The sequence below is a fragment of the Corvus hawaiiensis genome, chromosome 6 (assembly GCF_020740725.1).
Source record: "Corvus hawaiiensis isolate bCorHaw1 chromosome 6, bCorHaw1.pri.cur, whole genome shotgun sequence".
NCBI lineage: Eukaryota > Metazoa > Chordata > Aves > Passeriformes > Corvidae > Corvus > Corvus hawaiiensis.
Window position 1 is genome coordinate 46,931,910 of NC_063218.1, and position 250,338 is coordinate 47,182,247.

At 39.2% G+C, this 250,338-nt stretch overlaps 3 protein-coding genes and 2 long non-coding RNA genes across 35 annotated transcripts; 3 read left to right on the forward strand and 2 right to left on the reverse strand.

Moving 5' to 3' along the window:
- Window positions 1-1,965: 1,965 nt before the first annotated feature.
- CHID1 (chitinase domain containing 1) lies at window positions 1,966-108,787 on the reverse strand. Of its 6 annotated transcripts, none has more exons than XM_048307650.1 (13): window positions 108,743-108,787; window positions 105,556-105,698; window positions 104,231-104,380; window positions 102,727-102,859; window positions 101,739-101,783; window positions 100,276-100,382; window positions 98,939-99,000; window positions 88,734-88,826; window positions 70,086-70,187; window positions 68,695-68,850; window positions 7,570-7,650; window positions 4,281-4,323; window positions 1,966-2,231 (listed from the first exon to the last, which is right to left on the reverse strand). In XM_048307650.1, exons 2-13 carry the CDS (start codon window positions 105,679-105,681, stop codon window positions 2,133-2,135), a joined length of 1,197 nt encoding a protein of 398 aa, XP_048163607.1. In that variant the 5' UTR covers window positions 105,682-105,698; window positions 108,743-108,787; the 3' UTR covers window positions 1,966-2,132. The 6 variants fall into 6 exon arrangements, with proteins under 6 accessions (XP_048163607.1, XP_048163605.1, XP_048163606.1 ...); XM_048307648.1 differs by having other exon boundaries at window positions 105,556-105,722; window positions 108,743-108,765; XM_048307649.1 differs by lacking the exon at window positions 108,743-108,787 and adding an exon at window positions 108,432-108,605.
- A 4,516-nt stretch (window positions 108,788-113,303) lies between these two features.
- Window positions 113,304-158,643, forward strand: AP2A2 (adaptor related protein complex 2 subunit alpha 2). Of its 4 annotated transcripts, none has more exons than XM_048305455.1 (23): window positions 113,304-113,474; window positions 127,086-127,154; window positions 134,738-134,880; window positions 135,507-135,700; window positions 137,642-137,771; window positions 138,778-138,879; window positions 140,262-140,370; window positions 140,870-141,020; window positions 141,430-141,598; window positions 142,756-142,893; window positions 144,133-144,315; window positions 144,648-144,745; window positions 144,920-145,151; window positions 145,954-146,127; window positions 148,021-148,184; window positions 149,911-149,988; window positions 150,881-150,963; window positions 151,675-151,764; window positions 152,592-152,715; window positions 153,477-153,593; window positions 153,781-153,850; window positions 155,040-155,174; window positions 155,960-158,643. In XM_048305455.1, the coding sequence occupies exons 1-23, from the start codon at window positions 113,408-113,410 to the stop codon at window positions 156,035-156,037; spliced, it is 2,898 nt and encodes a 965-aa protein (XP_048161412.1). In that variant the 5' UTR covers window positions 113,304-113,407; the 3' UTR covers window positions 156,038-158,643. The 4 variants fall into 4 exon arrangements, with proteins under 4 accessions (XP_048161412.1, XP_048161413.1, XP_048161414.1 ...); XM_048305456.1 differs by having other exon boundaries at window positions 140,873-141,020; XM_048305457.1 differs by lacking the exon at window positions 149,911-149,988.
- A 1,244-nt stretch (window positions 158,644-159,887) lies between these two features.
- Window positions 159,888-207,604, reverse strand: MUC6 (mucin 6, oligomeric mucus/gel-forming). Of its 23 annotated transcripts, none has more exons than XM_048305431.1 (47): window positions 207,516-207,604; window positions 202,230-202,292; window positions 199,931-199,984; window positions 198,678-198,918; window positions 197,942-198,068; window positions 196,740-196,827; window positions 196,235-196,344; window positions 195,082-195,289; window positions 194,164-194,286; window positions 193,384-193,504; window positions 192,933-193,071; window positions 192,648-192,752; window positions 192,241-192,313; window positions 191,839-191,976; window positions 190,817-190,978; window positions 190,170-190,264; window positions 189,381-189,513; window positions 188,488-188,737; window positions 187,298-187,350; window positions 187,064-187,173; window positions 186,141-186,292; window positions 185,246-185,387; window positions 184,664-184,774; window positions 184,111-184,296; window positions 183,438-183,677; window positions 182,862-183,018; window positions 181,971-182,114; window positions 181,384-181,446; window positions 180,393-180,440; window positions 178,912-179,091; window positions 177,562-177,825; window positions 176,891-176,932; window positions 176,079-176,312; window positions 175,337-175,384; window positions 174,489-174,908; window positions 173,552-173,974; window positions 172,615-173,037; window positions 171,478-171,897; window positions 170,541-170,963; window positions 169,404-169,823; window positions 168,467-168,889; window positions 167,330-167,749; window positions 166,393-166,815; window positions 165,462-165,884; window positions 164,104-164,709; window positions 161,824-161,926; window positions 159,888-160,114 (listed from the first exon to the last, which is right to left on the reverse strand). In XM_048305431.1, the coding sequence occupies exons 1-47, from the start codon at window positions 207,565-207,567 to the stop codon at window positions 159,937-159,939; spliced, it is 9,561 nt and encodes a 3,186-aa protein (XP_048161388.1). In that variant the 5' UTR covers window positions 207,568-207,604; the 3' UTR covers window positions 159,888-159,936. The 23 variants fall into 23 exon arrangements, with proteins under 23 accessions (XP_048161388.1, XP_048161394.1, XP_048161387.1 ...); XM_048305437.1 differs by having other exon boundaries at window positions 173,552-173,971; window positions 174,489-174,911; XM_048305430.1 differs by having other exon boundaries at window positions 172,615-173,034; window positions 174,489-174,911.
- On the forward strand, window positions 171,786-173,779 carry LOC125326873. Its single transcript, XR_007204049.1, has 2 exons — window positions 171,786-171,855; window positions 172,993-173,779. It is a non-coding gene; the product is annotated as an uncharacterized LOC125326873 (long non-coding RNA).
- On the forward strand, window positions 187,840-194,984 carry LOC125326872. Its single transcript, XR_007204048.1, has 3 exons — window positions 187,840-188,594; window positions 188,845-188,961; window positions 192,918-194,984. It is a non-coding gene; the product is annotated as an uncharacterized LOC125326872 (long non-coding RNA).
- Window positions 207,605-250,338: the final 42,734 nt, after the last annotated feature.

Below are 250,338 nucleotides of genomic sequence, written 5' to 3' on the forward strand. Positions count from 1 at the left end.
TGGTTTTTTCTTTTTCCTTTTTTTTGAACAGAGAATTTCATGAGAAAGAATAATGCCAATTTTGTTTCTTTTAGAATATTATTTCTAAAGCAACAAACATGTTTTGCCTTTAGAGACAACGGCAACATTCTTGGCCTCAAGCACCAATATACCATGGATGGCTCAAAATCCTATCTGGTACTTCTTATCTGGTATTTATTTTTCATGATACATCAAGGGTTAGTTTTATCTTCTTGAAACACAAAGGTGTTTGTGCTACCTCTAAGGATGGAAAAGACATTTCTTTCTAACATAGCTGTACTTGGAGACAAACAGGAATCATGAACTTCATAAAAAAATCATCACAGAATATAAAAAAAATTATAATTGTGATAAATTATGTATATCTACCTTTTCTAGAGAGGAAACAAGCTAAAATGAAATATCATTTTCTTCCCCACATCCCATTTGGGAAGCTACTTACTAGCTAATACAGAACTAGATGCCATTTCAGAACATAACCCCTTCCACTGCTGAGTATTTTTTCCTGGTTCAATAGTGCCACTGAATGTAGAAAAAACAGTGTAATAGAATTTAATTCTTGTGCTATTCTAGATACCATTGCCAGAGCGACTTTAAATTGCTTTTGAACGAACTAGAAAGTTCAAGTTAATTGAACACAAGGATTCATGTAGCAAATTATCTTGCTACTAATGGTATGGAAGAAAGAAACCTGATTAGTAAGCCCAGCTGGATACTCGCAATGTGAGAAGTCGAGAGATGCCAGAACTAAATCAGAAAGGTGAAGATCAATAGTTCCTTAATCAATGGTGGATTACAGTGGGATTTATTCTGCTGAAAACAGCAGGGGCAGATAAATTCCCCGCTGAGATTAATTACTGGGAAGGGTGAATGTGAACAGAGGAGTGCAGTTATCTTTGTGACAACTGTAAGTGGCAAGAAGAGCACCAGTGGGAGTACAGAGCTCTTTGCCTGAGTCTCTGCTGGTGACCAATGACACCCTCATCAAATTCCCAGCACCTCTTCGTTCCTTAGAAGAAATTGCCTTGAAGCCTGTGGATTTCAACAAATACAAATACTATAAACCAAGAAGCAGGGCCACAATTTTTTGGCTTTGTTTTTAAACTGATGGGTTTTTACAGCCGTTGGGTTCCTAAAAAATCCATATTACAGAGACAAAAGCACCAATGTGTGCAGCTGAAGAATGACAGCTTAATACACAAAGATGCTGATGACATTCACAGTGCCTGATTAAGTCAAGGGGTTGTCAGAGCTGCTGGGGCTCTGTCTACTGGGGACATGGAATCCATCATGTCCATGGAACCCATGATTACCATTAGAGCCTTTGTTGCTGAATGTTACAGTTCTCACAAACTGGCCACTAATGCATCATGCTCTAGGGCTAAATACTGCACCTCAGACACCAAGCAGGCTAAGCAGAATAGGGAAATCACAGAGCATCTCTTCTAACAGAACTGATTTAGAAACAGGTAGTAAATTGAAATTACTGTGACTTTGAACTGCTTAAGAAATTTACTAACATGACAAAACAAACAGAGCCAACAGCTTAGCTTGTCAGTGCTTGATTTTCTACCAGCTTGAGGGAAAGTCTGCTAATTGGTCTCCCCTCCTGACATTTTATGTTCACTCACCTTACCAGAAGACAGCAAGATGCAGAGAGTCCAGCAGACTTTAAATTTGCTGCATGTAGTATGATGGATTTATTGTTCTCTTACTATGGTTATTACCAGCAGCTCTTTGAGAGGTCTCCATCTTACACTCTGATCAGATGGCATCAAATTTCCCATTTTATTTCTTGTAGAAAACATTTCAGAAAATATTTTCAACTCTGACTCCATCCACCTATGTTGGTTTGTTTTCAATGACTCGGAATTCAGGTGCTTTATGAGAAATTTCTGTGGTTTTTACTCTGAATTTTATCAGATACCAACAATCATGTCTGTGTGGCAAATCAAAAAAAGATTCTTTATTGGGAAAAAAAAGCAAGTTTAATACAGATATGATATAAATTACAAAAAATGTTCTAAAAATCACCTCTCCAGGATACTCAGATTAATTGAAAGTGGAGCCTCAGTGAAGCAAATAAAGTCTTTCTCAGATCATCTCTTGTTTTAAAGCAGGTCATAGAAATAGTCCAGGCCTTGTCCCAGCTCCCAGATGGATATTCCAGTGCCCAGTTCTTTTGCAAGCTCCAAGCGCAACTGGATGGACTAAGAGAAAGACACATAAAGCCATCACATTTCAGTCAGAGATATCAGACACTCCAAACTGCCATCTCTTCATGACATTATCAGACCTTTTAAAAACATCTACCCTTGAACCAGCTACTGAAAAACTCCTTCTGTACTTGAAATACTCTCTGGTTAGCAAGCAGTAATTCAGTCAAAGACCGTTAATCGTACCCGTTAATTCAATGACCTAATAAAAGATTACCAGCTAAATTGACAAAATGCCACAGAAATAAATCAGATTTATGAACTATGCAAAGAACTATTCTAATTTAGGCTATCATTTCACAATGTACAGAAATTCTAACTCTTCCCAGAAATGTCTCACAGGTAAAATAAAACTTTATCACTGAAGACAACCATAATAATTTGTCAAATACCATGAAGATCTCTTGCCTACCCTTGCCTTTTCCCAGGACACAGTCACAATTTATATTACAAAAATTCTATTTTAAAGAGATTCTTGGAGATAATAATTAAAAGTATTTCTATTTGAGCTCCAGCCATTGATTTAGAAGAGTTAGTTTAGCCATTGGTTTACAAGGGAAGCAATGCCACAGTCCGTGTTCTGCACCTTTCTTTTTCAGTTCAAACAACAAAAATAATTATTTTTTAATCTTTTTCTCTCAGGTTTTCTTACTTTGAACTGCAGCACTGCAATGTTTAAACTACTCACACTAGGGATGTGTTTAAAAAATCATTTCCATGGGAAACAGAAAAAAGTATCACAGCATCATTAACAGATCCACTGGGCCTGCCATTCATGACTGCTTTTAACTAATCATGAACAAACTAATTTTGAGCAACCTGTCAGTGATTATAACGTTAAAAAGGGAAAGAAATGCATTTTTCATGAGGTAATAACATTCAGTGTTTCCCAACCATCTTGGCTAGCATACAAATCTCAAAATATTTCATTACAAGCTTTTTGAAAATGGAAAGAATACCCATTTCCATGCATTCACCAATCAGCACAGTTGAGTGGTGGTCTGTTAGAGAAGAAATAATGAAAGAAATGTACAGGAATGAGTGTTCTTAACCTAGTTAGTACTAACAATGGCAGGGTGAAATCCTTCCATGAGGCCAAAGAAAACACAGCATAACAGCACAAGCTATCTTTTCTCTGATAGGTTCCTAAGGAAACTTTCTAACACTCTCAGACACAGCACTAGCAAGGACATAGTTAGATGTGGTAGTTAATATCCCAGATGTGATAGTACTTCCATCAATATTAGGTTAATGAGGAGAAATATCCTTTTACTCATGGTGCTTCAGATAACAATCTTGTCCAGGAAAACAGAGCCCTAGAACATTTCATACTAGTTTAACCATTAAAAAAAGTCTCCATTCTCTGTAAATATGACGTAGTTTCACTACAGAAGCAATTGTTTTCCAGTAATAAAAGCCCGCAGAGGTCTAACATGCTGACTTCAGTTTAATATGAGAAAATCTGAAGATAGCTTCCTAGGAACTCGGGCTGTAATTAACCACTTTGTCCTGTATTTTGCTCTACTGCAGACTATTGTGTAGAAGTTTTCAAAACACTAAAATAGGTTCCACAGAAACAGAACTGAAGAAAACAGGGTGGCACAGGCTGACAGGGAGAATCAGGACCCTGTTACAAAGGAAGGCAAAAGTTCTCCAAGCTTTCAGCCACCATGATGAGAAGGAAAATGTCTTCAGTAACTTGTTTGAGAATCTGCTAACAACATGTCTGATAGTACATAACCTGTACACTTGAACAGATCTTCTCACAGCACTGGTTTGTCCTGGTGTGTCTTACCTCCAGACACGCTTTATCTTCAGAGTTCCCAAAACCCCATTATGCATCAGAGAAAAAAACCAACCTTCTTGCACAGGCAGCTGAAGCTTTGAATCATAACAATTTACATAACATTTACATGAGGGTAAACTTCTTTCACAAAAGCCTAAATTCAGTTCAACGTTTTCTGAAATGCCTCAATAATGAAACAGGTCAAGTAAACATCTCTGTCCTCTTACAGCCCTCTGACCTGACAAAGTGGCACCTACCTTCAGTGTTGGGTAGAAGACTGCATGTTTTCCTCCCTTATTTCTGCAAAACAAAAAAACTAAATAGTCACAATAGCTTTGATAGATAATAGGATTCTAAACTAAGGTTAGAATTCAAACCCAGTTTTATTCTTTTCCACTAAAAGGAAACAACCTCAGTGCTGAAGAAAACTGCCAACTTTATTCTGAACTATTGGCAATAAAATTAAGGTATGCTAGTATGTTCAGAACATGAGCATTAATACATACATATCAAAGACAGAGACTACTTCCCATTTAGTAGCTCATATCTGAGATTTCTTACCCAGCGTTCATTTCACTGAAATCAGACACTTTTGCTATCAACTACCATTCATTCCATATTTGCACTCTGGCTATGCTGTCTCTTGGGGGCAGAGTACAGCCAAAATCTTCTCTACTTCCCTTCCTTTTCTACTGCAGATAAGAACTTCTACTCCCTCCCCTGTCCTAATGTAGATGCAAAAAAACCCCACAGCACATAAATCCAAAAAACTTTTAAGAGAAGGTGCACAACATATCTAAAAGTCAAGTATGCAACTGTGTCACTGTCCTGCAGGTACTGGTTATGGGAACATTTGTCAGAAAGCCCCAAACTTCTTTGTGTGTAATACCTCATCCAAGAACTGGTTACAACAAAATACAATACAAGCAGTCAGACAAGATTCTTATTTAGCCCATACTGGCTAATTATGCCATACTGGTGGCCTTTAAGGAGGACAAGTCTTAAAGCAGGTGAAAGAGGATTTTGACACTTTCTCCCATGATATCTTCACAGACAAGCTCAGGAAGTGTGGGCTGGACAAGCAGATGGTGAGGTGGATTGAGAACTGGGTGAGGGGCAGACACCAGGGGGACATAATCAGTAGCACAGGGTCTAGTTGGAGACCTGTCACTAGCTGGGCACGGACACAGGTTGCCCAGACAGGTTGTGGAGTCTCCTTCACTGGAGATATTCCAGAGCCACCTGGGCACAATCCTGAGTAACATATTCTACAGCTTGAGTAGGGAGGTGGAACAAGATGATCTCCAGTGGTCCCTTCCAACTTTAACCTTTCTGAGATTTCTGTGACACTGTGAAAAGGCTGACAGTGAAAACAGAAGATCCAAGAAGAGATCTCACAACAGAGATGGTTTGATGCCATAGCACAGTAAACACTGAGATATTTTGTTGCAACTGGATGACAAAACTGTCAGATAGTAACAGACAGTTGTGCCTGCTAAATGCACATCTGAAAAAGATGAAACATTTGGTTTTCTGATGCAAACTGTGAAAGATTTTTCTCCAATTCCCTGAATTACTATCTTTCAGGCTAAATTAAATGCTAGCAGTATAAAATATACAGACAGGCCAAGCTGTACTGGGCACAAATACCAAGGTTGCATTTTAAACCCCTAGTAACGAGAAGGACGAGTTATGAGTGGTCTCACAGCACCACTTTAGCACTTAGGCCAGGAGAAAATGTAAAGTGCATGGACAGACCAAGAAGGAATTGCTTCTAAAATCTCACAACTTACATAAATGAATACTTGCCTGTGCACTGGGACAAGCACTCAGATTTCTGCAACTATTTGTAACAGACAGTCTGCCTGCCTGCTACATGAAATCATTAGCAGTTCTTTGCTTAAAGATTCATGATTTCATTTCTCAGCCACTGTAGACATGCAAGATTTCCAGGTGAGAGGCTTTCACCAGGGAAGCATACATATTTCAGGCCTGGCTGCCATCCCTGTCCAACATAATCGAACCTTTGCAAAACAAAGTGGTAACTGAAAAAGAGATCCTTAAATAACCCTCCCCTGGAATCAGCTGAACCCCACAGCTGACTGCCAAGCACAGCACAAGTGAAGTTTAGAGTTATTTTCAGACACACTGTGCTTCGTGCATCAAAAATTCCTCCAGGAAGCCCACACACAAGAACCTCCAAAGGCTGGCTTCAAAGAAAAAAAGAGGGAGTACTACTGGCAAGCTATCCCTTTCCCACAAGTTCATTTTGCCATATAAGAAATGTGATTCAGACATGAATCCCAGAAGCATGCCATTCAAACAGAGCCCTCAGAGTTACTCTTTTGAGAGCAAGTTTTCATCAAGTGCTCATTGTGTCTCCAACTGGATTTTACATTAAAGATCAGTAAAACAGAGCTTCTGGTTTATTCCTCTTTAGTTAACACAAAAAACTGTAATTGTTTGGTACAAAGTAATTTTGCAACAGGATACCAAATAATTAAATAAGAGGAATACAGATCCCAGTCCTTTCATAAAAACACAGAAAAGAAATTAAAACACTGTTGAACAACAGTTTTTTTTTTTCTGGTAGGAAAAAAAGTCAGAAGAAAATTACAGCTGAGAAAAACCTTAAAAATAAACTAAAAATACAAAGGTAGACGATTTGTAGGTTTAGTTTTGGATTTTGCTTTTTGTTTTTTTTTTTTAATATTTAAAAATCTTTTAGACAGGAATGTTATGGAAATAATGAAGTAGTTTTGATTGTTTCTATTAAAAGCTTCTAAATTGTGTTCTACTCTCCCTTTCAGTTGTGTGTCTTCACATTCACAATGCATTAAGTAATATACAAGACATAGCTTTGCAGAAGTAGTAGGATTTGTTTGTATCATTTTAGTGTATTTTGGTATATTTGCATAAAAATAGCAAATTACCAGAGGATTAATGAGATGTTGCTGGGTTTATTTATTTAAATCTATTTTAAATAGATTCATCCTAGATCAGGAATCCTCTCATCATTTCATGATGAAAAAAGGAGGACAAAGAACATTATTACCCTTAATGCTCTCAGTCCATTCAAAAACTTTATCTGGAAGTCACTTGGTTTTATTTCTATTACATTTCTCTACCCATTCCATCTAGTGGAAGTTTATTGCCTAAACAATCTTAGCAGGAGGACTTGTGAAACCAGGCTCTTGTGCCACAGATTTTTCTCAGAACTATTTTTGGCTGAATTATTGGTAATCACCCGACAGCTCACAGTACTCCTTTCAGAGCCTCCGATTAACTGACATTCAATAGATAACTTTGATGGATAATTTCTAAAGATATGGCTCATCAGACTTCTCTTCTAAAAAGATTGTTCTAGTTTATGAATCCTTCTCTGATTTTCTCCTCTCATCCAAAGCACTCTTTTATGCTGCACTTCAGCATTGACACAGATTACAACCAGCAGAATTTCCATTTGCTGAATTCAGTTGCATACCACAGTCACTGGCTCATGCCCAAAAATATTTGCAGAATGGTAAATTAATAAATGTAACTCACTTTTTGTATTCAAAGTAGTGTTCAGCAATTTGTTCATCCCAGAGAATTTTTGGCTTGTGTTCCTTCAAGGTTTCAATGTACCTACAAATTAAAAACATAGATACAGAATTAACTTTTCTAAGAAGCAGTTACAAAATTACATTGCAGAAATGTCTGAAAAAGAAGTTTTACCATGTTTAGATGTTGAATGCTGTATCAAAAATATCTTCTTGTTGATAACTAATTTCCTATACCACTTTACAATTTCATGTTCGCATTTTTAGGCTATTTTTTTTCTAAAGCATTGCATATAAGTATCTAAAGGGAAAGTGTCAGGAGGTGGTGCCAAGCAACCAATGGGCAGAAACTGATGGACAGGAAGTTCCCTCTGATTATGAGGAAAAATGTTACTGTGTTGGTGACCAAGCACTAGAACAGATTGCCCTGAGAGGGTGTGGAGTCTCCTTCCCTGGAGATATTCAAAAGGTGTCGGAGCACAGTCCTCAGTAACGTGGTCCAGAGAACCCCAATTGAGCAGGGAGCTTGAACCAGATGGCCTCCAGTGGCCCCTTATTCATTCTGTGATTGTGATTCTGTGAATTAATTAATGTTCATCAATTGAAAAATCTGCAAGGACACATGAAGGCACTATTTTATTATTTCTACAGTCTGAAACCCATATGCCAAAGCACAGGAACTGACATCACTAGGCTGTACATAGCGGTGTCCTCCACTACATGGCTTATGGCATCAGGAAAGTTCTTCTATAAAAGGGGCTTAGCTAATCTTCTAAAACTGAAATTGTCAAGAAAAAGTCACTGCTAATTCATTCTGCATACGAATTTTCTCCATCACCAGCTTCTTGGCATTATTTTCTCGCACAGACATTTTGAACATGGAATGACCTATTTCACCTGACACAGTGAGGACAGATTACTACTTGTACCCAAAACACTGCAAGCGGAACTGGAGTGGAAGAGCTGGTATGCTGTAAATTTATGTTCTTGGCTATCTCATAGTATCATCTTGGTGCAGAGACAGTGTCTGCATTTCTGATGGCAAAACAGAAACAAAGCTGCAGGCTGCCACATGTCAGAGGACCAGAAGATGGCAAGCTACTGCCAGTGATAGAGGCCACATGGGTGTCACACAGAAAAGAGAAGTCTCACTCCCCTGTCTCTTCTGCATCTTTTAACCTGCATCTTTGGCCATCTCTTTTTAAAGAGTCTATCAAAGCCATCTCTCCCACAATTGGTCTCTTTCTTGCAATAATTTCTCTGCTCATGACAGGATTTGGATGGAGAAATTTCCTTCAAATCATCTTATTTTTTATTAAGAAATTTCAATCAGCCACTATCCTGACTGCATCAGTGCTGAAATTCCACCTCACTATTATACATCAAGAAACAGAGAAAAAGTTTGCATTTCTCAGTTTGGAAAAGATGTGTTCTCTCATTTGGTATTATTCTAAATGCAACTAAAACATCCAGCATTGCCAGGACCATCTTCTCTCTTTTGCTGTGGCTAGCTTATTCATATATTGGTGAATTGTTTCCTACTGCTAGCGAGTTTAGAAAAGATTTTCTTTTGTATTTATGTCAAATGAACCCATGCCAGGCATGGATTTATCTCCATAAGCAAACACACAGGAACATGTGAGCACATGGAAACATGAAGAGCTATTGCACTCTCCCTCACACACACATGCCCTGGAATAATGAACCTTTTCAAAGAGTGGAAGTAGGACCTTGGAACCTGCCCATCCCTTTTTAAGACATACAAAATTTTATGTTGCCCCACTGGAAACATATGCAAAGAGACCTAGTTTTGTATATTTAAAATTTAAGGACAGATTTTAACAAATTGTCGCATTCCAGAATGACAACTTCAGTAATGACAGGAGATTACACTTACATAGAATATGGTACTAAGATGTTCCAGACCAGAAAACAAGAATTATTGGCCAAGACATCCTGGCACACAGCTTTGTTCCTGAATGTATGACTTTAGATGGGAAATCCTAATTGTGCCTGCTAAAATTCCCAACACAATTAAAGATCGTTCAAAATACTTATGAAGAAGCTTTAAAATTAGAAATGCAGGTGGAACCAGTTATTATATCTTGTTCTATAAAAGGTATATTATTATTTTAAAACTGTTCAGGTATACACCACATCAATGAGTACCCATCCTGACCAGGCACAGAGAATTTATTTCCCTTTCTACTGTCTCTAGGCATTTATCCCCACAGTACATAAGAGCAAAAATGAACAAGTTTGTCTTGAAATCACATCTATGGTGATGAGATTAGCTCCAAGCTTGAGTTGGGGAAAAAAGAAGTATTAGCCCCTGGATTGTCACTGCTATCCATTAATATTAGGGGGCCTACTTGAAACACATGAACTTGGTTTTTACATTTCTCTATTAAGGCCAACAGAAAGTCCAAGCACAATGTTCAAAACAATAAGCTCTCATTTACTTCAGTTGCAACTGCACACACAATGCTTCTGAAAGTCAAGCTTCATATTTCTCAACCAGACACAAAGCTGCTGTGAAGAGCTGGGAAGAGGTGCAGCAGCAAACCACAACTGTTTCCCATGGGCTTTCTATTGCTCTAACTTGGGAATAACCCATTCCCTTCTTGTAGTCATTTTCCCTTTCCTTGATTCCTTTCCTTTCAGTAAAGCATTTGGGATCTTTGCAGTCAAGAACTCTGAGATATGCCATATTATCCTGTTATCTCTGTAGTATCCTACCCTGTGCAACATAAGCAGAAAGGTTCCTGTCTAAAACTGCAGCACCTCTATCACAACACACTTGCTTGACTCAAACTAGTGCTTACCAGGCACTCCTAACATATCTCCTAGCTGAGGCAGTACTTGACTCAACAAATATTTGACATGTATTGGTTTAAATAAATAAATAGAATAGAAAAGCAAAATTTGCCACCACACTGAATAAGATGTTCATATGTCTGGGGCAGCAGAGCTCTAGATAAATTTTTGGGTTCTTAAAGAGGAAGAGAAAGGGGCAAGAAGCTCACCACAGCTAGCTTTCCTTTTTTCCACCCCTTGCCTCACTCTACTCCTTTGAAATCATATTTATTGCTACTTTTTCCTCCTCTCTTTCTAATTTATCCCTCTTTCTACTGCCTCTGTCCCAGTTCACTTCTGCTTTTATACTGCTATCCGGACTAATTTATTTGCCTCCTCATCCATCAGCTCCTAACTTACTACCTTTCTTCTTTTACCAAGCTGCCTCAGCAGTTAAGAGAATGAAAAACACTGAAAACTCAGCTTCATTACCTTGGACTACATATTTCCTGGGATGTTTGTGACCATTTGCAGAGCAAGTCATGCTGTTTCCGTGGTCCTAGCCTGAAAAAGGGTCAGCACAGATGAAGTATCTGGATTATTGATGCCAGCCTCTACTGAAGCACCAATGCAACATATATAAATGATAGATCTGCATGGATCATCAGGAATAGTAAAAAAAGGCAGATATCACCTGCATGTCCACCTTGCAAATACATGTTCTGACACAGACAAGTGCCATTCTGGCTTGCTTAAATTGCCACGACTTTGTCACAATGGGCACATCCTGGTATTCAGAAAATAACTGTTATTTGTGTGACAGATACTCCTGGTTACAAACACTCTGGGCTAAAACAACCACTCCCTTCTGCAAAGTAAATGAGAAGTCAAAACATACATATTAGGGAGTTGCTGTAAAGTCAGTCCTGCCAAAGATGTATATCTATGAACAACCCTAATGTGGCTACACCTACACACTATTGCACTTTACTGCACATTCAACGAATAAATAAAGGATCCAGATGAAAGGTTCTCAGGATTTATGCCTGGTGTTCCTTTACTAAGATGCTTTTCTTCCAAAACATGAAAAATGGCATGGCCCTGGAATACGTTAAGTTAAAACCCACAATATTTAGTCCCCCTGAAGAAGGTATTTATCTTCATGGATAATGCTTTTTTCACTGAGAATATAAAGAAACCAGTCTCTAGTATATCTTTTGCAACAAAAATTTACATTCTAGGAAAAGAGATAGCTTCATATATAATTCTTAGGCTAGGATTTATTTATGAAGTTAAACTTTTTAATCTTCAGGTGTTTTGCTTTACTAGTCCTGAATCATTCTTCAACCAAAAAACTTTAGTGGAAAGAAAACCACTACTGAGCATACATTGCATTTTAATGCTCTTTTCTAACACTTTATATTTTCTTCCTAGTTCTCACATGAACAAAACTCTGATTAGAAGCAACAGGTCTCTATTCAGAACGAAGGATCATTTTCTCCTACTACAGAAAATTGAGTTTATCTTCTGCTATAACAACTTTGAGTGATTCACTCAAAGAATAAAAATACTACTCAGCTTGAAAATCTATACCACACGTTTTCTTTTCAGTTTTGTTCCATTACAATAGGCTTAGTCATTAAAATGTGAACCTACCAGGAATTGCATCTTGATACCTAACTATCAACAGTGCCTATGCACAGCAAAAATGTTTTAGTCTCAACTGGAGAGGGGCCATCTTCCCCCTTTATAGGGAGCTGTATCTCTTAATAAAAGTAAGAGAAGTCACATAAAAGGCTGTATTCTAAAGCTCAAGAGTTCAGATTTCTGATGCAAAACAATTTTACAGAAATAGTTCCAAAACAGTTTTCACAGGAGTACTCCTAAGAACATTCCCTATCTCAGTACATATCTTCCCAAAAAGTACCAGTCAGTTTCCCCACTGCTCTGTGTACATCAGGACACTCTGTGAAAGGGCAGATACCCATCTTCAAAACAAGATTTTTCAGAAAGGTTGGATATATAACCTGCAAGTTCAACTCCCTTTTATTTAGTGTTTAATTTTAGCTACCTCGACACTTTCCATTTTAGGTTTTTCATAAATGACTTCCTTTTAGGCGAGACAAAATGTCAAGAAACAATACAATCTGGAGACATTTTTATAAAAAGGTTTTAAAAGTGGGAAGTTTTTGGCCTTCTCTGCTTCTTAGAAGATCATTTCTAAAGAACAAATGCAAAAATTCTGAATATCCTACAAGCTGCTGAACGATTCAATCATGAAACTAACAGTTTTGATAAAACGTACCTTCAAAGGTAATAGATAAAAAACACAAAAGGAAGAAAATTTGAAAAAGAAAAAAGATTTTATATAAATTTTGAGTTTTCATTCACTCAGTCCCTAAAATTGCAGCTTGCAAAAGGCAGAGATGCCCTGCAATTTAACAATCTTTAGATATTATCCTTTAAAATAGTTTTGAAAGCATGCATAAATTTATGAAAAACCTAGCAGAGTCAATAACAGCACAATGTTATATATATGTGTGTGTATGTATATATATACAGCATTACACAGTGCAATAAAAAAGGACAGCAATAGACTAAACAATTAAGCTTTCACCACACTGGTTCCATCAGGATCACTTAAGCACCTTTTTAGTCATCTCTCCATCCAATACTCAATAATACCACATCTACAATTTAGAAGCTTCCAACTCTAAAAGGTGGTAATGTTACATACCACTGTATCCCATGCTTGCACATTAAAGAATTCAGATTTTATTAAAACAAATCCCACAAGTTCTTTCAAAAGCAAATAGGCTATCCAGGAAAAAGACAGCTACTATGTATTTTCTAGCGAATCAAAAGAATGCACTAACATTGAAATAATTTTTACTCTGAAGATTTATGCATCTGAGAGGAGTGGAGAGCACACTATAGCCTGTCTACAGGGTATGTTATTCAAAAATAATTCTGTTAAAATCTTTAGATTATTTAATGCAAAAGAACTTAAAAACACAGAGTTTGAAGAGAGAAATCAGTCTGTTAGCTGTTAAAATATCCAAGTAGCAGCCTAGAAATGAAAAATCTATAAGCAAGCATCATCTTTCTCTAGTAATCTCTCTGTTGCTGCCTGCACCTTGCTCTGTCAGTTTTAAAAGGCAGTAAGAATATTTTTAGTATTTTAATAGTAAGAGGTTTCCAACAGAGTCGTTTGTCTGGTTTATTGCTTTCAGTAAGTTTTATAAAATCATTCTCACCGCTTTCTTCACAACACTTCATCACTGACTTGACAGATTGCACTTTCCAGCACTTCCACGCCAACCTCACGCAAACTCACTGACCTTGTACCTTCTGCCATGATGCACCAGCCCAGTGAAAATAAGCAGAACCTCAGTGACATTTCTACCATTACTCTGGGCTCTTCAAAAGAGCACCTTGTTCAGCATTCCTAAAGTAATTTGGGAACAGTAATACTTTGCTGGACACAACTGCAGAGAGGCAGAAAATTATTCCTAATTTACAGATCTCAGGAGACACAGTAGACAATGTCAAGCTTTTCAGAAGCATTCTTGTCTCAAGAAACAATGAGCATCAAAACCTTCTGGTGCTTTACTGTGGCTACAGAAGAAAATGTAAACATTACCTATTTCTTTGTATAGAGATTTACATGTTAATAGTGCCCCTTATTACAATTTAGCTTCACAGAGGTTTTATAGAGAGACCCACCTGAGAGTTTACACAGTGGTACACTGGCAAATTATCCAAGGGAATGTCAAGTACAGCTGAAAGCAATACAGTGCATGCTGTATTTCGCAATATAACCAAAATGGTGGTTCTTTACTAAAAAAACCCTCCCGAAGGTACAGTTAGATATTGATCTATGAATAGAACTAATCACACACAAGGCAGAAAGGTGTGAACATTTATTTATATATTGAAGATTTTTACTCAAACTGACAGATACGAACATATGAGCATATGAAAATCTCCTCAAAGAAAACAAGACCTTAATTTCGAAGTCAAAAACTATGCAATGAAGACATAACTAGATTGAGGCAGAAGGCTTGCATATCTGTTTGTGTACCTTCAGTAACACATTGCTGTTCAGCAGAATGACTGTTTCTAAGGGAGAACTGAAAATATGTATTGTTGAGAAGCCAGTATGTGATTCTTTCCTCAGTCAGGGTTGAACCACTACACTGACATTACTGCAGCTTAATGCCCATCCTTCATGGAAGAAACACAGGTCCTAATAAATTCCTATAAGGCAATGTATCGTCAAGAAACAGTAAAAGTGTTAGTGCTTCCTAAACCATACATAAAAGCTTAAATTCTGCTCCAGCTCAGCCAATAATCTGGCTTAGTACAGAATCTGAGACAAGACAGAGTGTCTCTGCTTAAAAATACTTCTCAACATGATGAAAACTAATGTTTGTTTATCCCTACAGGCTTGTTTAAAGAACCAGCAGGTTCACGCTAAAAATAAAATCTCTTAAGACAAAACTGCTAGTTTAAGGGTCCATTTCCTGAAATGTTTAAGTAACACTCAATTGAGGTTGAAGGATTTTCAAATTCATTAATCCAAGTACAATACCATGCTCCATTCTTCTAAGAACTGACATAATAAGCACTACATCTGAAAAAATGAGGCTATTTATCTTTGGATGTGAGGCTGAACAAAGTTCAGATCCACTAATATATCTGCTGCTCAGCTTCAGCTGTAAATAACAAAATCTAAAACTATGCTACTTCTGTTATGTGTCAGATTGGGTTTGTTGGGGTTTCTTTTACTCACATCATAAAAACTTTACAGACTTTCCTCTTGCTCAAAGTATACAAATCAGCTCTATTCACACAGTGCTACAAAGATTAGCTATGAAAACTGTTATACTGGATTTGGAGCCTGGTCAGATTCACATAATCTTAATTCAGTGTATAGGAGATGAAGTCTGATGCACTCCAGTATGAAAATGAATTTTGTGTGCAAACTCACCTACTTCGATATTCTCAATTCTTCCATACCTACTTCATTTAGAAAGGTACATATTAAAAAATCACATTTCTTTTCCATCCTTGTCTACAAGGTCAGATGATCTTAATGCCATTGAATATCATTCCTAGCTTTTCCAGTTGCTTCTTGTATCTCCCTTCAACCATTCCTGAATTTAATCATTCCAATACAACACAAGGTCAATAGTAATATCATCCAGCAGATTTAAGAAACACAAAAGCCAGCAGGAGCATCTTTTCCTCACCCTGTGTCGGAAAAGGAGCAGTTCAGTTCTTCCAAGCCTCCACCTCAGGCCTGTCTCACCTGGGGCCTGTGCCAGGCAGGTGCTCATGCCCTGTTTCCAGAGGGTTGCTACGAAGCCCTGGTTGAGCGCCATGCAGGGGAAAGGATACACTTGGTAGCAAAGGAGAAAAAAAGGGAACATACACGGGGTGCAAGCAGCAGAAGGCACCGAGGATGGGACGAGGACGCTGACTGAAGGGGAAGATCTGCTCCCAAGTGACTTGACTCAGGCAGAACACAAAATTTTCAGGCTGCAGGACTCTGGGGATGTAAAACTGACCCAGGTGGGCAACTGCCTCAGGAAAGAAATGCTGTCTCTGTTGTCTCTCCAAAAATAGGAGAAATCATTTAGGCCACCAGAAAGAAGCGGAGCCATCTGCAAGGAACCAGAACTTCAGATGATAAAAAAAACTTACTACAGTAGGAGACTGTAGCCTGAGAAAGCTGACCAATATTTGGATTCCATTTGCTTCACAAGATGCTGAAAATGAGACACAGAAAAGTATCTGTACTTCCAAGTAGCCTCAGAAGAATGTTCAGGTTCCTTAGCTGACAATCACATCAGGCCTACAATTTCCACTACTGTCATGAATGAGTGGTTTGGCTGCTTAGAGAAACACCATCAAAGGTACTGGCAAAAGGAGGACCTGAACACCAAACACTTTCTATAAAATAAAAGAAACACAGCTCAGGGATAGTTTTTTGGCATGCAGTAGTTATAGCAGCACAGTAATAAATTTAAGTTATCAAGAACAATACAGCAGATAGTTTCATATGAAAGAAATCATAAATTACATCCTTGGCAGGGAGGATTGTAACTAGAGAAGTTAACTATGCTAAAGGAAAATCTATGGCAGAGCAGTAAATTCTCCAAACCTCCTGTGTCCTATGAAGATATGAACTATATACTCTTTTCCATCTATTGGGACCAAGTTAAGTGAAGAACAAAGAACACTGCTGCTGACTTTTGAGTTAATTTTTCATACTTGGCAGGTGGATCTTTCTCCTCTCAACTGACTGTGTACACCAACAGAACTAATAGACTTTCAGACTTTGTTTTTGGAAAGACAGAAGGATGACAAATTCATGCAAATGAATATTAATCTCTCATAAAAAAATGCAAATCTCAGAGGGTTAATACATTTTTAACATGCCTTAAAATAATCTAGATATCATATAATTTCTCAGGTTTTGGCATGACTTGAAGACAGGCTATGAAGCCATAAACTATCTTTTAACCAATGGGAGTGGGGGTTTATGCCCTTTTGAGCAACTATCTTCACCAGGGGAGTTAAGTAAATATTTGAGAACATGAATTTTTAATATCTTGATATTTAGTTAAACAAATGCATATTCATGTGACAGTGTTCAGTTTTAAAGAAAAGCCCGGTACTTTTCATCATGAAAAAATAGCAGAACATCTTCCATATCTTTGCTGTAACTCAAAAAAATATTTGTAAATTCTTATCTGTTTAGTTTCTGCTGAACACACTTACCTGCCTTCTGATAAAGTTTGCTAAGGTCAAGACTAAATTTTAAAGCAAAAAGAAATATGCATGTACTTATTTAAAATGATTTCCAAAAGAACTATTACTTATATCAAAACAGTAACACTTGGATTGCAAATCAAGGGACAAAATGATGGCCACCACATTTTTTCCCCCTTTAAATTAACTGGAAATTTCAAAATGCAATACTATTTACCTCTAACAGGTATGTATATCATTTTTTTAAATCTTTAATTAAACAGCATTTACAGCATTAATCCTCTCAAATGATATTTGGTTGGCTGAAGAAGTTGTTGGTTTAAAGGAAGAGTGAAAAGGGCATTATACTCAGCACATATGGGATCTGTGCACATCTGGGGAAGTTAGAAAATAAATTCTTTTGCTGTGTTTGAATGATAGAAGTTTACTTTTTGCAATTATTTGAGAAAATTCAGACAGTAAATGTTGACAATTTATCCTAGTACACTGCTAGGAAAACAGTCAGGCATTTCTGTATCCAAAATTGTTCCATATGCAAACATATTGAACTGCAATAACACTTTCAAAACACTATTACTTTGCACTACCTACACAAGTCATCCAGCACATGGAGCAATCACCAGTACAGCTGTGTAATCAATAAAAGAAGAATGTCCTTTAAACACTTACTAACTGTAAAGCTAAACAAGTTAAATATGAACATTATGATATGCATGTAAGAAAGGCAAACCCAGAAAGTCCAATGCAAGATTAAAGAGTAAAAAATACTGCGAAGCATCAATTACTAAAAGCATAGTGGGTGAGAGATGGATACAATGTGGAATGAAGAAACATCTTTTTTCTTTTTTTTTTTTTAAAGCACAATTTAGAAACAACTGTTGGGGAAAGAAGTTTTCAGTTTCCTTTTTTCTTCTGATTTCATCAGTGAACATAAAATTGTTTCTGTTGGATTATGTCTGGCAAGATACTGAAGGGTTCATACCCACAAACAAGTCAACTTTTCTACCTTAAGGCAGGCCTGAGGGGAGAAGTAAAGCTCTCCTTTTCATTGCAAAGAGCTATTTCAAAACCATATGGCAGAGGTGCCACCTGGGAATAACTCCCTGTGCCCCACATACCTAATTAACACGAGCTCCTGCTACAGTGGTATGCACAAAGAGGTATGAATGACCTTGTTAGGGGAAGACACATAAAAATAGGATGAGAGCAAAGCTCAGAGATGAAGAGAAACAGATGGGACTGTCAGCTGTAGAACTGCAAAGCCCTGCAATGCAAGAGCATGGAGAACATGGGGAATATTACTTGGATTAGATGGAACAGTTCCAACTGCAGTCACTGGAAGACTTACTGACCTACATTTGGGATTGGTAAGGCTTTTGCTGGGTAATATTTTAGTTGTACTTACTTTTACATGAAGTGGAGGGCTGTAATCTGTTCCTCTCTTGCTCTGCATTGAAGATACCCAAGTAAATGTCAGTACTGCTTTACACACTTCAAAGTCTACAACACAACTACTGCACCGCTTCAGAAGCTCTTTAATTTCAATCCCCCACCCCCTCAGGACGGCACAGTTTTCTCTTTAGGTAAAGAACCTTTACTGCCAGATAATGGATTCTGTACTCAGCATCCATTCTGTACTCAGCTTGGTGATCAAATCGAGAAGTCCTGAAGAGAAATAAAAATTACCTCCTCACACCATGAAAAAAGTGCAGGTTCTTGTCTTAACAATAGGCTCTAATTCCATAACTGAGCTTGTTTAAACTAGTTTGGATGACTGATTTGGGCACTTGCTGACTTGAAAACTCAAATATTATGTTGCTAGAAATCTTTTCTCTCCCACAAAGCTCTGTATTTGTGGATTATGATGGCTGCTGTGTTGCAGTGGGGATCCTGCCAACACGCATATATCAAACCAGGAGTCCCGTGGAAAGGAAATATATACGGACAGACAGATTCTTGCTAGCTGTTTCAGAGATGTTTATTTCTCCAGCCGCATGGCCGGAGCTCTGCCGAGGAACTGTTCCAGTCACGGGACCAAGGGTCCTTCTGCCCGCGCAGGGAACACAAACCAACCAATGGGAACGAGGCTGAGCAGGGACAGGGAAACCCCGTGTCTGTGCCCTCAGGGCCCCTCTCCCAGGGCTCCATGGCAGGGGAGGGACCCCAACACCTCACCCGTTTTATTTTAATAAAAGGAGAATGAAAACAACTGGATAAACATAACAAGAACAGTTTCAAAACAAAACAAGCCACCCTCCTGAGTCTTTAAATGTCCAAACAGATTCTCTGGAACATCTTAGGGCTGACAGAAGGGAGACAGAATTCTCTGAGCATGCTTTGTGGGGAAACTGAGGCAGGAGAGGGTTTAACTTCTTCCCTCCCCCTTTTCATCCCCCACTCGGCATTGGAAAGGGATTTTTGGGGAAACAATTGGCAAAAGCATGGTTTTGTGAGGGAAACCATGGATGAAAAAACGGATTGGGAATACACTGGGGGTAATAGGACATAAGGTAAAAGGGGAAGGTGGGATTAGGAAAGGGAAACTGTAGGGGGGGCTTACAATGGAGATACTGTCTAACATGACTACGATTTTTTGCATATATACTGCCTTTTACAGAAACACCATCAGGCCCAGTGACCTGCGATGCTTGTAACCCTTTTCTCCCTAGTACAATATTAAATTCCACCACCTCTCCATCTCCCAAGCTTGGGATGCATTTTTCAGGGTTATTCTTTTTAATAGCAGTTCTATGCACGAATATGTCTTGCTGGTTGTCACACCTTGTTATAAAACCATAATTTTGCTTAACATTATACCATTTTACTATCCCTAAGGTCTTAGTTACTATGATCTTTTCCTTTTTCCGAGTGGCTGCTGTTTTCTGTCTCGCTGCGTCTTTGCTCTCTCCTTCGGTCGCTCCCGTGTTGGAATTGTCGGGGCTGCTGGTGCCTGCGCGCTCTTCCCGGGGTCGCGTTCGGGGCTGCGCAGGCCGGGCCGGGCCGCGCCGCTCAGTTCTCCGTGCGTCGCCTCCTCTGGTCGCAGCTTCGCTGCCGCTGCCAGGCGCTGCACCCACATCTCGGCCGGGCCCCCGAGCGACGACCCCCCCGCGCCCTGCTCCAGCGCGCGTCTCGGCTGGGCGCGGCTCCGTTCCACCGCCATGGCCGCCAGCCGCCGCCCGCGTGCCGCCCCTCTCGGCCGGGCGTTCCCGGGGCTCGCTCCACCACGCACTGCACAGGACCGGGCAGGCACCGCCGGGTCCCGCCGCTCCCCGCTCCGCCACCGACACTGCGGCTCGCGTGGCTCCGCCCGCGCGCGGGAACTGCCTCGCTGCTGCTCGCAGAGCGCTCGGCGCACGTGGCCTGGGCCGCACGGTCCCTGCGCCAGGATTCCCTTCGCCAGGACACAGCTGACATTGTTCAACAGTCTCGGTAACTAAATAATATTCACGAAAATATTCTTCCATCGGCATATATTTTGACTCCAGTATTAACTGTGTCCAAACGGTTTTCCAAAAGCCCTTGGTAAGAATTAAATCCCAAGAAACATAGAAAAAGTTCTTAAACAACCATGCCAGGAAGTGTTTCAGTTCTTTTTGAGCTTGAATCAAGCTAAAATTTACAAATCGTTGTTCAAGAATCATTTTAAGTTTAAGATAAATGTCCATATGCGGCTCTGAGAGCCAAGAGTCTTCCCACGGTTCCTCCATAGTTTAGATATGGAATAGCAAAGCAAAACCAAGAAGAGGAATCCAAAGTTTCCAGGGTTTACTCACACAAATCAGTCGCTTAGGGATCGGGGATCGTTCTGCTCACAAATCTCCACCATTTGTTGCAGTGGGGATCCTGCAACATGCATATACCAAACCAGGCGTCCCGTGGAAAGGAAATATATATGGACAGACAGATTCTTGCTAGCTGTTTCAGAGATGTTTATTTCTCCAGCCGCATGGCCGGGGCTCTGCTGAGGAACTGTTCCAGTCACGGGACCAAGGGTCCTTCTGCCCGCGCAGGGAACACAAACCAACCAATGGGAACGAGGCTGAGCAGGGGCAGGGAAGCCCCGTGTCTGTGCCCTCAGGGCCCCTCTCCCAGGGCTACACGGCAGGGGAGGGACCCCAACACTGCTGTCTTTGATCAAATGCTCAGGGTGTTTTCATGCAGAAGACCAAACTTGGAGGAAAAGAACCTGCTGCAACACAGGATTGACAGCCAGAATACAGAGAAATGCCCTGAAAAGTCCAAAATGGACTTTATTGGGCCATTTGTCTATGTGGACACATGTTACAGATCTCCTAAGCAGACAAGAACCAAGGGAAAAAAAGATTGAGGACAAGAAGTAATTTTTATCCATTAGTATTTCCAAGCAAGGAACAGCAATTCAAATATTCTGGGTACGTTTTTTGGATCCTGGGGAATGAAGAGACAGATTACTAGACCTATTAATTTATATGCACGAAACATATTCCAATTACAAGTAGTTTCTGACCCTTTCTGGCCCCACAGCCATTGCAAGAATCTCTTTAATTACTTGCCTTTTTTGCAATAAAATACAATTAGGCAGTACTAATTATTTGACACAAGATATTTTAAGTATGGAAGAGGCTAACCAGTTGCTATAACAACATAATTTAATGAAGTTGACTGGCAGGTACTACATATTCTTCTCCTATGGCAGAACAGATTTGTTCCGCACCTTCACTTTCAAACGTATCATCTTTGTTGTAATTTGTACCTACAAAAACATAGGAACATATTGAATAGAAGAGTGCTGAAAGAATTCACAAAACCATCACGTTTTCACAGCATTTCACACTTGGGGATACTGGATAAATATTAAGCAATTATGACAGAGGTGGGAAGGCCATGGATTAAAATAAAAAACCTATGTGGAAACAAGGTCTTCTGAGGACAGAAGTCTGGGATAACATTATAAATTAAACTAGACAGAAGCAATACCAATCCCATCAATAATGATGGGGATTTTTTTATGATAAAACAGTGACTTATCCCTACATGGGCAACTAAAGATGCTATGATGTATAATTATTTCTTCAGAAATATTGCAACATCATTATCCAAAAAAAATTTAATTAGAAAAAAATTCAAGTCAGATATCCAAAAGTTATAAAAACTTAAATTTCTTTATGTGATTCCAGATAGTCTTCATTGTGTTCCCCAAAAGGTCACAGATGGAAAGGGAGGCTAAGAAGTTATCAAGTTGGAATAAGTATATTACATGACAACACTGGGTAACTTCAGGAGCACTTTTCTCAATCTTACAGCTAATGTCGATTATACAGTTGACCCTTTGAACTTTGTCAATCACTCAGATTCAAGTCTTATTTTTAACACAATGAAAGGATGAGTAATTCGAAAGGAATTGAGGAAGGTGTTCAATTTTTACGGATACAAAAACATCATTCTGTAAAGAATTTGTTCTGTAATTTTGAGTGCAGGAAGACAACACATGGGCTTCACAGAACCAGAGGCACTGTTTCATTCCAGCCAATGTATGCTGTTTATAATAAAATACAGGTAACATCTGCAAGTTTTCTTACTTTTTCATTTGAATTACTGGATCCTCTAAATTAAATTTAAAGCTGACAAAGGGTATTTATGTTTTTACCCAAAGTCTAAATAATTTCTTGAAAAGGTTCAGCTCTAATAATCAAAACTGATGGAAATAATTAGGATTTTATACCTTTATTATCTGTCACTAATTACAACCTCAAATAGAACAGTAAGAAAAAATTCTTGTTGATGTCTGATATTCACTTTCACCACCAAAATTTCTTTCTTGATAACATCTTTAGCAAGTTAAACCAACTTGTGAATCAAACCAAGCCTCACAAGTTCTTTAGAAAGTCACACACACCCCTACCATTTTGTCAGCATCAAATCAATGGTATCTCTCCTTCACTGAACAAACAGGCAAAACCTGAACTCATCCCCTCCGATAGCCAATGTTTGCACACATTAGTACACAAGTACTTGCATTTGGATCCACAAGTATTTCCAACAGAGTACCTACTTAAATCATAAATTAAGAAACTACTTAAATATTAAGGTATTTTAGTAACATTTAAAGAAGCACAAAACCACAGAAATAAACGCAAAATATTTATTTAATTGTCAAAATTAGTTAACTTTCATTTTGCAAACAGCAATTTTTGCTGTTGAATTTGATTTTCAATGCATCACAGGGAATTTACAAATAAAATTAATAAAATACTTTTAAGCATAAAATTCTTACTCTATAAGAAAAAATTGTTCAATGTTTTACTTCCTTTTCAAAAGATTTTAAATCTCTACATAAATTTCTTATTTAATTTTAAAAATTTGTATGGAGTTTTAAAGATTCATCTGTGAAAGTCTATGAAATATTTCAATATAGCATCCTTGAATATTTTCATACGAAAGCTCTTATTGAGTCATACTGTATGAATTTTTGGGGGTAAAAATTAGGGTAATTTCATCATCTTTACCACCCCAGCATTAATATGGAAGACCAGCTGATAGAATAAATGCATGAGAATTAATTACAGGATTCATACTCGCATATCATATTTAGAGAAAGGAAACTCAAAGAAAGGGATCAAAGAAGGTTTTTAAAAAGACAAATATAGTAGGGCTAAAACCAACTTATAAACACAAAACAGATTTTGCTAGAAGTGTGCATAAGGGACATTACATTTTACCTCCAGTGTTACTGCCATTCTACAGGAGGGTAAGACATCTATGTGTAATACAAACACCTTCAGTTTTTCCACGCAGTACTGAAGTCTACTGGCTCAGGATTTCCACAACTAATTTAACAAGCTATAACACAACTAATTTAACTACTGTTTGACCTGCCTGTTAAAGTATTTTGAAAGGGGGAGAAGACTATGGGATCAGCTGTTTAGTTTGATTTTCATAGCCACTAGGAAAACAATACATTCATTACTAAAGGATGAAAGTCACATCTGGGAGGTGAGTTCTGTTAGACTGTAGGATGCTGTTACTGGGATCTCACACTCCACCCCCACATATAGTGAAGAAATGTAGCCCTTATGTACAGAAATAATCTTTCTGCATGGGTCAGCATTGAAAAATTGAAACTGGAGCTTTGTATCTTTTTCTAAAAATAGCAAAGATGGTGATTTTCATTAATGCAAGCAAACACAGAATAACTTCAGCACCTCTTAAACTTGACTAATGGCCTGCTTAACTTCAACTGCACTGAAAGTGTACTTTAATATAACTGTGCAACCACTGTATGCAAAACATACTAATAATTTCTGTAATTTATGTATTCCAAAGCATTCTGAAGGCTTATGAACCTTGCTGTCTTGATTTGTCATGCAAGATAACCTGGTTAAACAGTCCTCAAGAAGCCATTTTCTCATCTCACAAAATAGAAGTTTTCACTAATGGAGAAAATACTATAAAATACCTCACATGAGGGTGGCTGGGCATACCCCACAGTTTCCTTACGTGCTAGACCCTGGGTTTCCATAGCAGAGTCTTGGACCTCTTGTCCAAAAGAAATTAAGTTTGTGTATTTCAAGACCAGTCTGCAGTGTGAATTAAAGTAAGAGAAATGGGAGATAATGTGGAAGACTGACTAAAAAAGTATGGTCCAGAACCAAATGAAAACACACCACACTATTCTTCAATGTTTCTCAGTATAAGAATAATCAGTGGTGGATTTTTTGGTTGGTAGGATTTTTTCCCATCTATATGCAGTGTACATTTGTCTTTCTTCCCCTTGTTGCATTTTTCAAGTCCAGTTTGAACAGCCACACTCTGTTTCAAGTGTCAAGTCTAACTAAGTTATAATTATGATAAGGAATTATTATCTGAATAATAACTTGTATCCCTGAAGATAAGTATCATAAATATGCATGTGTCAGACCTTGATTCTGTTGCTAAATGGCGCCAGAATTCAGGATATCTCAAAAACAAGGCTGCAAAGTCAGATTAATCTGTATTACAAGTGAGAAAAGTGTTCACCTTTGGAAACATGAAACACACCATGATGGTGATACAGTATTACATCTGAAATACTTGCATTTGGCACTCTAGTAAGTTCTATATTAATTCATAAACAACAGGACCACTGTCAGTAGCTCATAAGCTCATTTCAGTACATCGGGGACCCTTAACATAAGAAGGACATGGATCTGCTGGAATGAGTCCAGAGGAGACCGTGAAGATGGTCAGAGGGCTGGAACACCTCTCCAATGAGGACAGGATGAGAGTTGGAGTTATTCAGCATGGAGAAGAGAAAGTTCCAGGAAAACATTAGAGCAATTTCCAGTACTGAAAGGGGCCCTACAAGAAAGCTGGAGAGGGACTTTTCGCAAGTACATAGTGACACGTAATGGCTTTAAATTGAAAGAATAGGTTTAGATAAGGTACTAGCAGGAAAATCCTTACTGGGAGGGCGGTGAGGCACTGGAACAGGTTGCCCAGAGAACTTGTGGATGCCCCATCCCTGGAAGTGTTCAAGGCCAGGCTGGACGGGGCTCTGAGCAACCTGGTCTAGTAAAAAGTGTCTCTGTCCATGGCACAGAGGGGAACGAGATGATCTTTAAGGTCCCTTCCAATCCAAACCATTCTATGATAATACTTTCAGACTCTATAAAGTTCAGAAATTATGCATAGAAAACACACTGACATAAATACTTATTTCATTTTTTCACAGGAAAAAGAATTAATTAGAACCTGAGCAAATTTGATTGCTTTGTTTATTTCAGAAAGACACTTTCTAATTCAGAAAAAAAGCTTCACAGAAAGGATCAAAGATTAATTTCACACAGTAGTTTTGTGAAATCTGATTTCTAGGAAAATTTTTTCTGAATCTAGAACTGTTTACTTCTGCAAATCAAATGTGTATTTGTATGAGTCACTGTTTGGTGGTGCTTGTTCTGAGTCTTCTGGAAAACAACAAAGTGAAATAAAGCAGAGTAGAGATGTCATTGCAATGGCACATTCCTTTATTAGTCCTGTTCCTTCTGCCTGTTTTTAAACAACACCAAGTTTGAGTCTCACCACTCCAGTTACACTCTAAAGTATTCTGTAAAATTTTAGAATCCCCTCATAAGAATTTTGCTAAATTTCTTAAAGATTTTTCTCAAAGTGTTTATCTAGTTTTAAATAAAATTTTCTAAAAAGTTCTAAGAATGTATGCAACATTAAATATATGTTTAAAATTATAGTATTTTTATACTTAAATTCACAAATCATTAAGTATGTCTTGGAAAATCCCTGGAAGAACTTGAGAATTGAAATTACTAGTAACCAAAGCATGTATTAGGAAACACTTACTGTGACTGAAATTACTTGAATTTTGCACATAGTAAATATTGAAAAAAATGTGTACTCTTAAAAATAAACACAGATAGAAGTACAGTACAAAACCAAAGTCATTTGTAGACATCTAGGAAGGGTTACTAGCTCACAATCAAGGAGAGAAGAAACTCATGGAGGGAACTGAAAATTACAACAATCTTCAGAATTTAGAAAAGATGAACTGTACATAAGACTTAAGGACAAACATAGAAACATTAAGATTGAAAAATAATTAAAATACCAATAAGCCTGGTTACTAAAATATCACTACTAAAAATGTCAATACACATACCCACACTTATTAAAAATGGAATAGAAAACAACATCATCACCCAGCATATCAGATGTGAACAAAAACTACTCAATTTACATCATGGATTATGTTTGTAGAGATAGAATAAAATCTATTTTTCACTACCCTACTCATAAGAAACATTAATATGTAGATTGTGTTCTGAAACTTGCTGAAGTTCATGATGATTTTACAAGGCTGAACTAGATGCTGAGAGCAAGTTTTGCTCCAATCGGTTTAGTAAATCTAAGTGATTCACTAATGAGGAAACAGGACCTAGGGATTAACTCAGAGAACAGTTATGAGTTCAACATTCTATTGCTGGTTTGCTACTCCTACCTCTCTTTCATGGTCATGGGCAAGTCATTTATCAACATGGAATAAAACAAGGCTGTACCTGCTTTTACTAGACACATTGAAAATCCACTGAGTGTCATACACACATTAATTACTTCCAACATTATTTTAAAGCCTTACATAAAGAAACTCAGGTCTAATTTGTATGTACTGTCCATAAAGAAATTCTGGAATTTTATTTAACATAAGAAAGGACCATGAAGGATTTGGCACCAATCCTTGCTTGGTGGAGGCCTGATTTCACTATGTTCCTCTGTATAAGCCAAGTAATTTAAAACTACTTGCATTATGTAAATGACAAGCTAGCAACCACTAGAAGACACTCTCAGGTAAGCAATGAAGCTGGGAAAGGATCTGGAGCACAGGTCTGATGAGGAGTGGCTGAGGGAGCTGGGGGTGTTGAGCCCACAGAAAAAGAAGGCTCAGGGAGAACCTTATAGTGGTTTACGTGTTAAATTTCTGAAACAGAATGCCAGTACAGAAGATTTAGCAGAAAATATATCTGCTTGCACTCTGGTACCTTCTATTTTCTTTTCCAAAGCATTAGGAGTCACCAAATCACAGAATGGCTAAGGTTGGAAGGAACCACTGGAGGTCATCTAGTCCAACCTCCCTGCTCAAGCTCTATAGCACATTACTCAGGATTGTGTCCAGACAGCTTTTGAATAGGTTAAATGCCCCACAAAAAAAAGGGCAATGCTTAATGCCTAAGGTAATGCTTTATGGTAAGATAACTTGATGGTTGTACAGCTTTTCAGTTTTCCTTTGGCCACAATCAGCTAACTAGAGAATCTCTAAAATTAGCATTCATGAAAAAGCTACCAGTTTCTGATCAAGCCTTTCACAGCTGGAGTTGAACAGTAAAGGGGTCTGGTTTAGTGCACTTGCACAGTAGAGGGAACGAAGTCAGATCCTCAGCAAGAGCCCCAGATGACGCAAAACAGAATCAGGCAGCAAGAGCCTTCTTGCTGTACCTCAAAGCGGCCCCCAAGATATTAATTATGCACTGAATGTGAAACTCAGCTTCAATTCACTAACAGAAAATTAAATACATCAAATAAAACGCTGATGAGTGACATTCTGGTATTGGTTGTCCCAGTTAAAGAGAATTAAGTAATCTGTGGAATGCTCCCCTGCTGAACCAGGTCATATGCAGAGGAGGACCTTGTAAAGGGAAGTATGTGGTCTGTTAAGACTGATGTGTAAGAGAGAACAATGGCTGAATTTAAATGTAATTTCAGGAGAAATAAGAAATTTCTTGGGAGGGCATACTGTAGTCTAGTGGCTACACTGTGTTAAATACTCATTCTGTGACAGCATTAGTTGCTGCATTTGAGCTATCTGTAAATCAAAATACTGGGCAGTTTCCTTGCTACAGTGACAGTACAGTGACTGAAAGGAATATTACTAATATTAATTACTAATTATTAATATTACTGTGTTTTAACTAACAAAGCAAAAAAAAAAAGAGCTTTTCTAATTTCTTTATGTCCTAAAATCAGAGGTACAGGAGTAAGTGAACAACCACATCTACAACTGTAAAAGTTCTCAAAGCCCAGAGAGAGCAGTTTAACGCAGGAGAGAGAGAGAATAGGAGTAGAACCTAGGTAACTGAAGGAGTGTATCGTTCACAACTTGGAATCAGAAAAGAATATAACCTTGTTAAAAGCAGTAAGTAACAAAGTTAAAGTAGTCTTACACCTGTAAATCCAGCAAAATGTCTTGCTGAGTTATTTCAGGCAAATCATCATGGTAAGTCTCAAATGGGCAGTGGATGAAGTGTACACATGGTCAAGGTAGTTCATGTTAGGAAAAAGAGAGCAGTTGCAGGCTGCTGCAATGACAGCTCAGAAATCTGGAAGAACTGTATCCTGTGGTTTGCAATTGACTGTTTCAAAACCAGTGTGCACCATCTTCAAACAATAGACAAAATATCAAATTTTTCAAATAGCAACGTTTAGAAAACAGTGTCTGAAAGATGTACTTGAGGATTTCTCACAGGGAAAACCTGAAAACCCATCAAAACCAAATATTCATCTCACTTTTTGATTACTCAAAATGATACTCAGATTTTTCTCCTAGAGTCCAGTTTATCAACAAATGCAACTTGTAAAGCATATAAATTGCACCAAACAAAGTTAGAAAACCTAGAGCTGTGTTCATACAAGAGAGATAACAGAAAGTCAAAAGCAGTACACAGCTGTTCTTGTTTGTCATTTGGATATAACAATCCAGACCTGATAAATTATGATTTATTACTGCTGTATCTGAAGTCTAAATTTCTATTCCTCCATGTCAATTACAAAGACAAATATTTTTTTAAAAAAAATCCTGACTCTAAAGGTAAATACACAAGGTCAAGAAACACAAATTGAATGCTTCCATCTCCAGTTTGCACATGGCACAGTAACACAAAACCTACATGCTAGGTCTGATCCTCTAACACACTGAGCACTGCCTTGCAGGTGGTCAAGCACAGACCCTCAAACATTTTCACACATTTTCCTTCTAATAAGATCCTTTGCTATAGAAGACTTCAGGAAGAACCAAGTGCTCAAATGCTTTGGGCAACCTGTCTTTCCAGACTGTAGAGATCATATCTAATCTGACAGGGAAAAGAGAAGGCTCAGACCTTAAGAGTTCCAAATCTATAATATTTTCTTTCAGGAGTTGGTAAGGGACAGAGTGGTCATCTGTTATGTCACTTAAATATACCTACAAACTTTAAAAAGTATTGAATAATTAAGAAGATCATAAATTTTGCACTACCCACAAAATGAATGTACTTTACATTTTTCAAATATAAAAGAAATGCATATTTCATTATAAAACAACATGGATTGTTGGTGGCAGTAAGAGCTGGGTTTATGCATTATTCACTCATGAAAATATTCATTAATTCAAAGATTGTCTGATGGTGTTCATGCCCTTCTGAACACTAAGCTCAAGGGGGAGTGAAGGTATTTCAAACCCAAAACTTGCGTGTCACATGGTTTTGCTGGCAGTGGAACACTGGGAAATACCTGCACGCTGTCCAGTTACACGCAGACCTGCAGCCTTCAGAGGGATCATCTGAAAGAATATGGCAAAACCATGACTGTAGGCAGCGTTTCTCCAAGCTTACCAGCCCAGCCCGTGCATCAGAAGGCACTGCACAAGCATTTGGCACAACCTGAGCATTCCCAGGCAGGGTCACTTCCAGAGAATTGCAATGCATGGGAGCATCAGCCCACAATTTTCTGCTATCCACTTTCTGCCAGCAGGTAAATGGGAGTCGAGCGTGGCTGTAGATTAAATTGTGAGCAAGTGAAATGACAGAATTGGAAGACAACAACTGCTCTGGTGTAAGGGGACTAATCTGTGTGACCAAGGGATGTAGGCATGTATCTCCTACCAAGGGCAGTGCAGACTGCAAGTAAATTGGGCATACAGATGCATCCCTTAAAGATAGAACAGCTGTTACATGAATTTTTTCCATAATTTTCTATTTCTGATGTCTTAGAAGCCTGGCTTTCTCTGACTTCTTCTCAAAAGGGAAAGAAGATACTAGCAGGAATCCATAGTTCTGCATTGAATAAGGCTTTTTCATCAAATTACTAGACATATGGACTGTTTATCTGGCAATGGTAAGTGGTTGTCTTCACAACAGAAAGAAGGCACAGCATTTCACAAGTATCTGTGTTGTGACCTCTGCAGTTCACTCAATATACACAAATATCTGTAAAAATTAGCAAGGCTGCAAAATTTGCTGATGATACAAAAATTCTCAGAGCCACTTAAAAACCAAACTTGATCGAAATGAGTTGCAGAAGCTCAGAGAAACAAATTATGTCGCAATAAAATGGCAACTGAAGTCAGATGCCAATAAACACAAAATAATTACGATGAGAAAAATAAACGGGTTCTGAATAAGTTGCTAACACCCAGAAAAATGACTTTGGTGTTTATATAGGTTGTTCTCTGTCAGCACCAGTCTAGCACTCAAAAATTGACAAGAAGTCAAACAAAATATTAGAAATTAATAAGAAAGGACCACAGAAACAGGAACTACAAGTGATTAACTGCTTCACTAACTTCATAAAGTATTCTGAATGCAGTTCCCAGTTCTGGTGTTTGGAAGCTCATGATATCTATCAAGAACATTTCAACAAATCATACAGCAACATTCAGCTAAGGGTCACATTTAACCAGCCTTTGCCAATTTCCAGCCAATGCCACTGTCTGCTGCACATCCCTTTGAACCAGGAAATAAATAAGAAACCAGAAATCATTTGTATTACTTTGCCCATAAGTACTGTAATCAGTTAGGTGAATGTAAAACATCTTGGTTTTAGCACCTACTTCAGTTTTGTTTTCCCACAGGGCAAGTAGGTGTGATTGCAGTAGATGAGGGAGAAATCGAGGTAAATGAAAAAGTCTGGGACAGTTCCATCAGTCACGGTTTAATCCCCATATGGGAACAAGCACTAACAGAACGTGTCAATCACCAGCAAACTTTGTGGCTCAAGAGGAATCAGAAAAAAAGCAGATGAGATACTGAATTATATTCCAACAAGTGCTGATTTGGTGTATATAAGCCTTGCCTGGGAACATACCAAAGTCCAAGGTAAATCTAAGTGTGTTAATTTTACGGTACTTAGGAAAGCATTAGCAATAGAACCAGATCGTTAATGTTAATTGCAGCAGATCTGGCATCTTACTGCTCTAATTTGCTGAGTTAATTGTACAACATACTTAAAGGACCACGCGTTCTGAAATTTGGTAAAACATTAGTTTTTTAGAAACATACACCATGCAAATATGCTGAGAAATGCCTTAATAAGAGAGTAAGCCGTGATTTCTCATTTATATATGGGTTTTGAAATACTAACTAGCCATTACACATGATCATGCTTTTTTCTGAATTAAAGCCTGTTAAACCTTGGCATTTAAGAACATTGATAAAATGGCTGTTATCTTTAATCACTGTTACGGTATTTCAGCAAGTTGACAGAGATAAGCTACATTTTCTAGTAATTAGTTATTTTTTTCACTTCTCCCATTGAGAGCATTTTAATTTTCAAAACAGACTGCTTACCAGCTGGCTCTAAAAAGTCACTCCCAATGCAATGTCAGTTACTACATAAATGGATGTTTTATAATGATTTTAACTTCTCTATTAAAAAACAAGGAGTAACATCAAAATTATTTTCCAATCACTGTGATAAAAAAGCAGCAAACACATTATTTACAAAATTCCAAACATTATTTGAAGAACATACTAACATACTGTGGCATACTAAAACTTTATTCAAGCAACCCAATATCATAAATGGAGGTAGTACTAATGGTACCATGGCTGAATATTATGATTGGAAGTTCATTGAGATTTGCTTCAGAGATTTCATAACGGCAAGTCACGAGCGTGAGGGATAACACTTGAGATGATGCTGTGAAAGACGTCCAGATTGACAAAAATTCTTGAAACTTGCAAGTGAAAGTGAAATATGAGAATTTTTTACTTTTGTAATGAAAAGAACAAAAACTCCATAAATAACAAGCACTTTAGAGATCACAAAGCACACATATTTCTTGCCTGTTTGCAGTTTTAGGCTATTTGGTTTGGTTTTTTTTATCTTAACATAAGATAATCTTGGTGTTCCTGTAAGTGCACAATCCCTCAAAGTTTCATCTTACAGTAATAATTAACAAAGCAACCTTTCAGGATAAGACATAAACCCGTCAAAGAATAAAAATGTTTTCCCTGTCAAGAAGACCAGGCTAATCTGTGAAATAGTACATATTTAAATAGTCAGCCAGCATGTCATGATTTAACTCCACTTTGTCATCCTCCAAAATGAAAACACACCTGTAGGACTGACCAAGATTTTATTGGCAGCACCTGAATCAGCTACTCCATCAGAATAAGTAAAAAGGACAAAAAGATAAATGAATCTGCACTAGGATTTTGTCAGCATAAAGCTTTGCTAGTTAAAAAAAAAGAATTTTTATCACCCTTCTAATATTTTAGGCAACCACCTACCTAAAGATTCTACATCTTCAGGTCCCCTGAAGTAGCATCAGTAATAATTTGTGAAAAATGTGCAATTTCAATAGAAGAGGAAAAGGATCAAAATCAAACTGTGTCCTAACTGTAAAACTGAAATGCTTCAATGCCATTCTCTTTCTTCATTTCACTACAGAGGTGTAAAAAAAGCCCAGTGCTTTGAAGACACTTGACATTTTGTGCAAGTGAGAGGAGTAACAAAATAGTTAACTATGTAAACATAGAAAATGAAAATTTTCAAAATAGAGAAATGGAATTTACAAATGTAATCTAAATGATGACCTGAATTTGGGCAATCCAGTACACCTAATTTCTTTTCTGCTTGCAGCAACTTAAAAACTAGATGTATGCAGTCTGTCTCCTCATGATTTTTACAGACTTAAGCAAAAACGGATTCTAGAATCCTAGCGCTGACCAACTACATTTTGTAAAAGTCACAGTCTTTGCTTCTTCCACATCCATGTCTTAGCAAATACTGTATCACTGTCACTTGCACTAACAAGCCTTTGCATTGCCATTCCGTCCATGTTCTATCCAAAAGCAACATCACAATGAGCTTTTCAGAACCTTTTCTGCAGTACAGATCATGCAATGTAGTCCCCAATAAGTCTTTTCAATATCATTTCTTCAAGATGCATTTCCATCAACTACCTCTGACAATTCAGAGAATGTCACTAAGTTATGAATTTTGCTTAAGGTTATAAAAATGTGGCAGCAGTTACGGCCTCAGGGTGCACACAGCCTGCAGTTCTCTGTCAGAGCAGCATCTGCTCTCCAAGGCCAGGTGCAATAAACGACCATTTGCTGACCAGCTACTCGGAGCAACCTTGGATGAGGGCCTGCTGCATAAGACAAAACTCACTTTACTTTTAACTCTAAATATACAAGTGGACTGATCCTCAGACAAGGCTGCCTGGGAAAGAGAAACAAAGAATTATAATAGGAGGAGTTACATAATGGCTCTTTGGCGAGAAAACAGCAAATAGAAAATATTTTTTTTCCTAAGCAGAAGGGTAAAAATTACGTGCAGGAGGGGGATAATGAACTTCTAGAGGCTCTGACATTATCTTCAAACAATAATTTACTGAGGAAAATAAACCCATAAGAAATACAGACATTTATTATTATGCTCTCTGTATGTTTCCTTTTCTAGCTAAAGTGGAAGAGTGTTTGTTTTCTTGAACCCATTAGCAAAACCCAGTGGGTATTTATTTGTTCATTTTTCCTCTAAATAACACAAATATCTGACAAGACAAACTGCAAAATAAAACTGTTCAGCAGGAGCTCAGGAACAGTCTGTACCAACAGTGAATTTGCAGGATTCATGCACATCTAGGAACTTAAGACAGTTGTGAAGTACAATCCGTTACTACGGAGTAAACAAGGATCTGCCTCCAAGAAAACTATCAGGGAAGCAAGGAGAGTGACAGCGCAGTAACCAGCCCAGACCCAGCAAAGGTATGAGTACAAGGATGATGCTGAACTTCAAACCCAGTAACCTGCACATGCAGCAACTGAACCAAGTGGTGCTTGTGCCACCCCTTCATTGCTTGCCCAGCCTTTTTGTTTGCAGCTCCTGCAAAGAGTGTTCTAGGTAAGACCCAACTGCAGCAACCTAATTTTTCTATTAAATCCCTGAAGAAACCTCACTACATTAATTAGAACTGCTGCAAGTTGAAAGTAAACACTTCAACTGACCTTAAAGAATTGGGTGAGCTCTTCTGGAGAACTTACCTGTGCACTGATTCTATACCATAGGAACAGGATATTACAGATGTATTTTGGTGTTACTCCACAGACCCCCACACCCCACCTCCCCCTCTCACTCCTGACAAAAGATTTGGTTACAGCCCACATGAAGAAGTTTAAGTACTTGACTGCACAGCAGATGCAAACCAAATGACCACCAAGTGTCATTTTACACGCTGTACTGTTTCGAATTTATATTGTCTTTGTAGCGGCTTTGGAACAAGAAAGACCAGCTGAAGTCAGCTGAAGCCAACATTTTCTTGCTTTACCTACAGTCTTTGTATTGGCTCTGTTCATCATGCAGATAAATCTTAAGCTGCTGCAGTAACAGATTTCACTTAAAACTTTAGTAGAGTGGCTTTTATTATTTGTTATTTATTTATACTTTCAATTAACTCATGGCCAAGAAACCAAAGGTAATTTTCTAGCAACAACTGAAGTTAACTGAAGTTTTTGTTAGGGCAGCCTTGATGGTTATAGGTCTGATTCTTGTTGCAACATTTCTCATCTACTACGAGATGGGGAGTTTTTGTGCTACAGTTTCTTTCACACACTTTATACTGGGAATGTTTTCTCTGGTAGTGATACCTGCAAATATTTTTATTGCCAACTGCAAACATTTGCTAACTGTAACAAAGTATTCAAGTAAATATTTACAAAAAACTCTGAGCTCATCAGTTACTTTAGGTGCAGGAAATTTCCATTACAGTGCTGTAACTAAGAGGAAGATAAAAACACTCCAGGACATGAAACAATTCTTTTTTGTAAAGAGTTGAAGCCTACATTTTTATGCAAAAAAATTTAATATTTGAAATCTTAATGTATGGACTTCAGGTTACACTGAGGTAAGTGCCTTTCATGCATGGAGCTAGAAAGAGGACCTATATTAAGCAATATTATTTTCTGTCTTTAAGTGCACAATTGAATGCACATGCATGGATCATGGCAATTTCGCTGAACAACAATCTGAATCTTCAGCTGAAGCGACATTTTGGTAATAGTATGATGGAAATAACAGTACTGGACTAACCACAAGAAAATGTGACATCAGAAATTTAAAAATGCAAACTATTAACATTGATGCTGCTTGGAAATTTGGTAAGAACTTCCCATAAATTCACAGTTCCAGCTTATATCAGTCACTTACTCAAAATCCTAGGAATCTCAATGAATTTATCCTAAAACAGTAATACTGATTAAATATTCTTGAGTACTTTATTATGTATGTTATTTTAAAACTTTTAGGAATATCTTACCTGCCAACATTTTACTTTCTACAACTGCTTAATCTTCAAATATCTCCCTTTTAGCCTTCTGTGTTTTTATCTTAAAAAAACCCAAGCTGCCAGCATGTAAGATTAAATAACCATTTTGGTTGAGAAAAATAACATTCAGCCAATCACATAAAAATACAGTACCAGGCAAGCAGTTACTAAAGTTACTTAAGCCCTGTATTTTGGAACAGCGTTTCCCCTAGAGATGGTTTTTTATTATATAGAACTATAGAAAATCACTAATCCCCTCAAACCTTTCTGGTTTTCTTTATCAGCTTTTCTGTGATTGTGCTGCAGTCTGATGGCTGGACATCTCGTCCCTGACTTAATGACATGGAAAGCTAAAAAGATGCCCCCAGACCCTCCTTTTCAAAATGGTTCTTTTATCTGCTGAAGGAAATTATAAATATTCCCTAAACTATCAGAATTTATTTGGAATGATGGCTCCACTTTTACATTTGGCATATAGTCCACTTACTCCTTCCATATCCCAACAATAAGGCTATTAGAATTAACAAGTACTGGTTATGATCCAGCCTGTTAATAGCAAGATTGACCCATGGAGTGTTTTATAGCTCGTTAAAAGTTTATTAGCTATTGCAGATCATCAATAAAACATGTTTAATTGGCTAATTGCAACAGCTGCTGCAGTGAGCAATGCTTGTGATTGTTCCCATGTACAGAGCAGCATGTTCCCCCAAACTCTGCCTGTCTGATATTCCTTTTACAGGAGACTCTTACTGCATTTTTGTACCCAGTGGTAACACACGTGATAACACAGTTTTTACGTCTTAACAGTTCCTGTGAGCAGCACTAGATTAAGTTACAGCTGCAGTCAGAAGAATCTTTCTAAAATGTGTGGAAAATCAACACATTTAAAGCCTTTCAAGTGTCTTGGTTTGATAAGTAGTAACCTCAGAAAATCAGTGCTTTGATGGGCTGACTAGGGATTACTATTTTGTTCAAGCCATTTTACAATCTCACATGGCTCAGCAAGTATTTACACTGAAAAACATTCAGCAACCAAACACTTGGCCAGCTGGAATTAGAAGAATTACTCTATTTCATAATTATTATTAGATACAGTGTAACTTTATATGAATTCTATTTCAAGAGATAAAATTACCATATTTAATGTGCTGAAACTTTTCATTTTCTCCATAAACCACTTACTCTAATTGCTTGTAATATGAAAATTGTGTTTAAATACATCATGAGTGCTCACTAAAACAGCTCTTAGCTGTTGCCTGTGAACAGCTGACTGCCATGCTGTATTACAGCTCTCTATATGACATTACCAGCTCTTCCAATGTTCTCAGAGCAACCCAGAAAGTCAGTGCAACACAAGGAATATCAGCTGAATTTTGCTTGTTAGAACCTGTTGAATGCTGCATGTATTTCAGGGTTTAAGACCTATACTAAGAACAGCTACTTTATCAATATGTGTTCAGGGCAACTGTGCCCAGGCTTTCACCAGTGAAGAGCACAGGCCAAGTGTTCTTCTGAAATGGCGTTATACTTGCAGAAATTGCTAAGAAGAAAATGCATACAGTGTTTATTTATTTATTCATTCATTCATAAATTCCTTCTGTAGATACTCAAAACACTCTATGCCTGAATATATGGATAGAAGCCCTCAAACACTGCTCTAAAGTATTTCTACAGGACACCTCTGTAAAAGTTCAGAGTGAAGAGCAGAAGTATAACAGCTGAGAACAGCTTGTTACGCCTGTGAATTTCTTTACTTTCAACTGTGCAAGCTCAGTGAAGGGAGGGAGGGTGTTTATAGCAACAAGTCCCTCTAGACCTTCCAATTACCCTGCTGCCTAAGGGTAATGTAAGATAGCAAAACATACACAGAAAAGAGGGATCTAATTTCAGCTATTGCTATAGATCATCCTAGGTTTATTTGAAAACTGTATGTGCCTTATCATAGAATTTTTAAGATTCAAAAAGACCTTTAAGATATTCAAGTCCAACAGTTAACCTAAAGCTGCCATCCTCACCCCCATCCTCAACCCTGCCCCCCAAGCACCATGTGTAGATGTTTTCTGGAATCATCATAAGGATGGTGATTGCACCCCTTCTCTGGGCAGCTTGTTCCAATACATGACCACCCTTTCAGTGAAGAAATTTTTCCTGATATCCAACGTAAACCTCCCTGGTGCAACTTGAGACCATTTCTTCTTGTTCTGTTGCTTGTTACCTGGGAGAAGAGACCAACTCCACCTCACTACAACCTCAGGCAGCACAGCTATGCATTCCTGCCATTCAAAGTCTAAAGCCAGTGTTAGACACAGCATATTCCAACTTATTTTGCCTTCCAGTACCAACTCAGTGTTAATACAACACACAAATATTACACTCTGAAATCTAACAACACACAACCTATTATCTTTGCTTGTTGAACAACAACAGTGGTGTTGTGAAAAAAACCTTCCTCTAGCGGCCTCTCTCTGCCCTGGATTTTGGGAGATATGAGTACAGTGGTTATGCAGCAGAGAGTATCATCCTAGCAGATTGTTAAGTTTGCTCGCTAATTATACATTAAGCATTGATCAATGCTGAAAGTGAATTAATTCATTACAAATACATGGCATGTATCTTAAGCTACTATTAAGGCTACAGTCTTCTGAATAATGAATGAAGTTACAATGAGTTCTAACCACAGTTCAACAGGATAATCACATTTCAGAATAATAGTTGATGCTACGAAAGCCTGAGTACCTTCAAAGCCAGTATGAGCTCATCAAGTCACAAAAAACTAGGTCAACTGCAATTCATATGGCTGCTTTAGAGTTTTACACATATTATTTTAGATCATCACTACCAATAAACTTAGGTATTCAATTTTTAATCATGTTTAAGTATTTCTTACCCTTCAAAAAGGCATCTGTTAAACTGACTTACATAGAAAAGCAAGAGAAGATGAAGAAAAGATGTAATCATTAGATTACACTAGATATCTGATTAGCACTGCCACCTGTAAGTTGTAGATAAAAACCCATTAATTTCTCAGTGCTGAGCTGCTGCTTCTACTCCAGATTCTCTTACACTCTCAATTGCTTTCTGATAATTTCCTAGAATTCCACCAGTTCAGTGTATAAATTCACACAGATCCTTACAATACTAAATCTACACAGAGACAGTATGAGAACCTGGGAAGAGAATACTGTCTACAGTTCTGCCTCTACAGTTTGAGAAAATTCACTTTCCTGCATCTCCATTCCATGTTTGAGATAAATAGAAACTGGAAGCTCCAAGAAGCTGTGATGGTGGCTAGATGGAATTCATCCTGTGCATGACCAACGTCACGGGGCAGCTTTTGGGATTTTTGGGATGCCAAACAGCATCCTCTGTTCTATCCAACCAAAATAACTGGAAAAGGTATGTTGTATAAAAAATTTTAAACTAGTCTAGAAAATAAATACTAAGAGAAAACATATAGTTTCCTTTCCCCTTATTCCTTGTTCCCAAACATCATAGTCTTCTTGATATTCACAGATAAGCAAAAGCTCTAAAAAAAAAAAAAAGTGAGTGTTAGCACCTGATTATAGCACATCAGTACTGGGATGCAAATAATAAATTCTGAAGCAATATGATGGACAACATAATTTTCTTAATGTCAAATAAAAGGTCCCAGAACATGTACAGCTACATGACAAGGCTGAATTAAAAAAAATATCTAATTGCTTTGTGGGGAACTCTGAAGAACAAAAATTGAGAAAAAAAGATGTAATTTCCATTGAAAGTTTTTCTTCTAAGACAGAATCGAGAGAACATGCCTGCTATGCATCAAAGACTGTGGATAAGCTCAGAGCAGAGCACACAACCACTCACTGTGTGGGTTACACTGCAGTCTGTCACCTGTCTTCTTAGGGCAAAAACTCCTAGAGCTTTGTGATTTCCAAAATCTTTTACCAGGGAACAGGAATCTAAAAACATGGATCCTGACAGATGGCATCTTGAGATGGAACCACCAGCCTTATGGGAGGTGTCAGAACCACAGTTCTGTCAAACTTCAACTTTTAAATCAAATTACTTAAGAGCAAGTGGTGCCAAATAGGAAAGGACACAGATAAATTTTTCTCCTGAAGTAGCAATCAGCAAGTCCTATGAAAAACCACAGTGAACCTCTTTTAATACCATCTGTTAATAAAAGATGAAGATGTGAGTACTGGGTTTATGCTGGCAGTCATTAGTATGGCTTCATCTGTACCTTGGTAAACCCTATATGCTGGTTAACGACACAGACTATCTGCAGAGCACTGAGTAAGTCCAACTGGGCTGATTAAGAAAATCTAAATGGAGAAAAACTTTTTGTGCCACTGTAGGTTTTACAAGGCTACTACTGTTTTCCTTTAATGAAAAGACCTAACAAGATTGAAAATGTGAGCAAAACCACACGCCAGTTTGGAGCAAAGATGCAATGAAAATGCATCAAGGTTTTGTTTTGATTGACTGAAAGATAGTTCTCATCACAAGCAACACGTTTCACACACAAGATGGCTGTTCATACAATCTTCTACCAGGAACTTGATCCATTATATGGTAATATGCACCAGCTCTTCCTGGTGACTACCAGAAACCAGAAATAGTATCTCTCTCTCAGATTTAATGAATATAGCACTGTTGGCAGCTATAAAAGCAAATGCTGCATTCAGCATGACTAGAGAAGGGTTTTGGAATGAACTTTTTTTAGCTATTAACTCCTAATACAAGGAGTTACCCTGCTAGTAACAGCCTTTATCTAGGGAAAGAGAATAAATCAAGCTTTCCCACTCTGGGAGTGCCAATGTTCTTCTTCTAAAATGTTTATCATATTACTGAAGATAATCACTAAACTCACTGGCACCTTTACAACTTTCCAACATCCTAACAAAGAGAACACAGGAAATAGAATTCATTCAACCCCTTCTGAACAACCCTTTTGGCAATGATAGCAGGTATGATATTAACTGTTTGATTAGAAACATTACTACAACATAAAAACTGAATATAGATAGAATGAATAGTGATTTTATGAACATGTTACAGAAAATTTTCTATGTCGCAGTCTAGCAGCATTTAGAACAAAAGCTTAAGGTATGAAATTTGGGTGCTAAGTATTACTAAACTATACTTCAGTGTGAGAAAGATCACTGTCATCCTTGGCTATCAACATAAAACGTGTATGTGCTCCAAAAAAGTCAATTTGGATGTACAAACGTCCAAATTACTTGGCAGTTTATCGTACAGCCTCGGGACAGAATCAGCACAAATCATTTAATCATCTTGGTTGAAAACACAGATTAACTTGCATGATCTGTTCATAAAATCAACCAACCTCACAGGAATCAACAAGTTTCAATCAGTATTTATTAGCCTGTAGCACTACAACAGGATTTTGTTAGAATGCAAAACTATACTTTCACTTGACTGAAACAGTCAAGCTGGTATTTTTCAGTTTATCAAAGAAGTATTACACTGCTTAAGAGATGAAATTAAATTATACCAGCCATAATCTGTGCCCCAAATATCTTTATTTGCCATATTCTTGATTTTGGTATTACTGAAACTCCTTTCTACCTTAGAAAGCCTGATGTCCAAGATAGTAGGATGGTCCCACCAGCACTGAATGGTCACTATGCAACTGTGCTGCCATCAGTGCTGCAATATCCTTCCATGTTAGAATGTCACAGTCTTCACATCTAAACAAACATTTCAGGGCACTGAAACGTTTCACAATTTTTGCACTGAGGGAGGGATGGGGAATCCAACTTCATGCTCAGATGACAGGTTCACAGCTAGAGCATGAATTTCACAAATTAAAGTAATTTGAGTTGGTTACAATTCCCTGTGCAAACATATAATTAATAAAATGGGAATAAACCTTACTGTACAAATTGTGCCAGCACTTGCTCTAATTTCCTAGACAGCCCCAGCCTCATTACTTCCAGATTTGTGCATCTCATTATGATTCTGACACTCGCACTTGTGCGATTAGTGATAAAATTACAGATTCATCCTGATTTACTGTGGCCTTTATTGCTGTTAATTAGGCAATGAAATGTGAAAACTGTTACGGCATTTTAATTATCTGAATGCAATCCGATTTGTATATTAAAAAAAACAACCACAAAATAACAAACCAAAACCTGGAGAATGCTATCTTTTTTTAGAAACATTTGCTGGTTTTGATGGAAACAGCTGATTGAGAGAAATTTGAAAATTCATTTTGCTGCTAGCTGCGGTGACAGCTCCTATCTATATCTGCCATGTACTGTTTTATTTTTAGCAGAAAGCTAAAAAATGCCTTCTTATCAAAGGGCATCAAAATATGCAGTAACAAAAACCTGAATGAAATATGGACAGATAAATTGCTTAATCTCAGTAAAATTTTTGTATTTCTTTGGCCAAGATCCTTCAAAAAAACCCTAGAGGAACAGCCACCAGGCACAACTTATGTGCAGAAACAAAACCTCAAAGGAGGCAGCACCAAAATCCAAATGAAAAAAGCACTGAAATCTCACCCTTGTTGCTGGACCTAGGTTGAAGTAATTTTACAATTACTGATTGTTTTATAACAATTTATGCAGAATGGTCAGAACAACCCCATTCTCATCAGCTCTCTCAGCTAAGATGGGTGCCCTCCTGCAGTCAGCTGTAATGGAAGGTAATGGGAATACAACTTCTCTGGTGTAGCCACAGCATGGGTTAACCCAGCACATATCTGTAATTAGTCATGTATGAGTGACGTATGTTTGAGTCTCTCCTACTATTTGATCTATGTTTCATTGAGCGTTACTGCTTTGCTTCACTAATAAACTAGTTATAACTGGTTCGTTAGTTTTTGCTAACATATGGTAATTAATCGATTGTCATAGAACATTTGGAAGGAATTTGGTTCATGGGCAGAAGGTGGCTTTGGAGAGATGGAGAGCCAAACATCCTTGCATGCTGGCACCATGTCTATCCCAGGACAGCCTGCAGGAGAAGGAAGGCAGCCAGAGGTGTACCGATGTCAGTAGAAGTCCTGCAGTGGCTGTGCACACCTAGGCTTCCCTTACTAAAATGGCACATCCAGCAGGCAGGTCCTGTGTGGGCATTTACAAGCGCACACAAACACTCAAGTCTGAATCCTGAGCTGCACCACGCTTTGTGTTTGTATTTCTGTAAATACTTAGCTATATCAGCCTGTCTTCACAAGCCCCCATGAGAACACAGAGCCTGGCAAGCCTTCAGACAGCTTCTCATAACACGTGTGGAATTTGTAGAAAAGAACTGTTGTCCCTCACTTTTTGCTGTAGACTCAAATTTGTAGGACATTATTCTCATTGTACCCAGTTAAGTCTTCCTTCAACCTAGTGTAACCTATGTAAGTGTTACCTTACTTGATTATAAATAACTTTCTATACAAAATACTTCTATTTTGATAATTCTGATTAAGCTACAATAAACCTGTTCCCTCCTTTCATCATATACTGGATAGAATTTCATCGTTTTTCTTCTACAAGATCACACACACACAAGAATTAGTATTATGTTTCTTTCCAAAAATTAAATTGAACGGGTGTCACAGTTTCTCAATAGGCATGATATTTTAAATAGATTTTAAATAGACAAGCATCAGGAAATTTGAAAGGAAAGGCTCTCAAAGAGACATCACATTTAGTAGATTTTATGCATGTGTATCTCACACATATGCATCTATCTATAGTCCATAACATTAAAATATAATTGGCATGGTGCTGCACTGGGAACTTCTCTGATCTCTCATTTACACCCTCATCTTAATTTATGTACGTTATGCTTCCTTTTTTAAAATGAAATAGCTAAGGAAAATATTCTCAAGTAAGACTGTTTTTTACTGTCCTGTATACCTTCAGTGAAACCAAATTCAAAACACTATGGCGAAAACACTGAAGTAGTAGCATTATTGCTACTACTAATTTTCATGATATAGAAATACATAATTTATCCATGTATTTAGTGTTCAGAAAGCATGAAAAAACCTGAGTGCTTCAGACATATTTCATCCATTTTTTCTCTCATCCCTTCTTCATCCTCTGTACTTTCAACACCACAATTGGTTCCCTGAAAATAATTTTGGGAACTGTACCAGAAAAAAAATATTATTGAGTTGAATATCTGCCTGAGGAACTAAATATGGAAGAAATCCTAGAGTGATGGGCTTAATATATAGAAACAAACATTAATTTATTCAGCAATTTTTCACTCTAAAGCTAGCTTCCCCCAGAAGCAGTGTACAAAAATAAGTACCAGTATTTTTCAAATACTAGAAATGCAAATAATAGGCAATTTGCCAAAGGTGACACAAGTCAATAAGAGAATTATGAGCAGACTGCAGTTCCTGGCTGAATTCTGAAATTAAACTGCTCATCAGTAAAGTCCTTAAAGTCAGGGCAAGCAACACATATCCCTCATAGAAGCACAGAAATTATGATGACAGAATATATATAAATATGTGCACACACTCAGTGTGATAGTACTGCAGTCCCTTAAGCTTCTTGAAAAAGCAGACATCAAAATCTGTAAAAGTAGAAGCATCATTATACTATTTTCTACTCAAAGACACTGCACAGTCACCTGTTCTGCTTAAGAGTGTGCTCGAGATCATTGCTTTATGGATTATAGGATCCTATCATCTAAACCCCAGACAGCAGATGAACTTAGGTATTAGTGTGCATTCTTAATAAATACCCTACTACCTTGGAATTATTCTACTTGCCAGACAACCTTTCCTTTTTTTGACCATTCATTTGCATACACAGGAATAACAAAAAATCTCCATCTAGATGCACACACTTCAGGGAAAATTTTACAGCTGTCACAAAACAGTAGAAAGGATGGTACTGGCTCCACCAGGCCAGCTGAGTGTCCCAGCTCAGTCCATAGGTTCCCAGTGAAATGGATACATCTTTCTATGAATATGATCCTTTTGGCACACAAGGGTAAGTGCAGCCAATTACGTAAAGCAGTAAGACAGACTCCTGAGCGTGAAGTCTAATGTATTGGAAGGTCTAACCTGCCCAGCTTCATTAAACCATCTCAGAATAATGAACATCTTAAAAGTGAAAAATTTATTAATCTTAAAAAATTAATAAAGTGTGTTTTATCCATAACTTTGTACAGCCTTTTTCAAAAGCAACTAAGGAGAAAAGCAATTAAGTTACTCCTGCCCATCCTCTTATTTTTTGGCTCTGTGTGGAGAATGAGACAGTAAACTGTTATTTCTCTAGCTCAAAAGCAAAAGGTTGATGTATAACACTGAAATCTAGAAGATTCTTTTGCCAATAAATTTGCAAGTTAATGATTATGTATTTATAATCTAGCAGACTGCTATCCAAGTAGATTTTCCATACAATAGTATCTAATCAGTACAAGATGGTGCATTTCATTAAGTGTTTTTAAGTGACATGAGAATGAGGGCACTCACATGAATACTAAAATAAGCACACTGAAATATCAAAGAATTGTTTAAAAACTTGTACTGTACTACCTCCCTAAACATCACTCTTCCTTTAATCCTGACCCATAAGCTCTCTGCTTCTCATTCATCCCCAGGCAGAGCTCCAGCTCCATGCACTCCAGCTACTCAGAACACAGAGGGTGACATCCACTCCTCATCTGCCTATGCTTCCTAAAGAGCCCCTATCCTTCCATTCCCACACTCCAGTCATCATGATGGCAAGAAGATCATAGCCCTGCATGCATGCACACCTCTCTAACTCCTCTTACGATGTGTGTGTATTTGCACAGAGGCATTTAAGCTGGGCCCCCAAGGCAGCTGACTTACTGGCTGGAGTGTCTGGAATTACTTTGTGCTGCCCTTCAGGTGCTCTTCTGGCGACCTGCAATCCGTCTCCAGGCTCAGGGCTTCTATTAGTGGCACTGGCTTCAAACTGGTGGGAGTGGAATGAACCCAGGTTCCCCTTCCCCAGCAACCTTATTTTAAAATCCTCTTCCCCATGTTGGCAAGCATATGATGTATAACACAACTGGGGTTTGTCATTAAACACTCCCTCCCTGAGCTTGCATTTCATGTCTTACTGGATGTGAGGTCTCCTTCTCCATATTCTTTGTTTGTTGAGACTCACTGGTTATGCCAGTGTTTGAAATAAAGGATGATGAACAAGAGAGGTATTGTACAGGAAACCTGTATAATGGAAAAACACAAATTTGCTGAAGAGATGTCAAGAATTTAACTACAGTTTTCTGCTTGGTAAACAGGACTGTGTCAGTCTCTTGCAACAGCTCACAGAACCAGACAGTGCAACACTAACTTGACCTAAGATTACAAAAAGCTCTGCACAAAGCTGAAGTACAGCAACACCACAGCACTGCAACAGAAGTATTAAAAAAAGAAAGAAGCTGTGTGCTCTTACCCTGACCTGATACTGCAATGGAACACTGAAACAGCTCAAATTAAGTGTAAAACAGTCCAATTTTAAGAATGGCTGTAAATGATGATGTTTTTTCAGCCCTTCAACATTATGTGTCAACATCATCAGTACAGCAGGCTCATGCATGGCCGATAGAATCCATACCCTTCCGTCATCCAGCACCCCCATACCCAGCCTATGTTTCCTCAGAGAGGAAGGGTGCTTAAGAGTATTTTAAATTCTAGGCATACTTGTTCTACTACTTTTCCTCAGCCCCAAGATGACTGTTACATGTTGCACTGAATCTATGAAATTTGAACACAAAATGAGGGAGGAAAAAAAGTCCATGATTTAACCAGAAGAGATGAGGAGGCTGTGAAAAGTGAAGGAGTGAAAAGTAGTCAAGCATCAGCACATTGCACAAGCATTGTCAAGGCAGCCAAGAGGGCACTGAGAGAATACAGATAGACAGCAACAACTATAGAGCTGGAGCATATGGGAATTCTTTGTTGGTTGTAAGCATCACCTTTGGATCATAAAGCAAGGGGAAATTTTCTTCTGAATCTTTTTATGAACACATTAAGCTACAAAGGTTAACTCTACAAAAAACACTGCATGACTGTGTAAAGCACTTAGAATACATGGAACGAGCATCCCAGACACATGAACAAAGTCAAAATGTCCTAGCACATACAATGTTTACATACAATTTGTGGCCAGTGTTATTTAAGAGAGTGATTCAGACACTGTAACTTGCTCTCTCTGGTAAACCACTTATTACCTGAAAGCAACCTAACTCTCATTTTACAGAAGTCAAAATATTGTGCCTTAATAATATCTTTTGGATCTTGAAATACTGCCTTGATGTAAGACAGTTATGCTTCTGTTGGTCCACCACAAGACTTATGCCTTTCTGTCAAGTACTGGATCTTTGACATCACTCCAGGTACATCTACTTAACATCATTTAAGAAATGCTGAACCACCTTCCCCTGGATATCACTTTCAAAGTTACATCAGCTTGAAAGAATACATAAAATATGAAGCATACCCTCTACTAATAACCACTGTTAAAGGAAATACACTTATTATTCAGTGTAATTAGCTACAAGCTTCTGAATGTCAATTCACCACACAGAGCTGAATGACAGGAGGCGAACAGTCAGCTTGACCACTGAGGTCTTTATGACTTGCATACATTAGCAAATCTCAGTAAGAAATGCCCTGAAGTATGTACTTGCAATTTCACTGCTATTAAAGAGTATTAAAAGTTATTCATATACCACAGCTAGAATGAGACAAAAATAGAAAGCTTACATAAGCTTCTATTATGAATAATGACTACTGAATGGAAAAGGAGATTGCAGGCAGACACTGGAAGGCTAGACTTGCCTAGCTCTAAAAACACACAATAATGTAAAGGACATACAGCTGATCCGTATCCATTTATAAACACTGCATGTGATGTGCTTACTGAGTAATTACTGTATGCAAATATGAATTTGGTTTAGTAAAAGAGCTGTTCAGAAATTGTACACAATCACTGGATTAGCAAAAATTTGGTTATGAATGATTCAACTAGAAAACATCACTGATGGAAATACTGGAGGTCTTAAAGCTCAAAGAAGCAACAATTATTTTGCCAAAGTTGCAGATCTAAAAGACAGTAAACAGCTAGGAAGTAATTTCCAACTTTCACCTAGGCAAAACACATTGCAGGGGCCTGCTATGCAATCACAGTTTATACACAAGCAGATCACCCAGCACATCTTTTAAAAGCAAGTTCTCCTACAGGAAGATTATGTTTGGAAGGATCACTCAGTAAGACCAGAAATGGCAACAAAAAACCAGCTAAAACACAAGTCCTGAGAAAGATATCTTTAAGGAAATGCTTATTTCAGGTAGAACGTCAAGTGTGCTAAAACTTGTCTTAGGAAACCTCTACCATTCTCTAGCACTAAGCATTTTCAATGTTCAGTATTTCATATGGATTCATTAGTATGGATTGGTCATACAGGGACTTAAAGTTTTCTTTGTAACTAGCTTAAACACCATGCCTGCTAACATCAATAGGTTCTACGCTTGCCCAATACCTACAAGAATATGTGTGTAAAGAAAACATTGGTCTAACAATTACTTAAACTAAAAAGGCATTTCAAAGGAAAACTCTTTCTCCAATCTTCCCAAATACTTGTGATATAGTCATGGTGCCCACTCACATGTACATAAAGCAGACATAGCTCTCATAAGAATGAGAACAGCAGTCACAATGTATGATCAACAACCCATATTTTCACCAAATTACAGTGCTTGTTCTTTCACTAACTAATCAGTTAAAGAACTCCCTAACTGCAAAAAAGTGCCACTAAAATAATGAGGAGCTAGAAGGAGAAAGAAAATTGTGTGGCCCTGTGATATTCAGAGGTCATGGCAAATTTAATCAGCAAGTGTTGCCAACAGTGCTATATCCCAGGATTCAATCTATCTGGAGAGAAAAGAATATAAAATGAAAGCTAAACTGTGACTGAACAGAGAGATTGGAAACAACCTCCCTTCATTTTCAGCTGGCCTCTTAACCAAATATACTGTGTGCAACGGTGACCTTAGCCCCTGAAGATGACGCACTAGAAAACTCAATTTTTTTTTTTACAACATACATTAAGGAACCCTTTTTACAATATCTTTGTAAGTGTATCAGTAGTAGACACTGACCTTTGTGAGAATACTCACTGCAATTTCAGAAAAATTATTTAATAATCACTGATGCACTGGTTTGTTTCATTTGAAACAGGAAAAAACTCTAAACCTCTAAAACACAACACAGAACCCAATCAACTTCCAAAGCATTCCTCAGTTCCAAAAATACAGAAGAAGAGCACCAGCAGGTGTTTACAGTTAAAGACCTTTGAGACTTAAGGTCCTTAAAACCACATTAGCAAAAATATCATTCAATATTGAATCTCAAGGAGCTTTACAAAAATATCACTCTGAAATGCAGCACATGTGTGCAAAAGAACACATTCAAAATAATACATAATCATGCCAACCCTGGGAAAAAATCCCTGCTCACATAATGCCCCAAGATAATATGTGTGAGTGGAAAGTGGCTTTGCTTTTCAGGTTTGATGGAAGCGCCTGATAAACCACATTCTCTAGAAACTTCCAAAGTGAACCCAAGTTTCTGTTTGTACATAACAGTAGACAAGAATTATTGTGTGATTATCATTAATATAAGTGTGAACAAGTATGATTTTATATGCCATTATTTTTAAGCAATATGCTATATTACCTCCAGTACTTAGCACCGGAGAAAGCAAAAACCTCTTGAAATAAAATTTATCACAAATCTTATGGCAGTTCCAATTGGTTGTACAAAGGCACATCTCATAGGTGACTTTCAAATTGTGCAGATCAGGAATTCCACATACTGAAAAGCATAAATGCAACTAAGAACCAGCTGACAGAAGTGATCTGTTCCCTTATAGTTACTCTACTGAACAGCTGCTCTTCAGTTTAATATTCTAGGGAAAAGTTTCTTGTCTTTTTGTAAAGAATAATAGCAAAGCTACCCATAAGAAAAAAACCAAACCATAACAAACCTGAAAAAGACCCTCACTACAAATACCAAACCACTGAACAAAAAGTTCTCTGGTTTGTGCACTATAGAACCCAAATGTGTCTCAACAACCAAGGCAACTGAGAGGTATTTTCATACTTGCTTTGTCAAGACAGGTACAACTTTCTGTTGCAGAAATCAACCTTGTGTTACTTCACTAAATCTGTAAAACAAACTGAATTCCTGGCTGGAATTTTCTTTGAAGAATGCTACTCTAGTACCTTAACTCTAAACATAGCCCAAACCTCTAATATTCTAACATCCACTTCTTCAAAATAAAACATTAATTTAAATTGATACCAAAGCCCTGAAATTATTCTGACAATAGTGTGTAACTGGAAAATATCTAGAGAGAGTATTTCTTCTCTACTGAGTGTGATTCTGGAATCACTCAAGCATGTTTTTGAAAAAGCACTTTAAAGAAATCACGCTGTTGTTAACTACTTATTCTGTGCAGTGATAGTTTTGTTCTTATTTCCTCAGTGACTACCATTATACGTAACAAGGACTGTTTAACTTCTCTACAGCTGTGTTTCTTTATTGATCTTTTGAGGCAATTTTTCAGATGCTTTCTAAAAGAAGAAAAAAATCCAAATCTAAATGAAATTATTACCTGTAACATAGCTCATCCAAACAAATCCCAGAAGCAAAAGGTCACAGTTTACTCTTACAGAAACTATGGTGGCTATCTTTCTGTATTTTAAAAAACTATTTTTTCTAGTGATGTGATACATTTAATTCCTGTGGAAAACACCTCTGTAAATCCATTACTTCTATGTTTTTCATTCAGATAGTTGATTCAGGCTTGCCCTTCCAAAGACACCCTACTCAGTAATCTCACTAAAATATATATATTCTAGACTGTTCCAGTGGATGAAGATAAAACTTCCTCAGGGACGTCTGCAGTGGTCTTGTTCTGACATGACTAAAACACACAAAATTGCAGGACTGACATTCAGAAGGAGACCAATACAACCTCTGGAACCAGGTGCCAGTGGCCAGAAGACTTACTGCCATACAGTAAGTAACATAGATGCAGCACACTACAAAGTGCCAAGTGTGTCATGGGTTGTAGCGATGCTTGGTAAACAGCATTCCATGAGCTCTTCCTAATGGATACCAAAGTACTGACATAATCTCACATCATTCCCTTTTGTTGGCTTCCAATATCACTGCCCACAAGTGGGCTCTGAATTCCCTTACAAACCATGACATCTCTTTTGATTGCCCTTTGACAACGTTGCAGCTTCATCATCACCCACATGGAACAGTAATGGGTAATAGTCTGAGGGCTGCACTAGCCTGAGAACTTTCCTAGTGACATCCTTAACCCAGGTTGCAGGGAGGCAGCAGCCTTCCCTAAGAGGAGGGTCTGTCCAGCACAGCGGACCCACTGTTCCCCTCACCAGGGAGTCACCTACCACCACAGCCCATCTTTCTTCCTTGTGGAGGTGGTCATCATACAGGGGCCAGTCCTTTCTATTCAGCAGTATCTCTGGTGTACATGGGCCATCACCCACATCATCCTTTGACCTACCTTTCACATCCAGAGCCTCATCATTATTGTGCACAAGCATGTGGGAAGGCGAGGTAGGCAAAGGGGGGGGTTGCCTGCTGCTCCAAGCAGGGACTTGTCCTTGTTCACTCTTTTTGTTTAAGTTACTGCCTTCTGTATGGCAGGGGAAGAAAATAGGATCCCCCCAGTCTTATGTTTTTTCTGGTGGTTGTTCTTGTTACTGTCTCAGGCAGAGCAGAGCACAGGTTTGCCAGTCTAATTCTTTCTCATTTCCCTACTAATGACCCAGTGTTCCACACTTATACTTTGAAATAGCAGCCAAATGTCCTAATAATGGTGGCTGATACGCGTAGCTCTGAATAACAAAGTGAAATGTCTTTGAAAATACTGTTTTCCATTTCAAGCAACGACATTAAGCAATTCAAAAGCATTATTTCATGCTTCTTATAATAGCCACACAAAATGGAAATTTCTTTTTTTGCTCACAGTAGCAGATGAATACACACAAAAATGTATTACCAATAAAGGGTCATTTACTTCTTGTTTTATGGATTTTAACCAGTATTCCCATGAAGCTTGAGCAGAAGCCATGTAATATGACTGATGTAGAATGAATTCCATCTTATTCAAGTTATTTTGCAGTCCTTATTCTCATTAGAGAAGAAAGCTCCTGAGGTCAAAAGACAATGGAAATAATATTTCATTTTACCTTAGACTACAAACTCTGGAACTAAACACAGTGCTTTAATACCTGGATGCATTTAGACCTGCTCAAATAGGATTTAATATTCTTCTATAAATAGCAAACTCTGTATAAGTTATCATTAATACAGAGATAACTCTTGAAAGTATTATATTTATAGCCAAAAAGTAGACCATATTCTATACATGCAGTGCTCTCCACACACATATGTAGAAAATGCTACAATAAAGTAAGCATTTTTATACTGCAAGTGCTTCTATTTCTATGATGATAAAAGCTTTTTTATTAAACAATTCTTTTTGGATAAATAACATTTTTGCTAATTCTAAAGGGAAAAGCACCTAAGAAGTTACCACATCAATGAAATGGAATGGAGCCAAATGAGGAATCTACTATTAACTTCTAGAATACGAAATGTTAATTCTTCAACGTTAACTGGCCTTTTGGGATTTCTAATAAGCTGAGTCTAGCATACTGTGGGATTTTAGCATTGACATGTTTCTAATTAGAGGTTAATGAATCTAATCTCTCAAACCATGGTAAAACACAAGACTAGTGATCAGGGAGCCAGTTCTGACAGTGTTTGGCTGTGTTCCAGTTGGGTTCACTTATTCATGAAGAAGCTTCCATCAGATACTCTACTTCTTACTGAAACATGAAGTGAGGTGGAAAAGAAAGGTCTCTGTGGTGTAGAGGGAACTGTCAACAACCCAAGGAAAAGGCCAAATTAAAATTAAAATTCATTAACCTTAGCACCTGTCAAAGAGTTTTGAAAGGAAGAATGAAAGAAGAAAAAAGAAGGGTGAATACAGTAGTCTGAGAGAAAAAAAATTACTACTTTCTACCTGTTTACCAGAAAACTGCCTATTACATAAATAACCTTAGTTCTCTGAGAACAGTATCTCTGATAAATAGAAATGATGTAACATAGCTAAGTACCATTCTTCACTGTCAACTCCTTTAAATACCTGATATTTGAATGCGACAAGAATACCTTTTTCAGTCCCAAATTTACGTATGGTCAAGGAGAAAGCATCCCACTAGCTAAGCCTGCCCATCAAAAAGCTATTGAAACATTCCCTGCAATCCACATCCAAAGAATCACAGTGAGAAATGCACAGGCATAAGTTACTCTAGACCAAATAAGTACACAGCTCACAGCAGACAGGAGGAGACCCTCAGTTCTGAAAACAATGAAGTTTCCTACACGTTGAGCTTTTCACAGATTCTCTGGCAACCAGCAACCAGTTTATGGTAGGGAGGCTTACTCTCTTCACAGCCCTGACTTAGCTCTGCTGTATTCAACACAGTTGTTTTTATATCTTTGAGAGCTTCATCAAATGTGGTTTAAAGTAGTTTATATACGCAAAAGGTACCAAAAGGTTGTAGAGAAGAATTGCCTGAACAAGCTGACCAACAGAGCTTTTTCCCAGTAGAAAATTTATTTTCTTAAGCAATTTAGAAAAATAATAATAATCTGGATGGCCAAGTGTAGAATATTCAGGATATGAAATTTATCAAAGTAAAACCAAGCCATGTATTTGAACACTAACATATATGAAACATGCATAAGCTTCTCAAAAGCAAATAGAACTCGGTGAAACTTCAAGCACTTCATAAAGAGCTACTATTTTTCCTGGTAGTTCAAAAATCACTCCTTAGCATCTCAATACATAATGTACTTAAACTCTGTCCTCAGAACAGCCTTTTTTTTTTTTTTAGACTACTCTAATGAATACTTGGATTTTGTCTTCATACATTTTACATTTCCTAGCAAGTTAAAGCGCAATTCAAAGCGCAATTCTGCACTTTACCGGTGCCATAACATAGGTAAATAATAAATACATTTTATGCAATTTCTTCAGCCATACTAACTGCTTTTCAGATATTGCAATATTTCTACGCAACTGTGAACGACCAGCATCCCTACGTCATCCCTGTTTAGCTCCCTTTTATGTTTGTTCCTGCCTACAATACAGATCTTTCAATACAAGCAGATCAGGATGATCAAAGGTCCTGTAATAGTCCCAATATTTTATTTATATTTCCAATTTATTTTAAGATTAACATGCTCATCTTCTCCTCGACCAGATCTTGGATTCAATATTGGACATTAATCTAACTCACTTTCTTTGGGAACTCTATTTCCTTACTTGGATTAGGTAAATTCCAACTGTAGCATCAGGAACATTCCTTTTTGATGCTGCAACAGTGGGAGAAGGTCTAAGTGGCTCTGAAGGCAACATACTCACTACCTGCTTGAAGTGTTCTTACTTGAGAACTATCTATTTCAATATTTCAGAGTTAAGATACATAGAAATTGGAATTATAAACAGAATCACTTTTTTAAACTATGCTTTAGCACAAAGTAGGATAAGAGACGTTGCATGAGTATGGCAAACTTTCCATGAGGTGAATATACAAATTAAAATATGTAGTAGAAGTATTAGAGATTTTGAATAAATAGCTGAAAAAATGACACATCAAATAGCAAGTCTAGATAGAACAACTTGTAATGAGATTTACAGCACTGGTAATGGTACGCTGGTAATGATACTGGACTGTTATTTGTTTCCAGAATAGAAGAAACCCACTAAAATGGATCTCCAGTACTGGTACAAGACAGTATCATGTATCCTTCTCTGACAAAGATTATTCTTTCTTGGATGGACAACATTCAAAACTTTTACTCTGTAAAGTAAAATAGAAAAGAGGAAAAAAAAGACAAATAACTTGGAATCTTCTCAAATTAACTCCAAAGTAGGTGAAAATATTATAACATCTCAGGTTATCCTTGAACACATAGTTTTGAGACAACCTGCTCTTTCTACTACAAAGAGAACACTGTAAAATTACTTCAGTTACAATGGAGGAAAATGCTGCCAACTAATACTGTGAAGGAAGATAAAATATCAAATGCCAACATTTTCAGAAACACATTTTCCAAATCCAAACCAAGATCCCTTGTTGCACAAAATTCCAGGATTGTTCTTAATAAAAGCCACAAAAACCCCCTACAATAAAGCGACTTACTTGACAAATGCTAAATTTATTTCATTCTTTTAAAGGCTCTAAAAATGGTCATAAAATCTCCCTTTCAGTAAGCTATCAAGTAAGGCAGAATATTCTGATTTCCCTTCATTTATTCTCTGCCAGTAACTCTGGCAACATAAAGAGAAGGGGACAGAATTGCTATCCACTGGAAGGCTGGAGAAAGGCTGAGTTCTCTGGCTCATTTCATGAGATGATTCTTGCATTGTCACTTGCATGATAAAAATTATTTACCTGAACCACTGTTAGTATGGAACATGTTTAGGAAGCAAAAGTTCAGTTTACTTCCCATGAGAGTGAATTATTTTTTTCTGCAGCAATCCTGGTGGAGGTTTTGCTTGTTTAACAGGCTTCACATTTCCCATTTTTTCTCCCTGTCAAAAATCTATCCTCCATACAAATTGTCTGGAGAGAAAAGACAAAGTGACTCCATTCATGAAGACCGTCTTATTTAATGGCTAAATATCAACAATTAGTAAGAATTTGAAGCTGCATGATACAAGGCAGGGAGCGAGGTTAATAGAGAAAACCTTTAAAAGAAATCGGAGGAATCAGGAATCAAGAAGAATGAGAGAAAATGGCTAGAACTCATTAAATAACTGAACTAAATGTATATGATTGAAGGAATTCAAGAAACTGGGAATTATTAAAGGCTATTATTGGGTAAGGTGAAACTCATTTTTTCCTTCAGTGGAAAGATCAGATATTCCTTCCTCAAAACCAGCAAAATAAACAAAAGCATAGCCCAGCTCAGGTCTCCAGCTGACAGCCAAATATTTATTATCCTATTACTGCAGAGTGTTCTTGAATTTTGCATTACCTATATTCGCCATAGCTCATAAAAATGCAACACAGTTTTTTTGATTTTAAGTGGTATCTTTTTAATATTAGATACAGAATCACTACAAAAACACAAGCTGCATATTGAAACTAATGCCAAGCTGTTCCATCTGTATTAAAAATCTCAATAGTTGCCAAAGTTCAAGTGTAGATCTTTCACCAGTAATACTCCTGGAAGTAAAATACATACAAATAAAGTTCAAATAAAGATAAAGAGGGAGAGGTTAAATTAACTGCTAAGGTTTCACAGTGAAGTCAACAGCACTAAGGAAATGAAAAAGAACAGGTGTAGATCTGTTAAAAATTCTGCCTTTTCACCATTATATTCCTTTCCCTTTAAAAACATAAGCTTGGTTCTTTTATCTTGCTAGCTAAAAGAACAGGGGTCTCTCTCCAGGGATGCCTCTTTTGAGTAAGTTTTCCTATCATTTGCTTTCCAAACTTGAGAAGAGTTCTGGTCTCATACAACATTTTGCTTTGGAGGTGATGGGAGGCTTTGCTGCCCCCGGCACAGCACCATTAGTTATCAGGCATATTGAGTGGAAATAGAGATTTAATAAAAATACTAAAAAAGGAAAGGGAAACATTTGCACAGCACCACTGTATTCAGATACCATGTTGGCAGTAGCCAGTAATGAAAGACTGCGGGCCTCAATCTGACTGTCCCAGCAAAAAACAGTTTGAAGGTGCAAAGTCCCATGTCCCAAGGTCAGGTTGTTTAAAGGACAGCCTCAACTTGGAATAATTAAAGCTGTATTTAATCATAAATAGACACTGCTCGAAGGAGGTGGAAAAGGCAAGGCAGATCATTTCATTAAAAGCATAGCTCCAGGCAATGAGATTCAGAAGTTCTGGTCAAAGGTCTCCAATCCACCCCTTTAATTTGACGGCTACTTCAGGACAAACTGAGTATCTGGTGCCAATCCTTTTTGTTAAAATAGTGGAACAGTAATTCCAGATAAGGATTCCATTGATAAATGATTGTTTTATTATTCTATTAGACTTGGAGACACGACTACAGAAAAGTAGTCACTACATTACAACTATTAAAGTGGCAAAAAACGGAAAGAAACAGAAGAAGGGAAAATGAGGACATTTAGCGCGATTGCACTAGAGCATTCTAACCTAGTCATCCACAAGGTACCTTACACCCAGTACCCTAATACTACAACCACCTGGGTTTCAGGCATCCTTAAAAAGATAATTGTATTAAATGGCAAGATGCTCCAAACTCTAACAGCTATGAAAGATTACGTGCAGAGAATCACTGCGCCACATTCTGGAATAAGCAGCTTTAAAAAGAAGCTAAATTCAGAATTTAAGCATTTTGCAGTAAATAAGTATATAATTCTATCGCTTATACCACAGTTTTATGGGTTTTATTTCTTTCTTCATGGCCCAGCACCTGTGTACAAACAGTCAACCTCTTTTTTTATCAAATATGACTCAGACTTATTTCTATAAGGATTTTTTCCCCATATTTCTACAAATACTGCTAGTTCAACTTAGCCATAACTGGCTACCAGAAAACACAATTAGGCTGTGGAAATAAAATCAGCTTTAAAACTCACATAATAGTACTGAATAAATAAATATACCAGCATTTTTCAAATTATGCATTTATGTAAAAGAGGGAAGGTTAACTTCAAAAGCCTTCTCTAGCCTGATCACTCACTCTTCTTGCCATTATGTGTGATTTTGTGCCAGCTGAGGACTCATTTTCGTGAACAAGTAGCTTTTCATCGGATGCAGGTTTTATGTGTAAAATATGCTAAAATAGGTAAATGTCAAAATGTGTTTCTCATTCCCAATAACAAGCAAAAAAAAAGATTCCAAGTTGAAAATTTAATGTGAAAATAAGCTCTGGAATAAATTCATTATCCTGTGAACAAAGAGTTTCATTGTATAAATCAGCATCTTTTAAAAAAAATTCAGCTCAAGAAACATTCTAATACTAAAATTCAAGTACTGAAGAAATTAAAGCTGCCAAAATACTTTAATTGCAGAGATTTCCAAACTCATGGAGGGAGGAAAAGAAACATTTAAACAGCAGATAATTTAACATCAGAATCCAAAAAATACTCATAACAATGGCCAAAATATAAACAACCAAGCAACAAATATGCCCTAGATTAGCTAATACCACTCTAGTGGTCTGTGAGCACATTCTGGAGTTTAGACACTAAGGAGACAGAAAAAACCAATTTTGGAAATAACTCATTCCTAAAATTTTAAACCCTCTATAAGTATCAGAGTGAATTACACTGGGCTGCTCCTGTAGTTTTTCTACACAGAATGTGCATAAATAACAGCGCCACATTTCTAAGGATAATTTCCCATCCATGTGAACAGAAACACTCTAATTTCAAATGATAAGCTGTCAACATGTGGCAGACCAGAAGAGGTGATTGTAAATTTTGTCCAGTGCAAAGAAGGGAATTCTAGTAACTAAGTGCAGTGAACTTAGAGAAGGAGAATGGAAATTATTTAGCATGTAAATCTGAGCAGCACATGTGAAGATATGCACATTAATGTCATTTGAAACAAATGGCTCCAGGTAATTTTCTCCATGTCAATTTCTTCCATACCCTAAAACTACAACTATTTCTGATGACATTTATTCTTCCTTACTGCAACTAAAAAACCACATCTTTTCCTGCTCAAGTACAAGATTACTGAGTTCTTCAGAACAAATTGTTTCACCTGTTGCCACAGACTCCCTACTGCTTAAATCTACCTACTAATGCACTCGAAGATTTTATGTTCCTAATCCACTCCTATTTAAAAATCTCTTTCTCACAGTACTATAAAACAGATTCTAGTAAAATACTATTTATCCTGGAAGACACTCCTGTACATAGTAATGGATGCCATCAGTCCTTTATTATGCAGGTTGATAACAACCATTTCACAAAAGACTAATGGCAAATGGTTTCTTCGCAAATTAAGAGTGGTTTACTTTAGGCAAGCTCATGATTCAGTATCAGATTTTGCTTTAAAAACCCACAGATTTTCAACTATTCTTAATACATCTGCTAAATAAATGCTGCCAGTCAGCTACAGAGTTCCGGGCACATCTTATTCTTAATATTCCCTTTATGGATTTTCTCAAGGAATACTCTAGGGGCAAGAAGCGAGATGAAAAGTCTTCATTTTCGGAAAGAGGTTTTCAGATCTGATTGAAATGTATTGGTGGAGTTCCCTGTAAGCTTGGCATATTACCATCAGTGGTACAGGGCTTTATTTTTTTTTAATCTGGGGAGAGACTAAATGCACGCTGTAGTTAGCAAGCACCTTAGTTTCTCCTGACTTAAATTTAAGTCAGTTTTCTTAAGACTATGCTGCTATTGATGGAGAGTTTCCATCACCACATTCATCAGTTTTCTTTCATGATGACATTTGTAAGGAAAAATAAAAAAAACCAGCTAAAATACTCCTGAATATAAATCAGAAAAAGTGTCCCACAGATATTGCCATACTGGCTATGCCTTTAAATGGAAGCACTGTGTCTGCTGCCCTTATCAACTCATAGTTCTAAAAATCCTATAAATGGCATCTTCAAGCAAGGCTTACAGAGAGACTGACCCTTAAGATTCAAGCCTTTGCAACATGATACCCACCTTACACATACAGATGCTTATAGTATTGGTTTTCAGGGTAAACTGTAAGAGAAATTACACATGACAAACAATTTACCATTCATCTCTAGCTATTCTACCCATTCTCCTGTCTCCTAATTCATGTTCCCAAGGATGAATACATCAACAAAAAGAGAATTGTTCAGGAGTCCTTCAATATGCAAACTCAAATACAGAAACAAAGCCAGGATAAACTAAACAAGAACACCTGGACTCAGATAAGACTTAGTGTCCACAAAAAAAAAGGTTAAAATTCTGAGGAAACTAGGATATTTAATTCGTAAGTAAGCAGCAGTCAAGGTGATATGAGACCCTCACATCATATTTATAACTCAAAATTACAGTGGTGACAGCAGAGACACCATGCTCCCCATAATGCTTTCCTTGTGTATTCACTCAGTAATGAGGGCTCAGCAATGGCAGTTTGCAATGATCATATTGGTTTCCAGGTTTGGTACATAAAGCTCTTCCTGAAGATGCATGACTCATTGATTTCTCTCCATGTGCTTACAATCCACAAATGCTAAAACCTAAGAACGATTCAATAAATTATTTTTATCAATAGGCATCTTCACTTCTGCTGTCAATACTAAAATATATTCCACTTCTATATTGAGTTTGCTCAAACTGTCCAGTGTCTCTTTACTATAAAATGTAGAATCCAGTGAAGTGTAACTACACATTTATCCATTAAAGCGCATTCAAAGTGGTGCATGAATATGGAAAGCAACAGCTTCATTGACTTTTACCTTTCTGGATTTATGGCTCCAAGTGAACAGTGTACAACTACTTCTCAGGTGGAAATACCTTATTTTCTTAAGTTACTGGGGCTCAAATCCCAGGACTCAGGGACATTTGCTTTCACTCACAGGGGGAAAAAAATCTTGCACATTACTAATGTCTAAATTTGGTAAATACAAGGAAACCCTAAAGATAAGACAACTTCCTTTAGGTTTTAACCACTGTAGTAAATGATTTTATACTCAAAATTGCAAGCAGCATATGCCATCTACACCCACATCCTGTAGTAGAGGCTGGCAGTATGACTATCCCCAGTCTCACACAAACTGGGTCACAGAACTTCACAGACTGTGAACAAGAAATAGTTAACTATATAAGTATATATGGTAACTAAGGTATACATTTAGGATATATAGGTATATTTTGGACATAATCTTGTATATTTTATTGAATTTCCAAATAACTGATTTGTAATAATTTTCATAATACTGTGGTTTTTTCCTAAAAGTAGAGGAAGTATCGAAGTCTGCCTTGATTTCCATTTTAGCCATGAATAGTACTGCATTTCAGCATCATTCTGAAATGCAACTCTCCTATTTTTAGAGCCCAAAATCCAAAAACTTACTTTAGGTAAAATTTACTACTCAACATTTTCAGATCCATTTTCCTAATGTGGGCATGAATTAATTTAGGGTAGAAAAACCCCACTCTGTTTGCTGGCATTACTAATATACTGAAATAGCTCATAAAATCATAAAGAAAAAATGTATTGGACATTGTACCACTACTGAATGTTATCACCAGAAACCTTATTCAATCACCTGCTGTATAATTCCAAGTATAAACAAGCTGTTTGCACAAATCAAAAGCTGTTAATGTTGTGGAACACACTTGCACTCCTATTACTTCAAAGACTGTATAGCTATATGCTCCATTACTATTTCCTGTAAGTATTACTTCAAGGCTTCAAACCTATTCCTAAATCTTATATATTTCCACACTGGCTCTTCACTCGGTTATTGAGTCCTTCCATTGGTAATTTGATCACTCTGAACACTTTACTGCTGTGACTGCTGCTTTTCTCTGGAATTGCAATAAACATGCACATTTGTTCTTGCCCTCTGAAAGAATTTTGCACAAAAAAAAAAGTCTTGAGAAATGTAATAATGCTTTTAGAGAAATTTTTTCACTGCCATATGCAAAGAATAATGTTTTGTAACTTTTCCTTCTTTTCTTTTTTCATTGTAGTGTTTAAAAACATTGTGTCAAAATGAAAGGAAGAATTTAGGTTATAAGATTCTGCCTATATCAAACTTACAGTTCACATCAGGATGGAACTTTTACAATAAAAACTAGCACCATACTTTAGTCTGCACTGTGGAGCAATCTCAGAGTGCATAAAACGGATGCTTTTTTTGGATTAAACAACTGGAGCGGCACTCGAACTGCTAATGAGTTCCAGCTCATAGGACCAGACCAGAGTCACCTCAAAGGAAAAAGCCCCAAAGACTCATCATGTAAGCACTGGGTCCCCAGCACCACTTTTGTGGCAGTCAGCTTGACAGCATACTCATAGCCAAGAAATAAAGACATAACCTCAGAAAAAAAGAAAAAAAGGAAAGAGCTGTGTTTTATCAGGAATTACTTTATGTTTCAGAGCCTGCTAAATAAAGCTTTGAAAGTGGTGCTCTTTAGCAAATGAAGGCGTATATAGCTATCTTCCTATAAATTCAACCAACTGAAATTACATTTGAGTTACCAAGAAGGTTCATTTCAACTTTCAAATCTATGCTGATGATATTCAGATCAGTTTCAGCAGGCCTACAGAAACTCATATATTGATTTTAATTCTGACTGCTTCCCCAACAATCATAGCAATTCAATTCACTGAACAGATTAATGTTAAAATTAGATAATGAGGATTGAAAAATCAGTTTAAGATTAGAGAAACTCCAAGCTACTTGCTTTTAAAAGAAAAACTTGTCTGCTAAAAAACCCCAAGCAAACACTACATATCAAACAATGCCCCTCTGTGAAAAAAATACAGATGATCTCACTACTGTCAGTTTTCTAGTAAAGAGAATAGACAATCAATCTAAAACTCCAGGATCTATATTTATTTTTTTTCCTTCAGGAAAAGGTCAAAAACTTTCCCTGTTTAGAAATAAGAAGGAAGTATATCCAGCTGTCTGGAGCCAACACCTTAGCCCATGCATCCCTGTCAGCGGTGGGTAGGTCCCAGTGTAGCTGATGAGCTTCACCCAGGCTGCTGTCCTCGGCTCCAAGAGAGGATGCCACACCTTCAGAATCAAAAGCTTCCCAGAGGAATCTACACTGCACACAATCCAACAAGTGAGCACAGTGCACTTAGCCAGCTCTAGGCTAACTTTGTATAAAGTCACTAAGCATTTTCAGGAGGCCCTTTTCATACTCATCCCCAACTGACCTGCAATGGAACTGGACACAAGGAGTATATTGTGAGGCACAGCAAACACCAGGCAAAATTAATCATTATCCTTTCTGCACTGAGCATGAGAGAGAATGGGGCAATGGGAGCAAAGGGATTCATGGTGGAGTGATCTGGATACAAACATGGTGTTATCTGTTCTATGTTCTTTGTTAATCATCATGTATCTGAAGAGATTCAATCAGAGCTTTAAGTCACCATTAGTGATCTCAGAAGCCCAAAGAAGGCTACCAAAGCAATGAGTTTCTTTCACTTTACACTGGGCACAAACACCCAGATGCAAATCTAGGGACATAAGTAAATTTAGCTTACAGGAAAGGTTTCTGGGTCTTGGTTTTAAACCACAGAAGTATTTTTCCTATTTCATCATGCTATCTTCTAATGGTTGGAGTGCAACAAGACAGTAAAGAACTATAGCCTTATTATTTTGTCAATATTTAACTGCCTAAATATTGCTTGTAGCAAATTTACTATTAAAAAGCACCAGGGGAGACAGAGAAGAACACATTTCACAGTAATATGCCCACCATTTAAAATGTACATCACAACTGACCAGTTTTTAAAGCAGATTCACTGAGATACACACATTCACCCACAGCCAATGCCATTGTACAACTGAACTTCAGAACCAATCATTTGCCTACTAAACAAAAGCCACCTTTCTCTCATTTCAAAAGAAATTAAGAATGTGTTTTACATAAAAACCAATTATAACAGCTTTTTTATTTATCATCATAAGGTAAATGTGGATAAGCTGAAATATGACCCATAATTTTACTTTGTAAAATGTTCTGTCTACCTTACACAAATTAACTAATCTTACACTTTCAGCTAACAGCTCAAACTCTCTTTCCATCCCTAAAGGGAGGGAGGGACAGATATACCATGGAAGAGACACATACCAGAATATTCCAGAGGGAATTTAATAGAATAAAACTCTTGAAACACTCCTGAAATATTTAGACATCTGTAATATAGAAATAATTTCTGATTCCAGGCCCAATTGTAACTGCCTCTTATCACTGCCATGATTTTACCATCTGACCCTGCAGTGCAATTTAAGAAGAAATGGCTTAGCAGTTTCTTCAGTAAAGAGGAGAGGTGGACAACAGGTCAAGTTGTTCGGTTCCACAAAGCTAATGGGTACACACAAAGCTAATGGGTGCATTGGTTTATTTGAAATATTAGTATCTCCCCAAAATCCCACAAACTATGAACAAAATCTATTAAATCAGGATACAGAATCCTGGCATACAGGGAAGTAACAGAAATCCTGAGAGAATTACAGCATGAAGAGAAATGTTGTAAAAGCTTTGCAGCTTGAAGAGTATAAGAGTTCCTGGCACAAGCTTTTTCCTAACTTCTATAAGACAAAATCATGAGTCACATTTGGCCCAAATGTCAAACTGCTGCTTATAAAGACAATGCCATGATAATTCAGAGAAAAAGTTCACCTCTAACCATTTCTAAGTACCACATTTTATGACCTGCTATTTACAGAATGGCAGGCAGCCAGTGAAATTCTCAGTAGACCTCTACATTCTCACATAGCTTGCAAGTCATCTTATTTTCTATCTTTGAACAGCAAAATGCATTGTAAAATTAGTTTCTCCCTTGCTTCAACTGGCAATTTATTATGTCAATCTTCTTAAATGTTTAAAATCAACATAAAAGTCCTTATTCAGATTACTTTAAATGAAAGGTAAGCACACGCAGCATTGTTTCAAAATAATGGAGTTATTCATATATCTATTTTTATCACTACATTTGGAACAAAAGCATCTTGAATGCAGAATATATTCAAAAGTTACACAGAGCCAGGTGGAACATTAGAGATGTATCTTTCCCCTTTCAACACTATACAAAAAAAAAGGACAAAATGACATTATCACGTGGAACTTAGCAGGGAGATACTCAGTAAAGAATTTTGACTTATTAAACATAAGCGACACTGTTGCCACATGACAGTGTTTGATTTATATTGCTTTTAATTCACAGCTAGCAATGAAGTTTATCAGTTCCTTTTTGGCCCAGGTCATTACGGACACAGATTTTAGATGGCATGGAATGAAAAACACCACTACACTACTGTGTAACCTCACATGAGAAGACAAAACAAAACTGCAACTGAAATGTAATGTTCCAGTGATTAAGGGAGATCCTGTAGAACAGATAGCTAAAGGCAGAAAAAGTATATTGGAGGTAAGAAGCTCGTGAGATTGAGGGGCTTGCTGACCTACTGCAGGTCTCAAAAAGGACTCAAAGGTAAAGATCTCTAAGACCATCCAATTTCTTAAGCTTCAGGGTATACTGAAGAATCATCTACCCAAGACATACACTTGTGAGGTAAAAAGGAAACACTGTCAAGTCACAGTATCAATAGAGGACATGCTGGAACAAGGTGATCACTAGAGCAGCAAGTCAGCAGCACCAGATGGTTATGATCTGACAGGATTTTAATTCAATGGGAAGTGAGAATCACTGCATCTTAACAACTCAGACACCTGATTCTTGACAGCCAAAGGGCAGAAAACATTGCCATAAGCACTACAGGTGATTTGGGGAATCACAAACAGAACACCTTTATTTCCAGCTTACGATTTCATAAAAATTATGTCACAGTGAAATATACTCAGGAATGCAGCTTCCCTGCAGCTAATTCAACAGTACTTGGTTGATTAAAGCACAAGAAACTGCTATAATCTCTATGATTGACTCATTGTATTAATAACTAATAGCGGTGACTGAGCTTTAAGAAACAAATTGTTGCTGCAAATATAAATTGTAGTTCCTATTGTAACAACACCCAAGGACAAACTACACCGTGCTGCTGTAAGAGAAAAATTGTTTTCATTTCATTTAATCCTGAGATATATATGTATCTACATGCAAGCATATACGTATATACCTATTACTTCTTATGGTGTGTATGAAGAAAACAGGATATTACATGGAAAGCTTATATATCTTTGCAAGTACTTCTACCTTTAGATTACATTCTGCAATAAAAAAAACAATGCCAAATAATATTTTATGCAAATAGGAGTTCTACTGTAAGTTATTTTATGAATTTCTGGACTGAAAAAAATATGCAGTGAATGAAATCCACCTATGTTCAGCATCTCTTTCCATCACATAATTCCTATCCTAAACAAAAACATAAACATGAGACCAGCATAGATTTCTGCATTCTGCATGCATTCTATGCATACACTTTACTAATAATCAATTGAAGTTCATAATACACTGACATCAAACAATTTGAGAAAACACAGTTTGCCACTGAAACTTGCAATTCTCCATCCCTCTTCTTAAAGAGGATCAGATTCCAATGAATATGCTTCAACAAGAAATTGTGTGCCTTACTGTGTGCCAAGGAGCACTGACATGCTGGAGACTTGTACTTGCAATAAATTTCATATGCAAAAACTTGAGCAGAAATCTACAACAAAGAAGTTGACACACACCAGACTGCACTTAACTGAATAGACTTTGCATTAATTTTTATACCAGTACCTTGGCTCAACTTCACTATCACTACAACGTATGGACACTGCCTTAAAAGAGCCATGAATCAATCCTCCAGCCCTTTTTGAAGGTCAAAGGACTTCCTTGCAAATGGCCTGATACCACTCAAGTGGCAGAAAGCTTATTTTACACTAAACGCTTTTTGGGGTTTTTTTTCCTGTTCTCTTTATGGCAGAAGTTTGGCCTATTTTACAGCTACTTTACCTTGAATCTATTCTCCTTTTACATTACTACATGACATACACAACTGTGGATGCTCAGAGCTGTATTTCTGGAAAAATAAACATAACCATTGACCAACAGGTAACACAGCAAAGGGAAAATTGATGTGTTTTATGCATAAATTCAAAGTCTCTTAAAGACTTAGTCCAGTAAATATCTGGTAAATATCTGGAAAACTACTATTGCATGATCTGCCAGTGAAGTTTATGTTAACAGAACTATTCTCTGTATAAAACATACTGTCCCATACTGTGCACCACTGTCCTACATACAGATAAATATAACCACTTTCAGTAAAAGTTACAGTAATCATACATGACTCTTGGCTAGGATATTTTTGCCATTAATTAAAAAGCAACATGAATTAATACTACAATATAGTCCAGAATAATCTATGAAAAGTAAAGTTCATGCCATCCTAGTGCACAATGCTTTTTCAAGTGGAAACTCAATTTCAGAAATTTCAGTTCAGAAAAAAGCAAGAACTTTCTATTCTGCTAGGTAGTGCTACACTCCACTTGCAAAAGGAGCTGTAAATATTACAGTGAAGCTAATAATTTTTCTGAGCTTGTATAATTAGGTCTGTAAATCTGACTATAGAGTATACTCTATAGAGAATACTCTAGAGTATTCTTCCTGCTTAAGGACCACAACTAACTTTACAGAAGTCATTCTGAAATACTTGCTAAATACCTGTCACTGTAAACAATGGCTTTATTTTCCCCTTTTCTGTTATTCAGTCAGATTCAAACACAAATCAGCACTGGAAAAAAACTGTGTCTACAGTATTATACCCCTGCAAAGAGCAAAGGAGAAGCGGGAAGAGAGCAGAAGCAGGCGCAATGATAACAGTGTTTGTGTAACTGTAGGCATAGACACAAAAAAATTCAGGCTTACCTTACACAGTTCACCTCAGATAGTATTTCACTGTCTAAAAAGCAATTTATTATTACATTCAAATATCATGGGGCAATGAACTTAGTAACCTGTGAAAGTGAGAACAGTCACTTGTGTGCTTTTGGTTTGTTTCTACTTGGCTTCATTCTATTTTATAATTCAATAACAAATTTCTGAACAAGCCTGATTTTCCTGTCAAATTCACAGTGGTTTTCTTGGTTTTTTTCTGGTTTGATGTACCATACCCTGACTGTATTTCTGCTAAGCTCACTGTTAGGATTGGTGGTTATTACCCCAAACTAAAACAACCATTTTCCTCTGAGAATCAATATAAAATTTCAAGCTGGCTTTGGAATATTTCCTTTATCTTGTTATAGATTTTTGTCTCCAGGTGAGCTTATTGCAGCTTTGTCTACCAAAAAGAAATTTGGTGGCATATTGCTGCTGGAAACCAGTATCAAATTTCAAAGTAACAGGTAACAACTTCAGGAGGTGAGGGAAAGAATCATTAGGGCAACTACAGGAACCCCCAAAATGATACAGAGTGTAAGAGAATACTGCAGAACATTTTTAACACAAAGATGGCAACCTGCATGTACAAACATGGATAGAGGAAAGAGGGAAAACTACACAAACCATTTTTGCATAAGAGTTCTAACAGGATAACTGTGCCATCTATCTGCATTTCTGTACAGGGCAGAGAAGTTACAGGTCTTACTCTAACTACAGTAGACCTTACAATAGTAGGTGTGCTACTATTTCATGTGCAGATTTATCACTTTTGCCATTTCTGTGTTGCTAATACATCCATATTTCTAAACAAGAATACTTGTGAATTTCTAATTTTTTGTGAGAATATATAATATAGAAGTATTTATTATCCAGAAAAGTCATACCTGCTACCAAGGATTGGCTCCCCAGAGGCTCCCAAAGCAGAATAGTCCATGCCATAGAAATTCAGTCCTAAAAGTATTTTATTCCTCCATTTTGAATCAGGATCCAGTACTTCAACACAAGCTCGTACCCAGGGAAGGGGGGAGTTTGGACCAGGTCTGTCAAGTCAGCAAAAATTAAACAGGTTGTCAGAAAAAGTACATGTTCATACTCATCCTTCTCTTTTTGACCAGTGTAATTGTAAAGAGCAAATTATGGGACACAAAAATCAGTGAGGATGAACCTACAATTCCATCAAGGTTAAATGCACATTCTTCAGTAGCTTGAAGCGCTGATACGCAAAACATGCTTGCCCCACTCTTGACTTTTTGATTCAATTCTAAGGTGAAGGGACATAAAACTCCTTCCTAGGGGTAAGAAAAAGTTTCCCCCTAGTACATTTTCACTGGGCCTTGCACAATGCCTACCCTATAATTCAAAACCCTGTATGACTTCAGTTACTTTCCAATACCATCCTCAATGTTTTTACTGCAAGATGGCAAAATACACTGGGACAAAATCCACCATTTACTTACAGAAGGAACCATAAAATTAGTAACTGGTAAGCAAGTTTCAGATTGTGTGACACTTATTTATGGGAAAAAACCTAAAAACTACCTAACAAAAATGTACGTAAAGAAAGAGAGTGTAGCATTAATACACAGAGTAATTAAATTGTCATGTATGTAACATCAGGATATTGCACTCATTCCATTCCTACCTCACTGGAGAGGAGAGCAGGCTTTCCCTCAAACACTAACATGACAGAAGGCATTCACTAGCATGGTAACAGGAGAAGTATATCCTAGTCTTACAAATATCAACATCTGCTACTCCCTAGTAATTACCTGCCTCAAAGCCTACATGATACCTGTGTCATTAAAACTCAACATGCTAATATAGCAGAGCAGTGTTGCTGGGAACTGTGCTCATATTTAAAGGCAAATCAAGTATCAACTGTTTAAAGCTAATTCGTTCCACAATGTTATTATCAGTAGATTATTAGCGTACCCATCCTGCAGAACTGTGCTAAATAACTCAAAGCAAAAGAACCTGGCCTGGAAAAGAGTAAGTACCAGGTTAACCTTTCAAAAGGATGCCTTTTCAGCTTGAGTACAAAGTCTTCCATAATATCCAAACCCCAGACATACATTGCTGTTAAAAATGTACTGAGTTAGCAGCTTGTTAAAAAATCATCTATTTTAATTACTAATCCAGGACTTTAGTATCTGATAAACTTACAATACACTATCCACTAAACTAGAAAAAAAAAAGATCTTGTACTGTAGATTTAACAGACTTAAGTAGGAATCAGCTCCTTCAATGATATTTCTGATGTCAGATGGAGTCTTACCGATGTGGTGCTGAATAGTCGTACGTCATGAGACTGAAGCTGTCTATTACTGAGGCCAACTGATCAAATTCTTTCTTTGTGAACATTCCTGGCTGGTTTGTCCTTTCAAAACAAAGCAAAACAGAAACAGGAAGAGATAAATTACTACAATAACCAGGCTTATTCTCTCCTTTGGGTTTCATACCATTTCATCACATAGGAAAAATCTTTCATTCTGAGGTGGCAAAAAAAAAAAAAAAAAAAAAAAAAAAAAAAAAAAATATATATATATATATATATTTTTTTTTTTTTTTTTTCACTGCCATTTTTGTAATAAACATCTAAGAAAAAAAAATAAATTCAATGCTATGTAGGTTGCCAGTGGGAAGAATCATACTTCCACAGCATACTTACCAAATAAGCTTTTCCAGCACGGCTACAATAGTTATTATAAGGGCTGTGGACTAATCAAATTGCCCTAGGTAGCAATCAGTTGAACTCTAAAAGCTTTTACGAAATCTTTAATTGCTTGGGCTGTTAAACTGGTTTTGCCACTTACAAAACTAAGTTCTCTGAGGTATACTTAAATAAATGGATGGGTGCAGCTTTAATAGAAAAATATACACCAAAGGTAATTTTTTTATTAACCTCCAAAAGAACAATTTCAGTTTATACTGTACTTAAGAAAGACTAAAGAAAGAAAATCTGTTTTCTTTAGACAAAAACAGATCCATTTCTTTCTTTGGGCAGGGGAGAGGAAAGAAGAAATCCATTCTATGACCTTCTCTAGACATAAGTCTAATTATGCCTTCAGCATATCTTGGTATGAAATATGGAACACCATTCTTACTTCCCTCTTTTTTTTGTTTACTCTTGATTTACAAAATATAGAACTGTATTAATATCTACCTTATCTTCATGGGTGAGGGGGTGTATATTTTGTTTGTTTTGGACTCAGAGAGGCTATTGACTTCCCTCAGTCATTCAAGATGGAAACAACTAATTCACACAAGTTGCCTGAAAACACTGAATCTGTTTCAAAGAGAATTTGTAATTTCAAAATAGCAGCACAAATAGCACAGCAGGCAACATAAGACAAACTTAATCACATTGCAAAGATGAGACTGAACTAAAACAGAGGCCAGAAGAACCCTGTCCTCAGCCAGAGGGTTCTGAAGCATGTTAACATGAGGCAAACAGGTACAAAAGCAGGATATTGTCCCAAATAATCTGGGACAGCAGTTTTTATAGGGGGACATTGCAAAAGAAGAGAAAAGGGAAAAAAAAGTAATTTAACAGCTACAAACTCGGAGGTGCATCTCTCCCATTTAAGAGGCAGACTTACAGGATTGTACAAGATTCCTCTAGAGAGCAGAGGAGAGAGACTGGAGAATCCAGACCTTCACAGTAATACCAGAAACTGCTACTTGATCTACAAATTGGAAGCCAACCATTGTCTAGGCAAGGTATGCTTTTAAAACCACTCACATTCCATCTTAAATGTAAAAACCAAAAAGGTGCTCAGTGACAGATGCAAGTAATAAACAGAAAAATTACATATTTTGACCTTTATCCCTTTTGGATCAGTGTGCAAATTCTACATCCAACAATATGTGCTGTGTGGATCACCAGAGCATAACAGTGTTCATTTATCCATTCAGAAGGACACTTAGTGTTCCACTGCATAAGGAAAGAGGTGAACAAAATGCAAGTTACAAAGTGGGGCAGATTAAATCACGTAACATGCCTGTCATGTTATAAGACAGCAAAGCATGAGTGAGATGTGCAAGAATGTAATCTGTATGAAGCATAGTGGTGTTGCAGTAGTCTCAGATTTTCAGAACCAGTGATACACTGGTCATAGGAAGGAGAAATTCCATTCCTTTCCTTCAAGGGTTGTAACAAATTAAAACAAATCCTCACTTCTGGAACCTACTGGTAGACCTCAGGTTTTTTATAGTTATCTGCTTGTCATGTACTGCAATTGCAAACTACAGTTGTTCTACAAGAATTAAAATAATAAATACATTTTTGAGACAATGTCATGGCAACTTGGATGTCTGTAGGCAAAGCAATTTCCCGATGCAAACTCCAGCAAAACACATTTTCAGTAAATTGATTGTGATTACTCCTGAAGGGAAAACCATAAAAAGTAATTATAATGTGTATTAGATATTAGGGCAAGTTGGATTGCTTTATAGATTAAGCCAGGTAGTAACTTTAATGAAATTTGCATGTGTAACTTAAGAAGAAACCCACAGGTTAAAACGGATATTGTCATAATTTTCTCCAAAGCAATTTTGTAACTCAACTATTTCTGTTACAAAGGAATGCCATCCGAGTGGCAATGGCATAAATTTCCAACTTGGAACAAAACCAGCAGCAATGAATATACTTTGTCCATTAATGTACAGTGTTAAAATGGCAGCACTCTTCAAAAAAACAAGCACCATTCACCATTTCAATAAGTACCACCAGTCAACTCTGCTCCAGTCAAGCACTTTGGGAAAATGTCCACTGGAACAAAACCAGGACTATTTGATTCATGTCTTTAGAATTGTTCCGAGTCAAGAAAACTGGCACTCAAGGATAAAACCTAAACATTTCAACAGCTACTATACTTAAAATTTGAGGTTTTCCAATCATTCCGATATTTATGTAAACTTAACTCAAAGGCAGGTATGTTCTACTGACTACTTTGTTGAGAAACTCAGCACAGAAAGTCAGGAGACTTGGCACAAGATATGCAAAGTCCATGAAAGGAATATTTTCGAAGTCTAAGTCAAAAACTTGTCATTCTTCTAAACTTTGAATACCGTTTCCAAAACAGTCAGTGAAGTGGCAGAAGCTTCATCACCATTTATTAGCTCTGTAAAATATATATAGAATCAAAGAATCATCAAATATGCTAAGTTGGAAGTGTTGCAGTGGGGATCCTGCAACACGCATATATCAAACCAGGAGTCCCGTGGAAAGGAAATATATACGGACAGACAGATATAGAATCAAAGAATCATCAAATATGCTAAGTTGGAAGGGACCCACAAGGATCATCAAGTTCAACTCCTGGCCCTGCACAAGACAGCCATGACAATCTTCCCATATACCTGAGAGCGTTGTCCAAACGGGTCTTGAACTCTGTCAGGCTGGTGCTGTGACCACTTCCCTGGCGGGCCTGTTCCAGTGCTCAGCCACCTTCTGGGTGAAAAACTTTTTCCTAAGGTCCAACCTAAACCTCCATAAAGACCATAAAAAGAGCCTGTATTTAGAGTTACCCTAGTTTGCTAAAACACTCAAGCCTAAGTCCTACTGGCTTTGTAGAGAATTTGGCATAACTTAACCAGTTTGCTGAATATTTTCAGTCTTCTAAACTGGGACAGACTCCGCTCTCACTTGGTCTTATTTTTTTAACATGGCTTGTTTCATTATAAAACTTTATGAAGAACATTAAGAGACACTGCAGAAGGAGAGGCAAGAGTAACAATTGAGTTTTCTCTGAAAATCTGCTCTTAAAACTTCCACTGGTCTTGAGCAAGCCTGGGCTCTTCTCAGCCCCTTCGCAAAACCAGACCCAAACTCTTCTCCTAAGATCCTGAAACTCTCCCAGAGCTGAGAGAAGGATGATGATGCAGGAGGGGTGGAGAAGGAATGAAGATGGAATGGAAAAAGGATGTCCTGGGTGGCACAGCTGGTGCCCCTGGCCCCAGCCCCGGAGCTCCAGCCCCCTGGGACTGTCCCATGCCAGGACTTGCTCCCTGGGGCAGCACTGTTCCACGGTGCAGGGGGAATGGGGAGGCCACATCAGCAATGCGCCTGGTGATACCGCCCTGACCCGATTGGAATGCAGGGCACCAGGATGGAACCAGTTACAGCTCATGGATATTCTCAAAGAGTTAAAATTCCCAGGCATTCCTGCTAGTATCAACTATTCCTATTCAGCATCCATGGGTGTTTTCAGTAACTTGGATTGAACAAAACACATTAATGTGAATTATAATCAACTGAAAAACTGAACTGTATAAATTGAATCTACAACCAAGCCTGCTCCTCGGCGCATCCCCGAATGAAACAAACATTTGGAAGATAGGGAAGGGAAAAGGAAGACTGATTTTTCTGGGATTGCTGAAAACCATTGACATACACTATTAACAAGAACCATTTTTTTTTTTTAATCTGAGATACTTGAGGGTTTTTTACTATTAAATAGGCCTTAAACTTGTTCAGGCAACTTCTCATAGTTACAGGTTTGGTTTGCACTATTATTGAGAAAGCACTGGGGTTTTTAGCTCCTTTCAAGGCAGCTTCAATGTGGCAGTGCAATATTATGTCTCAACCTATGCAACCAGGCACTATATTGTATTTTTATGTCTTCTTTACCCAACTTGCTTTCCCTGTTTCCATGAAAGAGCTTCTCTGGCATTGAAAAATACTCTGGTGAAAAGAAGATGCAAAGCCAGTAAGTGTTCAGACTTGAGTCATCACTCAACCTACTACTCTGATTGACAATTTAGGATCCAAAAATTTGTCTTACACTTCACGGTCTACTTTCAGTACAGGGTATGTGGTTTATCTGCCTGGCAAGCACATTTCAGGGAGGGAAATTACCTAAGCAAGACTATACCAATGCACAGTATGAAATGCATAAACAAATCTCCATAAAATGAGACATCAAATGTGTGACAGGTATAAGTTCTGTCACTTCAAGAGTGACTTGAAAATGCTCTGGCACTGGCAATGAGGATGATAAAAAATTCCACAGTAAACAGAAAATCAAATTGTATCCTCTATCTTATATCATTAATATTTTAAATTAACACTCTGTGGTGAATGTGTGTTACATATTATTGAAAAGGAAAAGAATCGCTCAAAGAAATGAAGCTTTATTTTTTCTTCTTTCTGGTTTGAAATGACTGTTAACCTGGAATGATATTTATCCCATATTTTTCAATTTTCTGTTTTCTAGAAAAATCTGTAGGATTATATTTCTAAAATACCAGCCAAATGTAAACACTTAAATTCCTTGGACCAACAAGCCTTTCTAATGGATACAGTATCTATTCTTTATAGTATTTTTAAGTATTTATTAAAATGTGTAAGAAATATGGACTTAGCCCTGTAAAAATACATTATCTGGAATTAATACAAAAACTGTCTTTCACTCCTGTTTAACATTTAAGGAATAAGGCACCATACAACAGCAATTCAGAGAGGTGGCTTTCTACAAAAGCAAGTAGAATTTATCAGTGCAGGGGAATGATTAACACTAAGGATAGAAAACAGGGCATGGGAGTGCTGGGTGTGCAGAAAGGGGGTGGAAGAATAAAAACACACTGCAGAGAGAAAATGAGAGTTTTACTTTCCAGTTCATTGCTTTTTTACCTAAAGTGGACATTTTTTATTCTGTGACATATTTTCCTCCTAAAAACCAGTGAAGAAGCTGCCTTACACAACATCCACGGAAATCCTTCTTGTAAAAAGCCTCAGGAATACAACATAATCTTTACAAGTTCTCCTCTTCAAGTAAGAGAGCAATGGCAACCTGACAGAACTCACAGAACAATGATTCCCCTGAGAGCATAGTCTTATTTGCACATATTCCTGAGAATTTGTCAACATTTCCCAATGGCACACTGCCACATGTATATAAAAAAAAACCCCTATTACTGGGACAACATCACAGACTCAGAAGAAACCACCTGTTTTCCTTGGTATTTCCATATACACAGCTTAGAATTCCACAGTCTCTTTATACTATTTTATCTTTACATGTCTAAAATAACTGCGGGGGTGTTTGTTTCACAGCCTAGAAGGTTTATTACCCAAATCTTTCAAATTACATACAGTCATATGTATCAAAATTCCCATTAATGCTTTACTGGTAAGTATTTCTGTAAGGTTTTGAGTTTGTAGTCTTTCATACTGAAAGATTGAAAAAAAAACTTCAACAATGCAAGCTGCTTTCATTTACTTTCAAATGAATCTACACTCTCGATTACTTCTTGTCTCACTACAATTACTCTCAAAATGAAATAAGGAGAAAAAAGGTCTTTTAACTGACTGCTCTTCCCTGTGAGTTCAAACTGCATTCTCGGCAGGTTACCTCACCTTCACCCTCCTTTATAAAACAGAATTTTCCTGTATCCTCACATCTTTGAATAGCCTTCATAATGGAAAACTGATTGATTTTCTGTTTCCACTATAATTCTATTTCAGAAGTCAGACTCTCAGTAATGACTTAACTTTCTTGTCATGTATAATTTTCTGTAAAGCAACTGTTTGCAGATCTTTCTTCACCACAAGATATTATTGGTTTTCATAGCTCGTTGCAGATAGGAGCATTACAGTATAATGCTACTGCATTTTATGAACACAGACCACTGAATTCAGCTAACACAAATGCTGAATAAAAATTCACTGTTTCTTCCTGCATGAAGTCTGTTCTATAGAAAATGGAAGAAAGAGCTACATGTCTACCCTGCTCATCACACAATTATAGGCATTGATAATGAAATAGTCAAATGTGTAAACAAGATCAATCTGAAACCATTTCCTTTTTCAGAAAAAATCCTCTTGACAGTTTTGTAACTACCCTTTCTCATTTTAGGTTTCCCAAAACTCTCAGAATGACAGCCACTGAAGTAATTTTCCACTATCAGTACTTAAGAGAACAATTCTACATGGATCCTGGTTTCCATGGATGTTTTGCGACTAGATTTTTCATTTACAATGCCCTCTTACAGCTGGGTCTTAGGGGGAAAAAAAAGATATGTTATCTGTCCAGCTGTGTATTTTCATGAAGTAACAGGGACCTGACTATTCAAATTCTATGCCTATGTCAATTTGGCTTGAAACTGGTCAAACGCCAAAGAAGCTTCAGCAGAGAGATGAAAAATGTAAGAGAGAAAGCTTACAGACACCTTGTTACCTCAGAAATCAGGCTAAAAAACAGAATTAAGGTCTGTCTACAACAGCATTTTATGAAGCAGTCAAGTCAACAACAGGACCTTGAAACAATACTGCTGTTCAAAATCATGAACAATAATTACAGATCTAATCCCTGCTGTCAAAAGAACATGACCATACTGAATGTTTAACCAACGAAAGAGAGATCCTCAGGTAGACAAAAACAGATTTACTACATAGTGGGGGGGTGAATTCCATGCAGTTGGATGGAGATTGTAAAAAGCACATGTAGTGGGTTGAACCTGAGTTGATGGACAGACTTTTAGACCAAACGCTTCTTGTAATTTACATATTTACATATTCACAGACAACAGATCAAGGTTTTGCAGAAACGCATGTTACTCAGGCATTTCAGAAAATGCACATGCTTACTGTAAATTCAAGTATCTTGACCAGCCTTCAAAATACTGATTTCTTTTTCTCTAATTCCTTCCTAAGAAAAAAATGTTGCAAGAGGTGAAGCATGATCCAAACACAGTATCTGATCTTGTGGCCTACAAACCCAGATCAATATGACAAATCAGGGATCGTACATTTCAAAACCAAAAATGTCCATTGAACTGCAGTGTTAAGGTCAGTCCATTTCAGGAGAAACAAACAAAACAAAATCCAATTTAGTATAAATTTCTCCTCCCAACTAACAGTCTCTGTACAAAAGTCTTATTCCTCTTAAAACAGAATGAAAAATCAAACTAAAAGGTACTTCCATAAAACGAGTGCAATCACCTCTTGTCACATACACTCTTCCAGTCATGGTTTTTTGTCTGGTTCTACTCAGAGAACACTCTCCCAATTTCACACACTAAAGTGCTGGAACTGATGAACACAGAGACAAAAGCAAGAGGTTCCTTCCTTTCTCAACTAAAGCCCATCTTCTTAACATCTCCAAATCCCATTGTGCTTACATAACACAAAAGAATACCTTATTGTTAATATGTCAGAGAATCATCATCCCAAGAGATACAAATTATAAAAGAATGAGCAAATGAAAAAGGAGATTGGAACAGTCTGAATATTCCAAGATAACTGCTTTAGCAAACCTGGGCTGGACGTTAGGGAGAACTTTCTAAAGCTGTAGGTAGTCTGGGAGCACACTTCTGACATCCATTAATTTGTAGATTTTAAGGGCTTGTTAGATAAACTTCTGCTAAAAGTAATGTAGTTATAGGATTTTTTGACTTTTTTTTTTATTTTCACCTTCCAGTACTATGCTATTCTGAATAGTAGCTTAAATTCAGAAGTAAAAACCTGCAACCCCACTTGTGCACTGTCTTTGGTGCACTTATTTCATGATAGGAATGGTGACACTCAGATGCCTTCAGAGCATAAGGGCTATCTGTCCCTTGTCCACAGAAAAGATCACAATTTAAAATAAACAAACACCTCTGCTGAAAAACACAAGCCACATTACTGACTGTTTTCAAATTTTCTCAATAGCAAAAATCTCTTTACCAAATTCTCATGTAGGAAAGATTAAGATAGGTATTTTAAAACCAACAAAACCTAGACAGCTTGACAAGCAAGAAAATTGTAACTGAGAGCTACAGATTCACAACACTAAAGCCCTGGGAGTGGTTCCTTCATACACTCCAAGTGCTTCATATCACTAGGGGACTGTGAATTATAACAGACTGACAAGTGAAAACTTGCTATATTTTTATCAGGAAGCAGAATGGTATATCTGTACCTAATGAATTTTTAGCAGAACATTAGGGGCTGGCACTCTTCTTTAATACACATATCCCATCCCAGCTGTTGCCTTTGCAGTCCTTGCTCTCTAAAGAGGGAGAAGCACGAGATCTGTTCTTGCCATGGAGTAGCCTACACAGTTTTCATGAAGCCAAACTAATTACCTGTGGCCCATCTGGTTTAAACCAGTAACAGAAGTCAAGAAGGGGAAACATGCCAACCAATATATGTCCTGAAAAGAAAGCATGAAATCTCAGCAGACGGCTAGGGACAACTCAGCCTGAAAACTGCTCTGTCCTCAGAGCTGAGGCATGATGGCAGACCAGCCACTCACAAATTCTTAAGTTACTTGAAAAATACCTTGTATCTGAAACTCTTAAGTCAACATAAGAAATACACGTTTCTTATGTGCATGACAAAACCAGACAATATGACTACCAAAGAAGAAAAAATTCATTTTGATACTTATTGTATTTACAAGTTCCATTTTTGGGAAGGTCAACTGTTCTCCTTTAATGCTGTTTCTGTTATGTTGCTTCAGCCTCTTCATAGGAGCCATTTAAGAAGGACTATGCACAAATGAACATCCACTGTGTCACCATTTGCTTCTCCTAATTTCCAAACTATTTCAGTGCCTTTCATGCCAGGGCTTAGTGCCCAGGCAAGCCATGCTCCAATAGCAGAACATCATGCAAAACAAACTTGTACTCCGGAGCATACGAGCCTAATTTAAAAACTCTAACACACCAAATGTAGCCTTAATTCCTCCTTGCATAAAATGCTCACCATTTTTCTTCTCTTTGTTTTTGGAAAGTTTTCCAACTTAATACTGAAACTTATGCTCTACACCAGTTGGCTCAGAATTGGCAGAGCTACAAATGATAGATATGTGGAGGATTACATTGATACAAGTCAAATCCTTCTCTTTGACTGCTGTTAGCTAACCTGCACATAATTTTAATGATCCTCCCTAGTGGGAATTCAAAATGCGTACACTTGCTTCAGAATGTGTCAGTACAGTCAGACCTTTGTTGCATTGATTTTATACAGTAAGGTATAGTCTTTAAAAGAGCCAATTCTAAAAATAAATTTGTTCCTCTTGAGTCCTTTCTGAATCTATGCAAAATGCATGGAACCTCTCATGGCTGCAGGCAGAGCTATGCGGTACTTACCTGGCAGCCCACCAAACAGCAGCAAAACCAGGGAAGTCACCAGCAAGGGAAACAGATGTAGTTTAGAGTCATTAACAAGCATCCAGATTTACTTTAGCTAACACAATTCACTTCAAAAAGAGATGTGACTGACAGACCTATACTTTGGGCCTTTATACAGGGAAAAAACATGAGCCCAGTAGCCTGACTCTGAGTATGATTTAATAGTATTACTGTAATTTGAAGACATTATTAAACTTTCTCCAGTAACTGCTACTCAGAAGTAGTCAGTAATAATTTCCTACTGAGTTTTCTGTTCCCTTCAGTATAAACTGATATATCAAGCTATATCTTGTGATCCAAATCAAACATATTATACAAGTTCTCTAACATGCAATAAAAATGATTATGCCAGTCAGTTAGCCTAGACAGCCTTCTTAAGAGTCATTTCTATGTTTTCTTGAGTGCTGAATTTTATGCACAGGGCCCAATTACAAATTACTTTCCATGTTCCTGACAGTCCCTTTTCTTTTAGGATACTCACAGGGAGATTGACAATTATGGAAACAATGGGGGACAAAGTGTTATTACCAACTAGGCACAACAAATATGAAACTGTACATAGGTAGCTTTCAGATTTTCACTCCCAAGTCCCATTTTCTGTATATTGATTGTCCAAAGAGATTGTCTTCCAGCATCAAATATCCTTATCAGCAACAGTGAGCATGCAGAGCATATTTGGTATATACTTACTAACTCTACAGTAAATAAACACTTATCATTTTCAAAATGCTTTTCTGTGACCTCATTTGTCAAATTGGAAGGAAAAGCAAGAAAGATTATACATGTGGAAAGCCCAGAAAAATTCAGCAACAGTATTAGTGATTCCAACAAAATAAGATTATTATGAGCAAGTTTCTCATGAATATTTTAATGCTTCATAATTTTAGGTGTATATATCTGTAAAGCAGAATCCTACTTAATAAACAGTTGTCTACAAAGTCGGTTTCCTAATATACCATTATTTGACATAATCTGATAATTGGAAACTTCATCTGAAACAAGCAATAGGTTTCCTGCTGGTTTGATCCCTGTTATTATTTACTTACCAAAATTTTGAGGCTCTACGTTCTGCCCTACATAGTCCTGCCTGAGAATGATGCTAAAAGTAAGTGACGGTTTCCATTTCACTCCAAAACAGACACATGTTAGAAGCCACGTATAATTTCATTGAATTTATTTACCATACATTATCATAAAAATTACCCTGCTGTTTACTTGCATATTCTACATCAGAATTTCTACTTGCTACAAATATTTCTAAGAAAAACTGTGTGTATATATACACTGGAATAGTAAACTAACAAACATATCATTCTGTATACACAAAGTTATGGCAAGGCAATTGAATCTGCAGCAACTTCTAAAGATGATAGATTACTGATATTAAAAAAAAAATATAATTACAAGTATCTGTTCATAATCAATTTCTAAAAGACCAAAACACCTATTTCCATTATCACATTTACAAAACACTGGTCAATTGTGGCATCCATTAGGCTGAGCAAGTGTGAGGTCAATGAGCAGTTATTCATTGTGTACTCTTCCTACTTTTCAGTCAAATATGGATGTATATTTACACAAAAGGCAGAAAAGAGCACGACAGCACAAAGTAAGAGGAGGGACGAGATGTCAACCCTCCTGCCAGTCTTTCTCAAGAGGCAGAGTAGCAAAACTAAGCTGATATTGACTGCTACTGGATAGCAGTAATGAAGATTGCATAGATTCTGGTAATTTTCATTGCACAGCAGCTCTAGAAAGAAAAAGCTGAAGATAATTAGGACAGTACTTCACATCCACAATGTTTTTGCAGCAAGAATAAAGAATGAACTGAGTAGCTAAAATGTTAATTTTGAAGAAGTGGCAGTTTAGTGGTGGAAAATACTGACAATACATACCTAGAGAAGTTTTAAGTAACAGGAAGAGAAGCTGTATATTTTTTTTCCCTCACATATGCAAATATGAAATCCAAAGCTAGGGATTGCTTGCTGTATTTTGATGGGACAAGAACATACATTATGTTCAAATACTTGAAGAAAGTGGTTTGGGTTCCTGCAGCTTAAAATGAAAGCAGCTGCACTACAGCTGTGCATCTCAAGAAGTCAATAAAGACAGACAAATTTTTCTAGAAGCTGTGAGGTTAAGTGTGCCTTTTATCAGGGAGAAACATGTTTGGTTTTAATTTAAATACTGCTTTGATATATGCTATCTGAAACTAGCCAGGAGATAACAAATTACTCTAGCTAAACTGTATGCAATTTACCAATAGTAGCACTTCTTGAGAATGTCAGGAGGACAGCGATAGCTCCAATGGTTTGTTTACAATGTGTTTCACTCTTAGCATTAATCCCAACCACCATGTCCCACAAGGTTAAATGAAACCATCCTTCTCACTGACCTCTGCTTTGTGCTGGCAGGCATGCTATTAAAACACAGCAAAGAACGGCAGCTATTTTGCATACATTTACTCAAATCAAGGATCAAGGCTTAACACATCTAGTTATTATTATGCTAGACTTGATAAAATTGCTGAAGTATAAAGCTACTTTGTGCTACCTGAGGCTTCTTACACGACTGAAACAATCTTTCTCTAACACTGTCTTCCGTGCATTTTAATTATGAGGGATACATACAAAGCTCCAAAGTTTTAGAGATTTTTCAGCAGATTTTTGATATTTTTTCTCAGAAATGCAGCAGTAGCTACATCTGTAATTCTAAAACTCTTAATAGTGACAAAATAAAGGGGACATGACAGAGGAGATGCAACTGCTGCAACAGGCAGGAACTTGTCACCATCGCCCCCTATCCCTTAAGTCACACGTTCAGTCAGGTGGAAAGATGACAGGGAGTCTTCTGTGTCATGTGCCCTGTTTGCCTAACAGGCCTCTCCCAGGGAAAGTAGGGTGCGATTCCTGTAATCTGTTTCTCTCTTGGACTCCTGGATACTCCTCAACCTAGTCACCTCCTCGTGGAGTTCCATGAGGTCTTTCCAGTCCAGGAAACTCCCTGGGCAGCATGCTAGAGTGCTCCACCACAGATCATGCTGACAGTGCAGCCTCTCACCTCAGCATCTGAGTTTACTTATTTACTTCACAGTTTACTTTCTCTCATTTATGGATTCTGCACAACATCAAGAGATAAAGAATCATCTGTTATTCAAGGAGCGGCTACTGCCTTGTAGCCTGAAGACTGGTGTGTTAAAAGGATATCCATCACACAGGACAAATTGCCTGGTGTATATCCTAACCATCAAAACGTTAATAAAGAGTAGAGTATCATATTATGAAATGACACAGCCAATGCCATTTTTATTTCTACTTTGTCCAAAGAATTATACTTCAGGGGACAATAAAAGTCCAAGGAAAGTGACCACTAGCAGCCTAAATACAGAGTTATTTAATGCTCTGTTTAACAAAACTAACAGCTTTTAACGAGTGTATACTGAGACTTAACATATTTATATCATATGTCTAAAGCCTGTAATAAACTACAAATGCCAGGAAGGCAATGGTTGTGCAACCACAGATAGATTGAGAACCCCTGTGAAGACAACATCATACCTACAGCTTCCAAGAACTTTTTGTCTTTGCTCTTTCTCAGGGCAGCAAGAAACAGGAACATTACTGGTGCTCCTTTCCATGATAGCTTATGCAAATAAACTTAATTTTCTCTACTTGTTGCTTTATTTAGAGTAACTGGGACATACAATGGATAAAATGGTTGCTGAACCTGGACAAAACATGCGATAATCTAGTCAGATGAAATTCAATTTACTTGCAGATAGAAAAGAGTTACTATACAAAGTCTCATTTTTTGCTTTGAAAATGTATCCCCCATATTATAAAGCATTTAAGTACAGAGAAACAAAATAACCAACCCAATGCCTATGATTTAAGAGAACAGGTGCAACCAAATTTCAAAATCCATCTGCCATATTTATTCTTTTCCCCCTAACATAGCTATGCACGTGCATATTTAGGCATAGAGATAGTTCACTCCAGCACAGCTATCCTTTTTGGAAAGAGGCTTGTGAAATCAGTATAAAAACATCCACATAGCTTTCCCTAGTGTAATTTCTGCAGCACAATAAAACACTGAAGTGCATATATTTAAGGCAGGAATTTAATCAAGCCTGGGATTAGTAGGACCAATGGAGTTACTCACCATCAGCAATGGACAGAATATGCCTGGCTACCCACTGACCTTTTAGAAATGGTACTCACAGTTTACATATGCATCAATGTCTATGCATGTCAAAAGCAGTAAAATTCTAACTTTTTGAGACAATCTGTTGGAAGACAGGGTGGAAGTCTCCAACAAACCACCTGCTCTAGCAACCACTGCAATCCTTGCACGTCTCTTCAGACATCTGCAACTGCAAGACTCCAATCACAAGGGAGAATTACACACACACTTTGTAAAGAATAGCTTTGACTCCTGCTGTTCCTCTCTCTTGTAAATCACTTATATTTGCAGGAAAATCATGCAATTTCTGGACATCAGGTGGATGAAAACACTATTTCAATCTCTGTTTTCCACCATGGGAGCTCTACATGCATTCTCTGTGACAGTAAAGCTTTCTAGAGAGATTCCTGCCTCCTAATCAGCATCCAAACACATTCCCAACCCTTGATTACTCTTGATTATGCCAGCACAACTGCCTCTGGTTAATGTAGTGAAAAGCTATAAAATGTCTGAATTAAAAAACAATACAAAACAAAGAGAGTGAAGTTTTCTTTTAGTCCAAAACATTTTACAAGCAAGCCAAAATCCAAAGGCGCCACTGGAACCTTTAGTTACCAAATCAAGGTTTAGTAGAGGATCAGTCTCACTTAGTTTTTGTTGCAAAAGTTGAACTTGCGAAGTTAAACAGATGACCCAACATGCTTTCTTCCTGCATCCCACACTCGATGTCATGTGCAGTGCTGCATTTTCCAGACAGATTTTCCCTCAGCAAACTAGTATTTTTAGCTCTTAAGCGTCTCCTTTCAGATAGCATTTGCTGACAGACCACTTTGATCTTAATGCATATCAAAAGAGTCTAAATTACAAATTCCTAAATAAACTGCTTACATTTGACTATTCTCTCTTTAAATTTTAATCAGGGTAAAACACAGAAGGGACAGTGTTTCAACTCCTAGCCTTTTTTCCATGCCTTTTGCTGTATTTTTGATTAACAATCTACAGTGATTCCAAAAACTTAAGAATGTAAGATGCGTTAAAGCACACTTTCAACCACGCATAAGTGTTAAAACCCAAAGTGAATTTCAAGACACAAGATATTTAATACACAGTAGGAGGCACTTTTCAGTTCAAGCCTGGCATCCTATAGATCAAATATTTTCAAGTACAACTGCTATCCAAAAAGTCAAGTAAGGTAGAAAGTTTCAGGATTCTGATTATTGATATCATTGAATCCAATGTATTTCTAAGTTTTAAAGTATGCATTGACATTGTGGATATTTTAAAATGTTTCTGTAAGTTATGAATGTATTTGCAACAACCCGTTTACTCAAAAACTTAAAGTGTTTTCTCTAGTTAATGCAATAAGAATACATACATGGAAGACACAGACAGGTGGCTTATGTAAGATTACTGATTGAAAAGAACATGACTCATGAATTCTCTGGGGCAATGAAGTTTTACGGATATATCCCAAAAACTTTAGGAAAGCATAAAGATATATATAATTGGTTTAGAGGAGTGAGACTTTGAGATTTTTATATAAACTACAGTTGTTATTTCTCACAGCTCCTCTACAAACAGGCCACTTAGGGACAGGCATGTAAAACTTATTTCAGGTTAAAAACTGCACTTTAGATAGGCATCTCTTCCCAGCTCCAATAGGGCATCCCTAAATCCCAGATCAGAAAAGTTTCAGAACTGTGACCTCACTATTGTGTCAATATGCAGGACAGCAGGAGGCAGCAGTGACAACACAAGATCCAAACCTCAGTGTGGTGTTCAAGAAACAGCCCTGATCGATAGTTACCTTAAAAATGCAAATTCTCATCCAGGCAAAACATGTTTAAGAATCCAGAGGTTTTAAAGCGGCTCCAACTCATGTTTAGGGATTTAGAAAAAATAGACTGTAGAGTCCCATGTGACTTACAGAAACAAAACAGATTTAGGTCCCTCTGGCTGGCCTTGGTAACATCAGTAGGTATCACAAGGAACAGGAATGCTGAGGTTTGCACTATTCTCCACTTTCTCCCTACCACCAAAAGTGCAAATGGACTTCAAATGCGAACCCTGTTTATAGCAACCACTCAAATTCTACCAGAGCATGCATTAGCATTTTAAAAAGCACCTGTGCGATGCAGTGACTGATAAGGCATTTTAGAAATATGTTTTAAAATGTTCTCCTTTGCTTTACCTGTAATAGACTAAAATTAATAGCAACAGAAAATTACTTTTAAAAGTAACTATCAGTTGGGATGAAATGTAGGACATAAGAGGGCAGCATGAAAGATTGGAATAAATGACAGAGAGGAGATAAGACATAATAACTTCTCATTATTTTTGATTTAACCAAATCAGAAGAAACTCAAAGTACTTGTTAACACTGCTGAAAATTCATGTGATGCAAAGGCCCACAATTTCCCAGAGAAATCTGCAAGAAATTAGAGGAATAATGATCCAGAACCAAGGTAAAAGCAAAGGTGCTTGAGGAATAGGAAGGAATCTCCTCAAAATGCAGCTAGGCCTTCAGTCCTTTAAGTAAAGGGCTCTGCACAGCTATTATTTTACAAAACTCTCTACTTTACCAATTTACATGGAATTCATTGGGATTTTTTGCCACAGTCTTCAACACATTGTTTCTCTCTCTCCGCCTATCAAAATTTGATGGCCAGCCCCACACAGAAGCAAAGTGAGTTTTGCATTAAACTAGCTACTTCTTATAAGGATATAAATCAGTTACAGCATGCAACAGAGGAAAATATAAAGAGACAATAAATATCCTCAAGTACATAGTTTTACAAAAAATAAACTGAAATCAGATTTCAGGCAGCTATTGAAGAACAAAATTAGGTAGATATTGTTCCAGGCTTACAGTCTTAAGGTGGTAAGAAGTATGTATATTCTGGAATTGGTTTGGATGGGGTTACATTACCAACCTACAGAAGAGGTGACACCACCGTTATGAGGCAGATGCTAACTGATCTCAGCACACAGACACCCTTTTAGTCACCTACTACAGGATCCCTGAATCTTTTCAGCCAGATGCATTTAAGTCTGCACAGATAGCTGTAGGCAGAAATGCTTTATTTCCACTCACATGCTATAGGACCTCCTCATAAAACTCAACAAAAACTTGAGGTCATTGCAGAGGAAAGTCCAGACACAGAACCAACATTTACCAGACTGCTCAGGCATTCAATTTTCTTAGCCTTTTTGGCACTTTGAAAATGAATGTACACTGAAAGATGTGACAGCCTACAAGAAATTTAGGAGGCTGTACAACGCTATCCTGAAACTGTGCTGTTAAACTGTCATAATCTGTATTGGCTGTGAGCCTATCCATACTGCGATACAGCCCAAGGTGAGAAAAATAAGAAACTGTCATACTTTTCTTTAGCTGTCTACTGACTCTCATTTGAAAAAGTACCTAACTGTTGAGCTTTTGATGGGATACTCTTCCTTCTCGGACCAGGGTAAAAGAGCAGAGGAGGCTGCTGTTCTGCTAAGTTCTTTATTTCATAGTCTCATAGCTTTCTTGAAGGCAGAGCTCAAGGGGGTTACATGATAAAGCCAAGCAGCAACAGCAAACAGCAGGCAGAAAACAGCTTCTTCTTCTAATTCTAGTTTCTTCTAATTATTTTTTCTTACAGAAGTGTGGATTATATTTGTTAATTGACCAATAAGACTAACACAATATTCTAGTTTTCCTTTTCTTAACCTATCCTGGTCTAATTCTAACAGTCGTAAGTCTTACACAAGTATTACATAAGTATTACACAGATTTGTGTATACAGTTTCTATCAGCTCTTATTGTTTATGTGAACACTCTAAAAAATGTGAACAGTATAGTTCTAGCTATATTTTGTCTATAGTAAAAAATTCTGTGAAAAGGTAACACTGCTGCAGTAAGAACTGTGTTTTAAGGTCTCTGATGCAGCTTTTTAATGTTTAAGGCACTTAGCATATATACCTACTAAAAGTTAAAAATCTATATTTCTATTTCACTTTGGTGTGACTTCATGTATCTCAGCTTATCCAAAGGTTTTAATTCAACCCCTGTGCTTTGGCTTTCCTCTGGGCCTGAGTCCAGAGAAGCTTTCACTCCAACACCTAACAGTGCTTCTCTGTTTGACTTACATTACTGAATTTTCATATGCAGGCATAAGGTTGCTGAACAGCTTAAAGGAAAAAAGGAAACTTGGGGGGGGGGGAAAAATAATCTTGCATTGTCAACTATGCAATTGGCAGCCAACTGTGCACTTGCAGCCAGGAAAGCCACCCACATCGTGGGCTGCAGCAAGGGAAGTGTGGCCAGCAGGTCAAGGGAGGGGATTCTGCCCCTCCACTCTGCTCTCATGACACCCCACCTGGAGTGTGGGGGAGAACAAGGTCCAGCATTCCTTGTTGCTCCTCTATCACATCAAAAATTAAGAGGTATATCTGAATGCACATAGTTACCAAGACAATTCAGCACAACATGCATGGAGAAAGGACTACCAATCAAACTCAAATAATTTCTTATTCTTTTCAACTGCACAGCTTTAAACAAAGCTTTGAACTTACTGTTTATCAGACAAGAAAGCCTTTCTCATCTGGAACCTGCCCTCTAAATAGGAATACTCACCCTGCTGCAACTGCAGGAGGGATGACCAGTATGAGTTTAAGTTGTGCTTCATGCAGAGCTTCAGAAAGGTGAGTGAGCAAGTGAATCAACTCCCTGAAATATAAATATACTGTTAGAGGGAAAGGCAGGAAAACTGCTGCTATATATTGACAAGAACTAGTAACAGTAGTAATAATTTAAAAGATGCAGCTGGCAAGAGAGACAAACACAATTTGCTGCAAATGATCCTAGCAGAAAACAACAATTAGGAATTCTTCTTTAAGGATTATGAACACTGCACTGCTCGGGACAGTCTTAGTTTTATTGGAACTTGTGATCACCTTGGGGTTTAAGTTTTTCTTAGTTTTATTTTAATCTAACTATGCATTGTTAGCACATAAAACAAGCCAGTATATCTTATCAGAGCAGGTCACCTCTTGAGGTCATTTTTGGTGAAAAGAATTAGATCAATAGAAGAACCAAAAGCTGTTCTGAAGAGGCAGCTGCTCAAGAGATTAAAGTTGTCACAGTGTTGCTACACACAAGAATTTGTGAAGATGATTTCACAGCAAAACATGCAATCTTCAAGGGATAGTTCTGAGGCCTGTGTTTAGAAACATTTTTTCTGCTGTTTTTTTCCCTGTATAAATAATCCTTTTGTTTCTCAATACCTACAAAATACATGTTTGACAATGTCATATCTGGAAATAGCATCTCTGTATGCATCATTTAAATAAAGACTTCCACAAAAGCTGATTTTCATATCCATATTCTAGGTATTTCAATAGGAAAATAAACTTAAAAATTCTTATGCAAACTCTTTTTAGCACTCCTGACTGGAAGGGCGATGTTAACAGAAAACCCTTCAGTCTGCAGAACCAAAGTTTAATGTCATCTTAAGAGGAATTCAATATTACCTTAAATTTGCACTACAAACATGGCCCTTCTGAGTGCCTTTCTTAAGTCATTTGATTTTTCAGAACAAAGTTAACTTTCCTATTTTTCAGCTGGCCAGGAGGATCCACAAACACAGTCAGATGATATTAGTACAGAACTCTAGATCTGTTTAGGACTACGCTTCAACCAGAACCAAATGAAAAGCAACTTTACCACCCATTCCAGGAGGCTAAAAGTGCTTAAGCAGGAAAGGCAGAATAGACAAAAGCCATCATCCAAGCTGTTTGCTCCACTTAAACAGGATTAGACCTGAACTCTCAGAAACAACACCTTGCTACTGTCATGCCTTTCAAGGCAGCATAATCCTAGAGATGTTCTTCTGAAAATATTGCTCTTCCAATATGATTATCCATCACAGTGCTTATGCTTGATTTGCACAATGTAGACACTATCCGAAGGTAACCAAGTGTTTTCATTTCCCCTGAAATGGTTCGCTGCCTGATGAAAACTTCCTAGGGCCTACAAAAGCCATTACTCTCAAAATCCTGGCAAACAAACAAAGCACGTTTTATCACTTTCCCAATACCAGCAATATTTTGGGCTTACAATTTGAGAGCTGGCTGTGCTGAACAGCCCTTAACAATGAACTATCACACTGTCACCTATATTTCTCTTCTGGAGGAAGACATGGGATTACAGGAATCAGCTTTTGGTCTGTCTGTGGCATGTACTTCTACCATTCCCACTCTGGGAAACCAACAGCTTTCCCTCCTGTTACTTTACCACATGCATTCCACATTAGGAGTGTCACTATTCAGAAAAAACAATTATAGCATAGAAGAATCCTTTTCCATAGGAACACATTAAAAAATTACAACACTAATCTAAACAGGCATTTATTGACATAAATATACACATCTATCACAACTCCCACATGACATAATCTTATCAAAAACTATCATCAGTATTAAAACTAGGTAAGCAAGCTTTCCCACTGATTTGTATCTCATGGCTTAGTGACCTTTTTAACTAAATATGCCCAAACTACAGCATAACTCAACCTTTATTAGATGTCAGAGATGCTACATATAAGAGAAATTTGACCGAAGAATCAATTAGTCAATTGAGATTATTCTACAGTGCTCAACAGCAGGGATCTCTCTTCTCTGCCTAGCTGCCTTTGCTACTGTAGCTTTGAGAACTCTGCACCATGCAAAACATTTGCTGACTTTAACTATTCAGAAGATGAGGGGATAAAAAGAAGGGCAGCATCGTACAAAAGAACCTATCAAAGGCACAGAACAAAGTAACATCTTTTTCATTTAGAAACAAGATTAACACCCTCACTCCCATTCTGCCGAGGCAAAAACTGATCCACAAAGGCAGTGACATAACCACAAGAACAGTGACTGCATAAAAAATGTCATATGTTGAAATATATAGTGTAGAACCAAAACCTACAACTGTAAACACAGGACAGAGATTTGTGGCCTGAAAAAGGAGCAGGAATGCAGTTTGGATTGTTGGTGCACTCAGGACTCTAAAACAGGCTACATCTAAACAGCCACTTCCTACCCTCTCCCCACAAAATTAAATCAGTGTTGATATGGCTGAAAAATAATTATCTTCAACTTGAAGGAGGTCAAGAAGAAAAGGGACAGCTGGAAAACTGCACATTCTTGCTCAAGAAACCCAGATTAATATCTACTCACTAACCTGTCAAGCCAGGTTTCTGGACCCTGAACGCTTTCTGGCAGATCAGGCAGGATTAACAGCTAAAGACTTAATTTAGGCTCACTTCCATGTGCTGGCCAAGACAGATTAAGTAAATCAAATGTGCACTCTTCCCTCTCCCCTAAAGAGCAATATCAGAATGTTCATTTATTGTGCTATAATTTAAAACTTTACTGTGTCCCAACAGTGCTTTCCAGTGTTTTAAATGCAATATTCTCCAATGTTACCATTGGCAATTTTGAAAGAAAAGCTACTGACATTTTAAACATCATAATGAGGTACAGGAAAGTAGGAATAGAATCAATCTTTCTAAAGAAGCTTCATTAAATATTTACCAGACACTTCACTATAGTCAAGCTTAACTTCAGAGTAGCTACTAAAATATTGGCAGCTTTAAGATTCTATCTTGAGCTAAGTAAGGTCTACTTCATTCACACTATTTCAGGCCTTCTCCTATCAGTACTATTTGATAGGTCAATTTTCCAAGTGTTTATGACTTCAAAGTACCTTGTCCGCTATAAAGTATGTGGGCCTCCAAATTTTCATCACCCAAAGTTTGTGGCAAGCTTATTTTTGCAGAAATCACTTCTTCCAGTGATGCCGCCTTCTTGGTCTTAAAATCAAGAGTCAAGCACAGTTAGAAGGGGAAAAGGGATTTTACCTTGATATTTATTTTAAGGCTCTTTAGGTGCACACGTCCAGGTCGAATGCACTGAAATGCACACCACAATATACACCTGTGGATACAAATATGCAGCTAGCAAGAATTTCTCTTGCTTCTTTCCAGTCCAGTGAGATATTTTTCTCCCTCACAGAAGATATTAGTAGAGTTCTATGAGCTATGAACACCTGTGACCTTGCAAAGCTTTGTTTATAGTACAGTAGAAAAATATTTTGACAATGGATGTTTTAAGATTTTAGCCAATCACCCCAAGGTGTGGCTGATCCTTCTTCCTATTAGACTATGAAGAAAAAAGTCTATAAAAGAGTTTGTAAAATAATTAAATAAATCAATCTTGCTGCACAATTCCTGCCTGCTGGATCTCTCTTCTCCTCCCTACCACTGCAGGACACCATGATATACATCCCCAAAAGATCTTGTATAACATTATAGGTTTTACTAATTAGCATATCTATCAAAGATTCCCCAATGAGAGGCTCGAGTGAGCCCCCCTCCCCAAGGAGCCTTCCCCTGGATGGTTCTATCTTAGTTTACAGAATGTGTCCTGGAGAGGACCTTGGGGTCTGGGGCATACTGATCCCTAGCTACGAAGCTTCTAAAATGTTTAGTCTCTCAGCTTGACAAACAAGCCCAAAAATGTGGGCAAAAAGCACTAAGAATACAGAAGTTGTAAAAAAGGTATAACAGGGGTATAAAAGAAAAGGCAAAAAATCTTCATGGCATCACCAGCATTTCTGGCCTACTGTGTTTTGGACACCTTGTAGAACAGTTTACTTCAGTGCATAAGAGTGGGATGTCGATGCATTTGAAAAGCCTTGCAGAAGACATAAAAGGTTCTCATACCCTTCCTTTCAGTTACATCACCCTTCAGAGCTCTGCAACTTTCCAACTTCAGTCACCTTTTTGCACAAATTGGGAGTCACTACTCCCTAAAATTTATGCCTTGTCAAGAAAATTGGACAAAATAAAGCTGTCTACTTGAAGAAGAAATTGCCCTTTTCTGCCATTTCATTGCCTAGTTAATACCAAGAAACTGGAGTGAATTATGGCAAATCTTTGATTAATAGATTAATTTTTCAGGGACTAACATGAAGGATACAACTGCTGGAAGAGCTTTTTCCTCCTATACTTCTACCAACATTAATAAGATGCCTGAAGGTCATCTTCTGCATAGAGTGACAAAAAAAATACCACATTTTTCAGATTGATTCTGTGTGATGGCAGTGCCATCTGTCAAGTAATGCTGGACTGATCAGAATATTGTGTGCATTTTTATGTAGCCTGTGAGAGTCTTATGAGTATATTATGCCTTTTTCACAACATACCCAGGTCTCTGGAGAAAAATAAACCCACCCAGTAAACCCACAGCTGAGATTAGTAAGTGAGACATGGTCTTGTCTAGCCATTAACTAAATAAGCAGGAGAACCTCTGCTTGCTCAGGTCTCTCAATATTTCTGCCATGTACATTTCTAAACATAAATGCCATGGGATGAATAACTTGGAATATTTTATTGCAAAATCAGGCAAGAAAGTTTTAGGAAAAAAAAGACAGTTATTTAAGAAGTAGGTTTAAACTATGAGAAGCAGCAAAACAGATTAGAATTGAGGTATCATCTGCACAGGATATCTCAGCGCATTTAGATTTCTATTAGGAAACTACTTTCCTACATGTTAGGGTAAAAGGTGGGTAGCTGAACACTTTTTCACTGTGCAATGATTGCTAGCATGAAAGGAAGCAGCATCAGTTAGATGCAGTCCTTCATTTCACATTAAATTTGATACCACTGTGATTTGTATATTAATAATTCTATTCCCAGAAAACACAGGGAAGAAGTAGGTACCAGTGCTATAGAGGGTACTTCAAAGTACCTGTATCAGACATCTGCAAGAGCCTGAAGTGCTCAGTATAAAGCCCCCAAAACAGGTCCACGCACATGTAATAAGACAATTCAGGTTCTTCAGATGGAACAGGTGCTATTTCTAAAATTAAGAACCCAAACAGAAGAACCTAATGCCATTTTATACATGTGAAAGTATACAAAGCATACATACAGCACTACTGTGTAAGACTTGAGGCACCAAGGCTCCTACATGAACAGCCAGAGAAGAGACTGCTCAGGATATCTAACATGAAAGCAGGAAAATATATTTTGGCACATAATTCTCTTAGAAAAATTGATAATGTTGATAAAATCCACAATGAACGAATATGCAAAATAAAGCAGCACAAAGGATTTATATGATTTAGGACCTTAGTCTGCTAAGCATTACAGAACAATTCTATAACCCTGAACCAGAATGATTGGAAAATTTTTTGTTCTTGAAAAAGCCCAAACTAGTTTGAGTTAGTTTTGCCTAAGAAGACATAAACCAGAAGATACATAATGAGCCTGAAACCACAGAATTTCACATTTAAGTAGATGCCAGAAACATAACTTCTTAGCAACATTTCACCTCATCTGTGATGCCAGCTAGAATAAACAGGAAACTGAAGACTCTCCTTAGGTAACTCCTTGGGCCTTGATGGGAAAATTTTCACTCATTTTTTAAGTTGAATTGAGTACCCCCAAGAAATAAAGGTTTTCTAGAAACATGCAAAGGGCTGACAGAGGGGTGTCTAAGTTTACCTAATTTTAAAAGTGCTCAGTGATTGCAGGTTCTTAAAGATGCTGGTCACAGGATTTATGTGTTACAGAAGAGCTAGCATTGTTACCCTGTTACATGAAGATTCTTACAGAATTTAATAATCACAAAGTTTTTAGGCATTTTTCAAGCCCCAACATCAAGACATGAGGGAGAGCATATGTTATGAAAATGTCCCTCCAATATGCAAGTTTAGCTACTGAAAAAGGGTATCTCAAGGGGACACTTGCTCAGCTGAGGTCATCTGAGAAGAGACCTTCAGCTGCAATTAATCCAGGTTTGTGGTATATGAAGTAGTTTTCAAATCATAGCCCAGTTTATTGGTGAATTAGGACACCAATTTGCAGGTTTTCAAACTCTTTCTCAGACTCACTTGCTTCTAGGTGCACTCTGCTAGAAAGTATCACTGCACATTTTTTTAGAGAGTGGATACTGATTTCGTAGCTGAAACATTGTATTGGGCACAAATATTCCATGAGCAAATCCCCCTGTAGTCATTTTAAGCTCATAAAGAAACCTGCGCTGTACCAAGTGTTCCTGCACCACTAAGGCAGTGCATTGGATGAGATCACAGATCCTTTCCATAACACAGTTAAAAACATGACAAGAATAATTTCCATAGCTTTCCCCTCAACACAGATATATGAAATATATTGAATAATTCAGAGCCATTTGTTAATTTAATAGCTAGGTACCCACTTAATTTAGGTTTTGAAAAATGAAAACCATAATGATTCACCATAAAATATTTTTCCCTAGATCGACACCATTGCTCTAACATTTCATAAGGCAAGCTGGCAGCTGCAGCATATTCCCATATTTTTTATGCACCTGTGTTGAGTTTCAACAATGTATTAGTAACTGTTTATGTGAGACTATTTCTTGTATGTCAGGAAAAAAAAAGGGATTTTTAAAATTCATTTTTAAAGTAAAATGTGTTCACTTTAAATAACATGAATACACTGTATTAGCTAGCCAGATCTCCTTGTATTGTCAGACCTCTCTGAAAGTACTTTGAAGGCAAAACGTCTGTTCCCAGGAGTATCATTTTGATCTTTTGTCCCATTAAGCTACTTCCAGGTGTTGGACCTTGAAGGATCTGAACCAGGAAAGGCTACACTGCACCTAACAGCTAAGACAGATGCTTTATTTGGAGCACACACAAATACTGTCCTACAAACACTTCACCTCTCCAGAGGATTAGGGTTCATCTCTGTGCTGACATCTCCTGTGAACCCCGACCCTTGCAAGGTTAAGAACTTTCCCACCGGTGTTTGTCACTTAGGAAAGACACAACCTGAAGGAAGATCAGGTGTGACTCACGTTACAATACTGCCACGCAGTGGGCTAAAGGAGGCATTGCACTGCTCCAACTCTTCGACGGGAACAAGCGAAGCAGAAGACCACCCGTGCTTATCCATTCATCAGAAAAAACTCTGCGCTGCTACTCGAAGTGAAATGAACTGATCCCAAAGTAATAGCACCCAAAGTGCAATAAAAATACAGACTTTCCAAGGTAATAAATTCACTTAATTTTGCTCCTTAAGATCTGTTCAAAGAAGCTGTTCGCACCAAAAAACATTATCAGGGAAAACTCCTGGGGCACTGGATAGCCAAGCCATCGAGTTTCAGCGCAAGTGACAGGCAAACACACTTAATCTCAAAATGAAGACACCGGTCCTACAACTTAGAAGCATCATGAGACAAAATTTCCATGTAATGATGTGCGTCTCATACATTTACAAGACAGCTGTTACTGCACACTGAGCCCAGCTTCAGCTTTCTGTCTAAATTGGCATCATTCAGAATGCTGCAAGCCCAACCCAAGGCATCGTGCGACTTAAACACCCTAGCCATTTCTAGGGAAGTGGCAGTAAAAGGAGGAAAAAACCACTGATGAGTTTCTAATGAAGCACTTAAATCAGATCAAGTCTTGAAATGGAGGAAAATCTGCAGTTCCTAACTTCTGTTTCTATTTATGCTTTTGTGACAAACAATCTCACATTTTAAGTTAGGATAATCCTAAAGTGTTGTTCGCAGGTGGCCACATATGATCAAACATTACCAACTCAGAGAAAAGGATCCAGTTACCATTATACTGTGTGAGAATAACTGTTTCCTTTTCACAAGTTATGGAAAATACTTCCCATTCCTTTCTATCAATAACAGACAGACAGTGAATATGGAAGTGGTGCTTCACCTAAATAACAGGTAACTGAAGGCTAAGGCAACTAAACAGCAGTACCTCCTCTAGTAAAAACAGTTTTTATCACACCAGTCTCTCATAGTGTCCTTCTGGACAAAATGTCCAGTACATGGCTAGATAAACTATGCCATGGAAAGGAACCTGGGGGTCCTGCTCACTGGCAAGTTGAATCTGAGCCATCAGTGCCCTGGCAGCCAGGAGGGCCACCCGTGCCCCGGGGTACATCAGACACAGCATGGCCAGCTGGGCAAGGGAGGGGACTGTCCTGCTCTGCTCTGCACTGGGGCGGCCTCACCTCGAGTGCTGGGGCAGTTTTGGGTGCCACAATATGAAAATGATACAAAGCTGTTAGAGAGTGTCCAAAGGAGGATCATGAGGATGGTGAAGGGCCTTGAGGGGAAGCCATACAAGGAGCAGCTGAGACCACTTGGTCTGCTCAGCCTGGAGGAGACTGAGGGGAGGCCTTTGCAGTCTCCAACTTCCTCCTGAGGGGAAGAAGAGGGACAGGCACTGATCTCTTCTCTCCGGTGACCAATGACAGGACCTGAGGGAATGGCCTGAAGTTGTGTCAGGGGAGGTTTAGGTTGGAGCCTTAGGAAAAGGTTCTTCACCCATAGGGTAGTCAGGCGCTGGAACAGGCTCCCCAGGGAAGTGGTCACAGTACCAGCCTGACAGAGTTCAAGAAATGTTTGGACAACACACCTGGACACATGGTGTGACTCTCGGGGATGGTGCTGTGCAGGGGCGGGAGATGGACTCAATGATCCTTGGGGGTCCCTTCCAACTCAGTTTATTCTGCGATTCTGTGAAACAGCACTATTTTAAACCAACATTACTCCTGGCAGAGAGCAATATTTGCTACCATGCCACAAATAAACTCACCCTGGAGCTAATAGAAAAGTATGCTTTGCTCATGAGTTTCATTTGCAACACAGCACTTTCATGCCAGTGTGTTTAAAATGATCTTCAGTGAGTCTTACAATGACAGTTACACAGTCTGTCTTACATCCATGTTAAGTTAACTAATAGGAAAAACATCAACTTTACTTAAATACAGTAAGCACAGTAAATAAAATGACCACTACCACCCACTTCTGACTGGCAGTTACTAATTGTTTCAGTCACCTTCGTGGCTGACTTAATAAGACACTGCACTAGGTTCAGCGATCAGGATACAGATCAGCTCTTAGGAACAGCCTGGCAAATTACATAATTATGAGCAAGAGCATATAGTTTAAGAATTATTCATTGCAGGGCAATTTACAGAGCCCTTGACAAAGCTATAAAGATTCTGCAGTTTCAATTTTTTGTTCCCAAGTGTTAATTTTATAGGGAAAAGGTAGGACTTCTAATAGTACACTCAGTTCAAGATGTAACTAGTATATGCCATCAGTCAGCAGCATTTGCCCTAAACGGAATAACCTGAAGTAACCATTTCTTGAAAGGTGAAAGCCCTCCATAATGAACTCTACATTCTGTGCAGCTTTCTTGAAGCTATTTTCCCCCAGACACTTTAGGCAACAGACATCTGGAAGAAATACTGTGCTTTAGGGAAATGGATGCCTGAATTTCCTTAGAAACGAACACAAAATCTTCAGATTCCTGCACTGAATCATTAATTTCACCACCATATTCTGCCCTTACCTTGTGAAGCAGAAGTTTGGTGTTTGCCTCAGGTCTTGAAGGCATCCCACTGTTCCAAGCCTCACCCAGTAACCCAAACCAAACAACATTATGATAAAGACCAGTGCCAATATGTGAGTGAGTGTGCAACTGAGGTACACTCTTCATCTTTGTACAACAGTTACATCATGCAAAACTCAAGTATGAAAGACTAATGTGACCTGCTAAACCCACTGTGAAGATTCTTATGTAATAATTGATCGCATGTAGAGTGAGATAAAGCCTTCTACTTCATTGTAAGACAAGCAGAACAGCCTTTAGTTGTTCTAGAATGAAGTGTATTTATTTATAAAGACATATCCAAATCAATATGGACAAATTAAAAGGATGCTTTAAAGGAACTAATTTTTAGGAATCGCATCCTAGAGATTTCTACTTACGTTTGCTTTTGGTTTCCCAGCTGACTCCAAACTTCAACTACAAAACCATCAAAATTTTCATTCTAAATAAAGAGAATTGTCAACAATATGGAGTTAATGACCATGCAGTTATTTTTCTTGTACTATTACAGATTGAACACGCTTTGTATTCTTATATCAGCTTCATCTTTAACACAACATTTCATGGAGAAGTCCAAGAGAAGCTTAAATAATTTAACAAACATGCAAAAGTTGAAAATCTGTATTATTTATCCACGATGTCTACTCTTACAGAATAAACAATATTGTCTAAGGAAAATTCAGACACTAATGAAAGATGGTTGTTAAGCAAATAATTGGACACACTTTTACTTGTATATTGGGAAAAGACTATCTCTTGAGTCTAAAGATGTAAATGCTAATTCGGCATAGACATGATCCCAAATATCTCCCACAATTAGTCTCTCTTTTGATAATTTATTCTTAGCATGATCAAAGATCCTGTTGTATTTGAGTTGACCTCCTTAAGAGGTCAACTGTTACTGAGGACCTAAAATTGATATATCAGTTACAAATTTTAAGCAATTACTCAGTTTAACTCTACATCCAACTTCCTCTAGAGCACTGTAAGATTTCTTTACATCATGTAGTAAGTGAGAACTCTTATTCTGACAATAAGCAGGCTTCCATGAATCAACCACTAATGCTGAATGTCTTTTGGGTGCAACTTGTCTAGTCCCACACATGCATAGCTCTAAAGCCATTAGGCAAGAGGTTGGCCAGAAACCTTAGAAAAATTCCTCTTCTCCTCTCCCCAGTCTCTTAACATTTTGAGGAAACTGGTTGATCAGACCTGCGCAAAACTGTTCAGTAACACATATCCAGTGAGTTATTCTTGGTATTAAAAGAGACTCCTTGCTCTACCACGCTGAGCTTGAATGTATTCCTGTACAGAAAACAGCACTCATTGCACCCATGACCCTTTTTCTGCCTATCAGAAAATACCATTAAGCAGTTTAGCCACAGCTCAATAATTACATTTTTTACAGAAATGTAAAAGAAATTTCAAGCAGGCAAAAGTCACGGGTGCAGCTGCCAATGACAACAAGGTTATGTTGATCAGACTGATGTAGTTTCACATTAGACTCAGTCATCTGCACTAAAGCATTACTACACTTCATATTCACAGAAATCGGACACATACCAAGACACACTATTAAGAATCCTGCCTCATTATTGTTTTGAGCAAATTTTATTTTGTAGAATACAAAATCACTAGAAATGAGAAAACATCTATTACAAAAGGAATCAAGTATCATCTCACACTATTGTATAAGCATCATAAATAGGTTTTTTACCTTGGCTAGAAGAACCATGTTCCTGGAAAGCTCCTCTATCTCATCTTCACTGCCAAAAACACTCTCAAAGTCTTGGTAAGTCCAGCCATCAAACAAAATTCGAGGCACTATCAGGCAAAGTTGTCAATCAGTAGTGAAAATTAAGAATTTATTATCTACACTGGAATGTTTCTGCAGAAACAGAATACAGCAGATACAAGCAAATAGGCCACTAAAAATCATATCCTATCACTGAGATCATTACTTTTTCACTCTCACCAATTTCAGCAGCATAGATAAATTGGCACTGTAGAACATTCTTCTTCATTTTAACTTTAGTTAATGGTCAGCACTGACGCAAGTTTTAAGAGAAGATACCTTCATTCGACTGAGCAATCTTAATTGAACTACCACTTAGGGCCTCAAGTAGTCTTAAAACAGCAACAACACAAGACAGCAATCTTTAGGTTGTGTATCTCTTCTACCCCAATAATGAGGTAGAAAAGTTCACCTCAAACTAATTTACTCCATGCACAGCCCTATATTACTTCACTCTTCTACTCAACTCGAGGCCCCAAGACAAATGTTTACTTTTGGAAAGCATGGGCACTTGAGCTTGTGTAATTTCTTTTTCTAAAAACACAAAACATTAAAAACATAGACAGGAAAACTGCTGTTGGAGCAGCTGACCATCATGCCCACAGGAAAAGTGGAGCTATGTCTAAGCCTTTTCTAACTACCAAGGTTGTAAAAGAGTGTTTTAGAAGAGTATAGAGAGATTTCAAAGGCTTTATCCTCTGGTAGCTGAAGTACGTTAAAATATCTGACTGAGCGTTCAATTTTTCTAATGCATTTCAAATTTCATACTCCCTTCTGAATCAAGAAGCATTTCACAGTTCCACTGAATTCTTGCTATAGACAAATGTAAGAAGTCTGGCACAATAGAATCTCTACAGCAATGTTTGCCATTTTCCCTAAAGACACACACTGTAGCACATCCCATGAGTTCCCAACTTCAAGGGGAGAAGAGACAAAGCAGGACTTTTCTACTATCATGTAGGATAGTAGAAAGTAAAAAAAATCCTATCATGTAGGAAAGTCTGACTGACTGACTCAGATTTGTATTTTTTTTTTTCTTTTTAACTACACAGAAACCCAAGCAACAAGTTTGAAGAGTTCCTTCCCCAGGGAGGCACACAGTGTTATATACTAGTATCCCTCCAGGGAGGGCACTGTAACCCAGGATTTATTCAGAGACAAGAAGCTGAGGCAAAACATTAAGGCATCAAGAAGGAAAACACTTCAGTTACTTAACTATCTATAGTTAACTGCTTTAATTTTTCTTCTCAGGCATCTTCCTTCATACAACTGTTCTAAGGTTATCTCCCTTCCTCCCATACAGACGTGGAAGAAAGCCGTCCTTTCCTTTCCTAGCAGCTAAAGAAGATAAAAAACAAGCAAACAAACATAAACCAGAGGCTCACCTATTTTGATGGTTTTGGAGGTTTTTCTGACATCTTTCATCCAGCCTGTCAAACAGTATCAAGTAAGACAGCTGATAAAATACAAATGATGCTGACAGTGACAACATATTTTCAAGCATTCCTCAAATGATGTAGCATAGTTTCATTATACATATCTTCCTGCCACAGACTACCAGTTCATAATCCACCCAGACAGAACATCCCGCGATGCACAGAATCTGAAGCCATGAACCTGCACCGCAGCATAGACAGCATTCGCTACAGTCTTACAATAGTCCCCACCCAGCCCCTCCCTGCTCAGTCCTGCCTCCCTGTGGAAACTACCCTAGTGCCTACTCAGAACAACACTTCTGCAGCCACCAGGCATCACCTGGGAAGAATGTTTGATTTTTTCAGATGGTCCTTTAAAGTGTCCCATCCACTCCTCTTGGCAGTCATTGCTCTAGGATGAATTTGTTAGTAGGCACTAACATGGTAAGAATTATAGCTATTTCAAATGAAATTCCACATTCAATCAACTTCAAAACCATGAACTAGTATATACTAGCTGAAATTTAAACTTGCTACCACTTTCCTCACAATGAAGGGAAAAAATTCTCTTCAAATTAAATTTATCTTCCCTTTCCAAAACAAATTCACCTAAAGGTTTTTGCAAAGAAAAAAAAAAAAAAACCAAAACCCACAACAGGTGAACAACTGCACAGTGCAACACCAAAGACTATTTTTCCCTGTACATTGCCCTTCCATTTTTTTAAGAGGGGCCTTGTGGACAGCATGGTGGAAAAGCCAATCTTCCTACCTACATTTTTTGACAAATAAACTATGTACACATGTGAAAGAAGTTCACTTTGAAGAAAACCCAAAAAAAAAATGAATGGATGAAAGTACTTCACCATGAGGCAGAGCCAGCAAAACCCACCTAGTATGCCAAAGCTATCTAGTCTGCAACAATACTGCAATTCACATTCAAAGAAAAAGAAAATAACACCTTGATCAGCATCGTGGAGCCCAGTGAACTGGAACCTTTCCTTCCCTCTCCTTTTCACTTGTAACCAAACTGGTGAGATTAGCATAAATTTGTTTCCAAATATTTTAGCAATGTCATAGCCATGGCTGTTCCACTTGAAAAACAAAGGAGAGAAAAAAAGTGAGATACTCAGAAGCAAGATATACAGTTCATTTAACTTTTGACCAATATAAACTCTTTAACAGAAATGTAACCATCTGCTAGATCCCTATTCGTTTATTCGAGGAAACCTTCTGGGATACTGATTTCATTTACATAAGAAAGTACTCTGGAAACTCTGACAGATATATGAAAGGCAATCTTCAAATAGTGCTAATTCACCTGAACTACAGGAACTTGCTCGTAGATTTCAACACAGTTTTGAATTTACAGACTCTGAATTTATGTTCAAGAGAACTTGAGAAAGGTGGAAATTTATAGGGCATCTATTTGTCTTTTAAGCAGTATAAGACTAAAACAAGTGAAAAGTATCCTCTAAAAAAAAAGGATGAAACCTTTATCATTCAAGAAAGAATGCTTTGAAGGAGACAGGATAGCAAAAGACATCAGTCTGACAGCAGCATACAATTGTTACTGTTGATTTATCAGGTTTAAATTGCAACCCTCCTGTTCTGACTTCACTGCAACTTCACCTGGCTCACCACTGACAGGAGAATACTATCATATCTCTTATAACCAGTGTTAAGGAAGCTTCCCTGTCTGACCATCCAGGAGCCACTCCAGCAGTCACACTCCCACCACCCTAAACTTTCACTGCTGGGACCAAGGCCCCTTCAGAGTGGGTGGCTCCAGTGATCCCATGGGTGCCCCTCTTGGCTCCCTGCACATCCCACACTCACACAGTCAGACAGGGTTTCCTTACCAGCTCAGGCCTGGGTTTCCCACAGCAGATGTCTGGATCCTTAAAATAATTTAATCATGGCACAGTAATGCAGAAACAGCTGGAGCTGGTGCCTTTAGGGACAGACCCTCAACAAAGGAATCCCTGGGTTTTGTACCCTCCATGCCTGTGACAGTCTGGGGTCTCCCTGCTGAGTCCTTGGCTCCTGCTGTGTCCAAGTCCCCGGTCACCTGGCCGGTGCCACAGGTCCCTCTGCCCTCTGTGGTGCAAAGGGTCAGCACCAGGTCAGGGCCCCTTGCCTGGGGCTCCCACCATGTTCCCCAGCCAGGGCACAACCTGCAGTTCCCACTGCAGCTGCACACCCACTACCTGCTCTCAGTGTATTGCTTAACACCAGGGAGAAGAAAAACAATATGACCTAGACATCCCCCAAGAAACAGATGGGAGAACAAGGGCTTGAACCCCAAGCCAGGTCTCAAATACTTCTCTGGCTATTTGACTGTATTTGACCAGCAGTTCCCATTACTATTAAAATATTTTAAAGCAGGGATGCAAGCTTGCAGGTTAGCGCAGTCTGCTGCATATTCATTCAATGCACAAATCTTATTTATTGTATTAACTTACAGGAGTAATATATCCCAGAACATCTCCTGAGAAATGTCTTTCCTTCATCTTCTTGGAGCAATAACTTTTATGTTCCAATATAATATCCTTTGCTTTTGGATCCACAACTACCAATCCCCGGTCTTGTACATTTTTATCAGAATGCAGCTTCTGTGGAGAGAAGACAGTTATTAGAACCAGTTATATGAAACAGCCACTTTCAATGGCAACAGACTTTAAAAACAACAACAAAAAATCACTTCATTAAACTCTGAGCACTCCTTTTAAATGATGCAGAGCACTTTGATTTAAAACTGAAACACAGAAGTACTCAGAAATGATTTGTCATCATCAGTACACGTACTTTGTTTGGAAGGTAAAAAGCATATAAACAAAAAACAAAACCCAAGACATTACAAGAGTAAAGAAATTTATGGCAGCTGATGGTGCTCTGTTTTCTAATCAATGCCTTCTGTCATGTTACCCCCAAAACAATAAAAAGGGGTTAGGAGTTCTTAACCAAGAATTTGAAGACAACTTTTAAACTGGATATATTTTAGTCTGAGAATGCTGCATTGTGGTTACTGAAGGTCAAGATTTTAAACACTCTTCTTTAGGGAAGATGCTTTAACTGAACCAGCAGATAAAAACAGAATGAGAAGACCTAATAAGATGTGCATGGTGAATATGCAGAAGCCATCTATTGATTCAGTGTAAGGAATTTAGGGATATGGTCTGCCTTAACAGCTTGTATTATTCTCACTACCTGCAGATGAGATTTGTTTCCTGGTAGATGTTGAGTAAGTAATACAAACAATGGCAGATGTATATTCATAATGACAGGAAACAATAACATGCTCAGCAAGTGAAGAGAGACTTCAGCGTGCTGGCTCTGCTTGCTCTGATTATTGTGGGACTCTGAATCATTTCTGCCTGCAAAAGAACTACTGCTCAGAAGGCTCTTCAAACTCTTTCATCAGGATGCAGCCTTCCCATTGGCAAGGCTCCATTCCACCAGTAAATGACCTAGAGCTCTTGGCCCAAACTACTGTTCCCCACCCTGCTTTCCAAAAGGATGGAAGTGTGCTCCCTGAAGGGACAAAAATTCGTGCTTCTGCAGCTTGCACGGAGGATAAAGTTCCAGAAGTCTACATCAAATGTTTCAAGAAGTGAACTATTTGTGACACATAGAAAAGCTGAAGGACAGTTTCAAGTTTTATCTGTGAGCATAAGCTTCAGCAGAAATGCATTAACAGTGTTTTAACAGAGGTAGAGGTCATTTACCAAAGCTCAATTAATTCACTGCACATGTTAGATAAGAAAAGAATTTCAGTTATTTCCCTTACCTTTTCCTCCAGTTTTTTTGTAGCACCTTTCTTTGCATCTGTTTTCGACAGGGTACCTTCAGCTAGCCAGCAAATCATGGTAAGAGAAAGTGAAGCACAGAGAAACCTCATGGTGTTTTTCCCCATGTCAAGTTTCTCTTCTCCTGAAAACATAAGGGTTCAAATCTCTGTGAACAGAGGAATATAACAGTTTCATTCAGTTTTCTTGTCTAAAAAAAGTCAAGCAATTTTCTTATCTCCCACCTAGAATCAAACTTATTAAGGCAGTACTGTTTTAATAGTGCTTTCGTTCTGGCAACAAAAGCAGAGGATTTAAAGAGATTATTCCTAGTCTCAAACATCTTTTTTTGTCCCTTGTTTTAATAGCTGTATCACAGATGAAGTGGGTTGGACCCCTGCAGCTTCCTTTTCAAAGAATCCCCTAAAGAAGTACAACTGTTTACAGCTGCAGCTGAGATAAATGTCTGCTACATGGAACAATTATTGTACCACCTTACCTTTTCTATAGCCAAGAGATAACATTGTTTCTGCTCCTACCTAGCCTGGCCAGTGTGCCATAAATTAATAAACAGATATAAAGAATTACAGCTATATGCTTACAGCTATGTGCCTTTACTGCAACAGGTGAGACCTTTGCTTTCAATTCCTTGCCAAGTCACTGATACAGAAATTGAAGAAAAAAAGGGGGAGGCATGTCCCTTTTGTCTAGAAGAACGACTTTGACAGCTTGTCCTAGCTCCAGATAAAGGAGCTGAGAATTAGTAGACAACAGTTCTGTTGTGTGTTCATCTATCATACCTTGTATATGCAGGAAGACTTTAAAAAAAATCAAATACAGACAGAGTTTGTTTTCCAACCCCTCCCCATTTAAAAGCTGCACTGGTTTCCCAGCCTAGCTCCCAGCAATGAATAAGAACACAGAGAAAAAAATATTTGGCATTAGGGGAACCAGGGCTCTAAATACGTATCAAGCTGCCTCTCATAAATATGAGATCCTGATGGAGAAGAAAATAGGTTATTTCCCGCAATATTCTTAATTTTTGTTAAACTTAAAAAATTATCTTGCTTTCTGTATTACTCTACCACTCACTTTAAATACTTACAAGCTCATTTCTGCAAGTCATATTTACAAGACTTGTTCTACTGGCACTGATAACAAGTCACTGCTCAAAGTTTGAGTACTTTGTTTCTGTACAAAACATCAGGTGAGGGATCCCACAACAGCAGACTGAGCCTCAGTATTGTGGCAGAAGGAATCTTAAAGCTTCAATGGAAGTGTACTCAATGAAACAGACATGAAATCAACAACCCAATAAACTTGCTCATATTTGGATGTGTCTGGCTTAGCAGTGAGATTTTAAAAACCAGAGATATTTATTGTAGGATTTAGGGATTCTGCAGGAAAAGAGAGGAATATGTGATTAGGCAATAAAGTAGAAGGACGATGGCAGAAGTGCTTGAAAAAAAACAATGCCAGTATCACCAAAGAACATAGAGCATTAAAAACCTCATGTACAAAATTATTTGAAGATTTTAGTCAAGTCTTTTATAAACTGCAAATTAAAAGCAATAAGCCTTCTAATATTTCTTAGATCCAGAAAGTGTAGTAGAAGCTAAATTCCTATACTGCTTGAAAATCACTTTTATGAATAATTAAGGTCTTATGCTTCTATTTTGACTTCAAGGTCACTGGTAACCCCTTTGTCTTCCACATTCTAAAAAATGAGACAAAGCAGGTTGCTTTTGATAGTATCTCCTATGTTCCATCTAGCTTGGCAAGATCTATAAACTATTGCAGAGAGGAACAACTGAGAGCCTGAATAGACAATACAAGTCTTAACTATTTGGACAGGATATCAATTCACCCAGAAGCTCGTATATATTGATTTGGAGGTGTTTGATTTCACTTTCAGAAACAATTAGCAACAGTATCTACTTCTCTGAAAAGAAGATAACATCCAACAGCTGAAGAACAGAAGTTTAAAAAACAATCACTGAACTCTAACTAGACATCAAAATGTGCTCATTTCCTTGACAGGATCATACCCATCTGTCAATTATTGTTAAGTCAACATCCACTCCTAGATTTATGGGAAGAACTGAGCCTGTGGCAAAATGTTTTCTGCTACTGACAGTCCAGTAACAACTCTTGGTTGGAAACTTATTTTAATAGCTTTTTCTTTAACAACATCAGTGAAAATTAAGTAGATGGCACCATTGTAACATAGAAGATTAATTGTCAAACTTTAAATGCTCTTTATGGAAACTATAAGCATGCATTTTGCAAGCTTTACAAAGCTAAATCCTCATCAAGCTTTTCTTCTATGAACTCTCCGCCATTTTTAAACTCTTCTCAAATTAGCTGAACTCAGTAGAACCGTCTGAGTTTGGCACTCTTTAATTCCTTTATCACTAAAAAATGCAACCAGAATTGAAGACTGCCTCTGTCTGTGTCCTTGTCCAACTGATAGTATGGACAATTTAAAGCTTAAAACATCATTTGACAAACTGATCTGAAGCCCAGGTTCCTCTCTTAGCCAGGTCACAAACGTTGCTTAACCCCAGCCTCCACATGAGGTAACATACTTTTGGTCAGCTGTTTTAAATTTATACTAATTTTTAAAAACGAGTAAAGCTAGCACAGATTTAGGCTGTCCAAAATAAGCAAGCAAAGAAACGAAATGGATGCTGCACAATACTAAATTAATGTTGATAGTTTATTTATAAAGAAAAAACTAGATTCTAACTACATTTACAGAAAGAGCCTGCATCACTTAGTAAAGGAAGATCAGGAAGCATACTGGTGATACATTTTTAAATTAAATCAATAAAAGCTATACTGAGGAGTGAAGAGTGGGAATAAATCCGTTTCTAACCTGTGTAAACATTAAACCCTTCCCTCTTGCAAGGTGCTCCACTTTGACGTTCAGAATTCCCTCCCACACTCGCCCGACTCTCGAGATACCAAAGCTTGCCAGGGAGCCCGCACGCCTGCTATGCCAGCAGTGCTTCAGCGCCAGCCGCGCCGCGGCCTCCCCCGAGCTCGGACCCCGCGGGGCAGCCCCGGCCTCCCCCGGCTGCCGCGTCACCCCCGCCGGGGCGCTGCCTCACCTCCAGCCTCTACCCCTCCCTCCCTCCTTGCCTTCCCTCCCTCGGGCAGCCCTGGCGCCCCGCGGACACCACGTACCGCCCGCCGCCGCCGCGGAAGTGCGGGCGAGCGGGCGGCAGCGCCCCGCCCCGCCGGCTCCGGGCAGCGCCGTGGCGGCGGGAGGGCGCCGGGCTGCGCCAACATGGCGGGGTGGCTGAGGCAGCGGCCGCGGCTCCTCGGCGCTCCGGGCCGGCTCAGCGGCGGCACATCCCGGCTAAGTCCCATGGGCAGAGCCGCCGCTGGGCTGCCCCGGCCCGGCCCGACCCAGGGCGCGATGCTTTGGGGCTCATCAGTAGCTGAAAAAAAGGAAATACTAATAATGGTGTGATTCTAAATTCCTGTAAACAGCCTCTTGGTTTAGCCCAAACTGTGGCGAATTTTTAGAGCTCCAGGCCTAGCCTGGAGAAGAGGAGTCTCAGGGATGACCTTATCACTCAGTGCAATTGTCCAAAAAGACTGTAGCCAGGTTGGGATCAGCCTCTTCTCACAGGCAGCCAGCAACAAGAGACAAGAGGAAATGGCCTTAAGCTACACCACGGTAGGTTCAGGTTGGACATTAGGAGGAATTCCTTCACAGAAGGTGATTAGACATTGGAATGGGCTGCCCAGGGAGGTGGTGGAGTCACCCTCCCTGGAGGTGTCTAAAGAAAGACGGGAGTTAGAGCCATGGTCTAGTTGACATGGTGATGTTCGATCACAGATTGGACTCGATGATCTCCAAGGTCTTTTCAAAACTAATTGTTTCTGTGATTCTGAGAAATAGTGTAGGTAAATCAGAAGCTTGGGCTAAAATGCACACACTGACCTGGAGGCAAAATGATCACATAGGCAAGGCTGCAGAGAGTCTGCAAGCAATACTGCTCACTCAGGGTGTGCAGAAAGGAGGGGTCAAATCTCAGACGGCTTTTAACAGGCTTTGTTTTAAGTTGAGTTTTTTATTTTCTTCTGGTTTGACCTTCTACAGTTTGTGTTTTTGCATGCAGCATGGCTGCGCTACAGCTATTTTTACTGCAGCAGAAGTTTTGGTGTTACCCTGTTATTTCACAGGCTGCTTGCAGGGACTAAATATCATATCAAAAGACTTGATAAAAAAAGGATGTGTTATATCATGATGTAGTGGCAAGGCCAGCATATCCTAGCAGTGTGCTTCCCAACAGAAGCCTTCCTGTGACCTGCTTTCTGTCTTGGTTACAGTTTGGTGCAGTCTTCTAGAAGCTGAATTGGAAGGTTGCATTATTCTGCTGAACTGCCCGCTTCTTTCATTCCCTCTTGTGTAGTGAAGATCTTCATGAGCATTATTCAGCACTGAAAAGAAAAACAGGAATATTTTTCCTCTGAACAAAAGTCTCGTCAGTGAAGCAGATGCATGGTCTTCTACGACTAGATCCATCCCAAATTTCTGTAAATTCAGAGTTTCGTGATAATGATATTACCCTAACTTTGTGTTTTCTACTGCTGAAAGCAGCACGTTTGATACTCTGGCATGGCAGAAGACACTGTGCTCTCTGTAAATGGAAAATGAATGTTAGATGTCAAGTACAGAAACATGGTTGAGTTTACACATGGTGGAGCCACCAATTCTGTTTGCTCCTGAGCTCTTTTTGCTTCCAGTAAAGGCTGGAATGATCATAAGGAGCAGAAGAAAACACTAACTGGTGAGACAAATCTGACAGAAGTAACAAAGGGAAAGGAACAATTCCCTTTTTGTAGTTCTCACAACTGGATCCTCACCAGCTGAAAACATTCAGATGAATGGTAATAGTTTTACAAAGGTCAGTGCAATTATTAAAGCCTTTGTACCAAAGTGCAATGAAATCCTGAAAAAATTTTAAAGTAATTCCCATATAAAATGGGAAGGAAGGGACAAACACTGTGGATTTGTTGGCAAACAAATGTGATGCAAAACATTTTGTGTAATAGGAAATGATTTCTTGGTACTATTTCCCCTTTAATGCTGATTTTACAGTAATTATAAATATCTTAAATAATCATAACATCTTGGGATGGATAGAACCAATTAAGTTTGTTTTTAGGCAGCCTGGTGTTTTATAGATGTTAGGCTCAAACCAAAATGTTTTCCACAATTACCAACTCAGTGTGTTTGCAAAGGGTTCTGCCTGGCATGAGCTCTGTGCTGAGTAACAGCTGAGTTCACATTACAGTGTTTCTTTCAGCCAGGATGCATCTAAAGCCCATTACAAACTCTCTTTCTGCTAGCTACCTGTTTATTCACATAAAATTTCTACCTTGTCCCTACCAAGACTATCTGAAATACATGAGTCCTAAATTATGAGGCAGTAAGGATAGACATGCCCAATTTGTCCTGATTGCACAAGCCTTTGTTGAGGCAAAAAGACAGGGAGCAAGGTGAATATAAGTGAGGCCTCAAAAGTCTGTCAAAGGAGGCTGACATAAAATAATCAGGGTATGTGTACTGCATACTGAGCCCTTTCAAATGAAACATTTAGCTGTACAGTTACAAAACTAGAGACATCCACATGTGTTAACCACTTGGATATTTTCCCAGTTCTCAAGAAGAATTTGCAGCTCATGCATAGCTTGGTACTGCCACAGCTATTGTGCTGGCAGTATTTAAGCTGCCACTGAAAAGGCGGTTGGATACCTGCATGACTTGCAGTACTGATGGGAATACAGCCAGACAGGATGGATAGACTGAGCCTTTAGGTGTCACTGTGCTCTTAAGAGTAGAAACCAGTTCAACATTTTGGCTAGCTCAAAAAAGATTTTTTTTTTCTGATTACAGAAAAAGCTTCATTTGGTGACATAGGAAGTTTTCATCTTCAAAGGTACATGGAAGTTATTATTAAGCATCAAATCTATTTGTAAAGCTGTGAAAAAGGAGAGTGTTCTTCATGAAAGCCTACAAATAATCTGAATTAAATAATAGACTAGTTGTGCATGACTGCCTGTAGTTGCACTTGGTCTAAATTATGGATCCAGGGATAAAGGGATAATTACGTGACTACCACATGCTGTCATCCTGCCTTTCTCATAGATACTTGCACAACTTAAAAGCACTCATGTATAACAATGTATCCTGAAAGCACCCAAAATAGACCCTTGAGAGGTGACCTAACTGAGGTGTACAGCCACTATCAGACAGAGGGTATCAAGTATTATGTAGATCTTTATGAGAGAGAAATGTATCACTAAATTAAAGGCACTGGAGCTTGATGAATCTGAACAAGATCCTTTAAACAAGGAGGATTAACCATGGGAGCAAACTATCCAGGGAAACAGTGAATTTGATTGTGTCAGAGCAAGACTGAGTGCCTTTCTGGAAGATAGACTGTAGCTAAAAGCTAGATACTGGGATCAATTCACTGGGAGAAAAAAACCCCAGATGAAATGAAATGGCTTGAAGTATACTGAAAAAGAGGTGAAATAACTGATTGATGTCCAGTAGCCCTAAGCCCCATGATTCTACAAGTCATTGTTCTCCACTAAGCATACTAATCGCTTGCATCATGACTGAAGCCCCCAGCATACTTTTGGTTAGGCAGACTAGGCCAGTCTTGAGACCATTTGAACCTATTTTCAGCTGAAGATCTTAAATGCTCTGCGCACTCCCACTTTTTTGGCATATTTAAGACAGTTTAACCTTGAAATGTTTTCAGTCTCGGGAGATGTGGTGTGAGACTGTGCCACTCCGCGTGTTCACAGCCTTCAGGAGGAACATGTGGCCCTGGGGTTGCACACCTGCATGCCCAGGGAGTCGGGGAGTGGGATCTCTGCATGAACACAGAGCAACTGCGCCACTCACACAACCGATGGCAGGCTCACAAGGGGGATGTGCCTAAGGATGGAGCTGCACACAGTAGCCTCTGGGCTTGTCAGTGCTCACAGTGACTGTGCAGGGTACGTGCAGTAGATCCCGTGCACTGTTTTGGGGTCCCTTTTGAGGAGGAGGACCAAGGCACAGCCTCCTGCAGTCCACCCTGTGGAAAGCATGTTCTTATGAACTGTACCACTGAGAGTCTGTACCTTGCTCTTCACGTTTTAGAAATAAGATTCCAGAACAATAATCTGCTTAAGTGAAATTTTCCAGTATCTTGATCGGCCGTCCCTCTCCTTCTCCCTCAGCAGCTACATCCTCTGAGACGCCTGCGAAGCCCGGTATTTCACCTTCAAAAATCATCAAACTCCTCGGCCATTAGGGTCACGAGGAGAGGAAGGGATTAGGCTGTTCCCGAGCAGGGAGCGTGCAGTGAATTCACCCATGGACTCAGCGACTGTCGCCGCCCTGCCGCTCCTCACCTCGGCCCGGGCCCGTTTGCCCTCACGGGCGGTGACTGGTAATCGCGTCCAAGCAGCGGCACGGCAGATCTCCGGGGCCTGGCCTCCAGCCAGCTAGCCCTCTCAGGCCGCAGGGTCGCACGGGGAATGCCCAGGAGCCGGGGCACATCCTGGGGGACAGGCGGGGACCGCGCCCGCGGCGGCTGCGGCGCAGGGAGGCGCGAGGGGCGCGAGGGGCCCGGTGCACCCGCGGCGCTCCCGCCTCCGCACGGCAGGTGGCGCCCGAGCAGCGCCCGCCCGGCGGCTGCGGGGGCGCGGGAGCCCCGGCGGCGCCTGCGCGCTGCGGAGGCGGCGGCGGAGCGGCCTGAGGAGCCCGCGGGGAGAGCGGGCGGCGGCTGCGGGGGTTCGTCGTGTCGCGTCCCAGGGCGACCGTGATCGTGCGCCACGATGCCTGCCGTGTCGAAAGGCGATGGCATGCGAGGCCTGGCGGTCTTCATCTCCGATATCCGCAACTGTGAGTGGCACCGGGGTCGGGGCCTGGGCTGGGCCGCGCCGGCCGTCGCCATGGGCTGTTGCCCCGTGGGGCCGGGGCTTCACCCCTCAATCCCCTCCCCAGTGTTCCCCTCTTCCCCCTGATCATCGCGGCGGGCAGCTCGGAGCGCTCCTGCCTCACGAAATGGCGACGCGCTCGGGGGGGCGGCGCGGCGGGGAGGGGGGGGCAGCATAAGGCATTTGCCCGTGGGTTTGTGCGTTTTGGGTGGGTGGGTTGGGGTGTTTCCCTCCCCCCTCACCACCCCTGTCACCCCCCTCCCCCGTCCTTGAGTGTCGCGGTGGCCGCCCCGGCGGAGGGGGTGCCGGGAGTCGGTGTCGCCGTTGTTCGCGATGCACCGGAGCGGTGCCGGGGCGCGGGTGGGTGTGTGGCGGGGCAGGGAGAGGCGTCCCTGGGCTCCTTCCAGATCCCTGAGCGGCTCTCGGTTCATCACGTCACTGATGGAAAACAGGCCTCTGTAGGCGCCTGAGAGCAAGGCCCTCAGTGCGTATGCCTAGGCTAGGCTTAAATTGGCTTTAAGGTTCTGCTTTGACGGATATCAGGGCTTAGGATCAATGTAATTAAAAATGGGATGGAGGGGGGTGCGAATAAGTGCCCCCCCCCCCCCCCCCCCCGCTCACCCGAGGGAAGTGGGGAGAGTGTTTCTGTGAGTGTGCAGCAGGAGAGGAGTACAAATCTGATGCTGCTTGGTGTGGAGGAAAGGGTTATGTGTAGGGGCACACCTCAGTGCCTAATCTTCCTTTTTGTCCGAGAATTGCATACGATAGTTTAATATTAATCAGAGTTAGAGATCTAAGTGTATGATGTGGCAGGAATTGCCTGGGGAAGGGCTAAGGTCGCTGTGGTTGGTGTGATGAAACAGCTCTATTTTGTCCACCTGTGTGTCTCTGTAGATCACTTGAGGCTATTTTAAAAGCAGTGGAGCAGTGGCAGTAAGGTCTTCTCTCTAAAGATATAGATAGATTTGGAGAATTTTTTAATGCAAATTATGTTGTTCTAACTGGGCTTGTATTGGGATTATTTAACCCCACTAGCTTGGGAAACTTCGTATTGATGACTTCTAATACAAAAAACCTGGGGAAGAATTATACTGGTAGAATGAGACCATTTAAATGCAGTGTCTTTAAAATTAGGTGATTTGGACTCCCAGATACGTGAACAGGGGCTTTATATGTAAAATTCAAGGTTGATAATCTTCCTTAGAGCAGAAACTATTTGAATGGGTTGGTTTTTATTTTTCAGAACAGAGTTGCAGGTCCTTAGGTTACTTTAGACTTCACTCTTGTGTGTGTAGAAGATGGCTTACAAAATGTGTAGTGTAGCAGTTCAAGGTTACACGAATGCTCTTGTGCTTTGTCTGGTTGGCCTTGCTATTTAGTGAGCATTTTCCAGTGTCCTGGTGTTCTGTGCAAGCTACATGTGTAACATAGTTCCACTTGGTGTCATAGCGCTTAAGACTTGCTGTTGTATCTACCCAGTACAATTCACGATGATTTTTTAAATCATTGTTTATATTGATTTAGCTGGAAGAAGTATGACTTGATTCATCAGTGTCTCGTGTCTTGCAGTTGGTTAGCACATTTGTCCACTCTTGTTTTCAGTGGAATTTGCTAGAAGTAAACACAAGGGAAACATTTAAGCTCTTGGCTTTGTAACTCGTGTTCAGGGATGTGGAATAACAAAATTTAAGGTTGTAGGCTATAACAAATCAGGTACTTATTTCCCCACAAGGCACTTATATTCCCACAAGGGGATAGAGCTGAAGCTGCCTCAGTCCAGATGGGACAACAAGTGTTTCATGCTCTCCAGGAGACACAAAGATGTAACTTACTGGTGATACGAATAAAATGTTAACAGTTTGACTGTTTAAACAAATAGTGGTATATCTCAAATATTTTGTCTCTGTCCAGACAGCTGTTTGGGAGCTGTAATTACTTGTGTATCTTTCTTATCTTCATAATGAAAAAAGTAACAGCATCTTCTAAACAGCTGCGAAAGAGCTGATATTCTCACTAGTAGATGATCTATGAAGCTTCCAAATAGCTGTGAATGGCGTTTGAGCCTTTCCTTTAGCAGAGCTCTGAGTGCTGCCAGCTAACCACGGGCTAGTATATACTGACCAGGATTCACAAAAATGCTTCCTGGCGTATTCACAAAAGTACTCTCTGGAGACTCTGTGCTTTGCAGGCACTGCTATTGGCTAAAGCTCCCTCTTTGCCTCTTCAGTGAGGAGCTAGATGTTGTCAAGAACAAAAAGTAGCAGCTGTTCAGGTGAACAGCATCTTTTGACTAAGCAAAGAAAGCAAGCATTCCTTTTCTGAGATGGGAGGGAAGCTAGACTCCAGGGCAGCTCTTGACCTCTATTCCTCTATTTCTAGCCTTAAAAGTGGACTAAATATCTGACAGTTGCAGTGATCTGCAAAGTTCTTGCAGGCATTCTTAATTTCTGTCCAAATTGTGGCTTTGTTGGACTCTTGTATCTATTTTTAATACTGCCACAAAGGCCTCGCACTTCTAGTTTGCCAATAATTTTTCCAGATTACGAGTAATGGTGAAACATGGTGTGTATGGGGGGGTATTCTGAAAGATTTTGCACAGATAAGAATTCTACATCATAGATCTTGCTGAAAAATGAAAATGCAGTTGTGTGCTGACTGTGCTCAGGTGGATGCACAGCATGTGACTTCAAATTAATCAAGTAACCTAAACTTCTGGGGTTTATGTAAATTTTGATTGTCTACCTTTGGAAATGCTTGATCTCCTTACCTCAAGATTTATTTCTTGGACATTTGTATCTATAATGTCTGCAGCACTAAATGATGCAGGATTCTCTTACAGGTTTGATACATTACTGATTTGGGAGTGATGCCTATCTTTGTACCAGTCTGTTACAGGCTTCACATAAGTCTTACTTGATAACAATTTTCTGTGTTTACAACTGTAGTTGATTGTGAACAAGCAGCTCGCACTACCAGCCTGTCTTTAACACTTAAAAGCTTGGTTGTCACTTCTGTGTTGTTCAGACATATTTTTGGCACTTGGTTTATCTATTAAACTTCTTGATTTTTGTCTTTAATGCTTCTATGCTACATGTAATTTTTAAAGCAGACTATTTTAAACTACACTGATTTCTCAGAAGTCTGTGATGTTTTTCATTAAAGAAAGTTGGCATACTACTCATAGCAGAAACTGTAAAATGTTTCAAGACTAAGAGAGGCTTCTTAGCACTTTGACTTTGCTCTAGTCTCTGTGAAGCTGTCATATTGCATGTCTTTTTTCAAAATGAAATGTTCTTTATTCATACAAAGATCAAGTGAATTTTCAAAATATGGTAATACAAGAAAATGAATTATCCTTCACTTCCTCATAGCTTTCCAGAATTTTGTTTCAGGGCAACTTCTTATTGTAGGCTCTGTGTTTTGCATATGGAGGTCCTAGTGCAGATGGCAGATGAAAATGTTTTTTAGAAAATAGCCCTTTTAGATGTCTGTCAATTTGCCAGTAGATATATGGGCTTTTCTAGGGACTTGCTCATTTGGATTGTTTTGTGACATATATGAATTACTACAGTAAGTGGGTTTTTAGCTTATCTTTCATAGACACCAGAGAAGAGACAAGAAAACTATCGGTTGAAAGCCAAACTGCAGTACTTGATTAGGATAGCCCAGTTAATTAGTGTTTGGTTGGTGTGACTGAGAAAATAGTTAGGTGTGGCTATGCTGTCCAAAAGATTGTGGTGGAGTGGAGCTGACATCTCTGAACCCTGTGGTTTGGTGAAGTGCTATCCCAACTTAGGAGTTCAGGTCAGGAGGGGTCCCTGTCACTGCATCAATTATGTGCCCCATGAACTAAAACCTAACAAGATCTGCATATGTTACAAGCATATGGACTCCTGCAAGAAATATTTATTCTTAAATAGTATTTTAAGTCTTCTCTTGTGTATGTACTGCAGAGCTGCTGAAGCAATTTGACTTACACAAGATGGTGCTTTATAAACTCTCCAGCTGTCTTAGCTAACAGATACATACATCATCAGGAGTCTGTTTTCATTTTTTTTTGAGTTTTGGTAAGCTTTATGCTTATCTCACAATTAAATACTTTTAAGTCATTTGTCACTCAGTATTCTGCTGCAACAACAGTGCTATCTACTATTCACCCTGAAAACCAGGAGAGTTTGCTTTTCTCCTTTCATTTGCAGGCAGTAATGTAGAAATAGTTTCTATTATAGTATTTAGTGTACTACTGGTAACCTCCTGCTCCACAGTAAAATTGGGAAGCCATCTCCTCTTAGGTTGATGAAATGTGTCTAGACAGAGGCAAAAGCTGCGGTTGTCACAGGCTCGGAGGACAAGACAGTTCTTGGTTTCCCTCACTGCTCTAGATAACTGTCTCAGCTTTTCAGTGTTGCCCCAGAAGTTGGACAGATGAAGGAAGGATTCCTTTAGTTTGTTCTCCAAATGTTTCTTTTTACGTTTTCTTCAATTTACTGTTTCTTTTTCCTCTGGCTATATTTTTTCCTTAAATAAAATTCAACAAATATAATAAACAAAGCTCTATCTCTTCTCATAAAACTTAATGCATTCAATTTTCATTGTACTGGACAAGGGATAGTGTCCTGAAGCTGAGCCTCCCAGAATGTATCTTCGCTTCACTGCACTGGGACTGATGCATCAGGTTACAGGTCTGCAAGTGGGGATTGAAAAAAGATAGTTCATTAAATTCATCATATGATGATCATCTGTTTGAATGGGTAGTAGGTTATGGAGTGCATTACAGGTAGGTGGGAGGGGCATATACATGGATTAAATGACTGCTTAGGTATGGATAGAGTTATTTGTTCACTGTAAGAACAGCCACCCAGTGAAACAAACTTTACATAGAGTGAGTTGAGCACACACAGCTTGGTTTAGTTACCTGTCAGTAATTATTATATGTCAGTAATAAGCTAAGTGTGTAGGCTAAAGCTACTGCATTGCTCCTCTGAGGTGTGGGTTTTTGTTTGCAGTGCGTGCAGTGTTAAAGTAGGACTTGAAATACTTCTTTAGACAGTCAGTGACTTTTCTTTACATGTATTCTTAGATTACTTACCTTTTTGAAGAAATTGGAAAGCAAGTCATCTTGGTTTGCTCTCCTGTTGCTTTTGCAAGGCTATGGCAGCCCATCTAATATGGTCAGTTTCTGGCCTGAAAAAACAGTCCTAAGAATGTGCTGCTTAGAGCTATAATAAGCACTAAGTTTTGCATCACTTGCTACTATTTGCAGGAGAGTGATTTAAGGAAAACACAATTAGCATGAGATTAGTCTGAGGAGGATCTCTAAAACAAAACTGCTGTTATTCTCATGGCTTCTCTGTCTTGGCTTGCTTCTGGTCATTTCATAGAGCTCTGAGGGGATGGGATTTTTTTTTTCCCCCTTTGTTTAGTTTTTTTTATGCTTGTTTAATTTGTGCATGGCTGGCTTAGGGGAGAGTAATGGATGAGAGGTAGTAAAGAGCTGGAATCTTTCATGTGACATCCGAGCTCTCCATTAGATACACTGGAAAATATGATACCTGCTTAATTTGAAATCCTTTGGATAAAGATTGCCCATCAGGACTGATAAGAGGATATTAAGGGACTGTTGCAGAGACGGTTACATATCTGAATTAGTTGATGAGCTCAAAAGGATTTTTAAGGCCCCTGAAACAGTAGTTTAGAAGTGATAGCTAAACTAGAATAGGCCTCAAACTGTTCTGCTCTTTGAACATGAACTAAGGTAGAAGAGAGTCCACAGTGACTTGTGGTAAATCAGTGCAAATACAGGCTTACCTTGTTGAAGGGGGTATAACTGTACAGTGTGAAAAGACTGGTCAAGGAAATGACTACTTGGATGCTGCTCAGTCAAGGAAGGAGGAAGAGCTGCCTTACGTAGAAACCTAACCCTGCACTTACTGTTCGCTTATCTTCTTGACTTAAAGCTTCTCTTTTGATAGGAGTCAGTGTTGTTTTGCCAACTAAACTCCCAGATAGATGTTCTGTATGTCACAAAGTCACTTGGATATGAACTTCCAGTAAGCTTTCAGTTGTTTTGGGGAAAAATCTGGTCTTAAGGTAGACCCTGTTGCCTGGTTACTTCTCAAATTTTTCTTAACTTGTGGTGCTTAGTTGGAAAAAACAAGCCATGGTAAGCATCTAAAATCATTAAATTTGTATTAAATTGTTGCAGTTTAATACATCTGGATTGGAAAGCTGCTTTTGTGCTCTTATTTCTCTCCTCTTATGAGGACAAGGAGTTAATGGATTAGTGGATTACAGTAAAGCCTGTGACTCCCTGCTGTTTCCTGAGAAGTGTTGTTACAGGGGCAAATTTCTAGTGGCATAGTGGAGGAAGAAGTCAGTTCTGTGGATAGTAGTTCACTTACTGTGCAGAATATTAAAAAATGTACTCTACAAAGTTCTTAAGTATGATCAGCAGGTCACTGCTCTCTGTCTTCAGATATCTAATCACTGCAGGATGTCCCAAGACACAACAATCTCCAGCTGCCTTTGTGCCATTCATGATCTTCAACATGACAGACAGGCACTTCTTTCTTCTGATCAAATAGATCTTGTGGAAGGACCGCATGTGCTCCTGTTTTCATTCATAACAGGATGTTAGCACGTCAGTAAACAAAAAGCTTCTTGCTCTGCAGCCTTGAACAGGTCGATTTGTGAACAAAAGTGAAGCCATACTAACATTTTGTAAAAGTGTGCAGTATTTTATTGCAGTCTCTTTGGATTAGTTGTGCAGTGAGTTTGTAAACAGTAGCACCAACATGCTTCCTCAGACATACTCAGGTGGAGCTGGAGCTTGAACCTCTATTGCAGCGCTTTAGATAGTTTAACCAAATGAAGGGATCTACGTAGACAGACTGATAATGTGAGGATGGGCAAACAGACCACTCTAATGTATTGCTGTGCAACCTGTTTGCATTTCTTTTGCCCTCTTCTGTGCTGTGCTAAAGAGCCAGTTGAGAGATTAGGGAGAGTTGGAGGATGGATTTGGTGTTTTACTTCATGAAGACCATGATCTGCATAGCAAATGGCTAGTCTGTCCTCTAGAGCTGTAACATTAGTACCTGTCCTGCTGGCAGGTAAAAGTAGTGGTTCAACTTACTGATATGAGTAAGTGTTAAAAGTACTATAAAAGCTCTTTCACAAAGGCAAGAATGGAGGTACTGATTACCTCTACATGCATATTTTCCTCTATTTCTACCATTTTTGCAGTAGAGACACTAGTATTTGTTTTGATTTTCCCTGTTTTTCAACCAGTTTCTTTCTCTGCTCCCTGACAGCAGAGTTCAAGAATATAGTGTAGTCTTTACATCATGCTTGCAGGCTGTTTTAGCAATAGGAAAGGCAGGTGGGTCATTTGATTGCTTTATGCCAACTAAAGTGTGTTTAGACAGTGAATGGGTGAACTTGCTCTCTACCTGGTCATGTCTTCTGGCACTATCACTTGTAGTGAAGCTGGTGTGACTTAGCCTTTGGATAAACCCATCTTGCTTTTGACTGTTTGGCTCCCTAACTGACCTGCAGCAATGCAAGGTAATAGCAGGAATGTGTATGCCAGGATGAGAGCAGTGTTTAGGAACTGTCTGTAGCTGTCTCTTAAGAAGCATAGCCTTGAATCAAACTGACTTTGAAACTATCAATATTTTGCTGAAGGGAAGCTGGGTAGCAGTTTGGCTGTGCTGTATCTCCCACCAAAGTGGCCAGTCAGCTTGGATGCTCCTAATGTAGAGGCTAAAGAAAACATAACCAAACAGAAAAATTCCTGTGTTTGGAAAACAATGACTCACAGCTCTCAGGGAAGATGTCTAACATCACCTCTAAAACTGAGAATTTATCTTTTGTGTAAGAACTGTGTTCTTTGTGATTAAGCGTTCCTAGCCATTGAGGAATTCAGAGAAGTTCCTGCTCTTAACCTTCGTAGTATTTGTATTCTCTCTCCTAAACAGAAAAGTAGACTTGTCCTGTCTCTTCAAGGCCTGTTTGATAATTGAATGTGAACAGAGTTCATGCTATGTTAGACTTACTGTTGTGCCACAAATAGTCACTTACACTACTACTGGCCTTCAAGAAGCATGACAGAATTGTGGCAGGCTTTTTCTTGTGCTAACAGAGCGTGCTACCCTCTGCTTTATAATTCATGCCAGCAGTGGTACATCTGTAATCATAAATTGTCAGATGGCCATAGGGCAGGTAAGGCTAAGAGGTAACATAGTGTAGCAGTTCTCACTTGTACATACATTCAAAACAAATGCGTTATTTGCTGGGCTCAATTGCACTGACTGCTGATAAGCATATTGGAGCCAGATGAGTACTGGGAACATCTAAACTTCTGTGAAGTGATTTATCTATTTATTTATTGCTTTGAATTGTTGACAATATGGCTGTGTCTCAAGGCCTTGCCTGCAGAAATCTGCTCGGCTCAGTATTTGTGTAGCTGCTGATAGAAAAAACACTTCTCTGTTCCTTTGGGAAATAAATGTGTAGGCTTGGTCAGAAGTTTATCAAGTGATTTGTATGAAATTGAAGAACTAGTAGCAGTTTTAGTTAGCACAAGTGGGTTGTGTGCCTCAAACTTGTCATAAGCAGTCTGCAGTTAGTATAGCAACAAGTTAATCCTGATGGAGCAGGTCACTGTCTGAGTGAGCCGCAAGCAACTCACTAATTCTAACCTTGAATCATTTGCTTAATCTTGCAACCCTGCTGCCAAGTTACTATTAGGATATGTCAGGTGTTCTTTTCAAATTAATGGACTCAACAAACCCCTTTCCTGTACGTTTTCTCATTCTTTAGATTGTAATGCAGAGCTCCAGAGGTATGGAGGATTTATGTAGTACTGAAGTGCTGACTCTAGCCTGGATAACCAGGAAATACAAGAATAGTAGTTGGTTCTTTGATGAGCTGTGTGACTTACGATGTTCCCTACTCTATCTTTGTTAAACAAGATGGTAATTAAAGATAATACTGCTCTGCAGACTAAATTTACCTTGCCTAATGAAGGCAGTAGGCAGCATGATGGAGTCTGAAGCCTGACAAACTGCCAAATGTGAAGTAATCACCCATAAGCGCCTTGGACTGTGTTGTGGCTGGGTACCTCTGTGCTTGGTACTCGTCTTGGAGAAGATGAGCAGTACTTGTACACTAGGGCTGTAAGGCTATAAACACTACATGTCTTTTCAGCAAAACAGCAACCCAAAGCTTACTGACTTGCAGTCACCTCTCTTAATAACTTATTATGGATATTTAATCAGTCTGTTAAAATGGTAGAAGTCTGAATAAGTCAAAGTGAGAAGGATGTGGCCTGAACTCAAATGGAACATAATCTTCTTGTGTTCTGGCTTAACTACTGTCCTACCCATCAGTCTGTATACATGACATGACCTTTTTAAAGCCTCTCCAAGTTAAATGGCGTGAATTAGGTTACAGAACATTTTGTTGGTATACAGCTCTGATAATTTCATGAGAGTGGGCGCTGGGTAACAGCCTGAAAGTGTGGCAGAGCAGTTGCCTTTGTTAGCTCTGAAACGTAAGCCTCTATTCCTGTAGCGTAGCACTCCTTCAGCTATCATCATCTTCCTTTTTACTGTCTTAAAGGCTACTTGAATGTTTCTAGTGATGGTAAAAATAAAATATGCATGTAGAAATTATTCAGTGAGTGTTGGCAAGCCAGAGTAACGTGATGAAAACTTCTCTGTTAATCAAACACATTTTAACAGTGCCCTCCCTTTCACAGTTAGTGAGATAGAAGATCTGGCTAGTAGTTGGTCCTTGGTTTATGATACTTCTATTTTATTTTGTCCTTTACAGTGGAAGCTGCCTTCCACAGTGAGATATTGTTTTGCTTTGTCATCCTCTAATATAAGCAGTTAATCATGTTTGAAGAAGGTTACCATACAATGCAACTGCTGGAGTTGAGGAAATTTGGGGTTAGATACTTCAGCCTGGTTTTAACTCGTGAGTTGTCCTCAGCATTGTTATGCGATTGTCCTCAGTGACATTTAACACTTGCTGTGCTGGTGCTGTTCTTTAAAACTGCAGTTGCAGGCTTGCATAGACTGTAACTAGTAATAAGGTGAAAACTTAATGTTTCAATGTGATTTCCAATATATGAAGTTAAACTTTTATCACCAGCTAATTGCTATGCTGTTTATGTTTGGGCTCAGTCTGGGTGAGATCATATGCTGCCTTCAAAATAGAACGGCCTGAAGGCATTATTCAAAATAGGCTTTTGTTCATATGCTAAGCAAGATTTAAAATTTGAGAGAATAAACCTTCAGATGTGACTATGGGTGTTCCTGTCATCTCGCTGCTACAGCTGTGTGCATGGGGGTAGGATTTCCATGTTTGTGTTGCTGAGCCTGCAGACTATTTCTACTAAAGGTGCTGACTTCACAAATTCCTGAAGTATTTCAGTCAGGCTTTGCTTAATGCTCTGTTGCTTGCTTAGGACACAAAGAACCCGATTTCTAGCAGTAACTGGTAATCTGTGAGTATAGCAGGTAAATAATGCTGCTTGGAAGATGTGCCAAGAGGTTTTGTTGATTTTAAAAAAGTAAAAGATGGCCTTGATTTCATCTTGGGATAAGAAAAGCTGACTGATATGTATTACTGTTTCCCTTTCCTCGCCCCATTTTTAACATTTTAAAATTGTGATTATTACCACACTTGCTGAGGTTAGAGAAACAATTGCTAATAATTCAAAGCAAATATTGCAATTCACTTTCCTTACAAACATAAGTTATATGATACAGAGCAAAGACCTAGTTTCTAAATTTAAATAACTAAATATCCTACTCAGGCTAGCAGTGTCCCAGACTGAGGTCTATATTCTCTGCCCTGTTAATGTAAATGAAGTACAAAATCTCCAGACTCAGTGGTTATGTCTTAATGAGATGTGCCCTTCCCATGGTGAAAGGGAAAATAAATTAAAAGCTTTAGGAAATTAAAATTTTCATTGGGAGCAGATGAGTGGCTGAAAATAAAGGAAGTGCTTTGAGGTCTTTAAAAAGAAATAGCTTACAAAATTGAAATGTTTATTTACATAAGCAGTTGCACCCTTTTGGTGTATGTTACTGTGGCCCCCTGTTCTCAGAGGATGGACCCCAGAGCAAATGACTTGCTTCAGTCTAGTAATGATCTCCTAATGCTGGCAAGTGCCCTAGAAGCAAACACTTGAGTATCTCTGCTGTGTGCACAGGACAAATAATCCAATTAAGACGAATCTAAAATCTATAAAGGAAGGCACTTCAGGTCTTAGATGGTCTGACTTGCTGCTCATTTACACAATAAATAGTGTTACTACTTAAAAACCAGCTTTCTTTAGGTTGACAAGTTAAATTAGAACAAAACTCATTATGTGTTGCATTATTAGTGATATATTAGTGAAAACTGGTTAAACTTTGTGATTCCAACAGATGCATCTTTATAAACTGAGGGAATTATACCGTGTTGTCTAGCTTTGTCATTCTAGAAGTTAACTGGAATTTCTAGGTCAAATTATAACTGTGGACATTATCTTCGGCTTTATCTGGAAATCAAGGTACATACAGATAGCAACTACACTTTATGTTTCAGAACAGGTATCGTAAATTATTGAAATTGTGGGTTGTTTTTTTGCCCTGTGGAGTGCCTGCCAAGGCACCCTGCACTTCAGTCTTTTGAGCAGTGGCCCTTACAAAACACTGTTGTAGAATGGAAGCAATCCATTTTAAGCAAATACGTGGGGTCTGCAGGTATTTTGTTAAAATGACAAGGCAAACTGAAGTAGTTGCTTCTATTTTGGTCCTAACACTTCTGTTTGTACAGTGTGCTGTGGCTGCTCCATGTCTGTTCTCTTGTGGCCATTGTTAGAGGCAGATTAATACAAACCCATTCTCTGCATCTTATGCAAGAGTTGGTTTCAGAAGTGCGTAATTTCAGTTTGGTTTTTTGAGTCTAAGTCAAGAAATTACAAAATCTGGATTCATTTGTATTTGGCAAGGGATTCCTTTATACTTTGCTCTTAAGCTATCCTGAGGCACTTGTTTCCTTGAGTTACTTAATCACCTTTCATAGGGTCTGCTGTAAGATCTCCTTTGGAATCGTAAAGGGAGGATTAACAGTCATAGGGTTACACAGTCTTTTGGACATGCAAATATAGTGGGATATTTAAATGCCTGAGATGTTTCTGTTGGAGAAAGGAGTGAGATTGGAGGTGCTTTGGAATACCAGTCATGATCTGCTCTTCAAGCCTTGTCATATCCCCTGCTTGCACATTCATGGCTGTAGCTGTGATCCCAGTGGTGTGGGGAAATGTGTGGTGTGAATGCAGGGCATGTGATCCCCGCTACTCAGAAGGTTGGACCATTTTGACCCAGGGCTAGGAGACTTTTACTCGTAACCTTGTAACCAAGTAAATGTCATGAAGAGGGAAAGAAGCCGTCGTATTCTGCTGTTAGTTGATGTTTTGGAACACTTGGAACTGCTTGAAACTTTTGGAAAGTGAACAAAAGTTTTAGACTTCCTGAAAGTTTGAGTAGGTGCATATCTGAACTAACAACAGAACTAAATAACCAGTTCTGCATTGCTGAAGTGCACTTCACTTGCTTCCCTCAAATGACAGGCAGCTGATCACAATGCCTGAGCTGGCTGTTTTACCCTTCCATACTCCTACTCATGTAGGAGACAATGGACTCAGACCTCTGTAGAATCTCAGTCACCAAAAACTAAAATGCTAAAGGGTAATAAGCTGCTTTGGACAATGCAAATATTACTCGAATAAGTTTGCATTATCAGAATTTAAACTGCAGCTATTTCCCTATGTAACTTGAATTGGTGCTAGGAATCCCAATATCTATTCTTGGAATCAAAAGTTGATATGAAATACTGATGGTGCTGAGAAGTATAAGGTTGCAAAGTCTAATCTAATAAGGTGTGAATTTTAAATATTTCTGGTTTTCAAATTATTTTCATGAAGTACATTGAAAATCTGAACTTGTATCTTATGAGTTCACTGTTGTTTACCTTGCGAGTTTACTGGTTTTCCTCTTCAATCTATTAAGAAAGTTTTTAAAGCTGTTGAACTGAATGACTGTTCAACAGAGAAACAATAAATTGGCTTGCCCTTAAGGTGAGGAATAATATGAGCTGCTTCTTTATAAGATTGTGCTTAGGAGACTCACTCCTTTAAAGCACTGTCAACTTAGTAATCATAATCAGATAGGAAGTAAAATCCACTTTTCTCTGGGCGGTTTCATGAACAGAGAAACTTAAGTGTTTGTGAAAGTCAGTAGCAGTGGCATCTCAGGTTATATGCAAGTGACACTGTCTAAAGTCTGCAAAGCTTCTTGAAACAGGGAGGTCCTTAGAGCTTCTCAAATTCCCCTATAAAGCGATGCTTAAGTTACCTCTGTTTGCCTTTCGTTCCAATGCTGGAAATGGAGAGTAATAACTCCTCCTGATGTGTGTTTGTTCACAAATGTATGTTTCTGTTGGAGTGAAAAGATGCTTAAGGTGGCAGAAGGATATCCAAAGAACTGTCCCCTGATACATTTGCTTTTTATTTCAGGCAAGAGTAAAGAAGCGGAGATAAAGAGGATAAATAAAGAACTAGCAAACATTCGGTCAAAATTTAAAGGTAAGTAACTTGATCATACTACACTATATATATTTCCATATGACATTCTGTTATGGGGTTTTGTTTTTATGTGTTTGGGCTTCTTTTGTCAACTGCTGACTCAAGCAAAATGCTAGAGCAGTCTGTTAGAATAACTGTTGAAAATGTTCTCTTAGCTACAGAACCTTCTGACAGTCCTGTGATTCTTGGCCATAACAGAAGCAAACTCTCTCCTCTATCAAAGAATTGGGCTACAAACGGTTTCTAATACTTTGCCTCCTAACCACGTGACTGCTCAGCTTGTTTGCTTCCAGAAGGCTGTGAGGCTGTGAATGGTTTGAAGAAACATGGGTGGACATGGTTATTTCCAGTAAAACAGAGTCTGTTTAAAATTTTCTTCCTTCCCGCCTCTTCCACCCTGAGCCCTTTATGGAAGTAATGAATTAGGCTGTTTTCTTGCAGAATAAAGATTAAAAGGTGTACATCTTTATATGTATACATCAAGAGCTATACATCTTGACCACAAGCAACAGCAGTACAAGTTTTTCATACATACAAAGGATATGCAGTAAGTAATTCCAAGAGGTAGTGATTAACTTCTAAACAACACAAGGTAAAATTCATGCTGTTAGCTGTATTCAAGTTGTGCATGTGGTGTCAAATTTTAAAGATTCTGAGAGGTAGATGGGATGTTTTTAAATGGAGTTGTAACAGTAGTGGCTGTGGCAAGTTCTATTTAAGTAGTTATGGGCTGTGTGTGTAGTTAGATAAGGCATTGCAATGTGGAGGTTGTTTATCTGCCTTCAGAATCTGGTGGATTTGTAGTAAATTAATTTACCTTAGCTGGCTATCCTGTCTTAGACTAGCATATCTGTTTGGAATACTCAATGCATTAACAAATAATTTTCCTGAACTTTGCGATCTGTTGCTACATTTTTAGTGGTATGTCTTTTAAAGGTGTATGAAGGCCTTTAAAAACCTGAGTGCATCAACAGCTTAGAAGGGAAAAGTTAACCACAGTGCAAGACACTCAAGAAATTCTTCTGAATTAGAAGCCATCACATGCGTCTGTGTTTACATTTTTCTCTTAGAAAAATAGGTAAAAGTACATGAACAGTTAATTCTTCTCTGCTTACTGGTGAAGCAGGGGAGAAATTATAAGAATCTCTGGCTGTGTAGAACCATAAATCAGGCAATGATCAGAGAATAGAGGTCATTTGAGCAAAGTAGTGTCATAAGTGTAGCTTCCATACGCTGTGTAGCATCCTTTAAGCACTATTTAAATAGTCTTGAATAAGGGTCAGTATATGCTCATTCAGTATCTTGAGTGGAAGACAACTAAACCTTCTTGTAGCTGATCTTCATTATGGTTACTTTATTACTAAATCTGTTTGGATTTTGGGTGGAAAATTTTAATTACCTGAAGACAATAACTTGATGAAGCTTGAGCAAAAACATGAATGTCACAATTTGGAAAGAGCTGAGTTTAGACAACTTGTTGTGTGACTGCTTGAGGCCTTGAGAGTGTGAGGAGCTGATATCTGTGTTATCTTTCTGCTGCAGGAGTCTCACGTAGACTTCATGCTGTGTGGTTCTTCCTTGCAGAAGGGCTGTATAAAAATTAAGAGACCTTCATATGCATTTTATTCTTGGTTTAAGTGGAGATTACTCAGTTTAGCCCAGTTTCTTTTCCTGTAGCTCTGACCTTAAAATGTTTTTAAATAGTTTGGATTAAGACAAATATGTGATTGTGAACTTAAGATGAAGTCCCTTTCTAAATAACTATGGTGAATTCTGGTACCCTGAGTTACTGGCCCTACCTGGCCAAAGATGCAGCTTTTGGACTGGCTGCATGTCTGTAACCAGGGAAAGGTCTGACTAAGAAACAAGACCTCTTAACAGAGAAGTTCTTGCTTGACACCAGTGTAGGAGTCTGGTCTACTTCCGGGCCTTTGTATGCACACAGACCCCCATCCCGTGTAACTTGCAAGGTGTATTCTTATACCGTTACAGAATCTCGGTATTTCTGCTTTTGTTCTATCGTGCAAGTAGCTGTCAAGCCTGTTACCTGCCTTATTTTTGGGTAACCTCCTGTTAAAAATAATACCCTTGTATTTAACAGCCTGGGATAAGGTTTCACATCTCTGGATAAGCAATACTTTCCTTGAACTGATGGAACTTGTGCTATGGCTTTGGGTTCTGATCCAGCTTTTGTGCACCAAGCTCAGCAGGAATTTAGGATCTCTGTACTTACGGTGACCCTGTCTCTTGTTCCTTCCTCATGGAGCATGAGGAAGCTCCATTGCTGAGGTCACTGTGTCCTTGACGGTTGCTTTAAGTGCTTCTGCATTAACTGAGATAAGAAGAATGTAGTAGAGAGAAACTACACCAGTGTGATAAAGGAGAAGTTGTAGGAGTTAAGTGTGGAGACATGCTGTTACTTTTGTTTTACATGTTCAGACTGTAAACTGATTTTGCTCCCATGCTTGAACCAAACTGAAAGGCTCACTGTCAGAGCAGTAACTGCTTTGGGAGTGAAAAAATATCTGGTTTATTAAGTTGTTGTATCACTTTGGTCTCTCAGACCAGAATTTGTGTATTAATGAAGCTGCCCACAAATCTATAAGTTGTTTCCAGCTTATAGATTGGTTCTCTGCTTGATTCAGACTTGTTCTTTTTTTTTTCCTGCTCTGGCATTAGAATTTAGTTTTGTTCTGATTACGTAGTAGGATTTATGTTACAAGAGTGACTGCTAGATTTCAGACATATTTGTATATCTTCTTTTTGGCTCATGCAGAAGTACCCCAATGTCAGTTGTTAATTGCTGCTTTTTTTTTCCACTTGTTTTTTCTTAAGCTGTCTTGGTTTTCCATCTTCAAGCAGATCTTCTCTATTGTCCCAAAATACACAGGAACCCTTTGGAGGGAGTTAAGATAAGGCTCTAAATACCTGTTTTAAAATGAAACTGTGTAACAGTAAGTTCAGTAAATCAGTAAATTGCTTTCCTGGCAGGCTGTGAAAGCACAGGCTTTATATTTAAGATGGGCCTGCTTAGTCACACTGTCTTCTGATCATGTGTGAAGGCAATCAGACAGTAAAATCATAAAGTGTCTTCACTGACAGACTGAACTGTTGGAAGTAAAATCAGGCTTCAAAGACCTGAGTAGTAGGGCTGATCTTGTAATGCTTTGTTCTGATCCTAGTAGTATGGTAACTAAATACTGGTTTATGGATTCGTATGGGTTGTTTGGCACAAATATTCAGTGTTTGATGTAGAAGGCTTGGACTATTTCCTACGGAAATACAGATCTTGTCTGTAGTGTAGCTATGTTCATAAAAATCAAATTCACTTTTCTTAGCTTCCAGGCTAGTAGTGGCCTTCTGATACAGTATATCCCTGGACTGCTGCCAGGTACATGAACAGAGGTCAGTGTCAGCCTAGGAAGGAAGCAAAGAAACAGTGTTGTCCATTGCAAAAGCTATTACTGTGGTTTTAAGAGCTAAGATTTTAAGGTAGCAATCAGCCATGTGAAAGCTAGTGAGATTAGACTTGTCAGGCTTCCTTATCTACCCCTAGTGAATATCCCAAGACTCAACTGCTTTCCTGACCCCTCTGGCTGGTAGCAGGCTCAGTAACAGTGCAGCACACTGGCTTTTAAGTACACTGAGTTAGATTGAAAAGCAGATGCTGTTTTTTAACTAGTGTTCTAAACTAGAGCTGGAAGCTGCTGCCTGAGAAGCAAAGGGTCTTACAATACTTTCTTGCCTTATTTCTTCCTTTTCAGAGGGCTGTGTGAAAGGTACGTATGAGCAATGGAAACCAAAACTTGTGTTGAAATGCTAGGGAGGTGATACAAAGAAATGTGGTAGTAATTATTTCTTAATAGTACTCATTGTTGATCAGCTGTTAATAATTTCTTTCTTAGCAAAATAACTAATAAGTTTTTCAGGGAAAGCAAGTAGCCTTTGAAATGCTCACTGTGCTCAAAACCTGCTGACATCTATTGTGAATCCTTCCTGTTTCTGCTGACTTGATTTGCAGCACTTGCAAATGTTCCCGAAAGCATTTGAAAATGAGCTGAGTTAAAAGAAATAATTGTGTATTGCAATAAAGATAACAGAACATGTGACATTTCCTTCTGCTCTTGTTCGGATGTTTGCTTGGGACTGGGGGAAGCTGTACTATTTTAGCACATACTTAAGCAATGAGACTTGTTATTAATGTTTAAAATAGAACCTTCAGAACTCTTCGTAAATGCAACATGGAAGGGAGAGGAATAGGTAAAATTTCAGTAAGAATCTGAGTCACAGACTTCTTCAAAACACAGCTGGAGTTAGACAACTACTGTGAGACCTTTGACTGAAGTGCTCTTTTTTCAAATTGCTCAGGTAATTAAATAATAAAATTAAAAAAACCCGCCAGTATTCTGTTATTGGTGGGCACTAATAAGACTTTGAAGAAGAGCTATAGTAACTCTAACCTAGTTATAGGCCGAGTTTATAAGCTTGCCTGAGAACTGTCACACTGCCTTCAATTCTGTATACAAGGAACAGGAGGTTTTGAAAACAGTCAGTGTAGCATTTTTTTGTCTTCAGAAAAGGTGTTTCGGGTACTGATTTTACAATATTTTTCTTTGATACTGCATGGTGGAGAAGGAAGCTGCTTGTTAGTAAGATGGTGATATGTTTAGTGCTTGATTGAATGGCATAACTTCTATCAAACATTCTTCAAATACCCTGAGATCCAGGGACCTTGCTAATCTGAGCTCTTAAAATACTGGTACCTTGGAAGGATAAAATGTTTTAAATAGCTGAGTCCTAACCCTAAAAAAGGAATTGCCAAACCATGACAAATAGTTTGTTGTGAAAGTTGATGTGGTTCAAAGTATAAATATTTTCATTTGCTTATGTTCTTCATTAAGCAGTTGGGTTGCAGCATTCTGTACTCTCTCTTCCCTTCTGGTATCACAGAGTCAACAGCAGTCATTTGACAATATAAGAGATTAGATTTAATACTTCTAATTTTTGTATTTTGCTGGTGGATTGTATACTAGCAGACAGCTGCAGTTCAGCTTCTCGGCCTGCTGGGAATTCGGTCTTGGAGACTGGTTGGGGTGTCTTCACTTCTGGTAAAGTTCATGTGAAAGCTACTTTCTGATGTTTTTTGATGTATCTGAATCTCAGAGAAGCAACTAATGATATTAATGCTGTCCAATACTTTAGTAAGTCCTCAATTATGTAGAGCTTGGCCACTAGAGTATGACTGACTAAAATGTATTCAGCCTATTTAGTGCCCCTTTCTTGAATCATAATAGTATCTGTTAATGGTATTGAGCGTCACCTATTCATCGGTCACCTAGGAATAGGTGGTTTGTCAGGAGTTGGAATGGTTTTTATTGCTAGGTAATGTAAAGGCCCACTGGTTTATTCACTGATTATTTGTTTTCCTTCTGAATTTCATGTAGATGACCAATTAAAATCAAATCTGAAGAGTTCATAGAAACTCTTCCTAAGCAGCTGAAAAAATATTAGAAAACTAAAGCTGTCACTCTGCCTTTTCCTGTGTTTTGTTTTTTGGGTTTTTTCCTTGCTTCTTCTAAGGAAAGGTATCTTTGATCTGCGTCTCCCTGCCATGGTGGGGATAGGAAGAAGCTTCTGCTCTTGAGTGCCATTTTATCGGGAAAATAGTATAACAGGAAGTATTTATGCGGAATACTCTGTTGGCTGCTTAAGCCGTAGTTTGAAGGTCACAGCAGATGGGCAGATGTTGAATATCTTCTCGTTCCTCTGGCCATATTGCTTCCAAAGAAGGAAAAAAAAAAAAAATTTCCCACTGGATGTTTCACTCTGGTTCTTCTAACAGTAATTCCCATGTCTAGGAAAGCAAAATTCTCTACATTTGTTTGCTGACTTAGCAGGATAATAAACTTATGGCAGCAAACTATAAAAATGGCTTGAAGAAAACATGTCTTTGGGCAGCTTTCTGCAGAGCTGGCTGTTGTCGGAGGATGTTGACAGGATCCAGTATAGCAGGACTTCACTGTCATGGGTATCTTCAGTAGTGCTGCTTCCTGTATTGAAGTAAAGTGTGACACAGATTGGCTTCTGTAGTACGGACCTGAAGACAACTCCTCTTTGCACAACGTAAACAAAGCTTTAAGGTGAAGCTTTTTGTTGGCAGCTGATGCACTGTCTGTGCTAGTTACAAAAAATCAACGGGTGCCTAAAAACCCAAATTAGAAGGGTATCATTGTCTGCATTAAAATAGCAGTGGTTTGCTTAAATTTATCCCAGTTGAAATAAGATCAAATAAAAGAAGTTTTTAGGGTCAAAATAGAGAGCAGAATGCATAGTTGCAGCCTGTAGACATAAACTTTTAGCATTTTAGTACTTCCATGGGCCAGTATGCTTTCTGTTGGTTCACTGTTACATGGCTTCACACGTAGATGGTAGTCTTCATTCCTTCTGTAACTGTAAGTTTAGGAGTGGTAAGGTTTCCTTGGTTTCCAGTCTGTGAATGTAGTGTGAAATCTAGGGGAGCTGTAGATTCATATGGTGTGGGAAATTTAACATGCCTCTGTATCAGTTCATGAGAAGGAAAAAGGAGCAACTTCTGTACTATTAAGATTCTTTTGTAACTTCAGATTTATGTAATAGGCAGCTATATATAAAATAAAAGGCAACTTACAGCTTTTATTGGCAAGGGCAGTGAGTAAGGGATATCTTATTGAAGCTTTAGTATATGCAGTGCTGTCTTGCCTGTCACTAAGGAATACACACTTGATGTGACAGATCAGTTATTCCAGGCCCAGAATGCTGAGGCAAAGGAGCTTATGTAGCCTTTTAGGCAGCAGGATATATCAGTATTTTGCTACCCTGACTGAACTACCCAGCATTCAGTTTTGCCTGATTTACTGGATACCCCTTTATTTCCTGATTTTAGGTAGGGAGGGAGTGAAACACAGAAAGTTTTACGTTCATATGTAGCTCTTCCCTTCAGGAAAAGCAATGGTCCCTGATGAACTGGAAGCTGCGCTGCTCCATGTCACTTTTGCAAGCTTCTAAAATCAGCAATACTGCAACATACGGCCAACCTATTTAGGGTGCATTTTTCTTCTAGAACTGGAACACTTGTGAATACTTTCATTTTAGAAAAACTTTAAAGTTCTCATGGTAATCTCATTTCATGTGTTTTTTCAAGTCTTTGGGATATACCATTGTCACCTGATCTTTCTAAAACAACTTGCTGGGTATTTTTTATTGCTACTGAGTTCTCTACAGTGGTGCACTTGGAAAAGCATGTTAACACTTTTATTGAGATAAAGGTTTGATAATTGGTTTAAGAGAAGAACGTGCATGGAAGACAAAGGCTCTCAACAGAAGTGGGAAAATCAAAATGGAGCAAACATGGGCGCACTGCCTCTTCGTAAGAATATACCCTAAAGACACTGCAGAGTACTTCAAGGACTAGATGATAGCATTATTTCATGACCATCCTTTCATGATCATCCTTTAGGATATAGATAATGGTAGATGGAATTATCACTATGTAACCAGATATTAAGCTCAACATAGACTTAATTGTTTGTTTCCTTGCTTTTCAGGTGACAAGGCTCTGGATGGTTACAGTAAGAAAAAATACGTCTGCAAACTGCTCTTCATCTTTCTGCTGGGGCATGACATTGACTTTGGTCACATGGAGGCTGTAAACCTGCTCAGTTCCAATAGATATACAGAGAAACAAATTGTGAGTAACTTGGGCTTTATAAAAGATAATCTGGTCTGTCTAATATCCTGAGTCAGGTGTGGAGACTGTAAAGAATTTTGCTTCATTCCCCCTGCCCTGGCTTAAAGCCTTACTTTGGCTCCAGGAGTAATTCTGAAATCTTAACACCTCTGTGCACAGAGAGTCTTGAACTAATGGCAAAAGCTAAAACATGAACTCTGCATAAAATTATTACTATTGTTAAGAAACTGCCTCTAGTCTTGCACTAAAAGGTAAGTAACCTTTTAATTTTCAGAATATCTCTTTCCATCTTCCTAGGTAAGGTTGTGTTTATCAGGTGCATGTAACTTATTAGTATTGGACTAATAAGCCAAAATCTTGATTTGCCCCCATTCATCTAAAATAATCTTTTGAGTATATGCCAAAATAGACAGAAAAAACACTTAAAACCAGATAATTAGGGTAACACTGAGCTTAATCATTTTTGTTTAATTCACTTAATCATTCTAGCCTTTGCTCTATCTAAGTACCCATTTCTGCCCATATGGTATTGGAGAGAGGTGTATGTGTCAAAGAAATCATGTTTCCTGTTAATGCCACAGTAAATGAAGTCAGCTAAAATAGATTTTCCATGCTGTGATTCACAGGGCTATCTGTTCATCTCCGTGCTGGTGAACTCTAACAGCGAGCTCATTCGCCTGATAAACAATGCCATCAAGAACGACCTGGCCAGCCGGAACCCCACCTTCATGGGCCTTGCTCTGCACTGCATTGCCAATGTGGGCAGCCGGGAGATGGCGGAAGCGTTTGCTGGAGAAATTCCCAAAATTCTTGTGGCTGGGTAGGTATGACATGCCTCTTTCAAATACAACATCAATAAACTTTTCAGTAACTTGGTTCCATTGCAGCAGATTAATCCATGCTTGGGCTCTACAGCCCTGGCCTTGCAGTATAAATAGTGACAGTTCCAGTAGCTGCAGGTGCTTTGCCGTGCCTTAGTGTGGAGTTGCTTGTAGGAGTGTAAAACTACATGGAAATTAAGACTTTTGGTGTCTTGAATAGGCTTTTACAGCCTTGTTGTGATCTGATTTTTGTTCTGGATAAATGTGTGGTAGTGAACACCCCTGAAATGTGTATGTTTTACTTTTCTGGCCTCTCCTGATGAAAAAAAAGAAACACATGAACCTAAATAGATATTTTTATACTACAAATTTCGTTATAAACTGAAGTTCTTATGTAAATGTGCTGACTTCATAAGGAACATGATAATATTGATTTGTGAGCTTTGTTGCTTCCTCTCTCAGCCATGTAAACAGCAATTAATGTAAATGGCAAATAGTCACCACCAGCTTTCTTACTTTTGTCTAGCTGAAAGTTTCTGAACAGACCTGGCAAATGTCTGAAACTATAGTTAAGTCAATGTAAAGTTGGAGCTGTGATTGTAGGACTAATTTGTTTTGGAACTTAAAACGTCCAAGTGCAAACAGTGCATTTAAACTCTTACGGATATGAAATGTTTTACAATATACATGGATCTTTTCATAACAAATAAATGTCTTACATTATTACAAAAAGTGACATGTGGTATAAGAACTGTATTAATACCTTAAATGTCAGGCCACTGCCCTTGCCAGGTGCTGTTCTCCATGGAGCATAGTGGAGACAACACAGCAGTGATGAGTCATGGGTTTTAATAAGATAACCTTAAAAAGTTCCAAAAATTTCACTTGGGGTCACTAATCGCAGACAGAGCACAGCACCTTCAGTTCAGACTTGTTTAAACTTGGAGCTGTGTTTATGTTCTGAGATCACTCTTCAGCGTCTCATTCTTTCTGCATTTCTAAGATAATACATATAAAATATGTTTGTGTACCCATCCTGTCCAAGTGACCTGGGCAGAATGAGCATTGTCAGTTACATTTGCAACTTTAGTGTAGCTCTCTTGGCTTGAATATAATTAGAGACAGGGGAGGAATAGGTTCATGGTTTTGTTTTGTGTTTTTTAACTGAGGTACAACTTGATCTCATGGAAAACTGATAAATTCATGAAGAATAGCTGGACCGAACTTCTGCTCGGGATACAGAAGTTTCTGAACGTTTAACCAAGATTGCACATTATAAGCTGCCTCTTAAAACTTCTACTGGTAGTGCTCTGTATGTTTCATAGCGATTGTCTGTGCATCCCACAAAATGCTTAATCAACTACTTTGTGAAAAGGAGTTCACTGAACTAGAATAGTTGCATGCCACTCTTAAAATAGACCATTTCTGTGCCAGCAGCAGGGATGGCAAGGTGAATAGATTTGTGGGTTATGTACTTGGTGGCAACCAACTGGCATGCTAGCTGTAGGTGCTGAAGCTGTTGAGTAGTTCGTGATTGCTATCTGACACGCAGGGCCTGTCAGGAGATCCAGCTTTGGTGACATTCATAAGGTAGTGTGTCTGAACTGTTTGATTTCAGTCGGCCTGGAAGAAGCTTGTTCTTGTGATTAGATGAGATGAACTTTCAATTCTCATAAAAAGATGAGAAATGTCACTCTAAGTTGTAAAGAATCATTATAGAGGCTACTAGGCATATGTAATAGTTGAAAACTTGACTAATTAAACTTAATGGAAAAATGAAGAAGAAATACTTTAACATAGGAAGACTTCAGTGAAGTTCTGTGGAAAAGATGCAGCCTGGCCAGGGATGCTGAGTCAGTGTGAAATCTGGCATAAAGCCATCCTGCAGGTATTGCTGTGCCTTAACCACTGTATTTTAAATCTGGATGTATGTCTTGCAGGGACACTATGGATAGTGTGAAGCAAAGTGCTGCTTTATGCTTGCTGCGTTTATACAGAACTTCTCCTGACCTTGTTCCCATGGGAGACTGGACATCTAGAGTGGTGCATCTCCTCAATGACCAGCACTTGGTAAATGAGCTTCATTATGCTTCTTGGGCCTAGGGTGTATAGGGAATGATGTGACTTCTGCTGTTAAGTACACAATTTAGTTCTTCTTGAATCTTTCAAGCAATTGGGTTGCTGTTGTCTTCAGGCTTTGGAAAGAAAATGGAAGGAGTTGTCCTTTTTTAGTTGCTGTGTATATTCATTTTTTATAACGCTTTGTTTACCTTTTCACTGTAGATAGAAGAATGGTATGTACAAGTTCCTCTTTTCCTCTGGCTGTAAATGAATTAATCTTGTGCCTTGTTACACTGTCATATTGCACAGGTGCAATACTAATTTTCCTAGGCCTTTTAAGATTAGATCTGCACTAAAATTCAAGACTTGATTTGTCATTGCTTAGGCTTCCTTGTCCTGTAGTGTCCATGTCATTCTTACTTTGATGGTTAAAAAACCCTACTGCTTTAGAAAGGAGACCCTGTTTTTTTCCCCCAGTCCAGTTACTTTATGAAAATAATGCTGTTAAGACTTGTGCTTCAACAGTAATAAGAGTGCTTTAGTCTGCAGTAGTAATATCCAGTGCTTGTGTTATACAAAGCCCCCTCCTCGTGTTGGGTTGTAAGAATTCTTTCCTGGGTGATCTGCTGCATTGAATTTCTTCTGCTCATGCTTCTCTTGTGTAATAAGACAATTTGTCTTATTAATAATTATTAATAAGGCTTAATTTTAATACAGCTCTCTTATTTTAGATGTACTATCCAAACATGAGACAAAGATAATACAAAAAATAGCATTAAATGCTCTGCAAACATGGCAATATCATGTTGTTGAAAATTCTGTTGGATTCTGCAGATGTGTAATTAGTCTAGTTGCTAGCCAAATAAAAGGCTTTTTAATGTAGGGCTTTGTAATGGGGATAAACATATCTTTTTTGTATATTAAAAAACAGTTGAATTGAAAGGTGTTACTGGGCAGCATAGTAAACTGATACAAAACTGAATGTGAGGTTTTTTGTGTTTTGTTTTTTTTCTAGGGTGTGGTTACTGCAGCTACAAGTCTGATCACCACTTTGGCACAGAAGAACCCGGAAGAGTTTAAGACTTCCGTCTCCTTGGCAGTGTCTAGATTAAGCAGAGTGAGTCCAATGATGACCCTGATAATACTTCACTGTTGATTAATTTACTGAGCTTTCTAGACCAGGTTAGCTTCCTGTTCAGCTTTCTAGGGTCAGATTAGTTTACTGTACCATTAAATGTGAAGATGATTCAGTGTCACTTCATGTAGGTGCTTCAGGTAACCTCTTTTAATGCTTGTTGCTTACCAGGACAGAAAGCTGTATTGGCTTGCCCAAACTTTCTTGGTTTAATCCCTGCTGTGCTCCAAGTAGTAATCCTCACTTTGTAACTGTAATGCCAAAGAATAGTTGGATCAAAGACTGATTCTACAGACTTCACACAAACACCTCAAAAATACAGACTGTAGCTTTATCTAAGCTTCTTACAAGATGAATTGCCTTTCTCTTCCTTCTTTTGAGCTGCTGCTAAGTTAATAAACCGCAAGCATTTGATATTCTGTAAATGGATGTAGGGGGTTAAGCAGGGGCAGGGGGTGCAGGGACGAGTGGAGGGACATGTCTGTAAGTTAACATTTCTGTGCTGGAAAACTGATGTCACTGTTTCATTTGATCCCCCCCCCCATCCTTTTGGAAGGTGTGCAAGACAAGGGAGGCTGCTACTTCACAAATGTATTTTAGAGCCAGTTTTATGCAGTCTTAGACCCAAATTACTTGTAGTTCACAGAAATTTAGTTTCTTTTCAAATATGAAGATTTTTTCTAATACTTAAAAGCAAGGGAGTGCTAAGGGAAATGAAAGGCTGTTCTGTAATGGAGTAGCAAGAATTAGGTAGAATATTTTAAGCAAAGCTAGTGCCAAACTCATGGTTAACCCTAGAATAAAAGAGGTAAAAGAAATCAATGATGAGGAATAACCTAATCTAATCCTTACAGATTTCATTATGCTTATAAACATCTTCTGTGAATGCTATGCTATCTCTTTTTTGCTTTGCTGTATGGATATTACTGAAGGTGTTAATTGGTCCTTCTGCTTTAGGTCTGTCTATCATAGCATATTGTACTTGAATTCCAGGCTCACCTATCAGCAGCCGCCAGACTGTTGGCTGAATCTGTGAATTGCTGGAACAAAGAAAGTCAAGTTTCTGGTTAAACATTTTGATGTTACAAGATGGTTGTCTTCATTCTTTAAAAAACCAACTAGGCTTTTAGGAAGAGACTGCCTAGACTACTGTATCTGCAAAACTGAAATTCTAATACTAGCATTTACTGTGGTGTACTCAGAGTATGGTAGCTTGCACCTAATTAATCTACTGAACTAGACATTGGTAGTGACACAGTTTTTTAAGCTTCTGTCAGAAGTGACCTACAGTGTTCTTTGGATCCTTTTCATGATTGTGAATCAATTAACTTCAGTAGCTGACATGCTGGCTGTTTTTTTTACAGATTGTAACTTCTGCATCAACAGACCTTCAGGACTATACATACTACTTTGTTCCTGCTCCCTGGCTATCTGTGAAACTTCTGAGGCTGTTACAGTGCTATCCACCTCCAGGTAATGCACAAATCACAGCAGTGGTTCTCTCTCTTTTGCAGTACACTGACTCCAAAGAGCTACTGCAATGCACTGTTACCATAGCTTGGAGTGCAAGAACATTGTCTTAAGGCAAAGATACTGAAGTTTGTACTCTTGAGTGTTTCTTGTAGCTCGAAGATATTTGGCCTTTTGAATGATGTTGTGTTTAATTTTAACAAAATGTCTTACCAGTGTGTATCTTACAGTTTATTGGCAGCTGCCATTTTAAATATCCATTAATATTATCAACTATATTAAACTCTCAAAGTACGTTGTAGTGCAGATTGTGTTTGGCTTTTGTTCTCACCCAAATAGGACTGTGGCTTGGAATTCTTTTCCCACATATATGTTGGGGAGTGTAAATGTTTTTAGTGTATCAGAGTACCTCAGTTTATTTAGATTTAGCCAGGGGAAAACCTAAGGTAGGGTTTAGGCTTTGGAGCAAAGCGAAGTTGTCCAACGGCTTGTTCTTCTCTAGAAGACCCTGCGGTACGTGGCCGTCTGACAGAATGCCTGGAAACCATCCTCAACAAAGCACAGGAGCCACCAAAGTCAAAGAAAGTGCAACACTCGAATGCGAAGAATGCTGTCCTGTTTGAGGCAATAAGCTTAATTATACACCATGACAGGTGAGCTGGGACAACACTTCTGTTATCAGAGGGGTTTTTAAAGTGAAAAGCTGGAGTTTTGTCTTGAACAGTTAATCAGATTTTAATGGGGAGGGAGTAGAGGGGAAAAAATATGAAGTTGCTTGCTAGATTGGAACACAACCACAGCAATGTAATTGAGCAGTGTTAATGAACTGTGTTGCTTTGGTTTTTGCTGCTTCTTTATTTGGTGTTTTATATTGACCCCACTGCTCTAATCCAACAGAGATTATTTGCTCACAGTATCTAGATTTGCATTTCACTAGCAAAGCATTCTAGCAGACACTTTGAGGCATTTTAAGAAATTTCCACTGCAGAAATAGTATTCTGTATTGAGTGTTCTCAAACCTGTTGCTTTTAACCCTTTCACTTTCTCTCCTGTTCTGTGCAGTGAGCCAAACCTACTAGTCCGTGCCTGTAACCAGCTAGGTCAGTTCTTGCAGCACCGAGAAACTAATTTGCGTTACCTAGCACTGGAAAGCATGTGCACGCTTGCCAGCTCTGAATTCTCACATGAGGCTGTGAAAACACACATAGAAACAGTTATCAATGCATTGAAGGTAAATATTGAAGTGCGTGGTCTGGTTTTGAGTGTTGTCTTCTCCCCTGCCTCAATGCCCTCTCCCCCACTGCCCCAGGCTCCCCAACCCCAATTAAGCTAATAATACTTAGGGACCAAATGAGTTACTCTTTGAAGTCTGCTTTAGTTTTTTACCTCAATCCATCAAAATCTTGCTATGCTGGCAATTACAGAGGCCAGATTTTGTTGATTTCTGCACCTTGCTGGTAAAACTGGTACCTGTAGCTGTGTCCCTTGTAACACTGGTATCTGCTCAAGTGTAGACTGAAGGTGAATAATTGTTTAAAAATACGGAATTTCAAAATTGAGAATGCTGGGAAGACAGTTTTATTACTGTCTTGCTGGTATTGGGCACTGTTCCTTCACTGTAGTAGCTTACGGGGAGTGGTAGAGCAGATCAGCTTCCACTGCAGAATTATAAAGAGCAGAAACCAGAAAGACACATTTCCAGGCCATGTTTGTGACAAAACAGAAGTCAAAAGAGTAAGACTGATTTGCATGTAAATTTACTTGCAAACTTGGATGTTGAAATGCTTTTGTTTTCTTCCAAGTTCCTGCTGTAGCATATTTATACATTTGTCTAAGTTCAAAGTATGTATCTGTTCTAGCTGGACTTCAGTTGTTACAAGGCATGCCCAACACTAAACCTGCAGGCAGCTAAATGCTCATTGGCCTGGTAACAATTTAACAATTTCAGCCAGTTACTGGTGCATTTCTGGCCACTGGTACCAGTTACTTAGTGCACAGTGGATCACAGATTCACTCACGGTACTTTGGGTTAGTACCGAAGTGTTCTGTACAAACTCCAACATTCTTTCAGCACCTGCACAGATTTGAATAAGTATGCTACCGAAACAAAACCTGATGATTTGAATTTTTGTGATATTATTTAAGAGCAGGAAGCTGTCTTGAGTCTCCACTGACCTCTTCCTAGGTGACTGAAAGTGAGAAATAGCATAAGAAACTCATAGCTTATATAAAGGGTATATCTGAGTTCATTCTGCATCTGAAAAATTATGCAAATGCATTTGTTTTTGATTTGACTGTGGATTATACTCAGTTTCTTCTCTTAAGTTGCATGTACTTTCCAAACAAACATGAAATCATCTTGACCTTTGACTCTGTGTCTTTTTGCAGACTGAAAGAGATGTAAGTGTACGACAAAGAGCTGTAGATCTCCTGTATGCAATGTGTGACCGAAGCAATGCCCAGCAGATTGTGGCTGAAATGCTCAATTACCTGGAGACTGCTGATTATTCCATTAGAGAAGAAATTGTAAGCTATTTGTGTTTTTCTTATTTGTTTCATAGCTGGATTTGGTACCATACATATCATTTATTGATTGGGATGCTGCATAGGCTGTGATAGAGATTGCTTTTCATGGTGTTTTAACAAAAAACCCAGACAAAACTACTAAAACAAACAAATCCATAAATTTGTAGTCTAATAGGAAAGAATTGAGGTTAAAGTAATCCAGGGGGCAGGGGGGAACCTTGGAAACTTAAGAATTTTTAAAGCTGTTCTTTGTCTCGGGACAGTGCATATAGAAAGCGAAGTGAATTCTATCAGTGCTTGAGCCAACACATTCTCCACATTCTGAGGGTTAGGTCCTACTCTAGTCAATTGTCCAATAGCTTCAAAAATTAGTGTGGTAAATGCTTATTTGTCAGTAGAATTTTATATTCCGTATGCTCTGAGAATGTTCAGTCTAAGGGTTCCCAAAAACAATACTTTATAATCAGTTAGGAGGCCTGATACCTATCTCCTTCCTACCACTAGGATAAAAGTTGATATACTCGACTTAAACCTTTTTAGGATAGTAAACAAAACTTGTACTTACAGTAGTTATTTAGCTTAGTTAGGTGCTAAAGTTTCTTGGTTGGAGAAGTGAATGTGGAATACAGTGTTAGTTGATTAACCTCTTGTACTGTCTGGTTGCTTTTGATAGTGTCCCCTGACTTGGCAGATAATGAGAATTTCATTCTGTTCCCTTATACCGACCTGTTCTTTTAACAGTAGTAAATGCAACTGCTAATAAATTGTGTGGGGTCTCCCCTGAAGCTGATGCAGGACACAGGAATCTGAGTGTGACCTGAAAAAGTCAGCTATGCTTTGGTGACTCTTCTTTGCCTCTGCTATCTTGTTTCCACCTTTTGCCTTTTTTGAGAGGTTTCCAATTTCCTATTTGATCCTGTCTCAGTGGTAGTTTAGATGGTGTTTTTATAGCAAACAAAAAATGTTCTATAAATTGCTCTCGATCACTTAGGTACACAACTGAAAAGCCACACAGATAAAACATATTTGAATGTGTTATGGGGAAAGCAATTTGTGCCTGGCAACAGCTGTATTCTGGCACAGCATTTCAATGTTCACCTTTCACCTTAGCTGTGGGAACAAGTGAACAAGCTCATGCATCTGAAACTGAGGCTTCTGGGCCAGTGTGGGGCATCACCAGGTGTTTACAGCTCGTAGTCAGAGCCAGCCAACCTTCTGTGTTCTCTTTTGTGTGCTCAGGTTCTGAAGGTTGCAATTCTAGCTGAGAAGTATGCAGTGGATTACACCTGGTATGTGGATACAATCCTGAATCTGATTCGCATTGCTGGTGACTATGTCAGTGAAGAAGTGTGGTATCGAGTTATTCAGATCGTCATCAACAGGGATGATGTGCAAGGATATGCAGCAAAGACTGTTTTTGAGGTGAGAATAACTGTTTTCAGTTCCCTTTCAAAATGAGCTAAGAATTAAGGAAGCACCACATGATGTAACAGGGGAAACTTAAGGAGCTCTGTCTGTCCTCAAAAGTCCACAGTGCTGCTAGATGGGCCTAAGAGTGCTCTTAATCAAGTAATACTCATATTAGAGTCTTCTGTGAAATCATACTACCCATCATGTTTTTCTTATAAGTGCTTTGTAGTCCCTAGACCCATGGTCTGCACTTGCAGGAAAGTAGATGAGAAAACTGGGAATGGAAGTGACAGAAAACATCCTTTTTCATACGTTGCATATCAATGATTGTTAATGTGTTACAGGCCCTTCAAGCTCCAGCATGCCATGAGAATCTTGTAAAAGTAGGTGGCTACATCTTGGGAGAATTTGGAAATCTGATAGCAGGTGATCCAAGATCAAGGTAAAACATCTTCTAAAATACTGAGTTGAAGTAGTAGTGCTTTCTGTAAAGAATTTAATTCCTAACATTCCTAAAGGCTAGTTAACAAATGATTCAGCTCTTGTTAATAATGCATTAATAAGGATTATCATGTCTACAAAAACTGAACAAATTATTTTTCTTCCATCTTTTAAGTCCCCTCATCCAGTTCAACTTGCTACATTCCAAGTTTCATCTGTGTAGTGTTCCTACCCGAGCTCTGCTTCTGTCTACTTACATCAAGTTTGTGAACCTGTTTCCAGAAATCAAAACTACAATTCAAGATGTGCTGCGCAGTGACAGTCAGCTAAAGAATGCTGATGTTGAGCTGCAGCAGAGAGCTGTTGAGTATTTGAGGCTCAGTACTATTGCTAGTACTGATATATTGGTAAGTATAAAGGTTTATTTTCTTTATTATGCAGTACTCTGCTGTCAACAAGTTAAACTCCACTAAACTTAACCTGATTGCTCAGAAATCTCAGTGTAGGAGTAAGGATTACAATGTGGGTGCGGGTTCTTTTAGTCTCCCTAGTTGTGCTGTAGTCATCTTCAGTTTAGAGCTAAATTCCGAGTTGTTGTTGCTGTAGTGGGACAAATGACCATTAAGACATGTTAATCTGGACCTGAGAAGCCAGGGAAAGCTGGCATAATAACAGGGTCCTAGGGGATTTGGATATCAAAAGGCTGATGCTTTCTTTTGAGGACTTACTTGATGGTGGGCAGGAAAAGTGTAATTTTTTCTCTTGAAGCTCAGTGATTTAACCTGGTGCTCTCAGGTCTGAGCAGAGCATTGCACATTTAGTTTTGACATCTAAGAAATGCTCAGGTCTGAGTACTTGAGTATTCTCTGTGGTTTAAGTCTTGGTCTGCCTGAGGTAAGGACCCTTAGGTCTGCTATGATCTAATTATTTAAATTTTCTTTTTTTTATTTAATATCACTGTTTCACAGAATTGATGAGCACCTGTTCTCTTAACCAAGTGCTTTGGACGGACTTCAGAAAGTTTTAGAGAATTTTTTATTTTAAAAAAGCGATCAATCCCTCACTACAATAAACTGCATAATCATTTTCTGTGTGGGTAACTACTTCTGCTTTTGCTTTATGCAATCTATAAGGGTGTGTCTCTTCAAAGACTCAGAAACTGGTTTGATTTTTTTCTCTGAAGTTAACACTTTTTTTTCCCGTGGTAAGGCTACAGTGTTGGAAGAAATGCCTCCCTTTCCAGAGAGGGAATCTTCTATTTTGGCTAAACTGAAGAAGAAGAAAGGCCCAGGCACAGTTACTGACCTGGAAGAGATCAAAAAGGAGAGGAGCTCTGATATGAATGGAAGTGCTGAACCTGCCTCTGTCAATGCCAGTGCTGTTGTGAGTTTAAAAGCTGTTATTTCATTAATTTTAGATGGTTTGCAAGTGAGAAAAGAACGGCTTCCTAAAGTGGCTTTTTGGGGATTTAAAACCTCTCATCTGAAACTTAAGGCTATGAGTCTTTGCTATAAAGCAGGAGGATGTACAGCTGCTTTCCCCTCGCTGCGTGCTTGGATGCAATTGGAAGTCTTATGTAAATGGGGACAAACTGTCTGCAGCCTAAAAAAATCCCTTTTACATTGTTGTTTGAAGAATACTGCTGTACACGTTAGAAATGTGAATTTCCTTGTTGGTGAAATTGCACTGAGGGTGAGATTATAAAATTAACATATTTAAAAGGAGTTAATTTGAATTTCAGAGTATCAGCTGTTTTTCTGCTTTGTCTTACATATTATTTTGCATCTTGATTTGGATTATTGTTTTTAATAGAAGTGGACAACACTTGACTTCACAGGGATATCCTTAAATAAATATAATGTTACTTTTTATTTGACAGTACTATTTGAGTTTAGTTATGCTAGACAAGGCCACAGGTTTTTTTTCTTCTGAGCTGAAATTCTCATTTTATTGTCAATTAATGCTGGTAGGATCAGTTTTTCCCATAATGTAATACTGCCTTCTGGTTTTAATGCCTAGAATAACTTCTACTACATCTTATATGTAATTACAAGATTACCTAGAGCAGGAAATACTGTAACATGCTCCCTGCCCAGTTTGTTAAAGCATAATACTTTACTACTTAGTCACTGCAGTGTGTAAGATCCATGTGCAACAGTTTTGACTGGACAGAAATCTCTTTCTAGCAGAAATTTGCCAAGTTTTCTTTGCATGCCATATTGAGGTGATTGGTTGTTAATACTGCATTATGCTTTACAAGCTTCACTTTTTGGCCTGCAGCCATGTAACAAACTGCAGTGTTACCTTCACCAGTGGCTTTATGTGGTTTAGATACCAAAAATGTTAGAATTTTGAGGTCCAACCTTTGTTTGTTTTTAGTAGTTCCTAATGATTGGCTTCTTAAATCTTTTGCCAGGGATTTTTTCATTATATTGTATGGAATATATTGTAACTTTAAGTTGGCTGACAAAAACAAGATTTCAGATTCCTCCAAATGCATTTCATGACTCATCCTCAGATTATCTGGCATATTGGAAGCTGCTGATGTCTAATACATGACCATTTTGATTAACAGTCTATGCTTTGTTCTTGCATGTGACTTGGGCACATATATGCAGCCTCTGTTGCATGATTCCATGTCCTGGCTACTTGATTTGTTCTATTTGAGGAAAATAAGTTTAAACATCTTTGTCTCTTCCTCTAGTGTTTGCAGCTTGAACTGGCTACAGGCTCTGCTTTTTTTGCTGGTTGGGTTTATATTCTTTCTATGATTTGCTAGGCTTCAAAAACCCAGGATTAAACTGATAGTCAATTTTAAAGATGCTGTGATGACCTTTGATTTAGGTTTGTGTAAAAGCCACTTCCTTTCGTGATGGATTCCTCATGAAAGAAAAGCAACACGTGAATTTTATTCCCTACAGTACTTATTTTCCCTTGAAACTGACAGGAAAAGTGTGTGTGGGGGGGAAACTGTTATCTTTGTCATCTTTCTTCTGCAGAACCAGATTCTAGACAGATGAATTTCAGTTTTGTTTTATTTAACTGTTAGATGGACATAACTCTCTTCAAAGGGAAAAAAGAAAACCACATCTATAAATGACCATAAGTTGAAATTCAGCATGCTAGCTGCTGCATTTGTGAACCCTTTTACATCCATTCAAACCTTGATTTGGGGTGGGGAGAGGCACTTTGCCATAGCTTAGTTGTCTGTGCAAACGAGACAGCTTTGTTGTAGTTTTGTTGCAGTGTAACACCAAAGTGTCTTGTCTTCCTTAGTCTACTCCTTCTCCATCGGCGGATCTGCTGGGTCTGGGTGCAGCCCCTGTCACCAATTCAGCTCCCCCACCTTCCTCTAGTGGTAGCCTGCTCGTGGATGTATTTTCAGATTCAGCTTCTGCAGTTGCACCTCTTGCTCCTGGTTCTGATGACAACTTTGCGAGGTAATTAAGTCACCCTGAAAGGAATTTGAAGGAGAATTTGTCTGTTAAAACAAGATTGAAGGAAAAACATGCATAACTTCGGTTTTGTTCCAGCATATCGAATGCATTCCCGAGTGGCAATTTTGCAGCAAGAGAGGTGTTCTTGGACACTCTGCTGGATGTGCTGTTGTTGTTGAATATCTCTTCTCATGGAAAAAACCGAGTCTGTAGTACTCAGCTTGAGGATATTTGCCACACAGTAGTGTCTGGTTTTCATGCTGGTTTTGCTTCTTTGTTAAATTAAGCTGCTTGTGCATCTCCATACATCTTGAAGTGGGGGTTATCTGTCCTGATATGAATACATTTATTCTTATTTTATTTTCATAAAGTATTCTTGTGTCTCTCCACTTATGGCAAGCTGCTACTGAAACAGTGAGATGGATTGTATGCAGATACTGCTTCCCAGAATTGAAAGATACACTTCAGTTGTTCTGCTACTGTCTGACAAAGGGATGTGAAAAGGGGGATAAAGAACAAGTGGTTTTCTTTTTCTTTTAAAGGGGATTTGATACTACAATTACATTAGCAAGTGTAGTGTAAGTAAAATGTGTTATTAACCCCATTAGCATTAAAAGCTACTGTGGCTGCTCTCAAATGTTATTTGGGTAAAATTTTGGGAATAAACAGCATAAAATCACGGAATGTCTTTAAAATCAGTTGTCTTACTGGACAAGAACGTATTACTGTTGTCAAGGACCAAATTTTGAATGTTGGCACAACAGATTTTCAATGCATCTTAATATAAAAGACGTAATTAGGGAAACTGATCTGCCTGGATCATTGACACTTTCATCAAAATTTTGTACAGGTAATGCAGTGCAGGTAATTGTTGCAGGTGTGCAGTGATTAATACTTGATCCTGTGTTTCTCTTGGAAGGTCAGAAGTGATACTTGATGATAAAACACAAAACCAGGACTTTAGGAAGCTACACAAGCTTGTTCATGCTTTTTTTTTTTTTTTTTTAAGAAGGTAAAAAAAGGAACCAATATGAGTAGCTTCATAAGCAAATGTTACCTAAAAAGAGTTTTCTCTTTCTGCAGAAGAAAGTATAGCAATGCCCAACTCCTTGGTCTGTCTGTAGATGATGAAATGCTTCTCTAATGATACTGAGAAGTTGCTTTTTACAGTTTCCTGCCTCTTTTTAGTGCTGTTGTCACTTTTGTTTCTAAATCTGTTGCTTGGGTAAGTCATTCTCTGTGTGCCCGTGTACTCTTGCCTATGCTTAATACTTGTGTGTTTTTAGGAACTGATTGTGCACCTGGGGTCCCTAAGGTTGATGAGGCCTCTGCTTTTAAGCACACCTTTGTAGTAGTTAATATGCAGCTACCTTTTTGATTTTGAACTTAAACACTCTTGCTGTCACAGTTAAACACCTAAAAGGACTTGGTTCTGTAAGAGGTTTGCATTTACTGAACACCTTCAGCTGTCTCCTGTCTTCGTGAAGGATTGCTGTTTTCTAACAGTCGGGGTGGGATGGGGGAGAGAAGTGGGGGAAAACATTGCCTAATGCCTAAAACCTTTTTAGGGTACTGAGCTAGGGCAGCTAATCAATTTCTCGTGCATTAAGCTCAGCAGTGCCATTTTTGAGGAAGGAGGTAAAAGAAGTAACTAAGCTCTAAGCTGTCTTTACTAACTCCTGCTGTCTCTGTCGCTACTGCCTTTCTTCCTTTGTGCTGCCTGAACTAGCCCTGACCTGGCTTCATCTGAGGTAGTTTCTGAGGAACCAGCTGATACTGTGCATGATGCTGATGAGCTTTTTCACAAGTAAGCAATACTAAAACCTTGCAAGGCTGGGCAATTTCCAGAATATAGTTATAAAGCAAAACTATATTGTTCATTAACTTAATACCAGCAAAACTAGAGAAACATGTACTGTCAGACTTGTGACTAGAATACCTCTATGGATGCTGTGGCTTTTGTGACAGGCTCATGAATAGACAGGTTAGAGTTGCCTTTACAAGTCAGTGCTATCACACACTGCTCTAAAATGAGGCAATGCCAGTTGTATATTAAGGTTTTGCAACTATTTGGAAATAAAGAAAAAACAGAGTACTTGTCAAAAGTACTGGTACTTGGGAGTGTGTTTTAAGTGCCTTGTATGCAAAAGGCAGATGTTTGCTGACCACCTCTTCTACTTTTAAGTGAGAGGTGATAGAAAGGACTGAGATCACTGGAGAATGGGCTTCCTCTCTCAAAATGGAAAAAGTGTATCTCTCGGTTGGCTTAGGTGATACAGAAATGATAAAACAAGGAAGGTTTTTTTCTTTCAGGTTTAAACAGTCAAAGCTTCAAACTTTTCAATTCTGCACCAACCTAATGAGTTTCAGAAGTTCTCAAGACTAATAAGAAAAATCCTAGTCTGTTGCCTGGTCCTTTATTAGACAGTGTGTGTGTATATAGCATATGTGGTTTCCTTCATAGTTTCTCAGACATTCTATCAAATAAAAATGTCAGTTCTTTTAGTGTCCTACAAGTGGTGGTTCTGGTTGTAAAATTGTCTTTTCTAACTGCAGTTTTCTGCAAAGGCCTCTCTCACAGATTGATGCATTCTAGGTTAACCACAGTCTTCATCCTCTGTGTAAACCCTGAATTTTGTGGTTCTAAATATTGTTTAATGTGGCTCAATTTAAAACATGTTTTCCCTCTCTTCCCCTAGGTTTGTGTGTAAAAATAATGGAGTCTTATTTGAAAATCAGTTGCTACAAATTGGCTTGAAGTCTGAATTTCGACAGAACCTGGGTAAGATCTTTTGTGCTGTGGTTGGCTGTCTGCATTATCAACCACAATGCCAGCATGATATTTCAGCTACTGAAGAGGGAAATAGCGTTATAGGCCTAAGCTCTTTTACAGCTCCCACTGTTGTGCATCCCTGGCTTTTGTGTGAGCTCTTGTTTCCTTAAATTTTTTTGATTGTTTTGGTAGCTGAGATGAAATAGTGTTACACTCCAGCACTCCGGCACGTGCAGCCAGGTTTATAAAGGACCGTTGTTTTCGGAATTTATATCTTGCATTATAGCTTATTGTAATGATATGAGACACAATACATTCAGATCAGATTTAATGCACGAGATACTGGAAATATCTAGGCAAGAGATGGGACTTAAACACAGACCAGCAATAGAATTGCTTGCTTCTCCCTTCTGTAAAACTCTTGGTGGCATAGTAGCATCTTAACATAAAAAGTAAAATTCTCCAGCAACTGAAAGGCAGTTAAATCACCAGTGGCAGTCTGTGTGACAGCTACTGTAGGAGAGATCTAATGGCTTGGTTAAATCACTGCATTTTGAACTGCAGATATCTTGGTGAGATAAACCATGTAAACTATGTTTTGTTCTTAAAAGTGGTTTTAAGGAAAGGTAGAAAGACAGTGTGTTAGGGAATTGAAGCATGAGTAGTTCAATATGATTACATGCACCTAAAAATTCTGATGTCTCATTCTTCTCTTTCTAGGACGTATGTTCATATTCTATGGTAATAAGACATCAACACAGTTCTTGAATTTTACTCCAACAGTAATCTGCTCAGATGACCTTCAGTCAAATATCCTTAAATGCAGTAGAATGTGTCTGTTCTTATTAGGTTTTTGTGGTTTATGCTGCACAAAATAATAATAAATCTGTTGGATCAAGGCATGGTCTCCTTGAACATGAAGAAATGAGAAACTTGCTGATAGCTCTTTAAAGTTCTTGTAGAAAGAACAAAGTCTTGAGCAGAGATGGGAGATTCTCTCCTTAAAGCTCTGGTTATAAACACAAATGTTACTCCTGAAATAAGGAGAAATTAAGCTGAATAAATATGCAATGGAGCTGTAACTTTCTCCACTGACACGAAGTAAGTAGCAGAGGTAGAGATGTGTCCTTCAAGTACTGCATTAGCAGATAACCTAAAACTTGACATAGAGATGGAATACATGTATGCCAAGATGATGGTACTTTAAAATAAGGTCTTAATTCATGGCTGGTCCTTAATGCTTGGTATTGCAAATTTAGGATTTCTGGGAGATTAAGTAATCAGAGTTGTTTGACTCAAGGCATCTCTGTAATGTTCAAAATAGTCCTGTGGTTTTTATTGTGAAGTCTCTCTGCCTTCACACTTTTTTAAGGGCATCTTTCTTTAAGAATATCTAAGTAACTGAGAATTTTTTGGAGTTACTGCTTGTAGATGTGTCAGTATGAAAAAACCCAACAACCAATTAAAAAAATGAATCCCCACAAACTCTTTCCTTGTACAAAAATTGAGCTTTAAATGTTCACTAGCACATAGAGAATGAGTGAAAATGTGATGCTAATTCCTCATAGCTTATTGGAAGATTTGCATTTTGTTTAAGTTATCAGTTCATTGATCTGTTTCCTTAACTACTTTTTTATGCCTGAATCTTCAGACAAAACCTGTTGACCCCACAGTGGATGGAGGTGCACAGGTTCAGCAGGTTGTGAACATCGAATGTGTTTCAGACTTCATGGAAGCTCCAATCCTGAACATTCAGTTCAGGTAAAACAAAGGATTCAAATGTTAGTGAATTAATTAGATGAAAGATGTTAAATTTGGCATGGTCTTGTGACTGAAATGTAGAATATGGACACACAAAGCTCTCTTGGGTAGACAACTTGAAAAATTGATCTAACTAAGCTTTAAGCTGCTAGGGAGAATCCACTTGGAACAATGTGGTTTAAAAAACCCAACCAAACCAAACAATCAAGAAGCAGCTACTGATAAAATGTCTCCATGACTTCTGTCTCTGCTATCTATATAAAACAGCAGTCTTCCTGTTTGCTTAAGAAATCTTGACAGGAATATACGCAGTAACTTCTCCCTTCTGGAAACCAAGAACATTTCTGCAAATAACTTGGCCTGGAAGTGTATGCAACCAGAAGTAGAATCTTTTTCTGTCCACTCAACATCAGCTCAGCTTTACAAAATCCCGAGTCCTGGGCTGCATGCTGTTATTTTAGTCTAAACTGGTTTTTATTGGTATGTTTTCACAGGGATATATTTTTGCGCCTTTGGGTGCTATCTAGAAGGATAAACCTATGCTAAAACTGAGAGAACCTTATTAGCAGTTCTGCCAGTTCATTTGCTGTCTAAACAGAGAAAATAAATTTATTTAACAGTGGATTGAAACTGTGTGTTAGAAATGTCATGTGCAGTTGATGGATTTTGATCATAAACAGTTTCTCAATAGCTTGGTTGATTTCTGCTGAGACACTGCTGAGGCTGCCACGTGCACTGTGGTTTTTCTATTCCATCTGCAGGTATGGCGGAACATTTCAAAATCTTTCAGTAAAATTACCCATCACACTGAATAAATTTTTCCAGCCAACAGAGATGTCTTCTCAAGACTTTTTTCAGCGTTGGAAGCAGCTGAGCAAGTAAGACTTTGTACTTGGGCTTGGGGCTCTTGTAGTGGGCAAGAGAAGAGAAAGGTATATTGTGAATGTAGCTGGTGCAGTGCTTCATCCCTTACTCAATCCTGTAAGCCATGAGCTCTTCCAGTAGAATTAATTGGTATTGAAAATGCTGTTTATAATACAGGTATTTATCTGCTTTGTCTTGCAGTCCAAAACAAGAAGTACAGAATATCTTTAAAGCAAAGCACCCGATGGATGCAGAGATCACAAAAGCAAAGGTGGGTGGTGGTGTGGTATTTTTAATTCATAGTGTACGGGGCAGTGGCAGGTCATGTTTTAACCCCAGCTGGCAATTAAGCACCACACAGCCACTGCTCACTCTCCCCCAGTGGGGTGGGACAGAGAACCCAAGAAGGGTAAAAGTGAGAAGATGTGTGAGTTGAAATAAAGAGAGTTCAGTAGGTAAAGGAAAAGCCATGCACGCAAGTAAAGTGAAGAATTAATTCAGTTCTTCCCACTGACTTGGAGGTATTTGGCCATCCCCAGGGCAGCAGGGCTCCATCAAGTTTAACAGTTACTTGGGAAGACAAAACATCATCACTGTGAACATCCTCCCATTCCCTCTTTTCCCAGCTTTATATGCTGAGCCAGGACATCATATAGTATAGAATATTCCATTGTTCAGGGGTCCTGGCTGTGTCCTGTCCCAGCTCCTTGTGCACCCCTGGCCTCCTCACTGATGGGGTGAGGAGCAGAGAAGACCTTGGCTCTGTGTAACCCCTGCACAGTGGTAACTGAAACATCGCTGTGTTATCAGCTGTTTTCAGCAGAAATCCAAAACACAGCCCCATACCAGCTACTAATAAGAAAATTACCTCTATCCCAGCCAAAACTAGCACGTGGTATAAACAAACTTCATGCATTTTTGTTTATATGCAGTTGGATCATCCAGTGAAAGCGTGAGTCCATGCTGTGTGATAGATCCGTGGCAGTGCCGAGTTGAATGGACAGTTTCTAGCTGTGGTTTGAATTAGGTACAGTCTGCAGCTGGAGACTTGAAGCTGTTTTAGAAAGCACCAGTTCACTGCTTAAAACTGAATTGGAAGATAGTTCAAGCCTTAATTTATACTCGAGGTACTAGTTGGAAAAGGAAAGTGACTTTTTGTAGAATTGGCTGCCTTAGGCAAAACAGAAGTGACTGTGTAAGACAGGAATGGCTGCATCAAAATGAGGGGAGACTGATGTTGAATCTTAAATTGCTTCTCAGTTGCTTTTGAGAAGAGCCTTATTTACAGGAACAGCTCATTTATCAGGGTCAGCCTTCAAAAATTTGTGGTAATGAATTTGTCTTGAACACTTAAAAATTAGTTTCCTCCTTGTTTTGCTATTTGGTGGTGACTGTGTGGGTATACTTGGTATTTGTGTCCTTCTCTCCCCACATCTAAATCTCCTGGGTGTCTTTAATAGATAATTGGCTTCGGATCAGCCCTACTTGAGGAGGTGGATCCCAATCCTGCTAACTTTGTTGGTGCTGGTATCATACACACAAAAACTACTCAGATTGGATGCTTGCTGCGCCTTGAACCCAACCTCCAGGCACAGGTATCTGTGTAACTATCTCCAGCTTAGATACAAGTTCTCGTTTGAACTAAATATCTCTGTGTATCTGAAACCCCTTAAGATACTTAAAAGTCACTATTGCAATAGCTGCTGATGACTGCAGACTCCAACAAGAAATTAAATTATAGTAGCTGGTCCTGGCCAAGCGGGGTAAGCTGCTTCTTCAGAGCAATTCTCTTTCCTCTCAGAAGAGATCATTGTAATATTCCAGACTGTCTAGGGTGCTTTGGACCAGATTAAGCATGCTTCCTTTTGTTATTTTAAATTAGTAAACGAGTAGTTGGCTAAAAGAGAAAGCATAAGCAAGTGAGTACAATGTTAAGAATATTTTTACTAAAGCTTTTTTGATAGAGGTGTTATCCAAGTTAGCTAAGGATTGAAAATGAGGTTTCGGTGGTTGCATCTTCAGTTTCCTTAAGAAGTGTTTGTACAGGGTCTTTAGACTTTTCCACAGGACTTGCTTCTCTTTAAAAATAATTCTGTACAACACCTTTCTGTTAAAGCCAAAAAATACTTGAGTAACAGTAATTCTCAACAAAGGTTTGAAGATAGGGTTGGTTCAGCCAGTGTGAAAAAAGTTTTCAAACACAGTTTGAAAAAGCTGTGTTACTCAGTGGCTGGCTGCCTCTGAATGCTTTAATTTGAGGTCTTTTTCCTACCAAAGCTTACAAAGCAAGTAAGAGGTAACTGTTAGTTTTCACTATTGACTGTGCATTCATTTAATGCCAAACTGTGTTTAAAAAGTACTATTTTATGTTCTTTTTCAGATGTATAGGCTCACACTACGAACAAGTAAAGAAGCTGTATCTCAGAGATTATGTGAATTGCTGTCAGAACAGTTTTAATATTAACCATGTCAGTTTTGGTTTTTCCACTTATATCACTGTCATCAAACTGCAAATAAATGTCTTGTACATCACTGTCTGAGTACTGCAATGTTAACCAATACCAGCTCCCTGCCTTAATAGGACTTGACCCTTGTTTGAAATTAGGACTATAAAATGTACAGTACAGGGAAGTGACTTTTTCCATTAAAATGGCTTTTAGTGTGTTACACAAAAGGGTGGGAGGGCTGTCTTTTGCTCCTTTTTTTGCAGAGGTCAGGCTTTTAAACTTGTTGAAGGGAAATTGTTTTAGTTGTGGCAATCAAGGATTTCACCTGGAAATAGCTCAGAAACCTTCTGCTTCAGTACTTTTAAGAGATGCTTCCTCTGCTCTGAGCTGAAAGAAACCAATGTACTGCTGCTCAGGAAGGTTAATTCCCATGTTAATGTAGAGTCAAACCTTTGTAAAGTTGAACATTGCCACAAGTTGTCTACTGGATGGAGGGGCAGATTTGAAGATGTGTTTGAATCTGATTAAAATGAACATTTATGTTGTGTCGCCAATCTTTATATTTGGAAAATGCCACAGGACCAGAGTCTTTAAAGTATTAATCTTGTATCATTTGACATCTTAATGTTTTCTGATCTTTGGATTGAACACAAAAGCTATTCTTAATCCTTCTGCTTACCTCCATTAATGAGGTGAGCTTCTCTGGTAGGGGGTGAATGAGTATATACTTGTTCGTTGTTACTCAGTGAAGTTAAATATTCTGGTTTATGTTTTTTCTGTTTGCCATCAGACTTCACAAGTAATAGTCCTAATGATGTAATACAATTAACTGCAGAGTCTAGTATTGTGTAAAAAGAAGTGGGAAGAAATGGGCCCTTGAAGGGCTGTAAGGCATGCACTCTTAGGTGAAAATGTAATTTTAATCAGTATCTTTTCCCCGGTGTACATTAATGTTCAGACTCAAGAGGCTGAATAACTGGATACCTAAGCAGTTTCCTTCCTGTCAATGGTAAAAACGTCCAAAATGGTGTAGAAAACTTCTGTTGAAACAGAAAGTAGAAGACCCAAAAATGTTCAGCTTTTCTAGTGGTTTTTACAGCCAAAGTCTTTGTATCTTGTTTCACATCAAACTCTTTGCAGCCTCTGTGCAGAAGTCAGTGGACAGAAATTTTGGCTCACGCTCCTCAAGCCTTGAGGTGCAACAGAGACTGCTAAACCAAAGCAGGTGAGGTGGCCCAGGTAGGAACCCTGGGCTGGTGTCAGCAAAAGCTACAGATCATGGTGAACAAAATCAGCTCCTGCTGACAGGAGAAGGGAACCTCAGGTCAAGATTTCCTCAAGGTCATTGACAGAAAGCCTGGGACTGGTGTGTCACAACACATACAGACAAGTGTGCCCAGGAAATGAAGGTGCTGAGTCGTGGTGGTGACACTGAAAATACATTTAAATGAGGCTGCTGTCATGCTGCCCAGTGCTCAGCAGGGGACAGGATTGTTCATGATTGAGTGTGCCTTGCTTTTTGTCTTCAGTGCTTTGAGCTTAAATGGTGGAACTGGGAGATTATCACTTGGTTTGGGTGAAGGCTCCTGATCATACTTGAGTAAAAGTGAAAAATGAGGAACAAAGGTTTGGCTGTGATGTGTGGATTTTGGGGGATATGTTTTGTTTTTCCAGAAATGGTTGGTAACTATGGATATTAAGGCTGAAAATTGGGCTAAAGGCCTGGTCTTTCTGCAAAAGTTCTCTCGACCAACTGGCCCTTTTAGGGGCTTTCAGATTCTTCTTACTTAAGACTCTTTAATCATAAATATTGTCACTGAAAATCTTGGTGAGCAGTTCCTGCAGCCAGGTTGGGCAGTTGGCAGATACTGATGGAATACCTTTTGTTTTGGCCTCTGATGCTCTGTGTCTCATTATTAGTCCTGTTATGTTAACCATGCTCTTGGCTGCTCTGTTAAAATCTGATGTGCTGAACTAAAGGGAGTCTTAGCAAAGACAGAGGAGGAGCTTCTCTTTCATATTTTCCAAATCCTGTTGTATATCTGTCCCCCTGAAAAATGTTCTGTGCCCTCATTAAAGGACACCTTGAGACACTGCACTACTTTATTTCACTTTGCTTTGGTTCAAGCTGTGCTAAAATGTGCATTAAAATGTGGGAAGGAGGGGGGGGTAAGGGAAAGTGTCTTTTCAGTGGTGACTGTGTTAAGCTTATGACTGTTCACTCTTTGTATTAAATGTCAGCTCAATGAAGCCATGAGCAGAAAAGTGAACAAATTAAAGACAAATACTTGATTTTATTTTTTTTTGTGAATGATGGTTAACTTACCAGTGATGTATCCTGTCAAGCAGACAAAGTAATTTCTGCAGTAAACAGTGTTATTGTTTTTAAGTGCAGTATTTTCAGGCATTGACATGTGAAAATAACTGAATAGCAAAACAGGTAGCATATGTTCATTCTTGACCTACACTCCAGTATGTAACATTTATGGTGATTGTCTTATTTGTATAAAACAAAGTTCTGTCAAATTAAGTGGAGAATTTTCATATAGAAGACTATATATTAGACTATATTCATCAGAAGAACGTATTAAGATTAAATAAATGATTAGAACAGTGATCAAACTGTCCTTTTTTTGTCTGGGGGCATGAAGGTGTAAAAAATATTCTCATGGAATGGTTGTTGTGGAAAACAATTGCTGTGATTCTTTAATGAGAAGTACTGGTGGGTTCTGTTCACTGGAGTCTTTGCTGGTCTACAGATCTCTGCTCCCCCAGTGAGTGAGTTTGATTTTGTTCTTGTTTGGTCACAAGTTATAAATATTCTATTTTTAAAAAGCCCCAGATGTAAAATCTTTCTCCCTAGAGTGTTTAACAGCAGTAAGTACATGAGCAGTACCTGCTGCAGTAAACTGCTCTAGCAAACAGTGGGGTAGGGTTGAGGCTAAGCAGCACACCTGTATTGCATGCAAGGGTGGTGTCACTGTAGAAGAAGAGTATCTGAACTGCTAAGTAACCTCATTTAAGCTTTAAATGTGTGCTTCAGATTCTTCTCTTACACTTGCTAAAAGGGAAAAAAGGGCACTGAGCTTTTGTGCAATCATACAGCTTTTCTTAAATGACTTGCAAACTAAGATTTTCTAGAGTGGCAGCAAGTAGAAATTGCTTGTGAGTGAACCACTTGTGTCCTGTTAGATGCATGTGGGCTTTGATTTCTTGCAGAGAAATGCCCTCAACTTCCTGCTTTATCCCAAAGGTGCTACATGTGTGTGTTAAGTTATGCTTCTAGAAATATCCCACCACACTAAGGGTGCTTGTGGAAACCTCACAATTCACTTCATCATGGGTCATGGAGCACCTTACTTTCCAACCCTGTCATCTATAGATGAGCACAAGTCTGTGTCCACCTTCAGAGGAAAGGGAACAGGTCAGTTCCCTTCTCCCACTGAAGTAGTGGGGTCTTCCACAGGTCCAAGTTTGACTGTAGTGAACCTAACAGACTATTTTTCAGTTAAAACAGCTGGTCAAATAATGAGAAAGAAGTTAGCAAATTCAGTTCCTTCTACTTTATTTGAACATTGAATTTCTCTTACTGCCCAGTGCGTGGGCCAGGTTTTAGCCTCTGGTTAAGTAAATCACCTTGAGGCCAAACAATCTCTTGTCTTTCCTCCTGATCCCCACCCTGTGCCTGTTCTGTATTTCTGTGCCTGTTCTTCATTTCCTCCTCTGCACCCCACCCTGCTCCTGATCAGGAATCATTTGTGGTGGCTCCATGGGCAGTCTGGGCAGCTGCTCAGGCTTGCTGACGGCAAGGCTGTCCTGTGTAATCAGTACAAGAGAACCCAGCAATGAGCTGTGGAAGGATTAACTTGTGATCACTGTTTAATTACAAAAAATGGTATATCAGGTCTGACTAGTGTGTGCAGCTGTCAAAGTTACAAACACAGCCACTAAATGCAATAATTTCTGTGGTGAGCCTTTTTCCAGGGTTATCTGGGTCTTGGCATGGTAGTTGGAATTCCTTCTTAAGAAGTTCACGTGGCCTACAGCAGCCGCATGCTGTGGTAACCATCATCTTCTCAACATCCAGCCTGTGTGGAGAGAGGGAGAAGCAGTTGGCATTTGTTTAAAGCATTGTAGGCTCACAGCTTTTCAAGTATAGGAACTTTTTTTTTCTGTGTTAGGAGGTTTAGAGGATAGAGCACAGCCCTCCATTGAATGGTTCTGTCATCTGCAGGACTACAAACAGTGCAGGAATTTACTCCATTTTAAGTTCTCATGATGCAGAAACTCAGGTGTACTGAGCTGCTGCCTTCGTTTTTAGAACAGGATGGACTTGATGATCCTTGTGGCTCCTTTCCAACTCAGGACAGTCTGTGATTCTATGATCTCATCATCTATTAGGCCTCAGACCTCACTGGAAAATTGATAGAATTTTATTCCCCTGGTTTCTTTTTGCCCTTCTGAATATTTGTGAAGTAACTAGGGATTAAATTTGTTAAAGTTGTGCACTGGACTACTTACAGTTTACAAAAGGTCTCTTTTGCAGATGCTAAATTGTGTGTGTTCCTTTTGCAGTTCACAGAGGAAGGAAAACCTTTACTCCCTCTGAACAGTTAGTGCTGGAATCTAAGGTGGTGGCTGCATGATGCCAGTTCTGGGTGTGAGGTCAGCTAACAAGGTAGAAGACTTGCACATAATTGTTGAATTCACAGTAACAGAGCACAGGTAGGTGAAGTGAGAGCTTGAAAAGGCAGGTAAGGATTTGAGACTGTCCTTATAGTACTGCAGTTCTTAGGCTTTTGATTCCTGACATATTCAGCCTCCTGCTGGACTTGGTTCTGCCTTTGTCAGTGGGAAGCTGTATCGATAACAGGCCAGAACTCAGGTATGGGAAAATGAGAGTTCAGGAATAAATATTTCTTGGCAAAATCTCAGTGGTTTTAACCACAACTTTCCTAGCAATTGAGACAAACCTTAACTCTAAAAGTCTTCCTCCTGGTTTCACAGCCCTTTTGTCAGCTCTCAGGATACAAGGTCAGTCACTCAGTTTTCACAATGCTGGGAGACACTTGAATGTGCTTTGAAGGGGACAGCTTTTAGCATCAGGATTAATTTAAATTAGTTCCTGCAAAAGCAAAACCCTCCATTGCTTTCCATTCTTGAATATTGTATTGGCTTGGGTTGTTGGGAATGTAGCTATTTTTCTTCTCCAGTAACTGAACTCTAATACTGCTGCACTGTTTACTTGTATTGAAGCCTTGATTTCCTGTCCAATTCTCCTAATGGGCAGCAGAACTGCACAGGCTCAGCCAGCACCCTTGTAATTATAAAATATACCTGAATTACACTATTCGGAGAATGAGACAACTGAAGTGACATTACTTACCTTAGTAATTGAAATTTCTTATTTTACCATCTTAGCTATTTGAAAATAGGTATTTGTAGTCTAAACCACCTTTTCAATCTTTAAAAAGCAAACAAAACCAAAATCCCAACCATCAAGACAACAAAAAAACCCCTCCAAACTGGCAGCATTGATGTCTGGCTTTTCTAAAACACAACAAAAACTTAAGGAAGTGAGATGACCTTCCTTGATTAGCTGTAAATCCCTGGGTAATAAATGACCTTATTGTTTCTATTAACTGGTGTATACAGCAACACTGTATATTGCTGGGTGGATTCTAACCACATTTTCCTCCCTGAATTATAAAGGAGCAGTAGTTCATAAATTTCCCTACTTACAGATGCCCAAATAAGGAAAACAACTTTAGTACTGTATAGTCTCAGTTATCCTTACTTTGTTGAAGATGGACATGATCCTTCACATTGGCTCAAAGTGACATTTGTGGAACAGCCTTTGTAAGTTATTTCTTCTTCATATTCAACTTCTCTACAACGCTCTGTCAAATGTAAAAAGAAAAAAATTCTGCTATAATTCATCTGGATCTTCTTGAGTGACCTTCGTTAGATGCCAAAAGCCTCCGTATTTGGTTTCATGGAAAACCATTCTTATTGCATGAGATAATTAACAAGTCACAAGTGAGTAACACAGCAAGAGAAGGTTTTAAACTGGGCACTGAAGTTACAGGAGAGGCTTACCTTGGAGGACAACAAAAGAAAAGAACAAAGTTCTTTTTTAAGAAAATAGAAGTTGCTAGAATTACAAATGAGCAAAAAAATCCTGTTAAGAATATAGTACACATTCAGTCCAGCATGGAAAAACTAATCCTCTGCTGAGAACACAGAGATGCAAAGAGGACAACCAGCTGGCTCATTCTGGTAGAATTATTTCTGGTTCACTTTACTTATTTGAAAATTGCTTAATTCACTCATTTTAAGGATATATTTATTTATGGGCAGCCAGGAGTTTACCACTTGCCTTACTAGGGAGAATGTGTAATGCTACGTGTTAGGTAGCAATTATATGTGTCAGTGCTATGTTTTCTCCTGTCTTGGTGCACCACACTAAGCACTTTATGAAGCAGAAAGCTGACTTAAAACACAGGTTTTCCAAGGAGTTGAAAGATAGTGTTTGAAGTTTATATTAAGGAGAACAATGTTGAAAACTATGAAGGCAATTCATGCACTGCTCACACCTGATCCTTCACAATGATCTTTTAAGCACAGTCAGGTTCCCTGCTGAGAGAAAGGTTATAGATTATTGAACATTATTGCAGGGGAAGCTCAGTTAATGCTGTAGTAGGACTTTGGGATTTTCTTACTGGAAAATAAGACAACTGCTAACTGGGGAGTGAATTAAGATGCTGTATCTGTATCTTGTGAATGCAGCACTAGGAGCTATGCTTAAGTAAAAGTATTTAACTTCTTTTCTTTTCCTGGGTTGAAATATATTGTTAATATTGTGCCAGGCTGAAAAAGTATCAGAATTGCTTAGTTCAGGGCTGAAAAATGCAGAGAAAGGAGAAGAATTTGTCCACAGCTTTCTGAACTGCTGAAATAAATAGTTGCCTTTTAACTGCAAGGAACGAACCTGGTAATGCTGTGGTTGGGAAGGTAATGTCCTGAAGCACTTCTCTTAGGAAAAAAATGGGAACAAAATCCAAAGCAGATCCCCAAAACATAACTATACTGGGGAAAATCCTTCTGCTTTTGAGAGTTCCTACTTGGATCCCCGTTCTGTGATGTGGAAATTATGAGGATGAAGGGAAAGCAGGGTCAAAGGAAGTGTGTCAGAAAGAATCCTGCCTCCTTGGGTTAAACTGTTATTTCCCAATGCTCATATAGCCAGTTTGAGGCTCCTTCCTGCTAAAACTGAAACCAGCCTCTTTGGCAGTGCAGCACCTGTGTGACAGCAGGACAAAGGACAGAGACTCTGCATTCAGTTGTTTGCTCTGCAGGGAGGTAATTCTGCCAGGCCTGGTGGCCAAGCTGCCTGACCTGGTCAAGCTGGACTCTGCCCACAAAGTTAACAGTGAAAATGACATGAAAGGCTCAGCTACAGGTGCCTGCATCCTCTAGTGTAGATCCTCAAGTACAACAGTTCCATTTAAAACCAATAGAAAGACGCTGCTTTGTGTGCCTTCCTTTACATGAGGTGGTGTGGAAATTACAGAATGTGGTATTCCTTCAGCCAAATCATATTAGGTGATTAATTGTGCACAGGAGCCAGAACACATCTCTGTACCCTGACAACTCTGAACACAGTATCTTGCAGAAGAGATACCAAAAATGCTCAATTGTGCAGAGCTAACAGGAAGGCTGCAGGGTAATGAGGGGATAGCCTGTCCCAATAAGAGGTTTCTTACACTGCTTTTTAAGATGACAGAATAAAGGTTCTGTGGCTCTCCTGAAGCACATCCTGTCAGATGCTTTAACTCACGCTCCTTAATATTTAAAATATTGAATAGCAGGGAACCTGGAGGTATGAAATCTAAGAAATCAGACAACAACTTTACAAAAAATAACTGCAGATAGGGCAAAAAGAAAAGGTGGGGCCAATGAGAACAAACAGGGTCTTATCCAAAGGATATGTAAAGAAAACACTCATACACTCATCAAAAAAAAAAGGCATTAAAAGCAAAGCCATGATAAAGGAAATAATATAGAGATACATTACCGTGTGGCACCGTTGATGGCACAACAGAGGACAGAGATGTTGCAAGTCCAGAGGTGAGAGGAGGAGATGATGTCGTACGGGCAGTGGTCAGTGTTGTTGTTTGCAGGGAACTCCTTTCAACCGACTCTGTAGAAGCCGTAGTAATAACGTGGGGAGCAAAGGTAATGGTTGTAGATAAAACAGCTGGGATCAACGCTGCACTGGACTGGGCAGAGATACTGGTAGGGACAGCTAATGAAGATGTTTTGCCATATGGAGTCGATGTGGTGTTTTGGAAGTAAGAATGTGTAGTGCTCTCAGCAGACCTAAATGCGGAAGTAGGGAGGGGTGTAGGCACAGACATAGTGCTGACAGTTGGGGCCAAAGCAGAAGAGAATGGAGACGGGGCAGCTGATGGCAGCCGGGTGCTGAGGGGGCCGCTGGGAGCAGGTGGAGAGCTGGGATGTGGAGATGCTGTTTCCAGAGGCACTTCTGTGCTGCTTGGTGGGCTGCTCCCTGTGGAGACAGAGGTCTTGGAGGTGCTGCTGATGAAGGTGGTGACCCTGGTCTTGTGTGTGGTCAGAGGTGGTGCAACGTGTGGCACAGTTGACTTTCCATGGGTGAAGGCTGCCAGGAGGAAGGCAGAGATAAAATTGAGGATGCCCACCTGGCCACTTCCTCACTCCCCTTATTCAGACATGGGGAGAAAATCAGAAAAGCTAAAGCAAGAACACGCACACATATCCAGAGAGAGATAGCTTTCAGAAGTGAAGAAACAAACAATTGAAGACAGACCTAGGAGATGCAAAGGCAGTCACTCATCACATACCACCACTCACCAATATCCAGCCAGTCTCCAAACAATGGCTACTTGGGAGTAACTGCCCTACTCTCCCACTGTAAGGCCTGTCATGATGTTCTGTGGTATGCAGTGTCTCCTTGGCCACTGGCTCTGGGCCAGCTATGCCAGCTGTGTCCCTGATGGGCCTCGTGACCACGCTGTGCCTGCTCCCTGGCTGGCAGAAGCACAAACAGAGGAGGGCCAGATGCTGTGCTGGCACTCCTGAGCAATCACCAAAGCACCTGTGTGCCATCAACACTGGCTGGGACCCACATCTAAACCAGTATCAGGAAACCTGCTGGGAGCAATAATTACCTCCATCCCAAGCAGAGCCAGTGCACAGGCCCAGGACTGCACAAGGGAACCAGGCTGGCCAAAGACAGCGGGAACGGAGGGGTAAGCAGCCAAGCAAATGCAGAATTGGAATGTGGTTTTTGAACAGAATGATGGAGAGGGGGATGGATGGGTAGAGAGACAGAAAAAAGAAGAGCTGGAAAGAGCAAGCAGGAGAAGAAGGATGGCTGAGAAGGACTCTTACCAAGCTGTGAGGAGCTGAGCCATGTTGAGGACACAGTTGAGAAGAGAGAAGAAGCAGGAGATGGCAGCGTGCTGGTTTTGGCTGTGGTGAGTGCAGAGGACTCTGTTACAGGAGATTCCTTTGGAGGACTGGTGGTAGGGGAAGAGGGCTTGGGCCTCAGGGTTGTAGGTGTAGGCCTGGGGCTGGTGCCTGGAGCTGCTGTGGAGGAGACTGTGGAAGTGGTGGCAGTGGATGGCAGCCGGGTGCTGAGGGGGCTGCTGGGGGCAGGTGGAGAGCTGGGATGTGGAGATGCTGTCTCCAGAGGCACTTCTGTGGAGACAGAGGTCCTGGAGGTGCTGCTGATGGAGGTGGTGGCCGTGGTCTTGTGTGTGCTCAGAGGTGGCACAATGTGTGGCACAGTGGACTGTTCATGGGTGAAGGCTGCTGGGAGGAAAGCACAGGTTAGTTGAGGATGAGGGCAGCAAAAGTAGGAAATGCAGGTGGTCAGAGGCCTCAGATCTAGGATATAAGCAAAACCAGCAGTGCTGTGCTGCACTGAGTATTCCTGGGAAAAAGAGACTCTGGTTGCTGTCTAAAGCTGTCTGGTTACTCTCATACAAAGGGAGGAAATGGATACAGTAGCTTCCTACAGGACAGATCCCTCTAGCTGTTCTTGGAAGAGCACCCTGTCTGGATATGCATGTGTCCCTTCAGGCAGTAGGCAGAGCTTAAGAACAGTCCTCTCTGAGGCTAGCAGGCCAGGCTCCAAGGCACAGACCAGTGCCCCAGAGCCATAACAAAGTAGGGCTATACTGGTGTTATAATGCAGAAAGAATGAGGAATGGTGAGTAAAAACTAAAACATCTCTGCAAAGCAGCCTGTGTGGCTGGAAAGGAATAAGGGAAAAGAGAGAGCAGGGGGAAGCAGCAGGATGGATAAGACAGATCCTTACCAGGCTGTGAGGAGCTGAGCCATGTTGAGGACACAGTTGAGAAGGGAGAAGAAGCAGGAGATGGCAGCGTGCTGGTTTTGGCTGTGGTGGGTGCAGAGGACTCTGTTACAGGAGACTCCTTTGGAGCACTGGTGGTAGGGGAAGAGGGCTTGGGCCTCAGGGTTGTAGATGTAGGCCTGGGGCTGGTGCCTGGAGCTGCTGTGGAGGAGACTGTGGAAGTGGTGGCAGTGGATGGCAGCCGGGTGCTGAGGGGGCTGCTGGGGGCAGGTGGAGAGCTGGGATGTGGAGATGCTGTCTCCAGAGGCACTTCTGTGGAGACAGAGGTCCTGGAGGTGCTGCTGATGGAGGTGGTGGCCGTGGTCTTGTGTGTGCTCAGAGGTGGCACAATGTGTGGCACAGTGGACTGTTCATGGGTGAAGGCTGCTGGGAGGAAAGCACAGGTCAGCTGAGGATGGGGGCCGGAGGGGAAAGCAAAGAAGGTTGGGACAAGCACCATACTGGGGGAATAAGGCCAACTAGAATTTCTGTACTGCACTGTGTATTTGCAGGAAATGGGGCTGAGTAGGACTGTGGGTCTTGTCCATAAGCTTCTGCCTAGTTGCTCCCCTAAAAAGGCAGGAAGCAGAGAGGGTGCCTTCCTAAGGGGCAAAATCTCTCTGCTTCTTCCTGGAACAAGGCCCTTTCTGAATGTGCATGTCCCTTCAAGGAATAGGCAATGTGTAAGGACTGCCCCACAAGACTGGAAGGCCATTCTACATGGGAGAGACCTTTTGGGCATGGCCATACCAAGAAACAGCCATACTACTGTGCTGATGTGAAAAGAAATGGGAATGGAGAGCAAAACCTAAAACTGTACAAGCAACCTGCTCTGCTAGGAAAGAAGATGGGAAAAGGGAGAGCAGGGGGAAGCAGCAGGATGGATAAGACAGATCCTTACCAGGCTGTGAGGAGCTGAGCCATGCTGAGGACACAGTTGAGAAGGGAGAAGAAGCAGGAGATGGCAGCGTGCTGGTTTTGGCTGTGGTGGGTGCAGAGGACTCTGTTACAGGAGACTCCTTTGGAGCACTGGTGGTAGGGGAAGAGGGCTTGGGCCTCAGAGTTGTAGGTGTAGGCCTGGGGCTGGTGCCTGGAGCTGCTGTGGAGGAGACTGTGGAAGTGGTGGCAGTGGATGGCAGCCGGGTGCTGAGGGGGCTGCTGGGGGCAGGTGGAGAGCTGGGATGTGGAGATGCTGTCTCCAGAGGCACTTCTGTGGAGACAGAGGTCCTGGAGGTGCTGCTGATGGAGGTGGTGGCCGTGGTCTTGTGTGTGCTCAGAGGTGGCACAACGTGTGGCACGGTCAATATTTTATGGGTGAAGGCTGCCAGGAGAGAAGCACAGGTCAGTTGAGGATGAGGGCAGGAGGGGAAGGCCAAGGATGTGGGCACAAGCCTTGGGTTATATTGTTGGGTGAGAAAAGCCTTATTGCAGTGTGTTTCTGTGGGAAAGATGGAGCATTGGGCTTTTGGTCCTTCCCTCAGCCTCGGCATCTTGCTTAGACCCAGTCAGGGCCAATATCTGCCTGGCACTGGTATGGTGACCTTGTCTGGATGCAAAATTCCCACCTGGCCACTGGCTCACTCCCCCTCCTTAGGAAAGAGGAGAGAAATGGGAAAAGGAAAAACCTCCACGTGTCTGGGTGGAGACACTTTAGAGAACTAAAGAATCTAAAGGAAAAACAAACCTACCCATGAGATGCAAAGCAGTCACTGACCACTGGCCAATGCCCAGCCAGACTTGAAGCAATGGCTGCTTGGGAAAAACTGCCCACCTCTCCCACAGTACAGCTCATCACTGTTCAACATGTGGAAGGACTTCTTTACATTGAGTGGCAGAGCACTGGAACAGGCTGCCATGGAAATCATGGAATCGCCCTCTCTGGAGATGTTCAGAACACATCTGGACATGTTCCTGTGTCACCTCCTCTAGGTGATCCTGCTGTGGGATGGATGTTGGACTGGAAGATACCTAGACATCCATTCCAACCTTAACAATTCTATGATTCTTTGAGGAGAAGGTGCATAGGAGTGGGTCTTACCAGGCTGTGAGGAGCTGAGCCATGTTGAGGACACAGTTGAGAAGGGAGAAGAAGCAGGAGATGGCAGCGTGCTGGTTTTGGCTGTGGTGAGTGCAGAGGACTCTGTTACAGGAGATTCCTTTGGAGCACTGGTGGTAGGGGAAGAGGGCTTGGGCCTCAGGGTTGTAGGTGTAGGCCTGGGGCTGGTGCCTGGAGCTGCTGTGGAGGAGACTGTGGAAGTGGTGGCAGTGGATGGCAGCCGGGTGCTGAGGGGGCTGCTGGGGGCAGGTGGAGAGCTGGGATGTGGAGATGCTGTCTCCAGAGGCACTTCTGTGGAGACAGAGGTCCTGGAGGTGCTGCTGATGGAGGTGGTGGCCGTGGTCTTGTGTGTGCTCAGAGGTGGCACAATGTGTGGCACAGTGGACTGTTCATGGGTGAAGGCTGCTGGGAGGAAAGCACAGGTCAGCTGAGGATGGGGGCCGGAGGGGAAAGCAAAGAAGGTTGGGACAAGCACCATACTGGGGGAATAAGGCCAACTAGAATTTCTGTACTGCACTGTGTATTTGCAGGAAATGGGGCTGAGTAGGACTGTGGGTCTTGTCCATAAGCTTCTGCCTAGTTGCTCCCCTAAAAAGGCAGGAAGCAGAGAGGGTGCCTTCCTAAGGGGCAAAATCTCTCTGCTTCTTCCTGGAACAAGGCCCTTTCTGAATGTGCATGTCCCTTCAAGGAATAGGCAATGTGTAAGGACTGCCCCACAAGACTGGAAGGCCATTCTACATGGGAGAGACCTTTTGGGCATGGCCATACCAAGAAACAGCCATACTACTGTGCTGATGTGAAAAGAAATGGGAATGGAGAGCAAAACCTAAAACTGTACAAGCAACCTGCTCTGCTAGGAAAGAAGATGGGAAAAGGGAGAGCAGGGGGAAGCAGCAGGATGGATAAGACAGATCCTTACCAGGCTGTGAGGAGCTGAGCCATGCTGAGGACACAGTTGAGAAGGGAGAAGAAGCAGGAGATGGCAGCGTGCTGGTTTTGGCTGTGGTGGGTGCAGAGGACTCTGTTACAGGAGACTCCTTTGGAGCACTGGTGGTAGGGGAAGAGGACTTGGGCCTCAGGGTTGTAGGTGTAGGCCTGAGGCTGGTGCCTGGAGCTGCTGTGGAGGAGACTGTGGAAGTGGTGGCAGTGGATGGCAGCCGGGTGCTGAGGGGGCTGCTGGGGGCAGGTGGAGAGCTGGGATGTGGAGATGCTGTCTCCAGAGGCACTTCTGTGGAGACAGAGGTCCTGGAGGTGCTGCTGATGGAGGTGGTGGCCGTGGTCTTGTGTGTGCTCAGAGGTGGCACAACGTGTGGCACGGTCAATATTTTATGGGTGAAGGCTGCCAGGAGAGAAGCACAGGTCAGTTGAGGATGAGGGCAGGAGGGGAAGGCCAAGGATGTGGGCACAAGCCTTGGGTTATATTGTTGGGTGAGAAAAGCCTTATTGCAGTGTGTTTCTGTGGGAAAGATGGAGCATTGGGCTTTTGGTCCTTCCCTCAGCCTCGGCATCTTGCTTAGACCCAGTCAGGGCCAATGTCTGCCTGGCACTGGTATGGTGACCTTGTCTGGATGCAAAATTCCCACCTGGCCACTGGCTCACTCCCCCTCCTTAGGAAAGAGGAGAGAAATGGGAAAAGGAAAAACCTCCACGTGTCTGGGTGGAGACACTTTAGAGAACTAAAGAATCTAAAGGAAAAACAAACCTACCCATGAGATGCAAAGCAGTCACTGACCACTGGCCAATGCCCAGCCAGACTTGAAGCAATGGCTGCTTGGGAAAAACTGCCCACCTCTCCCACAGTACAGCTCATCACTGTTCAACATGTGGAAGGACTTCTTTACATTGAGTGGCAGAGCACTGGAACAGGCTGCCATGGAAATCATGGAATCGCCCTCTCTGGAGATGTTCAGAACACATCTGGACATGTTCCTGTGTCACCTCCTCTAGGTGATCCTGCTGTGGGATGGATGTTGGACTGGAAGATACCTAGACATCCATTCCAACCTTAACAATTCTATGATTCTTTGAGGAGAAGGTGCATAGGAGTGGGTCTTACCAGGCTGTGAGGAGCTGAGCCATGTTGAGGACACAGTTGAGAAGGGAGAAGAAGCAGGAGATGGCAGCGTGCTGGTTTTGGCTGTGGTGAGTGCAGAGGACTCTGTTACAGGAGATTCCTTTGGAGCACTGGTGGTAGGGGAAGAGGGCTTGGGCCTCAGGGTTGTAGGTGTAGGCCTGGGGCTGGTGCCTGGAGCTGCTGTGGAGGAGACTGTGGAAGTGGTGGCAGTGGATGGCAGCCGGGTGCTGAGGGGGCTGCTGGGGGCAGGTGGAGAGCTGGGATGTGGAGATGCTGTCTCCAGAGGCACTTCTGTGGAGACAGAGGTCCTGGAGGTGCTGCTGATGGAGGTGGTGGCCGTGGTCTTGTGTGTGCTCAGAGGTGGCACAATGTGTGGCACAGTGGACTGTTCATGGGTGAAGGCTGCTGGGAGGAAAGCACAGGTCAGCTGAGGATGGGGGCCGGAGGGGAAAGCAAAGAAGGTTGGGACAAGCACCATACTGGGGGAATAAGGCCAACTAGAATTTCTGTACTGCACTGTGTATTTGCAGGAAATGGGGCTGAGTAGGACTGTGGGTCTTGTCCATAAGCTTCTGCCTAGTTGCTCCCCTAAAAAGGCAGGAAGCAGAGAGGGTGCCTTCCTAAGGGGCAAAATCTCTCTGCTTCTTCCTGGAACAAGGCCCTTTCTGAATGTGCATGTCCCTTCAAGGAATAGGCAATGTGTAAGGACTGCCCCACAAGACTGGAAGGCCATTCTACATGGGAGAGACCTTTTGGGCATGGCCATACCAAGAAACAGCCATACTACTGTGCTGATGTGAAAAGAAATGGGAATGGAGAGCAAAACCTAAAACTGTACAAGCAACCTGCTCTGCTAGGAAAGAAGATGGGAAAAGGGAGAGCAGGGGGAAGCAGCAGGATGGATAAGACAGATCCTTACCAGGCTGTGAGGAGCTGAGCCATGCTGAGGACACAGTTGAGAAGGGAGAAGAAGCAGGAGATGGCAGCGTGCTGGTTTTGGCTGTGGTGGGTGCAGAGGACTCTGTTACAGGAGACTCCTTTGGAGCACTGGTGGTAGGGGAAGAGGGCTTGGGCCTCAGAGTTGTAGGTGTAGGCCTGGGGCTGGTGCCTGGAGCTGCTGTGGAGGAGACTGTGGAAGTGGTGGCAGTGGATGGCAGCCGGGTGCTGAGGGGGCTGCTGGGGGCAGGTGGAGAGCTGGGATGTGGAGATGCTGTCTCCAGAGGCACTTCTGTGGAGACAGAGGTCCTGGAGGTGCTGCTGATGGAGGTGGTGGCCGTGGTCTTGTGTGTGCTCAGAGGTGGCACAACGTGTGGCACGGTCAATATTTTATGGGTGAAGGCTGCCAGGAGAGAAGCACAGGTCAGTTGAGGATGAGGGCAGGAGGGGAAGGCCAAGGATGTGGGCACAAGCCTTGGGTTATATTGTTGGGTGAGAAAAGCCTTATTGCAGTGTGTTTCTGTGGGAAAGATGGAGCATTGGGCTTTTGGTCCTTCCCTCAGCCTCGGCATCTTGCTTAGACCCAGTCAGGGCCAATATCTGCCTGGCACTGGTATGGTGACCTTGTCTGGATGCAAAATTCCCACCTGGCCACTGGCTCACTCCCCCTCCTTAGGAAAGAGGAGAGAAATGGGAAAAGGAAAAACCTCCACGTGTCTGGGTGGAGACACTTTAGAGAACTAAAGAATCTAAAGGAAAAACAAACCTACCCATGAGATGCAAAGCAGTCACTGACCACTGGCCAATGCCCAGCCAGACTTGAAGCAATGGCTGCTTGGGAAAAACTGCCCACCTCTCCCACAGTACAGCTCATCACTGTTCAACATGTGGAAGGACTTCTTTACATTGAGTGGCAGAGCACTGGAACAGGCTGCCATGGAAATCATGGAATCGCCCTCTCTGGAGATGTTCAGAACACATCTGGACATGTTCCTGTGTCACCTCCTCTAGGTGATCCTGCTGTGGGATGGATGTTGGACTGGAAGATACCTAGACATCCATTCCAACCTTAACAATTCTATGATTCTTTGAGGAGAAGGTGCATAGGAGTGGGTCTTACCAGGCTGTGAGGAGCTGAGCCATGTTGAGGACACAGTTGAGAAGGGAGAAGAAGCAGGAGATGGCAGCGTGCTGGTTTTGGCTGTGGTGGGTGCAGAGGACTCTGTTACAGGAGACTCCTTTGGAGCACTGGTGGTAGGGGAAGAGGGCTTGGGCCTCAGGGTTGTAGGTGTAGGCCTGAGGCTGGTGCCTGGAGCTGCTGTGGAGGAGACTGTGGAAGTGGTGGCAGTGGATGGCAGCCGGGTGCTGAGGGGGCTGCTGGGGGCAGGTGGAGAGCTGGGATGTGGAGATGCTGTCTCCAGAGGCACTTCTGTGGAGACAGAGGTCCTGGAGGTGCTGCTGATGGAGGTGGTGGCCGTGGTCTTGTGTGTGCTCAGAGGTGGCACAATGTGTGGCACAGTGGACTGTTCATGGGTGAAGGCTGCTGGGAGGAAAGCACAGGTCAGCTGAGGATGGGGGCCGGAGGGGAAAGCAAAGAAGGTTGGGACAAGCACCATACTGGGGGAATAAGGCCAACTAGAATTTCTGTACTGCACTGTGTATTTGCAGGAAATGGGGCTGAGTAGGACTGTGGGTCTTGTCCATAAGCTTCTGCCTAGTTGCTCCCCTAAAAAGGCAGGAAGCAGAGAGGGTGCCTTCCTAAGGGGCAAAATCTCTCTGCTTCTTCCTGGAACAAGGCCCTTTCTGAATGTGCATGTCCCTTCAAGGAATAGGCAATGTGTAAGGACTGCCCCACAAGACTGGAAGGCCATTCTACATGGGAGAGACCTTTTGGGCATGGCCATACCAAGAAACAGCCATACTACTGTGCTGATGTGAAAAGAAATGGGAATGGAGAGCAAAACCTAAAACTGTACAAGCAACCTGCTCTGCTAGGAAAGAAGATGGGAAAAGGGAGAGCAGGGGGAAGCAGCAGGATGGATAAGACAGATCCTTACCAGGCTGTGAGGAGCTGAGCCATGCTGAGGACACAGTTGAGAAGGGAGAAGAAGCAGGAGATGGCAGCGTGCTGGTTTTGGCTGTGGTGGGTGCAGAGGACTCTGTTACAGGAGACTCCTTTGGAGCACTGGTGGTAGGGGAAGAGGGCTTGGGCCTCAGGGTTGTAGGTGTAGGCCTGAGGCTGGTGCCTGGAGCTGCTGTGGAGGAGACTGTGGAAGTGGTGGCAGTGGATGGCAGCCGGGTGCTGAGGGGGCTGCTGGGGGCAGGTGGAGAGCTGGCATGTGGAGATGCTGTCTCCAGAGGCACTTCTGTGGAGACAGAGGTCCTGGAGGTGCTGCTGATGGAGGTGGTGGCCGTGGTCTTGTGTGTGCTCAGAGGTGGCACAATGTATGGCACAGTGGACTGTTCATGGGTGAAGGCTGCTGGGAGGAAAGCACAGGTCAGCTGAGGATGGGGGCCGGAGGGGAAAGCAAAGAAGGTTGGGACAAGCACCATACTGGGGGAATAAGGCCAACTAGAATTTCTGTACTGCACTGTGTATTTGCAGGAAATGGGGCTGAGTAGGACTGTGGGTCTTGTCCATAAGCTTCTGCCTAGTTGCTCCCCTAAAAAGGCAGGAAGCAGAGAGGGTGCCTTCCTAAGGGGCAAAATCTCTCTGCTTCTTCCTGGAACAAGGCCCTTTCTGAATGTGCATGTCCCTTCAAGGAATAGGCAATGTGTAAGGACTGCCCCACAAGACTGGAAGGCCATTCTACATGGGAGAGACCTTTTGGGCATGGCCATACCAAGAAACAGCCATACTACTGTGCTGATGTGAAAAGAAATGGGAATGGAGAGCAAAACCTAAAACTGTACAAGCAACCTGCTCTGCTAGGAAAGAAGATGGGAAAAGGGAGAGCAGGGGGAAGCAGCAGGATGGATAAGACAGATCCTTACCAGGCTGTGAGGAGCTGAGCCATGCTGAGGACACAGTTGAGAAGGGAGAAGAAGCAGGAGATGGCAGCGTGCTGGTTTTGGCTGTGGTGGGTGCAGAGGACTCTGTTACAGGAGACTCCTTTGGAGCACTGGTGGTAGGGGAAGAGGACTTGGGCCTCAGGGTTGTAGGTGTAGGCCTGAGGCTGGTGCCTGGAGCTGCTGTGGAGGAGACTGTGGAAGTGGTGGCAGTGGATGGCAGCCGGGTGCTGAGGGGGCTGCTGGGGGCAGGTGGAGAGCTGGGATGTGGAGATGCTGTCTCCAGAGGCACTTCTGTGGAGACAGAGGTCCTGGAGGTGCTGCTGATGGAGGTGGTGGCCGTGGTCTTGTGTGTGCTCAGAGGTGGCACAATGTGTGGCACAGTGGACTGTTCATGGGTGAAGGCTGCTGGGAGGAAAGCACACATCAGTTGTATGTTGCTGGCTTATGTGAAGTTGGGTGATACTGACTTCTGTTTTGGAGGCTTTGTGCTCGCCAGTCATGGGCCAGGATGGGAGGCGTAGGTCCCACTAAATTGGGTTGATAGTGGGGTTTTTTTCAGTTAATAAAAGCGTCCATTTTGCTAAATACGTTCCATTCTGTCCTGCTTCTCTTTTGTACGTGCTTGCTGTTGACCATTTTGAAGATTGACCTCTAGCACTTTATCTCATCTCCCTCTTCCTGGAACAGGTATCAGTTGTTTACCAGTAGTTTAAAACTGGCTGGCTACAGAGTCTGCTGCAAGGGATCTATGCGAGAGCTGTGGCTACTGAAGAGATAGGGATATATTGGCCAGGTGTGACTCTTATCTCTTTCATGACCAGAGCACTCACCTGTTACTACTTTAGTAGTTGGTGTCTTAGCTCTGGTTGGCTCCCTTGCTACAAAGAAAGGGATGAGAGAAAAGAATGGTTGAGTCTTGGGAAGGATTCTTGGCAAAGCATGTTGTGGCATCTCCCCAAAGAAGGATCAACACTACGACAACTCTGGCATGTGGGTCTAATTGAGAGAACTTTAGCAGGGAGTTGGGTGGACACTTTCTTGCCCACCCTCCACTGGTCATTCTTGCACTTGCGGTCAGCACTGGTCAGTGAGGTCATATTTGTTGAACTGCACTTTTCATGGGTGTGCCAGCACCCGCGCTGCCTTTGGCTGGAGATGATGCCTTGGGTTATGCCTCTCACTCAAAACTGTCCTGAGCTGTGGAGATGTGTTTCCAGTTTCCCTGCCTTTTCTTCCCCCCTGCCCCACTGTGCATTCTCAGGGCAGCACTGTAAGAAGAGAGAGGTGTGTTAGGTTGTGTCTGATTGGTAGCTGTAGGGCAGGAACTCATGGGTGCCTGTACCCTGACAGAGGCCTGTGCCCCAGAGCCAAGCCCTGAAGCTGCAGGGAGGAGGCTGCGACATGGTCGCGTGTGGGTCAGTCCCAGGACCTGCCTGCGTCCCATGGCAGTGGCAGGGGGAATTAAGAATGAGTACCAAAACTGAGGCCTTTGTGGGATGTGCTGATTAGGAGAGAAGGGTGGGAGCTAGAAGAAGCAGGCAGAGCAGCAGGAAGGGCAGGAGGGAGCCTTACCAGGATATGATGTTCGCAGTTGGGTTGAGGAGAGAGAAGCAGCAGATGAGGCTAAGGTGACAGGCAAAGAGCTGGAGCTTGGAAATGTCCTTGTCAGTGGAACTCCTGGGCTGGTGGCAGGGCTGGTCCCTCTTGGGACAGAGGTGCTGCTGGTGGATGTGGCAGGAGTTGCCTGTGTCTGTGTGACAAGGTGCTGCACAGGCTGTGTCAACGTTGTTCTTATGTGGGTGACAACTACAGAGAGAAAAGCACAAGTTGATTGAGGGTGGCAGGGCAAGAGGGGCAGGCAAAGGAGGTAGGCAATTCCCACGCAGAAGCCCCAGGGAATCACCCTAGGGCTTAGAAAGGCGTAAGTAGACCCAACTGACTCTTACTGGTTTGAAGCTGGCTAGGCACCAAGCCCCAGGAGATCTGTTATTTTTCATAAGGGGAAATAAAGATTATTGAGGAAAATGGGAAAAGAATAATGATAAATAATAAAACCTCTCACTGTGGAGAGAAACCAAGCACCATTGTCTTAGCAGCTTGTCCATCAACTATGTTTCAACCTACTACACTTGACAGGAGGGAGAAGTGGGCCAGTGGCTCCCCCTCAAAAAATATGGAGCAAAAACTGCATCTGAAGGCTACCCTCTGACAATTTAACACTCCCTGCCTTTTTCTGAAGCTCCCAAGGAAAGAAGAGCCTTGTTGGACGCACGTGTTTCCCCTCTCAGGTATTCCAGACTGGGCAAGAGCGTCATCTGGAAAAGCTGGGGTAAAGTGAAGCAGAGTCTTAGGCCAAGGGCTTCTCTCTACTCTCTTTTACTCACCTTCTGGATAGTGCAGAGTTGTTGCTTGAGTTCCCTCACTCTCTGTGAAGTAAGAATGAATATTAGTAATGGTTGGAAGCTGGTAAGGTTCCTAGAGGAAGCTGTAATTGCTTGCACAAGACGACCCAGATGTATGCACCCCAACAGTTCTTTGTGAGAGAGACCTGGATTTGGGAAAGAGTATACAGCTGCCCTCCCACTACAGTAGACTTCCCACCACACACTGTCCCAGCCTATGCTGTCAGTTGCTAACCTAGTAATTCGTGTTGCCCCACAGCCTCAGAGGAGACCATCCTTGTATACTGAGTGTCAGACATTCAAAAAGGTTAAATTTTTTGGGGGGAGTATTTGTTACAATGGCTAGGGGAAATATATCTTCTGTGGTCTGTGAGTTTTCAAGAACCTGCTTTGCAGCATAGAGAGATTTTGTCTAAATTTGGAGGAAATGTTTGAAAAGAAATGTTAGCTTTAACATCATATTTGGATGTCAGATGCTTGCTCTGTTGGCAATACAAATTTCCCTTTTAATCACATTTCTTATCCATGTCCTTTCCTGTCTATTTGCAATGTTAAGACCACTAGTAAGAATGTTTGAGTTTTTTATAAGGATTATATTGATATATGTCTTGAGCGATGGCTTCACCTAACAGATACAAAAAAGTGCTCTTTACCTGCTGTTGTTAGTTTGGGCTGGCTGAAAGTTGTGGTTTGAGTAGGTATTGAGGAGGTTGCCATTTCCTTTTTGGTGGTCTTGAAGGGTGATGAGGTGACCCTTACTTGTTCTGTCTCTGTTGAAGCAGCAGTTGATGAGGCAGCAGGTGATGAGGGAACAGACTTTGGAGTAGTGCCCATGGTTCTTTTCATTGAGGTAGTTATGGAAGGGGCAGTGATGGTTGTAGTCATGTTTGGTGTGGTAAAAATTGATGTTGTATGTTCTTTTGGAGTAAAGGTAAAAAATATAATGTAACCAATTCACAGAAAAATTAAACCCAGATAAATTATAAAAATATACTCATATTTTAGAGATAATTTTTCACCTTATTTTTTGAATATTTTCAGTATGACTGTTGTGTTCATGTTCTCATAAGCTTACCAAATATTTCTGTACTTATATTTGTTTTCTATTGCCTCACGTCTGTCTTTGTTCTCATTTCCTGTATTTTCCTGTATTAGACTTGTTTAATATAATTTTTCCTAAGAAGTTAGCTTTGTTATGACTTTGGATAAAGTCTATATGGGCTTTGTCCACGGTCTTTTATTGTGTTCCAAATCAGCCACGGTTGCAGCTTTCTGTAATATGCATTGAAAAGCTAAATAACATCATACTATAGACTTTCCTTGTCCCAGTGCACAAACCATGTCACAATGTCAGCTTTCGCGTGTTTTGACTCCTTTGGGACCTATTTTTAACTCTGCTTTCCCTGACAGCCAAGGTCCAAGACAGTTTATTAGTTGAAGTGCATGTTGGTGTGAGGCTAAATGAGGCTCCACAAGCCATAGAATCAGAAAGTAATATTTGTTGGCAGAGTCACCCTCCAGAGAGCAGGACTTTAGAAGCCTAGACAAAGCTGCTACACTGATACCTGTGTGACTCTGCTTTGGGGCTTGCTTACATGATTTGGAGCCAATAGATTGGGTGCTCCTTGAACTCCATAAATGAACCAGTGGAAAAGAGACTGAACCTGAGCTAACAAACCCAGCTGGAGCTGGGCTGGCTCACTGCTTATAGAACTTCTAATTGCATTTCTCAAATAAATCACACAAGTGACTTTTGGTTGTGTTTTTAACCTAATACCTACCTACCTTTATCTTTTCATGCACTTTCAATCTACACTTCTGAACATGTCTAGTTTACAAACTCCTTTCTGGAAGCCTGCTTTGCCTGCTTCATGATTTGGAGTCTAATGCTTGGATGTTGTATGAATTTAAAATGCATTCCCAGGAGTGGTATCTCAAATATGTACAGAGGTATAGAGCAAGTTTACCATAATTTATTTTAGACAATAACACTAAAAACCTACCAGTTGTTGACTTTATTGTGACAAGAGGTTGTGAGGGTGAAGTTCTTGGAACTGTAATTTTTGCAGTTATTGTTGGATTTGTAGTCTCAGTTGCTACAGTTGTTGTGGAAGAAGTACTAGGTCCTGTTGGTAGGGTGCTTGTGGTAGAGCTCCTTGTTACTTTAGGCTGCACTGTTGTTACTAAGAGAAAAAATCAAAACCAAAGGATAAGAAATAGTTCTCAATAATTTGATAATAGCATACCTATATAAATTGAAATTATTTTAAAGTAAAGACACTGTTTTTATAGCTATTATCAGTAGCTACTATTAAAACCCATTACCTTTTAGATTAAACCTTTAAAAGCAGTTATCCATTGCTTCCTCTGCTATTATGTGCAGTGAATACATTAAACAGGTATTCTTGGAGATGCTTTATACCTATTTCTTCACTTTAAAGTGAATTTGGCACAAATACTTGTGCATATCAGCAGAGATGGAACACTATTCCATTCTGGAATACTATTTCCAATAGTATCCATAATTTTATTATTCACACAACTCACAGTGTAAAATTTTCCAATACCATCTGTCTTCAGGGAAATTAATGACATTTCTAACAAATTTAAGATCAGCATATATAGATTCCTTTCCTGTATCAGGTTATAGGGATTTGGTATAGTCAGCCACACATTTCCATCAAGACTTTCTTCAGTTGTTGAAATGTTTTATGGCCAGTCACTACTAAGACTGGGATAAAATATTTGTGGGATCTTTTTCATCATAGAATGGCTTGGGTTGGCAGAGACCATTAAAGATAATCAAGACTGCTCCCTCTGCAATGAGCAGGGATATCTTCAGCTAGATCAGGTTGCTCAAAGGCCTATCCAGCCTGACTTGAATGCTTCCAAGTAAGGGGATTCAACAGCCTCTCTGGGCAACATTTTCCAGTGTTTTACCACCCTCATCATAAACAATTTCTTCCTTATATCTAGTCTGAATCTACTCTCTTCTGCTTTAAAACCATTTTCCTTGTCTCATCAAAATAGGCCCTACTAAAAAGTCTGTCCCCATCTTTCTTATAAACCTCATTCAAGTATTGAAAGGCCACAATGAGGTCTCCATGGAGCCCTTTCCTCCCCAGGCTGAGCAACCCCAGATCTCGGCCTTTCATCACAGGAGAATTGTTCCAGCCCTCTGGTCATTTTTGTGACCCTCCTCTGTCTTTCTTGAACTGAGGACTACAGAGCTGGACACAGCATTCCCGGTGGGCTTTCATCAGAGTAGAGGGTACAGTTCCCTCCCACGACCTGCTGGCCACACAGCTTTTGATGCAGCCCAGGCTATTATGGTACCAGGGTATTTTTCATCATTTCATCTTATGCGTGGGAAACTGCTAATGCTACTCTATTACACAGAAAAGGATATTACTGATCTTATAAATGCTTATCAGGACATAGTATCAGTGTGTAAGTACCAGTTTGGTCAACTGTGTACACTAACCTGGTGAAGGTGAAGATGGTTCAGGTGTGGTGGTAATGTTTGCTTGTCCTATTACATAAAGGCAAAACAGGTTAAATTTGTGAATAAAAGCATACTAAAATATCCCCAAAAAGGCAAATCTCAGATTGGAATTATGTTAATTACTGAGGTATTCCTGAAAATGTTTAATGTTACATATTTCAGTGGTAAAATTCACATCGAAGGACTTAATTACAAAGAAATCCATACATGTCATTATAATAATGAACACTAGTAAGTTTTTGCTATCATTCTTATGACTTTTATGCTTAAAGACACCTCAGTTTTCAGGGATAGTAGAATATGGTTTCATACGTAAAGGAGATCACTAGCTGAGATCCTGGTTACACAAGTCAGAATTTTGTAATATGAGAAAAATTGTTCTTAAGGTTTTTTTTTACATCTGCATGAAAATCCAAACTGTCCAGCTAGAGTCTATCCAAAACATTATTTAATAAGATAGGTTTTCATGGAAATAAACCATATGGTAATAAATCTCCAGTTAATTAAAAAAAAAAATCTCTAAAAAGATATTTACTGAGTCCAGTAGCTACATCTGCTCTTCTTCTACACATTCTCTTTTTCTGTGAAATGTGTTGAATACCTCAGAGACTCACAGCTCTACTGGGCCTGTGTCTCCCACAGATTAGAACACCAATACACTTTCAGGAAGACCCACCTTTTGAGAAGTACTCACATTTATAATGAACATAACTTCTCATGTTGCTAACAAAAACCAGTCAGGTTCATCCAGGTTCTGTATTATAGCATTGACTACCCTAATCCGACTTTTAATTATTTTTTTTTCATTCCTTTATTTTACAAGCAGTATAGCAATGGGATTATTTTGAAAGGAATTTATGTTTAGATGAGCATTCATTTATGGAGAGGTACTAGAAAAATATCTTCGTGAGTCTCTGCAAATATTGTAGTATGGACTTCAAGTTACTGTGGAGAAAGAAATGCTGCTTACCACATGGCATGCACCTTTCCTCCTCATGGTCAAAGTATTCATCATGAGAGCAGTTGTAGCAACCTGAAGAAAGGAGAAGTTTGTTTTACATTTCTCAGAGAAAGGCAATTAATTTTTACTATTTATAATTGAATATATTATATTTCTGTTACTAAAAAATCGTATCGATTGCAACACCATCTATTCAGGTAAGTACTTCTGACATCATTCTCAGAAGAAGGTTTTATCTATGTAGGAATTTATTTGGTTTCTCCAACTATATCAATTTGTTTAATAAAAATATTAATTGCTCTCTCCACAGGTTTTCTTTCCTAAGTACAGTGTTATCAGTTAATACCAATTTTGATTTGGTGCAAGTATTTCTCTTCCAGATAGGCTGAGACTGACATAAAGCTAAATGTAGTACAGCTACTGAGTTGGTTATGTATTTAAAACGCTACTGGTAAAGGAAAGATCAGCAAAATTTCTTCAAATATGACATCAATTAGATTACCATTATTCAACTGTGGTATGACATTTAAAAAAACCAGCATTGAAAATAATTATTATGTTCCTGTTTCCTGGTTTACGGTAGTAGAAGCTATTACCTTCAATATTGACATATTTGTAGTTTTGATTTGGACAGTTACAAGGCCTGTAGTGCCAGGCGCATTTGTCGTCATTGTAGCCATGGGAAAAAGCATCATCAATTCCTGTTCTTGTATGAGAATTGTAATACTCACAATAGACAGCTAAAAAAGGGAAAAGCAAGAGACAAGTCAGATTAATTTCTTTTCAAATTAATGGCATGCTATTTTCAAAGTACTAGAAGGAGGTCAAAATAATTAACAGTTGGAATTAAAAAAAACTTCACTGAAGTGATTAGCGTCTAATGTAAATTTATATTTTAACTCTAGGAAGTCAGTTTCTTTTTGGCAAATACAGTATGCAGGCATTTCCACAGCTTTTAATGCACAATATATTGAAATGTGGAAACAAAACCATCAAAGATGACAACTCTAATATTGATTTAAAGCATGTTGATCCTCTTTGTTTCCTCTATATGTGCTGTTCTGGAACACCTTGATGTCTTTTTCCTGTTTTACAGTGTTCCAGCCAACACAGCTGTCTTCATTCCCTTGACATCCACACAGAAGGTGATTTCATCATAGCTCAAATGAAACATTTTTTTACAATTTCATACTTTCTCTGCTGCCAAACTCACAGTGCATTATACAATGATAGCAGAAGAAACAGTCTGCTTTCTGTGACCACATTATTTTCTCTCTCATTACTCCATGGTAAAAAGAGTTAAACTATTTTGGTTAATTAGCAGAAAAGTACAGATTTCAAAACCCAGCTGACTGAGGTCAACTCTTTGCCCACAGAGAAAATGCAAACTTTGAGGTGGTTATTAATAAGTTATCTATGTTTCCATATGAATATGCTGACAATAAAAATCTCTTAAACCTGTTTAAGGAGAGCTTAAAGGAACTTACGACAGAACTCGGGGGTCCTCCAGTCAATGCAGACGCCTTTTTCCAAGCACACCATGGCATAGACTGCGATGGCGTCACACATGCACTGACAGTCCCCTCCAATGTCACACCCACAGGAATCTCGGACACAGGCCTCATAGTAGGGCATCCGATTCACCTGCAGGGCAAAAGGAAGGGATTCATTTCCAAGATGATTTTGTGCCTTGTTATACTCTAGGTGTATGCATAACCACTGCAACATTATCCACATTTCTCACTGGTTTTCACCACCTGAAAATGCATGGATCAATATCAGGCATCACCAACAGACTGACTAATTCCTGATTCTTAAGTCTTCATTCGTTTTTCACTCTTGTAGTTTTAACTAATCAGTTAATACCATACCTAGTTTTTGTATTTATTTGCTGGTGAAGAGCAAGTTAAAAAAAAAAAAAATTAATATAAATGTGAGCCACAGAAAATTTTAAATGTATTTTATTGAAACATTTTGACGAACAGTAAACCACCTGGAGTGTGAACATTTGGAAGAATAGAGATTATGCCTATAAATAAAAAGAAGAGCAAATAAATTCTTACCTTATTGTGACAGGCAGAAAAAACGTGGCTGTTGATGATGGAACATGTCTTTTCTGCCCATGCTTTACGGTAAGGGTTCTTGCTACAGGGGTCCACTACAAAGTACACATCCCCACAGAGAGGATTCTCTTTCCAAGAGTTGACAAATTCCAACTCGTTTGATGCCACATACTTGCTTCGAGTTTCAAAGTCATCCTTCATGTTGCCATTATAGTTCCCACACAAACCACAGATCGTTTCCTAGATTCAATGAAAGCACCAGTATCAGTTCAGCAAGTTGCAATTCTCACCTTTCCTTTTGATTACTGATGATTTCCTGTGCTTTAGGAGTGAATGTCATCTACAAATACTCTCTTGTACGTTCTTAGTGTCTTGTGCATGGGTTTCTCCTCTAAACTGTATAAACTGTTGTCATTTAAAGATCAAATTCAAACATGCAGTTGCATAAATTACAAACACTTAGCTCAAAAGTTTCCTGAATTTAGTACAGAAATCCCTTAAAAGTCAGCCTCTTGTGAAGGTCTCTGCTGTTTTGGAAATAATGATAAAAATGAATTGCTAGTAGCATTTCTGGGAAACCTTTGCCATCATAGAGATTTAAGGCAACTGTGATCAAATGTGCAGTTCAATCTGAATTGAAGGACACTTTACTGAGGAAGTTATTCTGCAATACCTGTGTTTCTCTGGAGATCTTGATGAAGAAGTTCATATGCTTATTCCAAATAAGGGTCATGTTGTATTTTCCTGGGATAATGACATCAAACATCAGGTGAAGGGCGTTCTTTTTCACTTTGTACTGTACACCAGGATTTTCCCCAGAAATAGCGAAGGTTTCATCTCTCAGTATGATTGTCAGATTCTGGAAGAAAATTTATGTGAAAGTTATAACTTACCAAGTTTCAGTATTTTCCTTGCTGAAGTTCAGATGCTGTGATACTACAGCAGGAAATCAGTATCTTTTGACAGAGCAATTCACTGCAGAGTAAGCTTCAAAATTTCCTGGCTTTGACACAGGCAAGAGTCTTGGAGAACAAAACACAACATGAGAATTAAAAAAACTCAAGCAAACAACTATGGCATTTCCTACTAAAACCAAGGCTCTAGTTTTAGCACATAATTTCACTTAGAAGACCATCTCTTCTAAGATACAGCCAAAGCTTCCAAAAATTAAGAAAACCTGGTCTTAAAATCTATTTAGCTGGATAATGGCAGAAAGAAGAGCTTACCCCAAGGTAAATGCTGATGGATCTGGAGCACGTAACTCCTGATTTCCCACAGATGACATTCTCAGTAACAATTTTGAAAGAGGAAACAGGTCTGTTAACACTGCAGCCATCCTAAAAAAAAACCCAAAACAAACAACAAGAAGCACAAAAGCCCAGTAGACTCTCTGTCTGAAGTCTTCCAAGTTAAAACATAAAACTATAAGAAAATACAGGATGCTTAAAATGTCACGACTAATTCTGTTTGTTTTGGGAGGTGATGACCTCTGCTTTGCTGGTCAAACTGACATAACTTCCCTAAAAGTCATATTTGTTTAGTACAGAATACAATGACTATTTAAATATATTATTAAAAAATCTAAAATTGGTTATAATTGCATGAAAAATATGGTTTTTTAGAAGTAAAATATTTTTATTCTAAGTGTTGAAATAAACGTAATATATAGAAACTCAGTAAGGGGTTATAAAAATTCAAAATGCTGTATTGTTTATTGATGGATCCTAGCATATTTTCATTAGTCATTTAAATCCAGCTATTTCTTGATGCTGAGATGCTGCTGAAATAACCAGGAGGAAGCGGGTTACCATAGCTAATATGTATTCACAGTTGCCATCAAACACAAAACGCTGTCCATCAAAGGTGGTGATGTGGCCCTCTCCATACAGATTACAGGTGGAGGAACACCTTGTTTTCTGAACACATTTCCATTTGCCTTTCATGCAAGTGCTGGGAGTGAGAAGAGAAATCACACTCAGATTTCAAAGAAATGCCATCTTAACCTAGTTCTTTTTATATACATCCACTTTTATTGATAACATGTTCTATTAATTAACTAATGTACACTGAGACCAAGTAACAGTTAATATAAGAACCTCATTAAAATTTGTGGACTGCTTAGAAAATGAATTCATAATAAAGAAGAAACCTTAAATAATTTTTGTGCTTCTTTTCATGAAAGAAATAGTATATAAAACCCATTTACTTTTTGCTCTTAATGAGATCAGAAGTCATTGTTCTGTGTAGTTTGGGGAGTGGTGGTATTTTTTTAATAATAGATTAGTAACTGGAAAGGGAATAAAGTACTTTGAGAATGCTGCTAAACAGATGGGAATCTTTTTGGGGGTGGCTGTTTTTGTCTACAGAAAAGAAGAAAGATTGTGCCCGCATCTTTATTTAAGTAGAGTTGTTAATAATACTTGACTTTATATAATTTACAGTCACAGGCCCTACTGGCTGCGTTTATTCCTGAATGTACGTAAGACAGAAATTATCCCTGAAGCTGGTACAATGACTCTTATCTATACATATATTGTCAAATGCTAAGCTTCTCTCTCTGTTAATCCTTGCACTCTGTCATGGTATTTCTTCTTTACAGCTGTTGCCATTTCCTACTCTCCTGTCAGTTAAACACTTCTTTTTATGTGGTTGTACACTTTAGTGAAACAGAGGATCTGCAATGAACAACTCCGTGATTCTTACCAGATCTCACATTCAGTCTGGATTTGTTCACCTCTTCCATAAGCAAGGCCGCCATATTCACATGGACACTCCTCAGCTGGCACACACCCACCATCAAGATTTTCATAGAGGCCATCAGCACAGACACAGCCTGACTCACACTTTGTGGGTATCTGGGAAAGGTCAACAGATTGCAAAACAAAAAGAAAAGAATGTGAGATACATTTTATCCTAGATGTGAATGGTGTCAGGAGCGAACCTGTGCTAAGTTCTGTTCTGGCTTGATTTTAGTTTTGTGATGTTCCTTGTACTAACATGCTGTCAATTGAACTAGTTTCACTGAAGCTGTAACATATACTTGTGGTTTGAGATACTAAACATACCTGAAGACTCTGAAAAATTTATCTTCCAATCACTACCAGTCTTCCAGAAAGAGCACAACAGAATATTCTTCATATCAAGGAAGAATATCTTATGTTTCATATCTTATTGCAATTCTTCCAATTAGTCTGTTTCCTTAATATAGGCGAGCCCTATCAGGACAGCCCAGATGTTCACCTAGCCCAGGTCTCCTGCATTCTGTGATCAACAGCAGCAGAGAGCTGAGAAAAAATAGAACAGGAAGCATAAACCCTGTATTTCCATTGACATGGAGTCACAGCTTATGGAGTACCTGAGCCAGACATGATAGCCACGTAGTTAAGAATCCTTAATGGATTTTTATTCTATTCGTTTAATTGAATTTAATTCATGCAATTAATTTCTTTAATCACTTCTTAAATATATGTACAAATTGTGTGTGCACAGCCTGATATTTAACTGTATCATGTTAGATAAAATAATTCCTTTAATTACACTAGAAGGAATGTCATCTAGTTCTAAGTAACAACTAGAACATTCAACCTCTCTCAAAAGGATAAATATCACAGAGCTGTGAAACTCACACATTCAATTCCAGTAGCCAGCATCTGACAGGTAGGGGCACATGCAGCTCCATACTTGTTTTCTAAACTGTCAGAACATGATATGTATTTCTTAGGAGCTTTGCAGCTTTCTAGAAAAAAGGAAGAAAAATGAACATTGAAGAGAAAATAACATAGAAGAGAACAGTGAAGTAGTAATTTTACAACACAGAGGACAAAAAAAAAGTTTCTAAGTAAACAATATCAGACCCATACCTGCAGGATTTTGAGGTTTGCCTGTGCAACTTAGCCTCCCATTAACACAATAGCTAGGGAGGAAAAAAAAAAAAATCAATGAAAATCTCTTCTGAGAAAGAAATTTTGATGTTTTGCAAAATTGTTTGATTAGAAATGTTTCGCTCATGTTACTACCTCCTTCCCATCCTCTGAAGTGGAATATGAGTTAATTTATCTCTTCACTTTTTGTATTATACAGTAACATCAGATTGGAAAGTGAATAATAGGCTATTATCACTATTACCACTAGTAGGCAATTGTCACTGTGAGGATGGCCTACCAAGTCATTCCAGAAGTTTGTATATAGCTAAGTGCTGTTGACAAAGTCTCCCAGTAGGAATAATCAGATCTTAACTATTATTTTCTATTTTTCTCTGTAACATTTTCAAGCTTAAGGTAAGTCAAATGCTTTCCGTTCAGTTAAGAGTATTTGTAGTCTAGAAAAGGGTAAAAAAAAAAAGTCTTGAAAAATAAACTTATGTTATTAAAAATAAAGGAGACTATACTGGTTTGGGCTGGAATGGAGTTAATTTTCTTTGTAGCAGCTCAGTGGTGTTATGTTTTGGATTTGTGACCAGGACAGTGTTGATAACACAATGTTGTTTTAGCTGGTGTTGAACAGTGTCCCAGCATTCTTGCTCCTCATGTTGTCCTGGCAGGGAGGAGGCTGAGAGTGTGAAAGCTGGGATGGGACACAGCCAGGACAGCTGACCCCACTGACCAAAGAGAGATTCCATACTATACCACATCAAGCTCAGCAGTAAAAGCTCAGGTAAAGAAGAAGAAAGGAGGGGTGTTCAGAGTTACAGCACTTGTCTTCCCAACAAACCATTATGCATGGCAAATTCATGCTTTCCTGGAAATGTCTGAATGGCTGCCTACTGATGGGAAGTTCTGAATCAGTTCCTTACTTAGCTTTGATTGTGCATGCTGCTTTGCTTATTAAATAAGCTTTTTGTTTATTATGAGTAAAGAAATTTAGTAAACTGTCTGTATCTCTACCCATAAAGCTTCTTGCTGTTGTCCTTCTGATTCTCTTCCAGATCCAGCTGGAGTGAGTAAGTGGCTGTGTGGTGCTTGCCTGCTTACTGCAGTTAACCCTCGACAGACACAGGAAGACCCCTCACCTCTGTTTTCAATTTGTTCACCTTTAAACTTGACACACTTACCAGGTGATCCCACCAGTTATTGTTGACTGGTCAGGCAGAATGTACTTCCTGTCTTCTAAGTAGCAAGGACAATGAGATTTACGAACACACTCACTCTTGTGGTTCAGGTACGTTCCTTTAGGACACTGGCAGCCTTCAACAGGAATATCAGTTGGATGGCATTCCAGGGCTCGATTGGAGAGTGACAAGCATGTCCTGTCACATGCCTGAGTGTTGTAGCTAAATGTTTGATTGCCAGTACAAGTAATAGCTATAAAACAAGACAAGAGTGTATTTTAAACTTCATTTACTGATCCTCTTCCTTGTGAAAGATAATGTTCTTGTGCTCATAATGTACTGCTTCTTTTGTGTCAACAGCTTCAATGCTTAAAGCTTCCCATTGCTTCTCTTCCTGTGGATGTGGAGCTCTAGCAAAACATATTGCAGACCAAGGCTTAACACCAAACTATGCAGGTGTTTGGAGGTTTCATGCAGGTAAAATATCTTACTGCTTCTTTGTGTATCTTGGAATTTAATAATGCAAAGGGAAGCTTAGCAGAAATATCAGTGTATTTTTAAGTAACTGTGAAACCTGTGCTTATGTCTGAGTTGCAAAATAGTAAGATAAAATCTGCAGTCAGTTTTCCCTAGTTCTTTCTCTTTTTACAGGATAGCTATTTTTCTGTCTATTCTGTACATTAATTATCAAGTCCTGGAAGCATCCACATGCTCACCTTAAAGCATATGAATAATGTTTTTCATATAGTCTTGAAATAACAATCCTGTTCTGACAGACACCAGAAGGGTAGACAAAAGTTGGATATTTGTTACCCACTTTCTGCTCTTCTTTCTGATCACTATTTCCTCATTCCTCATCTGATGGCAGACCAGTTAGAGTTGGTTCAGGTACTTACTGCAATTGTCCATACTGCTTCTCCAGTTCTCAAGGACTAAGCCCATGGAACTGCACACTCGTGCATACGATCCCAGAGCAGAACAAATATAGGGAAAGGTCTCTTCATAATTACAGGCCTGGTAGACACATCTCTGAAACCCAACACATGGCGAGTACTTTGTTACTGGGGAACAGACATTTAAAAGTGCTAAACCCTAGGGGTATTTAAAAAAAACGTGTGGACGTGACTTTTAGGGATGTGATTTAGCAGTGGATGTGGCATTGTTATATTTATGGTTGGACTCAATGATCTCAAAGATGTTTTCCAACCAATATTATTCTATGCTGAATTGCAGAACTAAGTCATACAAGATACATATTATTGCATAACTAAAACTGATGGAAAATATCTGAGTAACTGCACTGCTGATGTAAATAAAATATACTTAGTACCTAAAAAATGCCTTTGTTTATTCGCTGCTTCTCATTTTTATTTTTCAAAATGTTCTGTGTAGATTGGCAAATATATTGAGCTCAATTATGCACATGGTAAAATCAATACTTTGCACAGTTAAAGTTGTTGTCATGGACAACTGCAGCATGAGCAAAAATATTTTCTGATTCACAGGGATGGGACTGGTGCCTGTGACCAAAGACACTTTCAGTGTGGTGGAGACATGATTTTTCAAAACCACACCTGTTCCTAAGCTTCTCAGCATTGCTGATTCAATGCGTGGGACACCGTATATGAGTCCCATCTGGTTTATATTTGGACTCCCTCTGTACAACATCCATCATAACTTCCTACCTTGTAGAAAGGAATAGGGTTCACCACAGCATGGCATTTCTCGAACACTGTACCCTTCTTGGTAAGAATGGAGCAGTGAGTCTCAGCAGATATTTCTAATGAAAGTAAATAATAAACATTAAAAAGGGCAAGTTTGGGGGAAACTTTCAAAGAGAAATTTTTAAAATATTTGATATTTTAGGTGAACTTTTGGCAATGATGCATTGAAGAATAGGACAACTTCCTAGCTTGTTAGTTTTTAGACTCTGTTCTTGTACCAGCAGTTCAGTAGAGCTTTTTTTTTTCTTTTTCACTATTTTTTTTTTTAAGGCCAATAGCAATAGAGACTTGGGAAGGCAAAGCCTGGATTTCAGTCACGGTACTGCTGAGCAAGCCTAAGACAACCGCGGACATTGCAGTTTCACTAGACAAATCACCAAACCCCTCTCATTCATCATCTCAATCCCAGATCTCTAGAATGAGACCTGATGAGCTTTCACTTGATATGTATTCTAGAAAACAGAAAAGTCTTTTTGGTGACAATTTGCGATGCTCAATCCTCTCAGTCTCTGCTTCTGTCCAGCTCTCTTATATCCCTGGTAGGGGCTTATGAAAGCGTCAGACAAAGCCAGCTGGAGAATTCATTTACCACAGCATCATCTACTTACTGTTTAGTTGGCTCAAAGCACAAGGGTCTGTCTCTCTCTCTAAGGCAGGATGGCAATTTCCTGCCCTCCAGGAATCTACAAACAGGGAGGCTGTCCCTTCAGTGATATCCATGCTGGTCATGAAGTCATCTGTAGTGTCTCCATTGTAATTGCCACACAAACCTGATAACATAGGAAATGCAAGGGATGGCTGAAAATTTAAAAATGTGTGCACAATGCCTATGTTTCACTCTATAACAGTGAGAAAATTGATTAAAAGCTCTACACGGAGTGTCAATGAATACTCAGGTCAAGCAGCCAGAGAATCTTGATTATGTACACATTCAGTCACTGAGTCTCTGCCTCCTCAAGTAAAGAGTGTCAGCTTCTATTCAATGACAAATTCATAAAGAGGTTGTTGTCTTGTTTTTAGAAAAAAGTAGTTTTAAACAATTTAAAAGAGAAAGACCATGAAACACTTTTGCAGTTGCACGTTTTCTTATCTATATTAAATGCATAATATCAAAGAATATGCATTTAAGCTTTCGTAAAAGCTAAAGCCTCTCTGTAATTCCCCATAACCAGAATGGAAAATATGCCTGTGTGGCTAATGTTGCTGTTCAATAAACATAAACATCTCCATCTGGTGATTACCAGCTGAGAAGCTCTTAGATTCTTAGGCTCATTGTGTTTACAGTGGTCGTGCACTACATTCAAAGAACCGTGTGCTCCAAGATGCAGAGACCACACAGACTTATTTGTTGCTCCTTCATTGTGTAGTAAAGAACATACTGAAAAAGGCACACATGAACAGAACAGAATTGTATTATGCATGAAAAATGTGACCCATCTTATTTCTTCAATTTGTTTTAAAGTTATTAGCAGAAAACCAATTCTTAGCACATCAGTTTTCCATGCATGATCTGTTGGGTTTTTTTGAGAAAAAAATTTATTTCCTAAAAGATGAATACTAATTTCAAATACAAACTTTCAAAATTATACTCCCTACATTTTCTCCTTTGCATGGGGACTAGATTACTTACCTAGTGTTCTGCCTTTGAATTGTGATCCAACTTTCACATAGGCCTGGAACACAGGTGATGTTTGAACTGCAAGTTCCAGCCCAAAGTTTGTATGCATTTGAACATACATGGAGGACTGTCTGAAAACAGTGATGTCTCCTGAAGGAACAAGCATGTTTAAAAATAGAGATGTTGGTGATACTGCAAGGTAACAATTTTAACACATATATAAGTGTTCTAGCACTCTGTCTACAACTCTTCTCCCACACACAACTCTCCACAGAGGAACAGATGCAGCAGGAAAGACTGTAACCTTCCTCTAAAACTCCTGGTATTAGCAATTGAGAAATTGCAAAAGATGCTGGGTTGTGTAAAACAGACATTTAATTTAATTTGGATATAACCTATATTCCCTTTTTTTACCTGATCTGTAAGGCAGCCGCTTAAGTTCATCATCATCAGTAAGGAGATCATTCTGAGAAATCACAATTTTGTCCTGTAAGAAGAGGACATGGAACCAGGAGTAATTATATTTACAGATGGTATTTATATGTTGAGCAACTATATTGTTAATGATCTATGTAAAAGAAAAAAATTAATTCAAGCATTTTCTCACGTTATAACACGCTGCTTTTAGTTTTCACTTTGAAAATACCTTCCTGATTTGATGTAACAACTGAGGTCTTTACTGTGTATGCATGAGCAGAAACATATCTTCAGTATTTATCACCCATAATTTTCAAGTGCAGGCTACTAGAAATTACTTTGAACACTTATTTTGTGAATATAGTGATGAAATGCTGGATGGAACCTGTGGAGGGAATACCTACTTTTGTAGATTGATAAATTATAGCACTAAGTGATGTCTCAGAATGAGAATAACCAGTCTTTTCATAAACAGCCATTAGGGTTCCATTGTGTGGCAGGCTGGAACTCTGGAGGGAAACAGGAAAGAGAAGTAAAAAGAGAGGCCTATGTCAGTATAACAATGATTTGTAGAATAAATGTGTATCTTATGAATATTTGAATACTCAGCTTGTATTCCAATAGGAAACCAAAGACAGACTAAAATATATGTATTTGTTATTTTCTGTTTCTAGACTGCAGGAAATTACCTTCATAAGAACATAAGTGCAAACCCCATGGAATCTATATGGCCTTGAATCAAACGTGGTAACAAAGGAGCCTCCTTCCAGTGAACACCTTCCAGGGCAGGGCAAGTCTTTGCAGTTCCACTGACCCATCACACATTTACTGCAGAAACCAAAAAATTCTGTGTAAGGTTATTCTTTTCTTCACGCTCTAAAAACTCAGCTACTTCCTAGTAATGGAATATGTCATTTTTTTCACTTCTCTCTTATGCTTTCTATGCTTTGATTTTCTTTGTCTATGTATATCAGTTGAAGTCGCTCATCTTAATTCCAAGTTGCAGAACTCTTGTATGGATTGTCAGTAAACTTTCCTGAATCGTGAAAGGTGCTGCCCTTCAAAAGGTTAGGCAGAATTTTCCAATTTTTTGGTGAAGGTACTCTTCATTCTCTCATGGAAGTACCTGTTGGTACTCACCAAGTCCTACAAGCTGCTTTCATTGTCTCACCAGGAGCATATGTTTTCCCATTCAGTGTACATGGACACTGGCTAATGTGAACACATGTCCGATTCTTTGAGATGTCATCAAGAACAGTTCCTGCCAAAGAAGATAAACAAAATATTTTTCCTCATCCTCACTTAGCACTACAGTTATTATGGCTTGAATGCTTTCTGAAATTAGCTTGAGAATGCTATTCTTGCATAGCCAGTGCCCATACTTGGAGATGTAACATGCAGGAAATTTTCTCCTAATTAAATAAAACTGAGTCTTCACAAGTGACAAAGGCTTTTGGCTACTTTGTCATATGAAAGTGCAGCCAATTGTCCTATTTTGACATGCAAATGATTGTAATAATCACAATTTCTGTAGCAAGTTCATCTTGAACTATTTTAAAGGCAATTTACAAAATGCCCATAATATTGCAGAAATCCTCTGAGGGAGGCATGCTACCTCTTCCTGGTGCCTGATCAATGTATATTTTAATGAAGAACTTTAAGCAGATGGCATATCATTATCCCATCACAAATCATGGTCTTGTGAGGAAAATGTTTTCATAGCTCTGTTCTTGCAAAGAGTGACCAACCATCTTTGGAGGACCGTGATTACTCAAGACTCCAGTTACATTATGTTACCTGAGAAAGCAGTACAATGCCTTGAAATGCACAGCTAGTTCATTATTAAGCAGTCTATTCCACTTGACTGGATATGTGCAAAAAACATTCGTGTGATCCATTAAGAATATGATGAAATGATACCTTCTGGACAAAAGCAGCCATAGGTACAGTGACTGGAACAGCTGTACTCTGGGTTGGAACAGGTTTTAATACATGGAGAACCACATTCCTCATAGATTAGGTTCGCAGAACATTTTCCCACAGCTGCAACAAACAGTGGGAGTGTTAAGATTTTTAAAGTGTAAACAGAGAAGAATGTTTCATCTGCTACCTAGCAAGGAAAAGACCTTCTGATTTCTGACACTAACATTCTTTTACCCTGCCTCAATACTCATTTCATCATCTGAGTATTCACAGTTACCATCATATTCACTCTGGCTTTTTTTCATTTTTCATGCTGTACTTAGTGGAAACATTTTTCAGAAGCTTGAAGAATGGCAAACAGGCCATACTGCAGCCTAATGAAGTACCACAAATCATATTTTCTGTAGTACTTCAAGGTTTTACTTCTAATCAGTCATTGTAAATAAAAAGGCCGAGCATCTGAAAAAGGACTACTGAAAATCATCTGTGAATAAAAGGAGCGATGGCAATTATTAGCAAAAAGGTTCAAAGACCTCAGGGGCTCTTTAAAAGTGCTCTCTCTTCACTTGATAATTTGCTAGATACAATAATAAGAAAACTGTGCTATGAGCAAACAGCCTCCTGCTAGAAGTGTGAAAAATTAAAAGTTTTCACTTGGTGGATGTTTCTGTTTTATTGTCATTGATCTAGACATAGGACCTATGTTTTGAGCTTTCTTCTCCTTTGAGGTTTCCCTGCTCTCCTTCTTACAACTTTACCAAAGACCACTGTTCTCTGTAGAAAATTGTTTGATTAAAGACAGTAGGAACTTCTTTTTATCAGTTGTTTTATATCCCAGTTATTTATCATTATCCCTCTATTTAAGACATAGAAAAGTTAAGCACAGTCTCTCATGAATAAACCATTTGAACTTACAGCAGAAGTTTTCAGTTCTCCAGTTGAACACCATTTGGTGGGACATAGCACATTGCCTAGAATACTCGGACAGTGTAGAGCAAGTGCAGTTGTTTTGTCCTGGCTCACTGCAGTCCTGCATATCGAGCTGGCAACGAATCACGAACCCATCTTTTGGTACACTGCAGGTTGGTGACACCAAATTAAGTAGCTGAGAGCAGATTATGGCCTAAATAAAAAGAGAAAGAAAATTGTTCCTAGTGGTGTTTCCTTCATATGAAAACCACAATGGAATAACATTGCTAGTTATGATTTTTTTGTTGGTTTGTTTGTTTTTCCCCCTACAGTTTAATAATTGTATTTGACTTAAAATGTGTGAGAAATTCACTGGTAGAAAGGAATATAAATCCACTGTACAATAGGAGGAACTTGATATATTGAAATAATTCTGCTTCTCATTATGTTGAAAATTAAGTCACTTTCTATGCCATCGACCCCCCTAAAAATGGCTGAGAACATTATACACAGGAAATGTGTTGTCTCATGGAAATTCAGTTCCAGGACAAACATCCCAGATGTGAAGATCACAAAATTCATTCCTCTTTGAGCACACACTTGGTGCATTTCTCTTGCCTGCATGTTTGTGTTGCCTATCATGCTGCCTACTGCAGTATAAGGTCTCAGAGGTTCTCAGGCACACTGATTTTCTCTTCATTTAGAACTGTAAGTGATAACAATTGACAGTGGTTGTCCCTGTTATCAGTGCTGTTATCTGGCAATATGTTTTAGGCATTGTGAATATCTTCAAGTCTGTACAGTTTATAGTATCAGCTGTTAGAAAAAAAGTTCTTAATGCTTCACTGTTTCCATCAATTTCCTGTGATGACCTGGATGGAATTCCAGAAAGCTGTGAGCTAAATGCTGGTTGATTTTTATGAGTGATTTAAATCTAGCCTTAAAACGCCTGGGGACTTTCATTAAAATGTATTTTAATGCAAAGAACTCCTTTTCTTTCTCATATCATGCTATACAAATGTTGACTTTACCTGTTTTCATGGAAGTCAGTTTTATGAAACCACTGCCTCTCTGTTGTTGATTTCTATCTATCTATCTTGCCCCCCCTGCCCCCCTGCTAAGAATCCTGCTGCAGAGAAGCCAAGAAGATCTTTCTTACATATTTTTTGTGAGGAACAGTGGAAATTGGTATCTCCTCAGACAGGCAAATCTCTGATGGATCATCCATTTTTTGTAAAGCAGCAAATTTAAATGTATCGAGCAATTTACCTGAAAATTGAAGGGTTAAAATTTGTCAGGAAAAAACCTGCATTGGTTTGTTTACTTGTTGCTGTGATGTAGCAAAACTCAGATTTTACTCTTTGACTGTTAAATGGCCTACTAGTTAATCTTCCCAATGACAACTGTCTCTTGTGAAAATTAGGAGGGTGTGATCCTTACCACCTGTTTATAAAAGATAAGAGTCCTTATCACTTGTGTGAGGAACCCACTATATTATGCTCATAGCAGATAACAGAGTGTAGCATAACCATAGAAGTATGTTGGTGCCCCATGGGACTGCTTTATTCAATTCTGAAACCCAGCAATGCTATCACAGTATTCAGTTTTCACCTTGACTCACTTTACTTCATTCCCCTTCTGTCTGAAATGTCCTTGTTTCTTACCTTCACGCACAAATTCATTCAATTCATAACCATCGTAGTTCCCACACATTCCACAGGTTTTCCCCATGTATTTTTTTTCAGCCAAAACCTAAAATAAGATAGAAGAAAACATTTAAAAGGATCACCCTAAGTAAAATTACCTGCACAGCTTTACCTTTCTCAACCAAATTCAGTTCAAGCACCCAAAAGTGATTCTTCTTATTAATTTCAGTGACTTTTTTGAAGGAAGAGTTTTGTAAGCAGTGACATCTTTTCCCAACAGGCAAATAGTGACTTTTTTTAATTAGCATTTAAAGAAGAATAAGATTTGAAGACACTTACAGAGAATTGAAAGTAGATAATATTCTAAGGAGCCCAAAAAAAAAAAAAAAAGGAAATTAATGCTGAATGCTTGCTAATATCTTTGTTGACAGACCATGAATTTCAGGTTTCTTCTCTTAAGAAACTTAGGGTTACAGGAAGAAAATCTGTTTCAGAAGAAGGTTATTCAGTTCTCTGTTGCTCTGGAGATTAAAATGGTAGTATTACTGGCTACAAACAATGAATTATTATGAAAATATTAGATCAGGGGAAATAAAACTATATTCTTTGTATAGTCAGATTAACCCATCACAGTAGCATTTTCTCTTATATGTCTTATTAATGCTGATAAATCTCCCAGAAAATTTATTATATATGACTCTCCTCGTTTTAGCAAACTTATCAATTTAGAATTCAGTGTCTTTTGTGGCAATAATATCACAGGTCACACTGAGAAAATGTATTGGGGATTTTGGAGGGAAAACCTGAAAAGATTGAGAAAAAGGAAGGAAACAAAGAAACTGGTAGAAGCACTTAATGTTTGAAACCAAAAGAGATCCCAGGGAAGCACAGTAGAAAAGACTAAACTATGGCATACAGTATTAAATTCTACACAACTTTAAACAGCATCTCTTCAGCAAAACATTGCAGCTGCTGGAATACCCTGAGGAAAGATTAATATGTGTGAAAGTGTCCACAAATCTCAGCACTGGTGGCTTTAGTGCTGCAAGTGAAAGTAACATGCAAAGTTGTTTATTTCAAGAGGAATGGATAAAACAGGAAAAGATAAATATCAAAATAGTAAATACATGCAAAAGCACCCATTAAGTTCAAAGAGTTCTTGTCATTCCAGTGAATCAGTGAGAATTTTCTTCTCTGCTCTATGAGAGCATTTTACTAACCATGAGGTAGTCATCATTGTTCCACATGACAACCAGCTCCATCTCCATCAGCTTAGCCACCAGGCGGATGTTGCGTCCATAAGGCGCTATTTGGATTCCATTGCTGGTGTAAGGCAGCTGAATGACACTGCAATAAGGTGAGAAGAGAAACCAACCTCATAGCAAGATTATGCAGGTATTAGTTATTTATTTTGGGTGTGATAGATGCACAGTCTGAGTACTTGCAGCAACATGAAACAGCATTTTTTTCCTTTTTAGCTGTGACATTTCAAAACACATGAAAGTTTCTATTGATTGAAAATCCATGTCAGCAGTTTCATAGAAGAATCACCAGAAAATGGGGTGCATAGTGATTCTACTACTGACAATGTTTGCACAGGACTTGGCATCTTCACTTGGTTTGGTTTTATTAGAGCTTAGTTATATGTTCCAAGAACTTGTAACAATAAAGATTTTGTGGTAGAACTAATGTTGATTATGCTGAAGAGATTCTATGGCCTGTTAATGTAAGAATTATTGTTACGACAGAAAACTGACAAGATTAGAGAAATCCATAAAGGGAATGTTGTAGAGTGTGAGTGCGTGATGGGAAGCAATGGGAGTAGAGTCCAGTTAGGCATGTTAACTGCAGTAATTTGTTAATTCATTTTTGACACAAAGCAGTCTTTAGTGCACCTGCTATATAACTCCCTGCCTTCTCTGAACACATCATTCCCCATTCATGGCAGAATCTTACCCAACACTCCTGACAGAAATGCTGCCTTTCTCAACAATGACAACAGAAGGTCCAAGCTCAATAATGATCCTTGCAATTTTTTTGTCCAGCCCACGACGGAACTGAATGTTGAAGTCTGGGCTGGTCTCATCACATACAGTTGCAAAGATGTAGTTGCAAGTCCCAGTGAAGTCATACTGGTATTTATCAAAGGTTGAAAAATGCCCTCCACCCCATGTAGAACAGGAATCCTTGCTCAAAACTATAAAACAGAAAGAAAAATGGATTTAGGTCTCTTAAAAACATATTTGCTCATTCTGATTAGCATTTCAAATAAAAATACTATGACAAGCTATTAAGTTTCTACTCAGATTAATTCTGTAAACAACATTCTAGCCCTCTATTTTTTTTTCTTTGTAATCTCAAAATTTTATCTCAAGTCATGAAGTGAAACAATATTAGGAGTGAGAGCAATATTCTCATTCACTGTAAGCAGACAAGGATTCGCTAGATTCCTAGCTTGGGAAAAACCCTTCCAACTCCTTCATGGGTAACATAAAGATTTACCTTCTTATTTCAGTCTGCTAGATCTGTTTGCAAGGGTGACAGCTTGCTTCTGGACAGAGCTTTAACATCTCAAGCACAGCATTTACCAAGCTCCCTATGGCATTACTGTATCATGATTAACTGCACAGTCAAATCACAAGATATCCAAAGACAGTCTTCAAAGCCCAACATGTAATTCCCCACTCTTTTGGCTCTGTGTTTGTGTGACAAAGTTCCAACCAGTTTTATAAATATACGGAATGTTTTAATCAGTTTTCATTTTTAAGAAGTAATCTGAAATATTCATCTGAAGAGACAGATTTTCAGATGTGGAAATGAATCATAAAAAAAGAGAGATACAAGTCCAGCACTTGCTGTTAGATAGTTCTGCACCTACTTACAGCATTTGAACAGGCCCTCTGAAGCAGATAATTTTCCTGAAGTAACAAAAATCATGTCCTCAGTTCTGTATTTGTAGACGTAGATTGTTTCTTTTAATTTGTTAATTATTTTTGCTTATGGTGTCATATGAAACTCAGGTATCTTAGAATATACCTTAGAGTCACAAAGTATCAGATAAGTTTATCAAAGTCTACATGCAATTTATATTTATTGTTTTAAAGCCAAAACATTTTTTTTTAACTCTGAAGGAGTGATAAAATGACTACAGAATGCTACTGGTTTTATCCAGGTCATGTAGAAAATACTGTTTCTCAATGAACTGTTACCTGTTGGCAAAAAGTACTCCTCTTCCACACTTCTGTTCTGTCCTGAAGGTCTGACTGGAAAACAGGAATTGGCTAATTGTTATCATTGATCCTTCATGCCCAAGTCCAACTAGTTTAATACATTGTGCTTGAGTGATACTGACCACCAAACCTCAGAGTGTGCCAAGGAAAGATTACCTGGGGCTGCACAATGGTCAGAGTGCAAGAGGTGCCCCTTTCAATAAGTATAGGAGCATAGTCACTGTATTTGTTTTTATTTAAATCTTATCAAAGAAAAATAACAAATGGAAATGTCAATAACTCAAGGAAGTTTAAATCTAGATTATGTGTTTGTCTTTTCAATTCAGCTTTTATTAAATAATATCTAGTGATTTTCTTTTAATTTGTCCTTATCCATGCTCTACTGTTTCTCTTGGTGTAAGAATAGACAGAAGACAGAGATGAGTTCCTAAATATTTGGGAATTTTTTGTCTGATCACAAGTCTTCAGCTATTTTTACTTTTAGGATGAACTTCATATAGCTTTTCCATGCTTATACTGAATGAGAAATCACCTAATTCAAGCCACTCTCAGTTTCTTCTGCCTAAAGAAATACTCTTTATTATAATAAACTTGCATTTTATATAATTCTTTTTGTTCTACACCTCCACATCTTCCCCGAACTGGATAAAGAATTTCATTCAACCACTGATATGCAACAAGCTTTGGAGTACATAGAATTGCTTTTTAACAGTATGCAGAAGTAAAGCATGATACTTTAGTGTAAAACATTAAAATTGTGAATTACTAGGAAGATTGTCTGTGAATAGAGGATAGAAAAAAAAAATCAGAATATTAGGACTGATATCCATACTTATCTAGAGAGGATCTTGTGAAAATTTTGTGTTTTCAGAAGGCCTACAGCCTTCTGTATCCCGTAGCAGAGGAACATCATGTCCCGTAAAATGTATCATGTTAGCATGATGACATTTATGCATTCTTGCCATGGACACAAAAACCAAAATGTTTATTGAATGAACTTCAAATTTAGAAGTCAGTGCCTCGCATTTCTTCAGAAAAGGACATGTGAAAAATTGTGTTGTTTCTGCCCAAGGGTTGATGTAGCTCTGTATTTTATTTCCAGCAGAGACCATTAACAGACTGCCCAAGGGAAGACCACCATCAGGTCAGGCATATATACTTCCATAGATATTCTCTCAGTCTCCAACTATTTTCAGTTCAGGGAATTTTGTGAGGCTATTGGGATTTTTCTGCTTACCCCTCCCTTGTACTCTGGCTTCCAAGTCCTTGTCCACCATCCTTTTGAACAGAACCAAAATTTCTTTGTAGCAGAAAATGTCACAGTAACTACAGTCAAAATTTGCCATTAAATTTTAATCATGAGTTAACATTTTAATGATACCTGCCTTTCTAACAGTACTTCTGATAGCTAATATTTTTAGTACTTTAAAGCTATGCTTTTTTTTTTTTTTTTTTTTTTTTTTGCTTTGGCATTGCACATTGTTTTACACAAGTAAGATAGTAGTACCTTACTATTTGTATTTCTCAGACTCAGAAGGACTAGCACAAATTCACAGTAAGTAGGTGGCTGCAGTTAATTTTGCATACATATCTGGATGGATGCACACAAGCCATTCTTTGGATTTAAGGGAAAACTGCTGGTAAACTACCGAAGTGTGGCAGCAGCTGGCACAGCTGAATGTTGACGCACAGATCTGTCCTCACACTGACTCCCCCCGGCTGCTGGCTATAAAGGTGAGGAAGAAGTATTCCATACTCTGTTCCTTTGCATATATGTTTGTTTTAACCTGAAATCTTTAAAATCATTTTCACAGACCTAATTTATACAGAGAATGAGCTTTATTTACTTTCCTGGATTTTGCAATATCAAAAGAATCCATATCCTAGATTTTTAGGTAATATTAGGCAGTAATATGTAGGAACGAAAATCAAACATACCACACAAATTACCCCAGTAGCGTATTTCTAAATGTGGAAGGCTACTAAACTGCTCACAGTTTCTATTCTTAGGCATAAAAACCTCAGCATGGCACAATAAAGCACTTTCCATTTAGTTTAAAACTTACCACAGTGAGACAACACATTATACAATCTTTTTACATGTGAAGTCTTCATTCAGAATTTCTAAAATTAATGCTTCAAAACATATGCTCCTTGAGGCAAAGATTTATTTTTATTATGTGCTTTGTACAGTGCCTTCTGCAATATGGACTTGATGCTGAATAGAGTTGTCACTCACACTTGAATGCAAACATTAAATACCAGGTCAGACACTTACTTCTTTGCAGAGATTCTTTCTGGTTTTGGAGAAAAACATGGGACCAATAATTTCCTTCAAAAGCTGTGAAAGGAAAAAGAAAACAAAATGAAGTTATCCTCTGAGCTAAAGGAAGTCGAATATTTGTATATTTATTTATTTATTTTTAACCATTTCACAAAGCAGGGTCAGCACGTATGAGTTGTGTCCTGCCACACAAATCTGAATGGAAATTATCATGGAAAATCATGTAATTCATATTACATAATTAAGGTAGAGAAAATTCTTCTGTACTGGTCAAATGTTATCAAAATCTGCCAAAAATCCTATGCAATATGAAAACTCCTGTACTTCATACTAAAAACCTATGTTCCTTTAAAAAAAGTGAGATAAATCTTTCCTCATGTTTCTGAATTCTTGTTTCCCTGTCTGGGTAGAAGTAGTGAAGGGAATAGCCAAAAGTGTGAAAATATGGGAACAGTATTGTCCTGTGTGTTTTTCACAAGAACCATGGGATCTGGAGCTGAAGAGCAGGAAATCCTCAGGTGTAGTTGTTGCTTTTGCTGCTCACACTAAGGCAGAATGATGAAAGCTGTAACCTGCTCCCTTCTGCACACCTCTTCACAAAGCCTGGTTTGGTTAGGAGAAGCCAAGGAATGCTTAACAAATGCTGAGTGCAGTGTGGTCCCCCTTCCACCTCAAACCCAGACCTACTGCATGAGCACAACTGCTCCACGTCCTCACACATACCCAAAGGCTCTTTCACCCAGCCGTTCGCTCCAGCACTGCTGGAGTGAGTTCTCAGAGTCAATAGCTGGGTGGTGACAACCAAAGCAAGATGCAGGAATAAAGACCTGGGGTGCTTCAGAAATGTGCTGCTCATTTTTAAATTTTCTCATGCCTGGTATTTCTTAGATAGCAGGAGCAAGTATCTTGTAGAACCCATGTAATTCTCTGTTACATGTTTAGGATCTTTTGCAACATAGAAAATGTTGTGGCAGAAGGTTTCTTTCATCAGATAAACCTGGCCCAATCTACATACATATCTATATATACACTACAGCTCTGCAGGGTGCTGTTGCTCCCTTGGATACTGCAGTGAGGGGAAGCCTCCAGGGAGCTCACCAGCTGTAGCAGACTCTCAGCCAATTCCATGCTGAGCTGCTGAAGGTAAGGTAATATTTGCCAGGTGGTACCTCAGGTGAGGCTCTGCCTTTTATGGAAGGCTAGGTTAAAGCACAAGAGGGAATTTTGGAACTGAGTGTTTCAGCACATGCTTTTGCTTTGGATCTCAGGTCCAGACATCTCCAACATTCCTATCAATGCCTCAATTTTTCTCTGAAACAACACTTACTGAAAAAATATGTTATCTGGATAAACTAATCTACATTTTTAAGAGCTAAAACACTATACTGGTAGAATAGCAGACAATAAATATTTAGGCATAAGGGAAATAAATCAAGGATATAAATTCAGTGACAGAGGTGCTCCCACCCTAAATGTTCTAATAGCTTAAGATGGCATTTATCTCAGCCACTCCCAAACTGTCTGACACACTCATCACAAAATCATTGTAGATCCTACTCATGCTGCCTTGTTGTCTAGAATTGGTCAGCACTGGCCAATAATTGTTTGAAATTTTGCCAGTGTTTTAAAAAACCTCCACGGCTGGCCTGCAACTCAACAGGCATTTCCAAAATCCAGCATGCTCCTTCCAAGTTCCTAGTGAACCATGCATCACAGTAAGTACACCACAAAAAGGAACGGTCAGTTTGTGGCTTTCAAGCTAACATTCTTCATGCCAAGAGTTCCTGCTGCCTTTTTTGAACCCCTGCATTTTGACACCTCCATTTGTTCAATAATCTATTATTGTTGGTTTTACAGTTTTCTGTTTGTTACAGTTTAATCCTAAACTTCAAACACTACATTAATGGGATTTAGGAGTGTGTAACAGCTGCCTTCCAAGGATATTTGATTTGCAGGAATTGAATATATGCCTAAAGCATTATTTAAGTCAGATCTATCTAGAGAGCTTGATGTAAAGCAAAATGTCTAATAATTATTGGACAAATATTTTAGATTAGAACAGACAGGTCAGTTTACAAAGCTTGTTTATCAGCTTTTCAAACTCAAACATCTAAGCACGGCAAACAAAACTCAACACATACTTCAGGTTTGGTATTTAGATTAAATCTGAACATAATAATCATCCTGGATTACATGGAGGTATACAAGAGTTATATTGAAAATAACTAAGGATATGAAATCCACTTTAACTTTTTGCCCAAGGAATAGCTAGTAAAACAAATACAGAGCCATTTTGCTGACTATCTACCAATCAGTCTGTATCCTGTTAGATCAAACTATTATACTTATTACAGTACAGTAATTATTCGCAGCATTTACATTCTTTTTCTCACACTAAACTCTGAAGAAATTAGTTAAATCTTCCCGGCAATGTTATCAACCATTCACAAGCACACAAAATGGCAGATTGTACAGATGCATCAAGCACTATGGCCCCATGCAGAAGTTGTATTTTGCAATCATTTCTGAATTTTTCATTTAAAAGGCTGTCCTAGTGTTAAATGAGATTTCTAAAGTACTGAAATCTTCCTTACTGACATTTTACTATTACTGCAAGTATTCTGTTTTCCTTTGAGAAATGTAATGAAAGACTTATTTTGAATTATCTCAATAGAACTTTAACCAGAGTTTCACTTCTCTTGGATAAATGAAGGTTTTACTTTCAATTCCTACTCTACTCCAGCTGGCCAACTTCCTTGAGAATTATACCTGTTGAAGTGCAGTTTCTGTGTGGTCAGCCTTTCTAGCTCATGGCAGCAATACAACCCAGTCAAGGAATGTGACTTACTATGAAGAAAGAATGAATTTTGTTCCTATACTATGAAACATCACTATGGGAAAATACAATTTTATGTTGTAATGACTTCAATCAAAGTATTTCACATCAGATAAAAAAATGAAAACAAAACTTTGAAATGAAATTGTTGTACTTCCAACTTGCAGAAATAAGATCTCTGTTTTGTAAAGAGTTCAGTTTTTCTCTTCTAATTTGAGACAAACAGAAATGTTGAAATGTCAGATGTTCTGGAAAGGACAAGAACTTTAAAATAAATGACAGAAGCCTAAAATTAAATTTAACACTGAGGGTACTGGTAGAGCTGTAGCTGTAAGATGAGTTATCAGTTGCACATGTTCATGATGATTTCTCTTCAGTATGAAATTATTAACTCCCTTTGTTTCTTGCAAACACAGGTATGTGAACAGCATAAATCAAGGTGACTTCCTAGTTACATACTTCATAAGAAAAAGTATGACTGTACATAAACCTCTCAAAAGGATCCATGCAGTTTTGATTACTGAAATAGCTATAGGGTTGAAGCCTCAGTTTAATCAATGAATCAGCATCTCTTATTAAGTAAAAGCTAGAACTAACAGTTTTAATCAGGTTTTAAGCTTTTGCAGATTTTTTTTTTACTCAAGCTAATGCATGTTTTCTGATTTTCTTGAGTTATCACTTTCCATCAGACTTCACATCAAATAATCAAATATATGTCCTTACAATCAATATTTACATTTCCAGCTAGAGACGGACTCAAGGTACAGAATTTGGATGCAGATCCATGAAGGAGAGAATTGAAGTCCTGGCTTTTATCTGACTCATTCTAAGGAGACAACACTTTGATCTAGAGTCCAAAACAATGAGCACCCTGCATGTCGTCCAATTTAAGAACATACAGATCAACATCCAAAAATTGCCTGATTTCAAATCTTTCCTTGTGAAAACAAACAGATTTCATTCTGTCAATCTCCAACCTTGTGTGGCATTCCAAGGCCCTGATATTGTTGACACATCCCAAAGGAGAAAACTGCTGTGTAAGGATTTTCTACATCCCACTTCCAGGGTTTTTATCTTCAAATTCAACTTGGTCCTTTGTAGAAAAAGGTCCTATTTGTGATTGCCAAGTTTATATATAAAGCTTGTGGTTGTGTAAGTGTCTACAACAATTTTCTATTTGATTGCAAGTATTAGTATTTATAATAATACATCTATTATCTAAAATAGGAAGTCATGTAAATTAAGATGTTGCAGGCAGCAAAACTTGGGGTTAGGACCCATGTCCAGGTACTTGACTTGATAGTGGTTACAATGGTGCTAATACAGTGAATGGAGTTACACCTGATTTATAACCATACAGCTGAGGTTAGAAATTGGCTCTGAGAGTCTACTAAAGGGTTGAGTTGCTTATATTTTAATTATTTTTGTGCTATAGTTTAAGTCAGTGATTTAAGAGTAATAAATGTCCCCATGCAATTTGAACTATATGGTTCATTAAATGTAGCAAACACAATACAGAAGAAACAAATTTAACTTTGTTTAAACTAAAGCAAGTGAACTATGCTTTTTAGCAGCTTGAAACCTGTTCTTGACATTCTAACTGTAATAATTGGTAATAAAAGAGAATATACAGAAGAGATAAAAAAGAAACCATCTCAAGCGATGTCAAACCATGGCAAAAAAAAGGCTCATTCTCAAAAAATCTACTGAAAACACCACAGGAGGAGTAATGGGTAAGAAGGCAGAGTAGCTACAGAGTCAATGAACTTACCTATCAAGTCTTTTTTAGAAATTACACATTCATCAGGTATTCAGGTGGGTTGAATCAAAAAAGTAAGAGTCCTTTAAAAGACTGAAGAATTGAATAATATATGGAGGAATATGTTAAGAGTTATGTGAAATTTTTGGATAGGAACCATTAGCCTGTTTTCCAGCACAGGATTCTTTCGATCACATCATTCTTCAAAAAAGAAATGCCATCACATAGCTCATAATTAATGCTTTTTGCAGTTCACATACCAAAGAAAAGCGATTTTGATTATCACTCTACACAGAAGATATACAATATATATCCACAATGACATTGCTAGGACACTGTATCTTGAACATCTGAAAGATGAAGGCACTTGGCAACTTGGAAACACGACCAAAGTCCATTAAAAATTTTCCCTGTATCTAAGGAATGAGTTTTAGGGAAGGACCCAACAAATCAGTAATCAACTTTCTGACGAACTTAAGAGCAAATTGTTTTATTTCAGCCACGTATTTATTTAATAATATGTAGAAAACATGTAAACTGAATTCTGCAGGCTGTGGGAAAGGAGAGCAAAACCCGAACCTCATGTGATGTAATGCTACAATGGAGTCACCCCCTTTTTTCTATATTGTTTCAGTGGTTTCCTTCAAGCTATGTACCAAGAGGAACCCAGGCACCTTGGACTTACCAGCAGATTGAAGGAAACTGCAGAAGATGAGCAGTACCAGTGTTGGGAGCATGATGCATGCCCTGCCTGGGGAGTGTTCTCAGTGCTCTCCCCCGTTCCAAGCGGGCAGTGCCAATGCTGCCACTTTCTAGGCTGCCCTCTTCAAGCTTGGATGCTTTATATATAGAATTGCAATGCCCTCCCTCATTCCCACAGCTCACAGAAATTGCAACAGCAGAGTACCCGCCAAACAGGATCTCCTCTTTATCAAGTTCAACACACCTAAAAGCCACTTAGAAAAAGAAGAAAAAAGAAAATGCAAACCTCCTCCAGTTCATTATCATTCTTACAAGGTTTTTATAATGGCTTCTATTTGTAACACCTCAAACGCTTTTACCTGCATTTACTGAACAAATTTGGTATCATACCCAAAAGCAAAAAGACAAATAGTACACAAATTATGATCACTAGCTGATAAGGAATAATACTGGACCAGTACACAAAGTGGAAGAATGAAGTGCAGGAGTTTTGGAACTGCTGAAAAGACTGTGTGGATAAAAGATGGTAAGACATGAGCGAACAGAGATACAGATATCAGATTTTTTTATTAACTCTTCTTTCATTAATGTCTATTCACTCTCCTGGGTGATTGTGTTCATCTCTCCCTTGTGTGACTTTTTAAGCAAACTGATAAACTTTGCCTTGGTAAAGAGGTCTGTTCGTGGTACAACTGATTGCCTGACTGTGCAAGGGAGCTAAGTAAACCCTTGCCCACCACTCTGCCAAGGGCAGAGGGCAAACTCTGTTCCAAAATGGGGCACACTGTTGCACTGTGGTACTTTGGCAACTTTCACAAGTTAATCTCCACCTTCCCACCAACACCACAGAAGATCAATTCCACTTCTGTTACGCTTGGATCTCTCCACATTAGAGGTGAAATGTTGAATGCACTGGATATGTTCAAAGTGTCACTGCCACCACTGATTTGACAATAAAAGGAGGACTTGCTGGATCCTGTCATTTTTTATTAGCACGATAATTACTAACGGAAAAAATAGTCTCGATACATGGAAACTTTCCCTATAAAATATAAAATCCGTGGGTTGTGTCTCCACATGAATCTCTTCAGCCTTTTCTGTTTCACCTATGCAATACCTAAGTGAGCTTCTGAAGGAAGTGGGAATAGATGGGGCTTTTTCCTTGGCAATCTCCCTGCACAACAGGTGCCTCCTCTGTCATCCCCACCTATATCACAACAACGGGCTCACAAGCCACGCCCGTAGCTGCCAACATTGGGTGTGCCGTGGTGCTTCCCTGTGCTTCTGGCATCCAGGAGCAGTGCATTAAGGGTTAGAAAAGGCAAGGTGAGGGCAGGTCAGGCCAGGGGAGTGAAGGGGAAGAGAAATTCTCAGAGCTACCCCTTCTAAGTGGTGGGAAGAAGCACAGGAGAGACAGTGACTTAACATAATCTCAGCCCTGGCTCAACCTGGTTGTAATTAAAATGAAGACATTAAATTTTAATTGACATGAAGGTCTGCCTTTTTCTTTTTTGGGATTTTTTTTTTTTGCCTTTACTACTTTCCATTCCTCTTCCCAGGAGCAGAAGGTGGATAAAGTATATGGCCATTTATAATATAATTGTGACCCTAAATTAAAAAATTTCTGTTGAAAATTTTCTGCATCTGCCTTACAAAAACCCCAAAGTAAATGAACAAAATCACTTGCCACTTCTGAAAATCATACTCAAAGTGAAAAAATATTGTCCTCAAAACAGCCTGTAACCAGACTGATACTACAATAAATATATAATTAAGATTTCACAACTGTACATATCACATTATTTCCGGCAAATCAGCTCTAAGTTCTTATTAATTAAATCCAAAACAGAATTTCATTTTTTCCACTTCTAGGAAGTATCTTCTTTATGAAGATAAGGGACTAGAGTGCTCCCTAGCAACTCAAACTTGATAACTGATAGTGTCAGACAGAAATTTGCCTTTCTCTGACAGGAGACAAAAGAATTCCATCACTTTTGTCAAATAGGATTTTTTTTATAATATATTTTCATAATATTTCTGTCAAGCAGTAATAAAGTAGCTGACATTAATGAGCATTTCATGACTTGCTCATTTGAAGAGCTGGGCACTTGAGAGCATCACTTTTACTATCAAAGGTACCAGACTGAGACATCATGAAATTAAGATCACTGGTAACAATTAATTTTCCATTACTGTGCCTTCAAGCTTTTCTCTGTAGCCTTTATGTTTACTGAAATCTTCTGTCTTTATTATATGAAGCTTACAAAATTCTCAAGAAATGCAAATACTGACAAAAGTTATTAAAAGTATCTATCCAAAATATTGCTGTTTTCAGTTCCCTGTATTTGTAGCAACATTCTTAGCTGAACTCATTCTATCTGAGAAGTCAGGATAAAGATGTTACCTTCAGCTCTCCTGGAAGGAATTTCAATCAGTCTAAAAACTTACGGTTCAGCAAGTTATTATTTTATGGAGACGTCCAATGATGATGTGAACACAGTTAATCAAAAGCATCCATCTACGACTGCATTTAAGTCAGGACTCCAGATCAAGAAAAAAACATTTGCTTGAGGACTATGAGAAGTGTCTTGAGTTTGCAGTACACAGATAATTATTTTATGTGGAAGAGATTTGTGAAAAACTGTGTGCCCAGCTGTAGTGAGAGAACGATGCCTCTGATTAAAGTGGGGTTTTTCCCCATTTAATAATTATAATTGGTTTAGTACCAACATCAGTAGTCAGAAGCTGCTGTTCTATAGGAGAGCAGAGATTGTTGTGGACATATATAGTACCAGTAACAGTTTCTCAGTATTGAAGGACAGTTTAGTTTCCAGCACCATGTACACTTCTGGAAGATTTTTGAAATGTCAAAGGAATTTATGTAAGCCAGATATTATGCAAATTGAGAACGTTATAACACTTTAACTAAGTAATAGACTATCTTGTCTACAGTTTAATTACTCTAGGAATTTTTAGGTATATCAGTTACAGAATATCTTAGTGCTTTTATGCAGGTTGCTAAGAAAACATTCCACTTCCAGTAATATACTCATTGTATGTTATTTTTCATATTTTTTGGATAAATAGCTAAGTATCTTTATAAAGAGTCAGACCAAAATACTGCATTTGATTAGCCCTAGTTCCTGTGGGTGTAGAAGTAATTTCCAGCTTTGGAAGCTTGTGCCTGTAAGTTTCCATTGCTGTTAGTGGAATGCAAAGATCCAGGCTACAGCTTGCTAGCAATCTGACACAACAGCTGATTTGGTGGGTTTTGTCTTTGAGATCTGAAATTCGATTTTCTGTCTCATTCGAATTTTGAATAATTGTAAGATAAATTGTTTCAATATGACACTATTGAAATAATCCATACTTTAACTTACAAATTATTTTAGATGCCTGCCCTCAAGTAATTGTTTTAGAATATTCATTATTGAATCATTTATGTATAATGAAAATAATAATTATTATCTTATAAATGTTGTATCAGAGTGACATAAAATAAGGCTCTTGAAAACAAGTGGGTTATCTTCTATTCTTTATGACTGAGACATTCACTATGACTGGCAGGGCAACCTCAGTTTCTACAATCCAATCAGCTGTAAAATTTCAGTAAGAAAGTTTGACAGTCCAGGTTTTTTTGGTATAGATTGTCTCAAGGTAACACTATTTATTTTCTATTAGTGGTGCTTCACCTTACACAAGGTAATTCCATTACCATTCCACTATTTAAAAATAAACCAAAAGCACAACGTAACTGGCATTAACGTGCTAAACAGAAGAAAACAAGCTCCCATTTTTCCTTCCTGTTTCTCATCCTTGTCTTTTAGGTAATGTAGCCAGGGAGAAGAGGATCACATACAGAGCAGATTCCCTGGGCTAAGCTTATGGCACACACCAGGGCCTCCTGTCTAGTTGTGTGAGTTGCTGGCAGGCACCACATGGCCAGCTGGTTGTCCCTGCTGCCAAGATGCTTTCCAAAGAAACTGGCAGGAAAACAGATACATATTCTGAGAATGTTCCAATTGTGGTAAATAAGAAATTTTTGGCTGAGAAGTATTCACAAAGAAATCACGACCAGCTTATCCCTCATCGTATGTCCCACCTTTAGAATTTCCTGGTATTTAATTCTGTGTGCCTTTCCAGCTGCCTTTCATCATGCTTTTTGTACACTTAAACTCCTTCCCCAAACAGTACCTAAAAGAAGCCCAGGGTGATTTTGCTACCAGACACTAAATAATCCACCTTATGGTTTTAGTAGAAATCCACACTTTCTGCTTTCCTTTTGGTCACCAGAATAAAAAAAAACTTCTTTTCTTCATACCTTTGAAGTAGATGAGATACCTCACACAGAACCAGAAAAAAATTGCTATTGGGTACTGTTAGGGCTGCCATTCAGTTGGAGCCATCTCTGCTGTCCTTGGGTTGCTGCCCAGAGATATTTAAATGTAAAATTTCATTTAACACTGTAAATTATGCTTGGTTGCAATATGCAGAGACACAGTGACCATGGGTGTCAGGTAGTATTTAATTTCTTGTTTTAACAAGATGTGTATAGATGAAAGTGAACACAAACTAAGAAACACCTAACAGCACTCTTTCACTTCTCCAAAAGTAGCACTCCTACACTGTTCCAAAAGTACTTTTGTATTTAAATGACTGTAGAGTCAAGCCTTTCCCATATACCTGTTAGAAAAAAATGTAGAAAATAATTTAAAACTCATGCCTCTAAAAGTGGTAAAGACTTCACTGATTGGTACTTAACTTTTAATTATAATTTGTTGGGGACAATGGCCTGAGACCTCCTCGCTTTGGCTTCATGCCTCTGGCACTCACTGTGGTGAATATCTCAGGTACTGTAGCTGTGGGACCTGGGATGGTGTAGTTCACTCTTTAAGTCCTGCCAGCACGAGAGGCTGACAAAGCCACCACTCCCATAGTTCCCTGAAGCGTATCCACTGCCCTGAGAACAAACTGGGACAAAATATTTGCAGTGTTTCTGGAGTAAAACCTTTCTGGAGAAAAAAATAACCACACAAAACAAAGCAAGGCCTGCTACTATGATATCGTGTTACCCTTCCTGCACAGGAACCCTGAGAAGGCAAACTCTGCTTGCTCTCAGCTCCCACACTCTTCTGCTTCTGAATGCTGTGTTGTTGATGCCGGACTCAAACTGGTTTGCATTCTGGTCTCTGGAGTGGTCTGGGCTGCACAGTTTGTTCTATAAGAATCCTGAGTTCTGGTCATTTTAGCTACAGTGCTGACAGGAAAGAATGGAATAACAGGATTGTGGAAAGAGAAACCATAGGGGGACTGCCACCTCTATTTGTATCTGTCTCCCTTTGACTTTTTAAACTAAAATTTCTCTCAAACACTATGATCATGAACAAAATTCTGTGCAGGTTCTCTTAAGGCCAAACTTACCTTCTAAAGATTAAGAATCTGCAGAGGAAGACTGATTCTCTCATTTTCATTTGTGTCTAGTAGAGAGAGAAAAGGTATTCATGATGACCTCATATAAAGTCTAGAGACAAATTAGACTTTATGCTGAACTAAATCCAAACTTGGAGTGCTCCTTTTTTTCCCCCCCAAAAAAAATGTTGAAACCAATTTGATTTTACTTTTTAAATTCCTAACGGATATTTTTCTTCTGAGTTACATTAACATGGATGACATCTATCTGATGGGTAAAAATTTGTGAAAGCGCAGGTCAGGGTTTTTTTTCACCCTTTAGGCTTTAACAGCTAATCAGTATTCCTATTCTAAGGGAAATCCAGGGAATATCCTGAATTATACATCAGCAGGTCTCCTGGGCAGCATGCCCTTTCACTCCATACGGTACAGAAAAGGAATGGAAAGTGTTACACATGAAAGCAGCTGTGGCTCAAATGTTTCTAGCTTAGTTAGAACTCAGCTCAGTAAGTCATTTGAAACATCCCAAGTTCTCCTAACTGCTGTACTCACAATTGCTACACAACTGAGCTAAATCTGTAGTTTGTAATTAATGTTCAAACCGGACCTGGAAAAAATAAAATTATTTGCTTCTTGTTACATCACAGCTCTGTTAATTTAATAATCAGATAGATTTTGTTACCAGATACAGAATGAAAAGCAAATACATTGTGTGAACCAGGAATTCATTAATACAAGCTTTGACCTCTACTGGTAAGGAAATAAAATAGAACCTGTATTTACACAAATATTAAGAGCTGGGAACGGGAAGTCAGGGGCAATCCATGTTTAACTTGTTCTTTAATGGGTGTGCATTTTAGAACAGATAGTCTCCAACTGATGCTAATATAAAATATCTGCTAAGATAATAAAGTTAAGCATGAACTTTTGTTTACCTTTTACTTGATACATTCTGATCCTTTTTCTTTTTTTTAATGCATTTTGGTTGACTTTGATTTTAAAAGAAAACCCAAACAAACATAAACAGTCACTGTAGTCACTTTGCCAGAGTTCTGAAGCTCACAGATGTCTGAATTGTGATAGAACAGATTTGAAAATCATGACTTATATCTTATTCTGAAATTTGGAAACCTCTTTCCATTTCTAAAGAAATTAAGTTATTGGAACAATGAACCAAAGTTAAGGGTGTAAAAAGTGTGGAGGGATTGAGGGAGGCAGTTTCCATGCACACATTCAAAACCAAAAGACAGTATAGCTATTTTCCCCATGGGCAGAGAGCACTCTGCAGGGAGAATCATAACAAGAATGCTTTGAGAGAAATCATACAAGAGCAAGAATGAACAACTTGCATCCCTTTTGCGTGTAATCCCTTTTGATTATTGAAACATGACAGAATTGCAGCTGCAACTTGCAACTCTTCTTTGCAGCTTCTTGGTCTCTGAGGGCAGACAGCTGTGTTTTTGTCATGTCTCTCTCTGTCAGCTGACTGTTTAATATATTACAACCTCACTGCATGGTGAGACTGGCAGCCAGTTTATGTTTATCTTCATGCAGAATAAAGATGTCAGCACTTATACCTTCTCACAAAGATTTTATATTTTTGGCTCTCACCTAAATAAATGCTACACATTCTGTCCTGAAAGCTCTTTTATTCTGTGCATGACTAAATGTAATCAAATCTACTTGTTCTTATCAGTCACACTGGTACAGTAAGAACAGTTTTTCCTCATGAGAGAATACCCCACTATTTGAAAGATGTCTGTAATTAACATGCACTTTTAATACTGTGATGTTCCTAAGGAAGATTAAACATGAGAATAAAGCATGAAGAATCAGTTGGAAAATGAGAACTAAATATTAAATTACCTTTATTTGGCAGTTTCAGTTGGGCAATTGCACTTCTTGGTTTTTAAACTGAGCACAATATAGCAATGAATTGCCGCACTGTGCCACGTAAGTTATATATTTATTATCTCAAGCTTGGATTTTCTTCCCTTGGGTCAGGTGGTAGGTGTCTCATATGCAAAGGTACAGGACAAATACAAAGGACTATTTCACAGAGCTTAGGTAGGATCCAGACTTAACTTTAGTCCTTACACTTGTGAGTAGGGCTACTCCCTTGTGCCCTTCTTCAAAGTAATACCTAAATTAGTAGTAGATAGTCTCTATGAGTTGTTCTCCACCATTTTTTCATTTTAGACTCTCCTTCCTTTCAGGTAAATGTTCCACTACATTAATAACTGACTTGAAATCTCTACTTTCTCATTGTTCAGTTTAAGAACAAGCAGAGGGACTAATCACAAAACATGCACATATGTTACCGATCTACAATCCAATATAAGCAAGATATTTGCCAAAATATGTTTTCTAAGGTGCAATGTGCTGAGACTTTCTAAGAAATCAGACTATACATTGCTAGATGCATCTAAGATCTTATCCAAATAAGTTGGATGACTTAAATGCTATAAGAATTCCAGTGTTTCCACCTGCTAATATTTACTATGTGTATAAATGTACATATGTATGGTATGCATATATATACATATGTATTTATATACCTATACATACTGTTCTTTTTACTTGTTCTTTAGTGGGTCCAGATAACTGTGCTGCTGTCAGGCTGACAACTCTAAACAGAACTGAAAACTTTGACCAATCAAAATGCCTAATGTGGCCCAAAGCATGGGAAAAAAATGGCAGGGGCTGGTTTTGTTTCACTGATGTAATTCTGGTATGATGTCAGTAATTTCATTTGAGTTATCATTACAGTAGTTCCAAGGCCTGAGGCTGCTGAGCTGTATATTGTGTACTTACCTTAATTTCTTAACCACGTATCAGCAGAGTACTTGGTTGCTTGTTGAGAATACAAGAACTTGAAATTTCCTGTGGGGAATCTGGCAAGTTGAACTACTTACATGTTTTCAATTCAATAAAAAACTAATACACCCATGAATGCTGGCTGTTGCTGAAGTCTATGATAAAACTCTCATGTACTTTTAAGGTAGTATTTTCCAAGCCTCAAAAGCAGTGGAATATTCGTATCTGAGAAGTACCAGAATGTAAAGACAAGAAAGAAAATAAATAAATAAATAAAGTGGAACTTTAGCTATTCTTTTATCATATTTATCTATCTTCCACACATTTCCAGATAGAATTTAATTTACTTGTGTTTCATTGATCTTGCCTGAAAAGTTGGAGCTTACATATGCTCTCACCAATTGCTATAACCCCTCATGATGCGGTGGAGTGCTGCCTATATAAATGTCCTGGAAATGTCACGTATTCCTTGACCTCACTGATAAGCATATGTCTCTGGTTACTCTGGGGTTTGGCAGCCTCTGGATTTTTCAATAAGAAACAGACATCACAATGTGAGATGTTTCATCCAGAGTAAGAAAAGAATGGGAGAACCCTCTCTGTGTTATCCCTTCTTCTCCTGCAAGAACTGCAAATACAGGTGTTGTATTTTTTAGTTTAATTCCTAGAGCATCCTTATTGACTTCTGGTAAGCTTCAAATAAAAAAGTGGGCTTCCCACACACCTTTATTTTGAGAACTGGGTTTCAAACAGCATATTGAATTCCTACTGATTGCTACTGCTACAGCATTTCCTGCTGTATCACACTTATGACCTTACTTTCTTCAGTAATACACTGCAAAACAAGACTACACACCTGCCAGATTGGTTCAATCTCTTATTCTTCACCAAGGTGAGAAAGATGTAGCAGTGGGGCTTTTGCTCAAACAGCTGGTGTTTAATGAACACCACTAAATGTACTAGGAAAGCTGAGGTCAATGCTGGTACACAGTGTGTGACAAGCAGTGAGCATTATGGCAGTCCTCTCTTGCTCTCAGGTAAGCTCATTGAGGTGTAAAGTCAGCTTATTGAAAAGACTGCCAGTTTGGCAGAAGAGCATTGCTGAGGACTACAGCCTTTTACCAGAGCTTTCAACAGACTTTTAAGAATAGTGAATTCAGACAAGGGAATCTGCTGAAAGGCTGGTTCTGGATTTGAAACTGTATGGGAAGGCAGCACAGGTAACAAGGGGTATATGATATACTCACGCTGGACTGCAGAGAAAGTGCTCTACAGCATTTTTCATTGGCTATCATTTCCCATAAAATGAAAACTTCATGTCCAGTTTATTACCCTCTATTTCACTCAAGCAATGAAAAAACCATGTCATTTTTTTTGGAAGGATATTTATTAGCCTTATATCCAATGGGAGACAATAGAAAGAATTGTTTGTAGCCACTTCTTGCTATCTGAGAATACCCATTTATTACAGCCTATACTGACAAACAGAGGCAGGTTTCCTGCAGAGGGTTGCAAGCTACAAAGTGTTATACTCAGCTAAAGTACATTAATAACTGTGAAAACACTTCTGCTGATTTTGTCAGAGCTAATTGTATCTTATTCTATTTTGTTCTGTTTGCAATGATGATGAATGCAGGTAAGAGAGAAAATGGTGTTTTCCAGCAGTTTTTATAATGGCTAAACCTGAAAGACCTTTCTCCTCACATCTAAGAGCAATGGAGCAGCTGCTGTTAGGAGATGGAGGCTTTCTACTGTTTTCTACAACTGCATGTGGCAATTCCACGATACACCAAGAAACTCAGCTAAGGCAACCTGCATCATGGGTTTGGCTGGGATACAGCTAGTTTTCTCCTTAGTAGCTGGTACAGTGCTGGGTTTTGGAGTTAGTATGAGAACAATGTTGATTACAGACCGATGTTTTGGATGTTGCTAAGTAGTGCTTACCCTCAGTCAAGGACTTTTCAATTTCTCACACTGTGCCAGTGAGGAGGTGCACAAGAAGCTGGAGGACAGCTGACCTGAACTGGCCAAAGGGATGTTCCACACCACAGAACATCATACTCAGAATATAAACTGAAGTGAGTTATATGGAAGAGTACAACTATTGTTTGAGGATAGGGTGGGCATTGGATAGTGAGCAATTGTATTGTGCATCACTTATTTGGTTGGGTTTTTCCCCAGAGTTTTATTATTAATCATTAATGTAATGTAACATCAGTATTCACTTTTTATAATTAGTACTATTATATATATTTTTTTCATTTATTATTGTTATCTCAACCCATGTGTTTGTGGGTCTTTTTTTTCCCTCCCTGACTCTCCTACCCATCCCATGGCACAGAAGAGGCAGGGGGAAGTGGGTGAGCAGCTTTGTGGTACTTGGTTAGAAGCTGGGGATAAACCCTGACAATGGATTCTTACTTGCAAGGAACTTTGTCTTGGAGCATACAAGATAACAATCTCCATTTCTCTTGACAATCTGGGTTGAGGACACTAATAATTTATATGATCATTCTCCCACAATTTGTTTCCTAACAGTAAGTCCTATAGGGGATCTACTGGACTGCTGAAGGCACACTTATTGTTATAAACCTATCCCTGCATGAAAGTTTTTTCCAGTTTTACAGACAAAAGCAGCAAAACGCTTCAGACACCACTGTCTCTACTGCAACATTGAGTTGTATCACTAAGGCTATAATTCTCAACATTTTTTTTAACTAGATGTGAACATAATATTGCGTGTGTTGTTCAAGATTTAGCGCTTTAATAGTGTCTACTTGCTAAATTAAATCCTAAAGGATCAGCAGAAGGTAGTTAAATGAACATGCTTAAAATTCTCATCAGCAAGCACCAAACTCAACAGATATCTCAACAATGACATAAGCATGATTCACCACATCAGAATATTCTTGAGCATTTGAGGTTTTGAAATATTTACAACTATGTTCTTTAGTGGATTCAAATATAAGAATACACAAGTGGAAGTTGACTCTGGCTTTTGGATTGCTTATTTTTAGTGAAGATGCAACATCTGTTCTTTTCATGCTGCCTTTTCAAGTATCTGGCCCATTTTGAATCATCTGGATTTAGAGAAGTCAGGCTATTGGTTCTGCCAAAGGAAATGTTCATTCATGGCTACTGGCGAGGAGGGAAGGATAAGAAACTCTCATCATTACTAAAGCATGTCCTGTTAAGTACTCCCATCATTACTTAAGTATGTACTGCTAAGTACCAGCATCTAAAATGTCCATATTATTAAAGAAAATAGACTAAAAAAAGAAACACAATGGTTTCCCCAGCTGTCTTCTGCAGACTTGGGAGACATAAAAGATCATCAGGGTAACTTGTTCTGGATCTGACAGCAGTGATGATCCACATAAAGACCAGTAATATACCATGAGACTCGCAGCTAAAGATTGCTAGTGAGTGGAAGATCTCACTGAACCAGGGAACTTTTGTCTAATTCCCCCACACAAATGCTACTGTTCTCACTGTATCTAGTGTAGCAACACAAAAACAGAGTAACAGCATAAGAATTAGTGGAAATTAAAAGGCAGTTATGAAGCATCTGTGACTTGTGATCTTACATATGGCACCATACTTTGTTGATAACTTTACGTTAGGATCATCTAAGAAAAAAACTTCTGAGCAACTTTAAGAAGTTTTGAGCTATATGTCATTCACCTGAGAGCAGATCAGGTAAACTCAACTCCCAGTGCCCTAGAGTCGAAATCCAAGCATTAGGCTTGTACACATTTTTGATTCCTCAATTATTAACAGGCTTCTACTTTCATTTTTCAAAAAACGCTGAAATTCTTCCCTACCTCTCTGACACTGAAGTTCTGTGAATACCCATCCATAATTAGGAAGAAGCATACAAAATTAGTAAGCTACTGAGATGTGATTCTATCCTTTCTAATGTGACAAACCAGGACTTTTGGTTGGTCATATCTGTGATATTTTCACGTATGACATTACCCTAGCTAGATGGGCCTGAAGCATTAAAGCCTGATACTCAGTAGCATTATCCCTAACTCAAAAAAATATGCATATGCAGACACAGAACAATTCCTCAGTGGAATGAAAAAAACCAAACCAAAACACAACCCCACCTCAACCCCCCAAACCAAACCCAGCCCTGTAATTACAGCTGTAGTAGCTTGTTTGTGGTTGGTATGAAGTGAAATACCGTGCTAAAGAACATCTCTCTCTCTCTCTCTCACCAATGACTAGTTAACTCTTCCTTTTGGAACCCCCAACCCCATGCTATTGAACATTATACTAAACACTGATCATTCATTAACCATGAAAATCTATAATGACTATGCTCTTCTGGCATATTCAGACAAACTCAAGTCTTGAAGATGACTCTCAAAGTCCCAACAGCAATACAGGTTTATGTAGGCATTAAGGGGATGCCTGATTAAGAAACCAGCTGGTGAGCTCAAACTATTTTAACGCATTAATTGAAAACGAAATGCCTTCAGGGCAGGCTCTCCTGAAAGAGAATAGCTGATCACTTCAGCTGTGCAGAATGCAGCAGACCCAGCTACCACACAAAGCAGAACTGTTAGCCAGAAGCTGCATCCAGCAACTCAGAACTACTGCAAACACACAGAAAAGGATAAACCATAGAATTGGATCCCAAGGTGCAGTGACTCACGTAATTTTTCAGCATTTCTCTGAAAAATTATGCAAACACTCTAGCTATTCTAGACAATTCATAGGCTCCTTTGAGAAGAAAAAAGTCCTAGCTTCCTGATAGTGTAGTCTTACTTGAAAGAACTTACGAATTTAGTGTCATTGCAAACATCAGCTGTAACATTTCCCATCCTACAGCAATTGCTTGTGACTCACAGGACTGTTACGGAAGCTTTCCTGTCCAACCATCCAGGAGCTGCTCCAGCAGTATCACACTCTCACCACATGAGCTGGGACAGTGGCAGGAGCTCCAGTGACCCCACGGGTGCCCCTCTTGGTTCCCTGCACACCCCACACTCACACAGTCAGACAGGGTTTCCTTACCGGCTCAGGCCTGGGCTTCCCACAGCAGAGTCCCCAATGTCTGGATCCTTAGAAGGACTTAATCGTCCCACAGCAACACAATTACCAGCTCAAGCTGGTGCCCGCTGGTGCCCAATAAAAGGTTTCCGGGGCTTTTACCCTCACAGTCCGTGCACCCAGACAGTCTGGGGTCTTCCAGCAGAGTCATCAGCTCCTGCTGTGTCTCCGAGTGTCCTCGCCTGGGCCGCAAGTCCCCGGGCCCTTTGTTGTGCAAAGGCTCGGCACTTCACAGCCCCTTGTCCGGCGCTCTCGCCACAGAGCTCAGCCCTCACTGCAGCTGCTCACCGAGCTACCTGCACTGAATGTACTCCTCAATAGAGGGGTATATTTGGCAATTGGAGTGTTTTTACCTCCTGGCCTCAGGATTTAACCAAAATCAGCTGCACCTAAGCCTTCAACACTGCGCTGAGGAAAGTGGACCCAGACTTTGTGAAGGACTTAAAGCGACCTTCTCAATAAAGGTGAGTTTTCCTGAAAAGCAGACTAGAAAAATTAGCATTTTAAACGATAAAATTCAGAATGGTTTTCATTTAGAAACAACAGGGAAAAAATGGGAGAAGACTGTAAACACAAACCCACAACATCCTCACAGCACAGCCTTTGAGCTTGGGGCACATTTTCCCCTCAGCAAACCTCCATGGCCTGTGCACAGCTCCCTGTGAGTTCTCAGGACTCTAACCTCATTCGTCTCCCTCACTTTCCATTGAGCACAGCTAAAACCCTCTTCCCATCTACTTCCAAACCTTTCCCTTCCATGTGCATGCCCAGCTGCTTGCAGGGAAGTGCCTTCATGCAAGAGGCAGCTGGTGAAGGGGAGAAGGCGGCAGCTTTCTCCTCTGCTACTCAGCTGCTCTTTTTTGAGCATTTATGAAATAAATGTTAAATTGCAGGCAAATCGACAGACTGTGTAGTGTCTCTTGTACTTTGAAAAAATTGAGTACGGAGGTAGGCTGATGTGGTTTGTCAGGTACTATGTTTTGTGACCTGTCACTTGTGCAAATACCAGAGTGAGCCTGAACGAGCTGGGATATTAGTGCTAAAATCCTGTTCTAGTACATCAGGAGAATTTATGTTTTGTCAGAAGATAGCTGCCTAAACATGAGTTTCCTTCTCCAGTCACTGGAGGAAGTTGCTGACTACTGAAGGTGAGCGTGGCTCTCTGCTGTCAGCAGGCCAAGGAAGCCGTGCTCTGAAACCCCCCTGCAGCCACAGCCTGCTGGAGTATCCCCCAGACACCTCTTTTGCAGTCAGTGATCTCCTGTGATCCACAATGCCTGTGCTCAGTCCGTCAGAGCTCCCTGAACCCTCACTCTCAGGGGGCACTTACTGGAAGTGGTTCAAGGAATGTGTGGTGGGACTGGGTACGCTCTGGTTGTGTCTGCAGCAAAGTGGGAATGGCACCTATTGGGCAATGCCAAAATATTTTTTAATATCAAAGTATAGATGTCTATCAGTGATGCTGGCCTGTGTAGACTTAATGGAGTTTGTTTCAGACCTGGGTCTGTTTTCTGTCTCAGTACTAATAAAACACAAAGGTCTTTCATATACATGCAGTGTATTAAACTGAACTCAGCTTTGGCATTGATTTGGTCTGTTTTGATTGTCGAAACTTTAGTCTTCATGTTCTTCGATTTTTTGGATGTAGTTTATTCAAATAAAAATCCAGTTACCACTGAGGTATCAAAACCACAATCTTTTTGATGCAATTTAAATTTAACATGCTAAGAGGATTAGTTCATGAGTTCTAGGCCATAAGCAGGAAATAAAATAAAGGGATTTTTTTAAAAACTTTAAAATTATTATTATTTTGTTGTGGGGGAAGAGTACTTGTTTGTTTATTTTTAATTTTTGCTAGCTATAAGAATTATTATTTTAAATCTAAGAGAGTCAACGGGGACTTTGGTACCTCTGAAAACCAGGTTTCTGAGTAGGTCAATAAACTCCAGAATAATTTTTATATCAAGAAGTCCAGTAAAATTTAAAATGTTTACTCTTAACTGAGTTTCCAGGACTTTAACTACGCAATCAACAGATACAGTATGTTTACATATTGGTAGCAGTCAGTGAGTCACTATTCAGTATTTACATTCAGTGATGATGTTGATACCAGATTGTGATATCTCTGCAAGTTCCATATGGGGGTTTTTTTGCACTGTTGGTCTAACAGCCAAGTTTATCTCATCTTGTACCTACAGTATCTAAAGGATATTTCTATAGATTTTGTTTGAAGGACAAAATTGAATCCTCTGAAGCAAAGCATATGTGGGGAAAATGGTCGCATGACATCTTTTGGCAGTATTTCTTTGTGGCAAATGCTGAAATTATTGGAGAGTTTTCAGAGAGAAGTGTTGCCTATCTGAAATAAGAACTTGTGGTGGGTTGACCTTGGCTGGAGGTCAGGTGCTCTATCACTCCTCTCCTCAACTGGACAGGGTAGAGAAAACAAAACAAAAGGCTCATGGGTTGAGATAAGGACAGTGAGAGATCACTCACCAGTTGCTGTCACAGGCAAAAGAGACTTGAGTTGGATCTGTTACCCAAGATTTACCCACTGGTAAATCAGTGCTGGCTGCTCCTGATGAACTTCCTTGTCCTTCATGTCCCTTAAAATGTGTTCCAGGATTGGGTGCTCCATCACCTTCCCTGGTATTGAGGTGAGACTGACCAGCCTCTAGTTCCCTGTGACCTTCCCTTAGAGGAAGTACGAGGATCTCACTTTGTCTATAAATTGTTCCAAATAGTTTGAAACAATTACTTGCAAAGAAATCTTGCTAAAAGTCAGTTTGATACTGAAGAAACGTAACCCCTAAAAATCTCTTCCTGTGGCTTAGCAGACTATTTTGATTTATTAAGTATTGCTTAAAATACCAGCATCTCCAAAATTCAAAAAATGTCAGGAATTATATGAAGTTGCTCTGAATTGTTTGCATGCCTCCTGTCAATTATCTCTGTATTCTCCAGTAAGTATAACAAAAGCAGTTCCTTAAATAGAATCATTACTCTTAGTAGCCATTAGTTATTCAAAGAGCCAAAGCTAATTGCTTTGTATTCTACTGATCTTTCCTTCCTGCTGTCTGAGGACATGACTTCTGGCCAAGATCCCAGCAATCCTCCCCCAGATGTCTCCTCTCCTCATTGCTTTCCTGTGCCAAGGCCTCCCTTAGTTCTGGACCATGCTCTCTGCTACCGCCTGCTGTGCAATCTCCAGGCAGAAGGACTGGAATCACTGGGAGGTGATGAGGAGAAACATTGGTGTCTCTAGCCCAAGGCAGAGAATCTTTCAAGGCACTCTGAAATGGTAAACAGCATTCTGTAGAAGGTTCAGACCTACAGGTCTCCTACAGACCCTAGCTGGATTCCATGACTGAAATCATGGGATGGAGAGGCTGTTTCTGTTTTAAGGTGAGCTTTTCCTGCAAGGCCTAAAATGCAATCACTAATTTGCAAGATCTGGTTTCCCGGCCTTTCCCTGAGCTGCAGAGCAAGGCTTCTGCTTTAGGGTAGGGAGCTATTGTTCAATCTCTACTGCTCCCCACTTCCATTATTAACACCTACTATCACTGGTACTGATCCCTCATACTTCCTAAACAGAGTGTGGTAAACACTGTTCTGCCAGGCAGGAAAAAAATTATTTGTGCCAATCTAAAGATGAGGATACTGTGAGAGACAGAGATAGCACTGGATCTGGATCTGCCTTTACTGATCATTTGGCTGACAAGGGTTTATAGCAGGACCTGTGTCTCTCAGGGTACCCTTAACAACCATTCACCAGCACAGACTGACACATCCTTTGTACCAGTCTGTGCTACAGAAAATTAGATATGGGTTTATGGCTGTTTTATTCACCTTTAAAAGCTGTCACTCTGAGTGACTAGCTGCTTTATCCATGTCAAAGACAAACCTTGATCAAGAAGCCATCTTCTCTGAGTGCTCTGTTTCTGTCACCTACTCCATTTGGCTTTGCAGTGTTGGCTGTGAGGGCCTTTGTGCAGACTGAGTAGGTACCACAGGACTGCAGCCATTTCTCCTGAGAACAACTTTGTGGTGCTGGAAGGTAATTCCTACATCTTCCTCTGGGGTAAAAACTTTGAGGAAGTGCTGGCCATGTTGAGCTTTGGCCCCTTTGAAGGTAAGGAGGATGACAGTCATTCTGAACAACATTTACGAATGGTTATCATGTTTCTTTGGGGCTGGTTTATAACAAAAAGTTGGCATCATTAGAGCAGTACACAACTTATAAACCTGTACAGTATATGAAGGGTGGAAAGAAACTGATTTGGTGTGCACTGCCCCCTCTGAAGAGCATCCCCTCTGAGGAGTATGTAATATTGTATAGTTGCTTCCCCTCTGTGAAAGGAAACTCCTAAAACTGCAGGTATAGGAAGTCTGGTATGACAAACAAGATATTTAGAAAGAAAATCCTTGCATTAAGCATAGCAAGTACATAAAATGTGAGCAAGATGTATTTTTACTCTACTGGTCTATTTGGTACTAGATAAATAGGTAATTAAAATGGTATCAGTGACTCTTCAGATTCACTTTAGCTTGTGTGTGTGTGGGTCTTCATTTCTGCTTGAGAGACTTGGACAGGACTCTCCCTTCCCAAGCAGCCTGGGAGAGGGATATCACTCCATGTCATGATATTTCATATGAAAATGCTACCTTCAGAAATTCAAAGTGGAAATGTGTAGATGATCTCCCTCATATCTAATCACAGAAATCTATTTAAGCAGAAGTAAAAAGATTTGGTAAATGGTATAGTAGCATATAATAGATGAATGGTGTAACAGCAAAATTTACTCTTGTCTGTCCATGGGCAAAAGTCTTTGGGTTTCCCTCAGCGTGTGACCGGAAATCCGCTTTATCATACAGAGAATCCGTGTGCCTTGGCAGTTCTGCAGTTTAAACTTGATTGCCCACCCAGAACTCCCTATTGTAATCCTCAGGTTGACTTGGCTGCTTCTGCATGCACTCTACTGTCCCTTAATTGATTAATATTGCTTCATTTATAAAGTTCCACTGACAAGAGGTGACATTTGTATGGTTGCATTTGGATGGTGTTTGATATATTGCTGAGTACAGAATGGCTGTCAGATTTGACAGCACAGTAACAGCACTGCCCATATTTTATATGCAATTGTGCAAAGTGATTTGGGCATTTCTGAGTTTGAAAGCCGAAAAATTCTTCTTTGATCCACACACAAATTAATTATTTAGAAAAAAGGTTCACAGGTTTTCCCTTTTGGCTTTACACGTAACAGGAAAAAAATTGGACCTGACATACATAGGCAAAATCTGCTGCTTCATAGGAATCATTCCCTGGATTTACACAGGTGACACACAGTAACATTTATCTATTTGTAAAAATACATCTATTAATATAGATATTTATATTTGTTGATGTGAAAACTGCACAAACATGACTGGTACAGTCCTGATAAGTAGTAAGCAAGAGGTTTTGTGTATGCTGTTGGCAGGAGCAGGTGTGCCTAGTGATAGGTGCTTGGATTTTTCTGAATGCCTGCTTATACATGAGCAGGTAAGTTAGTTGTAGAAATCTCAACACCAAAAAATTGAATTTGCCTCAATTAATTTAAAATTATCTATTGTTAATCATGTGGAAAAGGAAACAAAGAGCTGTGAGGGACAGGAACTTTTTTTTTCTTTTTGCTGTAATTATTTTTAAGAAAAGCAAATACACAATTTCAGTGAAAGGCTCTATTTTCCTTCTCTTTTTGTAAGATTTTTGATATTTAGTGTGATCTTTAATGATGATTTTACCAAATGCCTTCTTAATATCCTTGTGTTTCTTTATCTGGCATTTTTAAAAGAAAACTTAAGAGCAATGACTCAAGGCCTGGTTTACATCCAAATTCGAGTTTTGGAGTAACTGTCTCTTTGCTATTGGACTTTTGGACCCAGACAGAACTTCCAAAGGAGGATGCAGTTTCTCAAGTCTGAGGCAGCCTGGAGTGCCTGGGCCTGGGGCGCTTAGTCTTCTGGCCTGCCCAGAGCTGTGAAATCATTGAGGAGCTGTGCCTCCAGGTGAAAGAGCTGTGGGAGGAGGTCCACGAGCTGTGAAGAATCTGAAAGGACGAGGAAGGGATCAAATGGCAATTCTCTGAGACCCCAGCCAAAAATACTGCCAGAGCAAGGGCAACCTGAGAAGTCTCAGGCATGGCTGGAGGGCAATGGGGCAGTGATGAAGTCTTTGGGGATGGAGGTGGTGTTCTCCTTGGTTCTGTCACTGAGGGGAAGGGTCTGAGGATGACTCAGATCCCTCAGGTTAACAACTAGTTGTACAGCTGGTGTTGGGAGCAGGGCTTCAGTGTGTATGACCATGGGACCCTCTTTGAGGGTCCAGAGCTACTTGTAAGAGACAGGATCCAGCTGACTGAATGAAATTTAAACTAGAAACAATGGAGAGGGATTTATTCCTCAGAAATCAACTAAGTCAGGGAGAGGGTTGGCAAGCCAAAATCCCAAGTGGTGGAAATTGAACAATCAACAAAGCAGAGCTGCTGTGGAACCTCGAGCTTGGACACGTGAAGAAGAAAGTGCCTGCAGAGCAGTTGTAGCATAGCAGCTGTCTTGCCTATTCTGAGGAATCAGCATTCCTGGGTGCTGCTCTGGAAGGCCTGGACACTGAATGCAGCGAGGGGAACAAGCAGAAGTTAAAAGTCTTAGAGTAGTTACAGAGCTGTCACCTCATTGGCATCATGAAGACACAGTAGGATAGGTCACATGGTTGGAGTGCACCAGAGGAGGGACTCACCAAGACAAAATCCAGCTGCACACAATTTTCTCTCCCAAATCCAATACCTTCTCAAAGTGAGCATAATCCAGTGTGATTTCCCACTGCTGTAAAAGGAGAACTAAGGTTATAGCAAAGATGAGACAATGGTGATCATAAAGGAGGAAGTGGCAAATATAAGAAACAAAGGATCCAAATTTGCCGAAGGTGTTGGTAAGAGAATGACCTTACTTAATAAACTTTTTCCTCTGTTTAAATCTTAGAAATTTCTGTTTTTGAAATGTTTAGCAAACATCTTTAGAATACTGTAGTGAATGAGACAGGTAACTTTAAAAAGTAATGAAAAATCTTCCAACCATACGGAAAAACCCAATCAATATCAAGCCAAAATTATAAACCACCACAAATACAAGATGCTGAGGCTAGAATGCCAATAAACGATAAGAAAATACTTCAGAATATAAGTATAAATTGTGTACTTTGATATCTACTTATGCTAAAAAGATACACAGGAGTGGGATGCCTATTTCACTACCAACATCTGATTGAATTTAAAATAAATATCTTTATATATTTTTATCATAAAAATAATAGTGTCATATTTATTGAGGAGCTGCCTGTTCATAAATTAAGGGTTTTGTTACAAGATGTAGGCTGCCTAAAGCATGTCAGCTAGAAATACTGCTTGGGTTTTTTTTTTTATATGCTAGTAGTCTCATGGGTAATTTCTATTTGACATTTCAAGAGCTTAAGAACAACACTAGGTATCTGGAGCTGATATTGAGACAGGATTTTAACCTCGTCCTCATGTGTTTATTTCTGTTGCTTTAACAGACAGTAAACATTCAGTAATCTTGGAGTCCAATGTGATAAGGTTCTTTAATTTTCCCTCATCAGCCAGGCCATCTAGCCCAGAAAGTCTGATTTAATGTACAGAAAAAATTAAAAAGAAAAATACAGGAACTGGGTTTGTTTTCATAGTGATAAAGTTTTATGGACAAACTCTTGCTGTGTGTAGAGTTTGAGTGAGCACACTCTATGTGGCATGCTTTTGTGGAAAAAGGGAACAGGCTCTCCCCTGCCAAGCAGTACAGCAGATCAACAAATAACCTGCTCATTTATCAGAGCTGGGAATGCAGAGGAAGGCATTCACAGCAAGGAACTCCCAAACTCAGGTTAACGAGCAGTCTTACTGCACCTAGAAGACAGATCACAGATGGGTGTTAACACTTCTCAGTCTGTAGCATGTGCATGGAATAAATGGACAACGTTTAGTTTGAATCAAGCAAGATACTCTGCATTTTTAGCATATTTTTAAAAGGTAGTTTACAGCATCTGGAAAATGTAGACTGTATATTTCTTTCAGCTACTAAGAACTGTGCTATTACCTATTGACTAAAAACCATTTTGGTGTTAACTTCAGCTCAGCCAAACAAGATTTTAATTCCAAATAATAGAAGTAACAATATTCTGTTATTCTTGTTTGCTCCTTAATATGGTCAGTAATCCACATCGTATGTTATTTTCTATGTGATAGAAATTTAGGAATAATGAAAGGAATGCAGGAACAGACAGAAAAGATAATTTTCTCCAGTCACTGTAACTATCTCTAATAGATGAGCAGAATGACTATTCATAGTGTCAAGCAATACCAGGCAATCTGTTCTGGGGCATGGAATAACTGTTGGTTTTTTTACTGATGGGAACATTTGTCATTTGCAATTGCCAGACTGTACATATGTTGGCATTAGATAAATTCTCAGTGTGCTTCTTGAATATTTTCTGCCTACCAAATGATTTTTGGCTGAAAACAAATCTGAGGAACTCCTGTCTTCCCTAATAAGCTAATCAGAGAGTTCTGTTCCCTCCTCAGTCTGTGGGAGTACAAACCTATATCTCTTTATGTTTCAGCAGGGTGCAGTGATTGCCATTAAACTGCCTTCTAGTCTGTGCAGAAATTCTCCTTTTTACAGTCTTATTGATGCTGGGACACAGTGCAGCAAGATTCATGGAAGGGAAATAAAGCAAATGAGAAGGATCATGGCCCTCTAGCTTCTGGGATAGGGCATTCATCTGGGAGGTTGAAATAGATTTCTGTTAAGGCCCTGCAAAAACCATAGCTCAGAAATTTTATGTTATGCTGTCATTTAAACCCAGGAGTAATTCTGTAATTACCTGTGTTACACTGTCACTAGCATTATTATAATTTCACACATACTTGGGTGCAGCTTAAAAAGAATTAAATTGTCTGTCCTAATGGACTTGGCATAATACTAGACTAGGGAGGTTCATTAGCAGGGTTCAAGGGAGGTTCATGGCTGTAATGCTGTGTTCATTACAGACCTTTGCAAAAACAGAAGTACTAAATGCTTACAGATCTCAGTGCTGAAAACCTGAAGCCAATCACTTGGAATATGTGTTTACACGCATTTTTTTCCACTATGAACTAATCTAAATGGAGGCAGTGTTTACTTCCATGTGCACTCCCCCCCCAATCCTAACCTCAGAAAACTGAAATGTCGGGTTTCTCAGGGCTATATTTTAAGAATTGCTTGTGTAATCAAGTCAGTGCAGTTATCTTGCTGGTTTTTCCGTCATGGCAGATTTTACTGGCTGACAAAAAGAAAGGGAAAACTGATTCCAGATAGGTGTGTGTAATAGATTATCTTGTTCTGTGTTATTTAAATAGTCCTGGTATCTGTGACTTCAGCCTGTTACATGCCAGGGAAAGCAGCACATGCAGAAGTGTGGTAGAAAATTGTCTTTATGTCATTTTCTTTCCATCTTCATTCAAGATCAGCTGTGTGGCTGCCTTCTACACTGACTCTCTGAGCCAGTTTTGTGTGCTCACATTGCTTCTAATTTTCTCATAGGTATTAATTATAACTTCATTGGCTGGAAGTAGAGTTCCTGCCCTTTTGGAATTGTCATTGTATTGCTGTTACAGGCGTGTCATGATTCCAGAGACCAAACACTATGCTTACTTCCCGCTGGGAGTAGCACTTCTTTCCTGTTTTGGAGCAAAGTCAGTCTCACCTTTAACCACTATGGTAGCATCGCAAGATTTTCACAACCAGGTTTATTATCTTTAAGTTTGATGTCTCCTTTTTTTTCTTCCTGAGATGTATTTGCCTCTCCAGGGAAACCATTATTCTGTATTTCTGCCCACTGTATCAGGTAGAAGGAGAAATTTTAAATCTTCCAGTCGTCATTATTCTTCCATATATCGAGGGCAAAAATGCACTGGATTTACTTAAATACTATAGTTTAAAGAAAACAAATTATATCATGAATTCTCAAGGAACACCAATGAGGTGTCTCATGGCACTGAATATGAAAGATAAATTATTATATGGGAAGTGTCTGCAAAGCTTAATTTTGGATCAGTAGTAGGCCATATTTGAACCCATACTGTAATTTCAAAGAACTCTGCATAAATCAGCTTTCCCTCCTGGTAATACCCATGAGTAACTTCCTGAGATAGGCTGGTTGCTGGGGATTGCAACAGGCTCCTGGCAGTTCTGTGGCTGTAGAACTGTGAACAATGCCAGGAGAGAAAGTTGGTTAATAAGTTACAGTGCCCTCAGGTTGGTTTATTGTGAATGACCTGGATCATGGTGCATGCTTCACAATGAAGTGGTTCGCAGGGTCTTGTTTGGAGTGCCCACTTTGAAGTGTGTTAGAATATATGCAGTGAAAAGCTAATGGCAAACCAGCAGCTCGTGTAGAAGAGCACATTAATGCAGAAAAGTAAATAGCAAATTTTCAGAGGTCACAGACTGGTCTATTGCCCTTTCTTTTTTCTATATTCTGGAATTTGGACAGCACAGTTGGCTGACAGAGGATCTAATTAGAGGTCACACAGGGCATGAGACTGGTAGCTGTCACACTCCTATGGGAACAAGTTTGGGTCTGTATTCTTTGGGCTTGCCCAGGAATAAAGGGAGCAAACATGATAATGAACACAGACTGGTATTACTGTTTGCAGGCTTCCTGTCCTTTCCCCCTTTCTTTGGTCAACAAATTCCTACCAGGGAAAGGTCCTTCTTATTTTCCATTTCCTGTGCAATGTCTCTATTTTTTCAGCCCCACCGTATGTTGCCAGTGATTTTTAACAGAATACTACTGCTTGATGTTTATTCAAATAGTTTCATCTTTGGAACACAGTTTAAAGGCTGTCTGCTGCTTGCAATTTGTCACAAGGCTGGGATGGCAAATGGTGTTAGTTTTGCTGCAGCAGAAAATGGAGAAGTGACTCATCCCTGATTGCAAAGTTTGTTGGCATTACTGCTAGAGAGGGAGAGAGAGCTCTGTACTAAACTGCCTCTAGAAATGGTTCCTAGGAAAGGAATTTCCCTTTTCTTTAGAAAAATTGAGGTATTCTAATCAGAGTCACTTAGAATAACCATTTCAAGCTCCTCCTCTTCCCACTACCCAACTTCATCCCCAGATGGCTGACATAGCTAATCCTCTGCTGTGACAGAGGCTTCTGTCCACAGTGATGCTTTTGCTATTTGTCTTCTTCCAGTCAACCTTTTTATCCATCTTCATTCACTCCATGTGCTCACTTTCTTCATATCTGTTGAGACAGAAATGTGCAAAACAAAGTAGGTAGCTGCCTGATCTGAGTCCTGATGTGCATTAGGTGACACTGGTGCTTGACCTGTGTTCTTGGAGACTGGGTGCCAAGCTGAGAAGAACAACTACCTTCTTCTTAATTTTACAGTGTAGAAATAAGATCATAATTTTAGCAATTCAGTGCACTTGCCAACATCAGCTGATCTTTGAAAATCATGTTCCTAGGCAATGCAATATAAACCAGATTAGCATAAAATAACACATAAATTGTAGGATTTACTGTATAAATTACAATACTGTATAAATTACTTTTTACCTGCCCTTTCCATCATTCAATTACTGCAGCTTCACTAACTCAATTTATCCTGCCGTCTAGCATCTGTACTTTGCCAATGGCGTGGGGGGGAGAAGTGAGAGAGCACAATGGAGAAGTCGTGACTGAAAAGCTGCGGAGCGATCCCTGTCGCAGAGGGAGCTGGAAGCGGCTGCTGCAGCAGAGCCGGTGCCGCAGTGAGTCAGGGAGCCGAGCACAGCCCGTCCCAGTGAATCACCCTGGGTATGGGCTGCGCCTGAAATCCCCGCACCCGGCGCCGCCGCTGAGAGACTTCGAGTTCCTATTCAGCAGGGCTGGAAGCCCCAGCTCCCGTCCCCACCTGCACAGTGGGTCCTCTCCGTTTGCCGAGAGAAACCAGGGTTGGCTGCGGGAGAGCTCGGGCTGGGAGTCTGGGAGGGTCTCTGCAGCCGGGAGTCTGTGAGAGAGCTGCAGATCTCCCCTTCTGGTATGCGGAGACAGATGGAGCTGATTGCTCGAGCACCTTTGGCCTGGGATGTCTTTAAACATCACAAATAACATGCTTTATCTCTGAGTGTTAAATTCGTGCCCCACTGTAGTGATTAAAAAAAAAAAAGCCTGATAGGGTTCCATCTTCTGGGGCATTATATTCTCCAGTCAGGCTAATTTTCTGCAGATGACTGTACGTTTTCATGTTATTGCCAGAATCGTTTTGTATTGTTGCTTAAATAGCTTCTACACTTCATACCAGGTCTAACTGTGCTTCAGTAGTGGGTAAATAATAATTTTAGAATACAAGAATTATTCCTAGAGAGAAATATACTTTCTAATATTTTCTGTCTTGGTAGTTATCCTGATATGCCAAAGTGAAAGTAGTGGATGTAGTACTGTTGGACAAATTCCAGATATATGGATAAAAGTATGTAAGTGGGTTTTGTTGAACACCTCTGCAGGAATATGTGTGTATATTCATATACATACTCACTTTTAAAGGAAAAAAAAGGTAATTAAGGAGCTAATTAAAAAAAAAAGTATAATTTCCCTGGTATTAGCTTAATTTATTGGCCCCACCCAATGTTGAGACATAGTAAACAAAAAGCTTCATTGCAGCTGTGTGCACCCAGCTGTGGAAGCACAGTATTTCAGCTGCAATGCATGAATGTGACTTTTTCTGTATGGTACAGTTGGGAAATTATTTCAGTGCTGAAAAACAGAGCTCTCTATTAGTTTGTATCAGATCAAATTAGATTTGATACAAGCATTATTATAAAATGCTTTTCTGAAGAGTGTGGCATAAAATCATTGTTCTCCCATGTCCATTTTGTTGGCTTAGTAGTTTGCTCTTATTCTGTCTTTCAGAGAATTTTTAAGGCCGAGACCTTAACACCTCTTAACCAAGCATTTGAACAAACTCAGTGTTGTTAATCAGTCATTTTAGGATGTCTTTGAGTATTTTCACAGTCTTGTTTCTAGTAATTTCTCTCATCAGTCTATGACAGAGAAAAATTAAGCACAAGGTAGTAAAAAGGGGTGTTGATCTCCACTGCATTCTGTTCTTGGAAATGGAGGGGACTAAGAAGGAGAAATGTATGTTTGGTATTTAAGCAATGCTGGGGAACAGCTCCTGAGTATTGCAGCAATATTGTGAGGTTACATGCCTAGCAAGACATCAGTTATTCCCAATGTTTGGCTTGGTAAACCTATGTTGTCGTTATTGAGATATTGGATAAAGCACTGAAACTCTAAGGATCTCATGAAAAAATGTCAGCTGATGCTCTGTGGATGTGGGGGTTGCTGAAAATAAATAAAGTAGTTGAGGCACTGGATTTTAAAATCTGCGTGCAAAATTTGTGGAGATACAAGAAAAAAAAGTGTGATTTCTTTTTTTTTAATGGATTCTAACTCACAGATAATTTGTTTTTCCCTAACCACTGGTAACAAGGATAATAGTATATTTCTTACTCTTTCTCTGTCATTATGGGGAATCTGTTCCAGTGCCCAACCACCCTCTGGGTGAAGACCCTTTTCCTAATGTCCATCCAGTCTGAACTTGCCTTGACACAGCTTCATACCATTATGTATTATCAAGGGTTGTAATTACATCATACAGGATTATTCATGAATTTTTGCATCACTTGCCATCTCTTTGCAGAAATAGAAGAATTGTTTAAAAACATTGTAATTCAGGGCCTGAGTCCATCTGCACAGGGGAATTTAAAGAAAAAAAGTATTCAAAGTAGTTTTTGTATGCAAAAACATGAAAAAGAATTATTCAGTATCTATCACTTTATATGGGGTTTGAATTAAATGCAGACCTCTTTCTGTAAATTCTCTCTATGAACCTTTTTCACAGGCATAAGCTGCCCGATCTGTAGTGTGCCATTACAGGGAGATTCAGTATTTTCTGTCTCTTTCTCTCAGCCTCCTGGTGTGGTCAGATGGTTACTTTTATCCGCTGCTCTCCACTGGAACATGCACATGGCACCTTAGGCAAAGCATTCTATTTTTATGTGAAAAGAAAAGAGCAAAAATATCTACACAGTGGCCACAGCTTTTGTTGATGACACAGATCTTTTCCCTTGATCCCTTTCCCTAATGAGAAGTAATGTTGCCATCTGCTGGCAGAGGACGAGGACAGGTGGCTTCTGATGCTTTCTTCATAAAGCTGGTGTGTTCCCTTAATGAGTTACAAATACTTTTTTCCCTCCATGTTTGATTCATTGATCTTGGCCATATCTTTACCACACCAAGGCAATTATTTCTTTGTGAGCTCCATGAGTTTTATGAAGGTTTGAATCAGAAAACCATCTACATAGGAAGTTTTCCTTTCAAGTGCCCATTGGCCTTATCTTAATAAGGGAGTTTAATAAAACATTAATGATGTGGTCTTCATTATAATTTAATTAATCGGTGAAACAATGTTAATAAATTTTTTTTCTTATGAAACAGGGAATAAATTTATTCCTTTGTTGTAATCCAGGAGGTCCTTTTCGTTGCCACCTTCATAATAAACAAAATTTTCAGGTCCTCTAATCTCAGTCAGAGGTCTCAACAGCAGAGCCAACAGGAGGAGACAGCCTTCCTCACATCTTGTTCATATGATTTTTAATGCCTAGTTCATGAATGAATGTCGTAAAATACTGTCTAGGAATGTTGGGACAATGTTGCTGCTTTGCAAGGATGGGGTCACCAGAACAAGATACTGATTCAGTGCCAGTTGGCACATTTTTCTGTGCTCTTGAAATGTGTACTCCTTAGATACACCTGACCTGGGGCATTGTCTAGAAAGACAGAGAAAAAACACTAATGTCTCTCTGACACTTTTAATAATCTGATGCCATATCTGGCAGGTTATTCCTAGGACTTCTCTTAGTTTAGCTTGGAAGAGCAATTCATACTCCTCAGTTTGAGGGAAACTTCTCGAGACTGGCTTCACTTTAGTTCACAAGGCTCAGATTTTAAATCTTTTCTGTCAAGCCACTGCCTCTTTGTAAAATAACTTTGTCTTTAACTTGTTTCTTGGATCAGTTTTATAACCCCATTCAGCTTATTTCCCCAGATATTAAGTGTTAACTCAGCGCAAATACTGGAAATGCAGGAAAAGTTAAAAAAAAAAACCCAAACCAAAAAACCAAAACCAAACTCCAAACCAAAACAAAGCAAAAACCCCCAACCAATCTCCAAACCCTCACCACCAACTGTGAATGCGCCAGAGACCTGTTTCACCTGAGGACATCTGAAATTCTGACTAGCAGATCCTGAGAAACATTGAAAGGAAAATGTATAATACCGCTATTCAAAAGAAAAGGATAAAATAGATCAAACAGCCTTTTCTCCTTATCTGAAATACATTTGCTTTAATACAGTACCATTTGGCTTTGTTGCTTTTTGTCTTCTGAACACAAAATAAATTATACTCTTTTTCCTCTTTTTATAAAACTGCTGATCCTGAGGAGACAGATGGAGAAAATTTCCTGTTTCGACCTTGCTTAATTTTGCAGACTTCATGTATGTTGCAGGATGCTGATGGTTAAAAGCCCAGGCCTTTTGAAGGCTATGGGAATGCTTTTTCATGAGTAACCACAGAGGGGCTCTGAAGAGTGTGTGATACTACACCATTCTCTCAGAAAAAGAACAGTATTGCTGATGTTGATCATCTTCAACAACTGCAGGAGGAAGCAAGGTGCATTTTGGTTGGAAATGGAATATTATAAATTTCTTGTCTGTGCAAACAAATGCTGTGTCTGATGCCCAGACATTAGTTAAGTGTTGGATATCAAATGCTGTGGACTAGAGGAGGCAGTAGCTTTTATAATGTAGAAACCTTATCTGTATGATAAGGTTGTGAATGTAAATAGCACAGGTGGCTAGAGAGAAATCATTCTGACTTCCTCGGCTTTTGGCAATTAAAGGCCAAGTTGTAGTAAATTCTACTAAAGTTCAAAGAAGAATGAGGAAGGAAACATGGCAAGAATTTGCAGAGAACCCTCTCTAGTTTAGGCCTATGCTGATGCCAGTGTGGACAGATACTGAGAGATCTCAGATTGCAGCTGTTGCGTGACATTGTTTGAATGGAAAGCTTTCCTCCTTCCTTGTCTCCCAGGAGAAGCAACTGGTTAGGGTTGCTGCACATGACACAGCATATCTGACATGCTGCTAATGAACAGACTGGTCTTTAGGCAAGTGTCTACTGCAGAGAAAGTATTTGTCAAACCTCCTGCAGAAGAAAAGAGGATTAATGCAGAAAACTAAAGCTGATCTGCCCCACATGGTTGAAACTGGATCAAAATTTCCATTGCTTCTTCATATACTCAGTTTTGTAACAACAGGAAGGGAAAGCAGAAGAGGAGGCTCCTTGGATGTAGTTGAGGGGCAAAGCTGTCTCCCACCATTTCATCCCTAGGCTCCGCAGGACGGTGGATGGTCTTTGAGGTTGGAGGACCACAACAGGAGCATGTATTGGAGTTGAAGCAGGAAGCTAAAGCATGTACAGTTAACTTGGGGAGATAAAGGAGTGCAGTAAAGTGAGCAGAAAAGTAATGAACTGGGAGGTGAGAGGGAGGGGACTAACAGGAACTTGGATGCCCTGGATTCTAGGGCAGACTTTTCTGTAACCTAGGTTACTTCCTTTAATCTAATCTTATGGGCTCTTTTATTAAATTACAAATACCCTTATTTCTCCATGTTTTGGAGAGTCTTTTGTTCTGCCATGTGGAGTACATGGGACTTGGGCAAATTAGACTAAAAGAGTTATTAAAAACCCTATCCCTGAACTTTCTGTAATTTGGTCAGAGGACAATATCACGTACCTCTGTGAACTGACACTGCAATTGAAATCCTTGCATAGCCAATACTCCTATTTTCTGCTGCAGCCTGAGAAGGTTTAAACATAAACTTTGAGAGTGTCTTCACCATCAAAATTGTGGAATGTTGTGGTGGATATCCCTCCATTCCTGCTGAGGCTAAATAACTGTGAATAAGTCAGCAAGTCAACCAGAGGGAGCTCTGATAGGAAAAAGGGATCCCGGTTAGCTTGGAAGTGAGAAACCCTGACCACAAGGCTTACAGATTTTATTGTATCTAATACCTTCTGATTATTATGACTGTGAACCCATCAACATTGTGATTGATGAAAACAAATCTGAAATAACTTTCTTAGTTTCTATAGCTACTTGAATGCATTTCTTAATCATATTAAATTTCTGTTTTTATCATTACATTTTCAGATGGTTAAAAACAACTGTGTTCCACCTGAGTGGAACTTCAACAGAGCCATAGCTATGGAACAGTTTTACTTTACTCTGACCCTTTTTCAAACTACATTGCATGCAAACACTCAGAATTTAAATTCTCTATTAAGCTATCTCAAGCCAAGTTCTATTTAAGAATGATTTGAAATGGACACAAATAGTTTTTGGTTTTTTGAAAGGGGTGGAACAAAATGGTACAATCAGTGTATGGCTTGTCAAGAGAATCTGTTGTTGCCAAAAAAGTTACTACTCCAAATGACAAATGCTCTTTTTATATAAAATGTGAGAAGTTTCAAAATACGCTATAGCTGTCAGTCTTGGCCACAACAGCTAAACTGCATTAGCTAGATCTAACTGAAATACTGCATTTACTCCAACTTGGGTAAGTGAGTTTGTTCTAAAAAGATAAGATTTTTGCACCATTATTTGGAATGTAGAAAGTAATTTTTTACACTGTGGTGATAGTTGCCATAATGTTAACAAATTCACATTTATAATGAAAATGTTATCCCTTCATGAATGCCATTGACTTTAACACTGAATTAAAAAAATCTTTGAGTTGAAGAATATAATTGAAGGAGAGGTTATTCAGTGCTAAGCACAACAGGTTCATGTGTGAGTGGACTGATCTATGCTACTGCTACAGAATGGAAGAGCTGGATCTTTGAATGTTCTTTGTAGGAAAATAAATATACTTAGGCATTAAAGTGAGATACATTTGGGTGGTCAATTCATTATACTAGTAAACATAAGCTAAACAATACTGTTTGGGCTTTTTTTTTTCCTTCATGTTTTAAAATTCTGTTTGTAGTCCTGCATTCAATCCAGATGCTTTAACAGTCACTTCATTTCAGTGTGATGATTGTAACAAAATACCCTGTGCAACAGAATATGTGGCGCTTTACCTATGGTCACAGTCAAAATTTGTTGATCTGCTCTGCAGCATACAAACACGACATATTAGCAGGTATGAGGACTGTCTTTATTAAAGTTACAGGAAGAGGCTGGTTGTCTTAGGAAATGGGTAATAAAATCCTATATTCAAAGTTTTAAGAAGAGCACTTGTTTACAAAACCGGAACTTCCTTTCCTTGAACCAGGAACTTGCCATAAGTCAAGTCACAAACGTAAAGATGGGTGCAAACTCCATATACAGGCACTCTCATCATTGTTATTTTTTATCAGCTGTGGCGAGCAGCTGTCGTTAATTCTTCAGCTCCTCCTGGAACGTGTATTGTTTGTTCCTTTTGGAAACTGGGCGGAGATTAAATAATGAGTGTCTTTACTGTGTGTTTATCTTGGGCCAGGCAGCTCTTTTAATGAGTACTGTTCTTTCTCTGTTGTAGAAAGAGTTTTCATTTTCAGAATCTCAGGATTACAGCATCTGCAGCGTCTGGAGAATTTAAAACTACTTCTTCAGAACATTCAGCTTCTCTTCCCTGTTGTTCCCCAAAGCTAGTCTGAGTTTTCTGTACCAAAAGAAATTAGACATGCTTTCCTCCACAAATCCAGTAAATGAAAAATAAGCATGTTATGTCCAATAAATTGAAAGTATGTATCTGTGTTGTGATGAATAAAATATCATTCACTTGAGCTGCATGGTAGTGCAGCTTATTACAATGCAGTTCTGAAGGGCAGAAATCCTTTGTTTAGGATAGAGTTATAGTGTTTGGTGAAATAGATGTATGAGCAGCAGCTGTATTTGTGAGATTAAAAGAACACTCAGTGCACAGAGCTGGTAATTATTTTCTAATTTTCACTGTTCTGAAGTGTATGCACTAAAACATGGTGTGGAGTATGCATTTTAAAATACTACTTCAGTACTTAAGGAATAGAAAAAGTATCGACACTTTGGGCTATAAAGCATTTAATATAACCACATAGTTGATATAACACAGTCAGTGCCTGTTTGTGCTTCAACACCCTGTCTCATCTCAGCTTTGTTGATGCAGATTGACCACTGGCACTAATGAAAAAATATAGGAATTACTGATGCATTTGATTATGATTTGAGTCAGATGAATGCCTGCCTATAGACACTAGAAAGAGTACAGTACTTTGATATGCGTACTACTAAAGCTGTAGTGATTTAACCTCAGTACCATTATCTCAGTTGTTTTTCAATTTCTGGCCAAGATACAAAAAAAATCTAAATGCTGTTAACAATTAAGAAAAGCAGTGGTCTAAAGTGTATGGTACTATGCAAATCATGATTCCTCTTTCAGTCTTCATGCTTTTGCTTATGTATTTATCTTTTACCCTTTTTCCCTTCTCAGTATTACTCTTTTACCCTTTTCCCAATCATTCTTACTTTTATGTCTGACCTGTTTAAAGCTGCAGTTATTTTTGAAGGTTTTGTTTTCAAACTGGGTATGTGGTGAATTAACTATGACTTTAAGATGGCATATTAGAGGAAAAGATTAAGCTGTAACGATGTGCTCTTAGTTATTGTCTCTTAAACTCTGCCTGCCACTCAATTGTTGCTTTAAAAATTGAGATCAGTATAAAGTGCTAGAAGATACTCTATATTAATGGTACCAAATGGGTCAGTCTATATGTCATATATGTTTGGGGTTTTTTCTCATAATAATTATCCTGTTGTAGTTCATTCATTATCTTATTTCCTCTACCTTTTGATGGAGAATATTAGATTGTCCCTGAAAATCTACTGCACTGCAGTTGTTAACAATATATGTTATTTGCTACTGTCAAAACGTGTATGTTTATTACACCCTAAAGATGGCCATACATTTAAGAAAGGCATAACTATGCATTGTACCACCATGATTAACTCATGAATAAGGAAAAATTAGAGCTGTAGATAGTTACCAAGGGAAATTTAACACTTGCTCACACTTACCCGAAGCCTATAGATGTCAAGAAATGGAATACAAATTTTCTCTGGAGTTGGGAGCTTCTGGAAATGCCATCATTTGAGTAACTTGCATCTAGATTTAAGAAAATAAAAAGTATACTTCAGAAAGTAACTTCAGCAAAAAGCAGAGATGATAAATAGAGCTATGTGCCTCTGCATTCAGATAAATTACAGAATACCTTTCGATCACATTTGTCTGTATTCTTTGACAGGAAATAAAAATATGTTTTTTAATTGATCAAATGTAGTTTTATATTCAGTCTTTCTTAAAGTGGCTTTTATTTGTCAGACAGTCTTTTTTTCCAACAGTTTGGAGTAACTCTTAGGTAAGAAGGATCTAGCACCAGTGTCTATAAGATTGTGTACATAAGCAGTCTGGTTTGTAAAAAGGATGCATTTAAATAAAGTAGGTAAATAGAGGTGAGAGGACAAGTCTTGTCTAAGAAATGAACTCTGTAAAAGAAACCTACTAGGTACCCATGTATTATGTAACATCTCGCTGCGAAGATGGAAGAGACAGAAATAAGTAGTTAAGCCTTCAGAGTGAGAGGATTAGTTAGTGTTCTAATTGTGGGGCTAAATGGGGCTTCTATTTCACAAGTCAAATCCTGGGAGAAAGTGCTGAATATTGGTGTATTTTTCCCTTCCTAGATAATATGTTTCTTCTTTAAATATCAAAAAGAAATTCAGACTTTTTTTTTCCTGCACTGAACGTTGTTTACAACTGAGCAGAAATCACTGTGCTAATGGGAATCACTGTAGTAGCTGTAGGCACAAAATCCCATACTACTTTAGGGAAGATGTTGGTTACATGTTAGGAGGAGGTCAGTGCTCTTTTGATTATTCATGCAGCATAGGAAAAGGCAGAAGCAGAGGAAGTAGTCAGGAGACGGAGAGAAAGAAGATAAGGCTGTGAGAACAGAGTGTGTGTCTGCTTAGCAGTATATATACACAGCAGTTAGATGTTCAAAAGAACTGGTTCTTTATTTTATCACAATTTTTTTTTCAAAGATGCTGAAATGGACTCTTGAAAACACACACCTCAGAAGAAAAACCACCCCCACCCCCAACATACAAAAACCTTTTAAGGGAGTTTGAAAAAATGATTTGCTGACTAGAGATTCTTTCTGGACAGTATTCACCTTGTCTGTGAGTTCTCAAGCCAGATACAACTATGGGACTGGACTGTGCTCACCTGATAGCAGCCTTCCAGTATGTAAAAGGGCCTTAGAAGAAGACTGGAGTAGGACTATTCACAAGAGCATGTAGTGATAGAACAAGAGGGAATAGCCTTAACTTGAAGGAGGGTAGGTTTGTATTACATATTAGGAAAGAATTTTTACTATGAGGGCGGTGAGGCACTGAAACAGGTTGCTTAGGTAGGCTGGGGACTTCCCATCCCTGGAGGTATTCAAGGCAAGGCTGGATGGGGCTCTAAATAACCTTGTCCAATGAAAGGTTTTCCTGTCCATGGCAGGGGGATTAGAAGTATATGATCTTTGAAGTCTCTTCCAACCCACCCATTCTATGAGTCCATGATTTGCCCAAGCTCGTGTTAGTGTTCAGCACCATGGCCAGGGCAAAAGGTAGGGGATATGTAACAAGGAGGACAGGAATGTATAAATAATTTGCAATAAAAAGTAACTTTAAGTGGATATGTTGGTGGTTGTATATTCAGAGGATGTTCAGTAGCATATGATTAGTGAGATTTATCAGGCATAAACCTGCTTGATTTCCTCTTTCTCTTGATAGTCAGTCGCTAACTGTATGTTTGTTTGTCCTGCAAGTCAGAGCTGCCAGTAAGTAGAAGTAAATTGCACCATATTTATAAACTCTTAATCAGAAGTGAAAGGTGTATATTCGATAAGATTTATCAGAATTAATGCCCAAAGGGAACTATGCCCCACTTAGCTGCTTCTTCAGCACCTCAAGTAAGGGGTTCAAATGTTTATTCTAGGAAGCATATTCCAAGTATGAGAAAAACACAGTGAGCATAAGAAACTCAAAACTGAATCTGAAGGGGTAGTTTAGCTTTAGGTAGTAAATAAATAATATGGAGGATGTGCACGATTATGCTTCTCTTTCTGCTTCTGTATCAAATATAAAAATGACCTTCATAACTCATGCCCTTCCCCACCCTGCCCAATCAGTTAGTAATCACTGGCATATCCCCTGTAAGAAAATATTTGTAATAAAACTATATGTGGAATCTTTTGGGAAAGAAGAGGGATTCTTATTTACGAAACTTCTAAATTAGTTTATTTTATCCTCTTCATTCCTTCTCTCCTGAATTTCACTGAATTGCCCTTTCACACCCACATATCTGCAAGCATTGAGCTTGGGTTGCCAAGCTTTACCAGGTTTGGCCAGGATTGTTGGTGTGCAAAGTAGAGGACAAGAGACATTGCTGTCAATGTCCATTGCATTTACTATTTTTCCTTGATTGGTGGTGACAATCTACTTTTACAGATCTGTGTATCCTCTTGTAGACTCTGGCTGTTAAGACACGATCATTTGCCACAGAATATGGCTTATTTCAGCTTTCTGAAATCTTAGATCTGATTACTGCTTATTGTCTGTTTTCCCCCATTGAAGTTATATGTCTTTAATCTGTTTCCTTGCTGAACTAACAGAAAAGGAATGGAATATGTGGTACTACTTATTTCCATCCTCCTGATTTCAGGATGCAGGTCTTCCACTGTCAAGTCATCTGTGCTGTGGTCTTAGCAGAGTTCAGGCCCTTTTTTTCTGGATGTAAATGACACAATTCCACTTTATCCCTGGTAGCACTGTCTTGGAAACCGTGTTCTCAGTCATAATTTTGGGCTGTTCTTTCAATCTTGGTTCTGCCACTTCTTCCAATGCTTACACTCATACACATTTCCTTTCATATACATTCATATTCCTACCACCATCATCTAGTTCTGGGTGTAGTTCTGAAAATCACTGATTTTTAATGGTGTAACCCACACTCAGTGGCACTTCTTTTGTAAAATATACACTTGGCAATGGAAAAAGTGGTGTAGGAGAATACAGACAGCTGTAGTCATCCGTGTCTATAGCTGTTCATAATCAACTAATGAGAGGCATCTGAAGACATCCAAGGTCCTTATAAGTGGTTAATAGATCATCACTAGAACTTTACAGGTGAGCATTCTGACCTTTTATAGTAAGAAAATATGCTTCTTGGAATGGAATGACCAGAATGAGAGTTTTGTTGGTTTTTGTTTTTTGTTTTTTTTAAATGTAGTGGTCCCTCCATGAATGCAATATAGTATATAGCCTTTAATAGCACTATATGAACATTTTGAATGTGACTGGTCACTTAGGTGGTATTATTTGATACTTGTCATGTTGGTTTCAAGATATTTTTCCTGACAACTGATAACTAACACTGTGCCCTTTATGTGTCTGTAGGAAGGAAGACAGTCTATAAGAAGACAGTGTATAAGAAGGAAGGATGGGAAGACAGCATGGACACACTGGAATTCTTTTTTTTGAATTCACATTTTATACAGGTAGTCACTGTCTTTCATTTATTTTTTTTTTTCCTTCTCAACATTGTAGGCTGTGAACTGTTCTGCAGTTCTCTTTCAGTTTTATTTTGGCTCTCCTGGATAATCTTGGCTCTTAACAAATTGTGTAACTTCACAGTTCACCGCTGTTAAACCTTGACAGAGCCCATCAGTTATTTCTGTCTGTTGTGACAAATGACTTTCCTACACTTTGTTTAAATGTCTAGAAAAGTTGATAATACAGGAGGTGACTACCCATGGAAGCTTGTCCTCCAAGTACTGTTGAAATTTAGCAGTTTTGTTCTTGAGCTTCTTTAGAACACTTGGGGAATGCCATCCAGTCTTGGAAGTTTGTTTACTGTTCAGTTTATCAATTTATTATAAAATCTCCTTTTTCTTTAGTTTTTTACTGATATGTTATTTTGCCTCTCTTAGTGCTGTGTTTGGCCATGCTGGTTTTTGTTCTCATTCCTAGTCCTTTTAGGTCTGTTTTAGTTTGCACTCTTCAACTATTTGAGTCTTTAATATGGTGCCTGCAATCAGCTATGAGATCATGCCTTATTTTATTTGTTCATGGGCATTTCTCATTTTTAGAGTTAAATATTAATCTGATATTAGTGGTTTTATTAATCCTATAGGTGTTGAATTATGTACATTAAAGCACTATTAAAGCATCTCATATCTCCATTCCTACCTATAGCAGACAAGTCTCCACAAAAACACTTTGCCAACCCAGTTCTCTGTGCTTGATACTCAGATTTCCAGCATTGTAGCTCTGGTAGTCTCTGCCTTATTGAAAATCTTGTTCTTAGCTAATGTACATGGGCTGATGCCTTTTCCTGGTCTTAAAATCAAGAATCAAACATGGTTAGATGGGAAAAAGGGATTTTACCTCTGTATTATTTTAAGGATCCTTAGGTTCACCACGTCCAGGTGGAATGCGCCGAAAAGCACACCGCAGTGCACATCCACAATAGATCAGGTATAACATTACAGGTCTTACTAATTAGCATGTCTATCAAAGATTCCTCAATGAGAGGCTTGAGTGAGCCCCCCTCCCCAAGGAGCCTTCCCCTGGATGGTTCTATCTTAGTTTACAAAATGTGTTCTGGAGAGGACCTTGGTGTCTGGGGCTTTCTGATCCCTAGCTACAAGGCTTCTAAGATGTTTAGTCTCCTAGTTTGACAAATAAGTCTAAGAATACAAATAATACAAATAATACTAAGAATACAAAAGCTATAAAAAGGTGTATAAAAGGGGTATAAAAGAAAAGGCAAAAAATCATCATGGCATCCAGGCAAGAAAAACAAAACAAAAAAGTCTCCCCAAACAACCCCATCCCCTAGCAATTAAAGAAAAATAAATAAAGATTGCTATAAATATATTGCTGTATAATTTGAGAATCTACCCAGCAAAAAAGTAACTTTAAAAAAAAAGTTGATAATGTAGCTAAAAATGCCTCTTTGACCCTGCTGTTTCAGTAGCTGAACAATTTACATCCCACAAAGACAAGCCTTTAACTTGTAACAGAAAGCTTTGTCAACTTACTGATTTTGGTGTGCAACACAGGGATAGCGGTGTTGGGCGTGTAGATGCTCTAGATCTGATTGTCCTTTCCAACACTGTGCCTCTATGAAGGTGTTACAGAGAAGGTTGCAAACTCAGTCATGGAACTGGGGAGGCATAGAGAGATCAGGCTGTGTCTCACAGAAATATGTTTGTGACAAGCAATGCTCATGATCTTGTGAATCTTTTCATTAGGTTTTCTACAGAATCAGGATAAAGATTCCCAGGAAATTGTGCTGGTTTTGGCTGGGACAGACTGAATTTTCTTGATAGTAGCTGGCATGGGGCTGTGTTTAGGATCTGTGCTGAAAACAGTTGATAACACAGGGATGTTTTAGTTATCCCTGAGCAGGGGTTACACAGAGTCCAGGTCTTTTATGCTCCTCATCCCATCAGCGAGGAGGCTGGGGGTGCATGAGGAGTTGTGAGGGGACACAGCCAGGACAGCTCACCTCAGCTGACCAAATGGATATTCCAGACTATATGGCTTCGTGCTCATCAATATAAAGCTGGAGGAAGAAGAAAAAAAGGGAGGGATGCATTTGAAGTGCTGGCATTTTGTCTTGCCAAGTAACCATTACATGTAAGGTTGTCCTGCTTTCCTGTTGGATCATGGTATTTTACAGTACTGAACTTCTTTTTCTTTTTTCTTTTTTTTTTTTTTAATAGCTTTTGATTTTTACTGTTCTTTCACAAATTTTTACTCATGTTATTTATTGATTTTCGTATTGACAGAGTTCCAGACAGGAAGTAGCTTTTGTGAGATGCATTTAATTACTACATGGGGGTAGTAATAAATGAAAATATGAATCATGGCAATGAAAGATATTAAGAGCTTTTTTTTTTTTAATCCAAATGACAATATTTAGGCAATTCTTATTCTGACATACAAGTCTTGGATTGAATGCAAATACCTGATATGGAATGTGTAGAGAGTTAGAAACGGAAGTCTTCTATTCTTTCAATTTTCACTATGTATTCTTGTCACTATTTTGCTTTCTTCCAACTAATCAAACTAGAAAGCTTTTTCTTAAGTCTCATGTAGACTGTGCATGCAGTCTTACCTAACTCATGCTCATGACTCAGTAGTATGCACTAATCTTCTGTTCACATCAGACTCCTTTTATATTTTTTACATTTACTTTGTGAAAGGGGAGTTGCCAGATTGTATGGGAGTTTCTCAGTAATCACACAAAGAGGATACACCTCCTTAGTCAATTAGAGTGTTTATTATGAAGGTAAATGACCTAAGTTAAGCATCAATCACTTCCAAGTTCATCCAGGTGTGCCTTGTTTGCTGGCCTACTTTAATATTATTTATATAATCGGAGTCAAGATAACAGGATTATATAAATACTGTTTAGCTTCATAAAACTAAATTCTGTTAGTTCCAAATTACTGAATTATTGCCCGCACCTTTCGTGAAAATGTCATCTAGTCATCCCAATATAGGATGAAGTGAATGCACTTTTCAAGAACACTGTCCCCTCAGTTAAAAATTATTCTTTTTGTGTTTGCAGTTTATTTTGGCTCAGTTTCACATACTAGCTTACATGAGAGAGACCTAACAAGTCCAGGGTCATGACATGAAAATGGTAGTTTCAACCAAAGAAGTTTTTTCTAGGACGGCTACACAGCAGCTCCTATCAAAACTCGGATAATCCATGTTTTGTAATCTGTATTTCTGTTCATATTCTGTGCATTTGATATAGGTTTGTGTATAATAAATACTGTCATTTGTATAAGTAGTAGCAAAATAAAATCCAGTACAACATCAGTCAGTTCAGGAATATTTTTTGCTTTGATTTGGATGACTTAATCTGAAACATTCCTTGGATGACAAAACCAAAAAAAACCCCACTAAATTTAGGGAATGAAATGAAAGAGTTGAAGAACAGGCTTTGCTTTGACATATCTGTATTCCCATAAATTAATTGCAAAGAAAAGGAAAAGTTTACTCCCAAATGCTTGTAACAGTAACAGAAGACAATAATTTATCAGGTGATGCCCAGAAATTTAATAAAATTTACATTTTATTTTATTATAATAGTCTTCTTCAAGAGCTCACGTGCCTGTCTCAGTCTTTCCATTTCTGTAATATCCTGAGCTACGTTGAGCACTTTGTAATAAATCTATATTAAAGTCTGACCATTTTTTTATCATTTTTATTGATTTAAGCACCTTTTCTGAATGATGGGTGATTTACAGAAGAACATCTCCCTCTTGTCAGACAAGTGTTTAGCGTTTGGATTCAACACCTTCAGAGTAAATACCAATTTGCATTGTTAGTTTACAGACAAGCATGTTCAGTCTGGGATAAAATACTAGAAAAAGATCTTTTATTAATCATATGGCCCTCTGAGCTGGTAAAGAAATATTTCTGTATTAATTTATGTACAGGTGTGTGGTTTTACATGGTAAGATTTTGGTAGCAAGGGAGCTACAGGGGGGCCTCTGTAGGAAAAGATTTGGACAGCCCTGTGCCAGACACAGCCACTGCCAGCTGGCTCCAGACCTACCACAGCAGACAGCTGAGCCCATCAGCCACGCTGGTGGCTTGGAAATATATTTATGTATTTGGAATTATGTTTAAAAAAGGATAAAATGCTGTGTAGCACTTAGAGAGAGGAGGGAGAAACATCCTGTTAAGGAGGGGGAGTGAGAGCTGCTGGCTGAGGGTTTGCAGTCAGCCAAGCTGAACCCATCACAGCGGGAAAAATAAAGATTCTTTCTGTCTAATTACAGGTTTGCCAGACTACAGCAACACTTAATGCAACATTGGTGAAGTACTGTTCTGAACTGGGAACTTTAGTCTGGTCTCTGTCTTGGGAAAGTACAGAGAAGATATTATCACTTATCTGCTGAATCTGCTTTTGATTTAATATTTTTATTAAGGTATTTGTCTACAGCAAACATCTCTTACAGAGTTGTTATGAAATACTTTTTCCTCTATAATGTTTCTAACCTACGTAAGCATTGCCAGAAAAATAACTGTTCTTCAGACTGGGTAAAGAAAGGGGATTGTACTCTGTTATCCATGTTCTTCATGCTCATTCACATCAGCAGTGTTCTGTTGTGGTATGTTCAGCTAAGTCTTCCTTTCTAGGAAATGATAAGAACTCAGCTTTTTTCTTTTTATAATTTTTCTCTTTGCATAATATGAGAAACAAAATTGTAAGTAACCTTAAAAATTTGGGCTTACATCCATACCAAAGTTTCTATTCCCATGAGCTATATTTTCTATCAAATGTTTGGATTAAATGAGATCATGTCTCTCCTCCCTTTTCTCATCAGTAATTGCCTCTAATTTCTGCATTGTAGAGTCATGCTTACCCCTGCTTTCCTGGTCTTTAGAAAAGTGAAAAAAGAAAGTATTCTGTGCAAAACTGAAGTGTTTCAAAATGAGGAGAGAGCCTTGGAACTCAGGGATTCAGGTATTAAAACAGAATTGAGCAGTTATAAGGGACCTACAATAAACATCTAGTCTAACTGAATTCTCACAGGAAATTATAGAATCATAGAATGGTTTGGGTTGGAAGGGACCTTAGATATCGTTTACTTACAACCCCCCTACCTTGGGCAGGGACAATTCCCACTAGACCAGGTTGCTCAAAGGTTGCCATTTAACCTGGGTTGGAACATGTTCAGAGATGGGGAATCCACAGCTTACCTGGGCAACCTGCCCCAGTTTCTCACCCAGTTTCTCACCCCCCTCAAAATAATGAATTTCTTTCTAATATCTAATCTAAATCTACCCTCCTTCAGCTTAAAGTCATTCATTCTTGTCCTATCACTATATGCCCTTGTAAAAAGTCACTCTCCAGCTTTCTTGTAGGTTCCCTTTCAGTACTGGAAGGTGCTTTAAGGTCTCTCCAGAGTTTTCTCTTCTCCAGGCTGACTTTTTTTTAAAGATTTTCCTTTTGCCTGGTGCAGGCATCTCCTTGCTCAGAATACTGAATGTGCTATACATATTGGGACAGGAGTTTTGTGGAGGTGCATATATCAAAACTCAGATACTCTGGTGCTCTGGGTAACAGTTCTTTTGAACATTAATTACCCACAATTTGAAGTTGTAATCAGATTTTTTTTCCAAACATTTTTTACCCAGCCCTTACAAAATTTGAATGTAGGTAGGCCTAGTAGATGTAATGGAGTGGATGGCATGGACTATCAATCTCACTATTGGC

Coding starts and splice junctions, on each gene's coding strand:
- MUC6 (XM_048305429.1), bottom strand. CDS start 207,567: ATGCTCCCAACACTGGTACTGCTCATCTTCTGCAGTTTCCTTCAATCT. Junction 198,069..198,677: donor ATTTCTGTCAGGAGTGTTGG/GTAAGATTCTGC, acceptor ACCTTATTGCAG/TGTCATTCAGCTGCCTTACA. Junction 196,828..197,941: donor ACAATGATGACTACCTCATG/GTTAGTAAAATG, acceptor ATCTTATTTTAG/GTTTTGGCTGAAAAAAAATA.
- CHID1 (XM_048307648.1), bottom strand. CDS start 105,708: ATGTTTTCAGGAGAAGAGAAACTTGACATGGGGAAAAACACCATGAGG. Junction 100,383..101,738: donor CTCCAAAACCATCAAAATAG/GTGAGCCTCTGG, acceptor TTTGCCTGATAG/TGCCTCGAATTTTGTTTGAT. Junction 2,232..4,280: donor TCTTCTACCCAACACTGAAG/GTAGGTGCCACT, acceptor TCTTTCTCTTAG/TCCATCCAGTTGCGCTTGGA.
- AP2A2 (XM_048305455.1), top strand. CDS start 113,408: ATGCCTGCCGTGTCGAAAGGCGATGGCATGCGAGGCCTGGCGGTCTTC. Junction 151,765..152,591: donor CTCAGATGACCTTCAGTCAA/ATATCCTTAAAT, acceptor CTACTTTTTTAT/GCCTGAATCTTCAGACAAAA. Junction 153,594..153,780: donor CGTTGGAAGCAGCTGAGCAA/GTAAGACTTTGT, acceptor TTTGTCTTGCAG/TCCAAAACAAGAAGTACAGA.